This window comes from Tachyglossus aculeatus, chromosome 16 (assembly GCF_015852505.1).
Source record: "Tachyglossus aculeatus isolate mTacAcu1 chromosome 16, mTacAcu1.pri, whole genome shotgun sequence".
Lineage (NCBI taxonomy): Eukaryota > Metazoa > Chordata > Mammalia > Monotremata > Tachyglossidae > Tachyglossus > Tachyglossus aculeatus.
This window is the reverse complement of record NC_052081.1, coordinates 25129599-25416738: the sequence shown is the minus strand read 5'-3', so window position 1 is coordinate 25416738 and position 287140 is coordinate 25129599. Positions and strand designations below refer to the sequence as shown.

The window sequence follows — 287140 nt, the reverse complement described above, 5'->3', positions numbered from 1 at the left end:
TTTCCAAGTGCTTAGTACAGTGCTCTGCACACAGTAAGCGCTCAATAAATACGATTGATGATGATGACGATGCTCTGCTCACAGTAAGCGCTGCATAAAGTGAATGAAAGATCGAATGAATGAATGAATGTGGAAACCGTCCAGATTCTGACCTCTAATGAATGACCTAGTGAATTGTCTAATGAATGACAATTTTAGACTGTGAGCCCACTGTTGGGTAGGGACTGTCTCTATGTGTTGCCAATCTGTACTTCCCAAGCGCTTAGTACAGTGCTCTGCACATAGTAAGCGCTCAATAAATACGATTGATTGATTGATTGAATGACCTCAGACGTCTTTCCTGCAGCTACTCGAGTTAACTTCGTAGAAAAATGAAAGAGAGTGGGGGTAGGTTAACTTGGGCTAGCAAAGGAGACACGAATTCAGAGCTCACCGGTAAACCGAGGCGGTGAAAACATCGGTTCAGTCTGCTGCTCGGATTCCTGCCCCATGACGGAGATGACTCAGTAACAGGCCGCCATCCAAACCCCTTTTTAAATACCTGGGAATCCTCTTGCGCCAGGTTGATATGTTTTCGAGTTCCTCATCTGGGCACGCACACATGCACGCTTTCCTCTCCAAGTCTAAAATCCCCACCCATCTTTGTCCTTTTCTATATTTGTCTTGGATGCCGCCACCTCGCTTCCCCGCTGTTGGTTCAGTGCAAAGACCGCTGCTCTGGGAACCGGGGGGCCTGGGTTCAAGTCCTGCCTCTGCCCTGTGGTGATGGACGCTGTCCACTTAGGGTGAACCAGGCCTAGCAGGAATCCTGGAAAACAGCCGGTTACGCAGGCAGCAAGGGAAGCAACGTGGCCTGGGGGACAGGGGACGGGCATGGGAGTAAGGAGGACCTGGGTTCTAATCCCGGCTCTGCTGTGTGACCTCGGGCAAGCCACTTCACTCCTCTGTGCCTCAGTTCCCTCATCTGTAAAACGGGGCTTGAGACTGTGAGCCCCATGGGGGACGGGGACTGCGTCCAACCTGATTCGCCTGTATTCATTCATTCATTCAATCATATTTATTGAGCGCTTACTGTGTGCGGAGCACTGTGCTAAGCGCTTGGGAAGTCCAAGTGGGCAGCCTATAGAGACGGTCCCTACCCAACAACGGGCTCACAGTCTAGAAGGGGGAGACAGACAACAAAACAAAATCAATCAATCAATCAATCGTATTTATTAAGCGCTTACTATGTGCAGAGCACTATACTAAGCGCTTGGACAAGTTGGCAACATATAGAGACAGTCCGTACCCAACAGTGGGCTCACAGTCTAGAAGGGGGAGACAGAGAACAAAACCAAATATATTAATAAAATAATTAGAATAGATATGTAGAAGTAAAATAAATCAATCGAGTAATAAATATGTACAAAAATATATACATATATACAGGTGCTGTGGGGAAGGGAAGGAGGTAAGACGGGGGGATGGAGAGGAAGGAGGGGGCTCAGTCTGGGAAGGCCTCGTCCACCCCAGTGCGGTCGTACAGTGCCTGGCAGACAATAAGCACTTAAAAATACCATAATGATTATTATTCTTATTATGTGCCAAACACTGTACGAAGCACTGGGGCAGATATCAGATAATCAGGTTCCATGTGGGGCTCACATTCTAAGTAGGAAGGAGAACAGGTATTGAATCCCCATTTTGCAGGTGAGGGACCGGAGGCACAGAGACGTTAAGCGACTTGCTCAAAGTCACACAGCAGGTAAGTGGCGGAAGCGGGATTAGAACTCAGGTCATCCGATTTCAAGGCCTGTGCCCTTTTTCCGCAAGTCCACACCACTTTTCTGAACCTTTTCCGGACATCCTTATAAGAAAAGCCCGAGAACCCAGGGCTCTTCAGTCTGGAAAGATGCAGGGGGAGAGGATATTTTGTTTGTACATATTTATTACTCTTTATTTATTTATTTATTTTACTTGTACATATCTATTCTATTTATTTTATTTTGTCAGTATGTTTGGTTTTGTTCTCTGTCTCCCCCTTTTAGACTGTGAGCCCACTGTTGGGTAGGGATTGTCTCTATATGTTGCCAACTTGTACTTCCCAAGCCCTTAGTACAGTGCTCTGCACACAGTAAGCGCTCAATAAATACGATTGATGATGATGATGATTTACTAAATCATGAAGGGGATGTGGAACTTTTTTTATGGCATCTATTAAGCACTTACTATGTGCAAAGCACTGTTCTAAGCACCGGGGAGGTTACAAGGTGATCAGGTTGTCCCACAGTGGGCTCACAGTCTTAATCCCCATTTGACAGATGAGGTAACTGAGGCCCAGGGTAGTTAAATGACTTGCCCGAAGTCACACAGCTGACAATTGGCGGAGCTGGGATTTGAACCCATGACCCACTGAATTGTAATGCATCACATCCTACCGCACCAGGATGAGGGGGCATCTATTAAGCACACTGCTTCTACTTAATAGATGTCCCCTCATCCTGGTGCGGTAGGAGCGGTGTGCTCTAGTGGGTAGAGCTCGGGCCTAAGAGTCAGAAGGACCTGGGTTCTAATCCTGAATTCGCCACTCGTCTCCTGTGTGACCATGGGCAAGTCCCTTTACTTCTCTGTGCCTCGGTTACCTCATCTGCAAAATGGGGGTTAAGACTGTGAGTCCCGTGTGGGACGGGGACTGTGTCCACCCTGATTAGCTTGTATCTACCCCAGCGCTTAGTACAGTGCCTGGCAACTAGTAAGCGCTCAACAAATAGCACGATTATTATTAAAAGCAAATGGAGAAAGCAATTCTCCACATGGCGAATAGCAGGTGTATGGAATTTGTTAGTACAGTGCTTTGGATGTGGTAAGTGCCCAATAAATACGATCGGATGAATGAATGAATGAATGAATGAATGAATAAGAAGTTGTAAAGTATCTTTAAGAAGAATTTCAGTAAACTCATGGGCGAAGGTCATCATAGGGAGTGGTAGAGATGTTAGAAGAAAAATAAATATGGAGATTAGAAGGTTCATCCCAAACTCTTCGGGAGAATGTCAAGAAAGCAATCGGGACAACCTGATGGCTCAGTGGAAAGAGCCCGGGTCTTTGGAGTCACAGGTCATGGGTTCGAATCCCGGCTCTGCCACATGTCTGCTGTGTGACCTTGGGCAAGTCACTTAACGTCTCTGAGCCTCAGTTCCCTCATCTGTAAAATGGGGAGGAAGACTGTGAGCCCCCTGTGGGCCAACCTGATGACCTTGTAACCTCCCCAGCGCTTAGAACAGTGCTTTGCACATAGTAAGCGCTTAATCAATCGCATCATTAAAGCAATGATCAGCTTATTTATCCCAAGACCTTGTCGCCATGGTTAGAGATGGAACTGTAAGTGCTTCAAGGGCGCTGTAACGGACAGCGCTTACTAAAACACCTTATCGTCAATTAATCAATCAATGGTATTTATTGAGCACTAACTGTATGCAGAGCACTATACTAAGCATTCGGGTGAGTTTATTACAACAGGGTAGGTGGACACCACTTTAAGAAGTTTAAAGACTAGAGCGGGAGACAGAGGTTCTTTCATCATCATCATCATCATCCTCAATCGTATTTATTGAGCGCTTACTATGTGCAGAGCACTGTACTAAGCGCTTGGGAAGTCCAAATTGGCAACATCTAGAGACAGTCCCTACCCAACAGTGGGCTCACAGTCTAAAAGGGGGAGACAGAGAACAAAACCAAACAGACTAACAAAATAAAATAAATAGGATAGATATGTACAAGTAAAATAAATAAATAGAGTAATAAATATGTACAAACATATATACATATATACAGGTGCTGTGGGGAAGGGAAGGAGGTAAGGCGGGGGGATGGAGAGGGGGATGAGGGGGAGAGGAAGGAAGGGGCTCAGTCTGGGAAGGCCTCCTGGAGGAGGTGAGCTCTCAGTAGGGCCTTGAGAGAAGCAGCGTGGCTCAATGGAAAAGAGCCCGGGCTTTGGAGTCGGAGGACATGGGTTCAAATCTCGGCTCTGCCAACTGTCAGCTATGTGACTTTGGGCAAGTCACTTCACTTCTCTGGGCCTCAGTTCCCTCATCTGGAAAACGGGGATGAAGACTGGGAGCCCCCCGTGGGACAACCTGATTAACTTGTAACCTCCCCAGCGCTTAGAACAGTGCTTTGCACAGAGTAAGCGCTTAATAAATGCCATCGTTATTATTATTATTGAAGGGAGGAAGAGAGCCAGCTTGGCGGATGGGCAGAGGGAGGGCATTCCAGGCCCTTTCCTCCGCATCCAAACTGCTACCAAGTTAACTTGGATTACTTCATCAACGACCTTGCTGACCTTAGTCCATACTTCAACTCTGCTGCTGCTGCCTGGATCATTTTTCTACCCAAATGTTCAGGACATGTCACCCCCCCCCCCCCAAAAAAAAAAAACTCCAGTGGTTGCCTAGCAACCTCTGTAGCAAAGAAACCCTCCCCACCACTGCCTTTAAAGCTCTCCACCACCTTGGCCCCTCTAACCTCACCTCCCTTCTCTCCTTCTACAATAATAATACTAATAATAATGGCATTTATTAAGCGCTTACTATGTGCAAAGCACTGTTCTAAGCACTGGGGAGGTTACAAAGTGATGAGGTTGTCCCACGTGGGGCTCACAGTCCCAATCCCCATTTTACAGATGAGGTAACTGAGGCACAGAGAAGCTAAGTGACTTGCCCAAAGTCACCCAGCTGACAACTGGCGGAGCTGGGATTTGAACCCATGACCTCTGACTCCAAAGCCCAGGCTCTTTCCACTGAGCCACGCTGCTTCTCTACAACCCATCTTAAGTTTTCCAAACCATCAATCAATCAATCAATCGTGTGTGCAGAGCACTGTGCTAAGCGCTTGGGAAGCACAAGCTGGCAACCTAGAGAGACGGTCCCTACCCAAGAGTGGGCTCACAGTCTAGAAGGGGGAGACAGAGAACAAACCCAAACACACTAAGAAAAGAAAATAAAGGGACTAGATAGGTACAAGTAAAATAAATAAATAAATTTATTTAATAAATAAATAAATAAAGCCCCTTTTAGACTGTAAACCCAGTGTTGGGTAGGGACTGTCTCTATATGTTGCCAATTTGTACTTCCCAAGCGCTTAGTACAGTGCTCTGCACATAGTAAGCGCTCAATAAATATGATTGATAAATAGAGTAATAATGATGATTATTAATAAATCTAAGTGGTACGGTCTAGAAGGGGGAGACAGACAACAAAACCAAACATACTAACAAAATAAAATAAATCGAATAGATATGTACAAGTAAAATAGAGTAATCAATATGTACAAACCTATATACATACTACCATCATTATTATTGTTATTAGGATGATTATTAATAAATCTAAGTGGTACAGTCTAGAAAGGGGGAGACAGACAGCTTGGCTCCTCTAGTGCTAACCTTCTCACTGTGCCTCAGTCTCCCCCGTCTCGCCGCCGACCCCTAGCCCGCATCCTGCCTGTGACCTGGAACATCCTCCCTCCTCAAATCCGACGGAAAACTACTCTTCCCCCGTCTTCAAAGCCTTAGTTCGTTCGTTCGTTCTATCATATTTATTGAGCGCTTACGGTGTGCAGAGCACTGTACTAAGCGCTTGGGAAGGACAATTCGATAGAACATAACAGGCGCTACCCCTGCCCACAACGATCTTACAGTCTAGAGGGGCTCCGGGAACGTGGACAAGGGGACGTGTCTGCCCACTGTGTTCTATTGCGCACTCCCAAGTGCTCAGTACAGTGCTCTGCACATAGTAAGCGCTCAATAAATACGATTGATTGATTGATTGATTGCTCTGCAAACAGTACCTTCCCCGCAGCACCTGTATATATGTATATATGGTTGTACATATTTATTACTCCATTTATTTATTTATTTATTTATTTATTTATTTTACTTGTACATTTCTATCCTATTTATTTTATTTTGTTGGTATGTTTGGTTCTGTTCTCTGTCTCCCCCTTTTAGACTGTGAGCCCACTGTTGGGTAGGGACCGTCTCTATGTGTTGCCAATTTGTACTTCCCAAGCGCTTAGTACAGTGCTCTGCACATAGTAAGCGCTCAATAAATACGATTGATTGATTGATTGCTCTGCAAACAGTAACTGCTCCACAAATACCACTGATTTAATTGATTAATTGAGTGAATCGGCACGGGGGAACTCAAGGATCTCAAACTCAAGGATCTCACAGTGTTTTGGGGGGAATCTCGCTCCTCTGGCTCCCAAGAAGGCCCCAAGTCCCTTTTCTCCAAACTCCCATGTGCAGCCCTCCCCATTCCCGTTTTTATCACTGCCTTTATAACTAATAATAATGATGGTATTTTTGAAGCGCTTACTATGTGCCCAGCACTGTTCTAAGCGCTGGTTTTATCGTCCAGGCCATGTCCTGCCTCTGGCCACCCTCGCTCTTCGTAGCTGACAATCACCGGAGGCATTTCTCTCCAAGAAGTCTTCTCTTAGTAAGCCCACATTTCCTCTTTTCCCTCTCCCTTCTGCATCACCCTCCCACATTCAATCGTATTTATTGAGCGCTTACTGCATGCAGAGCACTGGACTAAGCGCTTGCATATGGATTCGCTCCTTTTATTCACCCTTCCCTCAGCCCCACAGCACTTCTGTACCTATCTGTAATTTATGGATTTATATCACTACTTATTTTTATATTAGAGAAGCAGCGTGGCTCAGTGGAAAGAACACGGGCTTGAGAGTCAGAGGTCATGGGTTCTAATCCCGGCTCCCCCACATGTCTGCTGTGTGACCCTGGGCAAGTCACTTAACTTCTCTGAGCCTCAGTTCCCTTGGCCTTCCCCACTTTTCACTCCCTCCTGCTTCCCCCTGACTTGCTCCCTTTATTCATCCTCTCTCATATCTGTAATTTATTTATTTATGTTAACGTCTGTCTCCCCCCCGCCCAGACTGTAAACTCATTGCGGGAAGGGAATGTATCTGTTTATTGTTGTATTGTACTCTCCCAAGTGCTTAGTACAATGCTCTGCACACAGTAAGTGGCGTAGTGGATAGAGCATGGGAGTCAGAAGATCATGGGTTCTAATCCTGGCTCTGCTGCTTGTCCGCTGTGTGATCTTGGGCAAGTCATTTTACTACTCTGTGCCTCGGCTACCTAATAATAATAATAATAATAATGACATTTATTAAGCACTTACTATGTGCAAAGCACCGTTCTAAGCGCTGAGGAGGTTACAAGGTGACCAGGTTGTCCCACGGTGGGCTCACAGTCTTAATCCCCATTTTCCAGATGGGTAACTGAGGCCCAGAGAAGTGAAGTGACTTGCCCAAAGTCACCCAGCTGACGAGTGGCGGAGTCGGGATTTGAACCCATGACCTCCGACTCCAAAGCCCGGGCTCTTTCCACTGAGCCGCGCTGCTTCTCTACCTCATCTTTACCTCATCTATAAAATGGGGATTGGGACTGTGAGCCCCATCAGGGACAGGGACTGCGTCCAACCCGATTTCCTCCTATCTACCCCAGCGCTTAGTACAGTGCCTGACACATAGTAAGCGGTTAACAAGTACCATAATAATAATTATTATTATCATTAATAATAATACGACTGAATGCGTCTTTTAGACTGTGAGCCCACTGTTGGGTAGGGACTGTCTCTATATGTTGCCAATTTGTACTTCCCAAGCGCTTAGTACAGTGCTCTGCACACAGTAAGCGCTCAATAAATACGATTGATGATGATGATGCGTGAATGCAGGAAAGCCATGCTGCTGCTTCTCTCGCTTCTCTTTTCAGAAGCTGATTCTTCTGCATGTGATTTTTTAATACAGTACTCTACTTAACTTGTCTGAGCCTCAGTTACCTCGTCTGTAAAATGGGGATTAAGACTCTGAGCCCCACGTGGGACAACCTGATCACTTTGTATCCCCCCAAGCGCTTAGAACAGTGCTTTGCACATAGTAAGCGCTTAACAAATACCAACATTATTATTATTATTATTATAGTAGGCACTCAGTATAGCGCACTGCACACAATAGGAACTCAGGATAACACTTGGCAAACAACAGGCGGCCAGAACAGTACTTGTACTTCCCAAGCGCTTAGTACAGTGCTCTGCACACAGTAAGCGCTCAATAAATACGATTGATTGATTGATTGATTGCTCTGCCCACAATAAGCATTCATTAAGGGCCCATTGCCATTCTTTTTCTTGTGTCCTCCATTCCGTTCTTCATATTTAAGGTGGGGTGAATCGATCTTCCCTCTAATGGCAGACTCCGCTTTCTGTTTTGTTTGTGATATTTTTTGTACCAATTCTCAGACTGTTGTTGTGCTTTTTGATGCCTCGATTCCAGGGCCCACGAGGTCAGGGAACAGTACGTAGGGACTTCAAGATCTCTGCCTCAGGTCAGCGCTTAGAACAGTGCCTTGCACATAGTAAGCGCTTAACAAATGCTATTATTATTATTATTATTATTATTATTATTATCATGGGTAGCTCTAGAGCCCATCATACGCAGTAATAATTCGGATTATTTTTCCCCTGGGGGCATTACTGGCTGCTGTGTGACTTTGGGCAAGTCACTTGATTTGTCTGTGCCTCAGTTACCTCACCTGTAAAATAGGGATCGAGACGGTGAGCCCCGCATGGGACGGGGACTGTGTCCAACCCCAGTGCTTATCATTTATTACTCTATTTATTTATTTTACTTGTACATATCCATTCGACTTATTTTAAGCGCTACCTATAAAAAAAAATGATGGTATTTGTTAAATGTATAATGATAATAATAATGACATTTATTAAGCACTCACTATGTGCAAAGCAGTGTTCTGTATATACGTATATATGCTTGTACATATTTATTACTCTTTATTTATTTATTTTGCTTGTACATATCCATTCTATTTATTTTATTTTGCTAGTATGTTTGGCTTTGTTCTCTGTCTCCCCCTTTTAGACTGTGAGCCCACTGTTGGGTAGGGACTGTCTCTATATGTTGCCCACTTGGACTTCCCAAGCGCTTAGTAAATACACAGTAAGCACTCAATAAATACGATTGATTGATTAGCACAGTGCCTGGCACATAAGTATGAGAAGCACCATGGCTTAGTGGAAAGAGCACAGGCTTGGGAGTCAGAGGATGCGGGTTCTAATCCTGCCTCCGCCACTCGTCTGCTGTGTGACTTTGGGCAAGCCACTTAACTTCTCTGTACCCCAGTTTCCTCATCTGTAAAATGGGAATTAAGACTGAGCCCCACGTGGGACAACCTGATTACCTTGGATCTACCCTAGCGCTTAGAACAGTGCTCAGCACATAGTAAGCACTTAATCAATCAATCAATCAATCAATCGTATTTATTGAGCGCTTACTGTGTGCGGAGCACTGTACTAAGTGCTTGGGAAGTACAAGTTGGTTATTAATTGAGTTGGTAATTTAATTTGAGTAGCAGATATTATTTCAGCTCAAAGAGGTTTTTATAAAAAAAAATTTAAGTGGGACTAACAGCTCAGCTTAGAATCAATCAATCAATCGTATTTATTGAGCGCTTACTGTGTGCAGAGCACTGTACTAAGCGCTTGGGAAGTACAAGTTGGCAACATATAGAGATGGTCCCTACCCAACAGTGGGCTCACAGTCTAGAAGGGGGAGACAGAGAACAAAACCAAACATACTAACAAAATAAAATAAATAGAATAGATATGTACAAGTAAAATAAATAAATAAATAGAGTAATAAATATGTACAAACATATATACATATGTACAGAACACTGCTTTGCACATAGTAAGTGCTTAATCATCATCACCATCATCAATCATATTTATTGAGTGCTTACTGTGTGCAGAGCACTGTACTAAGCGCTTGGGAAGTACAAGTTGGCAACATATAGAGACAGTCCCTACCCAACAGTGGGCTCACAGTCTAAAAGGGGAGACAGAGAACAAAACCAAACATACTAACAAAATCAAATAAATAGAATAGATATGTACAAGTAAAATAAATAGAGTAATAAATATGTACAAACATATATACATATATACAGAACACTGCTTTGCACATAGTAAGTGCTTAATAAATGTCATTATTATTATTATTATACATTTAACAAATACCATCATTTTTTTTTATAGGTAGCGCTTATCAAATTCCACAGTTATTATTACTATTTCAGGCCTGAAAGTCAGAAGGACCTGGGTTCTAATCCCGGCTCCACCACTTGTCTTCTGTGTGACCTTGGGCAAGTCACTCTACTTCTCTGGGCCTTAGTTAACGCATCAGTAAAATGGGGATTGAGACTGTGAGCCCCACACGGGACAGGGACTGTGTCCAATTCGATCTGCCTTTATCCATCCCAGCACTTAGTGCCTGGCACATAGTAAGCGCTTAACAAATACCATCATTATTATTATCATTATTATCATTATTATCATTATTACTACTTTTCTGCCCACTCACCGAGTTTTCTGAGCTCCTTCTGCAGCTTATTTCCTTTGACAGAGTATTTTACCACCTTGGGAGAGTTTATATCATCAGCAAATTTGACGATTCAATTAAAATCACCCTAGCAGAAGTCCCTAAATAATCCCGCTATAAGCCCATCTCCGTTGGAGACTGCGGCTATGTGTGTGTGGAGGCCTTTCCTTCGTCATCAAATCCCGGCTCCGCCACTTGTGACTTCGGGCAAGTCACTTCACTTCTCTGGGCCTCAGTTCCCTCATCTGGAAAATGGGGATGAAGACTGTGAGCCCCCCGTGGGACAACCTGATCACCTTGTAACCTCCCCAGCGCTTGGTTTTGTTCTCTGTCTCCCCCTTTTAGACTGTGAGCCCACTGTTGGGTAGGGACTGTCTCTATATGTTGCCAATTTGTACTTCCCAAGCGCTTAGTACAGTGCTCTGCACATAGTAAGCGCTCAATAAATATGATTGATTGATTGATTGCTCTGCACATAGTAAGCGCTTAATAAATGCCATTATTATTATTATTATTATTTACCACAGCTCATTTCTCCCCTATCTTTTAGTCAGTTTTGTACTTGGAGCGGAATTGATCTCTCCTTAGTCTCCTACCTACTCTTTTTTTTTTTCCAAAAGTTTTTAGTGCAGAATCTTGTCAAAGGCCTTATGGAAATCTAAATAAATGCATCCTATCTGTTGACTCCCCTCTAACCACACGCTTTTTGACTCCCTCGATGAAATCCACCAGATTAGCGAGGCCCAATCTCCTCTTATAGACTCGAGGTTGTTTTCCCTGCCCCGGGAAGTGTTCATCTAAGGGCTCGCCGATCGTGAATTTGATTTTGAATTTGAATTTGAATTTGATTTTGATTCAGTTTGCCGAATAACCGAAGTGAAACTCGCTCCACCATATTCCCCCAGGGTGGAGGCAGGAGCTGGAAATACCGCTGGCAGCAACGGCTCTAAATATAACCTTTACACGGACTCTGTGTGGAAGTGACTTTTCAAACTCTTGCGCACTTAAGGGTACAGTCTTAAAGACGATACTAACGTGCCATATCTAAATAGAAAGACGGCCGTGATCGATCAATCTTATTTATTGAGTACTTACAATGCACAGAGCACTGTACTAAAGCGCTTGGCAGAGTCAATATGGCAGAAAATTAATGGACTTTTTCCCTGGCCATAATTGCGGTATTTTTAAGCGCTTACTGTTATATTAAGTGTTGGGGTAGAGACGAGATAATCGGATCCCGGATGGGGCCCGCAGTTTAAGCAGAATGGAGAACAGATACTGAATCCTCAGTTTGCACACGAGGGAACCGAGGCACTGAGAAGTTAAGCGACTTGACCACGGTCACACAGCAAACAAGTGGCAGAGCCGGGATTAGAACCCGGATCCTCTGGCTCCCAAGCCCTCGCTCTTTCCTCTAGGCCATGCTGCTTTTTTAGCCATGTGCCTAAATAATAATAATGATAGCATTTATTAAGCACTTACAAAGTGCAAAGCACTGTTCTAAGCGCTGGGGAGGTTACAAGTTGATCAGGTTGTCCCACGGGGGGCTCACAGTCTTCATCCCCATTTTCCAGATGAGGGAACTGAGGCCCAGAGAAGTGAAGTGACTTGCCCAAAGTCACACAGCTGACAATTGGCAGGGCCGGGATTTGAACCCATGACCTCTGACTCCAAAGCCCGTTGCTCTTTCCACTGAGCCACGCTGCTTCCCCTGAGGTACTGAGAAGTTAAGCGACTTGACCATGGTCACACAGCAAACAAGCGGCAGAGCCGGGATTGGAACCCAGATCCTCTGGCTCCCAAGCCCTCGCTCTTTCCTCTAGGCCATGCTGCTTTTTTAGCCGTGTGCCTGAAGAAAAATTAATTCAGGCTCTCAGGAGATTCAAATAAACAAATATTACCCAGAGTTGTTGAATTAACAAGGTACTATATATATAGATATAGATATAGATATAGATATATAAATATATCTACATAGATATAGATAGATAGATATTGTTTATTTGAATCTCCTGATAGCCTGAATTAAATAAACAAATAAATAAATAAATAAATAAATGAGCAAATATTACCCAGAGTTGTTGAATTAACAAGGTACTATATATATATATATATATATATATAGACATATCTATATAGATAGATAGATAGATAGATATTGTTTATTTGAATCTCCTGATAGCCTGAATTAAATAAATAAATAAATAAATAAATGAATGAATGAATAAATAAATAAACAAATATTACCCAGAGTTGTTGAACTAACAAGGTACTATATATATATATATATATAGATATATAGATATATCTATATAGATAGATAGATAGATAGATAGATATTGTTTATTTGAATCTCCTGATAGCCTGAATTAATATATGTGTATATATATATTCATTCATTCAATCATATTTATTGAGCGCTTACTGTGTGAAACAGTATGCCTTAGTAGAGGCATGCTGATGGCCTGAATTAATATACTGTATATGTGTGTATATTATATATTCATTCACTCAATCGTATTTATTGAGCGCTTACTGTGAGAAACAGCATGCCTTAGTAGATAGAGCACAGAAGTCAGAAGGTCATGGGTTCTAATCCTGACTCCAGCACTTGTCTGCTGTGTGACCTTGGGCAAGTCACTTAATTTATCTGTGCCTCAGTTACCTCATCTGTAAAATGGGGCTTAAGACTGTGAGTCCCACAAGGGACAACCTGATTAACTTGTATCTACCCCAGCGCTTAGAACAGTGCTTAGTACATAGTAAGCACTTAGCTAGCACCATAATGATTATTGAGAAGCAGCGTGGCTCAGTGAAAAGAGCCCGGGCTTGGGAGTCAGAGGTCATGGGTTCTAATCCTGACTCCGCCACTTGTCAGCTGGATGACTTTGGGCAAGTCATTTAACTTCTCTGGGCCTCAGCAACCTCATCTGTAAAATGGGGATTAAGACTGTGAGCCCCACGTGGGACAACCCAATTACCTTGTATCCCTCCAGCGCTTAGAACAGTGCTTTACACATAGTAAGTGCTTAACAAATACCATTATTATGATTATCATTATAAATATAAAATCAAAATGAGACTCATTCGACTGGTTCACGGTTAACTAACGTTTTTTTGAGCATCCAAATAGAAAACAACCAGTTATGTCTCTGAAAATCCAGTCTTTTTTGAATATCTAAGTAGGGTCCATCTCTCTATTTTATTTTAATTTATATATTTTTCCCAAACCACCAAGACAGAATAGAAAGTGAGTATTTATTGAGCACCCACTAGGTGCAATGCTTGATACTAAGTGATAGAGAAGCAGCGTGGCTCAGTGGAAAGAGCCCAGGCTTTGGAGTCAGGGGTCATGGGTTCGAATCCCGGCTCTGCCAATTGTCAGCTGTGTGACTTTGGGCAAGTCACTTCAGTTCTCTGTGCCTCAGTTCCCTCATCTGTAAAACAGGGATTAAGACTGTGAGCCCCCCGTGGGACAACCTGATCTCCTTGTGACCTCCCCAGTGCTTAGAACAGTGCTTTGCACATAGTAAGCGCTTAATAAATGCCATCATCATTATTATTATTATTAAGTGCTTGGGAAATTCAAAACAGAAAACTGCCACGTTCCCTGCCGACAAAGAATTTATATTCAGAGTAGAAAACAATAAATTCTTAAACTGAAGACAGTTCACAATTCCGGTTTACTATCTCATTAGCTTAAACTGGGTTGCCTGGTAAAAATAGTCAATTAACGTTGTCCGTTGAATTTAATGCGGGAAACACATTTTTCGAGATGACAGATCTATAGACTGTGAGCCCACTATTGGGTAGGGACTGTCTCTATATGTTGCCAAATTGTACTTCCCAAGCGCTCAGTCCAGTGCGCTGCACACAGTAAGCGCTCAATAAATACGATTGATGATGATGATGACAAACGCCAAACGAACCTTGCGGGTTGGCACGCTTAAAGAGCTTACTTCTTGGAAAGTGGGCTTTTAGGAACCAACTGCCAGCGGAAGCGTGACCCCCCCACGCAACGTCTCGGGAGCCGTCTGGGGGATTGAAATCATTTCTTCCAGGTTTAAGCGGTGTACGCTTGCTATGAATTCAAAAATTATTTCAGATCATCAAAGACTAGAACTGGGAACACATTAGCCAGCAGATGGCAATTCATTACCACTGAATTCCCTACCATCCTCCATTTTCCAGTATTACTGGACGAAATCCTCCCAGTTGTTTCGAAATGCTAGTCCCAGGCCCGCCTTCCGCTTTAAAATCGACTGTAAAAAGCACTCGGTCCTTCCCAGATAGAATTCAGATGAGGCCTTCCTTCTTGTTCTCCCCTTATCATCATCATCATCATCATCAATCGTATTTATTGAGCACTTACTATGTGCAGAGCACTGTATTAAGCGCTTGGGAAGTACAAATTGGCAACATATAGAGACAGTCCCTACCCAACAGTCCACTTCACTTATTAAATTGATTTGCTTTCTATGGTATTTTTAAAGTGCTGGCTGGGTGTCAAACACTGTTCTAAGCCCTGGGGTAAATACCGGGTAATCGGATCAGACCCAATCCTGTCCCACATGGGACTCACGGTCTAAGTAGGAGGGGGTACGGGTACTGAATCCCCATTTTACAGATGAGGAAACCGAGGCACAGGGAAGGTAAGTAACTGGGCCCTGCTTTTGAGCTGAGGGCCCAGGGCAGAATAATCAATAATAAGAAATATTTTGGGTATTTGTTAAGCGCCTGCTATGTGCCCAGCACTGTTTTAAGCGCTGGGTAGATACAAGGTAATCAGGTTGTCCCACGTGGGGCTCACGGTCTTAATCCCCATTTTACAGATGAGGTAACTGAGGCCCAGGGAAGTTAAGAGGTTTGCCCGAGGTCCCACAGCAAGTAATTGGCAGAGCGGGAATTAGAACCCAGGTCCTCTCACTCCCAGGCCCGTGCTCTTTCCACTAGGTCATTTTACCTTCCTTCCCTTCTTATGTTTCTTGTAGTCTTGTTTCCCCTCCCCTTAACTTGCCCTTTGACTCGTCTTACTCTCAATCAATTGTATTTTTTAGCAATCATATTTTTTGAGCATTTATTGTGTGCAAAGCGCTTGGGAGAGGACGATATAACAGAGTTGGTCTCCTGTTCCCTTGTAATCCGTCTTTTATTTTCCCCCCGTCTCTGTCTCCTCCTCTCCCTTCCACGCTTTTTCTCTTCGAACCCTTTGGCCGTTCTTTTCTCCCATTTCTCCCCCAGTCATTCTTCTCTAGCTCGTCCACCACCATCATCATCAATCGTATTTATTGCGCACTTACTGTGTGCAGAGCACTGTGCTAAGTGCTTGGGAAGTACAAGTTGGCAACACATAGAGACAGTCCCTACCCAACAGTGGGCTCACAGTCTAAAAGGGGGAGACGGAGAACAAAACCAAGCATATTAACGAAATAAAATAAACAGAATAGATATCATCATCATCAATCGCATTTACTGAGGGCTTACTATGTGCAGAGCACTGTACTAAGCGCTTGGGAAGTACAAATTGGCAACAATGACATTTCTTAAGCGCTTACTATGTGCAAAGCACTGTTCTAAGCGCTGGGGAGGTTACAAGGTGACCAGATTGTCCCACAGGGGGCTCACAGTCTTAATCCCCATTTTCCAGATGAGGGAACTGAGGCCCAGAGAAGTTAAGTGACTTGCCCAAAGTCACACAGCTGACAATTGGCGGAGCCTGGATTTGAACCCCTAACCTCCGACTCCAAAGCCCGTGCTCTTTCCACTGAGCCACGCTGCTTCTCCAGCGTGTACAAGTAAAAGTACAAGTAAAATGTACAAGCAAAATAAATAAATAGAGTAATAAATATGTACAAACATATATACAGGATATACATATATCCATCTCTACCCTCCCCAAATACCCACCCCCGACAAATACTGATAATTAATAATAATTGTGGTAGTTGTTGAAGACACCGTTCTAAGAGGTGGGGTGGATACAAGCTAATCAGGGGGTCCCATATTGGGCTCACTTTTGTAATCCCCTTTTAAGCAGATGAGGCGACTAAGGCAAAGAGAAGTGAAGTGATTTGGCCAGGGTCACACAGCAGACAAGTGGTGGAGCGGAGACTAGAACCCAGGGCCTTCTGAATTCCAGGCCCGTGGTCTATCCGCTAGGCCACACTGCCTCTCGCACCGTGCCTGTCGGGATTTCCCCACCCTTTCTGCCTCACCATCTCCTTCTCCTCATTCGGCCCTGCTTTTGAGCTGCGGGCCCGGGGCAGAATACTAAATAATAATAAATATTTTTGGTATTTGTTAAGCACCTACTACGTGCCGAGGGCGAAAGCTCTCTGCCCGCCTCACCGTCGTAGATCCAAGCCGTCGGGAATTTCCGCCGGAGGAGAGGAGGGGGTCTGAGATCCAGGGCCACTGTGGAAACCTCACGGGGCCCCTCTGCTTTCCGGCCTGGACCCCGCGGCTGATGCCAACATCAACCGACCTCGAGTGTTGCCAACTTGTGCTTCCCAAGCGCTTAGTACAGTGCCCTGCACACAGTAAGCGCTCAATAAATACGATTGATGATGATGATGAGTGGCAGTGGCTCCTACCTCTGCTTGGCTAGTAACGCGGCAGGCAGAGATAGTCAGGGACTCCAACCCAGAGGAGCCAGACGCCGTGAGGACTCAACAGCCACTGTAATAATAATAATTGTGGTATCTGCTAAAGCACTTACTAGGTGCCAGAACGGTACTAAGCGCTGGGGTGGGTCTCTTCCTCCCTTCAAGGCCCTGCTGAGAGCTCACCTCCTCCAGGAGGCCTTCCCAGACTGAGCCCCTTCCTTCCTCTCCCCCTCGTCCCCCTCTCCATCCCCCCATCTTACCTCCCTCCCTTCCCCACAGCACCTGTATATATGTATATATGTTTGTACATATCTTTTTACTCTATTTATTTATTTAATTTATTTCTACATATCTATTCTATTTTATTTTGTTAGTATGTTTGGTTTTGTTCTCTGTCTCCCCCTTTCAGACTATGAGCCCACTGTTGGGTAGGGACTGTCTCTAGATGGTGCCAATTTGGACTTCCCAAGCGCTTAGTACAGTGCTCTGCACATAGTAAGCGCTCAATAAATACGATTGATGATGATGAAGTAAATCGGGTTGGACACAGCCCCCGTCCCACGAGGGGCTCACGGCCTCGATCCCCCTTTTACAGATGAGGTAACTGAAGCCCAGAGAAGGGACTTGTCCAAGGCCACACGGCAGACAAATAGCAGAGGTGGGATTAGAACCCATGACCTTCTGATTCCTAGACCCGTCCTCTATCCAATACGCCACGCTGATCGGCAGCAGCTCCAAACTCCACTTGTCTGGTGGCTCTTTCAGTCGGACCGGGTGGACCAGGGATGAGGTTGACGGACGGCTTCCCTTCGTGAGGTTCCTGGTCAGAGGTGAGATTACTCTCCGGCCTGGCCCCGCAGCCTAGTGAATCAATCAATCAATCAATCGTATTTATTGAGCGCTTACTATGTGCAGAGCACTGTACTAAGTGCTTGGGAAGTACAAATTGGCATCACATAGAGACAGTCCCTACCCAACAGTGGGCTCACAGTCTAAAAGGGGGAGACAGAGAACAGAACCAAACATACCAACAAAATAAAATAAGTAGGATAGAAAGGTACAAGTAAAATAAATAAATAAATAAATAAATAGAGTAATAAATATGTACAACCATATATACATATATACAGGTGCTGTGGGGAAGGGAAGGAGGTAAGACGGGGGGATGGAGAGGGTGAAGGTGATAGAACCCCTGGACTGGTGGTGGCCCAAAGCCTAAGCGCTTAGTACAGTGCTCTGCACACAGCGCTCAATAAATACGACTGAATGAATGAGTGGTGATGGTGACAATATCCCTCGAGTGGTGGTGGCCCTGTCAACCGGTCTAGGATCCCACTTATATCCGGTGGTATGAACCAGACGCGCCTAAAATATGAATCCTGATTACTGTATTTGGTCCCACTCACCCACGAGCAAAGCAAAATCACGAAAAGGTAGAAACAGACACTCGGGGTCTCACAAAAAGGCGCCCGATGATCAACTAATAGTAGAATCCGTTTAAAATACGTCCCAGGGGTCTAAGTTTTCCTAGTTTACTTAATATGCTAGCATTCAGAGTCCAAATCATGACAAACAGGCCTAAGGAACTGAGCTCACCTAGGCCTAACCGTGCTAATCGAGGGAACGAGATATTACAAACAGGTCCAAGCCACCGGGCTCACCTAGGTCAGTCGATCAATCGCATTTATTGAGCACTTACCGTGTGCACTGTACTAAGCACTTGGGAGAGCATAACACAATAATATAGCAGAAGCACTGCCCACAGCGAGCTCGGTGGCTTTGGCCCATTTATAGTGACTCGCTTTGGTGATTAGAAGCAGCACGGCTCAGTGGAAAGGGCACGGGCTTTGGAGTCAGAGGTCATGCGTTCGAATCCCGGCTCCACCGATTGTCAGCTGTGTGACTTTGGGCAAGCCACTTAACTTCTCTGTGCCTCAGTTACCTCATCTGTAAAATGGGGATTAAGACTGTGAGCCCCACGTGGGACAACCTGATCACCTTGCAACCTTCCCAGCGCTTAGAACAGTGCTTTGCACATAGTAAGCGCTTAATAAATGCCATCATTATCATTATTATTATTAGCATGGTTAGGCCTAGGTGAGCCTATTGGCTTGGGCCTGTTCATAGAAACTGCTTCGGTGTCTAGTTGCTTTTCATTCCATTTATTCATTTGGCCTACGTGTGGTATTCCCATTTCACTGAACAAGAATGAGAGGAAAATATGTCACGAATGTTTTTTAATTATGGTCATTTCACTTCCCCTTTTTTCCTCATTACTCTCTGAATTTGTTACGCAATCGCACAACTCCCTCTTCTTCTTCCTGGCGGTCTAATTCCCCTTTTGTAAAATGGAATCGATCAAAACAATTCAAAACCTTGCTCCAGGCCTTGCACAACTTTTTATTAGACAAACCATTAGAATGACTTGGGCTTCAAAGCCTCATTTCCTCCAATCTTCCGAATCTACATTTTGTCAAAGGTGAAAGGTGTACACCGCCCTTAGCCTGTGCTTGCCCAGCAACAGGAGTGAAAGAGCTAATCGTAATTTCCTGCCGATGGATTGGCCCGAAGAGACCCGTTGTCGGGTAGGGACCGTCGCTATATGTTGCCGATTTGTACTTCCCAAGCGCTTAGTACAGTGCTCAGCACTCAGTAAGTGCTCAATAAATATGAATGAATGAGCGAAGAGGGAAAATGAAACCAGTATAGAGTTTAGCATGGATTTAAAGGAGAATCCAATCTGCTCAGAAAGGTCAGCCTGCTTGATATTGATCTTTAGGATGGTCTTTGGACTTCTGGAAAGTGACTTGTAATAATAACGGTATTTGTGAAGCGCTTACTATGTTCCAAGCACTGTACTAAGCATGGGGTAGATATAAGATAATCAGTCGGGCATAATCCCTGTCTTATATGGGACGCCCAGACTAAGGGGGAGGGAGAACAGGTATTGCTTTACCATTTTACACGTGAGGAAACTGAGGCACAGAGAAGTGAAATGACTTGGCCAAGGTCACAGAACGGGCAAGTGGAGCCGGGATTGGAACTTCTGACTTTCAGGCATACGTCCAAGTGGTGGAAGTATGTTTATTTGCTGATTTGTCAATCAGGACTCTCTTAAGCTTATTTTGGGCTGGGAATGTGCCTGTTATATAGTGTTGTATTCTCCCAAGCGCTTAGTATAGTGCCCCGCACACAGCAAGTGCTCGATAAATATGACTGATTATTTAATCGATTACTCACAGATGTATACCTATGACTCTCAGGATGAAAAGCCACTTTTTCGGATTTTATGTTAGGCAATATGATACGTATGTTAACTGGGAAGTAGAGCAGGGATAATAGTCAGTAGAAAGTTTACATTAATTAGGGAAACAGAACATTTAAAAGTCCTTACACTAGGATTCTGTAAACTCCTTAAGGACGGGGGAAATATACTTTGCTTCTGAAATATTTTTCCAAGTGTTTAATACGATGTTCTACACATGGTAGAAAAGCAGTATGCCTAGTGGATAGAGCCCGGGCCTGGGACTCAGGTGGACCTGGGTTCCAATCCTGACTCTGCCACTTGTTTGTTGTGTGACCTTGGGCAAATCAAGTCACTTCTCTGGGCCTCAGGACTGTGTCTGTAAAATGGGGATTTAGACCGTGAGCCCCATGTGGGACAGGGATTCTGTACAGTCCGATTTCCTTGTGTCTACCCTGGGGTTTAGTATATTGCCTGGCATAATGTGCTTAGAAAATGCCATTATAATTACTATTATTGCTGGGAAATAAATATGGTCAATTGGTTAATAGATTGATTCCACAGTGAGCTGAGTCAGCAAGCTCCCGGACATTTTGCTAGAACTTTCCGGAAGTTTTATTACCTCCCAACAATAATAATAATGGCATTTGTTAAGCGCTTACTATGTGCAAAGCACTGTACTAAGTGCTGGGGAGGATATAAGGTGATCAGGTTGTCCCACGTGGGGCTCACAGTCTTAATCCCCATTTTACAGATGAGGTAACTGAGGCACAGAGAAGTGAAGTGACTTGCCCAAAGTCACACAGCTGACCATTGGCGGAGCTGGGATTCGAATCCATGACCTCACAGAGCCCTATTGGTGTCAAACAGAAACCTGAGAACTCCCAGAGACTTTGGGCCGTTGCCGCTAGTTTTAGTCAGTTGGTTTATTCCTTCCCCTCCGATATTTCGTAGGGGAAATCAATCGATCAATCAGTGGCATTTTTTGAACGCTTGCTGCGTGCAGAGTGCTTGGGAGTATACAACACGACAGAGTTGAGAGACGCGTTTCCTGCCCGCAATGATTCATTCAATCATATTTATTGAGTGCTTATTGTGGGCAGCACACTGTGCTTGGCGCTTGGGAGAGTCCAATATAACAATAAGCAGACATATTCCTTACCCACAACGAGCTTACAGTCTTGAGGGGGTGACAGGCATTGGTATAAATAAATAAATGACAGATATGTGCATAAGTGCTGGATGAATAAAGGGAGCAAGTCAGGGCGATGCAGAATGGAGTAGGAGAAGAGGAAAGTGGGGCTTAGTCAGAGCTCATAAACCCGGTGACTTCCTTCAGCCTGGCATGGAGGGGCCAGAGCGGAAACCGGCACCGAAACTAGAAAATTTCCAACAGAGGAGAAAGGGGGAAATAGAAAAAAAGGAGGAGGAAGGAAAGCGAGAGGCAAGAGGCAAGAAGGACAGGACACAAAAGGAAAGGGAAAGAAGAGGGGAATCAGGCAGAAGTAGAAGAAAATGACAAATGAAAAGGAAATGGGAGAAGAAATGGAGAGTCCTGACTCTCCAAGGTATGTAACACTGCAGAGAGCTAGTTAGCCACATCTGCCGGGCTCTATATGACACACGTGTGCGTATTTGAGCATACCAGGGGTACAAGGGAGCTAGTGGAACTTGTTGAAGCAATTGGAGTTGGCAAATATGTGCAGAGCCCAGAAAGGCTGTAACCAGGGGTGTGGGTCTCCTTGGGCGGCTAGGAAGACTTTCTCCCTAGGACACTTTGTACCCTACCCACAAATTCTGTGTGGAATCAAATCGACATAGATAGCTCAAGATATCTCCACTTGGTTGTCCTCCTGTCACCTCAGACTCAACAGGTCCAAAACAGAGCTCGTTATCTTCCCACCCAAACCCTGTCTTCTCCCTGACTTTCCCATCACCGTAGACGGCACCACCGTCCTTCCTGTCTCACAAGCCTGGACTCTTCTCGGTCAGTCAACCCACACATTCAATCCATCACTCAATCCTGTCAGTCCCACCGTCGCAACGTCGCTAAAATCCGCCTCTTCCTCTCCGTCCAAACTGCTACCACGTTAATTCAACCACTCATCCTCTCCCGCCTGGATTTCTGCATCACCCGCCTTGCTGGCCTCTCAGCCTCCCGCCTCTCCCCACCCAGTCCATTCTTCACTCTGCTGCCCGGAACATTTTTCTACAAAAGACATGTCAACCCAGGCCTTGAAAAACTCCAGTGGTTGCCCATCCACCTCTGCATTAAACACAAACTCCTCACCTTTGGCTTTAAAGCAGTCCATCACCTTGCCCCCTCCTACCTCATCTCACAGACTCACACTTTTGCTCCTCTAGTGCTAAATTCTGTGTGCCTCAATCACGCCTATCTTGCCGTCGACCCCTAGCCCCTGTCCTGCCTCTGCAGGAATGCCCTCCCTCCTCAAACCTGTCAGATAATGACTCTCCCCACCTTCAAAGCCTTACTGAAGGCACATCTCCTCCAAGAGGCCTTCCCGGACTAAATCCCACTTTTCCTCATCTCCCACTCCCTTCTGCATCACTCTGACTTACTCCCTTTGCTCTTTCCCCCTCCCAACCCCACAACACTTATGTACATACCTGGAATTTTATTTATTTGTATTTGTACTGACGTCTGTCTCCCTACCTCTAGAGTGTGGGCAGGTAATACCACTGTTTATTGTTGTATTGTGCTTTCCCAAGCGCTTAGATCAGTGCTCTGCACACAGTAAGAGCTCAATAAATACGACCGAATGAATGAATGACTAGCTCCATTGACAACGCATTATTTCCAGTTATTCCTGACACTTCCACCTGAACATGACTGAACCTGCAATCCTTGCAGTGTCCTTTCCAATCCTCTCATCGCTTTTGCAAATTTAGTGCCGTCCTCGGTGAAGAGGAGTTGCGTTCTTTGTCCCTCCGCTGACACTGAGTCAGTCTTCACGGCTGTGGAAAAATGACACTCGCTTTCTGCGAGCAGCTTCAGAGAGACTGTGGCGTCCTTCCTGACACCTCCCCATGAGTTCATAAAACCTCGTCTGTCAAATATCGGGCTTTCCATTATGCGTATAATTCCTGTTAATGTATTATTTGATGGTGTATATAATAAAATGATAATTAAAATGACGATGACAATAATAAAAGTGGTCTTTGTAAAGCTCTTACTGTGTGCGCATACACTGCACTAAGCATTGGGGATCGATACAAGGTAATCAGATCAGAGCCAGGTCCTGTCCTACATTTTAGACTGCGAGCCCACTGTTGGGTAGGGACTGGCTCTATATGTTGCCAATTTGTACTTCCCAAGCGCTTAGTACAGTGCTCTGCACATAGTAAGTGCTCAATAAATACGATTGATGATGATGATGGGGTGCCCTGTCTAAGGGGGAAGAACAGGTGCTCTTTAAATATCACTGGTACCTCTACTACTACTATCACTGCTTCCACCACTACTATTCCACTCTTGTTAACATCAATCAATCCTATTTATTGAGCACTTACTATGTAATTATGCTAAGTGGCTGCTCTTCACACAGTAAGCGCTCAATAAATACGAACGAATGAATGGGAGAGTACAATACAACAGGGTTGGTAATCAAGTGACATAAACATCAGAATGTTGGTCAACAACATTAATCAAGGAAAGATCATCATCATCATCATCAATCGTATTTATTGAGCGCTTACTGTGTGCAGAGCACTGTACTAAGCGCTTGGGAAGCACAAGTTGGCAACATATAGAGACAGTCCCTGCCCAACAGTGGGCTCACAGTCTAAAAGATGAACAGCAGGTGCTTACCTCAGGGAGTAGATTAGACCACTGAGCCCTGACTTTCCAGATTTTGCTCCATTAATGATAAATAATTACGGTATTTGTTAAGCGCTTACTATGTACCAGGTCCTGTACTAAGCACTGGGGTGGATACAAGGAAATCAGGTTGGACACAGTCTCTGTCCCACGTGGGGCTCACAGTCTCAGTCCCCATTTAACAGATGAGGTAACTGAGGCCTAGAGAAGTAAAATGACTTGCCCAAGGTCACACAGAAGACAAGTGGCAGAGATGGGATTAGAATCATTACGCCACGCTGCTTCTTAGCCATTATTTTCCTTCTCACAGCTATTCTGTCTGGAGTCAGCCTCACTCATCCCAGATCTCTGACAAGAAGCAGTGTGGCTCAGTGGAAAGAGCCCGGGCTTTGGAGTCAGAGGTCATGGGTTCAAATCGCGGCTCCGCCAATTGTCAGCTGGGTGACTTTGGGCAAGTCACTCAACTTGTCTGTGCCTTAGTTAGCTCATCTGTAAAATGGGGATGAAGACTGTAAGCCCCCCGTGGGACAACCTGATCACCTTGTAACCTCCCCAGCGCTTAGAACAGTGCTTTGCACATAGTAAGCGCTTAATAAATGCCATCATTATTGTTATTAAGACCAAAGACTTTCCATATGGGACTAAAAAGATCGCCTAATTGGGTTTATTTTACCTGGTAATGACTTGAAGCCTGCCAGCCACTCCCAAGTCCCATTCTGCATGCTTTGTCCCCCAAATCACACCCCGTTTACCCTTATTCTCAGAATGGAAAGATAATAATAATAATGATAATGATGATATTTGTTAGGCACTTACTAAACCCGCCTGTTGGGTAGGGACCGTCTCTATATGTTGCCAACTTGTACATCCCAAGCGCTTAGTACAGTGCTCTGCACACAGTAAGCGCTCAATAAATACGATTGAATGAATGAATGAATACTATGTGCCAGGCACTGTTCTAAGCGCTGAGGTCACAGTCTCAATCCCCATTTTCAGATGAGGTAACGGAGGCACAGAGAAGTGAAGTGATTTTCCCGGGGTAACACAGCAGACAAGTGGCGGAACCAGAATTAGAACCCATGACCCATGGATGCAAATAAAGATCGGCGGGCCCCTTAGTTTAGGCAGGACAGTGCGAGATGTCTTTCCGAACGGACTGATCCTAAACTTCCAGCACGGATGGTTTAGAGCCACTGACCAAACTTTCGGGTGAGATCCGGATGCAGAAAGCTTGAGATAGGATGGAGTAATAACAGAAATGGAAGAACTAATAAAAGCAATTTGGGGCGGAAGGATGACTCTGTTTACCCATCTGTAAAACTGTGATGATAGCTACACCCTCGTCTTATTTATAGGGACTTTGGGAGTGATTCACACCACAAAAACAACCAAAAAAAATCTGTAAAGTGTCTCGTGATCAGTGCTGCCTAAATGCAGGGTAACAATTTTTTAAATGTTTTTTCCTTTTTCAAGTGATATTTGTGGTAAGTGAAGACCACGTGATGTCTGGGAATCATTTATATCTTTGACGTCATTAGCATTAACAATCTCACACTAATGCCAAACCACCTGTGAGGTGCTATTTTCAATTCTCTCAGTAGCTCTTTAGTTAATTTGATTGTTATTTTCCATTTTCTTCCTCTGTTGCTAATTTGATTTCGTTTAATCTGCTTTCAGGGAAGGAAGGAATTTTGGACCAGAACATTTTCTTCACCTGTCAATTTATAAAGAATGAATGAAACTGAATGCATTTCTAGCATGAGTTTTGGAAAAATGTGGGAAAAGAGGTAAAGTATTTTGACTACTGTTGATATTTTTCATATACCCACAACTAGACTTGGGCTAATAATTATGAAAAACAGACAGTAAGTATTCTTATCATTGACGTCATTGCCATAATCAACATCTTCATCATAACCACGGATATTTACCATTTTCGGGTACTTTCAAACTATCCATTAGGAAAGAATATCTTTTGAATACAGACATGGTTGGCTGTGCAAGGATCTGAAAATATTCTTATACGCTCATTTTCTGATTTTTAGAATCAATCCTTAATGAGTACTCCAAATAAATCTCTTACATGAAATATGAAACTTGGGTTTTGTTTTCCTGTTCTCATGGCCCTTGTCCTTTATCCCTTTTTTGTCCTCTTATTTGACCCTCCCTAATCCTTTGAATGTTTTAATGGAAAATAGTTTCCTATGGAAGTTTTTGTTTCAATTCTTCCAACACAGTGACTGTTCATTCTCAGTTTTTCACTCCTGTTGCCCAAATAATTTTTTTAATTATTGAAAAAATTGAAATAATAATAATAACAGACATTTATGAACAATTAAAATGTATTTAGAAGGATATTCTTGATGTTCTTTTCTTGGATGTAAAACCAATACTTGAACATAATGCCTCCTTTCAGAATAACTGAAGGACAAGTCCAAGCAGGTTGTTGTGAGCAGAGTGGGAAGCCTCTTTATTTCTGAGCTGTAAGAAAAATCAGGGTTTCTCAGATTCGGCCACTGGAGATTTTCCATGTAGCACAGAGGGAAAAAATGATGGAAAAAGAGTCCGAAGGACAGGCAGAGGCTGGGGTTGAATTACTTGCATTCTCAGGGTGCTGAGGAAATTCAGATTTCTGGCCAGAAAAATTCAGATTTCTCCCCCTTTTAGACTGTGAGCCCACTGTTGGGTAGGGACTGTCTCTATATGTTGCCAACTTGTACTTCCCAAGCGCTTAGTACAGTGCTCTGCACACAGTAAGCGCTCAATCAATACGATTGATGATGATGATGATGGCCAGTGGTTGAGGCTTCAAAGGCCTGTTCTACCCTTTAATATTTGAATTCATTTTAGAAAGTCCTTCTCACCTGAGGAACGGAGGCATCCATGTGAACGCCAGTATCCTTGAGGGTGAACATCATCATCATCAATCGTATTTATTGAGCGCTTACTATGTGCAGAGCACTGTACTAAGCGCTTGCGTATCAATGTGTGTTTAACAGTGTATATGTGAATGGGTGTGTATTTCTGCGTGTACGTCAGTATGCAAATGTGTATGCCACTGTGTGTAGGGTGGGTGTCTATATCATTATGCAGTCATAGCCTCTGTGATTCTCTTCATTAAATCAGATCTTAGAGAAGCAGCATGGACTAGTGGCTAGAGCCCGGGCTTGGGAATCAGAAGGTCCCGGTTTCTAATCCCGCCCCCGCCACTTTGTGGGACCTTGGGCCTCGGTTCCCTCATCTGTAAAATGGGGTTTGAGACCGTGAGCCCCACACGGGACGGGAACTGTGTCCAACCCAATTTACTTGTACCCACCCCGGCGCTTAGTACAGTGCCTGGCACCATAGTAAGCGCTTAACAAATACCGCAGTTATTTTTATTAATAGAAGGCCTGCAGTATGCAGTAAGGACAAACGACTTAGACGGTGAGCCCACTGTTGGGTAGGGTCTGTCTCTATATGTTGCCAACTTGTACTACCCAAGCGCTTAGTACAGTGCTCTGCACACAGTAAGCGCTCAATAAATACGATTGATGATGATTGATGATAACGCATGCGAAGACACTGAACTGAGAAGCAGTCTAGGCTAATGGACTTGGGTTGTAGTCCCAGTTCTGCCACTTGTCTGGTGTGTGACCTTGGGTAACTCACTTAACTTCTCTGTGCCTCAGTTACCTCATCTGTAAAATGGGAATTAAGGTTGTGAGCCCCAGTGTAGGACATGGGACTGTGACAAACCTGATTCATTCATTCATTCAATCCATCAATCAATTGTATTTAATCATTATAATAATAATTGTGGTATTTGTTAAGTGTATACTGTGTGCCAGACACTGTGCTAAGCACTGAGGTAGATACAAGCAAATCGGGTTGGACACAGTCCCTGTCCCACGTGGGGCTCACAGTCTCAATCCCCATTTTACAGATGAGGTAACTGAGGCACAGAGAAGTGAAATGGCTTGCCCAAGGTCACACAGTAGACAAGTGGTGGAGCCGGGATTAGACGATTCCCAGGCCCATGCTCTAGTCACTACGCCATGCTCCCTGTATTTTTTTGAGCTCTTACCATGTGCAGGGAACTGTAGTAAGTGCTTGGGAGAATAGACTACAACAATATAACAGACACATTCCCTGCCCACAACGAGCTCACAGTCTAGAGGGGGAGACGGACGTTAATGCAAATAATTAAATTAAAGATATGTACATAAATGCTATAGGGCTGAGGCGGGTGGTGAATAAAGGGAGCAAATCAGGTTGAGGCAGAAGGGAGTGGAAGAAAAGGAAATGTGGGTTTAGTTGGGGAAGGCTTCTTGGAGGAGATGTGTCTTCAATAATAATAATATTATTATTATTATCATTGATGGCATTTATTAAGCACTTACTATGTGCAAAGCCCTGTTCTAAGCGCTGGGGAGGTTACAAGGTGATCAGGTTGTCCCACAGGGGGCTCACAGTCTTAATCCCTATTTTACAGATGAGGTAACTGAGGCTCAGAAAAGTTAAGTGACTTGCACACGGTCACACAGCAGACACGTGGCAGAGCTGGGATTTGAACTCATGACCTCTGACTCCAAAGCCTGTGCTTTTTCCACTAGTGGCATTTATTAAGCACTTACTATGTGCAAAGCACTGTTCTAAGCGCTGGGGAGGTTACAAGGTGATCAGGTTGTCCCACGGGGGGCTCACAGTCTTAATCCTCATTTGACAGATGAGGGAACTGAGGCAGAGAGAAGTTAAGTGACTTGTCCAAAGTCACACAGCTGACAATTGGCAGAGCCGGGATTTGAACCCATAACCTCTTACTCCAAAGCCCGGGCTCTTTCCACTGAGCCACGGCTGATTCTCTTATTATCCACTGGGTAATTAGCCACTACATCACTGGGAATGCAGATCCATTTGGGGCATGTTTTACTGTCTCACCGTACCTGTTAATCCATTAATCCAATTTGTACTTCCCAAGCGCTTAGTACAGTGCTCTGCACATAGTAAGCGCTCAATAAATACGATTGATGATGATGATGATTAATCATGTCTACTGGGCAATCCTGGGTGGAGAGCACTGTACTAAGCGCCTGGGAGCGTACGAGACAACAGAGTTGTAGTCACGGGCCTACTGCACTGGTGAGCGGCCCTTAAATTGAGACTGACTCAAATGAAAATACCCTCTCAGGTATTCCGAGAGGTATTCCGAGAGGTATTAGAGAAGCAGCGTGGCTTAGTGGGAAAGAGCCCGGGCTTTGGAGTCAGAGGTCATGGGTTCAAATCCCGGCTCCGCCACTTGTCAGCTGTGTGACTTTGGGCAAGTCACTTCCCTTCTCTGGGCCTCAGTTCCCTCATCTGTAAAATGGGGATGAAGACTGTGAGCCCCACGTGGGACAGCCTCATCACCTTGTATCCTCCCAGCGAATAGAACAGTGCTTTGCACATAGTAAGCCCTTAATAAATGCCATTATTATTATTATTATTATTATCATTATTATTATTCTGTTGAGCTTTAGAAGCTGAACCGCCGAAGGGGGAGGGCGGTAATTGTCTGTCGGATATGAAGTGCGAAGGTATTCCAGGCCAGAGACAGGATGTGGCCAAGAGGTCAGCAATAAGAGAGACGAGATTGAGGTACAGTGAGTAGGTTGGCATTTTAGGAGAGAAGTGTGTGGGTTGGATTGGAGTAGGAGAGTAACGAAGTTATGTAGGAGAGGGGAAAGTGATTAAGTGTTTTAAAGCCAATGCTAAGGATTTTCTGTTTCATGTGCAGATGGATAATAACAATAAATAATAATAATAATAATGGCATTTATTAAGCGCTTACTACATGCAAAGCACTGTTCTAAGCGCTGGGGAACTTACAAGGTGATCGGGTTGTCCCACGGGGGGCTCACAGTCTTAATCCCCCTTTTACAGATGAGGGAACTGAGGCCCAGAGAAGTTAAGTGACTGGCCCAAAGTCACACAGCTGACAACTGGAGGAGCCGGGATTTGAACCCATGAACTCCGACTCCAAAGCCCGGGCTCTTTCCACGGCGCTGCGCCGCTTCCAACTGGGCAACTGGAAGTTCTTGAGGAGTGAAATTTTTTGTAGAAAAGTGACCCAGGCTGAGGCGTAAAGTAGGGACTGGAGCAGGGAGAGAAAGGAAGCTGTAATTAAGGAGGGATAGGATGAAGGGCTTGGATTAATGTGGTAGCAGTTTGGATGGAGAGAAAAGGGTGGGTTTTTGCAATGTTGTGAAGGTTGAACTGATAGGATTTAGTGATAGATTGAATATGTGGGTTGAATAAGAGAGAGGAGTTAAGGATAATAATAATAATTTTGGTATTTTATTAAGCGCTTACTATATGCCAAGCACTGTTCTAAGCACTGGGGAGGATACAAGGTGATCAGGTTGTCCCACGTGGGGCTCACAGTCTTCCTCCCCATTTTACAGATGAGGTCACTGAGGCACAGAGAAGTTAAGCCCAAGGTCACACAGCTGACAAGTGGCGGAGGCGGGATTTGAACTCACAACCTGTGACTCCCAAACCCGGGCTCTTTCCCCTGAGCCACGCTGCTTCTGCGTTCTGGACTTGTGACGAGGAAGGATGCTGGTGCTGTTGTCACAGGGAGGACAGGGTTCGGGTGGGGGGATAAGGAGTTCTGTTTCAGACTTGGGAAGTTTGAGGTGACGGCAGGACATTCAAGCAGAGACGTCTTGAAGGCAGGAGGAAATGCGGCACTGTAGAGACGGAGAAAGATCAGGGCTGGAGACGTAGATTTGGAAATCATCCACCTGAGGTGGCAGATGAAACCATGGGAGTGAATGAGTTCTCCAAGGGAGCGGGTGGAGATGGAGAACAGAAGGGGAACCGCAACTGAGCCTTGAGGGACTCCCACAGTTAGGGAGGCGGAGGCAGACGAGGAGCCTACGAAGAGGACTGAGAGTGAGCAGCCACAGAGACAGGAGGAGAACCAGGAGACGGTGTCAGCGAAACCAAGTTTGGACAACGTTTCCAGGAGAAAGCGGCGGACGACAGTTTCAAAGGCAGCTGAGATGTCAAGAAGGATTAGGATGGAGTTGAGGCTGGTGGATTGGGCAGGAAGGAGATCACTAGTGACCTCTGAGAGGATGGTTTCTGTAGGGTGAAGGGGACGGGAGCTTCACTCCTCAAAAATCTCCAGCGGCTGCCTGTCAACCTACGAATCAAGCAAAAACTCCTCACTCTCGGCTTCAAGGCTGTCCATCACCTCGCCCCCTCCTACCTCACCTTCCTTCTCTCCTACAACGCAGCCCGCACCCTCCGCTCCTCTGCCACCGCTAACCTCCTCACTGTACCTCGTTCTCGCCTGTCCCGCCGTCGACCCCCGGCCCACGTCCTTCCCCTGGCCTGGAATGGCCTCCCTCAGCACATCCACCAAGCTAGCTCTCTTCCTCCCTTCAAAGCCCTACTGAGAGCTCACCTCCTCCAGGAGGCCTTCCCAGACTGAGCCCTCTTTTTCCTCTCCTCCTCCCCATTCCCCCCCCACCCTACCTCCTTCCCCTCCCCACAGCACTTGTATATCTATTTGTACAGATTTATTACTCTATTTTAATTGTACATATTTACTATTCTATTTATTTTGTTAAAGATGTGCCTACAGCTTGAATTCTTTTTGTTCTGACGATTCTGACACCTGTCTCCAGGTTTCGTTTTGTTGTCTGTCTCCCCCTTCTAGACTGTGAGCCCGTTGTTGGGTAGGGACCGTCTCTATATGTCGCCGACGTGTACTTCCCAAGCGTTTAGTACAGTGCTCTGCACACAGTAAGCGCTCAATAAACACAACTGAATGAATGAATGAGAAAATTGGAGGAGAGGAACTTGAGATGGTGGATGTAGACAACTCGCTCGAGGAGTTTGGAGCGGAACTGTAGGAGGGAAATGGGGCGATAACTGGAGGGAGCTGTGGGGTCAAGAGAGGGGTTTTTTTGGATGGAGAGACATGAGCATGTTTGAAAGCAGAGGGGAAGAAGCCATTAGAGAGCAAACAGTTGAAAACGGCGGTCAGAGAGGGAAGAAGGGAGTGAGCAAGTGTTTTGATAAGGCGCGGAGGGATGAGATCAGATGCACAGGTGGAGGGGGTGGATTTTGAGAGAGGGCAGGAGATCCCCTCTTGAGATACCTCTGGGAAAGACAGAAGTGTTGAAGAAGGGGAAGGAGGAGGGAGGGACTGGAGAGGAGCAGGGGAAATTCTAGGGAAATCATGCCTGATAGTTTCAATTTTCTCAATAAATTAGGTTGCCAGATCATTAGGGGCGATAGATGGGGGGGCGGTGCAGGCGGACAGTGTGTCTGAGGAGGGAGTTAAACATCCGGAACAACTGGCGAGGATGTCGATAAGGACTGAGGAGAAGGCAGAGTTAAAGTACACAAGGAAGAGCGCGAGGTGGACGAGGTTGGCCCGGTATCTAGATTTCCACCAGTGGCCCTCTGCGGCTCGAACACGGGAGTGAAGGAAATGAGCCGCGGAGGTGATACACATAGTAAGCGCTCAATAAATACGATTGATTGATTGATTGATTGATTGATTGATACAGCGCTGTGGGTTACTGGTATGAGATGGACGAAAGGATAGGGGACTGAGAGAGTTGAGTTCAGTAGAGAGGATGGTGTTGACGGTGCCAATTTGGAAGCAGCGTGGCTCAGTGGAAAGAGCCCGGGCCTTAGAGTCAGAGGTCATGGGTTCAAATCCCGGCTCCTCCAATTGTCAGCTGTGTGACTTTGGGCAAGTCGCTTCACTTCTCTGGGCCTCAGTTACCTCATCTGTAAAATGGGGATGAAGACTGTGAGCCCCCCGTGGGACAACCTGATCACCTTGTAACTTCCCCAGAGCTTAGAACAGTGCTTTGCACATAGTAAGCGCTTAATAAATGCCATCGTTATTAGTGGATAGAGCACAGGCCTGGGAATCGCTTAGGACAGTGCTCTGCACATAGTAAGCGCTCAATAAATACGATTGATGATGATGAATCAGAAGGACCCGCGTTCTAATCCCAGCTCTGTCACTTGACTGCTGTGTGACTTTGGGCAAGTCGCTTCACTTCTCTGGGCCTCAGTTACCTCACCTGTAAAATGGGGATGAAGACTGTGAGCCCCCCGTGGGACAACCTGATCACCTTGTAACTTCCCCAGAGCTTAGAACAGTGCTTTGCACATAGTAAGTGCTTAATAAATGCCATCATTATTAGTGGATAGAGCACAGGCCTGGGAATCGCTTAGGACAGTGCTCTGCACATAGTAAGCGCTCAATAAATACGATTGATGATGATGAATCAGAAGGACCCGCATTCTAATCCCAGCTCTGCCACTTGACTGCTGTGTGACCTTGGGCAAGTCACTTCACTTCTCTGTGCCTCGGTTCCCTCATCTGCAAAATGGGGATTGAGACTGTGAGCCTCATATGGGACACGGACCGCGTCCCACCCGATTAGCCTCTACCTCAGGGTTTAGTTCAGTGCCTGGCACAGAGTGAGTGCTTAACAAATACCACAGTTAGGTATGGGGGCTAAATGGGACATGGTGACTCGAGAAAAGCGGATGGGATCAAAAGATCGGCGGCCTCTGTGGCAGAACAGGACAGATTTGCGGGGAGGAGGTGTGTGGGAGAAGAGGCAGGTGAGGAGATTGTGGTTAGATGGAAGGATTTCAGAGTTGGTGAAGCCAGAGACTGTACAGTGAAAAGAGCTGATGAGAACAAGTTGGTGAGTAGGTGAACTGGGGTAGAGCAGGAGATCAGTAGAGTTGCTTGTATTTATCCAATGCTTCGTACAGTGCCTGGAACCTAGCAACAAATGCCATTAAAACCATTTCGCTTAGTCCAGTGCCTAGCACATAGTAAAGCGCTTAACAAATATCATTATCTTTATTGCTGAATTGTACTTTCCAAGCACTTAGTACAGTGCTCCGCCCGCAGTAAGTGTTCAATAAACACGATAGAATGAATCTAACAATACCGCTTAACAAATGCCATGAAAAAAAAGCCAAACTGCTCAGAACAAAGGGGCCAGGATACAGTCACGATCTTATTTGGAGAGTTCAGCTCAACATTTTCAAAGATGCCCACGGGATAGGAAGTCACAAGACAGCCAGCACTGAGGTGCCCCCTGACATGACCCGTTTGAGAAGAGCTCCCTAGTTGCTCAATAAGCGCACATGGATGAATTGACATCCTCAGAGACATGGAGGAATCAGGCATTCTTCCCTTCATCCCCTCTAATAAAAGGATCTGCTTTCCTTACCAGAGGTAACTGACTGCTCAACCTCGGTGAAAGTTTCGATTGTTCAGCTAAACTTTCACCGTCACAAAAACAGGGAGTAAATTTCAAGCTTTCCCTTCCATTTGGAAAGAAAAATATACTGCCTGGAATCCGCTTTGAGTCCAGGCAGATTGGGAGGCGATCCTGATTTGGGGATGGAGCTCAAAGAGAGCAGAACCTGAAGAGAGAAAGGAGGGCCGGCCTGGAGAAAGAGACTGGAGAGGGAAAGGGCAGAGGAAAATAGGGAAAGGGGAGAAAAGGAAAAGAAAGGAGAGAGGAATTCTGAAGGGAAAATGAAGAGGGAGTGAGGAAGAGGGAACGAACTGCTTTTCCTTCTCTGTCCACTGTCTTCCAAATTCCTGCAGCGGTCCAACACTTCTGCCTGGGTGAGAGGCCTAGGTGGCAGTTGTCGAGCGCTACTGTTGTTGCGGCCACAGTTAGCAGTGAGTGGCAAACAACGAGGGGTAGGGATTGTCCCGGAGTCATGGCCAGCCACGGCTACACCAAAACGTGCTCCACCAGGAAGTTACGATGCAGCTGGACGTTGGAAACTCCCGTGGCCGTCCAGGAAAGGCCAGTTCAGCTCCCTCTAGACTGTAAGCTCGTTGCGGGCAGGGAATGTGTCCATTTATTGCTTTATTGTACTCTCCCAAGCCCTTACCGTGCGCAGAGCACTGTGGCAGTGATTCAATATTACACAGCAAAGTGGCAGAGCCATTACTTTATACACAGCCCCCTTTTTTCTTCCTCCGATGGCAGCAGTGGAAGTGATGAGGCTAAAACAGAGGTGTCTTAGTGGGTCCTTTGAGGTGACAAAACAGAATTCCCCCAAAGCATGACCCTCCCATCTATTACTGGGTACCTGGTTGCCCTAATTCTTTGAGAGGGAAGAGGCTGTTCTAGCAGCCTCTTTAGGGTTGCAGCATCTCAGCATTGCTCAGATCATTTTTCTAAAATGCTATTCTGCACGCATCTCTTTCTCGAAAACCTCTAATGGTTACCCATCTGTCTGCATCAAATGGAAACTCCCGACCTTGGCTTGAAGCCAATCAGCTCTCTCCCTCCTGCTTATTCACTCTCTTTTTCCATTACCCCCAAGATCTCAATCTTCATTTTTCTCCAGATACTCTACTCACTGTGCCTCATTCTCCTAATAACAATAATAATAGGAACAATAATAATAATAACTGTGATCTTTGTTAAGTGCTTACTACGTACCAGGCACCGTTACGAGCACTGGGGTGGATACAAACAAATTGGGTTGGACACAGTCCCTGTCTCGTGTGGGGCTCACAGTCTCAATCCCCATTTTACAGATGAGGTAACTGAGGCACAGAGAAGTGAAGTGACTTGCCCAAGGTCACACAGCAGACAAGTGGTGGATCCGGATTAGGACTCATGACCTTCTGTCTCCCAGGACCGTGCTCTAACCACTACAAATGATTCATCATTTCAACTCTTTTGTGCCACTTGTGTACTCCCATGGCTCTTAGGTACCTTTATAATAATACTTATGGTACTTGTTAAGTGCTTACTATGTGCCAGGCACTGTTCTAAGCGCTGAGGTGGATAGAAACAAATCGGGTTCAACAGAGTCCCTGCCTGTCTCACGTGGGGCTCACAGTCTCAATCTCCATTTTACAGATGAGGTAACTGAGGCCCAGAGAAGTGAAGTGTCTTGACCAAAGTTACACAGCAGACAAGTGGCGGAGCCATTACTTAAACAGTAACTCTTATACAAAACCCCCTTTTTTCTTCCTCCGATCTTTAAATTATTTTAGTGTCCGCCCTCCCTGCTGAATTATGTAGTCTTTGAGGGCAGGGATGTTCTCCACTAACTCTCCTGTACTCTTCCGAGGGCTTAGGACCTTTCAGACACAGTAGGTGCTCGATACATAGTCCTGATCGCCTCCTTGCTTGAGCAGTTGATTGACCGCTCAGTCCTTCGACCTCCTGTGGTCCTGGAGGAGGAGGGATCATCATCATCAGTCGTATTTATTGAGCGCTTACTGTGTGCAGAGCACTGTACTAAGCGCTTGGGAAGTACAAGTTGGCAACATACAGAGACAGTCCCTACCCAACAGTGGGCTCACAGTCTAAAAGATGAGGTGAGGGGGAAGAGCAGGGGAAGGGCAGGAGACGGTCAGCAGGACGAGAGCTCACCCCACCCCAGAAAGGGAATTAGCGACATGGGGTGCTTAGGGGTGGAAGTTGGGGGGAGGACGGACGACTCAGAGGGTGAGGAGGACTGCTAAACGCGATGGAAAGGGGTTGGGTCCCAGCAGTCTGCTGGAGAAGTTGCAGAAGTAGGAGGACAAATCCCTAGACTTCATTCAGTCGTATTTATCAAGCGCTTACTGTGTGCAGATCAATGTACTAAATGCTTGGGGAAGTAAGATGCAACAATAAACAGAGACATTCCTCTCATTAACTTTTAGACTGTGAGCCCACTGTTGGGTAGGGACTGTCTCTATACGTTGCCAATTTGTACTTCCCAAGCGCTTAGTACAGTGCTCTGCACACAGTAAGCGCTCAATAGATACGATTGATGATGATTAACTGGCCTCCACTGCCTTGGACATGAAGCTTCAGGAGCCCTGCTTACCTCCTCAGACTCCATCTTTCTTCCTCATCGCCTTCTCCTCCAATTCCTTAAAGCTTTGGTGTGCTTCTGGGATCAACAACATTCAAACACACACACACACACACACACACACACACACACACACACACACACACACACACACACACACACACACACACTCACCCCCGCCTTCCCACCCCCAAACATAAACACAAGATGTAGCTACTTTCAACTGAACCTGTCTCACTCTCCGTTTTTTTTTTTGCTGTCTGTTCTGGCTTCTTGGGTCTTTCTGGAACCTTCTCTCTTTTAAGGGTGCATTACCAATCAATCAGTCAATCGTATTTATCGAGCACTTATCACGTACTAAGCGCTTGGGAGAATACGAAGACGCAACAGTGTAACAGAAACAAGCCCTGTCCACAATGAGCTTACAGTCTAGAGGAGAAGACAGACTTTTATATAAATAGATAAATTACCAGTTTGAAGAATTTCAACTGTTGCCTCCTCTCCCCCCCACCCTCCCCACTACTCACCGTCCTGCAATCCCGGCTCCGCCACTTGTCCGCTGGGTGACCTTGGGCGAGTCACTTCACTTCTCTGGGCCTCAGTTGCCTCATCTGCAAAATGGAGATTGAGACTGTGAGCTCCACGTGGGAGATGGACTGTGTCCTACCCGATTTGCTTGTATCCACCCCAGCGCTTAGTACAGCGCCTGGCACATAGTAAATGCTTAACAAACACCAAAATTATTATTATTATCTGTAAAACATAGATTCATTCGTTCAATCGTATTTATTGAGCGCTTACTGTGTGCAGAGCGCTGTACTAAGCACTTTGAAAGTACAATTCAGCAACAGAGACAATCCCCACCTAACAACGGGCTCACAGTCTAGAATACTTGTCAATACTTGTTCTCCTTCCTACTTAGATTGTAAGCCCCATGTGGGACAGGGAGTCTATCTAACCCGGTCTCTTCAATCTTCGCCAGTGCGCAAAAGAGTGCTTAACCCATAGTAAGTAAGCATTTCATTCATTCACTTGTATATATTGACCGCTTACTGTGTGCAGAGCACTGTACTAAGCACTTGGGAGAGTGCAATATAACAACAGACACATTCCCTGCCCATAACAAGCTTACAGTCTAGAGGAATTAATAAAACCAATACTACTACTACTACTACTACTACTGGTTGTTATTAATCAATCAATCAATTAATCAATCGTATTTATTGAGCGCTTACTGTGTGCAGAGCACTGTACTAAGCACTTGGGAAGTACAAGTTGGCATCATATAGAGACAGTCCCTACCCAACAGTGGGCTCACAGTCTAGATAATAATATATTAATATTATTATAATAATATTATTATTATTGCTATTATTATCATTGTTATTATTAGAAATTTGTCCAAGGTAGCATAGGGAATGCAAGGCTAAACCTCTCTTGGATTCATATTTGGGAGGCACAACTCCAGGAATTGCATATGGTTCTGGAGACTGAACTCTCAATCAATTAAAGGTATTCACTGAGCATCTACCATGCTCAAAGCACTGTACTAAGCACTTGGGAGAGTACGTTAAAAGAGATGGTCCTTGCCCTCAGGAGCTCACAATCTAATCCTGGCTTGCTGACAAACATAATAATTCATTGTCCTTAAGAACTCTATAACATTTGAACCAATGTCAGGGGAATGGGGCGGAAAGACACTTCAGTATTTTTAACAAATTTCAGGTTATTTTATTCTACCCAGAGCTACGGTCCTTAATCCATTTCTTTTTCCTTCTGCACTATTTTAAGATCAAATATACACAATTCATTGTGCTATGGAATTTCTCTGGGTGGGTATTGGGAAATGAATCGGAAAATCACTGTCAGAGAAATTCAGAGGGCACTGCTGGCTGGTCATTTAAATTCTCCTTGCTCATTTCTTGCAGATGAAATATCCAATTACTGTTCTTGCCATGACCGTGCCCGTCACGTTGGCGATGGGTCCAGAGAAAGAACAAACTGAGGTTGTAATACGTCGGACACAATATGGTAATTGTCCTTGAAATATGTGACATTAGAAAGCTTTCCAAAGAAGAATGGTGTTTCGTTCATTAACCAAGATAGGCAACAATAGACAATTGTAAATTCCTTTCATTGGTGAATACAATTGAAGTATTTGAAATAGAACCTATCTATTTTTAATCACTTTATCTAATCAATCAATCAATCAATCGTATTTATTGAGCGCTTACTGTGTGCAGAGCACTGTACTAAGCGCTTGGGAAGTACAAGCTGGCAACATATAGAGACGGTCCCTACCCAACAGTGGGCTCACAGTCTAGAAGGGGGAGACAGAGAACAAAACCAAACATACTAACAAAATGAAATAAATAGAATAGATAGGTACAAGTAAAATAAATAAATAAATAGAGTACTAAATATGTGCAAACATATATACAGGTGCTGTGGGGAAGGGAAGGAGGTATATATGACCGTGCCCATCTAATATATATTTCACTTTGCTTTGGGAGACGAAAGTCTGTATTTCATTCTCTAATTTTGACCATAGATCTTCAGTGCCATGTTAGATAAAAAATAAAATATGTGTGCTTTGCTTTCTCCACTGCAACAGTGGGTATGAATTAGGCTCCTTATATCTGCATAAGCAATCAGCTTAAACGTACGCAAAAGCAAGCATATCATCTCTTGAAGTTAGTGACCCAGTGATGTTACAGTAGCATATCCAGAATTTCTAGTGCCCTGAGCAATGTGGATGCATTTAGACAATCAATCAACTGTATTTACTGAGCACTTCTGGTGCACAGGACACTGTACTAAGCCCTTGGGAGAGTAAAACATAACAATATAACAGACACGTTCCCCGCCCAAAACGACTTTACAGCCTAGAAGTCTACACGTCTTCAGGGTGGGGAAATCAGAAGGAAGAGTGCGAAGCTCTCAGAGAAAGATCTGGGTTCTAATCCTGGCTCTGCCACTTTGCTGTGTGACCTTGGACAAGTCACTCAACTTCTCGGTGCTTCACTTACCTCATCTGTAAAATGGAGATTAAGACTGTGAGCTCTAAGTGGGACGTGGACTGCATCCAACCTGACAACCGCGTATCTACTCCAGCACTTAGTACAGTGCCTGGCACAAAATACCACAAAAAAAATAAGCTGCGATGTGACCAGCTCTCTAGAAAAATCTCTCAATCTCCTAGATATTTCAAGAATAATTGAGATAACTCTAGTACTCTTCAGGAGGGCAGTGGAAGGCTCCTCAACTCATGCTTCCCATTCATTCATTAAATCGTATTTATTGAGCGCTTACTGTGTGCAGAGCACTGTACTGAGTGCCTGGAAAGTAAAATTCGACCATTACCTACTTGAAAAGCAGCATGACATAGTTGATAGAACACACGCCTAGGAGTCGGAAGGTCGTGGCTTCTAATCCCGGGCCTGCCACTTGTCTGCTGTGTGGCCTTGGGCAAGTCACTCCACTTTTCTGTGCCTCAGTTCCCTCATCTGTTAAAACGGGGATTGAAAGTGTGAGCCCCACAGGGGACGGGGACTGTGTCCGACCTGAGTTGCTTGTATCCACTCCAGGGCTTAACAAATAAGTAATAATAAGTAAGCGCTTAACAAATATCATCATTATTATTACTTCCACCACCGGCTAGAGGTGGTCGCTTTTCATTTTGAGCCTGGGAGTGGATTTGGGAGCGGAGTTTGGAGGGCAGGGACTCTGAGAGGACGTGGCCTCTTGGGTATGTGATTTAGCGGGACAGATGCTCCTCTCCCTTGGACAGGGTAGCCAGCTGCTGAGAATGATCTTTACGAACAGCAGGAATAAAAACCACTATCTAATGATTTTACTGGCGTCAAAGGCGGTGGAGAGCAGACATTTGGGCTGGAAATGGGGGCTGGGCGGGATGGCTATTCACATGGAAACAGCCAGACAGACTCACAACAGAGTCTAAATCCAGACTAATCCACTTTGAATGACAGGGCAGAGGCAAAGTGGTAAAGTGATGAAGTGGTACTGATGCCCATTGGGATTCCTCCTGCCACCGTCCCATGGTGGTGGTGACTCGAATTTATGGACATTGAAGTAGTTTTTTATGGACACCATCAATTTTAACTCATTTTTATGGACAATTTTCCAGAATTTATGGACACTCCATAAATTGCCATAAAATAAACAAATAAATAAATAAATGGCAACTCCGCTCCTGACTCCCCCCCTGACCCCACTAGTGGATGAACAAAAAGGCCCCAGGGGGGATCCTGGAACTGAGCAGGGTAGCAAAAATCATCATAATAATAACTATGGTATTTATCAAGCGCTTACTATGTGCCAGGCGCTGTTCTAAGCGCCGGGGTAAGCGCAAGATAAATGGGTTGGACACAGTCCATGTCCCACATGGGGCTCACGGTCTTAAAGCCCATTTTACAGATGAGGGAACCAAGGCACAGAGAAGTTTAAGTGACTTGCCCAAGGTCCCGCAACAGGCAAGTGGTGGTGGCTGCTCTACCCTGGCTCACTTCTACCCACAATATCATCATCATCAATCGTATTTATTGAGCGCTTACTATGTGCAGAGCACTGTACTAAGCGCTTAGTACAATATCTCAGTGAGGCAAGATAGGAGGGGTAGCTGAGGGTAATAATAATAATAATGGCATTTATTAAGCGCTTACTATGTGCAAAGCACTGTTCTAAGCGCTGGTAAGATGACTCTGATGTGAACCTGAACGTTTTTTTACAAAAATGATTGGGACAACAGAGTGAAGTCCTCCAACTGAACAAGTCCAAAACAGAAGTCCTCATCCCCCACCCAAACTCTGCCCTCCCCAATCTTTCCCATCACTGTAGACAACACCTCTATCCTCCCTGCCTCACAAGCCCATAACCATGATGTTATCCTCGACTCATCTTTCATTTAACCCACATATTCAATCTGTCACCGTCTTGTTTTTACCTTCGCAACAGCAATAAAATCTACCCCTTCCTCTTCATCCCAACTGCTACTATGCTGATCCAAGATTATATCCCACCTTGATTACTGCACCAGCCTCCTTGCTGACCTCCCTGCCTCCTGTTTCTCCCTACTCCATCATCATCATCAATCGTATTTATTGAGCGCTTACTGTGTGCACAGCACTGTACTAAGCGCTTGGGAAGTACAAGTTGGTAACATATAGAGACAGTCCCTACCCAGCAGTGGGCTCACAGTCTAAAAGGGGGAGACAGAGAACAAAACCAAACATACTAACAAAATAAAATAAATACTCCAGTCCATCCATCATTTTTCGACAAAACCATTCAGTCCATTTCTCCCCAGTCCTTGAGAACCTCCAGTGGTTGCCCACCCACTACCTTGTAAAACAGAAGCAGCGTGGCCTAGTGGAAAGAGGACAGGCCTGGGACTCAGAGGACATGGGTTCTAATCCTTCATCCAGCCATTCAATTGTATTTATTGAGCGCTTACCATGTGCAGAGCACTGTAGATACGGCCCCTACCCAACAATGGGCTCACGGTCTAGAAGGGGGAATCCCAGCCCCACCACTCGTCTGCTTTGTGACCTTGGGCAAATCACAAGTGGCGTTTGAGGTGACAGCAACATATCCAAGTAGAAGTGTCCTGAAGGCAGGAGGAAATACGAAAGAGCAGAAAAGGACTGGAGAGGTAGATTTGGGAATCATCAGCATAGAGACGGCAGCTCTATGGGAGAGAATAAGTTCTCCAAAGGAGTGGAGAATAGAAGGGGGCCCAGATCAGAGCCCTGAGGGACTCCCACAGTTAGAGAACGGGAGGCTGAGGGGGAGACCACGAAAGAGCTGAAAAGGAGCGGCCGGAGAGTCAGGAGAGGAAGCGTCAGTGAAGTCAAAGTTAGATAATGTTTCCAGGAGAAGGGGCTGGTCTGTCGCGTCAAAGCTGAGAGGTCAAGCAGCGTTAGGATGGAGTCCAGGCTAGAATCTATCTTGCCACCGCACGCTTTGCCCAAATCCTTCCTCTAGCCCGGAACTCCATCCCAGTTCATATCCAACACTCTCCTCACCTTCTAAGCCTTATTAAAATCACATCCCCTCCAAGAAACCTTCCCCAACTGAGCCCTCATTTCCCCTACTCCCTCTCCCTTCTGCAGTTACCTCATCTGTACAATGGGGCTTAAGACTGTGAGCCCTGTGTGGGATAGAGACTGTGTTTAATCCAAGTACCTTGTATCTCCCCCAGTGCTTAGTAATAATAATGTTGGTATTTGTTAAGCGCTTATTATGTGCAAAGCACTGTTCTAAGCGCTGGACAGTGCCCGGCGCATAGTAAGTGCTCGACAAATACCATATAGCACTTACGTATGCGTCCATAATTTGTTTTTAATTTCTATCTCCCCGTGTAGACCATAGCTCCTTGTGGGCAGGTGTCTACCGACTCTATCGTATTGTACTTCCCCAAGCGCTTGAAATGCAGTACAGTGCTTGAAATGCAGTAAGCATTCAGTCAACACCACTGATGGATTGATTGATGGCAGTGAAAGGTTCAGGGATCTCCCTTGAGAAATTCTCTAGGATCACGCAAAATCAGCTTATTTTTGGAAAATGATCCTTGTGAAGTTTACTCATTCATTCATTGTCGTATTTATTGAGTGCTCACTATGTGCAGAGCACTGTACTACTACTACTAATCATAACAATGGCATTTGTTAAGCGCTTACTATCAATCAATCAATCGTATTTATTGAGCGCTAACTGTGTGCAGAGCACTGTACTAAGCGCTTGGGAAGTACAAGCTGGCAACATATAGAGACAGTCCCTACCCAACAGTGGGCTCACAGTCTAGAAGGGGGAGACAGAGAACAAAACCAAACATACTAACAAAATAAAATAAATGGAATAGATAGGTACAGGTAAAATAAATAAATAAATAATTAGAGTAATAAATATGTACAAACATATATACATATATACAGGTGCTGTGGGGAAGGGAAGGAGGTAAGATGCAGGGGATGGAGGGGGGATGAGGGGGAGAGGAAGGAAGGGGCTCAGTCTGGGAAGGCCTCCTGGAGGAGGTATACTATGTGCGAGGCACTGTTCTAAGCGCTGGGGGGGATGCAAGGTGATCAGGTTGTCCCACGTGGAACTCACCGTCTTAATCCCCATTTTACAGATGAGGTGATTGAGGCACAGAGAAGTTACATGGCTTGCCCAAAGTCACACAGCTGATAAGTGGCGGAGCCGGGATTAGAACCCATGACCTCCGACTCCCAAGCCCAGGCTCTTCCCACTGAGCCACACTGCTTCTCAAGCACCGTATTAAGCGCTTGGAAGGTACAATTCGGCAACAAATAGAGTCAAAGAGGCACAGAGACGTAGTTACCATGTTATGCCAAGCGCTTAGTACAGTGCTCTGCACACAGTAAGCGCTCAATAAATACGATTGGATGAATGAATATGCTGTGTGACCAACATAATGCATTTGCCGTTATATGTATCCCCTTGTCGGGCGGTCAGTGGCCCCACGCTTCTCGAGGTAGTTCGTGAGGTAGGCTCTGGTTCTGGTGATAACCCAGTGACAATAGCAAGAAAATAAGAAAGGGGCTTGCAGTGAAAATCAATGGATGTCTGGTTAAGAGATCTACGACACCGGGGGCTCAGTTCAGTCTTTCGGTTGTGACGTAATCTCCTCACAAAACCACTTCTGATATTTTAAAAATTAAATTCATTCGCAATTCTGGTGCGGTTAAAACAACGGGCTGAAACGTGGTAAAAACCGTAAATTTTCAGTCAAAATTTGTTTGACCGTAAAATGAGGGCCCTACCAATGCAATTTACCTCACCAATTTTTCTCTTCTTGGGTTTTTTTTATTAACCATAATTGCAAGCCGTCTTTTCAATTTTCTATAGGAAATATTGCCGATAAAATTTCTGCTTAATCATCTCGCTTTTTAAATTTGCCATCAAACGGGACAGTGTTGCTTTTGCCATAGGATGATGACATTCAGTGACTTTCATTTCTTCCTATTCAAAAATAAATTTTTTATGCCGGAGTCATCTTCCATAGGAATATTCCACCGACTCATTTTCAAATGTCACAACCATCCAAGAAGCAATTTGAGAATTCTTTTTCATTTGGCGTTTCTTTCAGCTTTTTATGAGTAGATGTTCGTACATACTTAAGTATAAATCAATCATCGGGGGTATTTATTGTACTCTGTGTGTAGAGCACTGTACTAAGCGCTTGGGAGAGTCAATACTACTAGGGCTTATAGTCTAGAGGGGGACAAAGACATTAGAATAAATTATGGATATGTACAGAAATACTGTGGAGTTGAGGATGGGGAGCATATCAAGGGACTATAAGATATAAAATCAAATGCATAGGTGATGCAGAAGAGAGAGGGAGTGGGGGAAATGGGGTCTTAGTTGAGGAAGACCTCCTGGATGTGATTTTAGTAAAGTTTTAAAGGTGGGAGAGTGGTGGTATTTAATATATAAAGGGGTCGGGGGGAAGAGCTTCAGGTCAGAGAAAGGACACGGACAAGGAGTTTGGTGGCGAGGCAGATGAGCTCAAGATACAGTGATCAAGTCGGTGCTAAAGGCGCGAAGCGTGCGACCTGGACTGCAGCAGGAAATCACTGAGGTAAGGTAGGATCATTCAATCAATCAATCAATCGATTGATCATATTTATTGAGCATTTATTGCGTGCAGCATACTGTACCGAGTGCTTGGCAGCGTGCGATACAACAGAGTTGCTAGACACGTTCCTCGCCCAGAGTGAGCTTACAGTCTAGAGGGGGAGACGGGCATTAATATAAATAAAGAACGGTTATGTACATAAGTGCTGTGGGGATGAGGGAGGGGTGAGAAAGAGGGTGAAAATCCAAGCGCGTGGGCGACGTGGAAGAGAATGGGAGAAGAGGAAATGAGAGCTTAGTACGGGAAGGCGTCCTGAAAGAGATGTGCTCTTAATCAGGCTTTGAAGGTGGGGAGAGAGAAAGTCTGTCAGCTATGAAGACATAGGCATTCTCCCCCTTTTAGACTGTGAGCCCACTGTTGGGTAGGGACTGTCTCTATATGTTGCCAACTTGTACTTTCCAAGCGCTTAGTACAGTGCTCTGCACACAGTAAGCGCTCAATAAATACGATTGATGATAGGCAAGAGATCGGCAGCGAGGAAGAGGAGATCGAGGTACAGCGACTAGGCATTAGAGGAGAGAAGTGTGCGGGCTGGACTGTAGGAGGGGGCAAACTGGTTGAGTTCTTTGAAGCTGATCGAATATATAGAAATATATGAATTTATTCAACTGTACATTCAATTATTTTGATTAGTGTGGGAGTACTTTCACATCTGACTCCCCCTTTGGAGTGTAAGTTCCTTGTCAGCAAGGAGCGTCTCGTGCTTCCCAAATGCACTGCAGTGGGCATCCAATAAATAGTAATACTATACATTTGCTACTGAAGTCTAAAAAGACTGTTGTTTTAGTATTAACCAAAAACCAACCATAAAGAAGAGCATCTGTGCTGTTGCCTTCAACCTGAGATCAAAGACTAAAAATCACGTAAATATTTCATGATATTCGGAGTGATGAGCAAAATACCATTGTCTTTCTTGCCCCTCATCTTTGCCCCTGTACGATGGTAGTATGACAAAAAGTAAAAGGGTCATTGCTAACTTGTTCCTTTATTTCCCTGTTCTGGGAACACTGTTTAATGTTAACTGTCTTTGTGTGCTGGGTTTTTTTTTCTATAAAAATGGGTACTGGGATTATTGACTTCTGAGTTTTGCTGACTAGGCCTCTTTGGTAGATAAGATAATAATAACAGTAATGATAATACTGGTATTTGTTAGAGCATTTGCTATGTGCCAGGCACTGTACTAAGTGCTGGGATAGATACAAGCTAATCAGGTTAATGAGGACACAGTCCCTATCCCTCACAGTCTTCATCCCCATTAGTAAGCACTCAATAAATACGATTAAATGAATGAATCCCCATGTTACAGATGAGGAAACTTTGACACAGAGACTTTAAGAGACTTGCTCAAGGTCATACAGCAGGTGAGTGGTGGAGTCAGAAATAGAACCCAGATCCTCCGACTCCCAAGCCTGTGTTCTTTCCATTAGGCCACAATGCTTCTCAATACTTCAATAATGCCTGTATTGGAATTCAGAATGGGGTAACTCTAAATTGCTGTTGGGTTATGGTAAGAACAAGTCAACACTGTGGCCTACGGGGTAGACCACAGGCCTGGGATCTAGCTAGACCCTGGGTCTGCCACTTGTCTGCTTTGTGACCTCGGGCAAGTCGCTTAGCTCCTCTGTGCCTCAGTGATCTCATCTGTGAAATGGGGATTAAGACTGTGAGCCCCATGTGGGACATGGATCGTATCCTACCTGACTTGCTTGTATCTTCTCCACTGCTTAATACAGCGCCTGGCACATAGTAAGTGCTTAACAAATTCCATAAGAAACCCCCCAAAAAACACTGTAAAAAAAAAACAAACTGTACAAAATACTACCCCTCCTATTGTCTTTACCTAGACTCGCCGCAGAGGTGGTTTTCACTATGGAAGAAGTGCCCAGAGTCTTTTTTTTTAACAGGACCACCCGTCAATCACGGAAAATCATTTAGCGTGAGCCCCTTCGGAACGGGCCAGGCCTGGTGGATGTTTTTCACTTCCTCTATTAAAAAAGGAACAGTATCTGGATTCCTACAGAAAAATTCCTTGGCTCTGTAACGACGTATTTTATCAATCTGACACTCCCTTGCTGATTCTCTCTTACCGCGACTGTAAGTTGGGCTCAGGCTAGGAATGTGATATGTTTTTTCCTGGCTCTGTAAGTGGATGAAGAGCCCCGTGTTTTCTCTAATAGTTTTGGGGAACAGTGGATTTGGGTGTGCTTATCTATGAACGTGTGTGTGTAAATATCAGGCTCTGAGAAGCAGCGGTCTAATGAATAGAGCTCAGGGCTTAGAGTCAGTAGACCTGGTAAGCGCTCAATAAATACGATTGAATGAATGAATGAATGCTGTGTGACTTTGGACAAGTCACTTACCTTCTCTGAAAAAATGGGGATTTAATACCTGCTCCCCCTCCATCTTAGACTGCGTGCCCCGAGTGGGTCAGGGACTGTGGCTGATCTGCATCTATGTCAGGGCTTGGCACAGAGTAAACATTTAACAACTATTATTATTATCATCACTATTATTATTACCATGATATAGCCTAGTGAATGGGAGGAAGGAGGTTGTTCCAAGCACTGAGGTGAAGACTCTTTAGGGGAGACGGAGGATTGACTAGGTAGGATAATGTATGTGTGGGGGTGAGAGAAACTTATGAGGTTAGAAAGAAGATCAGCGTTACCAAAACACGGGCCGTGGGCTAGAGTGAGACGAGAACAGATAAATTCCAGGTCCTCCTCGAAGCTTTCTTTAAGCAGAAATGAGGTTAATAAGTCTCACCAGCCGTGACGCAGACATCATCACTTAGAAATGGAAGCACAGCGGTGAAGACTGTAAAAGGGTAAAGGCCACAAAAGACTCCGGTGACTCAAAGTCTCAGAAATAGAAGACGGGACACATTGGGAGCTTCATTAGCCCCCAGCTGCGCAAGCTGAGATCCAGCTCAAAAACTCCCAACGCCAAGCTGATCCGTACTTCAGATTCCATCCCTGGCGCTTTTGGGAAGCACTGAGGAAGAAAACCTTTTCGGGGCCCACAAGAGGGTAACGGCCCCTTCCAGAGCCAAATGGCATCTTTACGTTCTGCTGTGTGTGGAAGCAGGGTTTTGCATTTATTTTAAGGGTACGTTAAGCGCTTACTAGGAGCCAGGCACTGCACTAAGCCCTGGGGTAGATAGCAGCTAATCAATCAATCAATCGTATTTATTGTCATCATCATCATCAATCGTATCTATTGAGCGCTTACTATGTGCAGAGCACTGTACAAAGCGCTTGGGAAGTACAAATTGGCAACATATAGAGACAGTCCCTACCCAAAAGTGGGCTCACAGTCTAAAAGGGGGAGACAGAGAACAAAACCAAGCATACTAACAAAATAAAATAAATAGAATAGATATGTACAAGTAAAATAAATAAATAAATAAATAAATTGAGTAATAAATATGTACAAACATATATACACATATACAGGTGCTGTGGGGAAGGGAAGGAGGTAAAATGGGGGGGATGGAGAGGGGGACGAGGGGGAGAGGAAGGAAGGGGCTCAGTCTGGGAAGGCCTCCTTTATTGAGCGCTTACTGTGTGCAGAGCACTGTACTGAGCGCTTGGGAAGTACAATTTGGCAACATATAGAGACGGTCCCTACCCAAACAGTGGGCTCACAGTCTAGAAAGCTAATCAGGTTGGACACGGTCCACGTCCCCCAAGGGGCTCACCGTCTTCATCCCCGTTTTACAGATGAGGCAGAGAGAAATTAAGCGACCTGCCCAAGGTCACATGTCAGGCCAGCGGCATTAAGACTGTGAGCCCACCGTTGGGTAGGGACTGTCTCTATATGTTGCCAACTTGTACTTCCCAAGTGCTTAGTACAGTGCTCTGCACACAGTAAGCGCTCAATAAATACGACTGATTGTGTGGCTCAGTGGAAAGAGCACGGCCTTGAGAGTCAGAGGCCATGAGTTCTAATCCCGGTTCCGCCGCTTGTCTGCTGTGTGACTTTGGGCGAGTCACTTTGCTTCTCTCCAGTGGCTACCAATCAATCTGCGCATCAGGCAGAAACTCCTCACCCTGGGCTTCAAGGCTGTCCATCCCCTCGCCCCCTCCTACCTCACCTCCCTTCTCTCCTTCTCCAGCCCAGCCCGCACCCTCCGCTCCTCTGCCGCTAATCTCCTCACCGGGCCTCGTTCTCGCCTGTCCCACCGTCGGCCCCCGGCCCACGTCCCCCCTGGGATGTGAGGGAATGCCCTCCCTCTGCCCATCCGCCAAGCTAGCTCTCTTCCTCCCTTCAAGGCCCTACTGAGAGCTCACCTCCTCCAGGAGGCCTTCCCAGACTGAGCCCCTTCCTTCCTCTCCCCCCACCCCCCTCTCCATCCCCCCATCTTACCTCCTTCCCTTCCCCACAGCACCTGTATATATGTTTGTACAGATTTATTGCTCTACTTATTTATTTATTTTACTTGTACCTATCTATTCTATTTATTTTATTTTGTTAGTATGTTTGGTTTTGTTCTCTGTCTCCCCCTTTTAGACTGTGAGCCCACTGTTGGGTAGGGACTGTCTCTATATGTTGCCAACTTGTACTTCCCAAGCGCTTAGTACAGTGCTCTGCACACAGTAAGCGCTCAATACAATTGATGATGATGATGTTGCCAGCTTGTACTTCCCAAGCGCTTAGTACGGTGCTCTGCACACAGTAAGCGCTCAATAAATACGATTGATTGATTGACTTAACTTCTCTGTGCCTCGGTTACCTCATCTGTAAAATGGAGATTAAGACTGTGAGCCCCCCCGTGGGACAACCTGATCACCCTGTAACCTCCCCAGCGCTTAGAACAGTGCTTTGCACATAGTAAGCGCTTAATAAATACCATTATAAAAAAAAGTCACTTTGCTTCTCGGGGCCTCAGCGACCTCATCTGGAAAATGGGGATGAAGACTGTGAGCCCCCCGTGGGACAACCTGATCACCTTGTAACCTCCCCGGCGCTTAGAACAGTGCTTTGCACATAGTAAGCACTTAATAAATACCATTATAAAAAAAGTCATTTTGCTTCTCTGGGCCTCAGCGACCTCATCTGTAAAATGGGGATTAAGACTGTGAGCCCCCCGTGGGACAACCTGATCACCTTGTAACCTCCCCAGCGCTTAGAACAGTGCTTTGCACATAGTAAGCGCTTAATAAATACCATTATAAAAAAAGTCATTTTGCTTCTCTGGGCCTCAGCGACCTCATCTGTAAAATGGGGATTAAGACTGTGAGCCACCCGTGGGACAACCTGATCACCTTGTAACCTCCCCAGCGCTTAGAACAGTGTTTTCTACATAGTAAGCGCTTAATAAATACCATTATAAAAAAAGGCATTTTGCTTCTCTGGGCCTCAGCGACCCCATCTGGAAAATGGGGATGAAGACTGCGAGGCTGATCACCTTGGATCCCCTCAGCGCTTAGAACAGGGCTCGGCACATGGTGAGTGGTTCACAAATACCACAGTCATCCCTAGTGTTGTTATTAATGACTGAAGGGAGGGGTCAGGGCCTAATCCTGGAGCCCAGGACACCCTCTGTGGCCCTCTGTGGGGGCACCAAATATCAGGCGTTTGGCCACATTTCGGTGCCACACTGTGTGATGGCCTCCTTCTCTTCCCAAGGAACACTGAGGGGAGGACGACAAGCAGCTGGGAAAATGGCGGCGGCGGGCGAGGGGCTGACAGGGAGGGAGGGAAGGAGCGTCTGCGCCTGCGCCGTGAGCGCCTGGGGGCGTGGCCTGTTAGGGGGCGTGGCCTTCTGGGACGTTGCCCAGGCCCGGACGGGCGCGTGAGGCGGAGCGTCTGCGCCTGCGCCGTGAGCGCCGACGGGGGGGGCGCTGCGAAGGGAACGCTCGGAGGAGGCGGGGCCGGGAAGGGGGCGTGGCCTCATTGGGGCTCGGAGCGCCTGCGCCTGCGCCGTGAGCGCCGGGCGCTGCGAAGCAAGAGGGAGGCGGGGTCGGAGAGGGGCGTGGCCCGCTAGGGGCCGCATGACCGACTTGGGGGGCGTGGCCTGCTAGAGGGCGCGTGACCCGTCGGGGGCGGGGCCTGATAGGGGGCGTGGCCCGCTAGGGGCGTATGCCCCCTGGGGGGCGTGGTCTGCTAGCGGGGGCGTGGCCCGTTGGGGGCGGGGCCTGACCGGGCACGTCCTGCTGTGGGCGTGGCCTTCTAGGGGGCGCATGACCGACCGGCTAGGGGGGGTGGTCCGCCAGGGAGCGGGGCCTGATAGGGGGCGTGGCCCGCCAGGGGGCGCATGACCGGCTAGGGGGCGTGGCATGCCAGCGGGCGCGCGACCCGTTGGGGGCGTGGCCTCCTAGGGGCGTGGCATTCTGCTAGAGGGCGGGGGCATGTCGGGGGCGGGGCCTGATTCGGGGCGCATGACCGGCTAGGGGGCGTGGTCCGCTAGGGAGCGGGGCCTGGTGGGGGGCGGGGCCTGGTGGGGGGCCGTGGCCCGTCGGGGGCGTGGTCCGCTAGTGGGAGCATGGCCGGCTGGGGGCGTGGCCGGTTCGGGGGCGTGGCCCGACAGGGGGCGCATGACCGGCTGGGGGGCGTGGTCTGCTGGAGGGCGGGGCCTGCTAGGGGGCGTGGTCCTCTGGGGGCGCATGGCCGGCCAGGGGGCGGGGTCCGATAGGGGGCGGGGCCCAGTAGGGAGGGCATAACCGGCTGGGGGCGTGGTCTGCTGGAGGGAGCGTGGCCCATTGGGGGCGGGGCCTGGCCCGCTAGGGGGCGCCCGACCGGCTGGGGGGCGGGGCCTGGTAGGGGCGTGGTCTGTCATGGGCGGGGCCTGTTTGGGGGCGCATGGGCGGCTAGGGGGCGGGGTCCGCTAGGGGGCGGGGCCCAGTAGGGGGCGCATGAGCGGCTAGGGGGGCGTGGTCTGCTGGAGGGCGCGTGGCCCGTTGGGGGCGGGGCCTGGCCCACTAGGGGGCGCCCGACCGGCTGGGGGGCGGGGCCTGTCGGGGGAGGGGACCCGCTAGGGGGCGCATGGCCGGCTAGGGGGCGTGGCCGGCTGGGGGCGTGGCTCTCTAGGGGGCGCGGCTCTCCAGGGGGTGCATGACTGGCTGGGGGGGCGTGGTCTGCTGGAGGGCGGGGGGCATGTCGGGGGCGGGGCCTGCTAGGGGACTTATGACCGGCTGGGGGCGTGGTCCTCTAGGGGGCGGGACCTGGTAGGGGCGTGGCCTGTCGGGGGCGTATGGCCGACCAGGGGGCGGGGTCTGCTGGGGGGCGAGTGACCCGTTGGGGGCGGGGCCTCGCCCGCTAGGGGGCACCCGACCGGCTGGGGGGCGGGGCCTGGTAGGGGCGTGGCCTGTAATGGGCGGGGCCGCTAGGGGGCATATGGGCGGCCAGGGGGCGGGGTCCGCTAGGGGGCGGGGCCCAGCAGGGGGCGCGTGGCCGGCTAGGGGGGCGTGGTCTACTAGAAGGCGCGTGGCCTGTTGGGGGCGGGGCCTGGCCCGCTAGGGGGCGGCCGACCGGCTGGGGGGCGGGGCCTGTCGGGGGGCGGGGCCCGCTAGGGGGCGGCCGACCGGTTAGGGGGCGGGGCCTGTTGGGGGGCGGGGCCCGCTAGGGGGCGCATGGCCGGCTAGGGGGCGTGGTCCTCTAGGGAGCGGGGCCTGGTGGGGGCGTGGCCTGCCGGGGGCGGGGTCCGCTAGGGGGCGTATGGCCGGCCAGGGGGCGGGGTCCGCATGACCGGTTAGGGGGGCGTGGTCTGCTGGAGGCCGAGCGATCCGTTGGGGGCGGGGCCTCGCCCGCTAGGGGGCGTCCGACCGGCTGGGGGGCGGAGCCTGTAGGGGGCGGGGCCCAGTAGGGGGCGCGTGCCCGGCTAGTGGGGCGTGGTCTGCTGGAGGGAGAGTGGCCCGTTGGGGGCGGGGCCTGGCCCGCTAGGGGGCGCCCGACAGACTAGGGGGCGGGGCCTGTAAGGGGCGGGGCCTGTCGAGGGGGGCGGGGTCCGCTAGGGGGGCGGGGAGGCGGCGGAAGGGGAGGCGGCCCGCGACGAGGACGACGACGGCGCTGAGGAGAAGGACGGCGACGACGACGACGAGGAGGAGGAGGAACGTCCATCCGTCCGTCCATCCGTCCGTCCATGGAGTTGTTCCAGGCGAAGGAGCACTACATCCTGCAGCAGGGCGAGCGGGCGCTGTGGTGCAGCCGGCGGGACGGACGCCTCCAGCTGAAGCCCGGTGAGCCAACGCTTGGCGCGGGGCTCCTCCCCTCACCGCCCGGCTCCCCTCACCGCCCGGCTCCCCTCACCGCCCGGCTCCCCTCACCGCCCGGCTCCCCTCACCGCAGGGCTCCCCTCACCGCCCGGCTCCCCTCACGGGCCCGCCCCGCCCCGGCCCGGGGGAGCCATTCCCACAGCCCCTCAGGATGCTCCTCAGTACGGTGGGCCGGACCCCCCCCACACCCCCCCTCCTGCCGCTGAGCCCACTTAACCATAATAATGATGACATTGGGGAGGCGCCTACTACGTGCCCAGCACCGTTCAAGGCCCTGCTGAGAGCTCACCTCCTCCAGGAGGCCTTCCCAGACTGAGCCCCTTCCTTCCTCTCCCCCCACCCCCCTCTCCATCCCCCCATCTTCCCTCCTTCCCTTCCCCACAGCACCTGTATATACGTTTGTACAGATTTATTACTCTATTTTACTTGTACGTATCTATCCTATTTATTTTCTTTTGTTAGTATGTTTGGCTTGGTCCTCCGTCTCCCCCTTTTAGACTGTGAGCCCACTGTTAGGTAGGGACTGTCTCTAGATGTTGACAGTTTGGACTTCCCAAGCGCTTAGTACAGTGCTCTGCGCATAGTAAGCGCTCAATAAGTACGATTGATGATGATGATGATGTTCTAAGCGCTGAGGGGGGGGGGGGCGCGGATGCTGTCCCGCGTGGGGGCTCACAGTCTTTATCCCCATTTGACAGGTGAGGTGACTGAGGCCCAGAGAAAATAATAATAATGATGGCACTTATTAAGCGCTTACTATGTGCAAAGCACTGTTCTAAGCGCCGGGGAGGTTACAAGGTGATCAGGTTGGCCCACGGGGGCTCACAGTCTTTATCCCCATTCGACAGGTGACGATGGCATTTATTTATTTATTTGACTTGTACCTATCTATTCTGTTTATTTTATTTTGTCAGTATGTTTGGTTTTGTTCTCTGTCTCCCCCTTCTAGACTGTGAGCCCACGGTTGGGTAGGGACTGTCTCTAGATGTCGCCAACTTGGACTTCCCAAGCGCTTAGTACAGTGCTCTGCACACGGTGAGCGCTCAATAAATACGATTGATTGATTGACTGATTATTTAGAGCTTACTACTACTGCTAATAATGATGGCATTTATTAAGCGCTTACTATGTGCAAAGCACTGTTCTAAGCGCCGGGGAGCTCAGTCTTCATCCCCATTTTCCAGAGGAGGGAACTGAGGCCCAGAGAAGTGAAGTGACTCGCCCGAAGTCACACAGCTGACAATTGGCGGAGCCGGGATTTGAACCCACGACCTCCGACTCCAAAGCCCGGGCTCTTTCCACTGAGCCACGCTGCTTTTTTTTATAATGGCATTTATTAAGCGCTTACTATGTGCAAAGCACAGTTCTAAGCACCGGGGAGGTTACAAAGCAATCAGGTTGTCCCACGGGGGGCTCACAGTCTTAATCCCCATTTTCCAGATGAGGGAACTGAGGCCCAGAGAAGTTAAGTGACTTGCCCAAGGTCACACAGCAGATGTGGCAGAGTTGGGATTCGAACTCGTGACCTCTGACTCCAAAGCCCGGGCTCTTCCCACTGAGCTACGCTTCTTCTCAATGATGAGGGAACTGAGGCCCGGAGAAGTGAAGTGACTTGCCCAAGGTCATTCATTCATTCAGTTGCATTTATTGAGTGCCTACTGTGTGCAGAGCACTGTGCTAAGCGCTTGGGAAGTACATTTTTGACCATGAACCCCACGCGGGACATGGATTGGGTCCGGCCTGATTAGCCTGTATCTACCCTGACGTTTAGTAATAATAATAATAAAGGCATTTTTATTAAGCGCTTACTATGTGCAAAGCACTGTTCTAAGCGCTGGGGAGGTTACAAGGTGATCAGGTTGTCCCACGGGGGGTATAGTGACTGGCACAGAGAAAACGCTTAACATATACCATTTAAAAAAAAACAAAACCAAAAAACTGCAGTCACTCTACTCTCTTAATCCCCATTTGACAGATGAGGGAACTGAGGCCCGAAGAAGTGAAGTGACTTGCCCAGGGTCACTCATTCATTTAGTCGTATTTATTGAGCGCTTACTGTGTGCAGCGCACTGTACTAAGCGCTTGGGAAGTACGGGTCACACAGCAGACGTGCGGTGGAGTCGGGATTCGAACCCGTGACCTCTGACTCCCAAACCCGGGCTCTTTCCACCGTGCCACGCTGCCCCCTTCATTCATTCATTCATTCAATCGTATTTATTGAGCGCTCACCGTGTGCAGAGCACTGTACTAAGCGCTTGGGAAGTACACCTTCGGGGGAGGGAGTCGGCCCCGGCCTCGAGGGGTCAGAGGTCAAGCCGGGGCCGGTGAGGGGGGTGGCTGGAAAGAGGAGCTCCCCGGGGTGGGGGAGGGGACGGATGTGTTCGTTTCATTCATTCATTCAATCCTATTTATTGAGCGCTTACTGTGTGCGGAGCACTGGACTGATGTACGGATGTGTTCGTTTCATTCATTCATTCAATCCTATTTATTGAGCGCTTACTGTGTGCGGAGCACTGGACTGATGTAGGGATGTGTTCGTTTCATTCATTCATTCAATCCTATTTATTGAGCGCTTACTGTGTGCGGAGCACTGGACTGAAGTACGGAGGTGTTCGTTTCATTCATTCATTCAATCTGATTTATTGAGCACTTACTGTGTGCGGAGCACTGGACTGATGTAGGGATGTGTTCGTTTCATTCATTCATTCAATCCTATTTATTGAGCGCTTACTGTGTGCGGAGCACTGGACTGATGTAGGGATGTGTTCGTTTCATTCATTCATTCAATCCTATTTATTGAGCGCTTACTGTGTGCGGAGCACTGGACTGATGTACGGATGTGTTCGTTCCATTCATTCATTCAATCCCATTTATTGAGCGCTTACTGTGTGCGGAGCACTGGACTGATGTAGGGATGTGTTCGTTCCATTCATTCAGTCAATCCAATTTATTGAACGCGTACTGTGTGCGGAGCACTGGACTGATGTAGGGATGTGTTCGTTCCATTCATTCATTCAATCCTATTTATTGAGCGCTTACTGTGTGCGGAGCACTGGACTGATGTACGGATGTGTTCGTTCCATTCATTCATTCAATCCTATTTATTGAGCGCTTACTGTGTGCGGAGCACTGGACTGATGTACGGATGTGTTCGTTCCATTCATTCATTCACTCCTATTTATTGAGCGCTTACTGTGTGCGGAGCACTGGACTGATGTACGGATGTGTTCGTTTCATTCATTCATTCAATCCCATTTATTGAGCGCTTACTGTGTGCGGAGCACTGGACTGATGTACGGATGTGTTCGTTCCATTCATTCATTCAATCCTATTTATTGAGCGCTTACTGTGTGCAGAGCACTGGACTGATGTAGGGATGTGTTCGTTTCATTCATTCATTCAATCCTATTTATTGAATGCTTACTGTGTGCGGAGCACTGGACTGATGTACGGATGTGTTCGTTTCATTCATTCAATCCTATTTATTGAGCGCTTACTGTGTGCGGAGCACTGTTCGTTGTTGCCACTACTATAGACATTATATTATGATGAGATTATAATATAATGTCTATATTGTATGAGAAGCATTGTGGCTCAGTGGAAAGAGCCCGGGCTTTGGAGTCAGAGGTCACGGGTTCAAATCCCGGCTCGGCCAGTTGTCAGCTGTGTGACCGTGGGCAGAATCACTTCGCCTCTCTGGGCCTCAGTGACCTCATCTGGAAAATGGGGAGTACGACCGTGAACCCAGTGTGGGACAGGGATTGTGTCCCCCAATCACTTAGTACAGTGCTCTGCACACAGTAAGCGCTCAATAAATACGATTGATTGATTGATTTAGACCGTAAACTTATTGTGTGCGGGGAATGTATCTGTTTATTGTTGTATTGAACTCTTCCAAGCGCTCCCCAGACTGAGCCCCCTTTTTCCTCTCCTCCTCCTCATCCCCCTCCATGCCCTACCTCCTTCCCCTCCCCACAGCACTTGTGTATATTTGTACAGATTTATTACTCTATTTACTTTTCTTGTACATATTTACTGTTCTATTTTGTTAATGATGTGCATATAGCTGTAATTCTATTTGTTCTGACGACTTTTACACCCATCTACATGTTGTGTTTTGTTGTCTGTCTCCCCTTTCTAGACTGCGAGCCCGTTGTTGGGTGGGGACCGTCTGTATATGTTGCCGACTTGTACTTCCCAAGCGCTTAGTACAGTGTTCTGCACACAGTAAGCGCTCAATAAATACGATTGAATGAATGAATGACAATCTGATCACCTTGTATCCACCCCAGTGCTTAGAACGGTGCTTTGCCCATAGTAAGCGCTTAAATCAATCAATCAATCAAGACAGAGAACAGAGAACAAAACCAAACATACTAACAAAATAAAATAAATAGAATAGATATGTACAAATAAAATAAATAAATAAATAGAGTAATTATTGTTATTATTATTATTATTCATTCATTCATTCACACTGAGCGCTTACTGTGTGCAGAGCCCTGCACTAAGTGCTTGGGAAGTATAAGTCGGCGACATCTAGAAATGTGGGCAGGTTGATTGATAGAAGGGGGAGACACAATAAAACAGAACATGTAAAATTCATTCATTCATTCAATCATATTTATTGAGCGCTTACTGTGTGCAGAGCACTGCACTAAGCGCTTGGGAAGTACAAGTCGGCGACATCTAGAGACGGTCCCTTCCCAACAACGGGCTCACAGTCTAGAAGGGGAAGAGAGACAACCAACAAAACATGTGGGCAGGTGTCAAGTCGTCAGAATAAATAGAAATAAAGCTAGATGCACATCATTAACAAAATAAATAGAACAGTAAATATGTATAAAATTATCATCATGTTGCCGACATGTACTTCCCAAGCGCTTAAGTGCAGTGCTCTGCACACAGTAAGCGCTCAATAAATACGATTGAATGAATGAATGTTAATAATAGTAATAATATTTGTTAAGCACTTACTGTGATGATGGTGATGGCATTTATTAAGCGCTTACTACGTGCAAAGCACTGTGGTTACAAGGTGAGCAGGTTGTCCCATGGGGGGCTCACAGTCTTCATCCCCATTGTACAGATGAGGTAACTGAGGCCCAGAGAAGTGAAGTGACTTGCCCAAAGTCACCCAGCTGACAAGTGGTGGAGTCGGGATTTGAACCCATGACCCCTGACTCCAAAGCCCGGGCTCTTTCCACTGAGCCACGCTGCTTCTCATGGGCCAAGCACTGTTTTAAGCTCTGCGGGGGGGCGGTGGCCGGGAAGGGGGAGATACAAGGAAGCAGGTTGTCCCACGTGGGGCTCACAGTCTTCATCCCCATTTTACAGATGAGGTAAACGGGAGATGATGATGATGATGATATTTGTTGAGTGCTTACTATGTGCCAGACACTGTACTAAGCGCTGGGGTGGATCGGAGCAAATTGGGGGGCTCTCCTCCCCAGCTCCGACCCAGTTCCCACAGCGTGGAGGAGACTGTCTGTGCTCGTTCTCCCCCAGGAACCATTTCTGAGGCGGTGGGTTCCCTTTTGCTTTCAGATCCCTAGCCACTTGGAGAAAACCGGGCCTCCCTCCTACCAATTCCAAACGGGCTTGGGAGTCAGAGGACGTGGGTTCTAATCCCGGCTCCGCCACTTGTCTGCCGTGTGACCGTGGGCAGGTCACTTCACTTCTCTGGGCCTCAGTTACCTCACCTGTAAAATGGGGATTAAAAGCGTGAGCCCCCCACCGTGGGACAACCTGATAACCTTGCATCTACCCCAGCGCTTAGAACGGTGCCTGGCACATAGTAAGCGCTTCATAAATACCATGATTATCAATTCCGAATTGCACGCCCTAAGAACCATCTGCCGACCGAGACGTACGTCGTGGATGTCCGTTTGGGGAAAATGCTCGCATTCTTGGAAGTGACCTGAATTTCGAGGCTGTTTCTAGACTCTGAGCCCGTTGTTGGGTAGGGACCATCTCTGTATGTTGCCGACTTGTACTTCCCAAGCGCTTAGTACAGTGCTCTGCACACAGCAAGCGCCCAATAAATACGACTGCATGAACGAATGGGAACTTTTTCAGTTTTATGGTATTTTCCATTCAGAGTATTTAAAAACTCTGCTCCCACTCCGGCCCGGAAGTCGGCCCGCTTCTCTTCTGTTGATTGACCTGGATGAAATTAAATTCCAGTTCCCATTAATTCAGATCCGCATTAACGTTGGGTAGAACTCTAAGAGGATTATTGCTGCTACCCCAAACTTTAATGAAAAACATTTATGTTTTAATCTTATCAAATCTACAAAGAGTTATAATCGCGTAGAGCTCTTTCGCTTCTTCTGGAGTCCTCAGATAAGTAGTTTTGGTATTTTCCGGGTGGCCTGTTGAAAACAAACCCCAAGTGTATATCAGGTAGAGCCTGCTTTAGCTGGTGACCCGGTAAATGAAATGCCAATTCATCTGTCCGTTTAGCTTTCCTTTTGAGAAATTGATTTTCAAAATGGCTTAAAGGAAACAAGTATCTGACTTGGTTATCTTGAATCTACCACAGTGTTTGGTACGGAGACGCGCTTAACACCTCCCTGCCTCACCTCGTTACTCTCCTACACTGACCTACTCACTTTATCTCGGTCTCCTCCATCTCACCATCACCACCAACCTCTCACCCATGTCTGTCTCTGTCCCAGAACGCCCTCCCTCCTCATATCTGACACACAATTACTCTCCCCACCTTCAAAGCTAATTGAAGGCACACCTCCTCTGAGAGGCCTTCTCTGATTAAACCCCAATTTCCTCTTTCCTCACTCCCTTCTGCATCTCCCTGTCCCTTTATTCACCCCCCTCAACACCCCACAGCCCTTATGCATTTATCCATATATGTATCTGTGTATGCATATCATATACAGATGTATATCATCTGTAAAATGGGGATTAAAACCGTGAGCCCCCTGTGGGACAACCTGATCACCTTGTAACCTCCCCAGCTCTTAGAACAGTGCTTTGCACATAGCGCAAATACCATTATTATTATCCATAATTTATTTATATTTATGTCTGTCTCCCCCTCTAGACTAATTCGTTGTGAGCTGGCAATGTGTCTGTTACATTGTCGTGTTGTACTCTCCCAAGCGCTTTGTACAGTGCCCTGCACGCAATAAGTGCTCAATAAATATAATTAACAAATACAGTAATAACTAGAGAAGCAGCTAGTGGAACGAACATGGACCAGAGAGTCGGAGGACCTGGGTTCTAATTCTGACTGTGCTTCTTGTCTGCTGTGCGACCTTGAGGAAGTCACGTCACTTCTCTGTGCCTTAGTTACCTCACCTGTAAAATGGGGATTAAGACTGTGCGCCCTGTGTGGGAAAGGGATTGTGCCCAACCTGATTATCTTGTCTATACATGTTCTTAGTTCAGTGCCCGGCACATAGTAAGTGCTTAACAAATGCCATAAAATTATTATTACCACTATCATTATCATCATCATTAGTAGTACCATTATTATTATGAATAATAAAACAAAATTAGCTAGTTTGCCAAACAGAGATTGGGCTTCCCTGACAGCCAATCCATCTTTGGCTTGTAGGCTTGTTGTGAGCAGGGTTCATATCTTCGAACTTTGTTGTTTTATACCGTGTTCTTCGCACAGTAAGAGCTCAGTAAATACTATTGATTGATTCTAAGATCTCGGCCTGTGGTCTTACAGTGCCCTCCTAAGTGAGCACATTTTTCAGGTGAAGCGTTCAAAGTGTTTACTAACCAGGATGCCGTGGGAAAGTCAAACCCCTTTCCTTGAGGAAGCACTTGATTTCAATAAGAGAGTAGTATGTATTGAACACTCATTTATCTCCCCTTTCTCCCTGCCGTTTTGTGCCAAGTAAATTCAGTGTCCAGATCGGAAGGTAAGTCACAGTAGTTTGACTTTTGGTAGGCTGGATATATAAGTTTAATAAAATTGAAGCAGTATTTTCCTTTGCATCATACATTTGATATAAATGGTTATTTTCAGTTACCTTATTATTCTCATTTGGTGATGCTCCAGACTTTCTTTTGAGTCCTGTCAGAAGACTTACTTTTGGCATTGTAAGACAAAATCATTTGTAGCCATCCATTTATTTTGCTATCTGAAATTTTTTGCTGTGTAAATGTTTTACTAGAAGAAATAGGTTTGAGTCCCGCTCATTTGATAATGTTTTTCAGATTCCTTTTGTTGAGTAGTAAGCACTCAAAAATACTATTGATTAAGCTATGTGAAAGGAAATTTTTCCTTCTGGGGGGCGGCGGTGTGTGTGTGTGTGTGTGTGTGTGTGTGTGTGTGTTTAAGAGCTTTGTACAGTGCTCTGCTCACAGTAAGCATTCTACTGTTAATTGATATGCTAGGTAATATTGGAAGCTAAGCACCTTGAATGCTGAGTCTAAACTGTCTTTTAATTACAAACCTGCTAACACAGAAGGTAATCTCTAGATGCAGGAAAGTAAGGCATTGTATGGATCATTTTCAATTTGGGGGAGATTGGCTGAAAGGGGAGTTTGAATGGAAATAGCTGTGATATTTGTTAAGATTTTACTTTACATCAAGCATTGTACTAAGTGCTGGGGTAGATACAAAGCTGGTCAGGTTGGGCAAAGCCCCTTTGCCCCAGGGGGTTCACAGTGTAAGGGGGAGGGAGAACAGGCGTTTAATCCCCATTTGAGGAAACTTTCTTTCCAGAGCTCATGCGGCAGGCAAGGGCTGGAGGTAGGATTAGAACCCAGATTCTTTGACTTCCAAGCCTGTATCCCTTGGGTCTCTGCAGCAGCAGTTTTTGGATGCACAGGATCATCAAAATCAGCTCCATACAAAGCTGGAGTGAAAGAATGTCCCGAGGTTTGGGGGATAGTTGAAGGGCACTCCTTGGGATTAGAAGTGGCACCCATAGGGTCCAAGGCTACACAGACCTAAAGGAAGATCTGGAAGAGACTGGAGAGAACCGGAGGAGAGAGGGAGACCCAGAGGAAGGTAGGATGGAAAAAAGGGTGATAGGAAGAAGTGGTGGAAAGAGAGAAGGGGAGAAGAAGAAAGGAAATAAGTGGTAGAGAGAAGAGGTGTGGGAGAGGGACAGAGGGAATAAAAGAAACTGAAGGACAGGAAGAGTTGGGAGGAGGTGACAGTTTAGTGGAGAAACTGAAAGAAGAAAATAGGCAGGGTGAGAAGGATAGAGAGGAACTGAGTAATGGAGAATGAATGAGGAGACACAGAGGTGAGGCAAGAATGATCAGTCACTTAATCGTATTTACTGACCAAAAATGACCCAGGAGAAGGGGATAGGGAAAAGACCCAGGGAAAGAGGATCAAGCCGAAAAGACAGAAAGGTGGACGATACAAAGCTATAAGAAGTAAAGAGTTGGGACTATGGGAAAGGAGGGAGAACAAAATGGAAAGCGGTATATAATCCACTCAAAGCACAGGTAATTCCCTCAGTCTTGTATTAAAGGATCAGAACTCCTGTCAGGAAATACAAATCCATCTTTCTCTGCAACTGATGTTTTGACATTGGCCATTAAAGAAAGTACTGTTATACGAAAATGCATGTTGAGCGAATAGAAGTCTGATGTATGACTAGTGTTTAGATTTCAGGGGTCTTGTCCAATTTTACCTGACTTCTGCCACTGAATTATGTAAAAAAAAAATTAGGGCTTAATCCGAAAAATTATTTTTCCAAATATCTTGCTGCTCAAATGGATTTTATGTTGATGTACATGTCCGTTCTAATTTTGCTTTGTGTGATATTGTCAGAATAATGGCATATCTGGGTGATGAAATATCAGTAACTCCATTATGATCAGTAAATTTGACATGAATTTTAAATGTGATATCTGGAAGATTTGGTCATTTTCTCCCCACTTTGTAAATAGTCTGGAGTTTCCTTGAGTGTCTGGCCCCTGTGGCCAGTTTTTGCTTATGTAACACCTATGTTATAAATTTTCGTGTTCCAATATAGCGCCCTTGTTCCAAAACCGAGTTTTGGATATTGTTAAATTTGGGATTGATGCTGACGTCTGGTACCCTAAATTAAGTAAATTACTGCCATCAGATAGTTTTATTCAGTTATTTTGGGCCATATTCCAGTTCATTCGTTCATCGATCGTATTTATTGAGCGCTTACTGTGTGCAGGAGTACTGTACTAAGACCAGAACTAAGAACTGTACAGAGAAGCAGCGTGGCTCAGTGGAAAGAGCCCGGGCTTTGGAGTCAGAGGTCATGGGTTCAAATCCCGGCTCCACCAATTGTCAGCTCTGTGACTTTGGGCAAGTCACAACTTCTCTGTGCCTCAGTGACCTCATCTGTATAATGGGGATTAAAACTGTGAGCCCCCCGTGGGACAACTTGATCACCTTGTAACCTCCCCAGCGTTGAGAACAATGCTTTGCACATAGTAAGTGCTTAAGAAATGCCATCATTATTATTATTATTACTAAGTGCTTGGGAAGTATAAGTCGGCAACATCTAGAGATGGTCCCTACCCAACAACGGGCTCACAGTCTAGAAGGGGGAGACAGACAACAAAACAGAACATGTAACTGTTAGAATAAATAGAATTATAGCTGTGTGCACATCATTAATAAAATAGGGTTGTAAATATGTACAAGTAAAATAGAGTAATAAATAGGTACAAATATATACAAGTGCTGAGGGGAGGGGAAGGAGGTATGGCGGGGGGCGATGGGGAGGAGGAGAGGGGAAAGGGGGCTCAGTCTGGGAAGGCCTCCTGGAGGAGGTGAGCTCTCAGTAGGGCTTTGAAGGGAGGAAGAGAGCTAGCTTGGCGGATGGGCAGAGGGAGGGCATTCCAGGCCAAGGGGATGACGTGGGCCGGAGGTCGACGGCGGGACAGGCGAGAACGAGGCACAGTGAGGTGGTTAGCGGCAGAGGAGCGGAGGGTGCGAGCTGGGCTGGAGAAGGAGAGAAGGGAGGTGAGGTAGGAGGGGGCGAGGTGATGGACAGCCCTGAAGCCGAGAGTGAGGAGTCATGTTGCCACAGAAACACTTGCTGTGAAAATGAATAAAAAAGGGAACGCTTTAAGCCCCCATGTCCGTACCCTATATATGATCTCTATCTAAAATTGCCTTTGTTACTGTATGCGATTTAAACTATAACAATACTCTTAAACTCCAAGGTATTTTTCATCTAAACTTCGTCTTTTAGTTTCAGTTGGGTAGTAAGATTTTGAACTAAATTGTGGTGATGTAGAATGGTTGCTTTAAGCAGTTTGTGCTTCTTTCCTGGGAAAATCCTTTGGGATTGAAGGTTCTTTACTTTATATTGGAAGTTGCTATTATTATTCTTCTGGTGTTTGTTTAGCGCTTTTACTATGTGTCAAGTACTGTTCTGAATCGCAGCTCCTCCACTTCTCTGCTGTGTGACCTTGGACAGGTCGGGACAGAGACTCTGTCTGATTAGAAGCAGCATGGTTATGTAATGGATAGAGCAAGGGCCTGGGGGTCCGAAGGTCATGGGTTCTAATCCTGGCTCTGCCACCTGTCTGCTATGTGACCTTGGACAAGTCACTTCTTTTAGACTGTGAGCCCACTGTTGGGTAGGGACTATCTCTATATGTTGCCAACTTCTACTTCCCAAGCGCTTAGTACAGTGCTCTGCACACAGTAAGCGCTCAATAAATACGATTGATTGATTGATTGACTTCACTTCTCTGGGCCTCAGTTACCTCATCTGTAAAATGGGGGTTGAGACTGTGAGCCCCACATGGGGCAGAGACTGTGTCCAACCTGATTTGCTTGTGTCCACCTCGGCGCTTAGTACAATGCCTGGGCCATAGTAAGCGCTTAACAAATGCCACAGATATTATTCAGCGCTTACTACAGTGCCTGGCACAAAGTAAGCGCTTAACAAATACCCTAACTATAATTATTAAGTGACTTTACTTCTCTGTGCCTGTTACCTCATCTGTAAAATGGGGACTGAGACTGTGAGCCCCATGTGGGGCAGGGACTGTGTCCAACCCACTTCGCTTGTATCCACCCCAGTGCTTAGCATATAGTAAGTGCTTAACAAATACCATTATTACTATTATTATTGACCTTACTGTGTGCAGAGCACTGTACTAAATACCCTCCCTTTTAGACTGCAATCCCTGAGTGTAAAAGGGGACTTGCCTGATTTTATTCTCTTTTATCTACCCCATGGTCACCCCTCTAGCCCTGACCTCTAGTGTAACCTGCAAACCCACATCCCCTCTTGCCTCCATCTCGACTCAGGTGTTCTGCCAGGTCCTCAAAGCCTGCCCCTAAATAGCAGTGTGGTCTAGTGGATAGAGCACGGGCCTGGGAGATAGAAGGACCTGGGTTCTAATCCCGGCTCCCCCACTTGTCTGCTGTGCGACCCTGGGCAAGTCACTTCACTTCTCCGCGACTCAGTTCCCTCATCTATAAGGTGGAGATTAAGATTGTGAGTCCCAGATGGGACTGGATCTAAACTGGCTAGGTTGCATCTACCCCACTGATGATGATGGCATTTATTAAGCGCTTGCTATGTGCAAAGCACTGTTCAAAGCGCTGGGGAGGTTACAATAATAATAATGGCATTTGTTAAGCGCTTACAATGTGCAAAGCGCTGTTCTAAGCACTGGGGAGGTGATCAGGTTGTCCCATGTGGACGCAGTCTTAATCCCCATTTTACAGATGAGGTAACTGAGGCCCAGAGAAGTTAAGTGACTTGCCCAAAGTCACACAGCTGACAAGTGGCGGAGCCGGGATTTGAACCCATGACCTCTGACTCCAAAGCTCGTGCTCTTTCCACTGAGCCACGCTGCTTCTCTGCTTAGTATAGTACCTGGCACATAGCACAAATCAAACAGAAACAACATATCTCTCCCTTCCCCACAGCACCTGTATATATGTATATATGTTTGTACATATTTATTACACTATTTCTTTATTTTACTTGTACATATCTATTCTGTTTATTTTATTTTGTTAGTATGTTTGGTTTTGTCTCCCCCTTTTAGACTGTGAGCCCACTGTTGGGTAGGGACTGTCTCTATATGTTGCCAATTTGTACTTCCCAAGCGCTTAGTACAGTGCTCTGCACACAGTAAGCGCTCAATAAATACGATTGATTGATTGATATCTCTAAGACTACTCATCTCTCCCCCAAAAACCACTCCTCCACCATCACCCTTTCGGTCCCAGGAGTCTGCAACCTTGGTATCATCCTTGACTTTTCAGCGTCTTTCAAGTCTCACACTGGGTCTCCTGCTCAGTCCGACTGGTTTTTCTTGCACCACATTTCCTGATTCTGCCCCCTTCCCCTCCACCCAGACCGCTACTACCCTGTTAGAAGCTGGGGTCATGCTGTGGCTAGACGATTGCAGCTGCCTCCCTGCTGATGTCCTAGCCTCCCGGTCTCCCCCACTCCAGTCTGTTCCGTGCTGTTGCACGGATCACCTTCCTGAAACGTCTCTTGTCCTACATCTCTCCTCTCGCCAAAAACTCTCCACTAGCTCCCTGCATTGTTTCGTGACAACACAGAACTCCTCGGGGTTGGCTTCAAGGCTGTCTACCATCTGGCCCCACTTTACCCAGCCGCTGTCGGTATCCTCTATTCCCCAACTTGCTTTGTCTTTTAGGTTGGAGGAAAGGGGAAATGAAGGTCAGGGATTCTTCAGCCTCCTTGGATAGCCTGCTGCCAAATTCTCCGCTTCACCCCCACCTTTCCCATCACCACCCTCCCCTTCTCTCAAGTCTAACTGGCATTTTCCTTACCTCCTCCCTCGCTTTCAATATTCATATTCATGCTGTTGCCAGATCCTGTCAGTTTTTCCTTCACATCATTTCCAGAATCTGCCCCTTCCTTTCTATTCAATCAACCACTTCACTGGCACTTGTCCCATCCTGGCTTGACCACTGCATCAGACTCTGGTCTCTCCCCTCTCCGTTTCATACGTCCCTCTACTGCCCAGATCAGTTGTCTAAAGCATCGTTCTGCACCCATCTCCCTGCTCCTCAAAAACTTCCAGTGGTTGCCCATTTTTTTAGGCATTAAGCAACAGGTCCTCACTATTGCCTCAAAGGCATTCAGTCAGTTTTCACTGTTCTACTTTTACATTCTCTTCTTCCCCTACATCCCAACTCACCCTCTTCATTCCTCTCAAGTTAGCTTTCTCCTGGTGCCTCATTCTCATCTCTCCTGTTGCTCTTGCTCTCCCTCCTGCCTCAACTCCCTCCCCCTTTATATCCAACAGACCACTGCTATTCCCATCTTCATAGGCTGTCTGAAATCACATCTCTTCCAGTTGGATTTCCCCATTTAATTTCTAAAATCCCAAAGTTATATCCCCTCAACTGCCACTTGAGAATTTCATACCACCCAAACATATACTCAAAGCCACCCAAACATATACTCAAAACCACCCATGGTTCTTATGTGCGTAACTTCATTCTCCACCACTTCCTCCTATCTGAAATGTTTTTTAGTGCCTGTCTCTCGTGCTAGATTGTTAGCTCCTGGAGAGGAGCAGTTGTTTTTTAATGGTATCTGTTAAGCGCTTTCTCTGTGCCAGGCGCTGTGCTAAGCGCTGGGGTAGATACAAGCTAATTAGGTTGGGCACAGTCCATGTCCCTTTTAGGGCTCACGATCAATCCCCATTTTACAGAGAGGTAACTGAGGCCCAGAGAAGTTGTGACGTGCCCAAGGTCATGCAGCAGACAAGTGGCAGAGTCAGGATTAGAATCCAGACCTTCCAACTCCCAGGCTCTTCTATCTATTAAGCCACGCTGCTGCTCTAAATAGAACAACACCATCCCTGGGTGGGCACGAATCACCAGTCTTTCGGGTAACAGCCAGTTAAATGTCTTTTAATTTTGTTATACTTGCCCAACACTTAGTACGGTGCTCCTCATACATGCACTCAGTAAATTTTATTGATTGCATATTCGTGTGACGATCTTGCACTACAACAGAGTTGGTTGACATGTTCCCTGCTCACAATGAGCTTACAGGTTAGGGGGGAGACAGACATAACTATAAATATATTAGAGATATGTACATAAGTGCTGTGGGGCCGAGGGAAGGTTCATTCATTCATTCAATCAATCGTATTGAGTGCTTACTGTGTGCAGAGCCTGTACTAAGCGCTTGGGAAGTACAAGTTGGCAACACTCACAGGCTCACAGTCTAGAAGGTGGAGACAACAAAACAAAGGTTAAATAAATTTTACAAGGGTTAAATAAAGGGTGTAAATCCAAGTGCACGGGTGACTCAGAAGGGAGTGGGAGAAGAGGAAATGGGGGTTTAGTCGGGGAAGGCCTCTTGGAGGAGATGTACTTTTAATCAGGCTTTGAGGGGGGTGGCGGTGGGGATGATGATGTCAGAGGTGAAGAGGGGGAGGACATGAGTAAGAGGGTTGGTGAGAGGTCAGCGGTGAGATAGAGGAGTTGGAGGTACAGTGACATTACAGTGGCATTAGAGGAGCGAAGTATACGGGCTGGGTTGTAGTAAGAAACAGAGAGGTAAGGTAGGAGGGGGAAATGTGATTGAGTGCTTTAAAGCCGACGATAGTTCATTCAGTAGCTTTTGAGCACTTGCCGGGTGTGGAGCACTGTACTAAGCGGTTGGGAGAGTACAATACGACAGTAAACAGATACATTCCCTGCCCACAATGAATTTACAGTCTAGAGGGGGAGACGGACATTAATATGAGTAAATATAAATAAATAAATTACAGCTATGTGCCATGGGGCTGGGAGTAGGGATGAATAAAGGGAGCAAGTCAAGGCAGTGCAGAAGGGAGTGGAGAAGGAAGGGGAAAGGAGAGCTTAGGGTAAGGCCTCTTGGAGGAGATGTGCCTTCACTAAGGCTTTGAAGGGCAAGAAGAATAATTGTCTGTCAGATGTGAGAAAGGAGGGCGTTTCAGGCCAGACGCAGGGCGTGGGTGAGAGGTCGGTGGTGAGATAGATGAATATGGGGGTTGAATATGAGAAATGCAATAACCTTTAAACCATACAAAGTCTCCTTTTATTCTACTGAATTTCTCCCCTCCTTATCCTGTCTTTTAGATCAGTCTCCGTTCATTTCTTTTTAAAGGGCTGATGGGTTCAAATTATCTGCTTCCCGAAAAATATAAATAATAATAATATTGACGGTATTTGTTAAGCATCTGCTATGTGCCAAGCACTAAGTGCTGGGGTAAATACAACGTAATCAGTCCCACGTGGGGCTGTCTTAATCCCCATTTTACAGATGAGGTAACTGAGACACAGTTACCCAAAGTTACATAGCTGACAAGTGCCAGAGCCAGAATTAGAACCCACGACCTCTGAGTCCCAAGCCCGTGCTCTTTCCACTAAGCCGTACTGCTGCTTCTGCTTCCAAATGAAAATCCACAAATAAGACTTTGTTTTTCTTAATCTGTAAAGTGTGCACAATGAAGAAATGCAAATCTAACATTTATTGTACAAAACTTTGTCACCACACTGTACAGTTTTTTTGTAATTTTTGCATAAATTTTGTTGACCCCTACCCCTGTCAAGTCTGGACTTTCCTTTTTTTTTTTTTTTAAGTGTGCTATAACTTTCTCAGCAGCCACATTGTTTACCTGTGATATTTCTTGGAACGTATGCTAAATTCAGTAGTGTGACCCTTACCAAATATGCCTTAGGTTTTTAGAAATGTGCAAGAGTATTTTATTACGAGTCATTTAAAATTTGTTGTTCGAAGAAAAATTATATCTATAGAAAGTACTGGTGTTTGAATAAAATTATCTGTGAAATATGAAGAAGGGTAGTGGAAAAGACTAATGGCCAAGTGGCTTGAAACAATTCCTTGCCCTCAGTTTTCTTCCTTAAGTAGGTACTAATCCCTGGAAATGAAAAGCTTCATGGTAATTGGTGAGAGTTTTTTTTCTGGTTTTTATTTTGAAGATTTTATTTTGAATCAAGTCTTATGTAATGACAGACTCTAATCTGTAAGCTTATCCTCTAAATGCTCCGCATGCAGTAAGCATTCAATAAATACCATCGATGATGATGATGATAATGAATCATCCATAGTAACCGAAAACTCCTAACCATTGCCTTCAAAGATTTCCTTCAGCTCTCTCCTCTCTCTCCTTTTATATTTTCCTGCTACACCCCAAAGCACCCTCTTTGATCCTATGAAACGTGTGGCTCTCTTGCCTCCCTTATTACTCTGATTTCTCCCTGTGAGGGACTCCTTCTCGCCACAGATCCACTAAATCACACATCTCCCCACAAAAAAAACCCTCTCCTATTCCCCAAATAATACTTGTTTTTGGACATGCCATCCCACCAGCTGCTTTATCGGTCATCTGCATATATCCTAATTTAATTGTTATCTAGTAAATTACTTTTGTTATCATTGTCCTCATTAGAGGAGCAGCATGGCTTAGTGGATAGAGCTTGGGCCTGGGGGTCGGAAGGACCTAGGTCTTAATCCTGGCTCTGCCACCTGTCAGCCGTGTGACCTTGGGCAAGTCACTTCATTTCTGGGTGTCAGTGACCTCATCTGTAAAATGGGTTCAAGTGTGTGAGCCCTGTGTGGGACAGGGATGATGTCCAACCTGATTAACTTGTATCAACCCCAGTGCTTGGCACATAGTAAGCGCTTAACAAGTACCATAATTATTATTATTACTACCATTTGTATCCATGTTGCTACGCTTTGCCCTATTTTATATTTGGCAATTGTGCCATCTGGGATCGTTCATGAGATTTTTAAGTTCCTCGAGGTCAGGGACCATGGCTTCATCATCATCATCATCAATTGTATTTACTGAGCGCTTACTGTGTGCAGAGCACTGTACTAAGCGCTTGGAACATATAGAGACAGTCCCTACCCAACAGTGGGCTTACAGTCTAAAAGGGGGAGACAGAGAACAAAACCAAACATACTAACAAAATAAAATAGCGTAGATACGTACAAGTAAAATAAATAGAGTAACAAATATGTACAAACATATATACATACATATACATATATATGTCTTCTATTGTATGTGCCTAAGCCCCTTAGTTGCAGGGTTTTGTTTGGTTAATGGTATTCGATAAGAGCTTACTGTGTGCCAGGCACTGTACTAAGCAATTTAGTAGATAGCCCTGAGTTCCAGGTTCCAACTCTGGATTCTGTTTCTTCGTCGCTGAACAAAGGTTGAACAAAATCCCTGTCCCATATCGGGTGCTCAGTCCTAATCCCCATTTACAGGTGAGGTAACTGAAGCCTAGTGAAGCGACTTGCCCAAGGTCACACAGCAGACAAGTGGTGGAGCCGGGATTAGGACCCAGGTCCTCCGACTCCCATGGCCCGTGCTCTATCCACCAGGACACGTTGCTTCTCATAAGTTGGCAACCTATGGTTCGGGAGCCCGGTCTGGCTCTTCTTGGAACTAAATATGGCTCAGAGAGCTCCAGGCCTGCTCTGGGGATGAGCTGCCCACCTGTCCAAGACTGTGTTTTAGCCCAACCCTGGGGGGTCATCCCATGGGCGGGGAGGGAGGGATGGAGGAGCTGGTGACGGTACTGCTCATTCTCTTACTACGTACCCTCAGTCAAAATTGGCGGCCAGGTGTTTCACGGCAAAGCTACCCCACGGCTGACTGATCAGAGCTCCCTCCCTGCCTCTCTCCCTCCTCGGGCTTCTCCTGGAAAGCGCCTACCGCTCGTTTGCAATTGAGGAGACCTCCCATCATCCGCCTGCACTGTCATCCTCCGTTCCCCATCTCTCTGCTCCCCACCAGCACGCCAGCTCCTTCAGCCCCTGCGGCTAGGAAGCCACCGCAACTCTGGAATGGAGCGTGACCAAATTTTGTAGTACGGCCGCCGTGTTTCCGTCATTACGTCGGGCTCTTCCGCACGGCATGCTTATCAACCCCCGCCCTAGAACAACGTGCTTGGCATGTTGTTCCGCACATATTAGGAGCTAATCCAATTTTGCTCTGGATGTCCTGAAAGCTTCAAGAAAATGGGCTTGCTTCCTCTTTCTTTTTGCCTACGTAGCTATGGAAAATGTACCTTTAGGAAAATGAAGTTTTCAATAAATCATTCCGATCAAAAGCCGAGGATGGTCGGAGATGGACGCAGACGAAGAAATGGAATCCAGAGTTGGAACCTGGAACTCAGGGCTTTTTTTTTTTTTAATTTAGGGAGCACACTGCTTATAAGGCAGGGTTAGCCAAGGGAGGAGAAAATAAACCAAGATGGTCAGCACATCTTCTGGGACACCGTCAGGTAGAGGGGCAGTAATGTAGCAGACCTCAGACAACCCACAGTTTACAGAGCTACAGTACTGGTTCATCTTTTGAGAACCTGACTTTGAGACCTGAACAAGTGCTGTGCACATAGTAAGCGCTTAATAAATGCCGTTATTATTATTATCCAGCTCATAGAACAGTTTTGACAACTTCACATACAAGTGGCAAGAGAGGATGACAGGCAACAGAGACCTGGAACAAAGTTGGTATACAAATGTCGAAGCTTAGCTCGCCACAGCAGAGTTTCATTGGGTAGAACATGAGAGGAGAAAAGAGAACAGCAGGCTCTCCAAACAATATCCATAAATGTGAGCAAGAATAATAATGATGGTATTTGTTAAGCTCTTACTATTGTGTCAAGCACTAGTCTAAGTCCTGGGATAGATACGACCTAATCAGGCTGGACACAGTCCATGTCCCACATGGGTCTCACAGTCTTAGTCTCCATTTTGCACATGAAAGAACTGAGGCACAGAGAGAAGTGACTTGCCCAAGGTCATACAGTAGACAAGATTAGAACACAGGTCCTTCTGACTCCCGGAAAATTGTAATACCGGGTTAAAGTGAAGCCTTAGACCGTATGACATCACAGCGGAAAACTGGAGACAACTGCAGTAAATGGAGCAGCGTGGGACACTGCAATCGGTTAAAGAGCAGCTCTTTCTGAGTGGAATCTTTAAGAGGATCATAAATCAATCGATAACATTTTAAAAGTGGAATTTGTTAAGCACTTTATGTCAAACACCATTGTAAGCGCTGGGGTAGATACAAGTGGATACAGGTTGGACATTGTGCCGGTCCTGCATGGGACTCACAGGCTAAGTAAGAGGCAGAGCAGGACAACTGAAGCACAGAGAAGTTAAGTGACTTGCTCAAGGTCACCCAGCAAGCATTTGGCAAAGCTGGGCTTAGAATCCAGATCCTCTGACTCCCACTCTTTCCACTAGGCCATGCTGCTTCCCTTTTTTGAATGTCTACTCAGAGAAGAACATTGTATTAAGCATTGGGACAGTGCAGTAGAAACTATATGTGATCTCTTCCCTCAAAGAGTTTAGTCTTAAACAAATTACAGGTTGAAGGATGAAATAGAGTGTAGCCAACATGTATGTAAGTGATCTCCTCTTCTCTGCAATCTCACATTTCCTCCTACGTGAATGTCCTGCCGGCATCTTGAGCTCAGTGTGCCCAAACCTGAGCTCCTCATTTTCCTTTCCAAATCAACTCCTTCAACAACCTTGGCTTCACAGTCGACAATTGGTTTTAAGGCATTCAGTCAAATCTTATCCACTCGTCATTTTGTCAAGCTAACCGACTCACTCTTTCTCATTCTTGTCTCTTCCATTGCTGACCTCCCTCTTTCTCTTTCTCTCCCCCATACTCCCCACCTGGTAACTCTCTCTTTGCATCCAGCATATCACTGCTCTCCCCATCTTCACAAGCTCCTTTGAAATCTTGTCTCCTTCAGGAAATCTTTTCTTATGAATGATTCGTGTTTTTATTCTTGTATATAAGTGCCCACTATTTGTCAAGCACTGTTTTAAGCGCTGGGGTAGAGAGAAGCAGCGTGGCTCAGTGGAAAGAGCCCGGGCTTTGGAGTCAGAGGTCAATGGTTCAAATCCCGGCTCCGCCAATTGTCAGCTGTGTGACTTTGGGCAAGTCACTTAACTTCTCTGTGCCTCAGTTACCTCATCTGTAAAATGGGGATGAAGGCTGTGAGCCCCCCGTGGGACAACCTGATCACCTTGTAACCTCCCCAGCGCTTAGAACAGTGCTTTGCACATAGTAAGCACTTAATAAATGCCACTATTATTATTATAAAAATAGGTTGGACATAGCCCGTATCCCTCATGGGGCTAACAGTTTAAGAGGGATCTCCATTTTACAGTTGAGGAAACTGAGGCACAGAGAAGATAGGTGATTGGCCCAAATCACACAGTAAACAGTTGTCAGAGTAAGAGCTCAGGTCTTCTGACTCCCAAGGCTCCTGCTTTTTCCACTAGGCCACACTGCTTCTCAATTCACTTTATGTAATAATAATAATTATAATTATGGTACTTCCTAAGTACTTAACCATGTGCCAAGCACTGTTGTAAATTCTGAGGTAGTTACAAGTTAACCAGATTGCACACAGTCTCTGCCCCACATGGGGCTTACAGTCTAAATAAGGAGTATGATTTAATCGCCACTTTACAGATGAGGTAACTGTTGTACCAAGAAGGTAAGTGACATGTGCAAGGTCACACAGCAGGCATGTGGTGGAGTTTAGGATTAGAACCCAAGACCTCTGACTTTCAGGCCTGTTCTCTTTATATCTCCTCTCCTTTTCAGCACTTCTGTGCCACCTAAGCCTACGCAACACAACGTACTTCCTGCTCTTCCCCCGCCTCCACACTGAGCACTTATTTACAGATCTTTATACTCGTTCATATCCTCCTATCAATAATTTGTTTTAGTGTCTCCCCTGCTATCTCCCGAGTTCTTTGAGGGCAGAGATCATGTCTACCAATCCCTTTGTACTGTCCCAAGCACTTAATACAGTGCTCTGCACACAGTAGGAACTCAGCAGATACTTTTGATCGGTTAACTGCCGTGAGGGGTTTTGTATTCAAGTGCTTACGTGAAACAGTGGCAAAAGCCAAAAATAGGTCCAAGTTATGTGAACAATAAGCCCGAAAGCGCGGCGAAGGACAGACTTTGTGTGTGTGTGTGCATTACGGTTAGGAATGTGGATTCTGTGATAGCCTTTTCAGCTACATATGCACACATAAACAAAGCTGTGTGGGTTTCATCTCAAATACAAAGAACAACTACAGCTACTGTGGCAATGGAGAAAAGGGTTTAAGCTTTAATGAAAGATGACAGAGCTTAATTTAGAACGTTGATCTCTGAGGAAATAACACCCTTTTCTCGGTACAGGGGGTTTTGTGGCTCCAGGTTAAATGTCATTGACTAGATTTGAGATCCAAGCACCTTGTCGTAAACGAGAAAAGACTTCATGTTTTTCCTGAAAGGAAATGGTGAAGCTGCTTAGGCATGGATTAACACCGAGTTGGTACAAAACCCTCTTGTGTTCGGGGTGTGCCGCCTTCAGAATAAGCATCCCGGAACAATGACTCATATGTTAAACTCTGTCATGCTTCTGATTTGCTTTCGTCACATCCTGAAGACGAGAGCATTTTAAAATGAAAACTAAGAATTACGAGATTCATCTGAATATGAGTAAAAACATCGACTCTTAATACCTCGCGTTTCAAGAATTAGCTTTATGAGTAAGTTTAAATGTCTTAAAAGTAAAGCAGTTGAAATTGTTTTGTGAGCCCACTATCGGGTAGGGACTGTCTCTATGTGATGCCAATTTGTACTTCCCAAGCGCTTAGTACAGTGCTCTGCACATAGTAAGCGCTCAATAAATACGATTGATTGATTGATTGATTGATTGATTGTATTTCCCAAATGCTCTCCATTGATTTTTTTTTTTTACTTAAAGGTTATTTTTGATTTCTTAGGTTTTCTTCTATAAAGAGCAGTTAGTGCTTTATAGGTTATTCCTCTTTCTCAACCCCAGCTGGGTTGACAAAAGCTCCTGTCCAGTAAAACTTTGAGTTTTTGAGCAGTGGTCCCGGAATACTGTCAATTAGAGTTTGGGATCAAGAGAAGCTCTTAGTCTACTGCCCAAACATCCGGTGGGAGTCCAACCCACACTAGAAGCAAGAACAGGTCAAGCGTGAAAGCTTCATTTCTGGAGGCTGATGCTGGCCCGTGTACCTGTGGCCATCTGGAAATTGTCAACCCAGGCGACTGGCTTTCATCCATTCGTGTGCCAAAACGCAGCACACACATTCCACTTGTGTCCATACCCTCTAAGGACTTTGTTACCCCACCCCCAGAGCACCTAAGTACACATCTCTGTCGTTTTTAGCTTCCCTTATATGTTATTTTACTGTCTGTCTCCCCGACTAGATTGAAAGCTACTTGTGGACAGAGATTAGAAATCGGTTGTCTACCCTGGGGGACAACCTGATCACCTTGTATCCTCCCCAGCGGGTAGAACAGTGCTTTGCACGTAGTAAGCGCTTAATAAATGCCATTATTATTATTATTATTATTAGCCCACCCCTGACCTGAAATGGGTTGGGGGAAAAGCATGCCAGAGGAGTGTCTAAACCTGCCCTAAACCCTAACTGGCCCAAGCCAATCCTTCAGACCCACCATTCGTAGAACTCATTAAGCCCGGTCTGCAAAGTAAATGTCTTTTTCCTTAATAAATTAAAGTCACAGAGGATAAATAGCCTTGGATCTGGCAGCCAGTGAGTGCTAATTTTAGATTTTGGAATCGCTATTCTGGGTGTATTAACCTGACTTTGATTTCACTTATGAAACGCATCATCCTTATGTAAGTTAAGCAGAACTCCGAAAGAACAGATTTGTCGGAGTAATCATTAAGATTTGGATTTCTAAAGTCTTTTTTTCCCCCATTGGTTGTAAAACATACTTGCAAATGACTTAAAATCGTACCAGTCGTCAAAATTTTCATCTGCCTGCTGTCTCCTGAATATAGAACTGCACACTGCCCACATTTGTTGTGCACATTTAGTGTGCACGACCAAGATGACACGTGTAAACTCTGTTATGTGACAGTAGTTTATCAGTGCTGGGTTGTGCAGGGAGAGGGGGCTTGTAGCCACGGCATCACTTGGCGGGCTACCCTGACCGTTAGCACCCCGGCCCCTGCACGGGATGCAGGAGATGATAAGGGCTGGAAGGACAACTTTCAACAACTGCACAACTGAGTAATCAGGATGAACGCACAACCACCCCCCGGGGGGTCGGGGGACAAGGGAAACAGTTCCAGTTGTTGGATGGCGATCACAGGGAGTAAGATATATGTCTGAACTGAGGACATTTGGCTTTTCATGGCAGGAGTTGGGTAAAGCAACTGGGTGGATGTCTGAAACTCTGCTTACCACAAATCCTTGCTTGGTGCCACAGCTGCCATGCTGTAGCATATGTGGGAAGCTGTGTGACCTTGGGCAAGTCACTTAAAATTCTCTGGGCCTCAGTTTCCTCACCTGCAATTTGGGGATTAAGGGTGTGAGCCTCATGTGGGACAGGGACAGTGTCCCACCTGATTAAGTTGTATCTACCCCAGGGCTTAGAACAATGCTTGGTGCATAGTAAGCCCTTAACAAGTACCATTATTATTATTAATAATAATAAGTAGAACGGCCTAGTAGAGCACGGGCCTAGGAGCCGGAAGGACCTGGGTTCTAATCTTGGCTCTGCCACTTGTCTTCTGTGTGACCTTGGGCCAGTCACTTCACTTTTCTGTGCCACAGTTACCTTGTCTATAAAATGGGGATTAAGACCGTGAGCCCCAGCTGGGACAGGGACTGTGTCCAACCCGATTAGCTTGTATCTATCCCAGTGCTTAGAACAGCGTTTGCCACATAGTAAGCACTTAAATACCATTATTATTATTATTATTACCCTCAATATATTTCCTAAATGAAAAGAAGTGTATTTTAAAATGTAAACACAACACCTTGTATTGGTAAATATGCCTGTGGTACTTATCCAGTCAGCCGTATTTATTGATCGTTTATTTAGTGCTGAGCACTGTACTAAACACTTGGGAGAGTACAGTACAACAACATAATAGACACATTCCCTAACCACAGTGAGTTTACAGTCTAGAATCCCAACATTCACCCTCTGTATTGAAGTTACCAATCTGGAATGAGCAGGTCATTTTGTCTAGGGAGCAGAAGAAGGCGAATGTGAGATTAGGGAAGGATGTGGGTTACAGCAGTTATAAATTCAATAAAATAGGAAAATCAGAGTGATTTAGCACTTGGTTTGTTGCTTGGACTTTTAGAATTTCAAAAAAAAGTTACTTCTAATGCTCATAATGAAGAAAAGAAAAAAAAGTGCAGTTTGGGCTGGGCATAGTTTAGTAAGTCTGAAGAGAATCCTGTTTTGCCGGACATAGGCCTCATTAAAAAAATTCTTGCTAAAGCTGAAAGATATAATTGGGGTTGAGATATGTTTAAATGGGCTTGTAACAAAGTTGTCATTTGGTCATTTGAAAATATTTTTGGGATTATTTTGATAATTACTTTCTTCATTTTGAAGGCTACTTAAGCATTTATTAGGGAAATATTTTTGATGAGCTCCTTTATTATAATATTCTCATATATACTTTTATTTTCCTTTTTCTGAAGCCACCGACCTGCTTCTGGCCTGGAATCCCATTTGTTTGGGGCTGGTGGAGGGAGTTATTGGAAAAGTTCAGCTTCATTCAGGTATGATACTAAACATTACATTTTAATATTACTCTTTGGTAATGTACATTTCTCTTCACCAGGAAAGGGTGAATGTTCTTTGTCAGAACACCAACAAGATTTTGCTACAACTTTGCTTCTAGATTTTGGAAATATTTCTGATGTGACACTGCACTAAATACAAATCAAAGTGGCCTGGAAAAGAAGTTTTGGAGCACAGTCTGTTTGTTAAAATAGAATCCTAAACTCAGTTATTGTCTGTTTTGACTTTGGGAACCGCGATTTAATTCAAATTTTAAAACCAGAGCCGAAGGTGATTTGTAATAGATTTGCTTTAAATCGAAGGTGTTTCCTGTTCACAGGGTAAGTCTGCTTGTGTAATGTGTTGGGTCTCATACAGCAGGAAGTGTGGAAGACCTTTCTCCTTCTCTGCAGTCTCACATTTCCTCAGGGCAGCTGTACTTGGATAGCTCCCTGACAGCTTAGTACAGTGCTTTGCACATAGTAAGCACTCTATAAATCTGACTGAACGATTGAATCTCAAACTGAACACATCCTAAACAGAAGTCGTCATCTTCCTACCTGTCTTCCATGCTGTCCTCCCCAGACTTTCCCATCTCCGTATGTTACACCACTAGCCGCCGTGTCTCACGGGCCTGTAACCTTGATGTTCTCCTCCATTCATCTTTCCACTTCAACCCGTATATTTGGTCTGTCAGCAAAGCCCATCAATTCTGCTGTCTCAAGATTGCTAAACTTTGCCCTTTCCTCTCAATCCAAACTGCTCCCAAGCCAGTCCAAGCCTATCCCACCTTCACTACTGCATCAGCCTCCTCACTGACCTCTCTGCCTCCTTTCCCCACCTCCACTCCAGTTCTTACTTCACTCCGCAGCTCGCATCACTTTTCTAAAAATAGCGTTCAATCCATGTCTCCTCGCTCCTCAAGAACTTCCAGTGATTGCCCATCCACCATCAAACAGAAACTCCTTATGAGAAGCAGAGGAGCAGCGTGGCTTTGTGGATAGAGCGTGGGCCTTGGAGTCAGAAGGACCTGGGTTCTAATCCCGACTCCACCACATGTATGCCGTGTGACCTTGGGCAAGACACTTCACTTCTCTGGGCCTCAGTTAAATGGGGATTAAGAGTGTGAGACCCATGTGGGACAGGGACTGTGTCCAACCTGATTAGCTTGTATCTCTTCCTAGGCTTGGCACATAATAAGCGCTGAACAAGTACCATAAAACTCTTCCCCCTCCTACTGTAATTCACCAATTTTCTACTACAGCCCAGCCTGCACACTTGGCTGCTTTTACGCCATCCTTCTCTCCGTACCTCATTGTCATGTATCTCTTCGCTGACCCTTTACCAAGTCCAGACTTCCAATCTCCCACCTTCAATGCTCTGCTAAAATCACATCTTCTCCAAGTGGCCTTCCCCAGTTAAGCCCTTATTTCTCTCTCTCTCTCTCTCTCTCTCTCTCTCTCTCTCTCTCTTTCTCTCTCTCTCTCTCTCTCTCTCTCTCTCTCTCTCTCTCTTTTCTGCACTTGGATTTGAACCCTGTAAGCACCTGATATTCACCCCAATCCCACAGCATTTGTGTTCAATTCCATCATTTATTTTAATATCTGTCTCCCCCACTAGACTGTAAGCTCCTGATGGTCAGGGAACGTGTCTACCAACTCTGTTGTGTTTTACTCTCCCAAGTGCTTAATGCAGTGCTTTGCACACAGTTAATACCGTCGATTTATTAGATGTAGACCCAAATCAATCAATCAATCAATCGTATTTATTGAGCGCTTACTATGTGCAGAGCACTGTACTAAGCGCTTGGGAAGTACAAATTGGCAACACATAGAGACAGTCCCTACCCAACAGTGGGCTCACAGTCTAAAAAGGGGGAGACAGAGAACAGAACCAAACATACCAACAAAATAAAATAAATAGGATAGAAATGTACAAGTAAAATAAATAAATAAATAGAGTAATAAATATGTATGTACATATTTATTGTACATACATACATATATATGTACCCAAAGTGTGGTTGGGAATTTGGATCCTGCATTTCAGCCACCCGCACATCCTTCGCCTTCTAGTTCGAAGGATCATGAGGGAAAACTCTCCCGAGGATCTGGAAGAATAGGCTAGACCCAATCTATTTGGACTGGTTTAGGCACAATGTTGCCTAGAGTCGGGTGTGACTCTTTCAGACCACTTCCATCTTTAAATTTCCATGTTACTACAGAGAGAATGCTCCCTTATACTACATTCATTTCCTCTTGAGTCACTTGCTGTACAAAATGCAAGTGTTGGAATGTTTTTTTTCAATGGCTATTGTTTTGGGTTATCTTGCCATTCATATTTTCTAGCCTAATAACTTCCTGATCATTTTCTTATTCTCCTGTGGAAGTTTGAGCTTTTTTTCCCCTCCTTCCCTGTGACCTTTAAGAATGCTTGAAATAGTGGTTTCGTGCTTTAACAAGGTTTTTTTTTTTCTTTTAATTCTGCTCAAGTCTTCAACAGTTATCTCTAGATTTTTATGGTTCAGCTGGCTTACGTTCTTTAAAATCCAGTTGTATCCCAAACTGTTGTACCGTGGGACTTACGTGTAATTACGCAGGTTCTGTTCCGTAACTAGCACAGACACTGCAGCTGACATCTAAAAGTTGAGAGACGTGGTAAATTATTTCCTCCTCTTCCTCCTTCCATCCTGTCCCTCTGGTCCTCCCTTATTCTCAGATGCTTTTCTGCTGCTCTTTCTCCTCCCCCTCCCTGCATCCCAAATATGACCATCCCCTCCCCTCTCCATAAGTATGTGGGACAGTCTCTTGTCCCACATGGGGCTCACGGTCTAAATCTCCATTTTTCAGATGAGGGAACTGAGGAACAGAGATGTTACTTGCCAGAGGTCACACAGCAGACCAGTGGTGGAGCCAGGATTAGGACCCAGGTCCTGTTGACTCCGAGGCCCCATGCTGTAGCCACTAGGCCACACTGCTATTTTTTGGTCAGAATCTTTTGTATCCTTTGCCTATCATTCTCCCTGCATTTGAATTCTGTACAAAGCCAAAAAGGGGGGGCCAAATGCCTTTCCTTAAGGGTGAAAGGAGGTTTTGCGGAGATTTTGGCACCATAAAGCAGGCATGCAAGCAGCCCAGACTGCAGGGACAAGTCTTTATGTACAGAGTGTGTACTGCCAGCTACAAATATTTGCTCTAGAGCCAAACTCATGCCAACTGATAAAATTCCGTAGTTTTTCAGAGCTTCTGGTTCCATTTTAACAATAAGCTCCTCCCTAGTCCAAGTTCCTTGTCAGTAGCGATTGCGTATACTTACTCTTTTGTACAGTAGTCTCCCAAGCTCTTAATACAGTGCTGTGGACCACCACCGTCCTCCAGGCCCACCCTGGTTTGTCCCTGGCCACGTACACACCATTTTGACGAGGACAGGTTTTTGGGAAGTTGAGGAATTCTGATCTGGACATGTTAAGTTTGAGGTGTCAGTGGGACATCCCAGTAGAGGTGTCCTGAAGCCAAGAGGAAATGTGAAGCTGCAAAGAAGGAGGGTGCGTGCTCTTCAGGTATTTAGACTACCACGCTATTTGCCTCTCGTCAGAGAATGCCCATTTTTGTCTGTCGGTTCCCTCAGTTGCCTTGCCAAACTTTGTAAATTATGCCTGGTTTTTCATATTTCTAGACTGGTAGCCTGTCGTTGGGTAGGGACCGTTGTTGGGTAGGGACCATCTCTATACGTTGCCAACTTGTACTTCCCAAGCGCTTAGTACAGTGCACTGCACACAGTAAGCGCTCAATAAATACGATTGAATGAATGAATGAGTAATACACTTCGTTTTCACAGTCAAGTAACCAATATTTATCCCCACAAAAAATATTTTTCTACTAGAATAAGCTATGGAAACTACATGTTCGAGGGGTTCTAAAATATGAAATACCTTCTTGGAAGACTTCAACAAGTTTTAAAAATGAGAATTATTTGAGTTGGAATAAGTGGGTTAAAAATCCATTGTACATATTTCACTGTCATTTTGCTCCTAGCGCATTTTCTCTTTTTTAGATAGTTCTGCACTTGCTCACTGAGAATGTGTCTTATGCTTTCTCATATTTTTAATCTTATAAAAATGTATTTTCTCCTCCATAACATTTAAGAGGAAAAATGTAAGATTATTTAATATTGAGTCAGTGGAGTTTAGATTGGGGTAAATTTGAATTTTGGCATCAGCCTGGTCAATAAAATGTGGCTAAAATTGTAAAACTTTTCTGTAGCAAATGAATTTTGGCACCGATGAAAACAGTTCTGCATGTCATAGCAGAACCCCATTCATTTGGTAAAGGCTTTGTCCCATCTTTTAAAAAGTTTGCCAATCAGCCGTTATTTTGTATTGAAGTAAATCAAGTTAATCAAGTTAATCAAGTTAATCAGTTAAGCTGAAGAAGTGAAGAGCACATTTTATGGTATTTAAGCACTGAAGTGTGCCGGCATTGTATTAAGCGCTAGGGTAGACACAAGCTAATCAGATTGGACACAGTCCGTGTGTCACATGGAGCTCACAGAGAAGTTAAGTGACCTGCCAAAGGTCACACAGCCGACAAGTGGCAGAGCCTAGATTAGAACTCAGATCCTCCGACCCCCAGGCCCATGCTCGTTCCACTAGGCCACACTCATGATCCAGATGTACCAACTTCTTAACAACTTGTACTTCCCAAGCGCTTAGTACAGTGCTCTGCACACAGTAAGCGCTCAATAAATACGATTGATGATGATAAGAACATCTCTTTAGCAGTAAAACTGTTAGCCGTTTTGTCTTAATTCAGGAAGTAATGCATAAATGGAATTATCAGAAGATTTTTAACTTTCAGGAAAGCCCTGTGATTTACACGTATTCTGCCGGACCGCTTTCAAGCCATGTGTCTCTGAGATGACCAAATTAGAAATTCTAAAACTAGAATGACTTCAAAATCAGTGCTTTCAAATTGAACAAAATTTTACGTGGACATAAGCCCATTTTTTAAAAAGTTTCAGAGAAACCACAGAAAATATTTTGGTATTCTAAGAATTATGGTGAAATGGACTATTATTGGATTTCCCCTTTCAAAACCAAAACGTTACCTCATAGCAATGTGTCCCATGGCATTTTACAAAGATGAAAGAGGAATTTTTGAAGAACTCGCTTCTTACAGCTATTGCAGTGCTCTGCACATAGTAAGCGCTCAATAAATACGATTGATTGATTGATTGCAGGTTTAGTACAAATGAAGTAAGAGTGCTTTTTAAGATTGGTGTGACACCCACACAATATACAGTATAATATGTGGAAGACTTTTCCATTGTCATTCTGCATATTTTATGAGAAATAGAAATTTGGGCTGGAAAAGATGAACCATGCCCTTGGGGTTACACAGTTTAGTTCTTCCTTGTCATGCCTTTTAGAATTAATATTTAGCTCTTACCATTTCTTACCTTTACTAGGGGTGTGGTGCGATGATAAATGTTAGGATTTTTGAAAACCAGTGTCATCTCTGAGGGGATAAGCTCCAAATGAAATCACAGTGTTGTGTTTATTTTTCTTTTTCAGATCTCCCATGGTGGCTTCTGCTTATTCGCCAGAAATCTCTGATCGGCAAACTTCCTGGAGATCATGCTGTCTCCAAAATTACCAAGATTGCTGTGCTGTCACTTTCTGAAATGGAACCTCAGGATCTGGAGCTCGAGGTATGTTAAAATCTTGGGAAACATTCTTAACCAGTTAGCTAGGTGAAATGCACCTAAAAGTGTTCACTTTCCTATCTTCAAAACTTTTCTGAGCACGAAGGCACTATTTCCACTCTTGTTTCACATTATGCTTCAGTGTCACTGAATGGTGATTGCCTGCAGGATCTGACAAGTAAAATCTATGTATGGTTTTACCCTGGTTGTATCTTAAATTGTTTATATGACATTATAAATACACTTGGGGGTGAGAGGCAAATTTCAGATTACCACTTCAGGTCTGCGATATCTCATTAAAGAAATAAACCTTCAAGACAAACTCAGAAGGTGAAGAGTAGTAGGATTTGGTGGCTCCCTAATTGTAAGGATGATAATTTTTGTCTTTACAGTATTTCTTGATTTTTTTCCCTTCCATGTCACTGGTGGAAGAGAGGGCTTCTTCTGCACAAATGCTGGCCCAAATTAGATACCAAAGCCCAGTATTGTAGCTTTAACGGGTACAGAAGGATTTATAGAGGACTCTGGTGATGGTTACACTTTCTGACATCCCTAACTTTTCCTTAACTTTCCTAACACCCTTAACTTTTTCTGCCCATTAGTTATCCACTTCTCCAAACTCATCTCGAACCCAATTCTATCTGCACAACATATCGTGACAAATTCCATGTACTTTGCAGCCTTCATTTTTCTAAACTGAAGTGTCCCAATCTTTTCAGTGTGTCCTTTTACAGATCCTGCTCCTTCTCTCTTATTTGGTTGCATTTTCTGCCGCCTTTCCTGGTTTTTTCACCTTTTTTTTTTAAAGGTACAATAACCCAAAATACATTTACAGGCATTCCTCAACCAAAGACTCAAGTTAGGAAAAACACCACTAAAAGTATATTTAAATGGCTATTATTTCAGGTGTTCAATGTATTGATTTTTACTGTGCAGTTCTAGTCCTGGGGGTGCAGTTGAAGTGTGGCATAGAGCGGCCCTTGGGAGTTTTGGAGAAATGGGAAAACAGTTTTAGAGGGCGAGATAGGGAGAAAAGGATTTGAAAGTTTAAAGAAGCAGGGTTACGTTTACCCTACCTCTAGACTTAAGTCATGGAGTGTCAACATCTGTTTTATGTCAAATGAAGTAAAAATGGATTTATCTTATGTTCAGTCTGTTTATAAGATTATTTTTATGACAAAATTGGCTCCAAACTTAACGTTTAGTCTTAAGACACAACTTTCAGGAATCAGTTATGTCCTTGCGCGTATCTCCCCATTCCTCAAAAACCTTGAATGGTTGCCTGTTCCTGTCTGTATCAAACAGAAACTCCTGACCATTGTTGGGTAGGGACTGTCTCTATCTGTTGCCAATTTGTACTTCCCAAGCGCTTAGTACAGTTCTCTGCACATAGTAAGCGCTCAATAAATACGATTGATGATTAGTTTAAGGAGCTCAATCAACTCTGTTCCTACTACTAATCTCCCCATTGTCCCACTTACCACCTAGCTCATATTTGTCAAGATATGTCAAGATTTGTCTCTCAAGATAAACTATTCTTTATACCTCTTTCTCATCTCTTCTGTTGTTAAGTTATTTTATTCATGCCCTCTATCCTGCCTGAAAGTCCCTCTCTTTTCCTATCTGACAGACCACTCCTCTCCCCATTTTCAAAGCCCTTACGAAATCACATCTCTTTCAGGAGGCCTCCCCTGATTAATCTGTAACTTCCCCACTTTATATCCCAGAACTTCTGCTTCAGCCCTTCCTAAGGAATTCAGTACTCGCAACCTCCTTAGCACTTATACATTACACTAAGCACTTCTGAAGGTGTAATAGAAATAAAAGAGAAAGGTCCCTGCCCTGGAGGAGCTTATAATTAGTGAAGGGATATGAGGAGGTAATTTTTATTAGCTGAATTATCTGAGCCGATTTTAGAGGCTAAAATAGTAAACATTGTTTGCTCTTGTTTCCCAGAATGTCATTATTTGCATCTCTTACCCACTGATCTCTTATTTGGTTTAATTATTGTTTTCAGGTCCCTTTTAGAGTTTTGCTTTCCAAATAATAGGAACATTGTGTAGGCATTCCATATATGATGATTATAGCTTGGAGTCTTAGCCACTTAGTGACTTGTTTTCTTCCCCGAACATATGCTGCAGGCCTTTTTTCAGATTTTGTATTTTTAAGAGACAGAATGGATCTAAATGAAGAAGCTGAGTGCTTTTTTTTTTAACTTGAAAACTGGGTTAAATTTGTATTTCATCTTTTCCTATCCTGTTTGTTAGATGGCATTTCCTTAGATAGCATCAGGGTCCTTTCTGCCATACAGTCAAACTAGGAAAGGCCCTCCTACCTTATCTCTCTGATCACTTACTATAACCCAGCCCACTTTGGTTCTCCACTGCCAACTTTCTATATCTAGATTTTACTGCCAACCCCATGCCCACCTCTTCCCTACTTCTGCTACGACAGACCACCACTCCGCCCACCTTCAAAGCCCTACTAAAATCACATCCCCTCCAAGAGGCCTTCCCAGACTAAACCCTCATTTCCCCCACTCGCTCTCCCTTCCGCGTTGCCCTTACATCGTTACCTTTAGAGAAGCAGCGTGGCTCAGTGGAAAGAGCCCGGACTTCGGAGTCAGAGGTCATGGTTTTGAATCCCGGCTCCACTGCTTGTCAGCTTTGTGATCTTGGGCAAGCCACTTCTCTGCGCCTCAGTTACCTCATCTGGAAAATGGGGATTAAGACTGTGAGCCCCGCATGGGACAACCTGATTACCTTGTACCTTGTACCTCCCCCTCGTCCCCCTCTCCATCCCCCCATCTTACCTCCTTCCCTTCCCCATAGCACCTGTATATATGTATATATGGTTGTACATATTTATTATTCTATTTATTTATTTATTTATTTATTTTACTTGTACATTTCTATCCTATTTTATTTTGTTGGTATGTTTGGTTCTGTTCTCTGTCTCCCCCTTTTAGACTGTGAGCCCACTGTTGGGTAGGGACTGTCTCTATGTGTTGCCAATTTGTACTTCCCAAGCGCTTAGTACAGTGCTCTGCACATAGTAAGCGCTCAATAAATACGATTGATTGATTGATTGATTGATTGATTGTATCCCCCCCCAAGCACTTAGAACAGTGCTTCGCACTTAGTAAGTGCTTAATACCATCATCATTATCATTATTACCTTTTAATCACTTAATACTCATCCACCCTCAGCCCCACGGCAGTCATTTACAAATCCGTAAACCCTGCCGATTCCCGTATCTGAATTTATTTCGATGTTTGTCTCCCCCTCTAAGCTCCTCTTGGTCAGGGATTGTATCTGACTCTAATGTATTCTCCCAAGTGCTTAGTACAGTGCTCTGCACACAGTAAGTACTAAATAAATGTCATTGATTGACAGAAGTTTTGTTTGGCTAGGGACACTTTTTTCCTCTTAATTCTAATGATAATAATAAGTGTGGTATTTTTAAGCACTTATTATACGCCTAGTAGTAGGAATAGTAGAGAAGCAGCATGGCTTAGTGGAAAGAGCATGGGTTTGGGAGTCAGAGGATGTGGGTTCTTATCCCGGCTCTGCCACTTGTATGCTGTGTGACCTTGGGCAAGTCACTTAACTTTTCTATGCCTCAGATACTTCATCTGTAAAATGGGGATTAAGACTGTGAGCCCCACGTGGGACAACCTGATTACCCTGTATCTGCCTCAGTGCTTAGAACAGTGCTAGGCACATGGTAAGTGCTTAACAAATACGATAATTATTAAATACCATAATTAAGTGCTTACTGTGTGCTAAGTACTGGGAAAGAAGAGTATACAGGGTCAATTAGACATGGACTCTGTCCCTCAAGGGGCTCACAATCTATGAATAAATCATAAATCATATTTATTGAGTGCTTAATGTGTGCAGAGCACTGTACTAAATGCTTGGGAGAGTACAGTGCACTAGAATTAGCAGATATGTTCCCTGCCCATGATGAGCTCTCAGTCTGGAGGGGGAGGCAGACATTAATATGAATAAGTAATTTGTAGCGTATAATTTAAAGCTGTGTACAGAAGTGCTGTGGGACTGGGGGTGGGGCAAATATCAAATGTCCAAAGGTCACAGATTGAAGTGCAAAGATGACATAGAAGGGAGAGCGAGCTGGGGAGACCAGTACTTAATGGAAGAAGGCCTCTTGGAGAAGACATGACCTTAATAATGCTTTGAAGGTGGAGAGAGTCTGGCTGTCTGGCATACGGAATAAATTGGCTCCAGCGGAGTGGATTGTGCAGGCTGGGCTGTAGTAGGAGATTCATGAGGTGAGGTAGGGTGGGGAAAGCTGATTGAGAGCTTTAAAGCCAATGCAGATGCAGTAGTCAAGGTGAACTAGGATAGATGCTTGGATCAGCATGGTAGCAGTTTGGATGGAGAGGAAAAGGTGGTTTTTAGCAATGTTGTGAAGATAGAACCGGCAGGATTTGGTGATATGCTTATATGGGTGGGCTGAGAGAGACGTGGATAATGCCACAATTACGGGCTTGTGAGATGGGGAGGATTGTGGTGTTGTGTACAGTCACGGGAAAGACATGCGGAGGACGGGTTGGGTGGGAAGGCAAGGAGTTCAGTTTGGGACAAGTTTAATTTGAGGTGTCCGAGGGGCATCCAAGTAGATACATCTTGAAGGCAAGAGGAAATGTGAGATTGCAGGCAAGGAGAGAGGTCAGGGCTGGAGATGTGGATTTGGGAATCATCTGCATAGAGATGGTAATTGAAGCCGTAGGATTGACTTATGCGGCTGTATAGCTGCTGAAAGAATGCAGTAGCCTAAAATCAATAACGAGACATTCCACAATTTGTTTTTATAGTATTGTTCATCTTTGTCAAAAGTAGGAATTGAATGGGCATGGAACATTAACCTCTTGTTTTTTTACTTTGAGTGAACCTAACCTACCCGTAATGCTTGAGAGCATAGGGAAATCTGTGTATTGCCATTAGCTCAACTCATAGGCTAGAAGTTTTTATATTTGAAAATTGGTCTTACACCTTTCAAAATTGTGTCATATTTAAAAGCAAGAGAGTGTCAGGATTCTGACATATTTTTGTGTTCAAGAATCATAAATTTTAGAAACAAGATGAGTTCTAAAGTCCACCCTGCCCTTCCATACCTCCCTCCTTTTCTCCACCTCCAAATCTGGGATTGCATACCCTGGCAATCCTTATTCTTATTTGGACTTTTCAATTTGACCCCAGTTTTCTCACTATTTTTTCCACTTGCCGTAAAGTATATCATTTTTATTCTCAGGCAAGAAACTGCGTCTAATTTAATGTACCTCCAAACTCAGGTTTTACCTTTAATTTCCCAATATCTTGAATTGTAGGGACCATGTCTCAATTCTCATCAGTGTATTCTATCCCAGTGTTTAGTACGGTGCTCTGCACGCAGTATGGCTTAATAAATATTACTACTACTACATTGCTTTTCCTTCCCTAACTTCCTAGATGCTCCCTTAATTTAGATTTAAAACCTACTAGTGGTGTTCAGTGAGTATTATTTTTGTTGATATGTGAATTTCTATTTGAAATCTACGAACAATCATTGTGCTTTCATTATAGAATACTCGTTGTTTCAATAAACTTGTAATTAATCTCCCTGTTTTTATTTTTGGTGATTCAGCTTTGTAAGAAGCATCACTTTGGAATAAATAAACCAGAGAAGATCACACAATCTCCAGATGACTCAAAATTTCTCTTGAAGACGTTTACTCAGATTAAATCAAATGTTTCTGCTCCTAATAAGAAGAAGGTGAGGATTGATTTAACTGTTGTAATGATGAAGTTGTGTAATGAGGAATAGAGGAAAGCCACTGTACGAAGTGAACCAATGCGCAATACTATTAAATGAGCAGTAATACGTCCTTTTGGACAACTGTTTTAAATATGGTGCTTTTTGCATTAGTGTTTATCATTCTTTGACTTTCGGATCAGTTGAATTTGTAATATTTTTCTTCTTTAGGTTAAAGAAAGTAAAGAGAAAGAAAAATTGGAACGGAGATTACTGGAAGAACTCTTAAAAATGTTCATGGATTCAGAGTCTTTTTACTACAGCCTGACCTATGATCTGACAAACTCAGTGCAAAGACAGAGTTCTTGTGAGAAGAATAACTTGCCCCTCTGGCAGAAAGTAAGCATCTATAACGCTAAATATTTCAGGGACTCTAGTCATTGATGTTGAAACGCTGTGAAGGTACAATATTTTCTTTTGCTGGTGGAAACCACTAATAATCCACAGCAGGCTCGTGAGATGTTTCTTCCTTGTGTTTTTTTCTAGGTGGATGACAGATTCTTTTGGAATAGATACATGCTCCAAGATCTTATCGAGACTGGGGTGAGTAATTCCACGTCCTAAAAAATGGTCAGCCTCCTCTTGCTGCCAATCAAAAAACCGTGCGGGGATGAGAGATTTAAAGAGGCGCTCAAGACCGAGGCTCAGCCGTCATTCTCGATGGTCGACTCCATCACCCGAATCTCAGTATGCCTTCATCCCAAAACGCGGCACAACCGTATGATCTGTGAAACCTATCTAATTGTAGTATAGCACAGTGCTCTGAGACAGTAAGTGCTCAATAAATACCATTGACTGCTCATCCAGTTGGATTGTAACTGTCTTGTACATCCCCAAGCGCGTAATACAGTGTTCTGCATACAGTAAGCTCTTAACAAATGCCTTTCATTGACTTATAATACCTCTGGAACCCAGCAAACCCCAGATAACATGGAAATTCCGTTTTGTTGGGGTTTTTTCCTTCCAGAACTCAGAAGTGGATTTCTGGATTGTCCCGGTCATCCAGGGTTTTGTGCAGATCGAAGAACTTGTGGTGAACTACAATGAATCATCTGATGATGAGAAAAGCAGCCCAGAGACTCCTCCCCAAGAGCCCTGCTGTGTAGATGATGTTCATCCTCGATTTCTGGTAGCTCTCATTTCTCGTCGAAGCAGACACAGAGCAGGTAAACCACATTTCCAGAACTTCTCATCAAGCTAACGTGACCGAATGAATTTGGAATAACGGAGAACAAGGGACAGAGTTTGCTGAAAAGTGAGGAAAGAGTTTTAAACTATCAGTCTGGGCTGGCGTGCTCAACAGTGTTGAGCTCAACAATGGCTTATGTGGCCAACTTGTACTTCCCAAGTGCTTAGTACAGTGCTCTGCACGCAGTAAGTGCTCAATAAATACAATTGAATGAATGAATGAACAAGCTTAATGGAGTACCATAAAGTTAAATTTGCTGTGTGACCCTCGGCAAGTCACTTCACTTCTCTGTGCCTCATCTGTAAAATGGGGGTTGAGATTGTGAGCCCCATGTGGCTCACAACCCGATTTGCTTGTGTCCACCCCAGAGCTTAGTAAGGTGCCTGCCACACAGTAAACACTTAACATATGCCACAGTTATTATTATTATTATTAAATAATAAACACTTTCCCAGGGTGAGGAACGGTTGGGGTGGATGGGAAAATAATTTGGGGAATGAAGGGGAGAAAAACCGGAAAGATGGACGAAATATGAAAACGGTAATTTAAAAAAATGTAGGCATCCCAAGGTGTCACTATGTCTACCTAGTGCTTGAAACTGAAATGAAGTTGGTCTTTCAGATATGACTCATATTGTAAAATGACTGAATTTTAATGTTAAGAATGCAAATCTAAATGCAGTACCATTGTGTCTGGGTTTGTGCTAGGCAGGTATAGGATGGTGGTGGTGTTGCTAGTAGTAGTAACAGTGTTATTAAGCATTTACTACATGTGGAGCACTGTGCTGAGCGCTGGGAGAGAATGCACAGGGGTGACTTAGACATTGTCCCTTCCCCTCAGGGAGATTCCCAGTGTAAGTGGGGAGCAGGGACCGCAGACAGACGCATCAGGAATGGTGAAACATTAAGACCCAACACAGAAAACGCACAAGATAAAAACACCTTCAATATATTATTTAAAAGGAATCCGCGGCCCTAAGGTACATGGGATTGCCCCCACCTGCAGAGTTGGGTGTAGAGGCAGTAGCCATTCCCGTTCCGATTCCTGACTTCCTAAAATTCACTTGGACCGGGCAGGAGGCTGGGAGTTGGCCAGCTGGGGTAGAGAAAGCCGGCGGGACGGTGGTTCCACCAAAGAAGCCAGAGACCCTTGTGGAACATCTGCTCCTGCCTCTTCCGATGCTGCTGCGCTTGCTGATCATCATCATCAATCGTATTTATTGAGCGCTTACTATGTGCAGAGCACTGTACTGAGCGCTTAAAAATGGCATTTATTAGGTGCTTACTATGGGCAAAGCACTGTTCTAAGTGCTGGGGAGGTTGCAAGGTGATCAGGTTATCCCTCGGGGGCTCACAGTCTTAATCCCCATTTTACAGATGAGGTAACTGAGGCACAGAGAAGTGAAGTGACTTGCCCCAAGTCACACAGCTGACAATTGGTGGAGTCGAACCTATGACCTGACTCCAAAACCCGTGCTCTTTCCACCGAGCCATGCTGCTTCTCCTGTGTTGACAAATGCCATCAGGCCCCTGGAAGTGAATGGGACACCGAAAAGATTAAGCAGCATTGCGTAGTGATTGGAGAATGGGCCTGGGAGTTGGAAGGTCATGGGTTCTAATCCCGCAAAGCAGCATGGCCTATTGGATAGAGCACAGGCCCGGGAGTTTGCAGGTCGTGTGTTCTAATCCCAGCTCTGCCACTTAATAATAATAATGATGGCGTTTATTAAGTGCAAAGCACTATTCTAAGCGCCGGGGAAGTTACAAGGCAATCACGTTGTCCCTCAGGGGGCTCACAGTCTTAATCCCCATTTTACAGATGAGGTAACTGAGGCACAGAGAAGTGAAGTGACTTGCCCGAAGTCACACACCTGACAATTGGCAGAGCCGGGATTTGAACCCATGACCTCTGACTCCAAAGCCCGGGCTCTTGCCATTGAGCCACGCTGCTTCTCTTGTCTGCTGGGTGACCTTGGGCAAGTCACTTCACTTCTCTGCACCTCAGTTCCCTCATCTGTCAAATGGGAATTAAGACTTTGAGCCCCGCGCGGGACAGGTTCTGTGTCCAACCCAATTATCTTGTATCTACCTCAGTGCTTAGAACAGTGCCTGGCACATAGTAAGCGCTTAACAAATACCATAATAATAATAATAATTGTCTGCTTTGTGGCCTTGGGCAAGTCACTTCACTTACTGTTCCTCAGTTGCCTCAACTGTAAAATGGGGATTAAGCCTGTGAGCCCCAAGAGGGGCAGGGACTGTGTCCAACCTGATATGCTTGTATCCATCCCGGCACTTAGTACAGTGCCTGGCACAGAGTAAGCGCTTAACAAATACCATAATTATTACTAAGACCCTCTCAAGTCTTCTAAAAAAAAAATTGGTGTGTGCTTTTCTGGTCACTCTTAGGAATGCGGTATAAACGGAGAGGGGTCGATAAAAATGGCAATGTGGCAAACTATGTGGAGACGGAGCAGCTGATACATGTTCATAATCATACACTCTCGTTTATTCAAACCCGAGGCTCTGTGCCTGTATTTTGGAGCCAGGTTGGCTATAGATATAATCCACGACCACGACTGGACAAAAGTGAGTATACAACTTATGTGCGTAGTTTCCGAGCAGTGCTGTTGTCGATCGTGAAGGGAACACAGGATATTCGTCTAGTGGCCTTAAGTTTGACTGGGCAGGTTTCTGCCGATTTTTTTTTTCTCGAAATAATTTGTTCCGGATTTCCCGTTTGAAAGGCTGTGGGTGAATGGTGCGTTTGCGGTGTAATTTTTGTGTTTTTAATAGGTCATTGGTGCCAATGGGGCCTATTGCTCCCACAGGGCATTGGCACCTAGAAGCTTTTGGGGCAGGGAAAGCAGGTGTATAGCTGGTGTTGGAAACGGATCAGAGGTGGAACACCCCCCAGGGGAGTAGGAGGATGAGAAGGTATCGCCTCTTTTTTAAAATCCCATTTATGGAGTCCTTACTGTGCGCCCTAAGTGCTTGGGAGAGTACAGTATAACAGTAGATACATTCCCTGACCAACAACAAGCTTACAGTCTAGAGGGGGGAGACTGATATTACTATAAATAAATTAATGAAAGGTAAGTACATAAGTGCTGCAGGGCTAGGAGGGGAGGTAAGTAAAGGGAGAAAGTCAGGGTGACTCAGAAGAGAGTGGAAAAAGAGGGAAGGAGGGAAGACCCCTTGGAGGAGAAGTGCCTTCAGTAAGCCTTTGAAGGAAGTCTGTCGGATTTGAGGAGGAAGGACAAGAAAGTCTGTCGGATATGAGGAGGAAGGACAAGAAAGGGACTTCCTTTCTTGTCCTCACTGGATACCAGAACTGGGCAGAAGTGAGTCCTCTCACAATTCACCTACCTTCCCACTTTTTTGACCCATCTAGGCATCCTGGCATCTTCCAGGGATGGAGCAGGGCCAGAGCTCAGGAGGTATTCTGTGTCAGCAGCCTGCATGCCCCCAGGGCTACACATCGCCAGTTGTATATATTCAGTGCTTAGTCAATCGTATTTATTGAGCTCTTACTGTGTGCAGAGCACTGTACTAAGCGCTTGGGAGAGAACAGTATAACAGACACATTCCCTGCCCACAGCGAGCTTTCAATGTACCAAAGCCCTTAGAAGAATACAGGACAACAGAGATGGTAAACACATCCCCCGCCCACAAGGAGCTTACAGTCTAAAGGCCACACAAGTACTTTACCACCTCCCAGCTAGGATCTGTCGGCCGTGGCTTCTGCTGCTGCCTTCCTATAAAAAATCCAAGTCAATCAATCAATCAATCGTATTTATTGAGCGCTTACTGTGTGCAGAGCACTGTACTAAGCGCGTGGGAAGTCCAAGTTGGCAACATATAGAGACAGTCCCTACCCAACAGTGGGCTCACAGTCTAGAAGGGGGAGACAGAGAACAAAACCAAACATATTAACAAAATAAAATAAATAGAATAGATATGTACTAGTAAAATAAATAAATAAATAAATAGAGTAATAATCAGGCGATCGATCAATGTGACTTAAATAGAGTAATAATCAGGCGATCGATCAATGTGACTTAATTGAGCACTTACTATGTGCAGAGCACTTGGGAGAGTACAGTACAACAGAGTTGACAGACATGATCCCTGCCTATACGAGCTTACTGTCTAGAGGGGGGGACAGATGTTAATAGACATAAGTAATTTGTAGAATATAATTTATAGATAGGAATGAATAGTTTACACTGGATAATTTATAGATAGGAACATAATGTACGTAAGTACTGTGGGAGTGGAGGTGGGTTGACTATCAAGTGCTTAAAGGGTACAGATCTAAGTGCATGCTTAGGGGACCCAGGAGGGAGAGGGAGTAGGGGAAACTAGGGCTCAGTCAGGGAAAGCTACTTGGAGGAAATGTGATATTTAGTAAGGATCTGAAGGTGGGGAGAGTGGGTCGTCCGTTGGATATGAAGGAAAAGTTCCAGACGAGAGCCGTGGGCAAGGGCTCGGCAGTAAGGTAGAGGAGATTAAGGTACAGAGAATAGTTTGGCATTAGAGGAGCAGAGTGTGCGGGCTGGATCGGAGTAGAAAATAAATGAGGTAAGCCGGGAGGGAGCGAACTGTTCCTTAAAGCTCATGGAGGAGCCAGGTTGCTTACGTGGTCCCATAGGATGCTCGCCCACCGTGGGGACTGCAGAGCTCCGATCCCCACCCGGCCCCCCATCATCCCACCCTGGGGGAGTTCCCGCGGGCAGTCTGAGCCAGTGGGGCAGGAGTGATGCAGGGGGACAGATGGCTCCTCCTCAGGGCTAAATGTGGGGGAAAAATGATCCATTCCCACCCAGGGATGACCCGGAAGGCAGTGGTGGAAAAAGAAGGCACAGCATGGTAGTGAGTAGCATTTTGCTTTCTCTCTCTCTCTCTCTCATCCTCTTTCCCTCTTTTCCCTCCCCTTTCCTCTTGTCTCCTCCTTTGCCTTCCCTTTCTCTCTATCCTCTTTTCTTTCCTTCTTCTCCCTTCCTCCCTGCCTTGCCACTGCAGCCCCCAATTCATCTCCCAAACAAAAAGTTGGCAGCCTTGGTAGATGTAGACCTACCTCCTTCCCTTCCCCACAGCACCTGTATATATGTATATATGTTTGTGCATATTTATTACTCTATTTATTTATTTTATTTGTACATATCTATTCTATTTATTTTAGTTTGTTAGTATGTTTGGTTTTGTTCTCTGTCTCCCCCTTTTAGACTGTGAGCCCACTGTTGGGTAGGGACTGTCTCTATATGTTGCCAATTTGTACTTCCCAAGCGCTTAGTACAGTGCTGTGCACATAGTAAGCGCTCAGTAAATACGATTGATGATGATGATGATGATGTAGAAATCTTGCTCCTTTGACTTCTCATTGATGTAATTTCTCTTGCTTAGGAATTTTTCGAGTTGGCCTATGGAATATGAAATTTGTTTCCAAAGATTTAAGTTAGTTGATGACTTATGGGACTCTAGATCTGAAGCCTAGGTTTGAAAAAAGCAGAGTTAATTGCTCTGATGTGTCTCACTTGCACTTTATGAGAAAATGTAGGTTTTTAAACTGCAGGCTGGGGGAGTATAGATTACATATTGATTATCACACTAATGCCCGTGAACATTGATCAGTGCCAGGAGCTTCCTCATTCAGTACAAAGGGCCAGCTCATACAAGCTTTGCCCAGGCAAGCTTTATTGGCAAGCCTAGGAGAGTTTGTGGATTAGTACTCTTTTAACTGCCGACTGGATAATATAGCTGCTTTGTGGGTATACTAGAGTGAGAAAAATCGGTATTTCATTCTTCTTTCTAGGTGAAAAGGAAACTGTTTCCTATTTTTGTGCCCACTTTGAGGAACAACTGAAAATTTACAAAAAGCAGGTAGGTTTTAGTTGCAGGCATCATCTTTTTCTTTCTGATCAGAGCATCACATATATGAATATTTTTAATCAAATGTTGTTTGAAAATAATTGTAAACAGCAATTATTTTTTAATAATAAACCCAACACACATCAGACTGAAGTAGCATTCCTCGATTCAACAATTAACGTTTTTAGAAAATATGTAAAAATCAGTTTTTGATAAGTACTAAGATAATGAATTACACTTGGGCCAAAAATTTTAATGAACCAAATAAGGAAAACCTTGAAGCAGGGGTGGTGGTGATAATGTTATTTATTTCACTCCCACTGAGTGCTCTGTGCTGCAAAAATAGCTTGGGAAAGTACACCAGAATTACAAGGCAAATCCTCTGTCCTCAAGGAGTTTGCATTCTTTTGGAGGAGACGGAGATAAGAATTTTACAAATAGGATAATACCTGCTCTCCCTCCCCATTAGACTGTGAGTCCCATGTGGGACAGGGATTGCATCCGACCCTGATTAACTTATATCTACTGTAATGCTTAGAACAGTGCTTGACACACAGTGATTAGCAAGTATTGTAAAAAAAAATTGTACAGTCTGTCATACAAGTATGCATAAATGCTGTAGGAAGGCATATATATAAATATGAAAGCTCTAGAGATGACTAATGGATTGATCAAACTCGAGGTGTTGGAGAAGTTAATTGGAAATTACTTGTTGGAGGAGGTGGGATTTTAGGAGAGCTCAATTTGAACGTGGGGAAAACCTCAGATGAATGGCACAGTATAACCCGAAAAGAATTCAAAAACATTTCTTGGTAGGAAAGAATCAATCGTATCAATCGTAAAGAAGAATGATCAAGACTTTAAGACTTATGTAAGTTGTAATTTTTTTTTCTCCCCCAACAGGTCCTCATTAACTTGGTGGATCAGGCAGGAAGAGAGAAGATTATTGGAGATGCTTACCTTAAGCAAGTGTTACTATTCAACAATTCTAACCTTACTTACGTCTCATTCGACTTCCATGAACACTGGTATGTAGGCTTTTAAAGGCAAGAGTGTCACAATTTGCTTCGGGGACCTTTATTCAGTCTCCACTAGGTAGAAAGAGATCCTCTTCCTTCTTTGCCCTTGTGCACTTTTAGAAGGGAGTATGTTTATGTTTTATTTCCAAATGAAGAATATTAAAGGGTCCAGTGTCAATATGTTGTCCCTTATACCCTAGCCGACCACATCTTTTTCATGTCTTTTCTCCCATCCGAACTGCTTTGGAAATGTATTTTATGATTCTCCCATCTGTAATCTTACTCCTTATTTCCTGTACTACGTGATTGTTTTGGATTCCCATCTCTTCGGAATTATGCTGGAGGATCTTTTCCTTGCACTCAGTAAATCTGCCCCTATTGTAGGGAGCCTGAATGCTTGTGTTGGGTGGTAAACCTGGAAGAATATCAGAAATCCAATTCCTTTGAGTGGGAATGGATCCCTTTAAAGGCACTGAGAGGGCTCTGTAGAAGCCTTACATCTTAAGAATGGTCAGCATTTAAAGGCACAATACTCATAAGCGTGGGTTTTGCTCCAGCATCCGTTAATTAATTGTTTAACTGTTTATGGGAGAAGCAGTGTTGCCTAGTGGAAAGCGTACAGGCCTGGGAATCAGAGGACCTGTGATCTGCCACTTGCCTGCTGTGTGACTGTGGGCAAGTCACTGAACTTCTCTGGGCATGTTTCCTCTTCGGAAAATGGGGATTCAATATCTGCTTAGCCTGTGAGCCCCGTGGGGGATTGGGACCAAGTCTGACCTGACTGAATTAACGTGAGGCTTTTGGCTTTGCAGCCGAGGGATGAAGTTTGAGAACGTTCAAACTCTTACAGATGCCATCCATGACATTATCCTTGACATGAAGTGGTGCTGGTAAGTGCCATTTAACGTGCTCACACAGGTTAAGCAAAACATTTTAACACATTTTAATTTTTGAGTTTCTGCATGCTGGCCCCTGCCCCGGGGAAAAGTACACTTGAAAACAGTTTTAAAAGCTTTTTGGTCACCTATTGGCTCCCTTTTCTCTTAAATGTTATGGTAGTCTAATGACCATTTTAGATTCTTCAATTCCTGGAGGATTTTTCAGTTAGAAAAATAGGAAGTATGTGAAAAGTTAAGGAGTTGCACTTGTCTGCTGCGTGGCCTTGGGCAAGTCACTTCACTTCTGTGTGCCTCAGTTCCCTTATCTGTAAAATGGGGATTAAGACTGTGAGCCCTGTTGGGAACAACCCAATTATCTTGTATCCACCCCAGCGCTTAGAACAGCGCCTGGCACCTAGTAAAGCTCTTAACAGATACCATAATTATTATTATTGTTATTGCTATTTAAAATAAAGAAATGAAAGCTGAGAGAGGACTTTAAAGTGTTTAAATGTATGAAACGTTATTAAAAGGATTCCCAGTTGTTTGACGTCTTCAAAGCGGCGAACTAGAGAAAATAACCCAGTGGATGCAGAAGAAGGGGTTTAGGTAAGACTTCCAGGCAGCCACAGGAAAGGATTAGAATTGCCTTGCCTGTGCATTTTAAATTAGGTAATTACATGTTTCAAATGATTTAGGTATAGTTCTGACTAGAACCTGGCATAGCGACCCACCCTCAATCATGCGACGGTGAAGATGGTGAGTCAAAGGACGAAACTAGATGACCTATTGACCGTGGCTTGAAAAACTGTATAGATTGCATAAAAATCTAGCTTCCAACTAATTTTTTTTTTTCCGAGCAGCTGGGTCCAGATATCAACTCTGTAAGACATTATACATATAGAGGAATGGCCCCATAGCCGTGCTATGGTCAGATTTTGTGCCGTGAATTTTGTGGTGGTTTACACCCTATTAAAATTGTAGTCTTCAATCAGAATATTTTAGTCCGCTATATTACAAATAAGGAGGTTCAATAGCAGCATGGCCTGGGAGTGAGAAGGTCATGGGTTCTAATCCCGGCTCTGCCACTTTTCGGCTGTGTGACTTTGGGTGAGTTATTTCACTTTTCTGGACCACAGTTACCTCATCTGTAAAAGGGATTGAGACTGTGAGCCCCACGTGGGACAGGGACTTTGTCCAACCTGGCACATAGCAAGCGCTTAACTGTTCTCAGTGCTTTGCACATAGTAAATGCTTAATAAATGCCATTAAAAAAAGTACCATAATTTAGGAGTGTTATTCGTATAGTAGTTAATATGTTTCGCCATTTAATAGGCTTTTGTTTTTTGATCAAATTGGCCTGAATGTTCGTTTCATTTTTAGTTTTTTAATTTAAAAATCAAAAAAATTTCAAGTTCAATTTTTTTTTTTTTAAGGGTCGATCATGCTGGCGTGATATGTAAGCAGGAAGGGATTTTTCGAGTCAACTGCATGGACTGCTTAGATCGTACTAATGTAGTACAAGCAGCTATTGCAAGAGTGGTCATGGAACAGCAGGTATGTATGATTGAATGAGGTTGCAGATGTTTCATTTTTCTTGCATAAAGTGCTCATGAGTTTTTATTAATCTAGGCAAGAAGCCGTGCGGCCCCGTGAATGGAATATGGGCCCAGGAATCAGAGGGACCTAGGTCCTAATCCCGGCTCCTCCACTTGTGTGCTGTGTGACCTTGGGCAAGTCACTTAACTTCTCTGAAACTCAGTTACCTCATCTGTAAAATGGGGATTAATACCGTGGGACAGGCACTGTGTCCAATCTGATTAGCTTGTATCTACCCCACTGCTTAGTACAATGCTGCCTGGCATAGTTAACATTTAACAAATACTACAATAGAACACTTATACACAACTGTTCAAATCGAAGAAATCAGTGAGGGTGCAAAATAAAACTAAAAATTGCATGCTAAGCAAAGTCTTTTCTTTAAGGACAAATTTTGAAGGTGCAAGTCATGATATTTTGAAACTTGAAGGCTTTCTATTATAAGTGATGAAGGGCAGTCGCTTTATTTTTTCTTAGTACTCAGTTGCTCTCTCTTAATTTGAATAGATATAAAAGTCAAAGGAATTTAGTAAAGATCCTCTTAAAGGTACACAGTGATGACTTTTCTCTATCGTTCCATTATCTTAAATTGCCAAAATACAGACAATACTTTTTTGTCCTTATTTCTTTAGTAGTTCATCACAAACTTTTCTGCAGATTTCTGAGATTCCTTAATTGTAGTTATACCACGTACTTCGCTTTCCTTTGGTTTGCTTGTATGTTGTGTCGTTAATTCATTTCATGTGAAATCTCACTTGGCCCATTAATGAGTATGTTTAATTTTAGCTGAAGAAATTAGGTGTGATGCCACCTGAGCAGCCATTACCAGTGAAATGCAGTAGGATATACCAGATAATGTGGGCCAACAATGGAGATTCTATAAGTCGGCAGTATGCTGGAACAGCAGCTTTAAAGGTAAAAAAAATAAAAAAAAAACCAAAACTAACACGTGTCCTGATAAGAAAACCAGATGTCAGACTTTGGTTTGGTGGCAGTTAAAATTCTGGGACTCTTTTTGGAAGGCTAGAATTCCTAAAAGTAGCGCTGACTCCTGGCTCTGTCCTTGGAAAACTTTCAGAGCAAAGGCCTTCCTGGATGTTTCCCAGGTGATGAAACCTCCAAGCCAATGACTCTCGAAATGCTGTAATTTTATTTTATGTCCTCATTCTGAGAAGTTCTTTGAAGTGAGTGAACTTAAATGAAAAGGCTAAGGTCTTAAAAATAATGCTGAAACTAAAAACACCTTTAAGATAGATACTGTAAATATTTCAGCGAAGACTCTTCGAGTGTGACGAAAACATAAACCGGAATGCTCAGCTCTATAAAGTTGAGAGTAAAGACTTTTCTGCCTGGCAAGATCAGGCTTTTATCTTCTGAAAGATTTTTCTCCTCTTTCTTTCAGTATACCGGTAAACGTGATTAAACTCTGGTTTCTGATTGGCATTGTTGAATTGCTAAACCTAGAACAACACGTGGTTCTCTTGGTCAAAAATGAGAACTTGGTGAAGTTTGTTAAGAAAACTCAACCCGGTTCTCTGGATTCACCATTAGCAATTGTGATGGTACAGTCTGTCCAGTCGTAAGTTTGAATTTTATTGCTATCATCTGAGACTCCTCCAGAAACCAATAAAAATACTTTCTTGGGGTCTCTAGCGTTTGGGTATTAAATGGTCAAAATGTCCCATTTTATCTGGCAGGGTGACTTTACAAGGACCGGCGAAAGGAAGTTGGCAGGAGTAATGAAAGATGGCGTTAACTCTGCAAATAGATATTACTTGAATCGCTTTAAGGATGCTTACAGGCAAGCAGTTATAGGTAAGAACCACATATCCGTTTACGAGTTGAAACGTTTCTGTCTTTCGAAGCGGCCTGGCCTCATGGATACAACGGGGGCCTAAGAGTCAGAGGGACCTGGGTTCTAATCCCAGCTCTGCCACTTGTCTGCTGTGTGACCCTGGGCAAGTCACTTAAATTCTTTGTGCCTCGGTTACCTCATTTGTAAAATGGAGATTGACCGTGAGCTCCACTTGGGACATCAGACTGTGTCCAACCCGATTTGCCAAGTATCCACCCCAGCGCTTAGTACAGGGCCTGGCACGCAGTAAGTGCTTAACAAATACCGCCATTATCATTGCCAAATTGCAAAAACTGTCATGTTAATTTCTCCTACATGCTTTAATACAGGTGAATTACATCCCCACCTCTCAAGAACATGATTTACGTTGTTATTATTAATAGTACCAAATCATCTATTCCTAATAAAGATCAGATTACTGCTTTTAGATATTTAATATGATGCTCTGTGGTAAATTTTTCTTCTTAGTTGATGTAATACGATTTTTGGCTCCAGATCGCAGCCAAAAACATGACCCACCTACTTCAGGATGATAGGTTGTCTGGCCCTGGCGGCATTTGGGGAATATAAAGTGAAGGGATGACTATAAGGTGTGAAGTAGCGTGGCCTAGTGGAAATAGCACAGGTTTGGGACTTAAAGGACTGGAATTCTACTCTAATTTTTTTTTTAAATGATATTTGTTAAGTGTCCAGTATGTGCCAGACAGTGTTCTAAACACTGGAGTAGATTCAAGGTAAATTATCTGTTGTTTGACCTTAGTTGTCTGTTGTTTGACCTCAGTTAATCTCTCTGGGCCTGTTACCTCATCTGTAAAATGAGAGTTAAGACTGAACCCCAAGACTTTGTCCCACCTGATTATCTTGTATCTACCCCAGAGCTTAGTACAGTCCCTGGTATATAGTAAGTGCCTACCAAATACCATTAAAAGTAAACCAAAAAAAAGGGGTCACTTGGGGTAAAACCGAATGGCCCAAGCAGCAGAAGAGTAATTGCCAGAACTGAGAGAAGACGTTTAGAAGATTTCGACAAGGAGTACGTCAAGGTAGACAGACAGGTAGAGAATTCTTATTTGTAAACCGGATTTAACCCAGTTTATCAAGAAAATGGCAACGGAATTAAAAATGAAAGCTAAAATGAGTGTTCCAAACAATCAGCTAACGTCTTCTCAAATACTGACATCTGTTTTCTTTAGATTTGATGCAGGGTATCCCAGTCACGGAAGATCTCTACTCCATATTTACAAAAGAGAAAGAACATGAGGCTTTGCACAAGGAAAATCAGAGAAGCCATCAGGAATTGGTTAGCCAGCTATTACAGAGCTACATGAAATTACTCTTGCCAGATGATGAAAAGTTCCATGGGGGATGGGCACTTATTGATTGCGACCCAAGGTCAGTTTCCAGGAAATTGGTATTGATAGGTGTCACTATCAATAGGTGTTAACGATTAAGTAACTTTGTTTTAATTTGGGCGCTATCTTAGCGAACATAATGAACGTAGCCCACAGAAATTTTAAACAAGTTTCATAGCAAGCCATTGCTATAGCTCTGGAGGGACTCACCCATTTTAGTTAACCAGTTATAGGAAAAGAAAAAAGTTATTAACAAAATGAGGCTTGGTCTGGGATTTTCTTGAAATTTTGTGCGAATTAGTGTCTGCATACGCTGAGAAATTCCCGTCACCATCCTGTTTCGAGAGCAACTACCGGTAATCAGTGAGAAATTCCCCTCACCATTCTGTAACTACCGGTAATCTTTAAATGAAGTGTGGCTGCAGCATGGGTCTGAGGCTCTATTTTAGAGCCGTGTGAATTTCAAGACTCGGTGAAAATGTGATGTTGGCAGTTCGAAGCTCGTTGTGGACAGGGAACCTATCTGCCAACTCTGTTATATCTCGTACTCTCCCAAGCACTCAGTACAGTGCTCTGCACGCAGTCAGCCCTCAATAAATTAAGGTAATTGATTACGAGAGAAACATTTATTCTCTTAAGCAGAAGGGGTGGAGTAATTAGAAGCCTATTGCATTTTGCTGCAGAAGTTTAGATGTACTTTGCATCTTTGTCATAGCGGAGTCATCCGTTTGCTTTTTCTCCGTATGAAAACAGGCAAGTGATAGTCCTCTGGGTACGGGAGATAGGATTGGGCCATGACTTTATCACCGTTTCCCAGTGCTTTGTCCCTGCTTTCAGTAATTTGAAAATATTTGGTTGGGGAACGTCAAGGAAATCAGTCAGGAGTGAAGGGCATTTGGTTTCCTGACTATTTTGATCAGACCCGAGAATGAATTCTTCACGTGTCCTTTGCCAAGCCCGAACTCCCCAACTGCAGCTCTCTGTAGACCGCTCTGGCTACTCAGTTGTGCAGTTTTGCACACCCGTGGTTTTCCATAGTCGTGTTTAATACATTTCCAGTGTACCGCGACTGTGTTTGCTCCCTTCGGCACAAGATTGGCTTGCCTTTCTCCGCACTGTTCCTGCATCAGTGGTTTCATTAACATTGCACGGAGAACTAACTGTTACATTAAGCTTATAGTAGCAGTAAACTTTAAACAGTTACCGTTTAGTTCCTGTGTGATACTAATGGATGCAGTAATGGAGACCGAAAATGTGATCCAAGTGAGTAACAGCCCTGTGGTAACAGCAAACTGTAAACAGTTAGTGTAAGTGATTTTCCTTGCAACTTGAAGAGCTTATAGCAACCTTAGAACGCCTACCCTCCTCCATGCTATCTTGAACTTTTCTATGTGAGGAAGGAAGCAGGCTGGAGGCCTAATCCCCTTGATTCCAGAAATCTCTGGGCTCACCAGTTTTGTCAAAAAGATTCTTTAAGGACCCGAATCCCCGCAGTTGGCAAGGAAAATCTGTATTTTACTTGCTGTTCTCCGGCTGCTGACCTTTCTCGATATGAAATTTGAACCATTGACCTTTTGTCGTCCTACGTGTGTTCTCGCTGTGCCTCTAGTAGAAGAACCTTGCATCAAAATTGCCGTATGTAAGAGTTGGTATAAGTTTCTAAACCCCTGTTGACCAGAACCCTAAACAGACTTTGCCATTGCTTGGAAAATAATTGCAATTGGACATTGTGGGTGGACATTTGAGGTTAGGAGGCGAAGAATTTAAAACTCAACCAAAAGTAGAGTGTGAGAGTTCTGAGGGATTCTACAGTTGTAGTTGGGTGTTGCATTTTTATCAGATTTTTTTCATCGTTTTTTGCTGAAGCCTCGTTTTTGCCAGATTTGGTCTGGTTGCGTAATTTTGCTGGAAGCGTAGACGGTGACCGGTGGAACTTCTTTTTTCTAATAATGTATGTCATGTTTGTTTAGCCTCACTGATGCCACTCACAAAGACGTGGATGTGCTGCTACTGCTTTCTAACTCTGCATACTACGTGGCCTAGTAAGTTGTCGATCGGTTTCCAAACCGTTACGGTATTGTTTTACCCGGGCACGTTGTTGTCTAGAACATGCGAGCCTTAGCATGCAAAGTATTTTTTAACTGTTTGGTACTTCCCGGTCTCATAAAACCCTGAATAAGCACCAAATGTATTCCCCCCCCCCCCACATTTTAATCTTCACCTTTTCACCCCCTTCTAGTTACGATGATGAAGTGGACAAGGTCAATCAGTATCAAAGGCTGAGCCTAGAAGATTTGGAGAAAATAGAAATAGGTAAAAATCTTCCGAAAGAACGTCTTGTTTGCGTTGCTGAAACAGATTGACTTCCTCTAAGGTGACCAGGTGTCGGGGAATTTAAAGAGCTGTTCGGCACCAGCTCTAGGTTCTTCACATCCGATTCGTGATGTGAACAGTCTGAAGTATAAAACGGAACATTATAACTCTAGACCATAATGCGGGGAACTGGGTTCTATTGTACTCGCCTAAGTGGTTCAAACAGTGCTCTGCACCCAGTAAGTGCTCAATAAATGCAATGTACTGATCGATTGGCTGCCTGAGACTTGGGGAGGACTTGGGACAAGAGGTCAGTGGTCATTTCAGCCTCTCGAGTCCCGGCCTCTGCATACCTGGTTTGCAAGACAGCGGCTGCCCGACAAGATGAACCCTGCGAGCCTAAGGCTGCCTCGGCCGCCCCGCTGCTGACGACGTGGGATCCGCCCAAATCCCGCGGGCCCAGCTCCGAGCTCCCACCTGTCATAATAATAATAATAATAATGGTATTTGTTAAGCACTTGCTATGTGCAAAGCACTGTTTTAAGCGCTGGGGAGGGTACAAGGTAATAATAATGGTATTTGTTAAGCACTTACTCTGTGCAAAGCACTGTTCCAAGCGCTGGGGAGGTTACAAGGTCATAATAATAATAATAATAATGGTATTGGTTAAGCGCCTACTATGTGCAAAGCACTGTTCTAAGTGCTGGGGAGGTTACAAGGTGATAATAATAATAATGGTATTTGTTAAGCGCTTACTATGTGCAAAGCACTGTTCTAAGTTCTGGGGAGGTTACAGGGTGATGATAATAATAATAATAATAATGGTATTTGTTAAGCGCTTACTATGTGCAAAGCACTGTTCTAAGTGCTGGGGAGGTTACAAGGTGATAATAATAATAATAATGGTATTTGTTAAGTGCTTACTATGTGCAAAGCACTGTTTTAAGCGCTGGGGAGGTTACAAGGTAATAATAATGGTATTTGTTAAGCACTTACTCTGTGCAAAGCACTGTACCAAGCACTGGGGAGGTTACAAGGTGATAATAATAATAATGGTATTTGTTAAGCGCTTACTATGTGCAAAGCACTGTTCTAAGTGCTGGGGAGGTTACAAGGTGATAATAATGGTGTTTGTTAAGTGCTTACTATGTGCAAAGCACTGTTCTAAGTGCTGGGGAGGTTACGAGGTGATAATAATAATGGTATTTGTTAAGCCCTTACTATGTGCAAAGCACTGTTCTAAGTGCTGGGGAGGTTACAAGGTGATAATAATAATAATAATAATGGTATCTGTTAAGCGCCTACCCCGTGCAAAGCACTGGGGAGGTCACAAGGTTGTCCCACAGGGCGGCTCCCAGTCTTCATCCCCATTTTCCAGATGAGGTCACTGAGGCACAGAGAACGGTGGGGGGCAAAAAAAGCAGTCGTCTTGAGCTCGCCTAGCAACAGCCAGTTCAACTGGAACCACTGAAAGCACTGGTGCTGCTGCCGCCTTTTTTCCTCCTCTCCCTCTTTGGCCTTTCTTGTTTCCCTTGCCCCCTGCCCCTGTTTCTCATCCCCTCCTTGTCCCCTCTTAACAAACACTAAGGTCTATAACTGAGAAGATCTTTTCGAGGTAGAAAAAAGAGACCCATATCTACCGTAAAACCCAATTCAGATTTGTCTACAACTGGCCCAGGAAATGTTCTATTTCAGTTTGCCCTCTGTCCATCCACGAGTTGTCATTTTTTTTTGCTCCATAGTCATTCAGAGTACTGTTTTTGAAACATGTCGGAGAAGACAGGGTGGGAAAAAACATTATTTTGTATTGTTAGATATGCTTCACTTTATTTGGGCTTATTTTTTGAGCTGTGACAGATCAAGCGTGTGTTTTTGGAATGGTGAAGTTAGATTTAGTCTGAGAAAGAAGAGTGGCCTAAAACGACCCCGTCTAATGTGTGAATTTGGCTTCCTGAAAACAACACAGCCCACATTTTTTCTTCCTTATTAGTGTTTAATGGCATTCATTTGGGTTATTTTAGGTCCTGAGCCCACTCTTTTTGGAAAACCTAAATTCTCCTGCATGCGACTCCATTACAAGAATAAAGAAACAAGTGGGTATTTTCACACGCTCAGAGCAGTAATGCGCAACCCAGAAGAGGATGGAAAAGGTAACGAGGAAGTGAAAATTAGGCATTCTAGGAATGAATCTATAGTAAATGTTTTTAAAATTCACTATAGTTTGCGTAAAATTCTGAGTGGGACCTGAAATCTGATTGATCCGGTAGAAGAATTCCTTATTTTGGAATCTTCCTTTCTGCAACAGGGAAAGACACATCAGATGTTGCGATTGATATTAGGGAAGTAGAATTTTAAATAAGGGCTCGGGAGCTGAAAATATGGTTTAAGGCAGTGAACTATGATAGAAACCCGTGGGTTTATTGGATTTTAGAAAATTGTTTGATTGCATTCCCTTCGTGTAAATAATAATAATCAGAGTAATAATAAATAGTGTTTGTCACGCTGAGGATCAGTCTATCCTGTGATATTTAATATGTTTTTTGACCTCTTGTTCAAAAATTACTTTGATAACCTTTAAGATAAATTGTGGGCAGGGGGTGTTGGGGCAGGTTATAAGCAACCAGGGGCAGTTTAATTATGGGACAGACAAATCACATTTCAGATTAAATTAGTTAGAAAGTGGCGATTCTTCTGAGCTTTAGAAGATTTGACAGGCTTATTCATTGGATTTCAGACACCCTTCAGTGCATTGCAGAGATGCTGCAGATCACCAAACAAGCCATGGGCTTAGATGTACCTATTATCGAGAAAAAGCTCGAGAGGTGAGTGAATATTTTTCAGGTTGTTTTCCTTGCATGAAGACTTGGAATTGCCACTGGTGATGCTCATCATTTTGAATAGCGACAAGAGGGCATCCATCATCTACTGTTCCCAACTGACCCCGTCTCTGCTTTTCTGAGTGATTCTAGTACACTCCCCTCCTTCTTTTCCTCCCCATCACTGCACCTCGGGGACTTCAGTATCCTCGTGGGTGCTCATTTTGTGGAGCACCGTGGGCAGAAGTCCAAGCACCAGGCTGGCCTTCAGCCATTTCACATCCATCCTGAATAATTGCTGTAACTTCCACTCTTCACTTTCTTCCACTCAGCAACCGTCACTACCTCAGTCAGGCAGTCAGTGGTATTTGTTGAGCGCTGACTTTCATTCAGTCATATTTGTCGAGAGCTTACTGTGTGCAGAGCACTGTACTAAGTGCTTGCTTGGGAAAGTACTATACAGCAGAGTTAGTAGACACGGTCCCTGCTCACAAGAAACTTATAATCTACAAACTCCTTTAGTCCCACTAGTGAATCCAGACTTTTTTAACTCCTTCCTGAAGCCCCCAGTATCCTCTCCCTGCCTCCTCACATCATCTTTGACCTTTCCAACTACTTTGATGACAAAATCGAGGCCTTAAGGCGGGAACTCTCCAAAGCCTCTCCCCCGCCTTCCTCTCTTCTCCCATCCCCTTTTCCTTCTCCGCCTTCTCTCTAAATATCTCCCACACCTGTTTTCCAAATCTACCCTTCCCATCTACAGTCCGCTGTAGACTGTAAGCTTGCTGTGGGCGGGGAACATGCCTACCAACTGTGTCCTATTGTCTCAAGCGCATAGTACGGTTCTCCACACCAGGTAAGTGCTCAATACGTTCGATTGATTGTCTCCGGCCCTATCCCTTCTCACCTTCTAAAAGCACTTGCCCTCCTTGGCGCTCCTTAGCTCCTGGCCCCGAGAAATGTTCTGCGTATTCCTAGAGGCAACAATTCAGGGTCTCTGCCGTCACTGTAATGTTGCCATTACAAAACTCCCAGAGTTTTGAGAGATCGACGTCTTCAGTCTCAGTGACCCAAGGCCTGCTTGGGATTAAATCAGATCGGGAATCGTCGTCTCCAGTCTTGTCTGCGGGCCTCTTGCGGAGGATTCTGGGCAGACGGCACAGTGTCTATTTACAGAGAGCTCGCATTTTGGGATAAGTGGTTCTGAATTGTTTTGATGAAACTGGAAGGACCAGTTTTCTTTTTCTTGTAGACAGTTAAAACCCTCGATTAGGTCGGTCAATAGAAAAAAGTTAATTGTTAATCATTTTTAATCCGCCTCTCCCCACTTCCTTCTCCCCCCTTCTAGACTGTGAGCCCACCGTTGGGTAGGGACCGTCTCTATGTGTTGCCAACTTGTACTTTAGTACAGTGCTCTGCACACAGTAAGCGCTCAATAAACACGATTGATTGATTTAGATCTTGATTTATGTGGAAGGTGGTAGTGATGTTCTGTTTAGTTGTGTTGGCACCGTTTTGGTTTGGAGCTGCTGGGCTATTTCGCAGCATTGCTGGAAAGAGCTACCCCTGGGTGACACACTACCATTCGTCAGGGTTTGGATTCAGCTTTTTCCTGGTTCAGTACTAGAACCCATGCAAGTATCTGAGGCAAGGAGGCCCTCCGCTCTTTGTGCCTCTTACTGCTCCCCTCTTTCCTCTCTCCTTCCCTTCTCTTGGTTTCCCTCTTCTTCATCCCCCAAGCCCCTCAAAGCCCTGCCCCATCTTCGCTCTCACGCACACAGTTGGCCCCCTGCTCGGTCTCCATCTTGGCGAGGTAGGTGACCGTCACCGGTGTCCCCCTCTCTGCCTGGGCCACTTTGGCTTTCCCCAATCGGGCCTCTTGAGTTCCTCCCTTAGGGCCCTATAAGGGAAGACACTGTTTGCCAGTCACAGGGTAGGACCCCTTTGGAAAGGCGCCAGGTAATCCACGAGCTTGTAGTCAGCGACCCATCCTGGGAATTCCCTTCCTCCAACCCGGCCGTAGGGCATTCCACAGACACAGAGAGGGAGTGCAAAATCTTTCCCCATTGTAATGGACTTTTATACATTTGACCTGCAGCTTCCTCTCTCCTTTGGAAAACGTCAGTACAATACAGGCCGTAGAAAACCAGGCATACTGTAGCCGGTTCTAATACTAAAATCAATCAAGCAATCAGTGGTATTTTTTATGGTGTTTGTTAAGTGCTTACAGTGAGTCAAGCACTGTTGTAAGCGCTGGGGTAGGTACAGGCTAGGCCGGATGCAGTCCCCGTCCCATCGCAGTTAAGTAGGAGGGCGAACACGTTTGGAGTCCCCATTAGGCAGCCAAAGAAACTGAGGCACAGAGAAGGTGTAACCTGCTCAAAGTCTCAGAGCAGACAAGTGATGGAGCTGGGATTAGAACCCAGGGCCTCTGGCTCCCAGGCTCGTGGATGCACGAGGTCACACTGCCAATTGAGTGCTTACTGAACGTTTGGGAGACTACGATACAACAGAATTGATAGATGTAATCCCTGCCCATAAATGCTTAGGGCCTCCTAAGACATTAAGGTATATTAGGGGATTGGGGAAATAATAATCAATCAGTAGTATCTGAGTGCTTACTGGGTGCAGGATGCTGTACTAAGCTCTTGGGAGAGTAACAATGTAACAGACCCATTCCCTGCCCACAATGAGCTTATAGTATAGAGGGGGAGGCAGGCATTAGTATAAATAAATTATGGATATGTACATTAGTGCCGCGGGGCTGCGGGTGGGGAGGGTGAATAAAGGGAGCAAGTCAGAAGGGAAAAGAGGAAATGAGGGCTCAGGAGAAGTGATGTGCCTTCAGTAAGACGTTGAAGGTGGGGAGAGTAATTGTTAGATAAGACGGGGCCAGAGGTCAGTTGCTAGATAGTTGAGATGGAGAGATAGAGGGCAAGATAGCTGAGTTCAGGGTGCAGTTAGATCGGCAAATAGGTTAGATGAGTATTTACGTAAGAACTGCGGGTCTGAGGCTTCTAAACAATGTGAGTGATTTTGAAGTTGTGGTCCCCCACAGTAACAGACGTTGTACAGACAAACTATTCTGGGGGCTCTCTAACATAGTCATGGAAAGTCTCTCTGAGAATCTTTCCCAGTCGAGTCATATACGTACCAGATTCCTTCAGGTCCATACCAGTGAATGTGTTTGCATTGAAGTGGACCTGGAATGGAAAGCAACAATAACAGTAATGGTAATTGTGGTATTTGTTAAGTGCTTACCATAGGCCAAGTGCTCTACTGAACACTGGGGCAGATGCAAGATAATCAGGTCCCATATGGGGCTCACGGTTTAAGTAGGGGAGAGTACAGGTATTGGTTCCCCTTTTTTGCGGATAAGGAAACAGGCACAGGGAAATGATCTGCAGCTCCCTCTCCTCTTTGGAAAACATCAGTACAATACGGGCTGTAGAAAACCAGACATACTGTAGCCGGTTCGAATACTGAAATCAATCAAGCAGCCAGTGGTATTTTTTTATGGTATTTGTTAAGTGCTTACAGTGAGTCAAGCACTGTGGTAAGCGCTGGGGTAGATACAGGTTAGGCCGGAGGGAGTGAAATGAAAGTGACTTGCCCAAGGTCGCCCAGCAGGTACGTGGCAGGGCCGGGGTTAGAACACAGGTCCTCTGATTCCCAGGCCCGTGCTCTGTCCATTAGGCCACACTGCTCTCCCCGTGGGCAGTTTGCTGGTTGGCCCTGCCCACCGTCTCGGCATCCGCTTCGCCCACGGCACAAGCATGGAGCTTGTGGCCTTGTGGAGGGGGGTCTCGCGGCCATGCCCACCCCTCCTCCTGCTCAGCCCCACTGCCGTGGGAAGGGGAGCTGGGCTTCGGGCCACTATCGCTCGCCCATCCAAGCGCTCAATAAATACGATTGATGATGATGATGATGAAGACCTCGAACCTTGCTACCTCCAAGGTCCCTTTTAAGGGGTTGGGAAATAAGCCGGAGTCAGTAGGGGTTCAGAGGGAGGGAGGTGATGGAGTAGCGGGGAGGAAAGACGGTAGGGAAAGGGAGAGGCATCTCTGGGATTCCCGTTCCAGTCAGCCGTCTTCCAGCTTCAATCAATCAATCAATCAATCAATCGTATTTATTGAGCGCTTACTATGTGCAGAGCACTGTACTAAGCGCTTGGGAAGTACAAATTGGTTAGGGCTTCAGGCCCTAACCCTTCGGGCCACCCACCGCAGTAAGCGGATCTCCTCTCGCTCGTCTTCGAACCCTTCCGAATCACCAGCTCCCGTGGGGTTGTTGCTGCGATCAATCGATCAATCAGTCAATCAGTCGTATTTATTGAGCGCTTACTATGTGCCGAGCACTGTACTAAGCACTTGGGAAGTACAAATTGGCAACACATAGAGACAGTCCCTACCCAGCAGTGGGCTCACAGTCTAAAAGGGGGAGACGGAGAACAGAACCAAACATACCAACAAAATAAAATAAATAGGATAGAAATGTACAAGTAAAATAAATAAATAAATAGAGTAATAAATATGTACAACCATATATACATATATACAGGTGCTGTGGGGAAGGGACCCCTCCGCTTCAGCGTTACCTGTGAAGAGAAGGAGCAGCGCCTTTACAGGGGATTGAGCTCGCTTTCCCGCCTCCCCCCCGTCCCCGTTTCTGCCCTTCGGGAGAGACTTGGCTGACCGGATTACTCGGGAATTTCAGAGGACTTTGCCCCAGGAAAATCCCGGAAGGGCCGTGTTTGTGTTTAAAGCTGTTTCCGCCTAAAGCTGTCAGGGCATCTTTCCCAAGTGCGCTGGCCCCGCTGTCAGCGGGGTCAGGAAACCGGAATTTTGCACTCAGTGAAATATACTTGGTGGGAAGTAAACCGAAAAAAGCGTTCTTAGCTGCTCCTTAACCTATTGATCGTTCACGAGCATTGTGCGGGGAATTTAATCATGAATGATCACATTCATTACTTTACCAGCAGCAGCCTGAGAGTCAGAGGGCCTGTCTTCTCATTCTGGCTGTCACCTATCTGCTGTGTGACTTTGGGCAAGTCATTTAACTTCTCTCTGCCTCAGTTCCCTCATCTGCAAAATGGGGATTTAATAGCTGTTCTCCCTCCTACTTAGACTGTGAACCCCGTGTGGGTCAGGGACTGTGACTAACCTACTTTGCATTTATTCCAGTGCTTAGTACAGAGTGCTTGGTACATAGTAAGTGCTTAACAAGTACAATTATCATCATGGCTTAGTGGAAAGAGCACGGGCTTGGGAGTCAGAGGTCATGGGTTCTGATCCCGGCTCTGCTGTTTGTCAGCTGTGTGACCTTGGGCAAGTCACTTCACTTCTCTGGGCCTCAGTTACCTCATCTGTAAAATGGGGATTAAGGCTGTGAGCCCCACGTGGGACAACTTGATCACCTTGTATAATAATAATAATGATGATGGCATTTATTAAGAGCTTACTAGGCAAAGCACTGTTCTAAGCGGTGGGGAGGTTACCAGGTGATCAGGTTGTCCCACGGGGGGCTCACAGTCTTGATCCCCATTTTCCAGATGAGGTAACCGAGGCACAGAGAAGTGAAGTGACTTGCCCCGAGTCACGCAGCCGACAAGTGGCGGAGCTGGGATTTGAACCCATGACTTCTGACTCCAAAGCCCGGGCTCTTTCCACTGAGCCACGCTGCTTCTCTGAATGATGAAGACTGTGAGCCCTATGTGGGACAACCTGATTACCGTGTATCTACTCCAGTGCTTGACACATAGTAAGTGCTTACCAAATACCAACATTATTATTATTATTATTAGGGATTGGGGAAATAATAATCAATCAGTAGTATTTGAGTGTTTACTGTGTGCAGGACATTACTAAGTGCTTGGGAGAGTACAACACAACAATGTAACAGACACATTTTATTATTACTAAGCAGGCGGGACAGTACGATAGTAACAAGACCTGTGTTCCCTGCTCTCGATTTCAATTTAACCGGGGAGACGGACAAAAATGGCCTACAAGCTTTGGAGGATGAAGGAAGAGCCTATGTTGGTTCCACTGGGTCACGCTGCTTCTTGTAATGAATATAGTGAAATGTAATCATTTATAATTAAACTCCCTGCACAGAGAAGCAGCGTGGTCTAGGGGGATGGACCACGGGCCTGGAGTCAGGACGATTCTGGCTATGCCGCCTGTCCGCCGGATGACCTTGGGCAAGTCACTTCACTTCCTCTGTGCCTCAGGTACCTCATCTGTAAAATGGGGATTACGACCGTGAGCCCCATGGGGGGACGTGGATTGGGTCCAACCTAGTCTCTTTCGACAGTGACAGGCACCACGTGAGCTCTTCAAAAAGAAAAGGTCAAATGAAGAGCGGGATGAAAGAGCCTGAGTCTATAAATATTTAAAAATACACATAAAAATGAGTGCTAAGCGAGGAGTCTCGTGCATCCGTCTGGCGAGGGCTTCGGCAGGGTGGGGGGCTTTGAAGGTGGGGGGGATGAGGGGCGGTCTGGTGGGATACTGTTGCGGGGAGGCATCCTTGAGAGGGTTTGAAAGCGATGTCGAGGTGAGCCTGGGAAGACTAGAAGCTGGAAAATCATGGATAGCGGGAACAGATATCTAAAATGGAGAACCCCGGTGAAGGCCTCTGAAGCCAAAGAGAAGAGGTTTCTGGTTGATGCAGAGACGGGGAGCCTTCACAGGTTTCAGAGGAAGAGAGAGAAGAACTCTCTTTCTCCCTTCAAGGCCCTACTGAGAGCTCACCTCCTCCAGGAGGCCTTCCCAGACTGAGCCCCTTCCTTCTTCTCCCCCTCGTCCCCCTCTCCATCCCCCCATCTTACCTCCTTCCCTTCCCCACAGCACCTGTATATATGTATATATGTTTGTACAGATTTATTACTCTATTTTACTTGTACATATCTATTCTATTTATTTTATTTTGTTAGTATGTTTGGCTTTGTTCTCTGTCTCCCCCTTTTAGACTGTGAGCCCACTGTTGGGTAGGGACTGTCTCTATATGTTGCCAATTTGTACTTCCCAAGCACTTAGTACAGTGCTCTGCACATAGTAAGCGCTCAATAAATACGATTGATGATGATGATGATGAACACAAGCGCCGCTCGCGGAATAGGATCTGTTTAGCAATACGGAACGTAGACTGAAGCGGGGAGAGTGTGATCACAGGATTTTTTTAACAAGAAAGTACAGTGCTCTGAATAAAGTAGGTATTGAACGGATGGTAGTGCTAACATCTGGGGAGCACTGTGAAAACTTCCAGATTTGGGAGCGAAATGAACGATTTCGGCGGAACGCTATCTTGTCTTCCCCTTTCCAGGAGGAGCAGTAAACCTCACGAGGACATCATTGGCATCAGATCTCGGAACCGAGGGTCCTTGGCTCAGGGCAAGAGTTTTTTGCTGAGCAAATTCTCGTCTCTGAACCAGAAAGTCAAGCAGACGAAATCCAACGTCAACATCGGCAACCTGCGGAAGCTTGGGACCTTTGCCAAACCGGAGATGAAAGTGAACTTCTTGAAACCGAACCTCAAAGTGAACCTTTGGAAATCGGACAGCAGCCTGGAAACCCTGGAAAGCGCGGGAGTGGTGGATAATAAAGGCCAGGCGGAATCGGACGGGGAGCTGTCTTCGGACAACGAGTCCTACCATTCCGACGACTTCCTCGTGAATTCCAAGTCCGACGAGGACAAGCAACTGGCCGGTTCCCTGGAGAACGTGGGGCACGCGGACTACGTCCTGCCCAGCTGTGGCATCATCGCTTCGGCCCCTCGGCTGGGCGGCCGATCCCAGTCTATAAGCAGCACCGACGTCAGCGTACGCGTTCCCGCCGAGGTCCCCGCCTCCCACGGCGGCGAACCCCGATCTCCCGTGAAGAAGACCCCTTCGGCCGCCAGCCTGCCCGTTAACTTCGCCAAGCCCGTCGACGCTTACTGCCACAGGTTTGTACAAGATGCCCGGAGTCAGATGGCTCGCTCTCCGGAAGCAGAGAAGAGCCGCCTGCTCCCGGCTCAGGAGGCGGAGCGCGGCACCGGCCTTCTCTCCGAGGCAAACGCGCGGCCGGAAACGACGGCGCCCGAGACCCCTTCCCGACCGTCCCAACTGGACGTGCCGTTCTCAGCGCTCGGCCCGCGGCTCCTGTCCGCGGACGCGCCGCTCTCGCTCCCGGCGCCGAAGACGCCGGGCGCGCTGGAAGGCGAGGCGGCGCTCCCCCCAACCCCTTCTCCCGCGGAGCCCAACGGGAGCAGGGCCGTCTCCCCCTTCGCAAAGATCCGGAGCTCCATGGCTCAAGTGGCGAACATCACCCAGGCGGGACTGACCCAAGGGATAAACTTCGCGGTGGCCAAGGTCCAGAAGAGCCCAGCGGAACCCGAGCTGGGTCACGAGGCCCAACGGGGTGAACTGAAAGACATGCTTACCCAGTGCCAAACACGAATAATTCAGATTTAGTCCCCCTTCCACCCCTCCCCGCCACCCGCGCGCCTATCCCCGACTGGGGCTTGCGAGGATTCCCGGTGGAGAGAACTGCACGTTAGAGGCCCCGCCGCCGCCTCTTGAATTTGGGAACCTGAGACTCTGATGTCTGCGGAGAAATCCGCTCGGCGTCCCGGCAGATTTCAGGCGACGGCGCACCGTCCGGGGGAGAGAGGCCCGAACAGGTAGCGTATACACTGAGTCGAACCAGTAGGCTGTTCCCTTTAAAACAGTCAATTCTGGAATCGGATGATTTTCACTACACGGGGGTTTATCGTTAAGAGGTCGGGCACGGACGCGTCTACCTTTTAAGTCGGTACTGGTAGAGCAGAGGATCTAAGTGAGGTCACGTTCGGCGTTACTTTCTGTAATTCAGCTGTCCTTGGGTTAACGAGCCGTCGTCCGAGCCGCGTGACCGTGCCCACGCAAGTTAGTCCGTACGGCTGCCGGGAACGTAGACGTTTTTTATTGAGCTGAATCTGAGCGTTCGGTAATAAGCCACTTGGAGACACTGGAGTTGAACGTGCTTTTCCCTTTGAAATAAGGGCCCGGTCACCCCCGAAATACCATGTAGCAGACCCAGCTAGGGGCCGACGTTTGCCTTTTAACCTGACTTCCCCTTGACACCCTGCTCCATCTGAGGCAATAAAACTGAAAAACAGGGCACTTGCCAGATCCTTTATAAACCCACCCCGTAATCCCTTCGTAGCGGGAACGTGTGTCTGCCGGCTATCGCTGATTCCAGTGTGAGAAATCAAGTCTCTCACTTCAGTCGTTTCCCCACGCTGGAATTTTCCCTGACAGCGTAAGCCAGGCTGCCGCCTCTGAGAGAGAGGTGGTCTAAAGTTAAGATGTCGCTGAAACTAGTCTGAAGCTGTAGCCCCCGCCGCGTAGAACAGTACGTCGATGTTTAGTACGTGCACCGTGTGTCCGGATAGGTTACCCCCGACGAGCGTCATAACCGTAGTACGTCTTGCAAGCTTCCCCGTTTAGAAACGACCATCTAGACGAGCTTGTGTCCGTTAAAAACCGATAGGCGTTTTCAACTGTTATTTATTAACGTTTTGTTACAGTGACGTGTCTTTTGAGGTGCACCAATACAACCTTGTGACTAAAATACCATTGTATTTTACTGTGCAGGTATGTACATGCGAATTATTTTAATAAAAAAAAAAATGACAAGTTGCTTTACGAGGGTTAGTGAGACTTCAGTTTCAATATCGTGCTGATGATTTTCCTTCTCCCGCTCCCTTTGCTTTATAAGTGCCAAGAGAAATAGCCGGAGCCAGAAACTTTCAGTAACAGCACCGATGATTCCCCGTCTCCCGCTCCCTTCCCTTTATAAGTGCCAAGGGAAATAGCCGGAGCCAGAAACTGTTCCTTAAAACTGCACTTTGCCATCCTTAATATAAACGGTTTCCAGGCTTGATCTGAATTACAAGGGTAAGTACCACTTATGTCGATACAAATGATCTACAAAACAGTATGGTATAAATGCGATTTCAATTTTACAAGAACCTTGCAGCTCGCCGCATATAACACGTTTTCTAATTTTTTTTTTTCCACCTGAAGTAGCAGGAAGGACATTCTTAAAGATAGGTTGATGTTGGGTCAGGAAGCACTCACGGTAATCAATCAATCGTATTTATTGAGCGCTTACTGTGTGCAGAGCACTGTACTAAGCGCTTGGGAAGTACAAGTTGGCAACAACGGTCAAAAGCTGTTAACTTAGTATTTGTCATTTTGCAACCACTGGCGAAGGCACTTGGGAATCCCGTGAACGAGGAAATAGTAAACACAACGAAGATACGTATGTTAAACCTTTAATATCAAATAGTTTGCACATTGTTATCGGTTCCGGCAATTACAAAACAAGCTTTAAAAGCTTCAGTAAGTCGAAAGGAGCTTACTGAATACCATATAAACGGTTTCCGGGCTTGATTTGAATTACAAGGATAAGTCCCACTTATCTCGATACAAATTATCTACAAAACGGTATGGTATAAATGCTATTTCAATTTTACAAGAACCTTGCAGCTCGCTGCATATAACACGTTTTCTAAATTTTTTTTTAATTTTATTTTTTTTGCACCTGAAGTAGCAGGAGGGACGTTTTTAAAGTTCATTTCCATTGACACACTTCTGCTGCTGAAGTCTGGTTTTGCGTAAAGATTCCAGCTGCTTGGCGCGGAGCCACCTCTCCCGCGATAATGTCGTCTGGCCAGCGCTTAAGGACAGAAACCTGATGATTCGGGAGGGGAAAGAAGCCATTTTCAGTATAAACAGAGTTGATCTGCAAGGGGTGTTCCGCCCACTGGAAAAAGCTGCTTTAGCGAGGGGGGAAAAAACAACCTGCCAATCTGATCTTGATGGAAGAGATTAGATTTAAAGAAATGTACAGCAGTAGCTTGCCCTAATCAATCGTATTTATTGAGCGCTTACTGTGTGCAGAGCACTGTACTAAGCGCTTGGGAAGTCCAAGTTGGCAACATCTAGAGACAGTCCCTACCCAACAGTGGGCTCACAGTCTAAAAGGGGGAGACGGAGAACAAAACCAAACATACTAACAAAATAAAATAAATAGAATAGATAGGTACAAAATAAAATAACAGCTGCAAACAAAGAAGCAGCGAGACCTGCCAACTTGTACTTCCCAAGCGCCTAGTATGGTGCTCTGCACACAGTAAGCGCTCAATAAATACAACTGAATTATTGAGAAGCAGTGTGGCTCAGTGGAAAGAGCACGGGCTTTGGAGTCAGAGGTCATGGGTTCGAATCCTGACTCCGCCGCACGTCTGCTGTGTGGCCTTGGGCAAGTCACTTAACTTTTCTGAGCCTCAGTTACCTCATCTGTAAAATGGGGATTAAGGCTGTGAGCGCCACGTGGGACAACTTGATCACCTTGTATACCCCGCCCCAGCGCTTAGAACAGTGCTTGGCACATAGTAAGCGCTTAACAAATGCCATTATTATTATTACTATTATTATTATTAATACAGCACAGGCCTAGGAGCCCTAAGGACTTGATCTCTACTCCCAGCTCTGCCACATGTCTGCTATATGACCCTGGGCAAGTCACTTCATTTCTCTGTGCCTCAGTTACCTCATCTGTAAAATGGGGATTAAGGCTGTGAGCCCCATGTGGGACAACTTGATCACCTTGTATACCCCGCCCCAGCGCTTAGAACAGTGCTTGGCACATAGTAAGTGCTTAACAAATGCCATTATTATTATTAATACAGCACAGGCCTAGGAGCCCTAAGGACTTGATCTCTACTCCCAGCTCTGCCACATGTCTGCTATATGACCCTGGGCAAGTCACTTCATTTCTCTGTGCCTCAGTTACCTCATCTGTAAAATGGGGATTAAGGCTGTGAGCCCCATGTGGGACAACTTGATCACCTTGTATTCCCCCCTCCCCCCCCCGTGCTTAGAACAGTGCTTGGCACATAGTAAGCGCTTAACAAATGCCATTATTATTATTATTATTATTATTATTAATACAGCACAGGCCTGGGAGCCCTAAGGACTTGATCTCTACTCCCAGCTCTGCCACATGTCTGCTATATGACCCTGGGCAAGTCACTTCATTTCTCTGTGCCTCAGTTACCTCATCTGTAAAATGGGGATCAAGACTGTGAGCCCCGCGCGGGACAGAGACTGTGTCCGACCTGATCTCCTTATATCCACTCCAGCGCTTAGAACGGTGCCTGGGCACACAGAAAGCACTTAGAAATACGATTAAAAAACCAAAAAAAAAGGGAAGATAGTTGTCTCTAATCTTCCTAACTACCACGGTGGAAGTTATAGCTTCCTGCTTTATGCTGTTTGTATTAGAAACCTCACCAGGGCAGGTGCTGTACAGTGCTTTACTCACGATTTGCAAAATGGCATTTTTAGAACGGAGGGACGACAAGAAAGCCAGTTCTCCTATAATGTACAAACATAATCCCTGCGTTAAGGAAAACTCACTGACTCCACTGTTCGTCACTGTCTAAGCAGGTGGTTTTTAGCAACCCGGTGGGGCACGGTATCCAGGCGGTCGTATACTGTTGGAATAACCTCCCCTAAATCCGAAGGAAACAGCACGGCCTAGTAAAAAGAGCACAGGCCGGGGAATCGGGAGACTTGCGTTCTAATTCCGGCTTTGCCCCTTGCCTGCTGTAGGACCTCGGGCAAGTCACTTAACGTCTCTGTGCCTTGGTTTTCCCCATCTGTAAAACGGGGAGTCAGGGCGAGTTCCCCCTCACTCACGAGCCCCATGGCGGTCAGGGGCCGGTGTCCAACCTGATGATCTTCTATCCACCCTAATACTGTAGTTAGGACGGCGCTTGGCCCATAAGCACTTAACACATACCATTATCATCATCGAGGGATGACATTAATAATCAGTCGATCATGCTGTAGCACTCCAGTGAAAGTATAATCGCATATCGTGGCAGAAGAATGGCTTTTTCCCAACAAACTCAGGAGAGTGTGTTAAGAGGGGGGAGCGGAGCATCTTGTATTTTTTAAAAGCTGACCCACGGTGAAACACGAGGACTTGCCGGTCGCAATAATTTAGCAGGTGACGGACGGTGAGGAAGAGTTACCTTGCTACAATAAGCAGTTGATGGAGGTCCTCCGCCGTGATGCTCTGAGGATCACTCTTGCGCATTTCAACGAAGTCATCTTCAACAGCCTGAATCGGAAGACAGAAGGCATTCTGAAACCGAAACGCCTTTCAGAGTAAGATCCACGGAGTTAAATAAGGGATGGCTAGGCACACTTTGGGATTCAAAGTGGCTAGGCACACTTTAACTGGGAAATATGAAGCGCAACTAAGCAGAAACGATTTGAGGTTTTGGCATCGGAAGTGTTAACCGAGTCTCCTCGCAAAGCAGTTTAAAAAGTACCACACATTAAGTTTCACTTGGCTTCCCAAAATAAAAAGAAAATGTCATCTGCATTTGCTAAATGCTATTAAAGAGACTCCAGGATTATCGAAATCACCATCGCAGGGATACAATTTCATTTAAACGATGCCCTTGCTCAGATTAAACAGAGTACCTCTCCCAGAGTTTTTAAAAAGACAACCCTCACCCAACCCTGACATACCTTGGTTATTTCATCGGAGATGCTGTAGTCCAGCAACCTCACAAGGGTCAGGTAAATGCGGAATTTATTCAGGAGGGAGGGGAACACAGCAGTGAGAAGACTTTTCATGTATTCTTCCATGTTCGGAGGAATGATCTGTGGCTGTAAGTGAACTTGGCAGTCTGACTGAAGAAAAGAGGGATTTACATATGATTTTCCAGGTTTCAAAACTGTCAAAAATTCCCAAAGTATGTGACTGTTCTGATGGGTGCCAGGATATAATAATAATGAGGGTAATGTTCATTCATTCATTATATTTATTGAGCACTTACTGTGTGCAGAGCACTGTACTAAGCACTTGGGAAGTACAAGTTGGCATCATTAAGCGCTAACTATGTGCGAAGCACTGTTCTAAGTGCTGGGGGGGGGGATACAGGGTGATCAGGTTGTCCCACGTGGGACTCAGTCTTCATCCCCATTTGACAGAGGAGGTAACTGAGGCACAGAGAAGTTAAGTGACTTGTCTACAGTCACACAGCATACACGTGGCGGAGTCGGGATTAGAACCCATGACCTCTGACCCCCAAGCCTGTGCTTTTTCCCTTGAGCCACGGGCGAAGGCTAGGGGTAGGTACTACGAAAATCTTTATTCAGTATGGAGGCAAAAGCTTGGATTTATCATTTATTGTTGTAAAAGTGAATCAGCTTTATCTATCAAGGCAATAATTGCTAAAGATAGGCTAAAATGAAAATGGAACTAGAATCAAATATAAAAATATATATAATATGTAATATGAATAGAATTCTCCCCTCTTTGACCGAGGGGCCGTGTCCAACCTGATCATCTTGGCTCTTACCCCAGCGTTACGGCACAGAGTCAGCACTTAAATACCACAGTTATGATGACTGTAAATTCAAGAACTGTCTTCAAGTATTCCAAAAGAATTCTTTAGAAATACCTCAAGGAAATCAACAGTCCTACCCGAGGACAAGAGAACTTCGCTTCTCTTCTCACATTAAGTACTGATCTACGTTTTGGGGCAGCAACTGGACATTCACTTGATTTTTCCTAGGCTTCCTTGAATGTCCCGGTTCCAAGATGATGCACATATAAAGTGATTACACAGAAATCAGCAACAGTTTTCTTAAAATAACTATTCTCGCTGATAGATACCGGGCAGGCATGCCGTGCATTTATACCAATTGTCATTCTTCCCCGGTGCCCAATTTAAAAAAAAAAAAAAGTTCTTGTCATACCGGTAGCAGCGATCTGCCCTCTGAAATAATAAGTACGTTAATATTGCAAGGGAATTCCATCTGGTGGTAACTGAAGTCATAATCCACCTTCTGCCAAGTTATTAGGTTGCCCAGCGCTGTCACATTGTGAACTCCTAAGGGGAGCGGGAGGAGGGAAGAGAAAAAAAGAAAGACTTGGTTATTTGACGCTCATCACAGATGCAAATTCAGACTTTCCCCGCATCTGGGTTTGGGGCCTAGCTGCCGGTCACGAAAGGTGACGTTCGGCTTCCTCGTCGCGTTTCAGAGGGCAAAGGTGACGGCGCAAACTGATGCATTTTTCTTGGTTGCCTTTTCCCGGGATTTCCCGAAGATAGTCGGCAGCTGCCACCACCCACAGGCCGGAGAGGCTCCCCTGGAGTTTGTCTGACTGGAGGGAACCCCGTCCCGGCCGGGTACGCGCGGCAGCAGCATCAGGGGCCGAGGCTGATCCCTTTGGGGACGGCCACCTTCTGCGGGGCTGAGAAGCGAGCCCCCGTCCGACGTCCCCAGGCCTGATGCCTGTTGAAGTAAATGCCAAGAAAGATTTGCTGATTTTAAGCTCCCCTGGAGTGCGCGCTTTTCCGCGCCGGCCGGGCTGCTCGTGTCCCGCACAAGGGCTAACCATATTTCGGTGCGAAGAAGACCCGCTCTCTGGGAGTCCTCTGTACCGCGGACTAAGGCAACTTCAGCGGCTCCACACTCTCTTCCCGGGAACGCGCACTCCTCTCTCCCCCTGTAGCACTTAGGTACATATTTATTTATTTATTTATTTTACTTGTACATTTCTATCCTACTTATTTTATTTTGTTGGTATGTTTGGTTCTGTTCTCTATCTCCCCCTTTTAGACTGTGAGCCCACTGTTGGGTAGGGACTGTCTCTATGTGTTGCCAATTTGTACTTCCCAAGCGCTTAGTACAGTGCTCTGCACATAGTAAGCGCTCAATAAATACGATTGATTGATTGATTGATTGATTGATATCCATACTCATTTTAGTGCCTGCCCGCCCCCCTCTAGATTGTAAGTTCCTTTGTGGTGGGGGAATGTCGTGTCCTGTCTACTGACGCTGCTTAGTACGGTTCTCTACGCAAACGCTACTGATTGATTCCCGCTCTTTACCCCAATCCCGCCGGGGGAGGAAGGAGAAAGATTTCCGTCCCGCTCCACCCCATAAACACTCATTTAGGATTTCTATCCTATTTATTCACATTTCTATCCTATTTATTTTATTTTGTTGGTATGTTTGGTTCTGTTCTCTGTCTCCCCCTTTTAGACTGTGAGCCCACTGTTGGGTAGGGACCGTCTCTATGTGTTGCCAATTTGTACTTCCCAAGCGCTTAGTACAGTGCTCTGCACATAGTAAGCGCTCAATAAATACGATTGATTGATTGATTGATTGATTAGGATGAGTGAGGTGGCCGGCTCCCAAATCTGGGCCCCTTTGCCAGGAACAGAGTCGGAGGCGACCTTTTTAATCATTTTAGATTCGCCGTCCCCTGTCCAGGGCAAGCCTTTCTAAGGCCGGAGAGGGTGGCTCCTATCCTTGGACCCTGCCAACGAACCGTCCCGGATCTTCATCCAGGCAGTCGGGAGGAGCTCCTTCCTGTGCGGTCATCTACCGGGAATCGCTTCCCATTCCCGCTGCACGAGGGCTGCCCTCGGGGAAATCAGTCTGCTCTGGTCAGAGGGCGATAAAGGAACAAATGCCAACGGGTTTCACCTGAAACCCTGCGCAGAGGCCTGTTTATCTTTGGATACACCGCCAGCTTGGAGACTGTGAGCCCACTGTTGGGTAGGGACTGTCTCTATGTGTTGCCAATTTGTACTTCCCAAGCGCTTAGTACAGTGCTCTGCACACAGTAAGCGCTCAATAAATACGATCGATGGTGATGATGATGGAGAACCTGGGGAGGTTCTGGGGCCAGAGCGGGAATTGGGAGCCATCAGGGAACAGGTAGTTTAGCCGTCGTCCCGACGTGCTGCCAAAATGCCAAGGCCTCTCCCATCAGGATCCAGCCTGCGGCCATCCGGGGAAAACCCAGGACAGGAATGCCGAAAGGCTTGCGGGGCGCCCTTGCAGACGGGGATCGTGTCCATCGACTCTGTTGTACTGCCCTTTCCCAAGCGCTCAGTACAGGACTCCGCACCAGGAAGTGCTCAAATGCTGATTGCTCACCCCCTTCCCTATGGACTCAGGGGAGGGCCTCCCTCGGGATCCAGGGATTCCTTATCCGGGGATAAAGCCCCGTCGAGTGAGTTGGCTTTCCCATTTAGGGTTCACGTGCTTGGGTGGAACAAGATGCAAATAAATCTCCATGACATCAGTCTGCTAAATCCGTCAGAGAACCCTGAGGCCTTATGCAAGAAGGGCGGCCGGGTCTGCAATCCGCCGCCAAGGATCTGTCTAAAGGAACCAACTGAGGGATCAGCCTGCAGACAAGCACTTCTGATCATATTTTACCAATTTATCTGTTCTAACATCAATCAATCATATTTATTGAGCGCTTACTGTGCGCAGAGCACTGTACTAAGCACTTGGGAAGTACAAGTTGGCAACATATAGGGACGGTCCCTACCCAACAGTGGGCTCACAGTCTAGAAGGGGGAGACGGGGAACAAAACCAAACATATTAACAAAATAAAATAAATAGAATAGATATGTATAAGTAAAATAGAGTAATAAATATGTACAAACATATATACAGGTGCTGTGGGGAAGGGAAGGAGGTAAGGCAGGGGGGATGGAGAGGGGGAATGCAGTGTAGTAACACCCTCCCAAGCACACTCATTTAAGTTCCAAATTCTCAGAGATCTTAAACCGTTATAAAAACACTTAAAGGTCTTGTCCTCAGATCATTCTAAAGACACATCTATAACAGAATTAACCAGTCTAGTTAAGCAACGCATTCGGCAACTCCGAAGAGTATTACTTTTATGTTTCGGGGAACTAAGTTAACGGCTAAGTGTTTGTTTGCATTTTCAATTAAAATGTGTGCTTTTTCTTAGGTAAAAAATTTCACTGTAGAGTGGTTTTTATCAAAATACAATATAATGTCACCATTTCATTCACCTGGGACAAAGAGGAGAAGCACAGCAAGTACAGAATACCTCTCTGGAGTTTACTTGCCTCTGGGCATAAAAATGGTAGTGGAACTTGCTACATTTAAATGATAAAAAAAACGTTAATGACCGTATCGTCACGGAAGGGATTTATTGAGAGGGTATTAACTGTTGGCGCAAGGGCAGATCATTAGACATTTTCTCGGCGAACACGGCAAAGGGGCTACAGTACAGCCTAAACCCAGGTGAAGTCATACAACATCGGGGCTCTGATTATTTTTAATAAATGCCATTATTATTATTATTTTAGCGGAATGAGCTTACGAGGCCTAGGGCGCCAGCGGGAACGGTGGAGACCAGAATCGAGATCCTACATTCCCGGGCCCCAAGAAATCTGGAGAGGTTTTAACAGTCATCTTCATAAGATCTGTAAGCATTTTCTGGGCAGGGAACGTGGCCACCAACTCTTGTTATGTTGTGCTCTCCCAAGTGCTTAGTACAGTGCTCTGCACACAGCAAGCGCTCAATAAATACCATTGTTTGATTGAATAATAAGGTCAACCATACTGTCGGACTGTGAGTCACTTCAGCAAACTGCGGCAGAAAATTCAGAAATATGTCACCCTCCTGCCACCTGCGAGAGTCAAATCCTTAGCCGATCCCTGGGTGAGCTGGCTTGAGACTTATTTATTCTTAGGCAAATATTTTCAAATGGGCTCTAAAATTCAGAATTTCCTGAAAAAAATCAGGGGGAGTCAGACTCAAGAATATGAACTTTCATTAAAAAAAAAATTAGGACCTCAGCTCTTATAAAGAATATTTTAATTTCTCAGGGAGGCTGGGTATGCCTACCCCATTTTGAAGACACAAAGCTACATAATCCCATTTTTCCAGAAACAGACTATTCTGTTGGCGGATCCCATTTCCAGTTCTGACCTCTGCTCTCTATTACTTCTTCAGCCTCCATTTTCCAAATTCCCTTCGCTGAGAAAACTAGGTCATCATCTTTTCCCTCATCTACATTACTTAAAAAGCGATCCCGGCCAAACATCAATCAATCAATCGCATTTATTGAGCGCTTACTGTGTGCAGAGCACTGTACTAAGCGCTTGGGAAGTACAAGCTGGCAAACATCCACCAAGGATGTGGGAAATATCCATGCCACAGCAGCGTAGCTCGGTGGAAAGAGCCCGGGCTTGGGAGTCAGAGGTCATGGGTTCTAATCCCGCCTCCGCCACTTGTCGGCTGTGCGACTTTGGGCAGGTCACTTCACTTCCCTGTGCCTCAGTTACCGCGTCGGAAAATGGGGGCTGAGACTGTGAGCCCCGGGTGGGACAAGCTGATTACTTTGGATCCCCCCGCCAGCGCTTAGACCATGGCTTGGCACGTAATAAGCGCTTAATACCAGTATTATTATTATCCAAACTTAAAACCACATGGTTCAGGCACTTGAGAAGCAGCGTGGCTCAGCGGAAAGAGCCCGGGCTTTGGAGTCAGAGGTCGTGGGTTCGAATTCCGGCTCCACCATATGTCAGCTGTGTGATCTTGGGCAAGTCACTTCACTTCTCGGAGCCTCAGTTCCCTCATCAGTAAAATGGGGATGATGACTGTGAGCCCCACGCGGGACAACCTGATCACCTTGTATCCCCCCAGCGCTTAGAACAGTGCTTTGCACATAGTAAGTGCTTAATAAATGTCATTATTATTATTATTATTGTCAGATCCCGTCCCAATTGCTCTATCAGCCTCTTATGTCCCCATCCCTCTGATGGCCGGTTTATCTTCTGTTCTGCACAAATCTGCCCATTCCTCAGACACCTCTGATGTCCCACCAATTCCACAGCAAGCAGAAACTCCTCCCCATCGGACCTCTCCCCCTCGTCCCCCTCTCCATCCCCCCCATCTTACCTCTTTCCCTTCCCCACAGCACCTGTATATATGTATGTACATATTTATGACTCTATTTATTTATTTTACTTGTACATATCTATTCTATTTATTTTATTTTGTTGGTACGTTTGGTTTTGTTCTCCGTCTCCCCCTTTTAGACTGTGAGCCCACTGTTGGGTAGGGACTGTCTCTATATGTTGCCGACTTGGACTTCCCAAGCGCTTAGTACAGTGCTCTGCACATAGTAAGCGCTCAATAAATACGATTGATGATGATGATTCAACGCAATCAGCTTTCTCCGCCCGCCTTATTTACCCTCACGCCTCTTTCCCGGCCCGCACCCAGTCCCTGGCTCTCCTGTCCCCCACCGCCGAGCCCCTGCCGGCCTCCCTCCAGCCTGGAATTATACTTTATCATCAATCGTATTTATTGAGCGCTTACTATGTGCAGAGCACTGTACTAAGCGCTTTATCTGACAGACCAGCGCTTCCCCATCTTTAAACTGGAGACTGAAAGCTCGTCGTGGGATGGAATCTGTTTCTCGTTTTATTGTACTCTCCCAAGCGGGTAGGACAATGCTCTGCCCACGGTAAGCACTCAATAAATATGATTTGAATTTAGACTGTGATCTCTTTTAGACTGTGAGCCCACTGTTGGGTAGGGACTGTCTCTATATGTTGCCAATTTGTACTTCCCAAGCGCTTAGTACAGTGCTCTGCACACAGTAAGCACTCAATAAATACGATTGATGATGATTTGAATGGATAAAGACAACTAAATGAACATAAACAAGGCCCTGCTGAGAGCTCACCTCCTCCAGGAGGCCTTCCCAGACTGAGCCCCTTCCTTCCTCTCCCCCTCGTCCCCCTCTCCATCCCCCTCATCTTACCTCCTTCCCTTCCCCACAGCACCTGTATATATGTATATATGTTTGTACATATTTATTACTCTATTTATTTATTTATTTTATTTGTACATATCTATTCTATTTATTTTATTTTGTTAGTATGTTTGGTTTTGTTCTCTGTCTCCCCCTTTTAGACTGTGAGCCCACTGTTGGGTAGGGACTGTCTCTATATGTTGCCAATTTGTACTTCCCAAGCGTTTAGTACAGTGCTCTGCACATAGTAAGCGCTCAATAAATACGATTGATGATGATGATGATGATAAAGCCCTACTGAAATCATATCCCCTTCAGGAAGCCTTACTGGACTAAGCGCCCACCTCCCACACCGTTTTCCCTCCCACTGGGAATCAATCAATCAATCGTATTTATTGAGCGCTTACTGTGTGCAGAGCACTGTACTAAGCGCTTGGGAAGTCCAAGTTGGCAACATATAGAGACAGTCCCTACCCAACAGTGGGCTCACAGTCTAGAAGTGGTTCAGTGGAAAGAGCGCGGGCGCGCGGGCTTGGGAGTCAGCGGTTGTGGGTTCGAATCCCAGCTCCGCCACTTGCCAGCTGTGTGACCTTGGGCAAGCCACTTCACTTCTCTGGGCCTCAGTTCCCTCATCTGTAAAATGGGGATTAAGACTGTGAGCCCCACGTGGGACAACCTGATCACCTTGTGTCCCCCGAGTGCTTAGAACAGCGCACATAGTAAGCGCTTGACAAATACCACCATTATTATTATTATTATTATTATTATTACTGCCTCTCCCATGTACTTAATCCCCCAGTATTCTGAAACATTTATGTCCTCTAGGCTCTTGGTAGATAGGGAACATTTTTACCAGCTCTGTTGTATTGTACACCCCCAAGTGCTTAGTACAGTACTCTGTACAAAATAAGCAATTAATAAATACCACTGATTACCTACCCAATTTTTCTAACAAAGTTCTGTGTGTGGAAAATGGACAGAAGCCCCTTGATCATCTACACAGCCTTTAAAGAACTCGCGGTTTCTGAAATCTGATTTCCCCATACAGAAATGATGCTGCCCCAACAGTAAGGTTTTTTTTAAATGCTCACTGATCCTAAATTATAGTCTTACCAGATATGAAAGTGAGATGTCATTCCTGTAGTTCCCAAGATCACTTCTGAAATGTTCTTATAGACGGAAAGCACTTTTGTGTGACAGATAATAATAATGATAATAATGGCATTTATTAAGCACTTACTATGTGCACTGTTCTAAGCGCTGGGGAGGTTACAAGGTGATCAGGTTGGCCCACGGGGGGCTCACAGTCTTAATCCCCATTTTCCAGATGAGGGAACTGAGGCCCGGAGAAGTGAAGTGACTTACCCGAAGTCACACAGCTGACAATTGGCGGGGCTGGGATTTGAACCCATGACCTCTGATTCCCAAGCCCGGGCTCTTTCCACTGAGCCACGCTGCTTCTCTGATGCGCCCACTGAGAATATAACTGAAATACCCCTGCAGAACATTTGGGTGGAGACCATCTGATTTTAGAAATTTGTCTATATTTAGTTTATCCATTTGGTCTAGCTTCTTCCGTGTAACTCAGCATTTGACCCTACTTCCTCTGACCCATCTGCTGTGAAAACTCAATTGGAGGTAGCAGGAATCTTTCCAATATTTCCTCTGTAAAGAGAGAGGAATAGAAATCATAGAGTCCTTAGTCCTTTTCAACTGAATACTCCTTTCACAACACGATGATCAACTGGCTCTACAGTTCTTCAAATCCATTTTAGGCCCACCTAATTTTCTGCCACTTTTTTCAGGTCTTCCCACTCACCGCTCTTCGGGGAGCTTTTTGCTTTCTAAAAGATGACTCCCATTTCACGCTGATTTTCGGTATGGTATTTCTTTAGTTCTCTACAAATTGTCGCTCAACCAGAAAGATGTCCAAGATGCTACTCAAGTGGGGAAAAAGAGGAATAGATCTATGACTTCTCCAGAGAACCAGTAGGTTATTTAGCTCCCACTCGAGGACACCACGCAAAGAAACAAACGGCAGTGAACGTGTTAACATCTAACTCTGAGAACTTATAATAATAATAATAATAATGATGGCATTTATTCAGCGCTTACTATGTGCAAAGCACTGTTCTAAGCGCTGGGGGTATACAAGGTAATGAGGTTGTCGCACGTGAGGCTCACAGTCTTCATCCCCATTTTACAGATGAGGCACAGAGAAGTTAAGTGACTCGCCCGAAGTCACTCAGCTGACAAGTGGCGGAGCCGGGATTTGAACCCATGACCTCTGACTCCAAAGCCCGGGCTAGTTTCCACTGAGCCACGCTGCTTCTCTATTCTAACTTATTTTCCTAAGCCTCTCCATCTTGCCTACTGTTGAGATCACGAAGAGGAAATATCGTTCTTAGAGCATCAGTCCGGCCCTGACTTGGCAGCAGAAATCAGATAATTCTGGGGAACGCATTCGTACTGCAGACAGGAGCGATGCCAAGTCGTTCATCCCGTTCAAAGAAGATCCAGGCTAGCACCCTAGGTTTTTAAGACGTATAATTTTTTTTCCTAAAACAGTGAAGTATTGGTATCTCCAATGAGACTGCCAACATCACGCTTGCCGGAAAACCAGCCACAAGACAGACTTATAGCTACTAATAAAATAGCTTCCCCCACTGGGGTATCTATCTACGGGGTATAGATAGGTATCTATCTATCTAGATAGATAGATATCTATAGATATCTATATATAGATATCAGATATATAGATATCTATATATCTATATATAGATAACAGATAGATAGGTATCTATCTGTGGGCATAAACTCACAGGCCTCTAGACTGTAAGATCCTTGTGGGGCATAAAACATGCTGATTGCCCTCTCCCAAGCGCTTAATATAGTGCTCTGCACACAGTAAGCGAGCAATAAATACCACTGATTGACTGATGTGTGATGACACAATGTCGCTCCACACTTCCAATTCACTCGGGCAGTGCTCTGCACATAGTAAGCGCTCAATAAATACGATTGATGATGATGATGATGCCGGCACACGTGTGGCGATATCACTTAAAGAGTGGGACTCACCCTCGGGGTAGGTATAAAGTTAACAATCCCACACCTAATCCTCTTTATATTGGGTTTGCTCATCCGAACGCACTTTAAATTCCCTGGCTGGGGACAATTCCTGCATCTGCACCTAGTAAAGACAATGCTTCATTACTTCGGATCTGGCACCGTATAAAGACTAACGTCCTGGAACCTTCCCGAGAAGTCAATAAGCTAATTTCATTCGCCAATCCACCGCAGAAAATTGCCGTATGTAACAGAAAACCGACCTGCAGTGTCTAGCTGTCCTTGCTCCAGAAGAGTCTCATCTACCACGAGGGAAGTGTTGTCCGGGAGCTGCAGGACCCCGCTGACTAGGCGATTGGCTGTGTAGTCTTTGTGAGGAATGAATTTCAAGTGGTTCATATTCCCAATGGTCATCTGGAGATTAAAGGACTGCCGAAAAGAAAACCGAATGAGAAAGGCCCTCAAAATCGTAGTTCTTCTAAACAGCTCTAAAGAGTGCACCACGACAAACCCCCGAGAGTCCGTCCTTTCCTAGTACGCCCAATTCGGCTATATACCAAGTGTTTCCATTACACGGTTTGGAAATACTACATTGAAGGCACAGGGGAATGTTCTTCCGATCACGTAGGCCTGTTTTGGTAGCACGTGAACACGATCAGCGCAAACAGATCGGAAGTAAGAAGGAAGAGTTGACTGAAACTACGCACTTGCGCGCGTGGTGAGATGCTGCTAAACTTCCCACCCTCTCTTCTCAGCCTTACTGTGCTTTGTGTTTTTCATTCACTCCTTCAATCGTATTTATTGAGCGCTTACTGTGTGCGCTTGGAAAATACAATTCGGCAACAGAGACAATCCCTACCCAACAACGGGCTCATCTGGGGGCATCTTATAATACTTAATTCAGTAATATGACAATGAGGGACAAAGGGGCGAAGGATTTTGCTTATGGTGGACGAAACGATAATACAGGAATTTGGATCAAAAAAATTAGTCATGGGAAGACTTCCACCCCATTTGCTTGTACCTTCCCCAGCGTTTAGTTCAGTGCCTGGCAAGCAGTAAGCGCTTAAATACCACAATTATTATTATTTCAAATCATCTACCCACTAACCCATTAATACCCACTGAATCCAAAACATGACTTTCCTCATGGAAATGACACCATGTTATAGAAATCCCTGTTATCTGACAGAGGTTTTACCACCTCTTCATAAATCCATGTACGTTAAGGTGCTAAATGCCCTCAATGATACCACCTTGTCTGGTCTTTTGTCTCCTCCCTCCTAACCTTAGGCAATTCCCAAAAGAGGGAAAAACGCTCGGGGGAAGGGAATAGAGAGTGCCTTCTTCCTTTTAAAACAAGGACTTCGAGGACAGAGATACTGTATTTCTGTAAACTGTGACTGTCCCACAGTAAAGTGTTTAATAAAAAGATCGAAATAGTGACCTAGAATCATCACACGAACTGAAGAAAAATGACAGCACTGAGTCACGGGAAAGTGAAAAGACATGAAATGACAGATAATACATTTTTTTGGCTAGGGGTGCCTTTGCGATTGGAAATTTAATGCAAACACTTTAGGCATTTTGCAGATGGAGAAACTTTAATGGAACTATACACTATCACTTGCAAAATATTGTTCCAGAGCGACTAACAGGAATATTGTCACTGCAAGCGGATCTAGAACCTACAGTTTTTAACAGTTACTCCAAAATAAAGAATACCATTTTCTTACTAAATCAATCAATCATATAATCACATTTTCTTACTAAATCATCACATTTTATTACGAGATTTTACCACCATTTTCACTGGAATATCTGGAATTACAAATGATTATCAAAGTGCTCAAGAGGTACTGATCCTCCAGGCTGTTAGCTTGTTACGGGCAGGGAATGCCTGCTAATTCTGTTGTTTTCTTTCCCAAGCATTTAGTACAGTGCTCTGCACATAGTAAGCGCTCAACAAATACTACTGACTGATTGATTGGAATTAAGGAGATAATTGGCAAAAATGACCCCGATTTGTTTTTACTAATATTAGGTCCGAAGACAATCCTAAAATGCTACCTATCCTTCATGTTTTCCCACCAGAAGAGTCAAAACTGGGAAAACTGGACAACATAAGCCTTTTTGTCAAATGTGAATGACAAGAGGATTTTTTTTTTTAACAAAGCTGGAAATATTTTGGAGACAAATGTAAACTTCACCAACACATATAAAACTTGGAAAGAAGTTAGAGTGATTTTGATAACACATGAGTTAAAAAAGTAGTAAGTCGGTTATGGATGAGTATTTTTAAGATATTAATCTTGGCAGATTCATTTGGAATTTCAAATCCAACACCTCTACCGATTAAATCTTCACTTACGGTCACGTGCCACATTTGCAAAATAAATTTTAAACACTTACTGCTGGAACGAGTTGCTGAATAATACGATATAAATGCTCTGTGAAGATACTGTTTCTTGGGCAGCCGCTGAGGTTAAGTGTGAATTTTCCTAAGGCGAGGACATCTCTTCTTGCGTAACTGAGAAACACAAACACGAAAAAATGGGTCGCCACAAGTATCTCGAAAACCAAGAATTAACCTAATGCAGGAAAGTCATGCTTCAAATTCGGTGGGTATTAACGGTTTACGGGTAGATGATTTGGAATAATCATCGTCGCCAATCTGAGTGGAGCCATTATAAATAAGATGAACCAAACACATGTAAGAGAGTGAGATGGATTCCAAGAGAGGGAGGATTGGGGAACTCTCTAAATGGCCGATGTGCCGTGTCGCCAGGTGGATAGCTCTAATGTGCTAAACTCTCTGTTGCCTGGGAATCTTAATAAAAAAGGAAGCAAAATCCTGGGAGGATTTTGTCCTCCTGTTTTGTCCTCAAACAGGGACAATGCAGTTCTTCATAGTGCTCTCCCTCCTCCTAACCCCTGCTTGCCCCCTCCTATAATAATTATGGTATTTATTTGTTAGGTGCTTACTATGCGCCAAGCCAAGCACTGGGATCGATACAAGCACTTATGTATATTGATATATGTATATTGATATGTGTATATACATAATATACATATACACATTAGATTAGCTTGTAATTATCCCAGGGCCTAGCACAGAGCCTGCCACATAGTTATCAATGTACAATGTATATGTACATATACAATACATATATGTATATATGATATACAATGTACATATACATTGTACATTGATAACTATGTGGCAGGCACTGTGCTAGGCCCTGGGATAATTACAAGCTAATCTAATTCGACACAGCTTGTGGGCAGGGAACATGCCTCCCAACTCTGTTATATTATATTGTACTCTTCCAAGTGCTTAATACAGTATTTGGCACATAATAAATGACTGACTGCCATCCCCCAATGCTCTACGTACCCATCTTATACACTCTACTATTACCCCTAACTCTAATTTGGGTTTTTTTTGTTGGGGTTTGTTGTTGCTTTTGTTTTTTGTTGTTGTTATTTTAATGGTACTTGTTAAGTGCTTACTATATGCCTGGCACTGTACTAAGCTCTACGGTACATATATGTATATCATCTGTATATATGTATATCACCTGTTTATATGTATATCACCTGCTTATATGTATATATGTTTGTACATATTTATTACTCTATTTATTAATTTATTTTACTTGTAAATATCTAATCTATTTATTTGATTTTGTTAGTACGTTTGGTTTTTTTCTCTGCCTCCCCCTTCTAGACTGTGAGCCCACTGTTGGGTAGGGACCGTCTCTATATGTTGCCAGTTTGTACTTCCCAAGCGCTTGGTACAGTGCTCTGCACATAGTAAGCGCTCAATAAATACGATTGATGATGACATGTTGCCAGCTTGTACTTCCCAAGCGCTTAGTACAGTGCTCTGCACACAGTAAGCGCTCAATACAATTGATTGATTGATTGATTATAAGCTTATTAGATTGGCTACAGTCCATGTCCTACCCAGGGCTCATATAGACTTACTTGCCATTTTACAGATAAGGCAATTGGGGCACAGAGAAGTGTAGTGTCTTGCTCAAGGTCACACAGCAGATTGGAATCCAGGTCGTCAGACTCTCAGGCCTATGTTGTTTCCACTACGCCACGGTGCCTCTGTCTCCCCAACTGCCCTGTTCGCTCCCTGAGAGCGGGGATCGTGGTTTCTAATCTATTCTACACCTCCAAGCACGCAGGAAAGTGCTCTAACACACCGTAAATGCTCAATAAATGCTACTTATTATTAACGAGAAGTTGCGTGGCCCAGTGGAAAGAGCCTGGGCATCAGGGGACCTTGGTTCTAAGCCCAGCTCTGCCACTTTGCTCCTGGGTGATCTTAATAATAATAATAATAGTATTTATTAAGCGCTTACTACGGGCAAAGCACTGTTCTAAGCGCTGGGGAGGATACAAGGGGATCAGATTGTCCCACGTGGGGCTCACAGTCTTATTCCCCATTTTACAGATGAGGTAAATGGGGCCCAGAGAAGTTAAGTGACTTGCCCAAAGTCACACAGCTGACCATCGGCAGAGCTGGGATTTGAACCCACGACCTCTGACTCTTTCCACTGAGCCACGCGGCTGACCTCAGGCAAATTACTTCCCTTTTCTGCGCATCAGCTTCCTCATCCGAAAAATATGGATTTAATACCTACTCTCCGTCTCTTTCTGTGAGCCCCGTGCGGGACACGGACTGATTAACTTGTATCTAGTACAGTGCTTGGGCACAGAGCGCTTCAAATAATACTACAGTTATAGTTATTAACATAGGATGCGACTAACGAAGCGGGACGTAGGATCTACGAGAAAGGTAGAAGGAATTCAAACTGTTCGGGAGTAAAAAAATTGGCAGAAAAATTATTTCGTAACCAAAATAATTGAAAATTTTCAGGTGTTGGTTGCTTCCTTTTGGCTTCTCTAAAAACGCCCCACTCTCCCGCCCTGCAAAATGCTCAACTGAAGCACAAGTACTTACACAGTGGAGATAAGATGCAGTATAAGATACTCAGCGGCTAAGCTATCTCCCAAAAGAGCCTGAGTGAGAAAGCCAAGTAGTTCCGCTCGAACCGGTGACAGTTCTGACATAAAACCTGAAACAACTGAGAGGAGGCAACAATTAAAAAAAGAGAGCAAGAGAATCTTAGCATCCTGAGATCACGAGCGCTACATATAACGAGAGATTTCACTTGACAGCTGCTCCACATGAAAAGGACCCTCTTTTGGGGGGCCCTGTATTTTTCCAGACTGTTTTCTATATCCTACTTACTAGTCACAGAGGGGAAAGGGCGCCATAAATGATCTATTTATGCCGATTTAAAGCGAAACTTGCGTTCTATTTCTTCTCACCATTCACTCATATACAGCGGCAAAACAGAAATGGGAGCTCCCCATCAGTTTTATTTTCACACCACGAAGGGAGAGACGGTACGTCTGGGGGTGTGGGACTGCACACACGCTTAATCAATCAATCAATCATATTTATTGAGCGCTTACTATGTGCAGAGCACTGTACTAAGCGCTTGGGAAGTACAAATTGGCAACATACAGAGACAGTCCCTACCCAACATTGGGCTCACAGTCTAAAAGACGCTTAATGCGTGTGTGTGTGTAGAGAAGCAGCGTGGCTCAGTGGCAAGAGCCCGGGCTTTGGAGTCAGAGGCCATGGGTTCAAATCCTGGCGCCGCCAACTGTCAGCTGAGTGACTTTGGGCAAGTCGCCACTTCTCTGGGCCTCAGTGACCTCATCTGGCAAATGGGGATTAAGACAGGGAGCCCCCCCGTGGGACAACCTGATCACCTTGTAACCTCCCCGGCGCTTTGCACATAGTAAGCGCTTAATAAATGCCATTATTATTATTATCATTATTGCTAAACTACCCTAGGGTGGGGGGAATCTGGTGTTCTCTCTCTCCGGCAGGAATTTCAGCCACTGAAGTAGCTGGACTACAGAATGACACCATCTATACTTCGGGAGCTTCATCTTTCCCTGACACATGGCCATTTCAGGTTTGGGCAGCAAGTAACCTGCACAGCACAGCACTGTTCATATGTTAGTAGGGTGGGAAGGATGTGTGTAGGGGGGCTTTACTCTGCCCTAGCTCTTCTTCTCCCATTCCCTTCTGCGTCGCCCTGACTTGCTCCCTTTATCCATTCCCCCTCACAACCCCACAGCATGCAGAACTTGATGCTGTGTTTGGGATGCACAGAGGATGCTTTCGTGAGTCATCTGAAGGCTGTTTCTTTGATGCTTCTCATCCGTGCGGTGGGGGACTCGGGCGGGACTCTAGATCTGGCACTAAACATCCGGCTTTTCCACCCAACATCCCCTTTTTAAGAAACCAAACACATGTTGCAAATGCCTTTCTTCACAATACAACCATCTCTGGTTTCTCTGAGACCGTTTAGCCAAAATTAATCCACGGCGTTGCTTCCGGAGGCAATGAATTCCTTGAACCAGAAGTGGATTAATCGATTATCTGTCAAGGATGTAATAATCCCTTTATGAATCTTTCCATTCTCATTTTCCTCCTCCCTGTTAATCAGCTTAGTCTCCCCGGTGCAGAATCTCGTATCTCTAGTGAGCTCCCCCAAGCCTTCAGCAGTATTCTGACCGCGGTTAGGGGCTTAATAAATACTAATGATTATTACACTTACAGCTTTTGCTCTCCTCTTCTTTAAGGCAGGATGGTAATAATGGATTGATGTGCTGCAATTTCTGAGCTGAAATCACATGAATTCGTGGAACTAGCGAGGCAGGAGGGCTATGTACCCTTTGTTCCTCTGCAGTGTCCATACATTCCATAGGATCCAGAAATGATGAGGCGTCGCTAAAACAGATTATAATTAAGTGCTGACTTCAGTGACACCACATGGAAATTGTTATATTTTTGCAAATGAGCACAGAATCCATGCCAAGACTGATACTCTTATTTACTCTCCATCCTCAGATGGGTTTTTTTATGCACGTACAAGTAACAGCACGTCACACAAAAGTACTTCACCTAACTTCGAAAGTATTTCCTCTGAATTTTTTAATTCATGTAGAATTTTCTACAAGGCTTTATGTTATTTAAAACTCAAGTTTTAAATAACTTATGCCTTCCATTTTAGCAAATGCTAAAGACTTTGTGAAAACACACCCGGGGTCATTTTTTTCTTTAGGATAACGTGGTTACGTCAACACCTGTATTATGCAATGCACTACTTTAAATCTGTCAGAACATCTATTAATTATCTTCATTCGCTGGAAACACCAAAATTGAGTTGTTGCCAATTATTTCCTTAAGCTCTTTTAGAAATACAAAGGTTTAATATCAAACAGTGGCAAAAGAAGGCTTATGGTTCTTCTCTGAAGCAAGCTTTGAAAGAGAGTAAACAGTTCCTCACCGCTCTTCATTGTTCAATACGCTTAACACAGGATCCACAGACAAAATGCCGTATATCTCCAAAACATCATTGACTTTGAAACTATCCCAACTTTCATAAACCTGAAACAGAGAGACAAGGAAAGGCACAGCTTCATAGGTTGAACGAGACTCTTACAAAAAAATTCAGTTGGAAGGGAAAGAAAAACAACGCCGCCAAAACTGGACATAGACACCACTTAATGACCAACACAATCCAATCCATATAGGAAAGACTCTAGCAACAGGATTACTTATTAACAACTTTAAACTTTTTCCACATTTGTCTATGCAATGATAGGGAAATTAAGTGAAATAGGTAACTGGATCACACATTTTTCCGGTACAGTGATTTTAGTCGGCTGGGAAATTAACTGAAATAAGTCACTGGACCACATATTTTTCCAGTGCAGTGATTTTAGTCGGCTGCGTGAAGATGGAACGGCATTCCTGAAGTTTGCCTCAGCACTTAATAGCGGGGGTGAACACAGCATGACATGAAAATATTTGAGAAGTACATCCATAGCTCTGAATTAATGATAATCAGCTGCCAGCCTGGAGTTCAATGATCAATGAAACATCAGATGAACACTATTGGTGCTAGGCAATATACAGTGCTGCACGTCAAAGAACACTTGCTTCTAGGATCTTACGAGGTAAGGAGGGTTTTCTTCTTTTTTCCTTTTGAATTTTAGAGCGAGATGCAGAATTTTAATTGTGCTCTGGTAAAGAGGGTGGCTTCGCCCAAGAAAACTCCCTGAAGGAGTCTGGACTGCATACAAAGTGGAATGTCGTCCTAGCCCTTCTTCACTTTTCCGTATCAGTCCGTTAAATCTCATTTATCTTGTTAATATATCGATCGAGGGTATTTATTGGGTGCTTACAGGGTACGCAGGACTGTACTAAGTACTGGGGAAAGTACAATACAATCAGAAGACGTGATCCCTGCCCTGAAGTAGCTCAGTGTACAGTCTATAAACAGGCCACGAATAGGATGGCAATACGTTTAAGTGTACAAGATTTGGGAGTCGGCTGGTATTCCCGGCTAACCGCAGGGAATATCAGCAAATGTTCCAGATCGTCACCTCCCTCTCAAACAACAGCTTGGTATTTTTCAGTACAGGATCCAGACATATCAATAAAATATCATTTTACTTTGATGCCATCCCAGCTCTACCTTGGGGAAGAGCGTGTAAAGGGACAAGCGTGGGGCCAGCCCTTGGGTGGAAAGAGCCCGGGCTTTGGACTCTGAAGTCATGGGTTCAAATCCCGGCTCCGCCAACTGTCAGCTGTGTGACTTTGGGCAAGTCACTTCACTTCTCTGTGCCTCAGTTACCTCAACTGTAAAATGGGGATTAAGACCCCCATGGGACAATCTGATCACCTTGTAACCTCCCCGGTGCTTAGAACAGTGCTTTGCACATAGTAAGCATTTAATAAATGCCATTATTATTATTATTATTATTAAAACAAGATACAAAATTCCCCTGGCTATGAGGCAACCCTATCCCAGGGATGGGATAACCCGAACCAGAGATCCAGTTGGAGCTGACAGCAGCGGCAGGGGGGTGGGAACACCACTACTCGTATGTTCCATTTCCAATCCTAGATTGGATCCAGAAGAACTCTCAAACCTTCCAGACTGTGAGCCCACCGTTGGGTAGGGACCATCTCTATATGTGGCCAACTTGTACTTCCCAAGCGCTTAGTACAGTGCTCTTCACACAGTAAGCGCTCAATAAATACGACTGAATGAATGAATGGGAACAGGACTCAGGAGTCCTTGCAACCTCCAAGTCTCAGCAGCGGACTGGCTTATCTAAATCCCCGTTGCTTAGAAGCGTCACCCAATATCCAAGTTAAACTGAAATAAGGCCAGGCTCTCCATCAATCAAGCTCATTACCTTAACGAGACACGCGGGACCTTTCTCTCCCGGCAGAGGAAAGTTGAGATCGAGGGAAGGGGAGCAGTTTGGGGAACACAACTGTTGCCCAGCCGAAGCTTCAGTTTCTAAACGTTTTGGCTCTCCACACCCATGAAGATCGCCACCATTCCCTGAAACAAGAATTATTTTAGCACTTTCTAGGTCCTCCAGGAGAAAAAAACAGAAAAAATAGTAGGTGAGTCTTCCCAATTTCCGTTAATAAGGGAATAGACTTTTTAAATAATATCTGTTAAGTGCTTACTACGTGCCAGGCACTGTACTAAGTGCTGGGGTAGATACAAACTAATCATGTTAGACACAGTCCCTGTCCCACACGGGGCTCACAGTCTTAATCCCCATTTTGTGGATGAGGTAACTGAGGCACAGAAGTGAAATGATTTGCCCAAGGTTACACAGCGGACCAGTGGCAGAGCTGGGACCTGCTTAATTTTGCTCAGCTTTCAGAATTACGTGTTAAGATAATATTCTCTGTTAGTCTTCTGGCAGGTGGATATGCGGAGGCTGTTGAGAATACTGGACATATTTAAAAGTGTGTTGCTCATTCTATTTTTTAGCCAATAGGCCCCAAACATGGTTTTCTGGCCAAAAAGCCTCTGCAGTGAGGCCTATTAATACAGCGTCTCAAACTGCAATGGATGTTTGCGGCGAACCCGCAACAAGTTGCTTTACTAGGGACTGTCTGGGATCTCACGAACCACAACAAAGAAACTCGCGAGGAAACCGGGATGCTCTACTTCAGGGTGGGTCGTTGCTGGCCCGTGAGGGACATCATCATCATCAATCGTATTTATTGAGCGCTTACTAAGTGCAGAGCACTGTACTAAGCGCTTGGGAAGTACAAATTGGCAACATATAGAGACAGTCCCTACCCAACAGTGGGCTCACAGTCTAAAAGGGGTCTTCTCTCCCCGCCCTACCCAGTAACGGGCCTGGACCAAGCAACGACTGTCACCCAGAGCCACAGCTGTGACACCTAGGGCGGATAAAAATCAATCGATCGTATTTATTGAGCGCTTACCGTGTGCAGAGCACCGTACTAAGCGCTTAAAAGGCGGTCGCTTTGCGAAGAAGGAAGCACACAGGGCGACGCGTTCTAGGAAGGAAGCAGCATTGGCATGTGGAGGAGTTTTGCAGCGTTTGTGTCGCCAGGAATGTCTCTCAACCTTCTGCTGCGGGATCAACAAAATGTGCTCCCTTGATTAGCAGATTATTTCTGGACCCTCGGTGGAGTGGGTGTGAGTGAGCGTGTGTATGTGTCACTCCCTTGCACGCTGGTAAAAAAAAACTACAAAAAACTTTCCACAGTAACCTTCTCCGTTGGTTTGGTTTGACTCTACTACGTGGCATGGAGGCTACCAGATCCAGGTAGCCAGGGGCTCGTGAAATGTTTGGGAAATATTCGGGAAAGCTACTCAACAACGGTAAAGAATTATTGATCTGGAAACTATAGGGCTCTACAAATAGCCATGATCTCTAAATTTCACATTCATATCCAGGAAAAAATTGTATTTAAAGCTTGTGTAACCCTAGACAGGAAATAACCGTGACTTCTTCCATCTACAAATCCAATAGGCCCGGAGAGATTTTTTGTGATTCCTTGCCAATAACTTTCCCAGAACACTGCTGCGTCCGGAAGAACTCTATTGCAAATGTTTTAGCCCGACAAACTTCTGTTGGAAAATAAGAACCCATAGACCAATACCTACTGAACATTGTCGGGGGTGGGCAAGTGCTTCCCAAGCGCTTAGTACAGTGCTCTGCTCACAGTAAGTGCTCAATAAATACGATTGATTGATTGAGTGGTAACACTACCTTCTTACAGGTCGAACAGACCGGGGTCAGGAGTTGGGAAAGGACAAGATGAAGGAAGGGGAAGGCCCGTGGAGTGTATTGTACTCTCCCATGCACTTAGTACAGCGCTTTACACATAGTAAACACTAAATAAATATCACTGATATTGACTGAGGGGCAATACCTCCCAGAAAAGCCACCACTGTGCCCTCATCATCATCAATCGTATTTACTGAGCGCTTACTGTGTGCCGAGCACTGTACTAACCCTAACCTACACCAACTTTTCATTCCTTCCCCACACCTGAGAAGTATCTTTTCGGCAGGAATACCAAGTTCAACTTTCACATCACTGATCATGGTTAAATTTTCCAAAATTCGACGCCAGTCCCAAGGACAAAATGCATCAAAAGTAAAATCTTTTGGAGGTAAATCAGTGGTATTTAGCGGTGAAAAGAAGCGTGGCTAACGAGAAGCAGCGTGGCTCGGTGGAAAGAGCACGGGCTTTGAAGTCAGAGGTCGTGGGTTCGAATCCCGACTCTGCCACATGTCTGCTGTGCGACCTTGGGCAAGTCACTTAACTCCTCTGAGCCTCAGTTACCTCGTCTGTTAAATGGGGATTAAGACTGTGAGCCCCACGTGGGACAACTTGATCACCTTGTATCCCCCCCAGCGCTTAGAACAGTGCTTTGCACATAGTAAGCGCTTAACAAATGCCATCATTATTATTATTTTCAATTCTTCTGTGCTTAAACTTTGACTGGCACAAGAAAGGGCACCGTGCCTGGGATCAGGATTCAGGTGACTTGAGTTCTAATCTTTTCTAGGTCTGCTGGGTAACCTTGGATAATTTAATTTAACCTCTCAGTGCTTCAGCTCCCATTCCCATTTAACAGATGAGCTCTCCCTCTCTCTCCGACTGTGAGCCTCCTACGGGACAAGGACTATTCCAGATCATTTTAAATACCGTTAACTGGAAAACAGGAAATCTCTACCCCTCTATATACTCCCTCTAACTAATGGGAACTGAATAAGCTCTGAAAAACCATTTCCCTTGTTAGGGAAGAGTAGCTAACTAATTTTGAAAAAGATAGTTGCCTCCAAGCACTTAGTTCAGTGCTCTGCGCGGTACGCGCTCAAAATATACCACCGATGATGATGACGGTCGTGCAAATTCCCTACTTCAGTCTGTGAGCCCTATGTGGGATAGTCTGATCGGCATTTTCTAGTGGAGAGAGAGCAAGGCCCTGGGAATCGGAAGGATCTGGGTTCTAATCCCAGCTCTGCCACTTGTCTGCTGTGTGACCTTGGGTAAGTCACTTCACTTCTCTGGGCCCCAGTTACTTCAGCTGTGAAATGAGGATTAAGAACGTGTGTCCCACTTGAATACCTTGCATCTCCCCCGGCGCTTAGAAGAGCGCCCGGAACATAGTAAGCGCTTAACAAACACCACAATTATTATTATTATTATTGTTCATATCTACCCCTGCATTTAGAACAGTCCTTGCCGTATAATAAATGCTAAATACCAGAACTAAACACCATATTGACTCCCAAACCACCGTGTTTTCTACCTGTATGTTGATCTTTTTGTTTAGATGGATGTAGCTCCATATCTTCATCATCTTCATAACTCCTCTTATGGCGACTCGGAGTGTAGGAAGTAGAGGGACTAACGCGTGCCTGGTTGGCGCTAACGTATGCGTACAGGGGGGCATTAAGGACAACACCATGCAGATCTGACAACGATTCAAATCAGTTTACTTATATAATGGTCCGGGGATGATAGCTTGGCAATTTGCTTAAATACGTCAGTACCCACCACCCCTCCCCAAAACAAGAGGGAAAAATTGAGAGGGGCCAGAATTAAGTCAGTCACAAAACGCCCAGTCAGAATTTTCATGCACTCATACATGGAACCATGTAGGAATAATAAAAAAATAATAATAAAAAAAATAAAAATAATAAAAAAAATTCTGCTCCCTCCAACTGGCAAAGAAGTACAACGGATTTTTCTATATCGGCTAGAACACCCGTTAGGGAATTAGTAAACCGTCTTCCAACAGTGCACTTCTACCCGGGTTGAACACGAACGTGGAGACAGAAGAAAAGATTGTGCTTAGTGGAAGGAGCAGGGGTCTGACAGTCAGGAGACCCCCAACTTTTAGCCCAAGCTCTGCCACTAGCTTACTGAGGGGCCTAGGGCAAGTCACTTATCTGGGCATTATTTTCCTTATTTGAAAATGGGGATTGAAAAAACGGTGAGTCCTGTGTGGGACATACATTCATTCAATCGTATTTACTGAGCGCTTACCGTGTGCAGAGCACTGTACTAAGCGCTTGGGAAGTCCAAGTTGGCAACATATAGAGCCGGTCCCTACCCAACAGCGGGCTCACAGTCTAGAAGGAGGAGACAGACAGCAAAACAAAACATGTGGACAGGTGGCAAGTCATCAGAATAAATAGAAGTAAAGCTAGATGCACATCATTAACAAAATAAATTGAATAGCAAACATGTACAAGTAAAATAGAGTAATAAATCTATACAAACATATTCATTCATTCAATCGTATTTATCGAGCACTTACTGTATGCAGAGCACTGTACTAAGCGCTTGGGAAGTACAAGTTGGCAACATAGAGAGACGGTCCCTACCCAAAAATGGACTCACGGTCTCGAAGGGGGAGACAGACAACACAAAACATGTGGACAGGTGTCATCAGAATAAATAGAAGTAAAGCTAGATGCACATCCTTAACAAAATAAATCGATTAGTAAATATGTACAAGTAAAACAGAGTAATAAATCGGTACGTATTCATTCATTCAATCGTATTTATTGAGCACTTACTGTGTGCAGAGCACTGTACATTGTGCCTGACCTCATAATCCTGTATCTACCAGAGGACATCACCATAATACTACTATTTGGTGAGGACTTACTAAGTGCGGAGCATTGAACTAAACGCTGGGATACAGACAAAATGATCAAGTTGCATAGTCCCTGCCCCTTGTGGGGCTGACAGCCTTCCCCACGGCTTAGAACACACAGCAAGCGCTTAACAAATACCATATTACGAGGAAGAACGTGAATTCCCATTTTACAGACGGGAAAACTGATGCGCTTGGCACACTGCAAGTGCTGACTAAATACGATAACAAGGAGACGAGTAATAGGGATTCACACAACGCTGGTAAAGGAACTCTTAACACGGAGTTCATCAGAAACATCAACCCTGCACTGTAGGAGAATCAAGTGCATACACATGCATACGAGAGTTTAGAGATGGATTTTCAAAAGTGAATTGAAAATAATAATAATAACGATGGCATTTGTTAAGCGCTTACTATGTGCAAAACACTGTTCTAAGCACTGAAAATGAAAGTTTACAAAATACGCTTCTATATGGCAAGCTTAGAAGTCATTTTTTTGTGTCTACAACTAATTCCCAACTGGTACGTTTTTGGAATCACCTGATAAGAAGAATTGTGGTATTTGTTAAGCGCTTACTCTTTGCAAAGCACTTGTTCTAAGCGCTGGGGGGGATACAAGGTGATCAGGTTGTCCCACGTGGGGCTCAGAGTCTTCATCCCCATTTTACAGATGAGGGAACTGAGGCCCAGAGAAGCGAAGTGACTTGCCCGAAGTCACACAGCCGACAAGTGGCGGAGCCGGGATTAGAACTCAGGACCTCTGACCCCCAAGCTCGGGCTCTTTCCACTGAGCCACGCTGCTTCTCAACGTGACAGGACGTGACACTAGAATTTAGGCTAAGAACTACCTTTGAGGCCTCCAAGGAGCAGTTTAATTTGCAGCCACACATCATTTGCTAAGATCACATTAGAATAAAATCAAGACCAAATGATATTTTAATTCAATTTGGCTAAGCTTTGATAACTACCAAGCGAATTCATGATAGGGGAACTCAATGAACTGAAAAACTCTAGCTTTCTTAGGATCCGGGCAAGCAATTTAAAACATTTTTCTGCAGAATATATCAATATGTCATGCTGTGCGTAAAAGAGTACAGATTGGGACAAAGGATATTTCTTTTACCCATGAGGATTCTCCAGGCACTGGAACACAATAAAAGGTCTGTCTTTCTGAAGTGGCCGTTTTGGCAGAGTTGAAGTCAATTTCTTGTTGAGGCTAAAAATACAAACAGCATAAAACAGCATTCAAGGCTAGAAACTTATTTTTTAATCACTACCTTTCATTCAGACGTATATTAAACTACCTAACATATTTAGACACGAGACAAATTACTGAATAAAAAAATCCTTAGTCTTAAACTTTCAACTGGAAAGACATTAGTCTTTTAGACTAGTCTTTTAGACTAGTTGGGTAGGGACTGTCTCTATATGTTGCCAACTTGTACTTCCCAAGCGCTTAGTACAGTGCTCTGCACACAGTAAGCGCTCAATAAATACGATTGATTGATTAGGCATTAGATCTGGGTTAAGTTTACAGCATTAAAATACAGAGAGATGCTAAACTTGAGCATCCCACAATACACAAACACTGTACTATATGTTTAATAATAATAATAATAATAATAATAATGGCATTTATTAAGCACTTACTATGTGCAAAGCACTGTTCTAAGCGCTGGGGAGGTTACAAGGTGATCAGGTTGCCCCACGGGGGGCTCACAGTCTTAATCCCCATTTTCCAGATGAGGTAGCTGAGGCCCAGAGAAGTTAGGTGACTTGCCCAGTCACCCAGCTGACAGTTGGCGGAGCCGGGATTTGAACCCATGACCTCGGACTCCAAAGCCCGGGCTCTTTCCACTGAGCCACGCTGCTTCTCTTGTTTAATAAACAAGCTTCTCTTGTTGTTTAATAAACAACAAAAATGAGAGTTGACTGAAAGGGTGGCTTTAGACAAGACGATGTTTTTTCTTTCAATAAAATAGAATTTATGCCCTTTCTTAGAACTAATTACACACTGACCCTTCAAATATCAGAATTAAAGCAACTGAATCCAAGACAAAATTCTAAAAAAGCTGAACGTTTCCGCCATTTTTTTCCTGTATTTAGGCACTTACTATGTGCTGGGCACTTTACTGAGCATCATCATCAATCGTATTTATTGAGCGCTTACTGTGTGCAGAGCACTGTACTAAGCGCTTGGGAAGTACAAGTTGGCAACATGAGCACTGGGGCAGATACGGGCCAAGCCTACTGGACACTGTCCCTGCCCCAGATGGGGCTCACATTTTACAGAGGAGGTAACTGAGGCACAGAGAAGTGAAGAGACCTACCCAAGGACGGATGGCGGACGAGTGGCGTAGCCGGGATTAGAACCCAGGTCCCTCCGACGCCCAGGCCCAAGCGCTATCCACTAGGCTACGCGGCTCCTCTACGTCAGACTGTGCCTGTTGTGAGGGTGTCTGACAGACTTTTAGACTATGAGCCCACTGTTGGGTAGGGACTGTCTCTATATGTTGCCAATTTGTACTTCCCAAGCGCTTAGTAAAGTGCTCTGCACATGGTAAGCGCTCAATAAATACGATTGATGATGATGATAGAGGACGTGGTAGCAGCGAAGCAGCAGCCCTCCGACCTCAACTCTCAGTCTGAACTGAAAGAGATCCCCTATTGCTATAGGCGATGGGCCTGATCTATAAGTGCCCCCTCTTCAAGACTGAACTTCAAAGGAAACACCAGTAATGGTAGCAGCCCCTACACCTCAGAGCTAGAGGCCAGGCTGCCAGTTTTATTGAGTATATTCAATGGGAAAGAGCTCCTGCTGGCTTCCATAATTTCGGACCACTGTTCCCATTCCGTTGGAAGCCCCATCTTAAAAGCCGTTACATCTGCAAGAAACGAACACCTCTTTGTTCTATTTACCACGGGTTTGTGGCTTTTTTGGAGCGCAGCCCGTGTGTGACGTGCGTAACCACTGCAGACGCAACTACCTTACAGCCTAACTAAAAATTGCATTGATTAAGCTCAAAAAAACGTACCCCACATTCTGCTACATCTCTGTATTTTCCAAAATGCAGAACCTGTAACACAAAGACAAGCTGGTTGGATACGGTTTATCCAAATAGTAGGAGACACCGTACCAGAGCTCAAACGGCTTATTATCCAAGGGGAAAATGGGGCTCGGTGTTACTATTTAACATATACATATACTATTTAACATATACTTTAACATATGTTAAATATGTTACTATTTAACATATACTGTGGGAAGTGGCTTCCCACAGGTACAACTTTTAACAACTGCGTCACCTTTAAAGATGCTTCGGCGTCAGATCAGATGAATAAGATAATATGAGGCTTAATAATCCTAGAGCCAAGTTCGAGAAGTGGTGTACTTACCCTCGCTTTTGTAATTTGGTCAACTGTCTCATAGACTCCCATGTAAAATTCAGGGTCGAACATATCCTGGACCATACAACGGAATTTCACTAAACTGTTGGGCTTCAGATAATGAAGGGGGACATCATTCAGCGACGGGACCTTCAAGAAAAAAGAACTGTTCCGATTAAAAACATTACTCATTAGTGCCTTTAGTGCAGTGAGAAAACCGTAAAGCAAATGAACATTTAGGTTAAAAATTCGGTTTGGAAGTAGCACAGTACTTTTCCACTCAATTGTACGGACGTGGTGAGGCCGGTAGCAGAAACAGTATCTTCTGATTCTATTGTTAAGTGCTTACTGTTTGTCAAAAACTCCTGTAAGCGCTGTGGTATGTACAAGTTAATTATGTCAGCCACAGCCCCTGTCCCAAATGGGGCTCCCAGTCTAAGTACGGGGGAGAACATGTCACCCCATTTTACAGCTGAGGAAACTGAGGCACAGAGAAGTTAGCTGACTTCCCCAGTCACAGAGCAAGCAGATGGCAGAGCCAGGATTAGAACCCAGGTCCTTCTGACTCCCAGGACCACGCTGCTTCTCACAAGTATTTATAATCAATCAGTCAATCGTATTTATTGAGCGCTTACTGTGTGCAGAGCACTGTACTGAGCGCTTGGGAAGTCCAAGTTGGCAACATAGAGAGACAGTCCCTACCCAACAGTGGGCTCACAGTCTAAAAGGGGGAGACAGAGAACAAAACCAAACATACTAACAAAATAAAATAAATAGAATAGATATGTACAGGTCAAATAAATAAATAAATAAATAAGTACAAACATATATACATATATACAGGTGCTGTGGGGAAGGGAAGGAGGTAAGATGGGGGGATGGAGAGGAAGGAAGGGGCTCAGTCTGGGAAGGCCTCCTATAAAATGTTTACTATGCGCCAGGGACTGCATTAAGCACTGGAGCAGGTATAAGATAATCAGGTCGCACACAGTCCGCGTACCAAATGGGCTCACAGTCTTAGCTGGCCCCACTACACAGATGAGGCAACAGACCCAGAAGTTAAGTGACTTGCCCAAGGTCACCCAGCAGACAAATGAAGGATCCGGGATTAGAACCCAGGTCCCGTGACTCCCATCCAGTCCATACTACAATCGGCTGCCTGGATCGTTTTTCTATAAAAACGTCCCGGACGCATCACCCCGCTCCTCAAAAAAAAAACCCAGTGGTTGCCCATCCACCTCCATATCAAACAAAAACTCCTTTCCACTGGCTTTAAAGCAGTCCATCACTTTGACCCCTCTTATCACACCTCGCTATTTCTCCTTCTACGACCCAGCCCGCACTCTTCTGGTGCTAACCTTCTCACTGTGCCTCGATGTCCCCTGTCTTGCCAACGACCCCAAGCCCACATCCTGCCTCTGGCCTGGAATCCCCTCCCTCCTCTCATCCGACAGACAACCACTCTCCCCCGCTTCAAAGCCTTATTGAAGGCCCATCTCCTCCAAGAGGCCTTCCCAGACTAAGCCCCACTTTTCCTCATCTCCCACTCCCTTCTGCATCACCTTGACTTGCTCTATTTAGTCTTCCCTCCTCCCAGCCCCACATCACTTACATAAATATCTGTAATTTTATTTATTTGTATTGATGTCCGTCTCCCCTACTCTAGACTGTGAACTCATTATGAGCATGGAATGTCACTGTTTATTGTTGCATTGTACTCTCCCAAACAGTACAGGGCTCCACACACATTAAGCGCTCAATAAATACGACAATGAATGAATGGAGTAACTCTGGCCTCCTGCAGAAGGCCGACAGCTCCAAGAAATCTTTACCCAAAATGAAGTCGGAACTGCATAAAAATACCATTTTTCATCATCATCATCAATCGTATTTATTGAGCACTTACTGTGTGCAGAGCACTGTACTAAGCGCTTGGGAATTACAAGTTGGCAACATATAGAGACAGTCCCTACCCAGCAGTGGGCTCACAGTCTAAAAGCATTCATCAGTATTATGGATCACTATAATCGACAAGCTTTTATTAAGCACACTCCTTTGCGCATCGAGGAAACTGTGGAAGATACTGTGAGGTTACGGACCAAAAAAAGAACTATTAGAATTGCAATAACAAAGAACACGAAAATGAAGCTGCCAAAGCAGAGCGGCGCGAATGAACAGAGACCTGAAAATTTTCCTTCAAGCAGGAGTTCGAATGATCTCCAACCTTTTAAACAGTTAAAAAAATCCTACAAAAGCAGGTAGAGCTATCAAGCGGTGATGCTACCTGGATGATGGAAGATGAGATTGGGAAGCGGGACTTGAGTCAATCAATCCATCAATTGTACCAACTCTCCTAAGAGCTTAGTACAGGGCTCCGCGCCCCGTAAGTGTTCAAAACCATCGATGAGGATGATGGTTGTATTTATTCACTGCTTTACTGTGAGCAGAGATCTGAAGTAAGCACTTGGGAGTCCTCGGATGCCCTGAGCATTTGGGCCCCGGTGTTAGTGACGTTGAAGCCTTTTCAGTATCTTAAATCCCTCAGCATTGAAACGTTGAGATGGTTAGTTTCTTGGCCACCTTCTTGTTCCAGTGGGGGGAAGGAGCTTTTCTCATCGTCGATGAGGGCAGAAGGGGCCTCACTGAGATTTTTAAATCATTTTTCTGCCCACTCTGTATCTGTGTACGCTATTTAGGAGTAATAGTATCGGAGCACCCACTGGATGCAATTCACCAAACTACGCTCCGGGATTCTATCATCCTCAGTTCCCGCCAAAGCGGAACTGTGCGGCCACTGCCTTTATGATTATGATCATCATCAATCGTATTTATTGAGCGCTTACTGTGTGCAGAGCACTGGACTAAGCGCTTGGGAAGTACAAGTTGGCAACATATGGAGACAGTCCCGACCCAACAGTGGGCTCACAGTCTAAAAAGGGGGAGACGGAGAACAAAACCAAACATACTAACATAATAAAATAAATAGAATAGATATGTACAAGTAAAATAAATAGAGTAATAAATATGTACAAACATATATACAGGTTATGATCCGTGACCTTGTTGTTCAGGTGTGGCTGGAGGGAGATGAGGGTCGAACGGCTCAAGTAGCTGGATGGTACTTCTGGAGAAGGTCCCCTTCTCCCAGCCTTAGGGAAGATTTTAGATCTTCTAGTTGTTATTTCATGTCCCACTGTTGTCAAACTCTGTCGATCGCCAAAGGACGTGCTACCTATCTCGTTTCGATTGTCTACTTCTGCCTAACCATGTATTATTCATTCAATCGTATTTATTGAGCGCTTACTGTGCTCAGAGCACTGTACTAAGCGCTTGGGAAGTCCAAGTTGGCAACATATAGAGACGGTCCCTACCCAACAGTGGGCTCACAGTCTAGAAGGGGGAGAAAGAGAACAAAACAAAACATATTAACAAAATAAAATAAATAGAATATGTACAAATAAAATAAAAAGAGTAATAAATACATACAAACATATATACATATATACAGGTGTTGTGGGGAGGGGAAGGAGGTAAGGCGGGGGGATGGAGACGGGGTAGAGGGGAGGGGGTGGAGGGAAGAGTCCAATACAACAAAGCTGGTAGGCAAGTTCCCTGTCCACAACAATCTTACAAACTACTACTACTACTATTTTTAATGGTATTCATTAGGCGCTTACTATAATAATAATGATAATAATAATAATGGCATTTATTAAGCGCTTACTATGTGCAAGGCACTGTTCTAAGCGCTGGGGGTATACAAGGTGATCCGGTTGTCCCACGGGGGGCTTACAGTCTTCATCCCCATTTTACAGATGAGGTAACTGAGGTTCAGAGAAGTAACTTGCCCAAAGTCACACAGCTGACAAGTGGCAGAGCCAGGATTCGAACCCATGACCTCTGACTCCAAAGCCCGGGCTGTTTCCACTGAGCCACGCTACTATGTGCCGGGCACTGGACTAAGCACTGAGGTAGAGAGAATTTCTAAGAAACCTCCTTAATTACCGACAGAGCTGTGGAAACTCCTGGGTTCTCTTAATACTCTCCAATCCTGCCAAGATCCCTTCTGCTTTGCCTCCTCCTCAACTCTTTTCAACAAACGAGAGCAAAGGAGCTCCCAGACTGCTGAAGTTGGAAAACTCCACTCGGATTCACGGTTAGAATTTTTGGACAGCATGGAGTCCCTGCTGCTTCTTCCCCTTCCCCTCTCCCACACAGTCACGAACTTTCGCTGAAACATCTGGCTGCTGTAGTCAAGGTGGCTTAATGGAAAATTGGGGTCAAAAAAATCCATTGAGTTCTGGGACCATACAGCAAACACCGTTAGTGATGAACTACAACCTTGAGAACTTGTTCACACTAGGCCGCAATGGATACACACACTAAGTACTTAAATACCATAATAATATGTATCCAATCAATCAATGGCATTTATTGAGCGCTTACGATGTGCAGAGCACTGTACTAAATTCTTGGGAGAGTAAACCATAGAATCAGCAGACACATTCCCTGCCCATAATGAGCTAACAGTCTAGAGGGTCAGTACCTCTTGAGCACTTTGATAGTCAACTGAAATTACTGAGTGCTTACAGTACTAAGCGCTTGGGAGAGTACAATATAACAATTTAACATATACAAGGTCTTTCACTCTCCTTTGGAAAAGACGATCAGGATCAAGTCATGAACAAAACTTTATTTCATGATTTCTAAGAGGCTATGTAGGTACCCCTTGAAACACAAGCAGGGTAGTTTAAACTGGCAAAACCAAGAAAAGGTTTGTATTTTCATATCTCTCTACCAGCAGGCCTTAATTTACACTTCTTTTTGCACATTTCAGTGTGTATAGTATATTCAAAACTGGATTACATGAAGAGAAACTTGATTTCATGAAGAGAGAAGACAAGCAGACAAGCCTTCAACTGGTCTCCAGAGCATAGTCTAATTGGCTTAATATCTCGATGATGATTCAACAGGGAGGGCTTCTTCTGGTGTCTTTTTCAAGTATTGTACTCTCTCCATTGTTCTCACATGTATTAATGCACTTCTCTAACAGAGGGACTAGTCATTGTTATATTGACAGTATTCACGATTGACTATTCTGTATGATTGGATGAACACCGTTTAGAACATACCATGAAAGTGCTCAAACTGGGTGTAGTTAATCATCAGTTTATAAGTACACATATAAAAAGCAAAAATAATAGTTGCAGCTTTTAGCACTTAAAATCGGCTAAGAAAAGTCCTGTGAGCTTCTGGGAAGGAAAAGAATCTCAAACTTATGGCATTGGGAAATATAGGGCTATAGACTCTATTTATTTACTTATTTTGCTTGTACATATCTATTCTATTTATTTTATTTTGTTAGTATGTTTGGTTTTGTTCTCTGTCTCCCCCTTTTAGACTGTGAGCCCACTGTTGGGTAGGGACTGTCTCTATATGCTGCCAACTTGTACTTCCCAAGCGCCTAGTACAGTGCTCTGCACACAGTAAGCGCTCAATAAATACGATTGATTGATCGATTAGGGCCTAAATGAGTCTATTGCACATACAGTGAAGAGCAATGTGGACAAAAGTTGTTGTAACTGCACCTTAAAGTGCTGAAATGAAAATACAAATTACAATACCATACGAAGGACAAAAAAAAGTGCTGAACGTGTGGATTGGGAACCGAACACAGAAAAGAATTTCACTGGACAGGCTAGTGATTGAAAAAAAGGACAAGAGATTGTATGAGCACTCAAAACAGGATGCTGCTTCAGCGTCACGTACAGTAGGACAAACTAAGAAATCAGCTTTTATAGTCAGCAGACGACGGTTCGGAAAATTCAAAATGAAATGCGGATTGTACAATGGTGACAACTGCAGACCACAAAGCAGTAGCAAGATTAATAATAATAATAATAATGTTGGCATTTGTTAAGCGCTTACTATGTGCAAAGCACTGTTCTAAGCGCTGGGGGGGGGATACAAAGTGATCAGGTTGTCCCACGTGGGGTTCACAGTCTTAATCCCCATTTTACAGATGAGGGAACTGAGGCTCAGAGAAGTTAAGTGACTTAATTTAAGATTACAAAGCGAAGCCAAACTAACCCAGATGAAATTGGACTCCATCGTATTTACTAAGCGCGTACTATGCAGAGAACACTATTCTAAGAACTTGGGAGAGTACAATAGACAGAATCGGCAGACACGTCCCCTGCCCATAATGAGCTTACAGTCTAGGGACAACCTTGTAGTCTGGGAGCCAAAAGATGAGAAATGTACAGCGTTCCGAGATTTCTGAAAGACGACGTATCCTTCTCATTTGAGGAAATACAGTGGGGGAGGTTATGGTAAAGTCCCAAACCCCTGAAACCTCAAAGGATAAATAATAATAATAGCATTTATTAAGTGCTTACTATGTGCAAAGCACTGTTCTAAGCGCTGAGCACTGTTGCGGTCACCTTGGGAGCCTAATATATAAACCCCTATTTCCTATGAATTGTCTGACCCCATTTTTCTTGCAGGGTTTTTTTCGAGAATGTAGCCAGGGCGTAAATCTGGCCTTGACTGAATATTTAAGAGTGGAGGTTATTATTATTATTATTATTATTATTAGGCTGTTATTGCCAGCTGGAGGCCCTAGAGCCATCGTAGTGACCACAGCACAGCAGCATGGTCTAGTGGGAGACAGGACCTGTGTTCTAATCCAGGCTTTGCCATTTGCCTGCTGTGTGACCATGGATAAGTCACTTCACTTCTCCAGGCCTCAGTTACCTCATCTGTAAAATGGGGATGGAGTCTACGAGCCCCATGTGGGACAGAGACGAAGTCCAATCCTATTTACTTGTGCCACCCCCAGGGCTTAGTACGGTGCCTGGCACGTAGTAAGTGCTCAACAAATACGATTATTATTATTATTATTATTACTCTCAACCAACGGGTGATGGACTGGAGGCTGCCCTAGTCACGTTTACCGATGACCTGGGATTCCTGCCGAGGTTTTCCACCAAGCGAGACACCCTAAACGGGGCTTCACTTCTCTGTGCCTCAGTTACCTCACCTGTAAAACGGAGATTAAGACTGTCAGGCCCACGTGGGGCACCCTGATTATCTCGTATCTGCCCCAGCGCTTTGAACGGTGCTTGGCACGTAGTAAGCGCTCAACAAATACCATCATTATTATTATTATTATTATGCGAGTTGGAAACTCACACTGCTGATGGCAAAGCCCCAGCAGGTTTCTTCTGCTTGCTCACATCAGGAGATGAGAGGGAGGGGAGCAGCCATGAACCAAGACCCATCTCTTGCTTACAGTGGACGGCTCCACCATCACCACACTATCTGGATGTATTTTTCATACACTATCCTACACAGAAAACCACGGACGACTGATAAGGGCTCGGTCCAGGGAGTCCAGAGGGCCTGGGTTCTAATCCTGGATCCACCACTTGCCTGCTGTGTGATGTTGGACAAGTCACTTAACTTCTCTGAGCCTCAGTTCTCTCATCTGCAAAATAATAATAACGATGGTATTTGTCGAGCGCTTACTACGTGCCAAGCACCGTTCAGAGCGCTGGGGCAGATTCGAGATAATCAGGGTGCCCCACGTGGGCCTGACAGTCTTCATCTCCGTTTTACGGATGAGGTAACTGAGGCACAGAGAAGTGAAATGACTTGCCCAAAGTCACTCAGCTGACAAGTGGCGGAGCCGGGAGTAGAACCCACGACCTCTGACTCCCAAGCCCAGGCTTAGGGATTCAATACCTGCTCTCCCTCTGGCTGAAGACTGTGAGACGATGTGGGACCTGATTATTCTGTATCTGTCCCAGAGCTTAGCACATGGCAAGTGTTTAACAAATACAATTATTACTAGCATTATTATTATTATTACAAATAATGCAACAGATTCCCAAAGCACCCCCGGGAAATCCCTAGTTCAGTACACTGCTACAGTGTATGCACAAATTCATACACTTCCAAGTGTCTTAACCAACCAGTAGGGATTGACTTTAATATTAGTAGAGTTTTACACGTATATTTATAAAGGAAACACACTGCATTACCTTATTTCGATCACAGTTCATTTCACTAACAATGGAGGCCCAAAATGCAATAGTGGTAATCTTACCCATCTGGTAGCATTGTTTTCTTTTAATTTTTCTCGAAAATATTCCGTCACTTTCTTCTCCCAGTTAGAATTCGGGCCATTTTGGGCTAGAAAGATAGAAAACATGCTTTTAAAACACAGAGATACAGTACACTGGTATTTTACTGGAGTCGGCTTTACACTATTTCTTTGTCAAACATGCCTACTCAAATTGCTAAAGAAATAGTCAAGGCTCAACAGATCACCCCTCAGACCGCCGTTGCCTGCGCTGTCAAAAGGAGTTATTCATCAGTATAAATGAGAAACTTATTTCACTCGTTAAATGCTGTTCACGGAGCACCTACTGTGTGTCTTGTACTAAGCCCAGGGGGGGAAAAGTACAAATGAGGAGGGTAACCTGGTCCTTACAGAGGCTCAAAATCTAAGTGTGGGGAGAACAGAGGAAAGGCAACTGACCTACAAGACGATAAAAACCACGAAGCAATATATAAAAGCAATAAAATCATGAACTAACATATCCGGATTTCTACTTGGATGCCCCACAGACACCTCAAGCCATAGCAGAGCTCATCTTCCCATCCAAACCCTCCCCTCCCTTCGATGTTCCTATCACTAAAGGCAACCCCACCACGCCTTATAACTTGAGCATTTTTCTTGACTCATCCCTCATTCAATCCCCACATTCAATCTGTCATCAAAACCTGTCGGTTTGAACTTCGTAGCATCTCTGGAATCCACTCTCCCTTCTCCAGCCAAACTGTTACCAAGCCGATCCAAGGCTTGATCATATGGGAATGATCAATGATGGGAATCTTGACTACCGCCATCAGAGGAAGGAGTGGATGAGGGAAACGTTGCTGAGGAAAAGCCAACTGGATTTAGCAAGGCCACATGTGAGCAATGGAAGACGGCGAGGAGATTAAATCAAAGCCAAGGCGGTGGCCTTCAGAGACGGAGAATGGGAGTGCTGTCGACCATGACAGAAAAGTCAGATGGAGAGAGAATCTGGGAGGGAAGATGAGAAGTTTGCTTTTTTAAAATGCTATCTGTTGAGTGCTTACTAGGTGCTAGGCACTGTTCTAAGCGCTGTGGTAAGTTCAAGCTAATCAGGTCCCTATCTCGCCTAGGGCTCACCATCTTAGCCCCCATTTTACAGATGAGGGAACTCATCTGTAAGTTTAATGACTTGCCCAAGGTCACCCAGCAGACAAGGGGCGGAAGCGGGACTAGAACCCAGGTCTTTCTGCCTCTCAGGGCTGCGCTCTATTAGGCTACACTGGGCTGAAGTAGATGCCCACGGCTGGACATCGATGGGGAAGTGTCCTGGAGGCAAGAGAAAATATGAGGCTGCAAAGGAGATCAGAGCTAGAGGGAAAAAATTGGGAGTCATAAGCACAGCAAAGGGACCTGAGGCCATGGGTGTGGGTGAGCTCCCTGTGGGACTGGGCATCAAATGACAAATCAAATCAAATTAGAGGAGCCAGGACAGAGCCTTGAGGAGCTGACAGGTGAAAGATGGAGAAAGAGCCGGGAGGAGGAGGGAAAAAATTAGGGGAGACCTGTGTTGGCCAAAGCCATTTCAGAAGGGACTGGTTCCCGATGCTGAAGACGCCCGAAAGGTCAAGGACAGAATAGAAGTCATTAGACTTGGCGAGGAGTGGGTCACTGGTGACCTTAAAAGGTACGGTCTCGGTAAGGGGTGGAAACGAGAACTTGGTGGGTCAAACAGGGAATTGGAAGGGTGGAAATCTGGACGAGAGGGTGGGGCAATAGCCGGAGAGAACAGTGGGATCCAGAGAAGATCTTTTTTGAGCCTGAGCGTGTTTGAAGGCCGAGAAGAAGGAGCCATGAGAGAGTCGGCAGTTGGAGAGCGATGGGTAGCAGCGAGTGTTTTCAGGTGAGAGGGAATAGGGTCAGATCTGTTTTCCTCATCCGCTCCTTCCTCTCCACCCAAAATGCCAGCTCCCTCGCCCAAGCCGAGTCCGATAACGTCGGGACAGCCGTTCTAGTGAGGAGGCGGTACCCTCCCCGACGTTGGGGGGGGCCGGGCCGCCCCTTGCTTCTCCCATTTCCCCGCACCCCGGGGGCCCAGGGCTGCCTGCCCGGTGACGTTTTCAACGGTTGGCCGGCCACCGTTTGTCTGGTCGAACCGGCAAAGCGAGGTGGAAGAGGGCCGAGACGACTGCGGAGCCCGCTCTTGCAAGTTCAGGTACAGACTGAGCAGCCCCTGGCCTCGATCCTAGCCCCCCTTCTCGTCACTGCTCGGTTCTGCTCCTCCTTCCACAGAAGCTTACTGGCTGTGGCCACTTCTAACACTCTCCCCAACTCCCAGACACCACTGTCTTTTTGTTTTGTTTTTTTTTTTTTAATTCTTAGCTCTGGATCATAGGCGCAGGTAGAGGGGTCTTTGGAGGATCAGCTGGGAAGGATGAGAAAGCGGGTGAAGGGGGAGGAGGGACTGCAGTGGCAAGTCGCCTTTGAGGTGCTTACACCTGATTATTTCAGTTTTATGAACAAACGAGCTGGTGAGGTTGTCGGCAAGGAGGGCTGGGGACTAATTAGTGGGGGGAAATGGGCTTGGGAGTCAATGAGGGGGGAAAAGTAACATTGCTAAGGAGAAGCAAGTCCAGGGTTGTTGCACGCAAGTGGCACAGTTTCGAGTGCTTCTTACAGTTCTCTGCCCATCGGAGGCAGTTCCAATTCTACTGACTGCAAAACCCAGAGACTTTTTAAACGCGTGAACGCAGGCGACGCAAAAGGGGAGACTTTTTTGGCAATTTGTTTCGGGTTTGGGGGTATTTATTAAGCCAGGCACCGTACTAAGCGCTGGGGTAGATACAAGTTAATCGGGTTGGACTCATATGGGGCCCAGAGTATCAGCCCCCCTTTTACAGGCGAGAAAACTGAGGCACAGGGAAGGAAAGTGACTTGCCCGAGGTCACACAGCGGACAGGTGGTGGAACCGCCATTACAACCCAGGTCTTTCCGACCACCAGACTACGCTTTTGCTCTTTCACTCTTCCATCTTTTGTTAGGCGTCTGTCACCAAACCTCCCATCCTCCCAGTTCTTCAGCCAGGGAACACGTTCACTTCTCACCCGAGGACTTTTCCCAGCCACGGTATAAACTTTATACACCGCAGTCCCTGAATAAGTGTCGCTGCAACTCAGGTCGGAGGCCGAAGACGGAGTAAGTTTTAATCGGTTGAAAACTCAAAGCAGTGTGGGCAAACGATGTCCTACGAGGCCCGTAAGCTGAATCAGCGGTTGACGCTGAATCACGAGAGACCGAAAGGAGCACACAGGGGACAAACAATAACCGGTAAAAAATCTCAACTACCTCCCGCACGGATGGTGAGGGAGAACGCAGCTGTCGAGGGATCATCGTGCCCGGCAGGCAGGCGGGTTATGGTGATGAGTTGGTTCTGACCATTCCACCTAAGCCGTTTCGGCCAACCCGAAATCCCACAGATGGGGTATTCCGGCCAAGCCGGGGGGCTCAGAATCCAAGCCCAGTCCTGCAAGGAGAGTTTAGCCCAAAGCTGGGGGATTGGGGGCTGAAAAACACAGGTAAGAAGGAGTCTAGTCATGTTTGCCCACGCCTGAGTCAATACGATCTGTACCGGTTCCCCGAACAAAGACCACTGGGAACACTTGCTGCCCTCTCGACGTGGCAGCCCGGGCATTCGCTCTCAGCCTGCTCTGTGCCAACAGGGCAGTGGCCTCCCGCCACCCACTCCCTGCTCCACCGTGGGCCTGTTCCCAACCTGCCTTTTGGGAAAGGAGCCACGAGGGCAAGTCTGAACGGCGGGCGGTGGCACAACTTCCAGCAGTTTTACAAAGATGGGAAGGTCGTGGTAGTGACTGGGAATAAGGCTCCTCGGTCCTTCCCCTCGGCCCGAGCGCCCGGGATTTTGACGTTTTTCCTCCAGAAGCCACAGTCCCCTACCATCCTCGTCCGCGTCTTTTGTGCTGCTTCTGCTCTTTCACTCTTCCATCTTTTGTTAGGCGTCCGTCACCAAACCTCCCACCCTCCCAGTTCTCCAGCCAGGGAACACGTTCACTTCTCACCCGAGGACTTTTCCCAGCCACAGTATAAGCTTTATACGCAGCAGTCCCTGAATAAGTATCACGGCAACTCAGGTCCGAGGCCGAAGACGGAGTAAGTTTTAATTAGTTGACAACTCAAAGCAGTGAGGGCAAACTATGTCCTACGAGGCCCGTAAACTGAATCTGAACGATTTTTCTCAAAAAGATGAAATCTGGACTATCGTCCTAGACTATGGAGCCAGTGGAATAATAATGACGGCATTTGTTAAGCGCTTACTCGGTGCCAAGCACTGTTCTAAGCGCTGGGGGGATACAAGGTAATCAGGTTGTCCCACGTGGGGCTCACAGTCTTAATCCCCCATTTTACAGATGAGGGAACTGAGGCACAGAGAAGTGACTTGCCCAAAGTCAAACTGCTGACCAGTGGCAGAGCCGGGATTAGAACCCATGACCTCTGGCTCCCAAGCCTGTGCTCTTTCCATTGAGCCACCCGGAGCTAGGTTCAACTCCTGATTCGACCACTTGCTGGCTGTGTGACTTAGGACAAGTCACATAATAATAACAATAATAATAATAATAATTAATAATAGCATTTGTTAAGGGCTTACTCTGTGCCAGGCACTGTACTAAATGCCAAGGTTGATACAAGATAATCAGGCTGGCACGGTCCCCATACGACTTAAGGCTCACAGTTAATCCCCATTTTACAGATGAGGTAACTGAGACACTGACCCTGAAAACTGTGACTTGCCCAAAGGTACACAGCAGTCAAGTGTATACATATATACACCTGTATATATGTTTGTATATATTTATTACTCTATTTATTTATTTATTTTGCTTGTGCATATCTATCCTATTTATTTTATTTTGTTAGTACGTTTGGTTTTGTTCTCTGTCTCCCCCTTCTAGACTGTGAGCCCACTGTTGGGTAGGGACTGTCTCTAGATGTTGCCAATTTGTACTTCCCAAGCGCTTAGTACAGTGCTCTGCACATAGTAAGCGCTCAATAAATACGATTGATGATGGCGATGAAGTGGCGGAGCCAGGATTAGAACCCAGGTCCTCTGACTCCCAAGCCAGTTCTCTTTCTACTAGTCCACACTGCTTCTCCGTGCCTCAGGTTCCCTCATCGGCAAAATGGGGATTCGATCAATGCCTGCTCATTCATTGCTTCAGCTGTATTTATTAAGCGCTCACTGTGTGCGGAGCACTGTATGAAGCGCTTGGGAGAGTACAATGCAACAATAAACTGTGCTCCGTCCTTCTTGGACTATGAGCCCCAAGCGGGATCTGATTACCTTGTATCCACCCCAGTGCATAGTACAGTAAGTGCTTAACCACCACGGTTATTTTTATTATGTTTATCACAACAATGGTTGAAGACCCAAACTTCATAGATGAATTAAAACAGCCACTTACTGGTCTTGCCAAGGGCCTGGACCAGGTCGTGCTATTTTATGATCGGTAGAAGGGGAAGAAACTCTTGGCACCGATGTCGGGTGGTCTCTAGTACGATCACCAACCACTGTTATGCCAACTTGTGCTTCCCAAGCGCTTCTGCTATTTATTTATTTTACTTGTACATATCTATTCTATTTATTTTATTTTGCTAGTATGTTTGGTTTTGTTCTCTGTCTCCCCCTTTTAGACTGTGAGCCCACTGTTGGGTAGGGACCGTCTCTAGATGTTGCCAACTTGGACTTCCCAAGCGCTTAGTACAGTGCTCTGCACACAGGAAGCGCTCAATAAATACCATTGATGATGATGATGGTGATTGAATGAATGAATGTCTATGAAAAATGATCCTTCCGAAAAATAGGCCTTCCCAGACTGAGCCCCTTCCTTCCTCTCCCCCTCGTCCCCCTCTCCATACCCCCATCTTACCTCCTTCCCTTCCCCAAAGCACCTGTATATATGTATATATGTTTGTACACATTTATTACTCTATTTATTTATTTTACTTGTACATATCTATTCTATTTATTTTATTTTGTTAGTATGTTTGGCTTTGTTCTCCGTCTCCCCGTTTTAGACTGTGAGCCCCCTGTTGGGTAGGGACTGTCTCTATATGTTGCCAACTTGGACTTCCCAAGCGCTTAGTACAGTGCTCTGCACACAGGAAGCGCTCAATAAATACGATTGATGATGATGATTGAATGAATGAATGTCTATGAAAAATGATCCTTCCGAAAAATAGGTCTTCCCAGACTGAGCCCCTTCCTTCCTCTCCCCCTCGTCCCCCTCTCCATCCCCCCATCTTACCTCCTTCCCTTCCCCACAGCACCTGTATATATGTATATATGTCTGTACATATTTATTACTCTATTTATTTTACTTGTACATATCTATTCTATTTATTTTATTTTGTTAGTATGTTTGGTTTTGTTCTCTGTCTCCCCCTTTTAGACTGTGAGCCCACTGTTGGGTAGGGACTGTCTCTATATGTTGCCAATTTGTACTTCCCAAGCGCTTAGTACAGTGCTCTGCACACAGTAAGCCCTCAATAAATACGATTGATTGATTGATCGATCATAGTAGCTGTTGATTATGAAATTACTACAGCCCGCTACCCCTTAATTTATCTAAAATCCATCGCGGCAGCGTTCCAGCAAGGGCGTTATTTTGAGATTACAACTTTCCAGTCCGCTCTAACAAGGAAAAAAAATTCCTTAAGGTTTTTTAGGTTTCAACGCACTGATGCCAACCAGCATGTTCATTCATTTGTAAAATAGGTTAATTCCCTTGAGGGGGGAAAAAAAAAACAAAAGACTTCCTGGGAGCTCACAGGGAAGCTCAAAGAATACCAAAAGACACAATTAAAAGCAGGGAAAAGGTACAACAAAATGTAAGAGCATGGGAGTAAAACCCGGGTTTTAATCCTGGCTACACTTGCCTGCTAGTTGGGTCACAACTTCTCTGTGCCTCAGTTTCCTCATCGATAAAGTAGGGATTAAATATCCGCTCTCCTTTGAGTATGAACCGTATGTGGGCCTGATTTGTCTCTACATGTTGCCAGCTTGTACTTCCCAAGCGCTTAGTACAGTGCTCTGCACACAGTAAGCGCTCAATAAATACGATTGATTGATTGATTATCTTCTACGGATCTACCTCAGCATTTGGGACGGCATTGGCACGTAGTTAAGAGCTTAACAAATATCACAGTTATCATCAATCGTATTTATTGAGCGCTTACTGTGTGCAGAGCACTGTACTAAGCGCTTGTTATCATCGTAACAATAAGGTAAACAACTACCTCTGCAGGGTCCACCAGCTTTTCGGCCATATCCACATAAATATAGTCTACCTGATGTTAAAATACAAAGAACAGCTACCCTTCGACCGCTTCAATCGAAAGGCAAATAAAGCGCAAATTCTCTCTACGCCGGGGGTCCCCAGTAACATTTTCTTGCCTCCATTTGTAGTTTCTTCCCATTTTAATAATAATAATAATGATGGCCGTTATTAAGCGCTTACTAAGTGCAAAGCGCTGTTCTAAGCGCTGGCGAGGTTACAAGGTGATCAGGTTGTCCCACGGGGGGCTCACAGTCTTCATCCCCATTTTCCAGGTGAGGTAACCGAGGCGCAGAGAAGTGAAGTGACTTGCCCAAAGTCACACAGTTGACAACTGGCGGAGCCGGGATTTGAACCCATGACCTCTGACTCCAAAGCCCGGGCTCTTTCCACCGAGCCACGCTGCTTCTCACACATTTTTATTAACTACTTTGGGCAATAATGAAATTATCTGCTTAGTCCATCCATTTATTTATTCCTTCATTTTTTGCTCAATTTCATTCGTATTAGAGAAGCAGCGCGGCTCAGTGGAAAGAGCCCGGGCTTTGGAGTCAGAGGTCGTGGGTTCGAAACCCGGCTCCGCCAATCGTCAGCTGTGTGACTTTGGGCCAGTCACTTCGCTTCTCTGGGCCTCGGTTACCTCAACTGGAAAATGGGGATTAAGACCGCGAGCCCCCCGTGGGACAACCTGATCACCTTGTAACCTCCCCAGCGCTTAGAACAGTGCTTTGCACATAATAATAATAATAATAATGATGGCATTTATTAAGCGCTTCCTATGTGCACAGCACTGTTCTAAGCGCTGGGGGGATACAAGGTGATCAGGTTATCCCACGTGGGGCTCACAGTCTTAATCCCCATTTTCCGGATGAGGGAACTGAAGCCCAGAGAAGTGACTTGCCCAAAGTCACACAGTTGACAACTGGAGGAGCCAGGATTTGAACCCATGACCTCTGACTCCAAAGCCCAGGCTCTTTTCCACTGAGCCGCACTGCTTCTCCAAGCGCTTAATAGTAAGCGCTTAATAAATGCCATCATTATTACTATTATTATTATGAATGAATTCAATTTACATCTCCTCTACATTCATTAAAGTAAAACTACAGAACTCGTGAAAAATTCGCAGTATTAAAATCTCTCTCTCTTCCCCCTAACCCCACCACCGAGCGCTTTCCCGACTCTTGCGGTGCTGGGAAATGGGATTTTATTCCTCATTAAGAAATCTGGAGCGTCCAAATGGAAAAGGCTCAGTATATTTGCACCTAAACCTGTTTCTAGACCGTGAGCCCGCTGTTGGGGAGGGACCGTCTCTCTATGTGGCCAATTTGGACTTCCCGAGCGCTTAGTACAGTGCTCTGCACACGGTAAGCGCTCAATAAATACGATTGATTGATTGAACTGTAACTGTGTGGACGCCCAGGGGCAGGCCGGTGGTGTTCACTTCACGCTTAGCCCATGGGCCTCTGTCATACCTGATGGACTTGAATCTACCCCAGCGCTTAGGACAGTGCTTGCCACCCAGTAAACGCTTAACATACTATTATTATTTTACTCAGTGGAAAGAGCCCGGGCTTTGGAGTCCGAGGTCATGGGTTCGAATCCCGGCTCCGCCACTTGTCAGCTGGGTGACTTTGGGCCAGTCACTTCACTTCTCTGGGCCTCAGTTCCCTCATCTGGAAAACGGGGATGAAGACTGGGAGCCCCCCGAGGGACAACCTGATCGCCTTGTCACCTCCCCGGCGCTTAGAACAGTGCTTTGCACATAGTAAGCGCTTAATAAATGCCATCATTATTATTATTATGATGATGATGATGATGACAACACTGCTGGTGTCTCTATATGCTGCCAAATTGTACTTCCCAAGCGCTTAGTACAGTGCTCTGCACACAGTAAGCGCTTAATAAATGCCATCATTATTATTATGATGATGATGATGATGATGACAACGCTGCTGGTGTCTCTATATGCTGCCAAATTGTACTTCCCAAGCGCTTAGTACAGTGCTCTGCACACAGTAAGCGCTCAATAAATTGAATGAATGAATGGTGAAGCGACCGGTGAGAGGCAGTTAGAAAGCACTCTCTAAGTGGCACTCACTTTCAGCCTGATCCACGTCCCGATTTCTGCCCAAAGCAGAAATTATCATTATTATCATTATTATATTATAATATTATTAATTATCACAGTCCGGCTGGTCCCGGGGTGGCTCCGTTTCGGCTCTGCAAAAACCCACTTTCCACTAATAATACTACTACTAATAACGACGGCATTTATTAAGCGCTTACTATGCGCCAAGCACCGTTCTTAATCCCCATTTTCCAGATGAGGTAACTGAGGCCCAGAGAATAATAAATAATAATAATAATAGTAATAATAATAATAATAATAATAGCATTTATTAAGTGCTTACTATGTGCAAACCACTGTTCTAAGCGCTGGGGAGGTTACAAGGTGATCAGGCTGTCCCACGGGGGGGGGCTCACAGTCTTAGTCCCCATTTTCCAGATGAGGGAACTGAGGCCCAGAGAAGTTAAGTGACTTGCCCAGAGTCACACAGCGGACAAGTGGTGGAGCTGGGGTTTGAACTATGACCAAACCACCGGCCCTCCGACCCAATTTCCCCCCGGGTTGGGTTTTTTACTCTATTTATTTATTTTACTTGTACATATCTATCCTATTTATTTTATTTTGTTAGTATGTTTGGTTTTGTTCTCTGTCTCCCCCTTTTAGACTGTGAGCCCACTGGTGGGTAGGGACTGTCTCTAGATGTTGCCAATTTGGACTTCCCAAGCGCTTAGTACAGTGCTCTGCACATAGTAAGCGCTCAATAAATACGATTGATGATGATGATGACCCCTGCCCACCTCACCCCTCCTATTTACTACCGTCTTCTAGACTGTGAGCCCGCTCGTCTCTATATGGTGCCAACTTGGACTTCCCAAGCGCTTAGTACAGTGCTCTGCACCCAGGAAGCGCTCAATAAATACGACTGAATGAAGGAATGGTCCGACAGCCACCCAGCCCCTTCCCTGTCGACCCCCGGGGCCTTCCCTCCAGGCCTAGAATTCGCTCCGTGACTCAGTGGTACTTAGGGAGCGCTTACTAAGGGCACAGCACTGTACTAAGCGGCAGAACTGGTGGGCCTAGAGTTAGAAGCCCCCCCCCAAATGACCTCTCAGCTCCTCCCCTTTATCGTATTTATTGAGCGCTTCCTGTGTGCAGAGCACTGTACTAAGCGCTTGGGAAGTCCAAGTTGGCAACATCTAGAGACGGTCCCTACCCAACAGCGGGCTCACACAGCCCCCATTCATTCCATCATACTTATTGAGCGCTTATTTTATTTTGTTAACATGTTTTGTTGTCTGTCTCCACCTTCAAGACTGTGAGCCCGCTGTTGGGTAGGGACCGTCTCTATAAGTTGCCACCTTGGACTTCCCAAGCGCTTAGTACAGTGCTCTGCACGCAGTAAGCGCTCAATAAATACGATTGAATGAATGAATGCAGCAGTAAGCACTCAATAAATACCACTGAATGAATGCAGAGGACTGTACTAAGCGCTTGGGAAGTCCAAGTTGGCAACATCTAGAGACGGTCCCTACCCAACATTGGGCTCACGCAGCCCCCATTCATTCAATCGTATTTATTGAGCGCTTCCTGTGTGCAGAGCACTGTACTAAGCGCTTGGGAAGTCCAAGTTGGCCACATCTAGAGACGGTCCCTGCCCAACAGCGGGCTCACGCAGCCCCCATTCATTCAATCGTATTTATTGAGCGCTTCCTGTGTGCAGAGCACTGGACTAAGCGCTTAGGAAGTACAGCGGGCTCACGCAGCCCCATTCCTTCCTATTTATTGAGCGCCTACTGCGTGCAGAGCACTGTACTAAGCGCTTGGGAAGTCCAAGCTGGCAACAAATAGAGCCGGTCCCTACCCAACAGCAGGGCCCCAGCCCCACGACCCTCAGGGACGGGGCCTCCCCCTCCTTCCTCTTCCTCCTCCTCCTCCGCCACTTCTCCTCTCATTCAATCCTATTTATTGAGCGCTTCCTGTGTGCGGAGCACTGTACTGAGCGCTTGGGAAGTCCAAGTTGGCAACAAACAGAGACGACCCCTACCCACCAGCGGCCTCACATTCATTCATATCATACTGATTGAGCGCTTACTGTGTGCAGAGCACTGTACTAAGCGCTTGGGAAGTCCAAGTTGGCAACAAATAGAGACGGTCCCTACCCAACAGCTGGCTCACATTCAGTCGTATTTATTGAGCGCTTCCGGTGTGCAGAGCACTGTACTGAGCGCTTGGGAAGTCCAACTGGCAACAATTAGAGACGGTCCCTACCCACCAGCGGCCTCACAATCATTCAAATCACACTGAATGAGCGCTTCCTGTGTGCAGGGCACTGTACTAAGCGCTTGGGAAGGCCAAGTTGGCAACAAATAGAGACGGTCCCAACCCACCAGCGGCCTCACATTCATTCAATCATACTGATTGAGAGCGCTGTGTGCGGAGCACTGTACTAAGCGCTTGGAAAGTCCAAGTTGGCAAGAAATAGAGACGGTCCCTACCCACCAGCGGCCTCACATTCATTCCTATCATACTGATTGAGCGCTGTGTGCAGAGCACTGTACTGAGCGCTTGGGAATCAATCAATCGTATTTATTGGGCGCTGACTCTGTGCAGAGCACTGTACTGAGCGCTTAGAAAGTCCAAGTTGGCAAGAAATAGAGACGGTCCCTACCCACCAGAGGCCTCACATTCATTCAAATCGTACTGATTGAGCGCTTCCTGTGTGCAGGGCACTGTACTGAGCGCTTGGGAAGTCCAAGTTGGCAACATCTAGAGCCGGTCCCTGCCCACCAGCGGGCTCACGTTCATTCATATCAATCAATCGTATTTATTGAGCGCTTCCTGTGTGCAGAGCACTGTACTGAGCGCTTGGGAAGTCCAAGGTGGCAACATATAGAGACGGTCCCTGCCCACCGGCGGGCTCACATTCACTCATATCAATCAATCAATCGTATTTATCGAGCGCTTCCTGTGTGCAGAGCACTGTACTGAGCGCTTGGGAAGTCCAAGCTGGCAACATATAGAGCCAGTCCCTGCCCACCAGCGGGCTCACATTCATTCATATCAATCAATCAATCGTATTTATTGAGCGCTTCCCGTGTGCAGAGCACTGTACTGAGCGCTTGGGAAGTCCAAGCTGGCAACATATAGAGCCAGTCCCTGCCCACCAGCGGGCTCCCGGGGTGCAGAGTTGCCCAGGCTTCCCCTCCGGGAGTCGGGCCTTGCCCGGCCATTCAAGCCCAGCCCTTTCGGCGTCCAGTCCAGTCCATCGTATTTACTGAGCGCTTCCCGTGCGCAGAGCACTGTACTGAGCGTTTGGGCCCCCCCAGCGGCGGACAGAGACAGACAGACAGACTCACCGAAGAGGCCGTGCGCGATGGCCAGCGGGTGGTTGAGCCAGTCCTCGGCACTGGGCATGTTGGGCCGGACTAGGCCGCAGCAGCAAGACCACCACCACCACCACCACGACCACCACCACCACGGCTGACTCAACTTCCCCCCCAGGCCCCACAATGGCGGGAAAAACCCGTCCCCCCCCCCCAGTCGCCCGCCCACCAAATCCACTCGCCAACCCGGGCCCGTCCTCGGCCACGGGCGGCCCCGCCTCCAGGCCCCAACGCCGCCGCCATTCATTCATTCCTTCCTTCCCTTATTCATTCATTCATTCATCCTATTTAGTGAGCGCTTACGGTGTGCAGGGCGCACTGGACTAGGCGCTGGGGAAGTACAAGTTGGCAACGTACCATCATCACATGATGATAATTGTCTTGATGAAGTTCGCAACACGCGCCAAGTTGGGAACATCACATCACCACTATCACACGATGATAATGATAACTGTATTTATTAAGGTCGCAATATATGCCAAGTTGGGAACATCACATCACCACTATCACAAGATGATAATGATAACTGTATTTATTAAGGTCGCAATATATGCCAAGTTGGGAACATAACATCACCACCATCACACGATGATAATGATAACTGTATTTATTAAGTTCGCAATCTATGCCAAGACCTCTACTAAACAGAGGGGCGGAAGAAAGGCAAAGAAACAATCCCTGCCCCAAATGAGGCTTCAAATAAGACTAATGATGATGATGGGATTTGTTAAGCGCTTACTATGTGCAGAGCACTGTTCTAAGCGCTGGGGAAGTACAAGTTGGCAACATATCATCACCATCATCACATGATGATAATTGTATTGATTAAGTTCACAACATACGCCAAGTTGGGAACATAACATCGCCACCATCACACGGTGATAATGATAACTGTATTTATTAAGGTCGCAATATATGCCAAGTTGGGAACATAGCATCACCACCATCATACAATGATAATGATAATAATTGTATTTATTAAGGTTGCTATATATGCCAAGACCTCAACTAAACACAGGGGCGGAAGAAAGGCGAAGAAACAATCCCTGTCCCAAATGAGGCTTCAAATAAGACTAATGATGATGATGAGATTTGTTAAGCGCTTACTATGTGCAGAGCACTGTTCTAAGCGCTGGGGAAGTACAAGTTGGCAACATAACATCATCCCATGATGATAATTGTATTGATTAAGTTCACAACATACGCCAAGTAGGGAACATCACATCACCACCATCACACGATGATAATGATAACTGTATTTATTAAGTTCACAATATATGCCAAGTTGGGAGCATAACATCACCACCATCACATGATGATAATGATAACTGTATTTATTAAGTTCGCAATGGGTGGAAGAAAGACAAAGAAACAATCTCTGCCCCAAATGAGGCTTCAAATAAGACTAATGATGATGATGGGATTTGTTAAGCGCTTACTATGTGCAAAGCACTGTTCTAAGCGCTGGGGAAGTACAAGTTGGCAACATAACATCATCACATGATGATAATTGTATTGATTAAGTTCACAACATACACCAAGTTGGGAACATAACATCACCACCATCACACGATGATAATGATAACTGTATTTACTAAGTTCGCAATGGGTGGAAGAAAGACGAAGAAACAATCTCTGTCCCAAATGAGGCTTCAAATAAGACTAATGATGATGATGGGATTTGTTAAGCGCTTACTATGTGCAAAGCACTGTTCTAAGCGCTGGGGAAGTACAAGTTGGCAACATAACATCATCACCATCACACGATGATAATGATAACTGTATTTATTAAGGTCACAATCTATGCCAAGACCTCTACTAAACACAGGGGCAGAAGAAAGGCAAAGAAACAATCCCTGCCCCAAATGAGGCTTCAAATAAGACTGATGATGATGATGGGATTTGTTAAGTGCTTACTATGTGCACAGCACTGTTCTAAGCGCTGGGGAAGTACAAGTTGGCAACATAACATCATCACCATCATCACATGATGACAATTGTATTGATTAAGTTCACAACATACGCCAAGTTGGGAACATAACATCACCACCATCACGTGATGATAATTGTATTTATTAAGCTCACAACATATGCTAAGTTGGGAACATAACATCACCACCATCATACGGTGATAATGATAATAATTGTATTTATTAAGGTCGCAATATATGCCAAGACCTCGACTAAACAGAGGGGCGGAAGAAAGGCAAAGAAACAATCCCTGTCCCAAATGAGGCTTAAAATAATACTAATAATGATGATGGGATTTGTTAAGTGTTTACTATGTGCAAAGCACTGTCCTAAGCGCTGGGGAAGTACAAGTTGGGAACATAACATCATCACATGATGATAATGATAATAATAATAGTATTTATTAAGCTCACAAAATATATGCCAAGTTGGGAACATAACATCACCACCATCACACGATGATAATGATAACTGTATTTATTAAGTTCGCAATCTATGCCAAGACCTCTACTAAACACAGGGGCGGAAGAAAGGCAAAGAAACAATCCCTGCCCCAAATGAGGCTTCAAATAAGACTAATGATGATGATGGGATTTGTTAAGCGCTTACTATGTGCAAAGCACTGTTCTAAGCGCTGGGGAGGTCACAAGGTAATCGGGTTGTCCCATGGGGGGCTCACAGTTTCTAGGCTGTGAGCCCACTGTTGGGTAGGGACCGTCTCTATATGTTGACAACTTGTAATAATAATAATAATAATAATAATAATAATAATAATAAAATAATAATAATAATAATGGCATTTATTAAGCACTTACTATGTGCAAAGCACTGTTCTAAGTGTTGGGAAGGTTACAAGGTGATCAGGTTGTCCCACAGGGGGCTCACAGTTTTAATCCCCATTTTACAGATGAGGGAACTGAGGCCCAGAGAAGTGAAGCGACTTGCCCAAAGTCACACAGCTGACAATTGGCGGAGCCGGAATTTGAACCCCTAACCTCTGACTCCAAAGCCCGGGCTCTTTCCACTGAGCCAGCGCTTAATACAGTGCTCTGCACACAGTAAGCGCTCAATAAATACGATTGATGATGATGAATAAATACGATTGATTGATTAATCCCCATATTACAGATGAGGGAACTGAGGCCCAGAGAAGTGAAGTGACTCGCCCAGAGTCACACAGCTGACGGTTGGCGGAGCCGGGATTTGAACCCATGACCTCTGACTCCAAAGCTCGTGCCCTTTCCACTGAGCCACGCTTAGTAAGAGTATTTTGTTCCCATTTAGCATATGAGGAAAGTAGACAGAGAAGCCCACTGTTGGGTAGGGACTGTCTCTATATGTTGCCAATTTATACTTCCCAAGCGCTTAGTACAGTGCTCTGCACACAGTAAGCGCTCAATAAATACGATTGATGATGATGATTAAATGATTTGACCAAGAGCATACTGCAGGCTAGTTGAAAATACAGGATTAGAATCTGTGGTCTATTGTTATATTGTACTCTCCCAAGCACTTAGTACAGTGCTCTGCACACAATAAGCGCTCAAAAAATATGATTCATTGATCAATCAATCAATCAATCGTATTTATTGAGCGCTTACCGTGTGCAGAGCACTGCGCTAAGCGCTTGGGAAGTCCAAGTTGGTAACATCTAGAGACAGTCTCTACCCAACAGCGGGCTCACAGTCTAGAAGGGGGACAAAACAAAACATATTAATAAAATAAAATAAATAGAATAAATATGTACAAATAAAATAAATAAATAGAGTAATAAATGCCAACCGCTGTTCTAAGCGCTGGGGAGGTGACAAGGTGATCAGGTTGTTCCATGGGGGTTGTGGGGGGGAGCACGGTCTTCACCCCCATTTTACAGATGAGGTCACTGAGGCCCAGAGAGGTGAAGTGACTCGCCCAAAGTCACCCAGCTGACAAGTGGCGGAGCCGGGGTTTGGGAAGCAGCGTGGCTCAGTGGAAAGATCCCGGGCTTTGGAGTCAGAGGTCATGCGTTCGAATCCCACCTTTGCCAGTTGTCAACTGTGTGACTTTGGGCAAGTCACTTCTCTGGGCCTCAGTTCCCTCATCTGTAAAATGGGGATTAAGACTGTGAGCCCCCTGTGGGACAACCTGATCACCCTGTAACCTCCCCGGCGCTTAGAACAGTGCTTTGCACATAGTGAGCGCTTAATAAATGCCATCATCATTATTATTATTATGGGTTCAAATCCCAGCTCCGCTGTCAGCTGTGTGACTTTGGGCAAGTCGCTTCACTTCTCTGGGCCTCAGTTACCTCATCCGAAAAATGGGGATTAAAACTGTGAGCCCCTGTGGGACAACCTGATCACCTTGTAACCTCCCCGGCGCTTAGAACGGTGCTTTGCACATAGTAAGTGCTTAACAAATGCCAATATTATTATTATGGGTTCAAATCCCGGCTCCGCCAACTGTCAGCTGTGTGACTTTGGGCGAGTCACTTCACTTCTCTGGGCCTCAGTGACCTCATCTGAAAAATGGGGATTAAAACTGTGAGCCCCCATGGGACAACTTGATCACCTTGTAACCTCCCCGTTGCTTAAACCAGTGATTTGCACATAGTAAGCGCTTAAAAAATGCCATCATTATTATTATGGGTTCAAATCCCAGCTCCGCCAACTGTCAGCTGTGTGACTTTGGTCGAGTCACTTTACTTCTCTGGGCCTCAGTTCCCTCATCTGTAAAATGGGGATGAAGACTGTGAGCCCCCGTGGGACAACCTGATCACCTTGTAACCTCCCCGGCGCTTAGAACAGTGCTTTGCACATAGTAAGCGCTTAATAAATGCCATTATTATTCAGCGCTTAGAACAGTGCTTTGCACATAGTAAGCGCTTAATAAATGCCAATATTATTATTATGGGTTTAAATCCCGGCTCTGCCAACTGTCAGCTGCGTGACTTTGGGCGAGTCGCTTCACTTCTCTGGGCCTCAGTTCCCTCATCTGTAAAATGGGGATTGAAACTGTGAGACCCCGTGGGACAACCTGATCACCTTGTAACCTCCCCGGCGCTTAGAACAGTGCTTTGCACATAGTAAGTGCTTACTAAATGTCATCATTATTATTATGGGTTCAAATCCCGGCTCCGCTAACTGTCAGCTGTGTGACTTTGGGCAAGTCGCTTCACTTCTCTGGGCCTCAGTTACCTCATCTGAAAAATGGGGAGTAAAACTGTGAGGCCCCCCGTGGGACAACTTGATCACCTTGTAACCTCCCCGGCGCTTAGAATAGTGCTTTGCACATAGTAAGCGCTACATAAATGCCATTATTATTATTATGGGTTGAAATGGTTGGCCCTGCTGAGAGCTCAGGCCCTGCTGAGAGCTCACCTCCTCCAGGAGGCCTTCCCAGACTGAGCCCCTTCTTTCCTCTCCCCTCGTCCCCCTCTCCATCCCCCCGTCTTACCTCCTTCCCTTCCCCACAGCACCTGTATATATGTATATATGGTTGTACATATTTATTACTCTATTTATTTATTTATTTATTTATTTTACTTGTACATTTCTATCCTACTTATTTTATTTTGTTGGTATGTTTGGTTCTGTTCTCTGTCTCCCCCTTTTAGACTGTGAGCCCACTGTTGGGTAGGGACTGTCTCTATGTGATGCCAATTTGTACTTCCCAAGCGCTTAGTACAGTGCTCTGCACATAGTAAGCGCTCAATAAATACGATTGATTGATTGATTGATTGAAATCCCGGATCCGCCAACTGTCAGCTGTGTGACTTTGGGCGAGTCGCTTCACTTCTCTGGGCCTCAGTTCCCTCATCTGTAAAATGGGGATTGAAACTGTGAGACCCCGTGGGACAACCTGATCACCTTGTAACCTCCCCGGCGCTTAGAACAGTGCTTTGCACATAGTAAGTGCTTACTAAATGTCATCATTATTATTATGGGTTCAAATCCCGGCTCCGCCAACTGTCAGCTGTGTGACTTTGGGTGAGTCACTTCACTTCTCTGGGCCTCAGTTCCCTCATCTGTAAAATGGGGATTAAAACTGTGAGCCCCCCCGTGGGACAACCTGATCACCTTGTATCCTCCCCGGCGCTTAGAACAGTGCTTTGCACATAGTAATCGCTTAATAAATGCCATTATTATTCAGCGCTTAGAACAGTGCTTTGCACATAACCTCCCCGGTGCTTAGAACAGTGCTTTGCACATAGTAAGCGCTTCATAAATGTCATTATTATTATTATGGGTTCAAATCCCAGCTCCGCCAACTGTCAGCTGCGTGACTTCGGGCGAGTCACTTCGCTTCTCTGGGCCTCAGTTCCCTCATCTGTAAAATGGGGATTAAAACTGTGAGCCCCCCCGTGGGCCAACCTGATCACCTTGTCACCTCCCCGCTGCTTAGAACAGTGCCTTGCCCATAGTAAGCGCTCACTAAATGGCTCTGCCAACTGTCAGCTGCGTGACTTTGGGCGAGTCACTTCACTTCTCTGGGCCTCAGTTACCTCATCTGAAAAATGGGGATTTGAGTCACTTGTCGGGTAGGGACCGTCCCTAGATGTTGCCGGCTTGTCCTTCCCAGGCGCTTAGTCCAGTGCTCTGCACGCAGTGAGCGCTCAATAAATACGATTGAATGAATGACCGCCTGTGTCCAACCTGATTTGCTCGTATCCACCGTAGTGCTTGGCTCATAGTAAGCTCTTAATATCTATTACTCTATTAATTTTATTTGTACATATCTATTCTATTTATTTTATTTAATACGTTTTGTTTTGTTCTCCGTCCCCCCCTTCGAGACTGTGAGCCCACTGTTGGGTAGGGACCGTCTCTATTAGTTGCCAACTTGGACTTCCCAAGCGCTTAGTACAGTGCTCTGCACACAGTAAGCGCTCAATAAATACGATTGAATGAATGAATGAGTGGGCCTCAGTTCCCTCATCTGTAAAATGGGGATTAAAACTGTGAGCCCCCCGTGGGCCAACCTGATCACCTTGTAACCTCCCCGGCGCTTAGAACAGTTCGTTTTGCACATAGTAAGCACTTAATAAATGACATTATTATTATTATTCTTATTACCGTCCCGTCCCTCGCCCCACTCGGCCCCCCGCCTCAGCGGCCGCCTCAGACAAAAAGGGGCACAAGGCCGAGGCGGCCATCTTGTCTGAGGGCGGTGCGGAGCCAGGGCGGCCATCTTGTCTGAGGGCGGTGCGGAGCCAGGGCGGCCATCTTGTCTGAGGGCGGTGCGGAGCCAGGGCGGCCATCTTGTCTGAGGGCGGTGCGGAGCCAGGGCGGCCATCTTGTCTGAGGGCAGCGCGGAGCCTGGGCGGCCATCTTGTCTGAGGGCGGCGCGAAGCCAGGGCGCCCATCTTGTCTTCTAGACTGTGAGCCCGCCGTTGGGTAGGGACCGTCTCCGTATGTTGCCAACTTGGACTTCCCAAGCGCTTAGTCCAGTGCTCTGCACACCGTAAGCGCTCAATAAATACGATTGATTGATTGTGTCGGGGTGCGCGGGGCGGCGCGAGGCCAGGGCGGCCATTTTGTCTGAGGGCGCGCTGGGCGGGGCGGCGCGAAGCCAGGGCGGCCATCTTTTAGACTGTGAGCCCACTGTTGGGTAGGGACCGTCACTATATGTTGCCAACTTGGGCTTCCCAAGCGCTTAGTACGGTGCTCTGCACACAGTAACTGATCAATAAATACGAAGGCTTGATTGATTGTTTCAGGGCGCGAGCCAGCGGGGCGGTGCGAAGCCAGGACGGCCATCTTGTCTGAGGGCGCGCTGGGCGGGGCGGCCATCTTGTCTGAGGGCGGCGCGAAGCCAGGGCGGCCATCTTGTCAGCGGGCGCGCTGGGCGGGGCGACACAAAGCCAGGGCGGCCATCTTGTATGAGGGCGCGCGCCGGCGGAGCGGCCATCTTGTCTGAGGGCGCGCTGGGAGGGGCGGCCATCTTGTCTGAGGGCATGCTCTGGGCGGGGCGGCCATCTTGTCTGAAGGCATGCTCTGGGCGGGGCGGCCGTTTTGTCTGAGGGCGCGCTGGGCGGGGCGGCGCGAAGCCTGGGCGGCCATCCCGTCCGAGGGCGCGCGCCGGCGGCGGGGCGGCCATCTTGTCTGAGGGCGACGCGAAGCCAAGGCGGCCATCTTTTAGACTGTGGGCCCAGTGTTGGGTAGGGACCGTCTCTCTATGTGTTGCCAACCTGGACTTCCCTAGCGCTTAGTACAGTGCTCTGCACACAGTAAGTGATCAATAAATACGATTGATGATGATGATTATTATTATTAAAGAGCTCCTACTTGTGAGCTCCTACTGAGAGCTCACCTCCTCCAAGAGGCCTTCCCAGACTGAGACCCTTCTTTCTAGACTAGATTTCTAGACCGTGAGCCCGCTGTCGGGTAGGGACCGTCTCTATGTGTTGCCGACTTGTCCTTCCCAAGCGCTTAGTACAGTGCTCTGCACACAGTAAGCGCTCAGTAAATAGGAAGGATTGATCGATAGTCCCAGGGCGCTCGCCGGCGGGGCGGCCATCTTGTCTGAGGGCGGTGCGAAGCAAGGGCGGCCATCTTGTCTGAGGGCGCGCTGGGCGGGGCGGCCATCTTGTCTGAGGGCGCGCGCTGGGCGGGGCGGTGCAAAGCCAGGGCGGCCATCTTGTCTGAGGGCGCGCGCCGGGGGCGGGGCGGCCATCTTGTCTGAGGGCGCGCGCCGGGGGCGGGGTGGCCATCTTGTCTGAGGGCGCGCTGGGCGGGGCGACCATTTTTGTCAGAGGGCGCGCTGGGCGGGGCGGCGCGAAGCCAGGGCGGCCATCTCGTCCGATGGCGCGCGCCGGCGGCCCCGGGGGCGGCCCATCGTGTCTGAGGGCGCGGAGCGGCTGCGCGAAGCCGGGGCGGCCATTTTTTCTGAGGACGACGCGAAGCCAGGGCGGCCATCTTTTAGACTGTGGGCCCACTGTTGGGTAGGGACCGTCTCTCTATGTGTTGCCAACTTGGACTTCCCAAGGGCTTAGTACAGTGCTCTGCACATAGTAAGCGCTCAATAAATGCGATTGATCTTGTCTGAGGGCGCGCTGGGCGTGGCGGCGTGAAGCCGGGGCGGCCATCTTGTCTGAGGGCTCGCTGGGCGGGGCGGCCATCTCGTCCGAGGGCGCGCGACAGCGGCGGGGCGGCCATCTTGTCTGAGGGCGGCGCGAAGCCCGGGCGGCCATCTTGTCTGAGGGCGCGCCGGCGGAGCGGCCATGTTGTCTGAGGGCGCGCTGGGCGGGGCGACCATTCTTGTCTGAGGGCGCGCTGGGCGGGGCGGCGCGAAGGCAGGGCGGTCATCTTTTAGACTGTGAGCCCACTGTTGGGTTGGGACCGTCTCTATATGTTGCCAACTTGGACTTCCCAAGCGCTTAGTACAGTGTTCTGCACACAGTAAGCGCTCAATAAATACGAAAGATTGATTGATTGCCTCACGGCGCGCGGCCAGCGGGGCGGCCATCTTGTCTGAGGGCGTCGCGAAGCCTGGGCGGCCATCTTGTCTGAGGGCGCGCTGGGCGTGGCGGCGCGAAGGCAGGGCGGCCATCGTGTCTGAGGGGGGCGCGCCGGCGGCCATCTTGTCTGAGGGCGGCTCGAAGCCAGGGCGGCCATCTTGTCTGAGGGCGACGCGAAGCCAGGGCGGCCATCTTTTAGACTGTGGGCCCGCTGTTGGGTAGGGACCGTCTCTATACGTTGCCAACTTGGACTTCCCAAGCGCTTAGTACAGTGTTCTGCACACAGTAAGCGCTCAATAAATACGAAAGATTGATTGAGCCCACATTATTCGCCTCTACCACCCCCTCCAGATTCTTGTAGCCGTCATCTACCGCCCTCCGGGCCCCACTTCCAACTTCTTTAACGACTTTGACCCCTTCCTCACCTTCCTTCTCTCCTTCTCCATGCCCACTCTGATCCTCGGAGACTTCAATATCCACGTGGATATCCCTAACGACTCCTCTGCCGCCCGCCTTCTATCTCTCCTTGATGCTGCCAACCTCTTCCTCCACCCCACCTCACCCACTCACCAACTTGGTCATACCCTCGACCTCATCATCTCCTACCGCTGCACTGTGTCCACCCTCACCAACTCTGTGATCCCTCTCTCTGATCATAATCTTCTCACCTGCCTCCTCACTCACACTCCTTTCCCCTGTAAATCCGTATTACTCCCTCACAGAGATCTCCGCTCTCTGGACCCCACCCATCTTTCGGAGCGCCTCACACCCCACCTTGCCGCCCTCTCCTCTCTACCCAGTCTTGATGATCAGACTACTGCTCTCAACTCTACCCTTTCTACTCAGCTAGACTCGCTCGCTCCCCTTTCCCTTCTCCGCTCTCGTACCACTAACCCACAGCCCTGGATCACTGCCACTGTCCGCCTCCTTCGCTCTTATGCTCGAGCTGCCGAACGCTGCTGGCGAAAGTCTAAACACCATGCCAACCTCGTTCACTTCAAGTTTATCCTTTCCTGCCTTAACTCAGCCCTCTCTTCTGCCAGACAAAACTATTTCTCCTCCCTTATTGACACCCATGCCCATCACCCCCGCCAGCTCTTCCGTACATTCAACTCCCTTCTCAGGCCCCCGGTTCCTCCCCCTCCTCCTTCCCTCACCCCCAACGATCTGGCCTCCTACTTCATTAACAAAATTAAATCCATCAGGTCCGACCTCCCCAAAGTCTCTTCCCCCCTTTCTCCAACCCCCCGGCTCTCAACACTCTCTGCTACTCTCCCATCCTTCCCAGCGGTATCCTCAGAGGAACTCTCCTCCCTCCTCTCAAGTGCTACTCCGGCCACCTGTGCTTCTGACCCCATTCCCTCTCATCTTATGAAATCTCTCGCTCCATCCCTTCTCCCCTCCTTAACTTCCATCTTCAACCGCTCACTCTCCACTGGTTCCTTCCCCTCTGCCTTCAAACATGCCCATGTCTCTCCCATCCTAAAAAAACCCTCTCTTGACCCCACCTCACCTTCTAGTTATCGTCCCATATCCCTCCTACCATTCCTTTCCAAACTCCTTGAACGAGTTGTCTACACGCGCTGCCTAGAATTCCTCAACAACAACTCTCTCCTCGACCCCCTCCAGTCTGGCTTCCGTCCCCTTCATTCCACGGAAACTGTGCTCTCAAAGGTCACCAATGACCTCCTGCTTGCCAAATCCAACGGCTCATACTCTGTCCTAATCCTCCTCGACCTCTCAGCTGCCTTTGACACTGTGGACCACCCCCTTCTCCTCCACACGTTATCTGACCTTGGCTTCACAGACTCCGTCCTCTCCTGGTTCTCCTCTTATCTCTCCGGTCGTTCTTTCTCAGTCTCTTTTGCAGGCTCCTCCTCCCCCTCCCATCCTCTTACGGTGGGGGTTCCCCAAGGTTCAGTGCTTGGTCCCCTTCTGTTCTCAATATACACTCACTCCCTTGGTGACCTCATTCGCTCCCACGGCTTCAACTATCATCTCTACGCTGATGACACCCAGATCTCCATCTCTGCCCCTGCTCTCTCCCCCTCCCTCCAGGCTCGCATCTCCTCCTGCCTTCAGGACATCTCCATCTGGATGTCCGCCCGCCACCTAAAGCTCAACATGTCGAAGACTGAGCTCCTTGTCTTCCCTCCCAAACCTTGTCCTCTCCCTGACTTTCCCATCTCTGTTGACGGCACTACCATCCTTCCCGTCTCACAAGCCCGCAACCTTGGTGTCATCCTCGACTCCGCTCTCTCATTCACCCCTCACATCCAAGCCGTCACCAAAACCTGCCGGTCTCAGCTCCGCAACATTGCCAAGATCCGCCCTTTCCTCTCCATCCAAACTGCTACCCTGCTCATTCAAGCTCTCATCCTATCCCGTCTGGACTACTGCACCAGCCTTCTCTCTGATCTCCCATCCTCGTGTCTCTCTCCACTTCAATCCATACTTCATGCTGCTGCCCGGATTATCTTTGTCCAGAAACGCTCTGGACATATTACTCCCCTCCTTAAAAACCTCCAATGGCTACCGATCAATCTGCGCATCAGGCAGAAACTCCTCACCCTGGGCTTCAAGGCTGTCCATCACCTCGCCCCCTCCTACCTCACCTCCCTTCTCTCCTTCTACTGCCCAGCCCGCAACCTCCGCTCCTCCACCGCTAATCTCCTCACTGTACCTCGCTCTCGCCTGTCCCGCCATCGACCCCCGGCCCACGTCATCCCCCGGGCCTGGAATGCCCTCCCTCTGCCCATCCGCCAAGCTAGCTCTCTTCCTCCCTTCAAGGCCCTGCTGAGAGCTCACCTCCTCCAGGAGGCCTTCCCAGACTGAGCCCCTTCTTTCCTCTCCCCCTCGTCCCCCTCTCCATCCCCCCGTCTTACCTCCTTCCCTTCCCCACAGCACCTGTATATATGTATATATGGTTGTACATATTTATTACTCTATTTATTTATTTATTTTACTTGTACATTTCTATCCTACTTATTTTATTTTGTTGGTATGTTTGGTTCTGTTCTCTGTCTCCCCCTTTTAGACTGTGAGCCCACTGTTGGGTAGGGACTGTCTCTATGTGATGCCAATTTGTACTTCCCAAGCGCTTAGTACAGTGCTATGCACATAGTAAGCGCTCAATAAATACGATTGATTGATTGATTGTCTCATGGCGCGCGGCCAGCGGGGCGGCCATCTTGTCTGAGGGCGGCGCGAAGCCGGGGCGGCCATCTTGTCTGAGGGCGCGCTGGGCGTGGCGGCGCGAAGGCAGGGCGGCCATCGTGTCTGAGGGGGCGCGCTGGCGGCCATCTTGTCTGAGGGCGGCTCGAAGCCAGGGCGGCCATCTTGTCTGCGGGCGCGCTGGGCGTGGCGGCGCGTAAGGCAGGGCGGCCATCGTGTCTGAGGGGGCGCGCCGGCGGCCATCTTGTCTGAGGGCGGCGCGAAGCCAGGGCGGCCATCTTGTCTGAGGAGGCGCGCCGGCGGCCATCTTGTCTGAGGGCGACCCGAAGCCGGGGCGGCCATCTTGTCTGAGGGCCCGCTGGGCGGGCGGGAGCGCTGGGCGTGGCGGGGCGGCCATCTTGTCTGGGGAGGGGGCGCGCCGGCGGCCATCTTGTCTGAGGGCGCGCCGGGCGGCGCGAAGCCGGGGCGGCCATGTTGTCTGAGGGCGCGCCGCGGAGGGGGGGTCGGAGTGCGCAGGAGCGGAAGTGGGGCTGCTTCCGGCGTCGCTGAGGAAGGGAGGGAGGGAGGCCGTCCGTCCCGTGGGCGGGGGACGTGTCCCGAGGCGGCCGTCTGTCGGGCGCCATGTGTGAGAGGAAGGCCAACGGCCCCGCTCCCGCGGCCTCCGCCACCAACCTGCTGTTCTCCTCGTCCGCCACCGAGTTCCACTTCAACGTGCCCTTCATCCCCGTCAGCCGGGCCCCCGCCGACGCCCCCGAAAGCCTGCTCCTGCCCGGAGGTAGGCCTCGCTCATCCCCGGCCTGCTCAGCTTTCTCATCTATTGCATTCATTAAGCGCTTACCCTGGGCAAAGCATGACTCTAGTTATTTATTTATTTTACTTGTACCTATCTATTCTATTTATTTTATTTTGTTAGTACGTTTGGTTTTGTTCTCCGTCTCCCCCTTTAGACTGTGAGCCCACTGTTGGGTAGGGATCTTGCCAACTTGGACTTCCCAAGCGCTTAGCACAGTGCTCTGCACACCGTAAGCGCTCAATAAATACGATTGATGATGATTGAATGAATGAATGTCTACGAAAAATGATCCTTCCGAAAAATAGGCCTTCCCAGACTGAGCCCCTTCCTTCCTCTCCATCCCCCCATCTTACCTCCCTCCCTTCCCCACAGCACCTGTATATATGTATATATGTTTGTACATATTTATTACTCTATTTATTTTACTTTTACCTATCTATCCTATTTATTTTATTTTGTTAGTATGTTTGGTTTTGTTCTCCGTCTCCCCCTTTTAGACTGCGAGCCCACTGTTGGGTAGGGACTGTCTCTAGATGTTGCCAACTTGGACTTCCCAAGCGCTTAGCACAGTGCTCTGCACATAGTAAGCGCTCAATAAACACGATTGATTGATTAATATATGTTTGTACATATTTACTACTCTATTTTACTTGTACGTATCTATTCTATTTATTTTATTTTGTTAGTATGTTTGGTTTTGTTCTCCGTCTCCCCCTTCTAGACTGTGAGCCCACTGTTGGGTAGGGACCGTCTCTAGATGTTGCCAACTTGGACTTCCCAAGCGCTTAGCACAGTGCTCTGCACACCGTAAGCGCTCAGTAAATTGGATTGATTGATCCCTACCCAACAGTAGGCTCACAGTCTAGAAGCGCTTACTATGTGCCAGGCGCTGTACTAAGCACTGAGGTGGATGCAATGAATGAATAAATGTATGAGTTTATTACTCTATTTTATTCGTGCATATTTATTCTATTTATTTTATGTTGTTAGTACGTTCGGTTTTGTTCTCCGGCTCCCCCTTTTAGACTCTGAGCCCACTGTTGGGTAGGGACCGTCCCTATAGGTTGCCAACTTGCACTTCCCAAGCGCTTAGCACAGTGCTCTGGACACCGTAAGCGCTCAATAAATAGGATTGATTGATCCCCACCCAACAGTAGGCTCACAGTCTAGAAGCGCTTACTACGTGCCAGGCGCTGTACTAAGCACTGAGGTGGATGCAGTCAATCAATCAGTCATATTTATTGAGCGCTTACTATGTGCAGAGCACTGTACTAAGCGCTTGGGAAGTACAAATTGGCAACAATGAATGACTAAATGTATGAACTTATAACTCTGTTTGATTTGTGCATGTTTATTCTGTTTATTTTATTTTGTTAGTACGTTTGGTTTTGTTCTCCGTCTCCCCCTTTTAGACTGTGAGCCCGCTGTCGGGTAGGGACCGTCTCTAGATGTTGCCGACTTGGACTTCCCAAGCGCTTAGTACAGTGCTCTGCACACAGTAAGCACTCAAGAAATACGATTGATTGAAGTAAGCGCTTGGGAAGTCCAAGTTGGCAACACATAGAGAGACAGTCCCTAATATCAATCAATCAATTGTATTTGTTGAGCACTTCCTGCGTGCAGAGCACTGTACTAAGCGCTTGGGAAGTACAAATTGGCAACACGTAGAGAGACGGGCCCTAATATCAATCAGTCATATTTATTGAGCGCTTACTGCGTGCAGAGCACTGTACTAAGCGCTTGGGAAGTCCAAGTTGGCAACATGGAGAGAGACGGTCCCTAATATCAATCAATCAGTCGTATTTATTGAGCGCTTCCTGTGTGCAGAGCAGTGTACTAAGCGCTTGGGAAGTCCAAGTTGGCGACACATAGAGAGATGGTCCCTAATATCAATCAATCGTATTTGTTGAGCGCTTCCTGTGTGCAGAGCACCATACTGAGCGCTTGGGAAGTCCAAGTTGGCAACACGTAGAGAGACGGGCTCTAATATCAATCAATCAATCGTATTTCTTGAGCGCTTACTGCGTGCAGAGCACTGTACTAAGTGCTTGGGAAGTACAAGTTGGCAACATATAGAGACGGTCCCTACCCAACAGGGGGCTCACAGTCTAAAAGGGGGAGACAGAGAACAAAACCAAACATACTAACAAAATAAAATAAATAGAATAGATATGTACAAGTAAAATAAATAAATAGAGTAATAAATATGTACAAACTTATATACATATGTACAGGTGCTGTGGGGAAGGGAAGGAGGTAAGATGGGGGGATGGAGAGGGGGGCGAGGGGGAGAGGAAGGAAGGGGCTCAGTCTGGGAAGGCCTCCTGGAGGAGGTGAGCTCTCAGTAGGGCCTTGAAGGGAGGAAGAGAGCGAGCTTGGCGGATGTGCGGAGGGAGGCCATTCCAGGCCCGGGGGAGGACGTGGGCCGGGGGTTGACGGCGGGACAGGCGAGAACGAGGCCTAACGGTGAGGAGATTAGCGGCGGCAGAGGAGCGGAGGGTGCGGGCTGGGCTGGAGAAGGAGAGAAGGGAGCTGAGGTAGGAGGGGAAATACCCCTGATTGATTGATTTTGAAGTACTCTTGATTGAGAGGCCAAACGGTGGTGGAGATTGGATAGTCTAGGGGTGTGGCGGCCAAATGACTGACCACTGACCCCCCAGCTTTACTGTAAAGTAAAGGAGGATGCCGCTTTAACTCTAATCTGTGGGCTTTCACCCAGATCTTAAATTTGTTGTGTTTGAAATAGTGAATAGTTTTTGAGCTGTCCCAAAGTGAGGCGAATCACCTAAAATGCTTCCCTAAAAGTGTGTGTGTGTGTGTGTGTGTGTGTGTGTGTGTGTGTGTGTATTGAGTATTTTTTGGTGGGATACCACATACTTGAGACTCCTACCCTTCCTTTCCAAACTCCCAGAACGAGTCGTCTACACCCGCTGCCTTGAATTCCTCAACGCCAACTCTCTCCTCGACCCCCTCTGGTCTGGCTTCCGTCCCCTCCACTCCACGGAAACTGCCCCCTCAGAGGTCACCAATGACCTCCTGCTTGCCAAATTCAACGGCTCCTACTCTATCCTAATCCTCTGCGACACTGTAGCCCACCCCCTTCTCCTAACACGCTATCCGACCTTGGCTTCACAGACTCCGTCCTCTCCTGGTTCTCCTCTTATCTCTCCAGCCGTTCGTTCTCAGTCTCCTTCGTGGGCTCCTCCTCCCCATCCCATCCCCTTACTATGGGGGTTCCTCAAGGGTCAGTTCTTGGTCCCCTTCTGTTCTCGATCTACACTCACTCCCTCGGTGACCTCATTCGCTCCCACGGCTTCAACTGTCATCTCTACGCTGATGACACCCAAATCTGCATCTCCGTCCATGCTCTCTTTCCCTCCCTCCAGGCTCGTATCTCCTCCTGCCTTCAGGACATCTCCATCTGGATGTCTCCCTGCCATAGAGAAGCAGCGTGGCTCAGTGGAAAGAGCCCGGGCTTTGGAGTCAGAGGTCATGGGTTTGAACCCCGGTTCCGCCACCTGTCAGCTGTGTGACTTTGGGCAAGTCACTTAACTTCTCTGTGCTTCAGTTCCCTCATCTGTAAAATGGGGATTAAGACTGTGAGCCCCCCATGGGACAACCTGATCACCTTGTAACCTCCCCAGCGCTTAGAACAGTGCTTTGTACATAGTAAGCACTTAATAAATGCCATCATTATTACTATCTAAAACTCAATATGTCCAAGACTGAACTCCTTGTCTTCCCTCCCAAACCCTGCCCTCTCCCTGACTTTCCCCATCACTGTAGACGGCACTACCATCCTTCCCGTCTCACAAGCCCGCAACCTTGGTGTCATCCTCGACTCTGCTCTCTCATTCACCCCACATCCAGTCCGTCACCAAAACCTGCCAGTCTCACTTCCGTAACATCGCCAAGATCCGCCCTTTCCTCTCCATCCAAATGGCTACCTTGCTGGTTCAATCTCTCATCCTATCCCGACTGGATTACTGCATCGGCCTCCTCTCCGATCTCCCGTCCTCCTGTCTCTCCCCACTTCAGTCTATACTTCACTCTGCTTCCCGGATCATCTTTGCACAGAAACGCTCTGGGCATGTCACTCCCTCCTCAAAAATCTCCAGCGGCTGCCTGTCAACCTACGAATCAAGGAAAAACTCCTCACCCTGGGCTTCAAGGCTGTCCATCCCCTGGCCCCCTCCTACCTCACCTCCCTTCTCTCCTTCTCCAGCCCGGCCCGCACCCTCCGCTCCTCTGCCACCGCTAACCTCCTCACCGTACCTTGTTCTCGCCCGTCCCGCTGTCGACCCCCGGCCCACGTCCTTCCCCTGGCCTGGAATGGCCTCCCTCCGCACATCCGCCAAGCTAGCTCTCTTCCTCCCTTCAAAGCCCTACTGAGAGCTCACCTCCTCCAGGAGGCCTTCCCAGACCGAGCCCCCTTCTTCCTCTTCTCCTCAGCCCCCCCTCTGCCCTACCTCCTTCCCCTCCCCACAGCACTTGTATATATTTGTACATATTTATTACTCTATTTTACTTGTACATATTTACTACTCTATTTTGTTAATGATGTGCACATAGCCTTAATTCTATTTGTTCTGACGATTTTGACACCTGTCTGGGTTTTTCGTTTTGTTGCCTGTCTCCTCCTTCTAGACTGTGAGCCTATTATTGGCTGGGAACCGTCTCTATATGTTGCCAACTTGTACTTCCCAAGCACTTAATACAGTGCTGTGCACACAGTAAGCACTAAATAAATATGATTGAATGAATGAATGAATGGAGATTTACAGAAAAGAGACTAGACTAGTCTAGTGGAGCAGACAAAAGGAACCCAAAAAAACTTTGAGGCTGCCATGGATGCAATACCTAGTTGCTACATACAGGAACTAGTGTAAATATGATAAAGATGGATAGGCCTGTTACAGTTGATGTTGCTGATGACTTATATGGGAAAGTTATAGCGAAGGTGTGGAGAAGAGGGAACCGGTTAACAACTGTGTGTAAGTGGATTGCCTGGAGTTTGTTCACCTTGGTGATGAGTAGCTAACTCAGGTTAGATGTTGAAGTATAATGCAAAGAACCACTGGGCACCATTGCAGTGTTTTTAAAAGTGATTGGAGTACAAAGTGTGAACAGTACTTTTGACATTCATGAGTAGGATGTCAAATAATGAAAAGAGAAGGAAAGAGAACCTGGGCCAGGCAGAAGATAACCAGAAATCCTGGCAAGAGGCTCAGTAGATAAAAGGAGATGAATGAATGAACCCAAATAAGGTAGAGGAAGAAGTAACTTCATTTGCTGTCTAAAGGAAACACAAGTAAGGAACTACAGATGATAACTTGAGATTGTAGGCTTGGGCAGTTGTTTAAAATGCTCCAACTGACCATAGGGATAGTGAAGATTAGTAGGGAAGAATGACTCAAAATATTAAAACTTTGCAAGCCTCAGTCAAAAATTTAACTCTGCAACTACACAGTAATTAAGAAGCGAGGGAATGCCATTATTTCGTTTTCTTGGCTGTGATTAATTGTTGTGGCAGTAAAGGCAACATGATTTTACTTATTTGAGAACATGTTGGAAAAAAATGCAGTAAATTACTCTAGTATGGGAGTATGGTGATCATCATCATCATCAGTCGTATTTATTGAGCGCTTACTGTGTGCAGAGCACTGTACTAAGCGCTTGGGAAGTACAAATTGGCAACATATAGAGACAGTCCCTACCCAACAGTGGGCTCACAGTCTAAAAGGGGCTGTCATGCTTGTTAGTCACCATCCATTTATTTGGATTTGATGACCTCTCCTTGAGTAAACAAAGTCATACTTAGAGCAGTGTTTATTTGAAGGGGAGGGAGGACTAGACGAATTGCCTCAGTGGCAATAACTGTAATAGAATCACTTCAAAAAAAGATGCTGCTCTGTAACTCTTTTAGTGGTATTTGTTCAACATTTATGTGTCAAGCACAGTTCTCTCAGCTGGGATAGATACAAGGTCATCAGACACAGTACCTTTCCCACATGGGGCTCACATTCTGAGGAGGAGGAGAACAGGTATCAATCCCGCTTTTGCAGGTCAGGAAACTGAGGCACAGAAAAGTTGAGAGACTTGGAGTCAAGCACAGTTCTCTCAGCTGGGATAGATACAAGGTCATCAGACCAGACACAGTACCTTTCCCACATGGGGCTCACATTCTGAGGAGAAGGAGAACAGGTATCAATCCTGCTTTTGCAGGTCAGGAAACTGAGGCGCAGAAAAGTTGAGAGACTTGGATTGGAACCCAGGTCCTCGGACCCCCAGGCACGTGCTCTTTCCGCTAGGTCGCACCGCTTCCCCGTCCGTGATTTTCTTCCGACTGCCTTTTCCGGTCTGTTTCAGAGGACTCCACGGACGTCGGCGAGGAGGACAGCTTTCTCGGTCAGACTTCCACAAACGCCGCCTCCCCACAGACATTCAGTTACTTCTCCCAGGCACCAAGCAACAGCGATCCGTTCGGCAGCATTGGCCAGTTGCCGCCAACGACTGCAGCGGCGCCGGCGTTCTCCAAGCCTCCGACGTCTCTGCCTCTACCACCGGGATCCCAGGATGGGGCCGCCGCTGCGTTGGCGAATTCCCCACCCGTTTCCAAGTCTCAATCAGCTTATGGCACCCCTCCCGCTTCTCAGTTGGGGATCCATCCGTATTCTTCTTCTCAGCAAGGCTGCCTCCCGCCTGCCCACTTCGCGAGCCCTCACGGAGCACCCCAGCAAGGCTTCAACCCGTATCGCCATACCCCCTTGAGCAGCAGAGCGAACCCTTATATCACTCCCCCCCAGCTGCAGCAGGGCCAGAGTCCTGGCCACCGTCCGACCTCTGAAATGCCAACTCCGGGGTACCAACCTCCTCCAGGATCGTTGCCTCCGGTAGGGAAATGCCCTCTGACAATTGCACAATCCCTTTGCATTACCATTCTCGCTAGCTTCTGTAATCCACGGGTCTTCATTTTTATAGGTCACCGCATAAAAGTGATTTTATCTGAAAAGGATGGCCGCTGGAGCTCGCTCTGGGCCACGCTTTTTGGTGCCCAAACAGTGCTATAAGCGCTTAGTACAGTGCTCTGCACATAGTAAGCGCTCAATAAATACGATCGATGATGATGATTAAACGGAGGTTGCATCATATTCGTGCAGTTTTTGGCCTTTTGATTTGTAGGTGATTCCAGTCTTGAAGTCACTCTCTGAAATATTTGAATTGTATGAAGGGAGGTTATGAAGGTTCAGTTTCGAACGTAAGCGCAGAACCCTGTTGGGAGGTAGTTATTAGGACCAAAGGCATCGTTTCAACTAAGAGTATTTTTTTTCGTCTAGTCTGGGCAGCAAAATATATTTCGGTAACTGCCATCATCATCTCTTCAATCGTATTTATTGAGCGCTTACTATGTGCAGAGCACTGTACTAAGCGCTTGGGAAGTACAAATTGGCAAAATTGCCATAGTAAGAGAGAACACCTTTACTCTTTACTATTCGATCCAGGGGCTTGTGCACCTTTTTTTCTTTTGAGGCACAGTGTGCTCTTTCTTTGTCAGCTGAATCCCGAAAGTGTAACTTCATGTGGCATTATGTCAGTGAGGCTCAATTGCCGAAAGAAAAAATCGATGAAAAAACCCTTGGCCTAACTTCTTTTTTGGATCGAGGAGTAGAACAAGTGAGTTTAATGTGTCATTTCAGAAGTTACCTTCTCGAGTGCCATTGAAGTAGAGTTTTGTTTGAAATTACAGTTCATTACAATAGAATGCAATGAGACTTCTGGGGTGGCGATACACTTCTGTTTTTTGGATGTAACGTGGTTTTCGCTTCATTTGATGTAAGGACAGAGTTATTGTATTCAAGATGATAAATGTTTGAGAAGAAATAGAGGATGATGTATTACTTAGTACAGTGCTCTGCACACAGTAAGTGCTCAATAAATGCCACATTTAGTTTAAGGACAGATCCAGTGAATAACATAAAATGCTTATTTTGGGAGTCATTAACAACTTTTTTTTCTTCTTTCAGATTCCTCCTTCAGCGCAATCAGTATTGCCACTGCCGGCTCAACAGCAGTTACTCGCCAGACCTTCAGCTCCTTTAATACAGGCTCCACCTCTTCTGTTACACAGCCACTATGAGCCTGTTCAGCCCCACTGGTTTTACTGTAAAGAAGTGGAAAACAAACAGCTGTGGATGCCGTTCAGTGTACTCGATTCTTTAAATCTCGAAGAGGTCTATAATTCTGGTGAGTACCAGTGGCTATCGTCCTTATCTTCTATAGCGGGGGAGTGGGGTGGGCTGACTCTTCTTGGTTTGTATTTCCAGTTGTCCCGTTGCCAGTGACGGTGATGCTTTCTCGACTATCTGGGAAACGGGATATCGAATAGAGGTGAAATATCATCAGTACGGCTACAGTGCGGCCCACAGCAGAGCAGCCCGAGAGTTCACTGAGAGCGTTGCCTGCTTTGGGGTGGTAGGAATCCTTTTGGGCTCTTGATGAAAGATTAGAGAAGCAGCGTGGCTCAGTGGAAAGAGCCTGGGCTTTGGAGTCAGAGGTCATGGGTTCAGATTCCGGTTCCGCCACCTGTCAGCTGTGGGACTTCGGGCAAGTCACTTAACTTCTCTGTGCCTCAGTTCCCTCACCTGTAAAATGGGGATGAAGACTGTGAGCGCCCCGTGGGACAACCTGATCACCTTGTCGCCTCCCCAGCACTTGGAACGGTGCTTTGCACATAGTAAGCGCTTAATAAATGCTATTATTATTATTATTCACTGCCTTACTGGAATAAATAGGCAATCTCGGGCCATTTGGAGCAGTCCCAGAAGTAAGATACCAGAGACATTTCAGGTGTCATTCTGAGCAGCTGGGGTTGAAACTGTTTGGTTTAGTAGTTCTGGTGGTCGCGAATAGGAGGGAATGGAATGAGGGCCTCCACTGTTAACCTGCTTCCCCCTAGAGCCGTGTGATAGTGGAGAACTTGTACTTCCCAAGCGCTTAGTACAGTGGTCTGCACAGAGTAAGCGCTCAATAAATATGATTGATTGATTGAGAAGGGAGGGGCAGCTGGCCACCAATCATCAGGAACCCCTAGATTCTTCATAATGCTGTGTTCATGAAAGGTGTTTTAACTTTTGTCCTTTAAAAGGGAAGTTTATCCAGTTACAGCATGTATTCAGTGCCAGCACCTTCCTCCAGGATGGAATGTAGTCCCGTGGCGATACTTTATTCTCTTCCAAAGCAGGAACCCCTCTCAGAGTTATTGTGGGATACTCTTGACGATCAGTGCTTTAATCAGGGCAGCCAACGGAAGGTGAAGAAAGATAGAGGAAAAGAAGTAGCAAGGACTCCATTTCTGGCTGAAAACTCCAGTCGGTCTTGGTTGTGTGTGTGAGGCGGAGAGAGAGAGATGATTTTCTTTTCTTTTTTTTTAGCCAGGGTCCCCTGTTACTTAACTTGCTCTTGTGAGTTGGCCCGAAGAAAGAGGAACGGGATTTTGGGGACTCAGTGCATGGGGAAGGGATTTCAAAGAAGGCAGGGGCAGAGGGGATGAAAAGAAGGGAGGAGAAAGAAAGGAGAAGGGGAAGATAACAGAGGAAGAAGGGACGGTACAAGAGGGGCAAGCGTGGAGAAGGGGAAGAGGAAAAAGTAGAGGCCTTTCATATGTGCCTCAACTAACTCTGGAGTCCTGGTCATCTTGGGCTGGAGTTCTTCCTCTCCAGCTTCTCTCGCCAAAGCCCCCCAGGCGGAGCTAGGATTTCTTCTTATCCCACATTGTGCAAGCCAACCTTTGCTCCCGGGAAACACGTCTGTAGGGCCCCGTCAGCCTGGCACCAACCTGAACCTGGTCAGACTTGGATCGACTCAGGAACCCTCGGGCCACCATAATCTGAGGTTTCACGAGCCCGGCAGGAAATATCCGTGGGGTAGGACTTGGGCACCTGGAAGCAGAGGCCCCTTGGAGATGAACTAGGAACAACTCCTAGTGTGCCCCAGGCTCATTTCCAATCTAGTGTTTGCTAGGGATGGAACCAGAATGGGTTGGGTCGGGTTAGGACCCAGATTCCCGACATTGCAGGCCTTTCACTGTCCCTGACCCTGCCTGGGTCTTCTCCTTAATTTTCTTGCTCGGGAACTAGGGTTCCCTTTCCTGCCTCCCTCCTTTCCCTCCTGCCTGGGATTCTCCCGTCCCGTCTGGCTGGGGTTTCCTTCCTTTCCTTCCCTGGCCCCATCTGGGGCTGGAGATTCCCATTTCCCAGTCCTCAGGCAGGGATGGGGAGGGAGAATCTCTCTGCCCACAGCTTTTGTGAGCGGGAGGGATCGGTTGTTCCATCGAAGAGCCCGGGTTGGGAGTCAGAGGTCGTGGGTTCTAATCCTGGCTCTGCCACTTACCAGCTGTGTGACTTTAGCCGAGTCACGTAACTTCTTCGTGCCTGTTACCTCAACTGTAAATTGGGAATTAAGACTGGGAGCCCCACATGGGACAACCCGCTTACCTTATATCTACCCCAGCACTTAGAACAGTGCTTGGCACATAGTAAGCACTTAACAAATACCGTCATCATCATTTAAAGCCTCAGCCGACACTGAATCTTAGCCCCAAACAGGCAGTTGCCACAGGTCGAAGAGCACGACCCATCGAATTCGAGGAGTGGCTCTTTTCGAACGGACGTTTCCCAAGAATTATGAAGCAAAAGTGAAAGTAATGGCAGGGGCTGAAACAGCTGACAGGATCATCGCAAAACAGGGGGCGGTTTTTGTATGTCAGTGTATTTGGGACTCTGGATTTCATATTGGCGCTTTCAGCCATACACAAACACCCATAGGCGAATTTAGGTGTCAGTAATGTTGAAGAATAAAGGACAACTATATATATATCTAGATAATAATGGTATCTGTTAAGCGTTTACTATGTGCCAAGCGCTGCTTTAAACCCTGGGGTAGATACAAGGTAATCAGGTTGTCCCGTGTGGGGCTCATAATTTTAATCCCCATTTTCAGATGAAGTAACTGAGGCCCAGAGAAGTGAAGTGACTCGCCTAAAGTCACACAGCTGACAAGTGATAGAGCCGGGATTAGAATATATATCTATTTATTATTATATATTATATATTATATATATTATCTATCTATCTATCCATAAATAAATAATTCTAGTCCAAAGATAAATTTCTTTAAGGGGCCGTTCTTCTATTTGTATTGGTTTTTGCTTCATAAGGATAGCTTAAGGAAAATCACCTGAAGCTATTTGTTATTCCTCCTGTAAACAAATTCTAGATCAATCAGTCAGTGGTGTTTGAGTGCCTGTTGATCACTAAGCAGTCTGGACATTCATTCATTCAGTCATGCTTCATGTGTGCAGAGCACTGTTCTAAGCACTTGGGAGAGTACAGTACAGCAGTAAACAGTCACATTCTCTGCCCACAGTGGGCTTACCGAGCGCTTACCGTGTGCTAAGCACTTGAAAGAGAACAATACAACAACAGACACATTTCCTGCCCACAACGAGCTCACAGTCTAGAGGACAGCATTAACAGGAGCAAGACACATGTTCCTTGCCCTCAAGGAGTTTGCAGTTTAATAGAGGAAAAGAAGCATGGTCTAGGGAAAAGAGCATGGGCTTGGGTGTCAGAAGACCCGGGTTCTAATCCTGCCCCTGCCACTTGTCTGCTCTGTGACCTTGGGCAAGTCACTCACTCTCTCTGTGCCTCAATTCCATCATGTGCAAAATGGGGAATTAGTATTTGTTGTCCCTCCTATTTTGATTATTAGCCCTTGTGGGACCTGATTATCTTGTATCTACCCCAGCGCTTAGTACAGTGCTTGGTACATAGCTCTTAATAAGAAACGAGTGTATTATTAATATTTTATTATTGGGACAAAAATAATTTAGTCTAAACAGGAGGAAGAACAAGGATAAATCGGGATGAAGCAGCTGAATGTGCAAATGAGTGTATACATAAAATTTAAAAGAATATGAGCGTTGTGTATATGAGAGCTGAGGATGGGAATGAAAAAAAAAGCACATAAAGGTTAATGGCGGGTGTGGGCCGACCTGACTGGGGTGTTATTGGATTAATCGGAAAAGGCTTTCTGGAGAAGAGGGAATTTTAGCGGGGTGTGGGGAGACCCGTGGTCTGGCAGATTTGGATGGTGGGGAAGAGTCCTGGGCTAGGGGACAGCGGGAGCAAGGGGACGGAGGCTGGAGACGTGATGGTGAGGTAGAGTTAGGCTGATGCATAAAATCCTTAATCAGTCAATCGCATTTAAGTGGCAGATGTGTGCAGCACACTGTGCTAAACGCTTGGGAGAATACGCCAGATGAGTCTGATGGTATTGACACCTGCCTACCTGTTTTGTTTTGTTGTCTGTCTCCCCCTTCTAGACGGAGCCCGCTGTTGGGTAGGGACCGTCTTTACGTGCTGCCGTCTTGTACTTCCCAAGCGCTTAGTACAGTGCTTTGCACACAGCAAGCGCTCAATAAATACGAATGAAAGAAGGAATGAACCAGAAATAGCTATGGGCCCTCTCCTCAAGGAGCTTACAGTCCAGTGGGAGAGACAGATAAGATCCTAAAATAAATTACAGAAGGGAGGGTTATATAAAAACATGCGACCTACCCATGTATTCTGTACTTTCACCCTCCCATGCGTACATCCCCCTGCCCCTTCACAAACGTGCATTCTGCATCTACACACCCAGGACACAATAAACCCGTGTGCAGAGAGAATGTGTGGAGTTTTGCTGACCCAAGGAAAGGCCAGGCTATTTCTGTTCTTCCACTTTATCAAATCGTACGTCTTCCCCCCTCATTCAATTGTAAAGTCATCTAGAAGTTGCCTTGATTTTAGATTGTATGCTTTTCTCAGTGCCTTGCGTGCAAAAGACTATTGTCGATAATGATACATTTCCAGCGTCTGTACTTTAAAATAGTTCCTGTCCCGTAAGCTCGATGATGGTGAGCAGACTGAGAGGCGGAGCCCACTCAAAAGCTCAATTTGATCTTTCTAGTCCAGCCCGATCCAGAGAGTGTGGTGTTAAGTACCGACGGAGGACGTTACGACGTTTACCTGTATGACAGAATGAGGAAGGCTGTGTATTGGGAAGAAGAGCACTCTGAAGTGAGGCGTTGCACGTGGTTTTACAAGGGAGACACGGAGAGCAGGTTTATTCCTTACACAGAGGAGTTCAGCGAAAAGCTCGAGGTATGTATCATCTTTTCTAGCTTTTAAATCCTGGCCGGAGAAGGCCTACGTTCGCCTTGCGCTGGTGCAGTGGAAACCCAATAAAGCACGCTTATCTTATTGAGGATTGAAGAACATTGTGGTCCGTATTCAGCAGCGCCAATAATTATATTCTGGATAATTCGGGATGGTTGGAAAACTGCGCATAGAAAGCGCTCCGTAAATACCGTTGATTGACGCCTGTGCCTTAGGATCCTGAATAGGGTTGGCCAGTGGGCTGGGCAGCCTGAAGACAGGTGCTTTCCCTGTGGAGGGTCGGGGGTTAACTCCCTCCTGGAGCGCTTAGTACAGTGCTCTGCATACAATAAGCGCTCTATAAATACGATTGAATGAATAAGAGCGTGTGCTTGGAAGTCAGAGTACCTGGCTCCTAATCCGGGCTCCGCCACATGTCTGCTCTGTGACCCTGGGCAAGTCTCTTAACTTAGAGAAGCAGCGTGGCTCAGTGGTAAGTGCCCGGGCTTGGGAGTCAGGGGTCATGGGTTCTAATCCCGGCTCCGCCGCTTGTCAGCTGGGTGACTTTGGGCAGGTCACTTAACTTCTCTGGGCCTCAGTTCCCTTACCTGTAAAATGGGGATTAAGACTGTGAGCCCCCCCATGGGACAACCTGATTACCTTGTATCTCCCCCCAGCACTTAGAACAGTGCTCGGCATATAGTAAACACTTAACAAAAGCCATCATCATCATTATTATTATTCTCTGTGCCTTGGTGCCTAATCTGTGAAATGGGGATTAAAGCTCTGCTCTGCACACAGTAAGCGCTCAGTAAATACTATTGATGATGATTAAAGCTTTGAGCCCCATGAGGGACGTGGACTATGTCCAACCTGATGGTCTTGTATCTACTGCAGTGTTTAGTACAGTGCCTGGCACATAGTAAGTGCTTAACAAACACTATAACAGCAACAACAATAACAGAACCCACCTTAGTAACCATTTATTCATTCAATCGTATTTACTGAGCGCTTACTGTGTGCAGAGCACTGTACTAAGCGCTTGGGAAGTCCCAAGTTGGCAATATACAGAGACGGTCCCTACCCAACAGCGGGCTCACAGTCTAGAAGGGGGAGGGAGACAACAAAACATATTAACAAAATAAAATAAATAGAATAAATATGTACAAATAAAATAAATAAATAGAGTAATAAATACGTACGGTATTTATTACCATTACGGTATTTATTAGCATATATACGGCTGCTGTGGGGAGGGGAAGGAGGGGAGGAGGGGGAAAGGAAGGAGGGGGCTCCATAGCAACTGTGGTAATGCCATGTAGTTATAATGCCTCACTAACGCTGGGAGAACCTTATCATACATCCCGACGGCGCAGTGGGATAATCACTGAAGTACAAGTTTTCATGCATTTTTGCTTCCCCTCAATACCCTTTCCCCTAAGACGAGGATAGGTCCGATTTGTCCCAGCAGAAGACCAAGTGTGGCAATTGGAGCTCAAGTGTGTCCTTACCTCTGCTGGATGGTGGGACAAATCAGCTAACCTGGCTTCTTTCATTTTCTAGCTGCTTGGCATTAAATAATAATAATCATCATGGTATTTGTTAATGTTCCCAGCACTGTTCTAAGTGCTGGAGTAGATGCACACGGGGCTCCCAGCCTTAACCCCCATTTTACAGGTGAGGTAACGGAGGCACGGAAGTTAAATGACTTGCCCAGAGTCACACAGCTGATCAGTGGCGGAGCCGGGATTAGATCCCACAATCTCCGACTCCCAAGCCCGTGTTCCCGCCACCAAGCCACGCTGCTTCTCTCCGTGTTAAAAACACACACAGTTTCAGTTAGAACGGGTCCAGGTCTCTTTTGTCCCTTTGAAAATTCCTAAACTGACCATTGCAGACCCTGGACGTGCTTCCCAGGGTTTGCCGTCCTTTTGCTCCACGGAGGCCCTGCCGTGCGTGCCAGCGTGACACAGTCAGGGCCAAAAGATTACTTTCGGCATCCAGAAAGAGGCCAGTGTGGGCCACCTGCCCTCCTCAAATCGTTTTGGAAAAAGGTCACCCTGAGCAAACAAAGGTTTTCATTCATTCATTCGTTCAGTCGTATTTATTGAGGGCTTACTGTGTGCAGAGCACTGTAGTAAGCGCTTGGGAAGTACAGGTTGGGGAGACCCATTGGGACGACTGAAGATTAGCAGAGGCAGTGAATGCTATTTTGGAAAGATTCCTGGAAGAGCGGTAGCATCCGATCAAGAGAGAACGTTGCCCTGGGCTGATTATATATATACATATATATACACATATCTATTCTATTTATTTTATTTTGTTAGTATGTTTGGTTTTGTTCTCTGTCTCCCCCTTTTAGACTGTGAGCCCACTGTTGGGTAGGGACTGTCTCTATATGTTGCCCAAGCGCTTAGTACAGTGCTCTGCACACCGTAAGCGCTCAATAAATACGATTGATGGTGATGATGATTATATAGGGACAGATCTCAAGGTGTTTGGGTTACTATTATTAGTAGTAGTAGTATTAATGCAACTTGCACACAACTGTGCCGACGCATTAAACACAAGTTCTGGGCTTAATTCTGCAGCAGATGCAGCGTAACCAGATCAGACGCTCCTCAGCCCCAGACTGCTAAAGTTCTTGATTTTAAGTGTAGTAATAAGGACACAAATAATAATAATAATAATGGTGTTTTGTTAAGTGCTTACCGTATGCCAGGAATACTAAGCGCTGAAGTGGATACAGCAGATTGGGCTGGGCACGGTCCCTGTCCCATGTGGGGCTCACAGTCTCAATCCCCATTTTACAGATGAAGTAACTGAGGCCCAGAGAAGGGAAGTGACTTGCCCAAGGGCACACAGAAGACAGGAGGCGGAGCCGGGAGTGGAACCCGGGTCCTTCTGACACCCAGGCTTGTGCTCTGTCTGATCTTGAATGGGGATTGGGCACAAGGCGGTTATTAATTAGGGAAGGGAGACGCTGCCCATCTGCAACAGGAAGCACAGAATGGATTCCGCAGGTATCACATCCTTCTGGAATCCTTACGGAAATAACTCCTCATTTGTTAATTCGGTCAGTGGAACAACCAGTCACTGAAGTAGTCAATAACAAATGAGTCTATCATGCTTTATTTTTGGAATTATTTCACCTGGGGAACCTGCCCACTTCAACAGATTTACAAAGCGACTCCGAATCTCTGACAGGAAAATATTCCTTGTTTGAAACAGCAGAGAGTCGTCACGCCTGGGTCAGACCCGTTCGTTCCTCTTGCCTAGGTCTTTGGCAGACCGTTTCATGTTGTTTTCTAGTGTGTTCTTTTTTCAGAGCTCGATTTCTCCGCGAGCGGTTGATAGTTTGGCCTGGGCAAGTTGTCTCGTAATAAAATATTTTGTGGTTATTTCAGGCTGAGTATAAAAAAGCCATCACAACAAATCAGTGGCACCGCAGACTTGAATTTCCAAATGGAGAAACAATCGTCATGCATAATCCTAAGGTAAGGGAGGCCCGTAAGTGATTAAGTGGTATTAGATAATTGACGATGGGTATGTGATAATCAGTGGGTTTATGGAGCACAAAGTGCCTTACTAAGCACTCGGGAGAGTACGGTACATCGGTCCTGGTAGAGACGTTTCCTTCCCACAAGAAGCTTGTACTCTAGACGGGGAGATAGACATTAGTATAAAGAAAGAAGGAATACGGATATATACCTAAGTGCTTAAAGGGTAGAGAGCTGAGCGATTAGTCTTTTTCCAGCATAATGGACCTTCCAGCATATGTAAAATGGTCTTATAAATCTGTAAATTCTCAGATGGTGCTGTCTCGGAAGTGGAGTATTAGAAGCCCCGTTCACGTGCTTCGGCATCCCAAACTGGTTGATGCTGTTGACTTTATTGGCTCCGCCGTGACCGACGACTTCAGCTCAATTAACCAGGGCTAGCAATTAGCCTGCTCCTTTGTGGGGAGCGGGGAACCGGTGTTGCTTTGGGCCCCGAGAATGAGTAGCAGCGGTGGGAACCCAAGGCGCGGGCTGGAGCGGGCTGGGCTGGTGAAGTTCAGACGGGGGTGGCAAAAAACCGGCTGGCGAGGCGGCTTAGCTAAGCAAGAATCCATCTGAACCTCTGCTTTTTTGAATTTAAAAGGTGAGGTTGAATCCTGTGCCCGCTATTTCAGAGGCTACCGAAATGGTTGCATGGTGATTCATTAGGATGCTGCTTGTAAAACTAGCGTGATTGAAATTGTAGAAGGTCGTATCTGTGCGGCTCAGATGGAGACTATCTGAATGTAGTTGAGGCATCAAGCAGTTGAAGCTTTGAAAGAATTTGGGATGGTGCTTGACTTCATTCGCTAATCAAATTTATATTCGCATCTGAAACAGCTTAGTGCTCTCCATGGGAGACCTTCCTAAAATATGCTATGCTGCTTCTCACAAAGGGACAAAGGGCCTTGAATGGGGATTGGACACAAGGCGGTTATTAATTAGAGAAGGGGGACTTCATTCTCTAATCAAATTTATATTAGCATCTGAAACAGCTTAGTGCTCTCCATGGGAGACCTTCCTAAAATGCCATCTGTTTACGTATCAAGTTAGTTTTCCCAAACTCTGACCTTTAAGCATTTATTTCTGTGTTTTTCTGAGTACATTTTGCTAGCTAAAATACATGCATTTACCGAGACCAGTATTTAATGCTTTACTTATAAAAAAAGAGGAAGTAGAGAAGCGACATGGCCCAGTGGGAAGAGCGAGGACCTGAGCTTTAATCCCAGCTCTGCTGCTTGTCTGCTGTGGGACCTTGGGCAAGTCGCTTCACTTCTCTGTGCCTCAGTTTCCTCATCTGTAAAATGGGGATTGAGACCAAGAGCCCCATGTGGGACATGCACAGTGTCCAACCTGATTATCTTGTATCCACCCCAGCGCTCAGTACAGTGCTTGGCACTTAGTTAAGTGCATAACAAATACCGTTTGAAAGTACCAGTTTCTTCTGCCAAGCCTGAGCCATTGTTGTTGAACATATTTTCAGGTTATAGTACAGTTCCAGCCCTCCGCAATGCCAGATGAGTGGGGAACCACACAGGATGGACAGACAAGGCCTAGAGTGGTAAAACGTGGAATTGATGATGATCACAGTGAAATTCCTGCTGGTAAGTTAACAATCCTATTGAATCGTCTCTGTTCAACATTCAGAGTTTTTTTTTTTTTTAGTGGCATTTATTAAGCGCTTACTATGTGCAAAGCACTGTTCTAAGTGCTGGAATTCACTTTTGGAGCCAATGTTTTAAAACTATTTTTCCATGTAATTGTTTTTGTGTATTGCACCACATAGAGAGTTTTTGTGGGTTTTCAGTCCTATATATCTTATACCTGTTTCTTGTACTTGCCCAAAGGGCACAGTTACTGGAGCTGTTATTATTACCGGGAAGCAGTGGGTTTGCTGGAGACAGTTCCCCGCTTTCATCAGCATTTTAAATTTGTTTAATCCAAACATGTTTCTTCCAATCATTTGGGACCCCCTGCTTGGACTCCCTCCAGCTATCATCCCATCTCTTTCCTACCAATCCTCTCCAAACTGCTTGAGCGAGTCGTCTACACCCACTACTTCCATTTTCTCCCCTGCAGTTCTCTCTTGACCCCCTCCCATCTTGTTTCTACACCCTTCACTCCACCAAAACTGTCCTCTCCAAGGTCACCAATCATCTCCTTCAGGCCAGACCCTACGGCCTTCCCTCTATCCTCATCCTTCTCGACCTCTCAACGGTCTCAACGCTGTCGACCACCTCCGTCTCCTCGAAACATTATCCAGCCTTGGCTTCACACTGACACCGTCCGCTCCTGGTTCTCCTCTATCTCTCTGGCCCTTCGTTCTCAGTCTCTTTCGTGGTCTCCTCACTTGCCGCCCACCCGTCAAATCTCAGTTCTGGGTCCCCTTCTGTTCGCCATCTACACCCACTCCCACGGAGAACTCATTCGCTCTCATGGCTTCAACCACCATCTCTCTGTGGATGATTCCCAAATCTATCTCTCCAGCCCTGATCTTTCTCCTTCTCTGGAGTCTCACATTTCCTCCTGCCTTCAAGACATCTCTGTTAGGGTGACCCACTGACCTCCAACTTAACATGTCTAAAACCGAACTTCTCATTCCCACCCAAACCCTGTCCTCCCCCGACTTTCCCATCACTGTCGGCAGCACTTCCACCCTCCCTGCCTCACAAGCCCATAAGCTTGGCGTTACCCTTGACTCATCTGTCTCATTTAACCCACACATTCAGTCTGTCACCAAATCCTGTCCTTCCAACCTTCACAACATCACTTAAATCCACCCTCTCTTCTCCATCCAAACTGCCACCAGGTTAATCGAAGCACTTATCCCATCCTGCCTTGATTACTACATCAGCCTCCTTGCTGACCTCCCTGTCTCCTGTTTCTCCCCATTTCAGTCCATACTTTAATCTCCTGCCCGGATCATTTTTCTACAAACCGTTCAGTCTGTGTTTCCCCACTCCCCAACCACCTCCGCTCCGAACAGAAACTCCTTTCCGTCGGCTTTAAAGCACTCAATCACCATACCCCCTTATACCTCCTACTATAGCATACCTCCTGCTATGTTTTAGGGCCATGGTTTTATAGCAATGAAGTCTCATTCCTCACGTGACTGCAGAGACTAACAAGAAGTATCTATAGATACTTCTATAGATACTAAAGTATCTATAAAGTATAGATACTTGAATCTATACTATACTATAATCTATATCATAAAGTATAGATTCTTGGGTTTGCGTCTGCTTCCCCCTGTAGAATTTCAACTCGGGCAGGGATCACATCTCACGCAGTAAACGCTCAATAAAGCCACTGATTAACCGAGGACCGAGACTGCAGAGGAGGAGAGAGATTAGGGCTGGAGATGTAGATTTGGGAATCATCCACTTAGAGATAGTAGCCGAAGTCTTGGGAGCGAATGAGTTCTCCAAGGGAGTGGGTGTAGATGGAGAATTGGTTTGTCTCTGCATGTTTATTTTACTCCATTATATATCAGTCCATCCATTGGTGATATTTATTGAGTGCTTTCTATGTGCAGAGCACTTTACCAAGCAGTTGGCACCTAATTACATCTGCATGAAATTGATTGGAAAACTTAGAAGATAGATGGGAGGCTAAACTCCTAAAAACTATTCAGATCGTTTCTCTGAGTCAAATAATTTTTTTACTCATCGATAAACCCTTTGCAGTCAAGTAGCCTTCGTGTCGAGAGTTCGTGGGTAACTTTTCTCCCCTTTCTCTTTCTGTAGGTGAGATGGCCCAGGTGGATCATCTAGTGTTTATGGTACATGGCATCGGACCCGTGTGTGATTTAAGGTTTAGAAGCATTACCGAGTGTGGTATGTTTAATCATTTCATTTTTATTTAAAGTTTCATCTGCAAATGTTTTAGTACAGATGAGTTTCTAGAGTCCTCATCATTCATAGGATGAAATACTGCAACACATTTGTATCATTTTAGGCGGGTTAGGTAGGGAGGCATACGTTTGTTGTTAGTTTTTGCTTTTAGCCCCGTTCTTCTCTCATGAAATTATCATTTTCATGAGCATATATTGTGACTACTTGAGATTTTTTTTTTTTCAAATTAGAGCAGTGCAGATGAAGTGCTGTTACCAAACTTTTTCACATGTGTAGTATTGCTTAGGCCAAACTTTTGATTACATTAAAAGATTTTGCAAAATTATTTAATAATTGCTTTTTAAACATCTTGAATATTTTCTCGGATTTAGAGCATTTAAATTATTTTCTTAAATGCTTTCCTTGTAGAATTTTAAACGTTAGTATAATTGAAGTAATTGACTGAAGTACTATTTATTCCCCTGGCTAATTGTCTCATCCTCATTGGAATTTCTCATTGTTTTTATTTCTCTGAAGTTGATGATTTTAGATGCGTGTCCTTAAAACTGCTGCAGACACATTTCAGGACGTCTTTGGACGACCGTAAAGTAAGCAGAGTGGAGTTCCTACCGGTCCATTGGCACAGTTCTTTACACGGAGATGCTACTGATGTTGATAGGTTTGTATGGGATACGCCTGAAGTTTAGATTGAGTCTGTCACACTATATACTAGTAAAAGCCCCAGATTGAATATAGAAGGCTAATACGGAAAACTCTTTGGGCTTTTTGGGTGGTTCGGCTGTTCCTCACGACTGTCGTGGAGACGATGGCATCCCATTCTTCCCACAGCATCCGCCGAAAAACCGCCAACCTCCTCCACGAGGCCGAGTTTCCGATTGCTCATCTTTTGGTTTTTCCAGTAAACTTGAGCCAGGAAATTGAGAGTATTGCACTTGAAACCCGAAATTGATTGTCCGCCTTCTGTGGACGGAGAGAATCCTTTTTATAATTTTGTTTCCCATCATTAGTCAAGAATAACCGAAACTGATCCCAGGTTGTAAATAGCAACAGAAATATTCAAGGAAATTTGATGCTATGCTATGAATGTAAAAAAATGCCGTGCTAATTTTGAGGGTGATCTTTTGAGAAAATGCTGGGTCTTTGCAGATTACAAGATCACTACATAACCACCTGAAGGCCAGTTTTAGATATCAGCAAAGGTGAGGTGTGTTAGGGGTACTAAAGAGTGGTTTACACACTTTATTGCCACTTTTAGAAGATACCAGTAATTTGAGGGACAAAAATTTTGGAAATTAAAGATAGTGAATTAAGGAATCTCTGTTTTAAAGAATTTTAGTACTGAGCCATAGCGGATTGTAGGGCTTGGCTTAATGCCAGTTATTTGTTATGTGATTTCATATAACAATTTGGATACAGCACAATGGCAGTTTGAGGGATTGTTTCCCTCACAGCATAAATCTGTTGTAGGTATACTATGACCGACAAGTTGGCGCAGGGGACTTGGTGTAAGAAGTGACATTGGTGTGAATGGCACGGGGCATCGATCGAAGAATCGATCCCCAGCCTCAGCCGTGACACACTGTTCCAGCTGTTCTTTATTTAATATGATTTTTCCATAACCCACAGCTCTTCAAAACCACAACCACTGAATTATGGCCGAAATGACTTTCCACTGTGGTGGTTTTAACGTGGAGAAAAACCTTTCATATCTGTCAGTGGTGTTTATTGAGCACCTACTACGTGCAGAGCACTTGGGAGAGTACAGCAGACACGTTTCCCGCCCAAGGCCAACTTAGAGTCCAGATTATAACCGATATAACTGACATTTGGTAAAAGCCTAATTATCCAGTACTTTGCCAGCCTGAAAGTGATTTCGCTCATATGAAAGCCATTATCGGGTGAGGTGGAGGAGTTTGCAATAATTGAGTTCTCCAGCTTTTAGGGAGAGCACCGAGAGAGTGCAGCTCTCCCCGCTTTTCCAGGTTAGAGCGCTCTTGGCCTGGAGGACTGTTAACCTGTGTAGCAAACAATTCTTACTTCAGTAGTTCCTCTCATCATTGATTCCTAGTTCCCGAGCCAGCAGACTTAGGTATGGACTTTAGTTTTAATTATCCAGCTCACCCCAGCCCTCTGAATGACCTTTACTGAGTTTTTTTGACTAAAAAGCCCCCACCATTCATCCGGTATGCCAGGGAACAAAGCTTTTACAGTAGTTGCACTTGTATAGAGAAGAGCCATAGATACCCGTTTTGCCATTAGATAGGAGGAACCTTTTCTCTTGATTATTCATGCCTGTTGATTGCCTGAAACTAATGGCCCTGCACTTCTCTTTTTTTTATCGTCAGAAATATAAAAAAAATCACTTTACCGAGTATTGGTCGGCTGCGGCACTTTACCAATGAAACTTTGCTAGACATATTGTTTTACAATAGTCCCACCTACTGTCAGACAATTGTGGATAAAGTAGGACTGGAAATAAACCGCCTGCATTCACTCTTTCTGAGTCGGAATCCAGATTTTAAAGGAGGAGTCTCGGTTGCTGGACATAGTTTGGGTAATTTTTTAAAAAATCTCTTTTATATGTGAAGCCAACCCCTTGGTGATCTTCAAATCCTTTAGTGGTGTTATGTCTCCGGGTATGTTAGAAACGTCATGACGTTGGTAAATTCGTAGGTTCAGACCTGCACTTTGAAGTCTTCATCTCTGCCATCATTTTCTAAACATTAGGTAATTGCCGATCTCGGAAATCAGGGCAAGACTTTGGAGGTAGGTGGAGAGGGAGATTTTGAGTACTTCTGGGCACTCCAGCTCTTCCTTGGTCAGGGAAAGATAAAAACCTCCGAAGTGCCGCGAGACAGAACTGAGGTGGTGGAGAGGGAAAGAGAGTGCGGACAGACCCAACAGCCGGGATGTGGCGAAACCCTGACAAGGGTGGGCAAGTCACTTCACTTCCCTGGGCCTCAGTTCCCTCATCTGTAAAATGGGGATGAAGACTGTGAGCCCCCTCTGGAACAACCTGATCACCTTGTAACCTCCCCAGCGCTTAGAACTGTGCTTTGCACATAGTAAGCGCTTAACAAATGCCATTTAAAAAAAAAAAAAAGGTAATCAGGTTATCCCATGTGGGACTCACAGTTTAAGTCCCCATTTTACAGACGAGGTAACAGGCACAGAGAAGTGACTTACCCAAGGTCACACAGCTGACAAGTGGCAGAGCTGGGATTAGAACCCACAACCTGACTCCCGCGTCCAGGTTGTTGCCACTAAGTTACGCTGCTTCTCTACTATTACCTAACCTTGGCTTCATTAACACTGTCTTCTGGATCACCTCATATATTATGTATATGTATATTATGATTCTAATGGTATTTGTTAATCACTTACAATGTGTTAAACACTGTTCCAAGCGCTGGGGTGGACATAAATTAATCAGGCTGAAGCCCAAGGACTGTGGCAGCCTCTAGCCCAGTTACACCACCACTTCAAAAAGACACGTTTTTTCAGGGGCGTGCACGCACAAACAGACATACGCACACTCTCTCTTTCTTTCTTTCTCTCTCTCTCTCTTTCTCCCCTTTTCCCTTCCTCTCCCCCACCCCACCATACTCTCATGGCTTCCCAAAGAGAGTCAGTTACAGGGAAGGAAAAGCGAGAGGTGAAAGTCCAAAAAGGCCCAGGAGCAGAGTGATGGAAGCAGTTTCTGAATGTAGAGTAAGGGACTTGTTTCGTGTTAACTAGAAGGACTGACGGTTGCCCAAGTCTTTTCCCTCATCCTCTCTTTCTTCCTGTAATTTCTCTTGCAGTCTCCTCTCCGCTGTGACCCTCAATTATGTCGATCCGGGTTACTCTAGTCTTCCTGTCTCCATTTGATTCTTTCGAATTATTTGTCTTTTTCCAGTCCTGTTCTCATCCAGTCACTGTAGAGCACTGTACCGTGCAGTAGGGTTGGTAGACACAGTCGCAACCCACAAGGAATTTACAGCCTAGAGGGAGAGAGACATTGAAATAAATTACAGTTAGGGGAGATGGCAGGGAGAATCAATCAGTCGTATTCATTGAGCGTTTACCATGTGCTTAGTGCTTGGGAGAGTACAATGCAACAAAATTAGCAGACGCGTTCTCGGCCTGTAACGACTGGTATGGTGTGAATATCAGGTGTTTAAAGGGTACAAAGCCGAATGCATAGGCGATCGAGAAAGGAGAGCGAGCAGCGAAAATGAGGGCTTAGTTGGGGAAGACCTCTTGGAGGAGATGTGATTTTTAGGATCCCTCTGAAGGTGGGAAGAATGGCGATCTTATATGTGAATGGGGAGGGAGTTCCAGGCCATGCGGAGTATGTGGACAAGAAGTTGGCTGCGAGATGAGTTTGCGGCACAGTGAGTAGGTTGGCTTTAGGGGAGTGAAATGTGTCGATTGGGTTGTAATAGGAGATAGGTGAGGTAGGAGGGAGAGAACTGATTGCCCTAAAACCAATGGTAAGGAGTTTCTGTTTGGTATGGAGGTGAACGGGCAGCCATTGAAGGTCTTTTGAGGAGTGGGGAGACGTGGGCTGAATTTTTTTTGTTGTTTTTTTGTTTTTGTTTTTAAAGGAATATGATCCAGAGAGTGCAGTTTGGGCTGGAGAGGGGAGAGTCAGGGAGGTCAGCAAGGAGACCAGAGCCGTGATCAAGGTGGGGTATGATAAGGGCTTGTATCAGCCGGGTAGCGGTTTGGATGGAGAGGAAAGGGTGGATTCTCCAGAACTGACGGGATTTGGTGACAAGTTGAATATGTTGGTTGAATGAGAGATAATAATGATGGCATTTATTAAGCACTTACTATGTGCAGAGCACTGTTGTAAGAGCTGGGGGGATTACAAGCTGATCAGGTTGTCCCATGTGGGGCTCACAGTCTTCACCCCCATTTTACAGATGAGGGAACTGAGGCCAGGAGAAGTGAAGTGAGAGATGAGTGGAGGGTAATGCCAGGATTACAGGCTTGGGAGACAGGGTGGATATTGTTGTCTAAAGTGATGGGAACATCATGGAGAGGAGCGGGTTTGGCTGGAAAGTCGAGGAGTTCTGTTCTGGACGTGTTACGTTTGAGGTGTCGGTGGGACATCCAAGAAGAGATGCCCCGAAGGCGGGAAGAAATGTAAGATTGCGGAGGAGAAGGATCAGGGCTGGAGAGGTAGATTTGGGAATCATCTGCACCAGAAGTGGTGGTTGAAGCCATGGGAGCAGATGAGTTTTCCAAGGGAATTCATTCATTCAACTGTATTGAGCGCTTACTGTGTGCGGAGCACTGTACTAAGCGCTTGGAAAGTACAAGTTGGAAACAGAGACGGTCCCTACCCACCAACAATCTCACTGTCTAGACGGGGAGACAGACATTAATACAAATAGATAAAACAATAAATTACAGATACATACAGATACATATGTGCTGTGGGGAGTCATTCATTCAGTGGTATTTATTGAGCGCTTACTGTGTGCAAAGCACTGTACTAAGCGCTTGGGAAGTAAAAGTCGGCAACATATAGAGACGGTCCCTACCCAACAACGAGCTCACGGTCCGGAGGGGGAGACAGACGTTGATACAAGTAGATAAAACAATAAGTTACAGATAGATACATATGTGCTGTGGGGAGTCATTCATTCAGTCGTATTTATTGAGTGCTTACTGTGTGCGGAGCACTGTATTAAGCGCTTGGGAAGTACAAATTGGGAACGTATAGAGATGGTCATTCATCCCAGTGGTTTTCCATATTAGTAATTTTGGTGTTTGTTAAGCGCTTACTAGGCACCAGCACCGTACTAAGCGCTCGGGTGGTTACAGGCAAATCGGGTTGGACACAGTCCCTGTCGTACGTCGGGTATGGACGGAGAGTAGTAGGAGTCCTAGAACTGAACCTTGAGGGGACCCCTGTCCCCCAGCTCCCCCCAGTTAGAGGGAAGGAGGGAAAGATGGAGCCTGCAAACACACTGACCAGGAACAGCCAGAGAGATAAGAGGACTCTGAGCCCAATGTGGGATTGTGGATTAAGACTGGGAGCCCCCCGTGGGCCAACCTGATCACCTTGTAACCTTCCCAGCGCTTAGAACAGTGCTTTGCACATAGTAAACGCTTAATAAATGCCATTATTATTATTATTATTATTACTATTGTGCCCAGCCTGATTAATTTATGTCCACCCCAGCGCTTTAGAACAGTGCTTAACACATTGTAAGTGATTAACAAATACCATTAGAATCATAATATACATATATACGAAGCGATCCAGGAGAAGACAGTGTTAATGAAGCCCGGGTTAGGTAATAGTAGAGAAGCAGCGTAACTTAGTGGCAGCCACCTGGATTTGGGAGTCAGGTCGTGGGTTCTAATCCCGGCTCTGCCACTTGTCAGCTGCGTGACCTTGGGGAAGTCACTTCTCTGTGCCTGTGACCTCGTCTGTAAAATGGGGATTTAAACTGTGAGTCCCACATGGGACAACCTGATTACCTTTTTTTTTTTTTAAATGGCATTTATTAAGCGCTTACTATGTGCAAAGCACAGTTCTAAGCGCTGGGGAGGTTACAAGGTGATCAGGTTGTTCCACAGGGGGCTCACGGTCTTCATCCCCATTTTACAGATGAGGGAACTGAGGCCCAGGGAAGTGAAGTGACTTGCCCAAAGTCACACAGCTGACAATTTGAACCCATGACCTCTGACTCCAAAGCCCGGGCTCTTTCCACTGAGCCACGCTGCTTCTCACCTTGTATCTGCCCCAGCGCTTAGAATAGTGCTTGGCACATAGTAAGCGCTTAACAAATGCCACGATTAGTGCTATTATATATAATGGTTCTAGAAGAAGGGGGTGGATCACAGTGTCAGAGGCAGCGGAGAGGTTGAGGATTAGAAAGGAATGGAGCCTGTTGCATTTGTCCTCTGCCTCTCTTTCTCTTCCAGCGCTACTCCTCATTTTCTGTTGTACTTTTAAAAATCCGTTACCATGGGCGGTTCCTCTCCGTGAATTTTTTTTTGTTCCCTTCTTTTTCCCTCTCTTCATAGTAGCTTCCTCCCTCTATTGATTTCTGTGTTCTCTTCATCTGGTCCCTCTGTTCTTTTTTTGTTTTTTCATTTTTTGCTTGTATTTTTCAGATGCACTTCCTGGTGCCAATCCCCCTCCCCCTGCCTGCTTTCTTCTCACTGTTAACCACACCATTCCTCTCCCTGGAATTTCCCAGATCCAGCCAAGGAAAGGTCTTACACTGGCGTGGCCCTTAACTGGTACGGAGATGAGGAGCGGCAGGCGGTAGAGATGTTTCTTGACAGATTTAGTCGTTTTCTTAAAGTGGCTCCTAATTGTCAGCTGGGTGACTTCGGGCAAGTCACTTAACTTCTCTGGGCCTCAGTTCCCTCATCTGTAAAATGGGGACTAAGACTGTGAGCCCCCCGTGGGACAACCTGGTCACCTTGTAACCTCCCCAGCGCTTGGAACAGAGCTTTGCACATAGTAAGCGCTTAATAAATGCCGTTATTATTGTTTATTATTATTAATGTGGAAACTGACTGACAATAAAATAAAAGTGGCAGGCCTGTTCCCTGCCCATCCTTATGGTCCCACTGAAGGATTCTCTGAGGGAATCAGTCAGTCCATCAGTGGTAGTTATTGATGTGGCTCACAGTCTTAATCGTCTTGTAACCTCCCCAGCACTTAGAACAGCGCTTTGCACATAGTAAGCGCTTAATAAATGCCATTATTATTATTTATTATTATTAATGTGGAAACTGACAATAAAACAAAAGTGGCAGACCTGTTCCCTGCCCATCCTTACGGTCCCACTGAAGGATTCTCTGAGGGAATCAGTCAATTAGTGGTAGTTATTGATGTGGCTCACAGTCTTAATCCCCTTGTCACCTCCCCAGCGCTTAGAACAGTGCTTTGCACATAGTAAGCGCTTAATAAATGCCATTATTATTATTATTATTATTAAGTACCCATTTTCTAATAGCTAGGTGAGGATTAGGGGCAAATATAGGCGGACTAGAGGCTGTACTTTTTTTTTCCCCCTTCCAAAGGCAATTTCCATTTTTATTTATTCAGCCTGGATCACTCTAGTTGTAGCAAAATAGCCACGGTGGTATTAAAATGTCCTAGTAAAATTTTAAATGTTTAGTTTTTCTAGAACATCTGCAGAAGTGACAAAACAGTAGTCTTTTTAGAGGTTAAATCAATCAATCGTATTTATTGAGCGCTTACTGTGTGCAGAGCACTGTACTAGGCACTTGGGAAGTACAAGTTGGCAACATATAGAGACAGTCGCTACCCAACAGTGGGCTCACAGGCTAAAAGAAGGCACAGAAGGAAAAACAATGTCACTAAACAAAGCCCAATTCTATGAGTTTTTGTTCACCCAAGTAAGAAATTATTCGTACTCATATGCAGAACAATCAATTTAGAAAAGCCCGTCTTAATTTTAATCAACTTCAAAAATGAAATGCCTCATGAATCCTAAACTCACTAAGATTTTGAAGATAGGAAAAGACTCCTACTACTCGTTTTTCCTTCTTTGTTTATCTACGTAGTTGCAAAATAAAACCTGGAATATCTAGAAGCAAAGTTTATTTTTGTTTTTTTCAGGGTCTTTAATACTGTTCGACATTCTGTCCAATCAGAAGGACTTGAATTCAGCAAAATCTTCCGTGCCGGCCGCTAATGGAGTTGTGAAGCATACGGCTTCCGAAAAGCAGGTGTGTAGTTGTGTACCCTGATATCCACCTGGTGTTAGAGCAGTAGTTTAAAGCCGTTTCAAATCCAGGCAGAAGCTGTTGAATTTCAGAAGTAATTTTTATATTTTTATGTTTTATTTATACGTACAAACACATACACAGAAACTCCATGTTATGGGAAGCAGCACGGCATAGTGTGAGTCCGGGAGTCGATAGGTTGTGGGTTCTAGTCCTGGCTCCACCAGGTGTCTGCTGTGTGACCTTGGGCAAGTCACTTCACTTCTCTGTGCCTCGGTTTCCTCGTCTGTGAAATGGGAATTGAAACTGTGAGCCCCATGTGGGACGGACTGTGTCCAACCCGATTTGCTCATATCCATCCTGGTACAGTGCCTGGCATACAGGAAGCACTTAACAAATACCAGAATTATTGTGTGGATGTGAGGTGGAATTTTTAGACTCTGAAAAGTGTCTCAGGTTGTTGGGGCTCAGTTATTTCTGTTCATTGTGATTTATATATTCATTATTTACATATTTAAATGAGAGAAAATGTGAGGAAAATGTATGAGATGAACTTTAGAGTGTCTAACAACGTATGTGTATGCCCACAATAGTGAAAGCTAAAATATGGTTGTGGAGTGCAGTTTTATGAGGAATTAGTTGAAAAGCATCCAATTCCTCATACAACCATATTTGTAGTTTTCCACTAATAGGAGATTTTTTTGAGACATGTATCTGAATTATCAAATGGTTCCTTTAAGCGTTTATTTCTTTTTAATCATTGCTGAAGGTGGCGGATGATCCAAAGGTCCCAGCTGCCTCGCTTATGTCGTCAGAAGAGCCCTGTGACTTAAATATTGATAATGGAGTCTCCTCTTTGCAAGAAACTCTGGACACGCTCAGTCTCTCTGAATATATCAGCACTTTTGAAAAAGAAAAAATTGACATGGAATCCCTGGTATTGCCAATAGTTTGCGTTATTTTAGTTGCACATTTAGTATGAAGTAGACTTGGAATTTCTTTGGTGGGAGAGAACCGTAGGTAGAAAGAATAAGAAAAGAAAGAACAAAAAATAATTAGAATGTTAAATGGTTTAAGCCTTCCTTTTGGTCATGTTAATTTTACATTCAATTATATGTATTTTCTTTTACCTGTGTTATTAGTACCCTGTATGTTTCTTGACTTTTATTTTCCTTCTCCCCCACATTTAGAATTTTAGTTGAGTGGTTTTTGTATAATCGATGGTGCAACTTTTCCTACCTGTATTCCCCAAATCCAGCTTGTGTATTGCTGTAAAAAATGAATCTTGTGTGCTTCTTTTTAAAGCTTATGTGTACGGTTGATGACCTGAAGGAAATGGGGATACCTCTCGGACCAAGAAAGAAAATTGCTAACTTTGTGAAAGACAAAGCCACCGAACTGGTAAAAGATTGTCGTTTCGGGTTAATTTGCTTGTATTTTGCTCATGCGGTAATAACGCTTTTCATTAGATTAGTCAGGAAAGCCTCATTTCTCTGAAAGCGTAAGATTTTTCCAGTTTCTAAGTACATGAGATCAACAGCAGTATTTATTGAGCACCCTGCATGTGCAGAGCGTTGTTCGAAGCATTTGGGGGGCACTTTTGTTATTCGGCCAAATAGCGAAGGGGCTGCGAAATTATGGTTGATGCCAATTCAACACTTCTACAGTGATTTTGAAAAAAACAAACCGCCCAGTATACCCAGGGACTCGATAAATGATTTTCAACCAACAGATGGAACTCATTTCATTAACAAGTGTGGTGTCTGCATGGGGTGGACGTGCTTATTAGGGATCATTTTGGGGGAGAGAAATATATTTTTGTCGCTGTAATGTTAATGTGAAGTGTGCTGTTGTTTTTGTGTGTGTGCTTTCAGAGCAGTCATGTGCAGAGAGCAACTTTTGTTTGAGTGACTGGATGACTCTGGGACTCTGAGAGGACCAGAGTTTGACCGCAGCTTCCAGATTTTTTTTGGTGCATCCCGGAGCATGGCTTTGTAGAATAGTTTGAATCGATTTAGTGTAGTGTGTATCGCTATTTTATTCCATTGTTGATACAGAAGGGATCTGACAAGATCCCCCAGTTATGGTTCATGCAGTCATTGATATCATCGTGGAGCAGTTGTAGACCTGGGCTTCATTCCTCTTGGCAGGCAGATTTTTCCCATAATTTCCAGAGTGCAGGGCTACTGATTTTTATTAAAGCTTTTGTAAAGTCTTCAAGCACCACGTGGAGACTTTCGTGTTGTTACGTTTTGCTACTGGGAAGCAGCATGGCCTAGTGGAAAGAGCACGGGCGTAGGCATCAGAGGATCCGGGTTCTAATCCTGACTCCTCCACTTTCTTTTTTATATTTTTTTATGGTGTTTGTTAAGTGCCAAGCACTGTACCAAGCGCTAATCAAGTTGGACAGAGTTCAGTCCCACCTGGGGCTCGCAGTCTTAATCCCCATTTTTCAGATGAGGCGACCGAGGCTCAGGGAAGTGACTTGCCCGAGGTCCCGCAGCAGACAAATGGCAGAGCCGAGATTAGAACCCGGGTCCTTCTGACTCCGAGGCCCGTTCTCAATCCACTAAGCCGTGCTGCTTCCCGGCCCGTCACTTCTCTATGCCTCAGCGTCCTTGTCTGTAAAATGGGGATCAAGTCCTACACTCTGTACGCAGTTTGTGAGCCCCGAGTGGAGCAGGGACTGTGTCCAAACTGAATGTTTTATATCTACCCTGGCTTTTAATATAGTGCTTGGCACGTGGCAAGCATTTTACAATTATTATTATTTTCTTCTGCATCTGTTGAGTAGCAGAAACCACGTCGGCTGTTCGTCACTGTGGTCCGAAGCCCCACTGTGTTTCTGGAAGGCCGTGGGTGACGAAACTATATATATGTATATATGTTTGTACATATTTTTTTTACTCTATTTATGTATTTATTTAATTTGTACATATCTATTCTATTTATTTTATTTTGTTAGTATGTTTGGTTTTGTTCTCTGTCTCCCCCTTTTAGACTGTGAGCCCACTGTTGGGTAGGGACTGTCTCTACATGTTGCCAATTTGTACTTCCCAAGCGCTTAGTACAGTGCTCTGCACATAGTAAGCGTTCAATAAATACGATTGGTGATGATGATGATGATGAAACCCTTCTGTCTCTGGCCAGTGGAGAACAGTGGGGCCCTGGCATTGTGGCTGCAGTCTACTCTTTCCCCTACCTTCTTGATGATGGTGATAAAGGTGGCATTCTTGAAATCCTCTGACACCTCCTCATTTTTCCAAAGGCTGAGGCAGAACCTTAGCAACACATTCTCTCTCCCTGCTGGCAGGTCTCAACTGGGTGTACCATTAGATCTGGGAATTTTGCACGCCCGTGGTGTCATCAAGTTTTGGGGGGAAAGCCGTGTCTTCGCCTGATGGCAAGAAAACTGTCCTTGGTTGCATACAATCCTCAGTGATGGTAGGAGGGCTATGGAGATCATTAAAGAGTTGTGGCCATCTCTTGAAGATTCCTTTTTTTTTGCCTTTAAGGGGGTGCTTTTTCTACTTCTTTACGGTGCTGAGTTGGGGAAAGGAGGGAAGGACCCATATATACTCGTCAGGCGATGTGCAGAAGGCCTTGGTCTGTAAAGGAGTGACATCTAAGTGACACTGACCTCTCACTGTTTGTCCCGCATGTTTCATTGTTGTTCTGGTTTCCGCAGTGTAGACTGACAAGTTTCCTTTTGTCAGTATTGTAAGGCTCTTCATAGGATTGCTGGTAAATGGTTCGTTGTGTTCCAAGTGGCTCTCTCTGTGAGAGATGGAGATGTCAAAGATGTACAAAGAGGGAGAGCAGTAGGAAGATTGGGAATTAGCAAGGAGTCAGAGGTAGGAGAGCTGAGAGATCAGAGTCCGATTAGGAGGGGTGCTTGGTTGGAAGGAAGAGGGGGAGAAGCAGGTAAGGGATTTTAACCATGATATGAGTTCTCGAGTTGGGATGGTGGTTGTTTGGGTGGAGAGGAATGGGCAGAACCAGGAATTGTTTTGGAGGAGGAATCAACGGCATTTCGAGTTAACTGAATGCGAACTGAAGGGGTGAGGCATCAAGGTTGCAGCCTTGTGGGTCAGGTAATCTGATTAAAAGGAATCGGCAAGTTAGGAGGAGGGGAGATTTTAGGAACAAAGATGAGCGATTTCGTTACGTACACCTTGAGTTTGGAGGCACTGTTGTTTCATCCGGGTGGAGCTGTCTCGGAGGCCAGTGTGGCGAAAAAGATTAGCAGGAGAAAAGTTGGGGTTAGAAAGGTAGAGTCATTTCCGCAGAGGTGGTAGCCCCCCCGATTTCTCTTCCGTGATTCTGCCGCTGGTTACTTGGGCCTTCAAACTGTTATTTTATTTAGATGTACCCAGATATTAGGATAGGACTGACTGTTGTTCATGTTCCTTTTTCAACACTTGGTGGAGTGTTTTGTACCGTGTGTGCTAAATAAACGCTACGACACCTCTATTATTATTATTATTGTAGGGAAGCAATGTGGCCTAGTGGACAGAATGGGAGCCCGGGAGTCGGAGGATCTGGGTTCTAATTCCAGTCCCACCACTTGTCTGTTGTGTGACCACGGGCGAGTCACTTCTCTGTACCTCAGTTTTCTTATTTGTGAAATGGGGTTTAAATCTTACTCCCTGTGAGCCCCATGTGGGACAAAGAACTTTGTCCCAAATGATAATCTTGTATCTACCCCAGTGCCTAGTACAGTACTCAGTAGGTAATAAGCACTTAACAAGTAACATTATTACCGAAGTTATCAGAGGGGAAAGTACTGTTGTTGCCAACTTGTACTTCCCAAGCGCTTAGTACAGTGCTCTGCACACAGTAAGCGCTCAATAAATACGATTGATTGATTGATTGTTAGCTGCTCACGAGTTAGCAGAACAGCAAACCTGCACAGAGGACCATAAACACTATAAATTCAGTGGTAAACCAAAGCATTTTGCTATCAGATGAATAGAGAGTTCACTACCCACCCCAGAGAAGGTACATAGTCTCTGGAGAACTCAAACATACTGGATGGTGCAAGATTGTAGAGCTTGCATTGTTGGTAAGGTGCTGTGTAACAGAGTTTTTACTATTTTTATTTGAGAAGCTATTGCATGCAGAATTCTGAATTAGGTGGGACCTGCAGGAAACATAAGACAAGAGCTGTGCCCTGAAGGAGCTTACTGGCTAATGGGCCAAAAGAAAGGTAAACCAATATAAACTGGTAAAACAAGTAAGTAGGATGCTCTCCCCCCTAGGCTGTAAACTTTCTCTGGGCAGGGAGCGTTGTCTGCTAATTCTCTCCCAAGCTGTGTGCTGCACATAGTAAGTGCTCAACAGATCGCACTGATTGATTGAATAGATTATTATTACGGTATGGGTTAATTGCTTTCTGTGTGTCAAGCACTGGGGTAGAGCCAAGTTAATCAGGTTGGACGCAGCCCCTGTCCCACGTGGGGCTCACAGTCTAAATAGAAACCCAAGTTTAAAAACAAATAGGTGCCCAGGAAAGGGGAGACGGCAGTTGAGTTGGCATGAACTGGAAGGGGACGCTCCCCAGTGAGGTGGCTTTTTAGAAGGTCTTGGACAGAGGAGGGAAGGAAAAAGACTAAGGGCCAGAGGTAGCAAAATCACAAAGTCAGTGAGAGGAGATGAGTTCTAGAGGGAGTTAGCTGATTCATTCATTCAGTGGCTTTCTGATTCATTTATTGAGCGCTCACCAAGCGCTTGGAAAGTACAGTTCCGCAATAAAGACAGACAATCCCTGCCCACGACGGATGGAGAGCTTTATAAGTCGACGGTTAGACCAGTACGTTGCAGTTGGATGTCTTGGGGTTGAGTTAGAGGCATAAACTGGAGTGGGAGAAGCATTGATCTGTCCCAGTGTGGCATTGCTCTGGTTACAGTTTTGTTTTGTTTTTTAATTTTAAAGTAATTGGGCTGTAAATGAGCTTCTGTTGATCTCCGTGTTTTCCACAGATGGCAAGGTTCTGGAGAGTCAGTTCTGAGATAATGCCGTCCGGTCCTTTGGTAGGTTGTCACTGAAGTAATAGGCTCAGAGTATCTAAATTCATTTATGAGGAGACTTGGGTTTTTGGTTTTTGTGGCTTTGGGTGGTGGCCTTTTAAATATAAACACCCCAAAGAGTTGAAACAGGTCATCAATCAATCAATCAGTCGTATTTATTGAGCACTTACTGTGTGTAGAGCACTGTACTAAGCGCTTGGGAACTACAAGTTGGCAAGATATAGAGACAGTCCCTACCCAACAGTGGGCTCACAGTCTAGAAGGGGGAGACAGAACAAAACAAAACATATTAACAAGATAAAATAAATAGAATAGATATGTACAAGTTAAATAAATAGAGTAATAACTATGTACAAACATATATACAGGTCATGAAGTTTAGTTCCTTCATTTTAGAAGAAAGATAAGCAGAATCATGGAGTCCATGGTATTTGTTGAGTTTGGTTTACGTTTGCGTGAGTGATATAACAGTTGATGCAAGAAGTAAAAATGCCAAATTACTAGTGGGGAAAGATGGATGGTGTGATGGGCGCTGTTTCCTTTCGGAAAACTCTCCCTTTCATATGTGCTCTATTAAATGAACATCCTCCTTCAGCTTGGGAATCCTTTGGCCTTTCTGACATATTTCCCAGGCTGGGCTTGTGCCTGAGAAATGAAAGAAAATGTTTTAGCCCATCTGTAGTAGCATTTGTTTTAAAGAAGCACTTAAGCTTTTCTAATATTAACGCCAAACTCAGCTCCCCTGCGTCCCTACCCCTCTGTTGATCTTACACTGCTGAGTTTTATTCGCGCATCACCACCACATTGTGTGTTCCTCTGGTCCCCTGCTTCTGTGTTTGTGCTGCAGAATGCTGGGTGGTTAAAAAAAAAAAAAAATATATATATATATATATATCTAGGTCCCACTCACTCCCCAAGCCTACCAATGACCTCCTCCATACCAAAGTTAATGGATTCTGCCCTTATTCTAATGCTGCTAGACCTCTTGACGACATACCACTCTGTGAAAACACTCCTGGAAACACTTTCTACCCTTGGTATTATGAATGCAGTTCTCTCCTGGCACTTCTCATACCCCTGTGATTGAACCGTCTACGTGTCTTTTTCTGACTCTTTCTTGTCCTCTCCTCTAACCGGACGAGTCACACGGGGCTCTGTTCTGGGTCCCTGGCTTCAACTACCACTTTTTTTAGGATTATTTAAGTACTTATTGTGGTCAACGCCAGGGTAGGTGCAAAATAATCAGGTTGGACAAAGGCCCTGTCCCACTCAGGGCTCACAGTCCTAATCAGGGGAAAGAGGATTCAATCCCCATTTTGCAGATGAGGAAATGGAAGCACGGAGAAGTTAAGCCACTTGCCCAGGGTTGCACAGCAGGCAAGTGGCGGAGTAGGATTAGAACCCAGGTCCTCCCACTCCCAGGCCAGTGCTCTTTCCAGTAGGCTGTGCCTTGTCCCGCTTGTATGCACGTGACTCCCAAATCTATCTCATGGGCCCTGTCCGCTCTCCTCTGCAGGCTGTTTCCTGCCGTCTCCATCTCTACGCGGAAGTCCCGTCGACCTCTCAAGCTCAGTATGTCCCAAACTGAACACGTCTTTCCCGCACTTAGTACCGCCCTGGAGAAATTCAGAACCTCTGGCGTGATTTTTCACCAGTGAGTCCCCAGTGAAGGATGGGAGTGGTGGTGGGGCGTCGTGAGTGGGAGCAAAAGAGAGAAGAGAAGAGACTTGGTTATTAAGGTAGATATCTCAAAGTGATAATAGTTCAGGGATGATGCTTATCCCTACAGCAGCAAGTTCTAGGGGTAAGAGCATGGGCCCAAGAATGAGAAGTCCTGGGTTCTTACCCTGGCTCTGCCACTTCTCTGCTGTGTGCTCTTGGGCAAGTCACTTAACTTCTCTGTGCCTTTATTTTATTAATGATGTGCATCTAGCTATAATTCTACTTATTCTGATGGTTTTGACACCTGTCTCCGGGTTTTGTTTTGTTGTAATAATAATAATAATGATAACGATAGCATTTATTAAGCGCTTACTATGTGCAAAGCACTGTTCTAAGCTTTGGGGAGGTTACAAGGTGATCAGGATGTCCCAGGGGGGGCTCACAGTCTTCATCCCCATCTTACAGGTGAGGGAACTGAGGCACAGAGGGGTTAAGTGACTCCCCCTTGTAGACTGTGAGCCTGTTATTGGGTAGGGACCGTCTCTATATGTTGCCGACTTGGACTTCCCAAGCACTTAGTACAGTGCTCTGCACACAGTAAGCGCTCAATAAATACGATTGAATGAATGAATGAATGTGCCTCTACCACCTCATCTGTTAAATGGCAATTCAATACCTATTCTCCTTCCAACGTAGTAGAGTGTGAGCCCTTCTGGGCTAATTACTCTGTCTGACCTGATTAACTTGGATCTATCCCTGCACTTGCCATAGTACTTGGAACATAGTAAATACTTAACAAATACCAGGATTATTTTTATTACTGCTGTTATTACCACCCTCCTTCCTGTCTCTGAAACCTCCAACTGTGAGGATTCCTCCTTTCTCTCCTTCAAACCTCATTGGGCCTATTGCCATAAAATTTCTGGACTCCACTCCTCCCTCTTCATGCCAGTGGCTACCTTGCTGGAGCAGGGACTTCTCATTTTCCATCCCGACTACCGCATCGGACTTCTCACTAGTCTCTCATCTGTTCTCCATTCGACCGTCTGATTCATTTTTCCAAGCCGTCACTTTTCACACACATCTCCCCAGTCATAAAGTCCTCTGATTTTCTCAGCAGGCTGCAGAAACTCTTGCTTCAGCTTCTTCCCTCCTGCTTATTCCGCTGCACTCCCAACTGGTACTGTTCATTCATCTCAATCCAACCAAATCACTGCCATCCGCTTGCCAACCCATCGCTCTTCTTGAAACTCGCTCCCATTTTAAATGAAACCGTAACTCTCCCCATCTTCAAAGCCCTTTGGAAATCACATCTCCAGGAAGCCTTCCCTGATTCGTTTCTCCAAGTTACAGCTCCCCAGTTGCCATTTCAACCCTTCACGGCCCCCTAAGCACATCTACCCATAGCATTTATGTGCATCTCTTACCTAGAAAAGACTTCCTAGACATATCCCCCTTTATTTCTTCGGTCAGATTATTTTAGTTGTCTGTGTTCCCCATCAGATTGCAAAATCTTTGAGGGCAGGGAGTGCGACTATTTACTTTTCTAGATTCTCCTGAGCTCTGCAATACTCTACACGCCGTAGGTGTTCAATAAGTACAGTCGGCTGATGAATTGTGATCCTGGTATTTGGCCAGGAGCTAAATCTGAAAGAAGACGTAGAGGGCATGTAACAAAATAAGTGTCATTTGTTTTAAATGTAGTAGACGGAGAAAGAGACATAGATTGCATGCACACTGTTGAAATATTTCAACCTGAAATGTGTAACAGTAGAGTCGATTCAAAGACAGTGCTGCTGATGGCCAGATTGTTGCCATCGGAGTCAAATGTCACAGAGCATCACTGGCACAACGGACCCAGGAAGATCGGAGAAGCAGCGTGGCTCAGTGGAAAGAGCCCGGGCTTTGGAGTCAGAGGACATGGGCTCCTCCAGTTGTCAGCTGTGTGACTTTGGGCAAGTCACCTCACTTCTCCGTGCCTCAAGTTACCTCGTCTGTAAAATGGGGATTAAGACTGTGAGCCCCCCGTGGGACAACCTGATCACCTTGTAACCTCCCCAGCGCTTAGAACAGTGCTTAATAAATGCCATTATAATTATTATTATTATTACACCTTTTCCCGGTCTTAGCCGTTCAGGGTGAGCGTTGCTGAGACCCAAGTATTGAAGAGAGGGGGAAGGCATCTGTTACTGCGAGTGAGGTGGGGGTATTAAGGCTTTGCGGTTGCTACGATGGCTTGCATTGAGCTTCTTCCACTCTCCCACCTTACGGGAAGGCCGGTCAGGAGACAGGTTTGGTGTGGGGTCCATGAAAAGAATCAGGAGGTCTCCACAGCAGCAGCCTCCCCCGCGCCCTCACTCATTTTGTCAGCTCTTTCTGAGAATGAAATTCAGGATGGCGGACTAAACACTGGGAGCTGGGAGGCAGGTCATGAAAGCAAGACAGGAAAACAGAACCAAAGTGAACAACAGTGGGGCTGGAAATTGGCAGAAACATCGGAGCAAGACATAAGCAGATAAGGGCAGGTGTTTTAGGGTGCGCTTCTACTGCCGGGCATATTTGCTTGTATCCATTCCGGTTTGTAGTACGGTACTTGGCACGTAGTCAGCACTTAAATACTACTGTTATTATAGTTATTATTATTTGGGAGGGCTGTTCCCAGCAATTATCTGACAACCAAGAGAAGCATCTGCCCTAGTAGAAAGAGGACAGGCCTGGGAATCAGAGGATTTGGGTTCTGATTCCAGCTCTGTCACTTACCTTGCTGGGTGACCTTGGGCACAGGTCACTTACCTCCTCTGCGCTTCAGTTACCTCATCTGGAAAATGGGGATTGACTGTGAGCCCGTATCGGAAAATGGACCGTGTCCCGCCTGATTAGCTCGTACGGCACTTAGTACAGTGTAAAAGCTTAGGAAATATCATTAAAAACAAAAAAAAAAACACCCTGATGAGAAAAGACCTCTCCAAAACAAGGTACAACCAGCACCTTTCTCTATCCGCCATCATTCACGAAATCACGCTCTGTCCCGGGCTGGATGTAGGCTGTGGTCAAGATGTATAACATACTAACGAGCAACGTTTTAGGGGAACAGGCAGTGGAGTCCACAGACCCCAACTGTTTGAATTTGAAAACAGCAGAGAGGAAATGTAACTTTTCTTGAAGGCAATGTTCTGACACTTGGTGTTTCAACAGGAGCGGAGAAAAGCAGCCGCAGAAAAGAAAGCCAGGATTGTTGCCCTGACAAACGGTCAAGAAGAATCTGCCGAGGGAGCAAAAAGCACTGCTCCTCTTGCTTCAGAGTCTGATCAGACAAAGAGAAAACTTCCAGTTGGTGCTTCTGTTTCCTCAGTGCATGTTGATTATGACTATTTTGAAGTTGGAACAGGCCAGGCAAGTTAGTTTAATAAATAGGGCTGTGTATTTTAAACCGAATGAAATTATGCTTTTTTTTCCCCTGAAAATTCCTGGAGACTTTTTTTCCTGAAAATTGACTTTGCGAAGACACCCCAGGATTCCTTCCATTTGCTCTTTGAAAAAAATTGGCCCAAATACCTGATACTACTGACAGTGTGTATCAGAAGTTTTTAAACTACAGCAAGTCTAAAGAGCTAAATTGCTTGTAACTGTACTCTGTAGATGAATGACACCTGTCATCGTGGTATAAGCACCAAGATAATTCAGAATGACGTTTCTACCTTTCTCATTTCCCCCTGTCTATGGTAGGGGTGCCTCAATCTGTTTTTATTCCCTCCTCTCTGTAGACATTTTCATCATCTCTTTGTCCTCTTGCCTTCTGAATTGTCCTTTCTCTGTGGTGTTGATACTGTGACCTTCCTTTAGTTCTGACTTCTGTTCTTGTATTTTTTTTTTTAATCTCTTCACCTTTTCTACTTACATCTATTAGAAGAAATATAGTTGAAGTGTATTAATGAGTTTTTGTTTGACTTCACCTCCCCTTCTTCATCTTGAAGCTTCAGAAGCCTGAAAATACAACTGAGTTTTTCAGGCGCCCCAGTCGCTTTTCTAGCAATAAAGAAGTTGTTTGGGCTATAAAGCCGTTTCCTTGAGTACAGGGAATCATTGCAGGGCTAGGGAAGATACTGACAATATATTTTGGAACACAATAATAGTTTGTAAGGTTGTCTCCAATGTTAAGACAGGGTTACCCTGCACGTGTTTGGTGCCTAGTAGATTTAGTGCAGCGCGCTCACTTCTATCAGCCTTAAAGTATACTTCTATCAGCCTTAAAATATATTTAAAGTTTTTGGACTAACGGATTTTGAGATTTGGCTCTTCAGAGACTTGGGAAAGATTATCATTTGGTATCGTTCGGTGCTTCCTAGGTTTCTGTGGTTTACAGCTCCCTCGACTTTGAGCCAGAGATCTTCTTTGCCTTGGGATCCCCAGTTGGCGTATTTCTCACCGTGCGAGGAATGGATAGGATAGATGAGAACTACAGACTCCCAACTTGCAAAGGTTTCTTTAACATTTACCATCCGGTAAGTAGAGCAAATGCATTTTGGCATTTCATGTCATTATTATGGTATTTAAGTAGCTTACTATGCGTTCAGCGCTATTCTAAGCACTGAAGTAGATACAAGTTCATCAGGCCAGAGTTCCTCCCCTGCATGGGGCTCACAGTCTAAATAGGAAGGAGACTATAATCTCCCATTATAATTATAATCTGCCCATTATAATCTATAATGAATTTGGGGAAGGCGTCTTGGAGGGGATGTATTTTTAATAAGGCTTCATCAGAAGCCTAATTGACCCACCTCTTTTACAGATGAGGAAACTGAGGCACAGAGAAGTTAAGTGATCTGCCCAGGGTCACACAGCAGGTCCTCTAACTCCCAGGCCCGTGCTCTTTCCACTAGGCCACGGCGTTTCCCAACTCGATTTGCTTTCAATTTAGCAGCGTGAAAAACGTGAAAAGAATTGAGTGTGCTGAAAATTGATCTTATTAGACTGTTAACCATTTCTTGTTTTTCTGAGGCCTCCTTTTAATCGGATAGAACTATTGATGTTCCCCAGAACTTTCTGTCCCCAGATTTTCTGTCAACATTTTTCTCCTACCGTTTTGGGCTTTCCCCTTTAAAAATCCTCATTTGTAACCTCTGGACTTGCCCGAAAGCTGGGAGTGCAGTCTGTGTGTTTGGGGCTCCTTTCTGAACTAAGTTAAGGTCCTGCATGACTGAAGAATCACTTATTTTGTGTCTCCTTAACTTCTTGTTTACAGCTTGACCCAGTGGCGTATAGATTAGAACCTATGATTATTCCAGATTTGGACCTAAAACCAGTTCTTATTCCACATCACAAAGGCAGAAAAAGACTCCATCTAGGTAAAAAGTGACCTGAGCTTTCAGCTTTCTCATTTGATAATGGTTTGTTTTAGCAGTTGACTTGTACAGATGACTTTAGAGATGGTTTTATCATTTACTATTAGCTCTTCTTTTGTTGCTATCTGTTTTTCATTTAAATCCCGTCCCATACCCTGGTCCTCAGGGCTGGACTTAATGGGATTTTACTACTGAATATTCTTATATGCTAGGACAAATCAATAAGACTATTGATGCATTCGTTTAGGGATTCTGGTGCCTTTGGGTGGTGAGAGTTGATTGAAGAAATGGAAACGATGTTATTTTAAGATTCAGGTTCCTGGTCTTAATTTGCTTTTTGGTTCATTCAGATCGAAGCAGCTGCTTTTTCTGGGGCTGTTTCTGTTGAAAGTCATCCTTAAGGGGAAAGAGAGCTATGTAACACTCTGATTTGTCAAGAGGAGGAGGTGGATAGGAATTAAGTAACCTTTACTCTGTCTTTCTGAAATGTGCCCGGACTCATTCGATGGCTCTGCTCTTTTGCAGTTAAAAAGATACCACTTAAATCCAGAAATTCCTTTTTTTGTGGAGAGGGAAGTTTTCATCATCTTCAATTATTAATTCATCCAATTTCATTTATTGAGCGCTGTACTAAGCGCTTGGGAAGCACAAGTCAAATCAATCTTATTTATTGAGCACTTACCATGTATAGAGCACTGTAAGCGCTTTGAACAGTGCTCTGCACATAGTAAGCGCTTACTAAAGGCCATCATTATTACTAAGTGATTGGGAAAGTACACTGTAACAGAGTTAGGAGTCACATTCCATGCTCACAAGGCGCTTACAATTTAGAGGGGGAGACAGATGAATATAAATAATTATAGTTATGAACAATAAGTGCTGTGGGGTTGAGGATGTGGTGAATACAGGGTGAAGATTGAAGTGCGAGGGCGATGCAGAAGAAGAGGAAATGAACTTAGTTGGGGAAGGCGTCTTGGAGGAGATGTGTTTTTAATAAGTCTTCATCAGAAGCCTTTATTGAGCATTTTCTGGGTTCAGAATTCCATTCTAAGCAGTTTGGCACAAACAGCTCTCAGTCTTGCCTGTCAATTCACTCTGTGCCCCTCAGAGAACATAGCTTGCAGGGAAGAAAAAATGCAAGCGACACTGGGCAAACCACTGGCACTGAAATCCTGTTCTGCATAGGTTCTTTATCCCAAAGTTTCAAGACCAAGACTCATCTTTCATTCTTGACTGGAGACTCCGTCATCACCAGAAGTAGAAGATACGCATTCCCCGAATTCAAGGAATTTACAGTCTGATGAGGTTGGCAAGGGGCTACAAATGGCAAGCCTACAGTAGGAAAAAGATAAAGAGCATAAAGACAGATGGGAAAACAAATACAAGCAAGTAGATAAATAGATCAGTAATAAATCAGTCATAAATGAATACGATTTAGAGATGTCCTCATGGGCAATTGGGTAGCGTGGTCTGAAAGGTGGGAATTATTTGGGGAGTGATCCCGTAAGATGTGGTTTTTTTAGGAGGGTTTGGAAGGTCGGGAGGAACATTCGTTCTGGGAAGTTTGAGTGAAGGGAGTTCAGTGTCGGGGGAATGGAGCAATCAGAGGGTCATGAGTGAGGTACCTTTAGAAGGTTAGTTTTGGAGGAATGAAGAATGAGAGTTGGTGTGTAGAGGGAGAAGAGAGCGGTTAGGCAAGAGGGAGACAGCCGATGGAGAGACCTGAGGCTATTGCACAGGAGTATTTTATGGGAGAAGAAATGGGGAGCCTTGGGAGGACGATAGAAGATAGATGCCAGATGAAACAGCGTTTGTAGGTAAGATTGACTGAAGAGGGGAGACTCTTAGTATGGGGGTATCAGGTAGGAGGCTGTTGTTGTAATCCAGCCAGGGATTCCTTGAATATAAATGAACCGAAGTCTATTGTAATCACGTTAAAAACCTTGAGGTATCAGAAATAGGATTGGCCGACTCTGTCGTCCTGGGTGAGGATGTTCGTGGAAGTGGGGTAGAACATACTCTAATGACTGTGGGCTTCTTTGTTCTCAGTTTGGTTTCTTTTGGAGAGATTTTTTTTTTCCCTTGGGGAGAAGTCCCTAGAAGAAACATGAAAAACCCCCCACAAAAAACAACAGTGTCCTCCCTCTTCCCCAACCAGCCTCCCCAGTTTGCTGTTGCTGAGGGACAAAAGTGCAGGCTGCCACTCTGGATAACAGCTTTTCAGGACCTCTTACTGAATGGACATGAAGCAATCCCTTTTTCAAATTTTAACTTTAAAAGAGTTGTTGTAATTGTAATGAGCTGAGAATCTCCTGTTTATCGGAGATGCTCGCCCTTCTTCCGGGATTTACGTATCTACTACTCCAGCAGAATTCATTCGGATAATTAAGGTGGCAATGAGTCTTCACAATAAATTATTAGGAATTAGAGGTCTTCACTTAGTTGGGAAATTAAATTGAATTCACCCGGTAATCAGGGTATCCCTGAGAATGGTTTTAATAGTGGGAACTTTTTACTGGTAATCAATCCATCGTTGCGGTGTTTTGGTTTCTTTTTTAGAGTTAAAAGAGAGTCTCTCTCGGATGGGATCCGATTTGAAACAGGGTTTTATCAGCTCTCTGAAAAGCGCTTGGCAGACACTGAACGAGTTTGCACGGGCTCATACTTCTTCGGCTCAGCTTCAAGAAGAATTAGAGAAGGTAGCCAATCAAATAAAAGAAGAAGAAGAAAAACAAGTTGTGGAAGGTAAATAACCAAATTAATCCGCTTGAGCTTCCTTTTCACTCCAGGTATAGTTTAGGTAGAGAGAAATCAATGGCCACGTGAGGATTTTTTTCCCTTCCAGGGGGAGGGAGCTTTCCTCCCCTCCCAGAATATTCCAAATTACTCAGGGAGTTGGGGGAAGAGGGGAAAATGCAGAATCTCGCCTTGCCGTCCAACATTTTGTCATCAGAGGGTATGTCTGAAACTTTTCCCTAAGTTTCTACCTATTGGCCGCTCACTTTTGTGCTCTACAGTACAAAATTTTGAAGACAGACTAGAGAGGAATATCAAAGTTGACTCAAAGAGCAAAACATTTGGAAATGTCACCCTGAGGTAGTCTCTTCAAGATGCTCATTTTCCTAAGCTGTAGAAATCACCACCGCATTAGAGTGTTAGAGCATTGTATCAGGAAGATTTGTATATTTTGTGATTCAAATTCCCTGTGTGCAGTGCTACTTTATGCATTTATTTCTCAGTTTCTGTTTTATGATTGAATGTACCCCAACCTTCCTCCAGCCCTTTGGGTTATTCCTGCTCAGTTTTTCAGGTTGATACGTATATAAAGCAGCAGTTCCCATTGATCAGAATCGAAGGATTGAAGTCGAGCGATTGTCCTTTACGTTGAAATGGTTTGAATTTCAGATGAAAAGATTGGTGACAGTCCGGAATTTTCCAAGGATGAGGACTACCTGGGGAAGGTTGGAATGTTAAACGGAGGCCGCCGCATTGATTACGTTCTTCAAGAAAAGCCAATAGAAAGTTTTAATGAATATCTTTTCGCCCTTCAGAGTCACTTATGTTATTGGTAAGAATTCACCTTTGAATAGTTCAAATTTTTATTCTTTATTGCTCTCCGTCTTGGGGTGTGTGAACTTTGCGACTTTAGAGTCTCAAGTGGGCTCCCTTTAATATCGGGTGGGGGGAGCTCCATTGGTCGGGAGTTGTTACGAGATCCAAAGAGAAGCTCACTTATCGGAAGACCGCGGCAGCCACGTTAGGAGGGTACTTGGGGCCACCAGTAGAATTAGCCTTGCTTCCCTAAATGATCTTTCTGGAAGTATCTCTAAATCCCTTAGTGTTTAGAAAATCTGGGAAAGCGAAGGTCCTGCCGTTCGGGTGTTGTGTTGGACGCACAGCCCAGACAGATGTACAGTGTTAATCCGGCGCTTCTGCTTAAACTGGAAGCACGGTAGCACCCCAAAGACACGGTTTGTGGGCCACCACCCCTCTGGCTTCAGAGGCTTAATGGTTTCCCCTTTGGGAGCAAGGTCATTCCACCAAGAGCTGCAGCATTTCAGCCTGGTGCTGTGATATAGGTGCAGCAGAGTGGTTTTTAGTTTGCAAATCACAGTTACTTTGTCGCTTTTCATAAATATTTAGCTGGCTTTTGCTAACGTGGAAAAAATGATGAGAAAATTGGGGTTTTTTGCCAGTTTCTTCCTATTATTATCATTATTATTATTATCATCATCATCATCATTATTATTGTTATTATTATTATTATTATTATTATTATTATTATTGCCCTGAAAGACACCAGTGATTTTTCTAAAAAAAAAATCGACCCCCTGCAGAGGGAAATATGCTCCTCAGCAATCTGCGCTTACAGGGTGCCCAGGAAGCAGAGTGCCAAGCAGAGAGGCCGCGTGGCTTAGGGGCAAGAGCACGGGCTTGGGAGTTATAAGACGTGGATTTTAATAATGATAATAATAATAATAATAATAATAATGGCATTTATTAAGCGCTTACTATGTGCAAAGCATCCCGGCTCCGTCCCTCGTCTGCCATGGGACCTTGGGTATGTCACTTTCCTGGGCCTCGGTTTCCGCCTCTGTAAAAGGGGGATTAAGACGGCGAGCCCCACGTGGGACAACCCAATTACCTTGTGTCTAGGTAGAGAAGCAGCGTGGCTCAGTGGAAAGAGCCTGGGCTTTGGAGTCAGAGGTCGTGGGTTCAAATCCCCGCTCCGCCAATTGTCAGCTGTGTGACTTTGGGCAAGTCACTTGACTTCTCTGAGCCTTAGTTCCCTTTTCTATCATATGGGGATGAAGACTGTGAGCCCCCCGTGGGACATCCTGATCACCTTGTAACCTCCCCAGCGCTTAGAACAGTGCTTTGCACATAGTAAGCGCTTAATAAATGCCATCATTATTATTATCTACCACAGCGCTTGACACATAGTAAGCACTTAACACTATTATTACTTTTATCACTAGAGAAGCGGCGTGGCTCCATGGGAAGAGTCCGGGCTTTGGAGTCAGAGGTCATGGGTTCAAATCCCGGCTCCGCCCACTGTCAACTGTGGGACTTTGGGCAAGTCACTTCGCTTCTCTGGGCCTCAGTTATAATAAAAATAAATAATAATAAAATAACAACAACAATAATAATAATAATAATAAATACATTTCCCCCTCTGGAAAATGGGGATTAATGTGAGCCCCCCGTGGGGCAACCTGATCACCTTGTAACCTCCCCAGTGCTTAGAACAGTGCTTTGCACAGAGTAAGTGCTTAATAAATGCCATTATTATTATTATTATTATTATCATTATTATTTTATTATTTTTAGGTAACCTGTAGTAATAACCCAGGAGCTCCAGTGTGTTTTTTGCACATCCTAAGCGATAGGACATTTATTTAAAGGAAATTAAAATTAATTAATTAAATTTAAAGTTAAAAGGAAATTTTTTCCTTTAGTTGATCTTCCACTAGGTGGCAGTCTACAGCTACTCACTTGGCTGTTTTTTTTTTGCTGTTTTATACAGAGAGTTGAAGAATGGGACTGAAAGTAGTAGTAATAATAATAATAATAATAATAATAATAATAATAATAATGGTATTAAGCGCTTACTATGTGCAAAGTACTGTTCTAAGCGCTGGGGAGGTTCCAAGGTGATCAGGTTGTCCCACAGGGGGTTCACAGTCTTAATCCCCGTTTTCTGGATGAGGTAACTGAGGCCCAGAGAAGTTGTGACTTGCCCACAGTCACACAGCTGACTAGGAGCCAGGATTTGACCCCATGACCTCTGACCCCAAAGCCCGGGCTCTTTCCACTGAGCCACACTGCTTAGAGGTGGTAGTGGTGGTATTTATTATAAGGTAAACAAAATTAGACCTGGTCCCTCTCCCGCCCTGGGGCTCACGGTGTAAATGGAGGTGTGACACAGAACGGTAACAGAAATACAAACAACAGTAAATTACAAAATAAAAATGCAAGATAGCAAGGTAAAACAAAGCATCTAAGCATGATTTTAGGTGGAAGATGTTCCCAAATTATTTCCGTGGCCCCAGACGTAGTCTCAGAGGGCCTTAAGAGGTTACCATTAACTGCTTAACCTTAAGAGAAGCAGTGTAGCTCAGTGGAAAGAGCACGGGCTTTGGAGTCATAGGTCATGGGTTCAAATCCCAGCTCCACCAATTGTGTGACTTGGGCAAGTCACTTCACTTCTCTGTGCCTCAGTTACCTCATCTGTAAAATGGGGATTAAGACTCTGAGCCCCGCGTGGGACAACCTGATCATCTTGTAACCTCCCCAGCGCTTAGGACAGTGCTTTGCACATAGTAAGCGCTTAATAAATGCCATCATTATTATTACCATCCTTCTGGCTTTGTACACTTGAGCTATTCTGAGAAATTTCACAGCCAATCCAACGTTTTAACAACCCCCCTGGTTAGAGACTAGTATGGTGACCAAAGGCTAGTTTACCTTTCTTTGGACACAGCGATTGTTTTGGTTAATTGACTTTTTTCCTATGTTTGTGCTTTTCTTCTCCACAGGGAGTCTGAAGATACGGCCCTGCTGATTCTGAAGGAAATTTATCGCACAATGAATGTCAGCCCAGAGCAGCCCCAGCACTGATGTAGTTACAACTTCCAGTGAGTGAGTTTTTACAGGCTATAAACCAGAGTACCTTCATTAAGAGGGTGGAGAGAGAGAGAGAGTCCATTTTTCAACACATGTTGCCAACTTGTACTTCCCAAGCGCTTAGTACAGTGCTCTGCACACAGTAAGTGCTCAATAAATACGATTGATGATGATGATGAACCCTCCTTTTCCCTAAGTGAAATCGTTCCTGCAATCAGTCAATCAGTGGTATTTACTGAGCACTTGTGCCGAGCACTGTACTAAACACTTAGGAGAGTACAATACAACGGAGGTGATAGTCACATTCCCTGTTCACACAGAGCTTACTAAAAAAGACGTGTTTTTGTCAGCTTCCCAAGCAGTGCCGTTTAAAAGTTTCCTCTTTTTATGGTATCCCAGATCTGTCTTTTCACGAAGCTGAGCTCCCGAGTCTTTAGTATTGATGCAGATTAGAGCCACAGTTCAATTTCTTGGTACGCTTGGCAGGCACCTAAAGTTTTAAAGTGCATTTTGTGACCCAGGAAGACATTTCCTTTCCGACTATAAATGTTGTTTTCTCAGAGGTAAATGTTTTTTAACACCTTATACGTAAAATTAGAATTCTGTATAAAAATATGTGCAAAATGTGAGCCCCAAATGGCTATACACTAAATTGTTTCCAGCAAGTACTTCTGTTGGCTTATTGGCACTCCGGCCTAAGCAGGCCTGCCCTGCAAAAAAAAATCTTTCCGCTGGTCTGTATATATAGTTTATAGTCTATACTTCACTCTGTTGCCCTGATTATCTTTGCACAGAGATGCTCTGGGCATGTCATTCCCCTCCTCAAAAATCTCTAGTGGTTGCCTGTCAACCTACGAATCAAGCAAAAACTCCTCACTCTCGGCTTCAAGGCTGCCCTTTTTCCTCTCCTCTTCCCCATCGCCCCCTCCGCCGTACCTCCTTCCCCTCCCCACAGCACTTGTATATAGCTGTACATATTTATTACTCGATTTTACTTGTACATATTTACCACTCAATTTATTTTATTAATGATGTGCTTCTAGCTATAATTCTATTCATTCTGACGGTTTTGACACCTGTCTACATGTTTTGTTTTGTCGTCTGTCTCCCCCTTCTAGACTGTGAGCCCGTTGTTGGGTAGGGACCGTCTCTATATGTTGCCGACTTGTACTTCCCAAGCGCTTAGTACAGTGCTCTGCACACAGTAAGCGCTCAATAAATACGATTGAATGAATGAATGAATGGTCAAGGGGTCCCCAAGAATGGTCACGTTTGGCAGTCATCACGTGGTTCCTTCAAATGGCTCGTTTCCAGCACGGAAGCAGACCGCTGAACTGTTCCTACTATACAAATACACAAATACTGCAGTAGTGCAATGCACTTTATTCTCAAAGCGATTATATCCGTCGTGTTAAAAACGGTGGCTATATAGCAATTTTAACATGAAATTCGGGCATTAATCTAAGTTTACGTGTGTGTTCCCAATATGCTTGCTGCTAATATTACCTGAGGTAGTAATTCACATTTCAAGGTCCCACGGCTCAATTCTATTAACGCCGATCTTTTACCAGGCTCTGAATAGTCAAAGTGATCCAGAAACCACCTTCTTCCAGTATCAAGTTTTAATTTGTTTTTATGATGCCAGAGCTGTCCCACTGTTCAATGCATTTAATCTAATAAACTGGCTTGCTAAAGGGTATGCTTTGCCCACGCTCCCATTTCTGTGAAACTAAAGGCCCAAAGCTACTATTACATCTGTTTTTTTGACACAATCTTTCCTTCATTTCAGACGGTCAGGAAGGTATACTTAAATGCACTGACAGTTAAACGGGAGATAATCACAATTCTAGGCTTTTCACCCCGTAACGTAGGGTACCGTCTTAAAGAATTACCGGACGTTCAACTGACTCTTCACATAAGGAAAGCGTAAAGTCGTGTGTCGATGGCATGATTATTTGATCTTGTATTGATAACTCAGTCCTTAGTGTTACGACGTTTTGAATCCACGCATGTGAATCCATTGCAGTCCCCCAAAGACGGCTCTGAAAAAGTCATCTAAAGAAGCAGCATGGCTTAGTGGTTAGAGCATAGGCCTGGGATTCAGAAGGTCATGGGTTCTAATTCTGGCCCCACGTCTGCCGCGTGACTTTGGGCAAGCCACTCTACTTCTCGTTCCTCAGTTATCTCATCTGTAAAGTGGGGATTGAGACAGTGAGCCCCATGTGGGACAGGGACCGTGTCCACCTCAAGGTGCTTGTATCTTCCCCAGCGATTATTATTATCATTGTTATTATTATTATCATTATCATATCATCATCATCATCATCATTATTATTATTATTATTATTAAAATGAGTTCAGATTGGCTCTGGAAGATACCCAGATCTTAGGTACATGGGCAGCTGTTCTTTGTGAACTTGACATTTTGGTTTCCCTGGGAACCAAATTTTCAAACCATGTTTTGAATGAAATTATCGACACGGTTCCACTTTGCATTTTACAAGCATATGAGGATAACTTTACTGAATAATGACAATTGTGGCATTTACGTGCTTACCGAGGGCTAAGCACTAGGGTAGATACAAGATAATCAGGTTGGACACAGCCCCTGTCCCACCCGTGGGGACTCACAGTCTAAGAGGGAGGGAGAGGAGATATTTAATCCCCATTTTGCAGATGAGGGAAACTGAGGCCCAGGGGAGTTGTGACTTGCCCGTGGTCACACAGCAGGCAGGCAAGTGGCTGAGCCAAGATCAGGTCTCTGGTCCCCCAACTTCCAGGCTTGTGGTCTTTCCACTAGACCACATTATAAGATTTACATGAACGAGTTTCTCGCTGGTTGGGAGGGAAGATTTAAAAGCCTTCACTGAATATTCACTCCTTTGGTAAGCAATGCACCCCATGATTCAAACTTATGTACGAGTTCCTCCCGTTTTCAAAAGGATCACCAGCGTGTCATGACGGTGTTACCAAAAGTTTGGAAAGCCTGCTCAAGTTTTCTCTCTCTCGTACAGTTTTATGTTGGGGAAAATTGAAGACCCTCCAACACTTAATGCAGCGACGGATGGAAGAAAGTAGCTTCGTCGGCAACTTTCCGATACGGCTTTTTAGTTCCCGCCTTTTCTTTAAAAAATAATCCGTAATAAAATGTTGGTGGGGGCGGGGTGGGGCTTTCTGGAAAATGAAAGTGAGAAAACGACATTTTCAAAGTCTCGATTTAATTCTCTCCAATCAGTTCGGTTGTTCCGTTGACAAATTGAGATGATCGGTGAAGAAATATTTTCAGTAAGTAGACTGTTCTATCCACATCTATCACATGACTGCCGGTGGTTAGGCTTGCATTTTGATCAAGGGGAGTATGTTTTTTCATTGAGTTATAAGAACATCTGCAGAACCCGAAGAAACATTTTTTAAAAAAATTCATTGTTCCAGTGTAAAATGTGAATTCCAGTGTTGAGCTGCTTTAGCGCGGTCACTTGTATTGGTTAAAAATAACCAAAATCATTTATATAGTATTCTAAGGGGACTGATATTTGATAAATCTTTTCGAGCTTCTGCTGGTATGGAGCACCATTTCCGATGAAGGCAAAACACTTTTTCTATGCAGGAACCCTTGCCAAGGGCTCTGAGAGCCCACCTCTAACCGTGAAAATGAATGGAACATTGATGAAGCGGCGAAAATCAATTTTCCATTCTGTCATCCCACATTAGCCGTTGGTATAGTCAGTCCAGGGTATTGGAATGTATGAAACGTTATCGCTTATCAGATCTAAATATCGCATTTCATGAAAAGGTGGCTCCCTGATCCTTCTTTTGGCTATAAGCTCTGAATTCAAATGACCGAATTATTTTCTTCATAGAAAACTTCGACGCTGACTTTTTTCTGTTACGCAGTAGAGGCGTTTTATGTTGTTTACATAGTGAGTTCTCATGGAACATGGTGAATTATTTTGAAATGGATGTGTGATACACATTTTCTGTGTATGTATGTGCCGAGGAGCATGAATAAAACTTACTGTAACAGCGATGCAGTTTTGCAGCAAACTCTGGCCCTCTTCCTTCTTTACGAAAAGATGCACAGGGCTTGCGGTATCATTTATTTTCATTCCGTTATACACGGCTCTTTATTTAATACAAGATACACAGGGCTTGCGGTATCACTAATTTTCATTCCGTTATCCACGGCCCTTTATTTGATACAATTGCACTGTCCATCCTTGGGTTTGCCTTTAAAATGCCATCGAAAATGCGGATGGCCCGGATTTTCCGACGGTAGGCAAAGAATGGTAAAAACAGTTTATATAGTCTCCAGGTAATCCTGTTGGCCACCGGTTGTCTTTTAAGTGCCTCTGAAGGATACGTAGGTTAATATTGCGCGCCGGTTAACCTGAAATCTGGTCATTTAAGGTCCAATAAACTGACGGGTCCACTCTTGTCGATAAGGACGATTCCAGTTTATCTCTGGGTGCGGGGAAGAGGGAACAGCTGGGAGAGCTGAGGGTCAGAAATGGGATCTGGGAATTTCCCGCATCCTTTGCAACCCAGATATTTGAACTGGAAGTCACTATTTCTGACCCCCACCAACCCCGGGGTCAGCGAATGGAAAGCAGGCCTCCCCAATTATATGTTTAGAGAGGGGACTCATTCCTTTTTAGTTTGCACATCCAGAGATACTTTTGAGATGGCCTTCCTCTTTAAGCATGGGCATTTTTAGTTGTTTTTTCCTATCCCTTTAAAGGGTAATGAAATATTCCATTTTTTAATTATTACACTGCCTCTCCTCTTCAGGGGAACTCATACCCTCACCACATTGTCCACGTGGATTTCTCTTCTGTGTCGAGTTGGCTGTGGCGTGTTAGGGAGTGTTGAAATTAAGTAGACCCCGTAAATGGAAAGATGCTGGTCAATTACGATCGTGGAAAAAGGAGAAAATGCGAATTACAGACAGCTGTGATCTGAATTAGGGCCAAAGCTAGCTCCAGTGATTGAAACGAGGCTCATGAATGTAAAGATGCTGGTCAGTTATGTACATGGAAAAAGGTGAAAATGAGAATTGTGGGAAGCCGTGATCCAAATTAAGGCCAAAGCTAGTTCATAGGATTGAAATATTAGCTAAGCTCGTGTGTTTCATATACCTTAGATGCACCTGCCCGGTTTTTGTTTTGGTGATTCAGGCTTTTTTTGTTTTGGATTCTATGAGCCAGTCTTCTGGTACCGGTATGGATTCCAGACTTTGGTGATAAAATCAGCTTTCTACAGTACGTTGTGCAGACATCTGAAGATTGACACCATAGAAAGTAATCGTTGGAAGGGAACCTACGGCTCTTGTGCCTAAATAGGGCTCTTCTGCCTAAAATATGGCTCTTCCTAATCCTGGATGATGCTCTCCGTTGTAGGCTGGGTGGACTCGATGTTACTTTCTCCTAGCTTTCTGGACAAGAAGTAATAATGGTAATAATAATAGTTGTGGTATTTAAGTGCTTACTATGTGCCAAGTACTGTTCTAAGTGCTGGTAATCTGTCCAACATGGGGCTCACAGTCTCAATCCCCATTTTACAGCTGAGGCCCAGTGACTTACCCAAGGCCACACCACGGGCAAGTGGCGGAGCTGGGATTCGAACCCACGACCTCTGACCCCCGAGCCCATTCGTTCGTTCATTCCGTCGTATTTATTGAGCGCTTACTGTGTGCAGAGCACTGAACTAAGCGCTTGGAAAGTACAGTTCAGCAACAGGTAGAGACAGTCCCTGCCCATAGCGGGCTCACAGGCTGGAAGGGGGAGACCGACAGCAAAATAAGCATCAATAGCATCAATATAAATAAATGCCGTTGTAAATACGCACATGTATCCCCAAGTGCTGAGGGACGCGGGGGTGGATCATCATCATCATCAATCGTATTTATTGAGCGCTTACTGTGTGCAGAGCACTGTACTAAGCGCTTGGGAAGGACAAATTGGCAACATATGGAGACAGTCCCTACCCAACAGTGGGCTCACAGTCTAAAAGACTGTAGATCAGAGGGAGTGAGTGGGGCCGATGGGGCGGGGGAGCGGAGGAAGATGGGGGCTTAGTCTGGGAAGGCATCCCGGAGAAGGTGAGCTTTCAGGGGGGCTTCGAAGGGGGAAATGTGCCTGTTCGGCAGATTTGAGGAGGGAGGGCGGTCCAGGCCAGAGGTGGGACACGGGCCGGGGGTCACCAGCGGGACCGGGTGAGAAGGTTAGCGGCACCGGAGGAGTGGAGGGTGCGGGCTGGGCTGTAGAAGGTGAAAAGGAAGGTGAGGTGGGAGGGGGCGAGGTGATGGACAGCTTTGAAGCCGATAGTGTGCTCCTGTCACTAGGCCATGCCGCTTCTCCGTAGCTTACCCAATCTCTCCCACCCTTGGAGCCGGAAAGGGCCTATGGCTGATCGAGGATGGAGGCTCAACCCTTTGGCCTCTGCCGGGAAAGAATGAGAGGCCCTCAGGGACTGCCCCGGAGCCTCCTTTCCCCTCCCAACCCTGCCGGCACCTCTTCAAGCGGCCGTGGCACCGGGATGGACCGAGCAGGGGAATGCACAATGTCCCTTGGGTGCGAGGCGCCGCGTATCCCGGTGGACTTCCCGGCGCGGGAAAGTGCCGGAGCGGGGGTGAAGAAGAGGCCTCGCAGTAGCCACTGATGGCCCGGTGCCGCAGTGGGGAATCCGCCAACGGCCAGGGGGTGAAGAACAGCCGGTACGTCCAGCACTGGTCTCCCCAACTACGCCGAAGGAAAGATGTGACGCGATCGGTTCTTTACCGACCCGAAGGTTTCGTGTTTTTTGGCTCCTCCGCCTCCAAAAGGCCGCAGACCCTCAGTTAAGCAAATGATGGCATTTTCCTCTCAGAAAATCACAGGCGGGCCCAGCTCGGAGGATCCAGGGTGGCCCGGAGTCGGGGGGACGGCTTCCTCCCTTTCCCACGTGAGCCGGGAACGTTTGTGTTTCTCTCCCCACCCTTCATTTACTCCTCTGCCAGCCCCGTACCTTCACTCTCACTCAATCGTATCTATTGAGCGCTCACTGTGTGCAGAGCACCGGACTAAGCGCTTGGGAAGTCCAAGTTGGCAACATCTAGAGACGGTCCCTACCCAACGGCGGGCTCACAGTCGAGAAGGGGGAGACGGACGACAAAACATGTTAATAAAATAAAAAGGATAGTAAAGTCATTCGGTCTTATTTATTGAGCGCTCACTGTGTGCAGAGAACTGTACCAAGCGCTTTTGAAGTCCAAGTTGGCAACATCCAGAGACGGCCCTCCTCCTCCTCATTCATTCAATCGTATTTATTGAGCGCTTACTGTGTGCAGAGCACTGGACTAAGCGCTTGGGAAGGACAAGTTGGCAACATCTAGAGACGGTCCCTACCCAACAGTGGGCTCACAGTTGAGAAGGGGGAGACAGACGACAAAACGTATTAAAATAAAATAAGAATAGTAAATTCATTCAATCTTATTTATCGAGCGGTCACTGTGTGCAGGGAACTGTACCAAGCACTTGGGAAGTCCAAGTTGGCAACATCCAGAGATGTTAGGCCACATGCCTGCTGTGTGACCTCGGGCAAGTCACTTCACTTCTCTGAGCCTCAGTTACCTCATCTGGAAAATGGGGATTAAGACTGTGAGCCCCCCGTGGGGCAACTCGATCGCCTTGGATTCCCTCCAGCGCTTAGACTGTAAGCCCACTGTTGGGTAGGGACTGTCTCTATATGTTGCCAACTTGTACTTCCCAAGCGCTTAGTACGGTGCACTGCACACAGTAAGCGCTCAATAAATATGATTAAATACAAATCGTACGATTCGTATTACGATTACGTACTACGTAAATATGATTAAATGCGAAGTCACCTCACTTCTCTGGGCCTCAGTTCCCTCATCTGTAAAATGGGGATTAAGACTGTGAGCCCCCCCATGGGACAACCTGATCACCTTGTATCCCCCCAGCGTTTAGAACAGTGCTTTGCGCATAGTAAGCGCTTAACAAATATGATTGAATGAACAAATACCATTATTATTATTATTATAGAAGGGGGAGACAGACAACAGAAAAAAACGTGGACGGGTGGCAAGTCGTCAGAACAAATAGAACAAGCAAATTTGGGCTCGTTCTTGCTGGTTACGAGAGGGACAAATAAGCTGTCTGAATGTACACGGAGCTGAGAGATGTTTCCATGGAGTCGGTGATCAATCAATCAATCAATCAATCGATCGTATTTATTTGTGATCCAGATAGACGCCCGTCCTTGCGCCCTTGAATGTTGACATTGCTATCGAAATAGAACAGTGCTCTGCACATGACTCTCAACCAAAACCATCATTATTATCGTAATTATTATTATTATTTAAAAAAGTGGCCCAGTCCTTGCTCAGGCTCGGGGGCCGGCAATTTGAGAGAGGAGCCCACAGGATTTGGACCCAGGAGACCAGATGATGGTGGATTCTCCTCGGTCCCTGTATATTTTGTTATAGGAGGTGGAGTGGGTCAGTCAATCAATCAATCAATCGTATTTATTGAGCGCTTACTGTGTGCAGAGCACTGGACTAAGCGCTTGGGAAGTACAGGTCCTAAGTGGACGGACAACTGGGGCAGGTCCGGTCTCTTTTGACCCTAGGGAACACCATTTGCTAACTTAAAGCTTCTAGACTGTGAGCCCACTGTTGGGTAGGGACCGTCTCTATATGTTGCCAACTTGGACTTCCCAAGCGCTTAGTACAGTGCTCTGCGCACAGTAAGCGCTCAATAAATACGATTGATTGATGGCGATAATGTCATCCCTGCCGCCGGTCCCCCGAAGGGCCCGGCTAGACAGGCCAGCCCCGAGACCCAACTTCCAACCCCGTCCCCACTAAGGTGTAAATTCTTCAAAGGCAGCACCAATTTTTTGGACTTAGAGTCCCTGAACTCAATCAATCAATCAATCGTATTTATTGAGCGCTTACTGTGTGCAGAGCACTGGACTAAGCGCTTGGGAAGTACAAGTTGGCAACATATAGAGACAGTCCCTACCCAACAGTGGGCTCACAGTCTAAAAGGCTAAACTCGGTAGCCTTTCAATAAATCCAATTGATTAGGACCACTGGCTTAATAAAAGCTACAACCGCATGAAGGAAGATAGTAGAAAAATTAAAATTCAGGAAGAAAATATATGTTAAAATTAGAGCGATCCCTTATTACATCTTTTAGACATCTTTTACATCTTTTAGACTGTGAGCCCACTGTTGGGTAGGGACTGTCTCTATATGTTGACAATTTGTACTTCCCAAGCGCTTAGTACAGTGCTCTGCACATAGTAAGCGCTCAATAAATACGATTGATGATGATGATCAGGAAGTTTGTCGGCTTCACTTTGAGCGCATACGTTTTGGAATATGCTCAATTTTCCTAGCTAAGATGGAAAAATAGGACTTCGTCCCTCGGTTGAATATGAACCACCTCCCATAAAGGGAAGAGTGCAAACAGATTCATTCATTCATTCAATCGTATTTATTGGGCACTTACTGTGTGCAGAGCACTGTACTAAGCGCTTGGGAAGTACAAGTTGAATATGAACCATCCCCCTATAAAGGGAAGAGTGTAATCAATCAATCATATTTATTGAGTGCTTACTGTGTGCAGAGCACTGTACTAAGCGCTTGGGAAGTGCAAGTTGGCAACATATAGAGACGGTCCCTACCCAACAGTGGGCTCACAGTCTAAAAGGCTTAACTCGGTAGCCTTTCAATAAATCCAATTGATTAGGGCCACTGGCTTAATAAAAGCTACAACCGCATGAAGGAAGATAATAGAAAAATTAAAACTCAGGAGGAAAATATATGTTAAAATTCGAGCGATCCCTTATTACTTCAGGAATTTTGTTGGCTTCACTTTGAGCGTATATGTTTTTGAATATGCTCAATTTTCCTAGCTAAGACGGAAAAATAGGACTTCGTCCCTCGGTTGAATATGAACCTCCTCCCATAAAGGGAAGAGTGTAGTCCAAATAGATTCATTCATTCATTCAATCGTATTTATTGAGCACTTACTGTGTGCAGAGCACTGTACTAAGCGCTTGGGAAGTACAAGTTGAACATGAACCACCCCCCTAAAGAGGGAAGAGTGTAGTCAATCAATCAATCAACTGTATTTATTGAGCGCTTACTGTCTGCAGACCACTGTACTAAGCGCTTGGGAAGTACAAGTTGGCAACATATAGAGATGGTCCCTACCCAACAGTGGGCTCACAGTCTAAAAGGGGGAGACGGAGAACAAAACCAAACATACTAACAAAATAAAATAAATAGAATAGATATGTACAAGTAAAATAAATAAATAAAGAGAGTAATAAATATGTACAAACATACAGATGAAATACCACTTGGTTTTCTGTAACCCAAAAGGCTCCATTGCCAAGTAATGTGAAAGATAGTAGGTTACAGCTTTTGGCTCCCCTGTTATCTATTGAGGGGTGGGAAACCAAAAGAAGCCTTTTATCTAAAAGGAAACGATTAAAAATTAGTCTCAATTTCTGAATTTAATCAAATTTGTAGTGTTTTAAAAAAGGAAAACACTGAAGTAAAGTCATGTGGTGGTCTGGTGGCAAGTTATTTTTTTGGTTTCGTCTGTTGATGTACCAGCATGTCAGAAATAGATTTTCCTGCATAACCCACTTCCAGTTGTATTATTTCCCTTGTTTGACATTTTTTGATGTTTCCTTTTACTATTTTTCTAAACTGCTTTCTATTCATTTCCATCTGGACTACCTTCTGATGCCTCTCCAGGTTGATACGGGTCATTTTGTTTCCTTTCAACATCTCCTGGGCTAGTAAACTATCTGTGGTTTTTTTCAAGTTGTCAATTCAGTTGACAACATCTGCAGAACTTTTCCCTGACCTATTGTGGCCCCAAGTATTCTTGGTTTTATGGATAAATAAAATTCTTCGTAGTATTTTTTTAATGTTGTCAATTCAGTCGACACCATCTGCAAAACTTTTCCCTGACCTATTGTGGCCCCAAATAATTTTGGTTTTATGGATAAATAAAATTCTTCTTAGTATTTTTTAATATTGTCAATTCAGTCGACACCATCTGCAAAACTTTTCCCTGACCTATTGTGGCCCCAAATAATTTTGGTTTTATGGATAAATAAAATTCTTCTTAGTATTTTTTAATGTTGTCAATTCAGTTGACACCATCTGCAAAACTTTTCCCTGAACTATTGTGGCCCCAAATATTCTTGGTTTTATGGATAAATAAAATTCTTCGTAGTATTTTTTTAATGTTGTCAATTCAGTTGACACCACCTGCAAAACTTTTCCCTGACCTATTGTGGCCCCAACTATTCTTGGTTTTATGGATAAATAAAATTCTTCGTAGTATTTTTTTAATGTTGTCAGTTCAGTTGACACCACCTGCAAAACTTTTCCCTGACCTATTGTGGCCCCAAATATTCTTGGTTATATGGATAAATAAAATTCTTCCTAGTATTTTTTTAATGTTGTCAATTCAGTTGACAACATCTGCAAAACTTTTCCCTGATCTATTGTGGCCCCAACTACTTTTGGTTTTATCGATAAATAAAATTCTTCTTAGTATTTTTTTAATGTGGTCAATTCAGTTGACACCATCTGCAAAACTCCTCCCTGACCTATTGTGGCCCCAACTATATTTGGTTTTATCGATAAATGAAATTCTTCTTAGTATTTTTTTAATGTTGTCAATTCAGTTGACACCATCAGCAAAACTTTTCCCTGACCTACTGTGGCCCCAACTATTTTTGGTTTTATGGATAAATAAAATTCTTCATAGTATTTTTTTAATGGCATTTAGCAAGCGCTTACTATGTGCAGAGCACTGTTCTAAGCGCTGAGTATTTGCCAAATCCCAGTTATTTCTCTTAACATGCTACCTTTTAAATGATGAACTTAATAAATATGGCATTTATAAGACACTTTCCAAGTGCTGGGGTAGATATGAAGTTTGACAAAGTACCTATCTTATGTGGGACCCCCAACCTGTCTTTCGTCCCCATTGTACAGATGAGGAAATCAAGGTTCAGAGAGATGAACTGATTTGTCCAAGGTCCCACAACAGGCTAATAATAAAACTGACACTCAAATCTACTTCTCTTGACTCTCAGTCCAAATGCTCTTTCCCCTACGCCACGCTGCCAACCAATTTCAGCAGAAAAGTTTAGGCTTGGAAAAGTTTCCCGGCTAGTCAACTTCTACGTGCTTCTATAAAGATATCATTGACCTGATTTTTCTTTCCCAAAGCAGTTTTATTGTTACTCTTAATTGTCAGATCAATGTAGCTGCCTTTCTTGCCAAGGACGATCGTTTTTACATTTTTCGAGCTCTCTCTGTTAAATCAGTATCGTACTAATTTAATGGCAGTCTGAGGAATCCCATTGTGGTGGGGCTAAATTAAGCCGCTGCTGAGATTTTTGCTTCAGGTATTTAAGAAGCAACAGAAAAATGAAGCCCTTTGTCAGAAAACACATTTGGATTAAGATTTATACATCTCTAATTGCTTCAGTAATCCAACATGCAAATTTAAAAGAGAATGAAAGGTAAAACAGCTTATTGAATCGCTTGTCTCTGTCATTACGTCCTTTGGGGAATGATGAATGAATCGCCGTGGCCTCGTTCTGGACTGACAGTGTGTTTTCTCAGAAGCGGCCTATGAGAGATCAATCAATCAATTAATCCATCAGTCGTATTTATTGAGCGCTTACTGTGTGCAGAGCACTGGACTAAGCGCTTGGGAAGTCCAAGTCGGCAACGCGTAAAGACGGTCCCTACCCAACAGCGGGCTCACAGTCTAGAAGGGGGAGACGGGCAACAAAACGAAGCGTATTAACAAAATAAAATGAATAGAATAAATATGTACAAGCAAAATAAATACATGAATAGAGTAATAAATATGCCCGAGGCCACACATCTGACAAATAGTGGAGCAGGGATTAGAACCTGGATCTCCCGATTCCTAAATCCGTGCTCTATCCAATAGGCCACGCTGCTTCCCTTTAGGGTCAGCTGCTTTTCCTGTTTTAAAATTCAAAATTTTCCCCTCTGAGGAAGATTTCAGGATGGAGAGGAGGCTCTTGATAACAAGAGTCAGGGCGGTTGCTCGTCTCCCACAGGTGCGGAGGAGTCCGGCATATGTACGGGACAACAGGGCAGATCACGAGCAAGGAGCCGAGCAGAACAAATTCAAAATTCACAAGGTAAGCATTTTTCAGTAGCACAAACTGACGGCGCATCACTTTAAACCATTTTGAAATTTCAAAGTCCAAGGACCGAGATAATTCCCCGAAATCGGATGCAGATTCCTTTTACAGCCCGTTCATCCTCCAAATTAAGGTTTAAATTTTACCTTATTTACCCCATGCATTCCGTTTGCTCTGACCATTTCTTTTACTGCGGATGTTTAAGATGAATGTCAAATGTAAATCACTTTTTTGATTTTGGGGCGGAATAGCCTGATAGAAACCCATCCCATTAGGGGAGCTAAATCAGATACGTTTTTAACCGAAACAGTCGTTTATTTCAATGACAGAAAGGCTGGCATTAATATTAAAATGGTTACAGGCTGTGGTTTGTACGCGATTTAGAAATAATAATAAATTAGAGTTGGCTATTTGGCTGTTATCCTGGATAAAAATCCCTTGAATGTTTATCTTGAGGAAGACACAGAAATAATGCAATTTTAGTCATGTATATTTATCTAGATGCAGTAAATGACAGTCGTTTCCTTTTGAAGTAGAAAGGCATCTCAGCGTAAAGTAAAGAAAAACTCATTAAAGTCAGAATTCAGGACTGGGACTCAGTAATATGTTTTGCTGGTGGCAGTAGAGCATAATCAATCAGGACTTTGTTTTTCCTCTGCAATCTTTGTAATTGATTTCCTGTAGTTCCCTGCAATCCGCAAAGCCTTCAACTTCATTTTGCTGGATTTTCCGGAACTTCAACGCGGCCGTGGGAAGTTTTTATCATCTTTACGGACCTTCGTGGCCGGGCCTGGAGGGTTGTGAGCGCATCACAAATGCGGCTCAGTGGGCAAAATCTCGCTATAGAGGGGCAGGTTGGGTAGGGACCGTCTCTATATGTTGCCAACTTGTACTTCCCAAGCGCTTAGTACAGTGCTCTGCACACAGTAAGCGCTCAATAAATACGATTGATTGATAGAGGCCACCGAGAGGAGGAATCAGATGTTACCACACTTTGAAAGGTGTGTATTCTTTCCCAGTGCTCAAGAGGAATAATAATAATAATTATGGTATTTGTTAAGTGCTCATTATGTGCCAAGCACTGTTCTTGTTCATTCATTCAATCATATTTATTGAGCGCTGACTGTGTGCAGAGCACTGTGCTAAGCGCTTGGGCAGTCCAAGTTGGCAACATCTAGAGACAGTCCCTACCCGACAGCGGGCTCACAGTCTAGAAGGGAGAGACGGACGACAAAACATATTAACCAAATAAAATAAATAGAATAATTATGTACAAGTAAAATAAATCAATAGAGTAATAAATATGTCCAAACAGGTAATCAAGTTGTCCCACGTGGGGCTCACAGTCTTAATCTCCATTTTCCAGATGAGGTAACTGAGGCACAGAGAAGTGAAGTGGCTTGCCCAAGGTCACACAGCTGATCTAGAGAAGCAGCGTGGCTCAGTGGAAAGAGCCCGGGCTTTGGAGTCCGAGGTCATGGGTTCAAATCCCGGCTCCGCCAATTGTCAGCTGTGTGACTTTGGGCAAGTCACTTCACTTCTCTGGGCCTCAGTGACCTCATCTGGAAAATGGGGATGAAGACTGTGAGCCCCGCATGGGACAAGCTGATTATCTTGTATCTACCCCAGCACTTAGAACAGTGCTTTGCACATAGTAAGCGCTTAATAAGAGAAGCAGCGTGGCTCAGTGGATAGAGCCCGGGCTTTGGAGTCAGAGTTCGTGGGTTCGAATTCCGGCTCTGCCACTTGTCAGTTGAGTGACTTTGGGCAAGTCACCTCACTTCTCTGGGCCTCAGTGACCTCATCTGGAAAATGGGGATGAAGACTGTGAGCCCCACGTGGGACAACCTGATCACCTTGTAAACTCCCCAGCGTTTAGAACAGTGCTTTGCACATAGTAAGTGCTTAATATTATTATTATTATTATTATTATAAATGCCATTATATATATATAAGTGTATATATACACACCCACGTATATATACACACACCTATATATATACACACACACGCATATATATATACACACATACACACACATACACACATACATATATATACATATATATGTGCACATATACACGCACATATATATACATATATATGTGTATATACACACATATATACATATATATGTGTGTATATACATATATACACATATATATACATATATGTGTATACACACACATAAATATACATATATGTGTATATACATACATATATGTATATATGCACACACACATATGTGTGTATATATATGTACATAGACGTGTGTATGTATATGTATACATATGCATATGTATATATATATATATATATATATATATATATACACATATATAGGTGCTGTGGGGAGGGGAAGGAGGTAAGGTGGGAGGGATGGGGAGGAGCTGGAGAGGAAGGAGGGGGCTATCTCATGATATTTGTCCTGGAAAATAAATTAAAAACTAGCTTCGTGCTGAAATACCGACATGCAGTTTGAAAGCTGACGAACGAGACCGTAAATAACCGGGGCTCGATTTGAAGCCTGGTGAGGCCTAGGCTGTAAAGCAGTCAACAAAAAACACCAAAGATTTGCTGGGTTGCAGCTCAAACTCGACCGGGGTGTGTTGCTAACGGCATGGAGGAGAAATGAAAAAAAAGAAAAGAAAAGAAAATGGTAATGCTTTGGAAAAAACCAAGCTGTATCCCCGCCGCGAACCATTGGTTTCATCAAGTTGCAATTGCTGGAATTTGTAAATAAGCCGTGACCCTGCCTCCCATTTCTTGTTTTCTTGAATTGGGTCTGTTAGGCGGCAGTTAGGTAGCAAGAATCTCTCAATCCCTCACAGGAGAAGGCCAGGTTTACAAAAACAGTTGGAGAAAAAGGAGAAAAAGCAATAACCTATTTGTATTTACAGTGGATTTCACGACTGAGGGACTGGGCATAGATCTACCACTCTTTGGGTGGTAAGAGAACCAGTATATAAATCTCCAGCACGGGATAATTTTGAGGTTATTTGGGCAGGAGACGTGGTTCAGACTTTTGTCCTTTTCAGAACACTAAAATTTTAGGTGTAGTTTAAAATGTGCCCCTCGATTCGAATAGGCTCCCTTTCAAAATCAAATTAGCAGCTCTTCTCAGTCAGAGATAACTCTCAGAACACCAAGCACGCCACACTCGTCCGGCTCTGTTTTTTGTTGGTATAATTCGATGTCGGAACTAGAAGGCAAAATACGAGTATAGCTGACATCGTTTTAAAGTGCGGAAGTTTGGGGCTAAGACACAAAGGAGGAGCGTTTTCATTTTATATAATGGTATTTTATTTGTTAAGCGCTTGCTCTGCGCTGGGGTGGATAAAGCCCCGGTCCCATATGGGGGTCTCAGTCTCAATCCCCGCTTCATAGATGAGGTAACTGAGCGTTTTCATTTTATATAATGGTATTTTATTTGTTAAGCGCTTGCTCTGCGCTGGGGTGGATAAAGCCCCTGTCCCATATGGGGGTCTCAGACTTAATCCCCGCTTCATAGATGAGGTAACTGAGGCCCGGAGAAGTGAAGTGACTTGTCCAAGGCCACACGGCAGAGAAGCGGCGGAGCCCATGACCTTCAGACTCCCAAGTCTGCGCTCTAACCACTGTGCCATGCTGCTTCTGAATCTCCTGAATCTTTCTAAAGCAACTATAAACTAATCCTACCCAGAGTTAGAACGGGCATAACCAGTTCTGTGTCCTCATTGCATAATTTAGGAGATGATAATGTATATATGTTATATATATATATATATATATGTATACCTGTATATATGTATATATGTTTGTACATATTTATTACTCTATTCTACTTGTACCTATCTATTCTATTTATTTTATTTTGTTAGTATGTTTGGTTTTGTTCTCTGTCTCCCCCTTTTAGACTGTGAGCCAACTGTTGGGTAGGGAGTGTCTCTATATGTTGCCAATTTGTACTTCCCAAGCGCTTAGAACAGTGCTCTGAACATAGTAAGCGCTCAATAAATACGATTGATGATGATAATGATTGCATTTCTTCCTTCCCAGACTGAGCCCCTTCCTTCCTCTCCCCCTCGTCCCCTTCTCCATCCCCCCCATCTTACCTCCTTCCCTTCCCCACAGCACCTGTATATATGTATATATATTTGTACATATCTATTACTCTAGTTATTTATTTATTTTACTTGTACATATCTATTCTATTTGTTTTATTTTGTTGGTATGTTTGGTTTAGTTCTCTGTCTCCCCCTTTTGGACCGTGAGCCCACTGTTGGGTAGGGACTGTCTCTATATGTTGCCAACTTGTACTTCCCAAGCGCTTAGTACAGTGCTCTGCACATAGTAAGCGCTCAATAAGTACGATTGATGATGATGATTCCTGTGGGGAATGACGGATGAGCCTCAGCCCCGAGATATCAGGCGGGGGAAACTGAGTGGGGTAACTGATTCCAGCAAAGTGGCACTGCTGGGATTCGAACCCAGGTCCTCGGACTCCCGGGGCTGTGTGCTTTCCTCTTGGCCACTATGTAGTAGTAATAGTATCTATGAAGCCCTTATTGAGGGCAGATGATGGTGCTGAATGCTGGGAAAGAATGCACGACTAAGAATCAGGCAACATAATAATAATAATAATAATAATAATAATAATAATAATAATGGCATTTGTTAAGTGCTTATTATGTGCAAAGCACTGTTCTAAGCGCTGGGGGGATACAAGGTGATCAGGTTGTCCCACGGGGGGCTCACAGTCTTAATCCCCATTTTGCAGATGAAGGAACTGAGGCCCAGAGAAGTGAAGTGACTTGCCCAAAGTCACACAGCTGACAAGCGGCGGGGCCTGGATTTGAACCCGTGACCTCTGACTCCAAAGCCCGGGCTCTTTCCACTGAGCCACGCTGCTTCTCTACCTCTTCCTTGGTCAATGTGGTTTCAGTCTAAAATTAAAAATGGGAAGGGGGGACTCGGAGTCAGGCACGGAAGAAGAGATGCAACGACACGGAACATAGGGACAGAAAATAGGATCGGTGGCTGGAGGAGCAGATTTGGGGTTCCTCGCTGCTTGGAGTCTGTAATTCATTACGATTTAATTCATTCAGTTGTATTTATTGAGCGCTTACTGTGTGCAGAGCACTGGACTAAGCGCTTGGGAAGTCCAAGTCGGCAACATCTAGAGACGGTCCCTACCCAACAACGGGCTCACAGTCTGGAAGGGGGGGGGACAGACAACAAAACAAAACACGGAGACAGGTGTCAAAACCGTCAGAATAAATAGAATTATAGCTAGATGCACATCATCAACAAAATAAATTGAGTGGTAAACGCGTACAAGTAGAATAAATAGAGTAGTAAATATGTACAACTATATACAAGTGCTGTGGGGAGGGGAAGGAGTGAATTCAGTCATTCATTCAGTTCTATTTCAATCAATCAATCAATCAATCGTATTTATTGAGCGCTTACTGTGTGCAGAGCACTGTACTAAGCGCTTGGGAAGTACAAGTTGGCAACATATAGAGACAGTCCCTACCCAACAGTGGGCTCGCAGTCTAAAAGAGTGGGCTCACAGTCTAAAAGACTCTAGTGAGCGCTCACTCAGCGAATGAGTATTATTTATGAGAAGCAGCGTGGCTCAGTGGAAAAGAGCCCGGGCTTTGGAGTCAGTGGTCATGGGTTCAAATCCCGGCTCTGCCGACTGTCAGCTGTGTGACTTTGGGCAAGTCACTTCACTTCCCTCCTCCCCCTCCCCGCCGTCTTACCTCCTTCCCTTCCCCACAGCCCCTGTATATATGTATATATGTTTGTACATATTTATTACTATTTATTTATTTATTTTACTTGTACATATTTATTCTATTTATTTTATTTGGTTTATATGTTTTGTTGTCTGTCTCCCCCTTCTAGACTGTGAGCCCACTGTTGGGTAGGGACCGTCTCTAGATGTTGCCAACTTGTACTTCCCAAGCGCCTAGTAGAGTGCTCTGCACACAGTAAGCGCTCAATAAATACGATTGAATGAGTGAATGAATGAGTAAGCAGCATGGCCTAGTGGAGAGAGCAGGGGCCTGGGGGTCAGAAGGACTTGGGTTCTAATCCCGGCTCCGCCACTTCATCATCATCATCATCAATCGTATTTATTGAGGGCTTACTGTGTGCAGAGCACTGTACTAAGCGCTTGGGAAGTACAATTTGGCAACATATAGAGACAGTCCCTACCCGACAGTGGGCTCACAGTCTAAAAGGGGGAGCCACTTGTCTGTTGACCTTGGACGAGTCACTTCTGTTGTGGAATTGTACCTCCCAAGCGCTTAGTCCAGTGCTCTGCACACAGTAAGCGCTCAATAAATGCGATTGAATGGGTGAATGAATTCTCTGTGCCTCTGTTTCCTCATCTGTAAAACGGGGATTAAGACTATTATCCAATCTCCGCCCTCCTCCATACCTAATTCGATTGGCACGGGGGTGGTGGACACCTTCAATATTCCGGGCTTGGGCTCTCAATTTAGTTCCCAGTTCCTCCCGCTGGCTCGGGCGGTCACGAGATCGAATTTGACCTTGGGATGGTGGGTACCCCTGGGTCGCCTTGGGACATGTGTGGCAATGAGGTGAAGCTTTCTGCTGGTAGTGGGCATAACAGTAATATAAGAATTTGTACACAAATGGTACCATCTTCAAGCCCCCACGACCTACTCATTCCCACCAAATTATTAATAATTTAAAGCTCTGTAGGGCTTGAAACTATTTTTCCCCCAAATCCTTTTTTATGGTATTTCTTAAGCACTTATTATGTGTCAAGGACTGTTCATAAGCTCTGGGGTAAATACAAAGTAATCAGGCCGGGTATAGTCCCTGATCCACACGGATCAGAGTCTAGGTAGGAAAGAGAATAGGTATCGAATCCTCAATTTGCAGCTGAGGGAACTGAGGCCCAGAGAAGTTAAGTGATTCGCCCAAGGTCACACAGCAGCAAGGTCGTTACGGGCGGGGAACGTGTCCGTTAATTCTGCTGTAGTGTACTCTCCTAAGCACTCAGCGCAGTGTTCTGCTCAAAGATTGATTGATTGGATCCAGGATTCGAACCCAGGCTCCCAGTTTTTTATCCACTAGGCTCCACTGATGTTCTGTATACTCCTAAGCAAGTTTTTTTTTATGGTATCATCCAGCAGCCTTGTTATAACTCGATTTATTCTATTGATTTTATTCTGTTAATATGTTTTGTTCTCTGTCTCCCCCTTCTAGACTGTGAGCCCACTGTTGGGCTCTCTATGTTGCCAAATTGTACTTCCCGAGCGCTTAGTACAGTGCTCTGCACACAGTAAGCGCTCAATAAATACGATGGAATGAATGAATGAATGAGAGGCAGCATCACCCCACTTTTACAGCTGAAGAAATAGATTCAGAGAGGCTGAGTGGCCCAGGTTTCACACAGCAGGTAGTAGGAGCAGAACTGGGACTAGAACTCAGGTCCTCAGGCCATATTGCCTCCGGCGTGGTTACCGTAACGGAGTTTCCCCAAAGAATTAGGTTTTTTAAGAACCCGGCCCTTCACATTATAGCGAACTCCTTGTGGTTTTGGCCGGGCTTAGGAAATAGCCTCACGCTAGCTACGATTTGCCAATCTAGTAATGATAATTGTGGCATTTGTTAAGCGCTTACTGTGTGCCAGGTACTGTACTAAGTGCTGGGGGTTGAAACAAGGTAATCGGGTTTTACAGCAGTCGTAGAATCTTGTACTTGGACTTCCCAAGTTGCTTGGGAAGTTACTTGTACTTACCAAGTTGCTTGGGAAGTTACTTGTACTTCCCAAGTTGCTTGGGAAGTTACTTGTACTTCCCAAGCGCTTAGTACAGTGCTCTGCACACAGTAAGCGCTCAATAAATACGATCAATTGATAGTAGAAGTGATGCCTGTCCGCTTGTTTTGTCTTCTTTCTCCCCCTTTCTAGGCCGTGAGCCCGTTGAGTAGGGATTGTCTCTACCTGTTTCAGGCGCTTAATTCAGTGCCCTGCACACAGTAAGCGCTCAGTAAATACGATCAAATGAATTAATCCCACATGGGACTCACCATCTTAATCCCCATTTTACAGTTAGGGTAACTGAGGCCCTGCGAAGTGAAGTGACTTTCCCAAGGTCACACAGCAGACAAGTGGCGGAGCCGGGATAAGAACTGCCGGAGACGTTTTCCCACAGGTTCTGAGTTTTCCAGCCGAGATCAATTTACTTGTTCGGCCCTGCGTGGTTCTGTTTTCCCATTGCTTGGGAAAGAGTTTAAATCAAACTTAAATGTGAAGCGTCCATTAGGCGGAATGAGGTGCTGAGCCGAAAAAGAAAAAAAAAAGGTGAATCTTCTCCTGGCGACCTTTTGGAAAAACAAAGGAAAGATTCTGACTGAAGGAATCCCTACCGGGATCTTTCGATGATCCGAAAATTACAATCGTAATGGAAATAAGGAGAATCGCATTTACTTTGCTAGTGTGAATTTAAGTTCACATGTGAATCCAAGGGTGTTACATGGCTATCTGTCTTTGTGGGGGAACAAAAATGGGTCTATAAATCACAGGGCTTGAAAGGTCACAGAGTTTCTTGTTTCATTATTGGACTCATAATTTCTTTCTCTTTCTATATGAAGTTGATGACAATTACGTGGGAAAGTATCAGACCCCGGAAAAACACGTTTCCTTATCCGAGTGTAAAATTGACCGCAAGGTCAATGGAAAATGTATTGTTCTCCCACTGGTTGCCGGCATTGACTGCGAATTCACCCGTTTTATGGCTCATCACCTTTTCTTGTCGGAGGATTAAATGACTCTCAGACTTTCTCAAGGAATATGAGAACATCCGATTATACAAGAATGATAAGAAAGATGAGTGAATTGAATTGCGCCTTCCCTTGTTTCTGGGTTTATCAGTGGGATGAGGTGATTAAAGTCATGATGTTTTCTCCCCTAGCTCAGGGTCCTGGAAGCTCCTGAATTTCAAAAGTTCAGTCTCCAGACAAGCACCATGCGTAATTCAGTGGAATGCCCTCTTTTTATTGAAAGTTAAAGGGACCCTTCCAGCTGCTGAGCTCAGTGAAGCTTAATAATAATAATAATAATAATAAAATAATGATATTTGTTAAACACCTACTATGTGCCAGGCACTGTACTAAACGCTGGGGTGAATACAAGCAAATTGGGTTGGACACGGTCCCTGTCCCATGCGGGGCTCACAGTCTCAATCCCCATTTTACAGATGAGGTAACCGAGGCCCAGAGAAGTGAAGGTCCCATAGCAGACGAGTGATGGAGCCGGGATTAGAACCACGATCTTCTGGCTCACGGGCCGGTGCTCCATCCATTATGCCACGGGACTTCTCAATTGGAGGTACTTTCTTTATTTTTATTTTTATCTTGCCCTCCAGAAAAAAAAATATGCCATTTTAATCTAATCCAGCACTTAGAACAGTGTTTGGCACATAGTAAGCACTTAAATACCATAATAATAATTATTATTAATTTCCTCTGGCACATTCTGCCTTCTCACCTAGTCTAAAACTCCCCAGCAGGATGGAATATTCTTTGGATTGGGGATTGTAGAGTTTGATTAAGGATAAACACATCTCTTGGCATGTTTGGTGCTGTCATACGTCTTACGTACCAAGCAAGTAAGGGGGAGGTGTTTGCCCTCACATAAAGTTTTCATTTATCCAAAAGAAAAGGAAAAGAGGCACTGGGAATCTCAAGAAAAAATCTGGATAGAATCAAGTTTTGCCCTGCATCGTATTCTCTAGTAAAGGGAATTTCGCCTCCCCTTTCTGCATATTTCGGGGATACGTGAGAAGCAGCATGGCCTATTGGGTAGAGCACAGGCTTGGAGTCAGAAGGACCTGGGTTCTAATCCCATTTCCGCCATTTGTCTGCTGTGTGACCTTGGGCAAGTGAATTAACGTCTCTGTGCCTCAGTTACCTCATGAGGATAAAGACTGGGATCCCCATGCGGGACAGGGACAGTGTCCAAACTGATTAGCTTGTATCCATCCCAGGGCTTAGAACAGTAAGTGCTTAATAATAATAATAATTTTGGTATTTGTTAAGCGCTTACTATGTGCCAAGCACTGTTCTAAGCGCTGGGGAGGATACGAGGTGATCAGGTTGTCCCGTGTGGGGCTCACAGTCTTCATCCCCATTTTCCAGATGCGGTAACCGAGGCCCAGAGAAGTGAAGTGACTTGCCCAGAGTCACACAGTTGGCAAGCGGCGGAGCTGGGATTTGAACCCATGACCTCTGACTCCAAAGCCCTTTGCTCTTCCCACTGAGCCATGCTGCTTCCCACAAATACCATTATTATTATTATTTACCATGCTAGTCCTCATCTATGAAGGAGAGATTGACTAGGACCTAAGTGCAATCCTCATCTTGGAGAAGCCGCGTGGCTCAGTGGAAAGAGCCCAGGCTTTGGAGTCAGAGGTCATGGGTTCAAATCTCGGCTCCGCCACTTCAATCAATCAATCAATCGTATTTATTGAGCGCTTAATGTGTGCAGAGCACTGTACTAAGCGCTTGGGAAGTCCAAGTTGGCAACATATAGAGACGGTCCCTACCCACCAGTGGGCTCACAGTCTAGAAGGGGGAGACGGAGAACAAAACAAAACATATTAACAAAATAAAATAAATAGAATAGAGATGTACAAGTAAAATAAATAGAGTAATAATAAATAAATAGAGTAATTGATGAAACCTGTCAACAGAAGGCTGGATTTATGGTTGTCTATGTGCAATGAGTCACTTTACTTGGATCTTTACTGCAGATATTGGCTAATTTCTGAACTTCCAAGTAAACCCTGTTTTAATCAGATAAATAGGAAATGATTTAAGATAAGCATTCCTTGCAGTTTATAGAACATATTCAAATTTGTTATTTTGCACATATTCATACCGTCTATCTCTGTGAGTTTGTTTTAATTTTCTGTTTCCAATTCACTTTCACATGCTGTCTTAACATACCTCTTAGATGGGGAGAGGTGTGGTTATTGACCTCATTTTTAGAGGTGAGAACACTGAGGTGCAATCAATCAATCAATCAATCGTATTTATTGAGCACTTACTGTGTGCAGAGCACTGTACTAAGCACTTGGGAAGTCCAAGTTGGCAACATATAGAGACGGTCCCTACCCAACAGTGGGCTCACAGTCTAGAAGGGGGAGACAGAGAACAAAACAAAACATATTAACGAAATAAAATAGAATAGATATGTACAAGTAAAATAAATAAATAAATAGAGTAATAATATATAGAGTAATTGATGAAACCTGTCAACAGAAGGGTGGATTTATGGTTGTCTATCTGCAGTGAGTCACTTTACTTGGATCTTTATTGCAGATTGGCTAATTTCTGAACTTCCAAGTAAACCATGTTTTAATCAGATAAATAGGAAATGATTTAAGATAAGCATTCCTTACAGTTTATATAACGTATTCAAATTTGTTATTTTGCACATATTCATACCTTATATCTCTGTGAGTTTGTTTTAATTTTCTGTTTCCAATTCACTTTCACATGCTGTCTTAACAACATACCTTTTAGATGGGGAGAGGTGTGGTTATTGACGTCATTTTTAGAGGTGAGAACACTGAGGTGCAATCAATCAATCAATCAATCGTATTTATTGAGCGCTTACTGTGTACAGAGCACTGTACTAAGCTCTTGGGAAGTCCAAGTTGGCAACATATAGAGACGGTCCCTACCCAACAGTGGGCTCATAGTCTAGAAGGAGGAGACAGAGAACAAAACAAAACATATTAACGAAATAAAATAGAATAGATATGTACAAGTAAAATAAATAAATAGAGTAATAATATATAGAGTAATTGATGAAACCTGTCAACAGAAGGGTGGATTTATGGTTGTCTATGTGCAGTGAGTCACTTTACTTGGATCTTTATTGCAGATTAGCTAATTTCTGAACTTCCAAGTAAACCATGTTTTAATCAAATAGGATATGATTTAAGATAAGCATTCCTTGCAGTTTATATAACGTATTCAAATTGGTTATTTTGCACATATTCATACCTTAGATCTCTGTGAGTTTGTTTTAATTTTCTGTTTCCAATTCACTTTCACATGCTGTCTTAAGAACATACCTCTTAGATGGGGAGAGGTGTGGTTATTGACCTCATTTTTAGAGGTGAGCACACTGAGGTGCAATCAATCAATCAATCAATCATATTTATTGAGCGCTTACTGTGTGCAGAGCACTGTACTAAGCGCTTGGGAAGTCCAAGTTGGCAACATATAGAGACGGTCCCTACCCAACAGTGGGCTCACAGTCTAGAAGGGGGAGACAGAGAACAAAACAAAACATATTAACGAAATAAAATAGAATAGATATGTACAAGTAAAATAAATAAATAAATAGAGTAATAATATATAGAGTAATTGATGAAACCTGTCAACAGAAGGGTGGATTTATGGTTGTCTATGTGCAGTGAGTCACTTTACTTGGATCTTTACTGCAGATTGGCTAATTTCTGAACTTCCCAGTAAACCATGTTTTAATCAAATAGGAAATGATTTAAGATAAGCATTCCTTGCAGTTTATATAACGTATTCAAATTTGTTATTTTGCACATATTCATACCTTATATCTCTGTGAGTTTGTTTTAATTTTCTGTTTCCAATTCACTTTCACATGCCTTATCTCATTCTGTCATAACAACATACCTTTTAGATGGGGAGAGGTGTGGTTATTGACCTTATTTTTAGAGTTGAGAACACTGAGGTGCAATCAATCAATCAATCGTATTTATTGAGCGCTTACTGTGTGCAGAGCACTGTACTAAGCGCTTGGGAAGTCCAAGTTGGCAACATATAGAGACGGTCCCTACCCAACAGTGGGCTCACATTCTAGAAGGGGGAGATGGAGAACAAAACAAAATATATTAACAAAATAAAATAGAATAGAGATGTACAAGTAAAATAAATAGAGTAATAATAAGTAAATAGAGTAATTGATGAAACCTGTCAACAGAAGGCTGGATTTATGGTTGTCTATGTGCAATGAGTCACTTTACTTGGATCTTTACTGCAGATATTGGCTAATTTCTGAACTTCCAAGTAAACCCTGTTTTAATCAGATAAATAGGAAATGATTTAAGATAAGCATTCCTTGCAGTTTATATAACGTATTCAAATTTGTTATTTTGCACATATTCATACCTTCTATCTCTGTGAGTTTGTTTTAATTTTCTGTTTCCAATTCACTTTCACATGCTTCTTTAACAACATACCTCTTAGATGGGGAGAGGTGTGGTTATTGACCTCATTTTTAGATATGAGAACACTGAGGTGCAGTCAATCAATCAATCAATCGTATTTATTGAGCGCTTACTGTGTGCAGAGCACTGTACTAAGCGCTTGGGAAGTCCAAGTTGGCAACATATAGAGACGGTCCCTACCCAACAGTGGGCTCATAGTCTAGAAGGGGGAGACAGAGAACAAAACAAAACATATTAACGAAATAAAATAGAATAGATATGTACAAGTAAAATAAATAGAGTAATAATATATAGAGTAATTGATGAAACCTGTCAACAGAAGGCTGGATTTATGGTTGTCTATGTGCAGTGAGTCACTTTACTTGGATCTTTATTGCAGATATTGGCTAATTTCTGAACTTCCAAGTAAACCATGTTTTAATCAGATAAATAGGAAATGATTTAAGATAAGCATTCCTTGCAGTTTATATAACGTATTCAAATTTGTTATTTTGCACATGTTCATACCGTCTATGTCTGTGAGTTTGTTTTAATTTTCTGTTTCCAGTTCACTTTCACATGCTGTCTTAACAACATACCTCTTAGATGGGGAGAGGTGTGGTTATTGACCTCATTTTTAGAGGTGAGAACACTGAGGTGCAATCAATCAATCAATCTATCGTATTTATTGAGCGCTTACTGTGTGCAGAGCACTGTACTAAGCGCTTGGGAAGTCCAAGTTCGCAACATATAGAGACAGTCCCTACCGAACAGTGGGCTCACAAAACAAAACATATTAACAAAATAAAATAAATAGAATAAATAGAAATAAATAGAAATAATAGAATATATGTTGCCAACTTGTACTTCCCAAGCGCTTAGTACAGTGCTCTGCGCACAGTAAGCGCTCAATAAATACGGTTGATGAAATAGAATAGATATGTACAAGTAAAATAAATAGAGTAATAATAAATAAATAGAGTAATTGATGAAACCTGTCAACAGGAGGCTGGATTTATGGTTGTCTATGTGCAGTGAGTCACTTGACTTGGATCTTTATTGCAGATTGGCTAATTTCTGAACTTCCAAGTAAACCCTGTTTTAATCAGATAAATAGGAAATGATTTAAGATAAGCATTCCTTGCAGTTTATGTAACGTATTCAAATTTGTTATTTTGCACATATTCATACCTTCTATCTCTGTGAGTTTGTTTTAATTTTCTGTTTCCAATTCACTTTCACATGCCTTATCTCATTCTGTCTTAACAGTTTATATAACGTTTTCAAATTTGTTATTTTGCACGTATTCCGACCTTCTATCTCTGTGTTTGTTTTAATTTTCTGTTTCCAATTCACTTTCACATGCCTTATCTCATTCTGTCTTAACAGTTTATGTAACGTATTCAAATTTGTTATTTTGCACGTATTCTTACCCTCTATCTCTGTGAGTTTGTTTTAATTTTCTGTTTCCAATTCACTTTCACATGCTGTCTTAACACCATACCTTTTAGATAGGGAGAGGTGTGGTTATTGACCTCATTTTTAGAGGTGAGAACACTGAGGTGCAATCAATCAATCGTATTTATTGAGCGCTTACTGTGTGCAGAGCACTGTACTAAGCGCTTAGCACTGTACTAAGCGCTTCTTCTGATGCCCAGACCCTTGATCTTTCCCCTGAGTTCACTGCCTCCCTAATTTGCTTAGAAAAACTAGCTTTTGTTCCGTTAACTAGTTTAGCTGACACATTTGGTTAAATGGCTTTACGTGGCCGGTGTCAGGAGGGCTGTTGTCAGTATAAGAAGATGGTGAGTCCCCCGTGGGACAACCTGATCATCATCATCATCAATCGTATTTATTGAGCGCTTACTGTGTGCAGAGCACTGTACTAAGCGCTTGGGAAGTGCAAGTTGGCAACATACAGAGACAGTCCCTACCCAACAGTGGGCTCACAGTCTAAAAGGGGGAGACAGAGAACAAAAGCAAACATACTAACAAAATAAAATAAATAGAATAGATATGTACAAGTAAAATAAATAAATAGAGTAACAAATATGTACAAACATATATACATATATACAGGTGCTGTGGGGAAGGGAAGGAGGTAAGATGGGGGGATGAGGGGGAGAGGAAGGAAGGGGCTGATCACCTTGTAACCCTCCCAGCGCTTCGAACAGTGCTTTACACATAGTAAGCGCTTAATAAATGCCGTTATTATTATTGGAGAAGCAGCGTGGCTCAGTGGCAGAGAGCACAGGCTTTGGAGTCAGAGGTCATGGGTTCAAATCCCCACTCTGCCACTCGTCAGCTGTGCGACTTTGGGCAGGTCACTTAACTTCTCCGGACCTCAGTTCCCTCATCTGGAAAGTGGGGATTAAGACAGTGAGCCCCCCGTGGGGCAACCTGATCACCTTGTAGCCTCCCCAGCGCTTAGAACAGTGCTCTGCACATAGTAAGCGCTTAATAAATGCCATTATTATTATTATTATTATTATTATTATAAATTTAGAATGGGAAAATCTCCCTTTATGAAGGAGAGTGATAGGTACAGACCTCTCCAGCAATTGGCCCATCCACCTGCATCCATTTATCAACATCATCATAACTGTGGTATTTGCTAAACAGCTACTATCTATTCATTCATTCATTCAATCGTATTTATTGAGCGCTTACTGCGTGCCGAGCACTGTACTAAGTGCTTGGGAAGTATAAGTTGGTAATCAATCAATCAATCGTATTTATTGAGCACTTACTGTGTGCCGAGCACTGTACTAAGCACTTGGGAAGTACAAGTTGGTAACATATAGAGGCAACAGTGGGCTTACAGTCTAGAAGGGGGAGACAGACAGCAAAACAAAACATATTAACAAAATAAAATAAATAGAATAAATGTGTACAAATAAATAAATAGAGTAATAAATACATACGAACATATATACATATAACTGCAGACGGTCACTCGGTCTCCACTGAGGCCTGGGAAAAGACCCGAGTGATTCTTCAACGTCCCGGGCTGAACCATAGAGCCGGTGTTCGTCGTTCAATCAATCGTATTTATTGAGCATTTACCCCGGGCAGGCCACTGTACTAAACGCCTGGAAAACCATAATACAGCAGAGTTGAGAGACTCGTTCTCTCCCTACGATGACTCCCTCACAGGCTCTGGACTGAAGGTTCGTTATGGGCGGGGGACATGCCAGATAATTTTGTTGTAATATGCTCATTCAAGCACTCAGTACAGTGCAGTGGGGTAGGCACAACACAAAAGAAGCAGCGTGGCACATAGTAAGCACTTAATCAATGCCATCATTATTATTATTCTTGTGCTAATGGAATACTGTGGCAAGGAGATTGGTCTTCTTGTCTCCAGCCTCTCCCTCTTCAGTCAGTACTGCTGTGCGGATCACCTCTTTGGGGCATCGTCACTCATGTCACATCTCTCCTCAAATCCCTCAGTGACTCCCTATTTCCCTCTTCATCAAATTAAACACCCCACACGCAGTTTCAGGGCTCTCTACCCACTCTCCCTATCTTACGTATCAGTCCTCTTATCCTGCTACTCCCCTGCTCACTCTCTTTATTCCTCCCAAACCAAATTTCTGGCTATATCTTCCTCTCAACTCTCACTGATCCACCATCTTGGCACTCCCTCACACTGTGCTAATCTGTCAGTGAAAACTCCCTCCTACTTTCAAAGCCCTCCTAGGTCCTCACCACCTCCACAAAGCCTTCTTTTTTTGTTAAGCGCTTACTATGCGTCAAGCACTGTTCTAAGCAGTAGGGTAGATCCAAGTCCATCGGTTTGGACACGGTCCCTGTCCTCGTATTTTACCCTTCCAAAGGCTTAGCATAGTGCTGTGCACGTAGTAAGCCCTCAATAAATACCACTGATTTGATTGATGGGGCTTACAGTCTAAGTAGGAGGGAGAGCAGGTATTGAATCCCTATTTTACATTTGAGGAAACTGAGGCATAGAGAAGTTAAGTGACTTGTCTAAAGTCACACAGCGGGCAAGTGACGGCGCCGGGATTATTGCCAATTTATACTTCCCAAGCGCTTAGTACAGTGCTCTGCACATAGTAAGCGCTCAATAAATACGATTGATGATGATGATGATTAGAACCCAGGCCCTCTGACTCTCAGGCCGGGCTCTTTCCGCTAGGCTACGCTGCATTTCTGATTAACTCTCCGAACCCAAGTCACAGCTACCCATTTGTCACGCCATATTTATTTATTTATACTCTGCTTCAGCACTTATGGATGTAGGTTTGATCAATTGCGTAGTCTTTCTATTCTGATTACCCCATTTGTAAATGTTTTTATGTCTGTTTCCTCCAGTAACATTCTATGTCTGTCGTGGGCAGGGAACGTTTCTTATATTTCCGTGGCATTTTCCCAAGCACTAACTTCAGTGCATTACACCGAGTGGGAGCTCAGTATTTACCTTCCCTCCTCCCCCTCATCTTTCTTCTGCACTTCCTTCTCCTCCCTCCGACATCATCATCATCATCTTAAATGAATAACAGGAAAAGGAACAGGACAGCAAGCACCTACTCAGGAAGAATTAGGTGGAAATTTTTTTTTTAGAAGAGCCCTTCTGCTTCTGTCACCCCTAAAGTGCTGTTATCGGGCTCCATTTAAACTCTAATGATATCATTATTGACCACCTCACCCCTCCCCAACTGGGAGTTGGAACATTTTGCAATCTTTTCCCCATCCCCAGAAAGTTTGGGTTTGTTACAGTCAGAGAAGTCAGACAAGACAAATCTGTCAAAACGGGGGTAATGAGAGTGATTCTCCATCAGATTTCCAAAAACTCTATTGATTGGATGATTACTCTAGCCGCTAGGCTCCTCTGGGAGCCCTGAACAGGTAAAAATAACATTTTCATGAGAATTAGTTACTCCAAAGGTAATAATAATAATAATGGTATTTGTTAAGCACTTATGTGCCAAGTACTGTTCTAAGTGCTGGTGTAAACAGGTAATAAGGTGTAATAAGGTAATAAGGTATAATTATTACCAAATTATCACCAATTATTACCAATATTACCAAAGGTAATAATAATAATAATGGTATTTGTTAAGCACTTATTATGTGCCAAGTACTGTTCTAAGTGCTGGTGTAAACAGGTAATAAGGTGTAATAAGGTAATAAGGTATAATTATTACCAAATTATTACCAATTATTACCAATATTACCAAAGGTAATAATAATAATAATGGTATTTGTTAAGCACTTATTATGTGCCAAGTACTGTTCTAAGTGCTGGTGTAAACAGGTAATAAGGTGTAATAAGGTAATAAGGTATAATTATTACCAAATTATTACCAATTATTACCAATATTACCAAAGGTAATAATAATAATAATAATGGTATTTGTTAAGAACTTATTATGTGCCAAGTACTGTTCTAAGTGCTGGTGTAATCAGGTAATGAGGTATAATAAGGTAAGGTAATAAGGTAATCAGGTTGTCCCACGTGGGGCTCACTGTCTTAATCCCCACTTTACAGATGAGGAAACTGAGGCACAGAGAAGTTAAGTGGCTTGCCTAAGGTCGCACAGCAGACAAGTGGCAGAGCCGGGATTAGAACCCACATCCTCTGACTCCCAAGCCCGGGCTGTTTCCACTAAGCCACGCTACTTCTCAACAGAGAACCTTCTTAACAACTCAGTTTCAGTAACGAACAAGAGTCAGGCGTTGCAAAGTCCAGTCAATCAATCATCATCATCATCATAGTGGCATTTATTAAGCGCTTACTATGTGCAAAGCACTGTTCTAAGCGCTGGGGAGGATAGAAGCTGATCTCATTGTCCCACGAGGTGCCCAGTCTTAATCCCCATTTGACAGAGAACTGAGGCACAGAGAAGGTAAGTGACTTGCCCAGAGTCACACAGCTAAGTGGCGGAGCCGGGATTCGAACCCGTGACCTCTGACTCCCAAAACCGGGCTCTTTTCACTGAGCCACGCGTTGAGTATTTGCAGAGCACTGTACCAAGTGCTTGGGAGAGTACACAGTAGCAAAGTTGGTAGACACGTCCCCTGCCTACAAGGAGCTTACGGTCTAGAGGGGGAGACGGATGTTAATAGGAATAAATAAATTACGGCTGTGGACAGAAGTGCTGTGGGGCTGAGGGTGAGTTGAATAAAGGGTGTAAATTCAGGAACGATAATTGCTAAGGTCATCTTCATTTTATTGCAAACATCAGTCCTCGGGGTTCTCATCGGAACGTCTCCCTAACCCGTCCAGCTTCTTCGGATCTCCTCCGGCGTTTTGGTTTATGGCTCCTTCTGCCACGGTTGTTTTCAGTTCCCGCGCTGCTCTTCATATTCAACCTTCCACGGCTTTGGCCCCATCCCTCCTTTCCACCCTCACATAACACCTCCTGTACCGTCTACAGTAGGAGGAGAGTGATTGGAAAACTGCTTCTCCTTGGTGGGCAGTAAAAGAAGGAGAGGAGCCCTATTTTTTTTATTTTTATGGTACTTACGCGCCAAGCACCGTTCTTAACACTAAGAAAGTTCATCAGCTTGGCTCACGGTCTAAGTTGGAGGGAGGAGGACTTTATCTCCATTTTACAGATGAGGTAACTGAGGCATCGAGAAGCAACGTCAAACAGCAAACATCGACAGAACCGGGATTAGAACGCAGGGCCTCGGAACCCAAGGCCCGTGCTCTTCGCGCTAATAATAATAGTGGTATTTGTGGAGTGCTTACTATGTGTCAGGCACTGTACTAAGCACTGGGACGAATACCAGCAAATCAGGCTGGACACAGTCCCTGTCCCACGTGGGGCTCCCAGTCTCAACCCCCGTTTCATAGACGAGGCCTTGAGAAATGAAGTGAGTTGTCCAAGGTCATACGGCAGAGGCGGAATTAGAACCCATGACCTTCTGACTCCCATGCTGCTTCTAGGCGACACTGATTCTGCAGAATAACCTGTACCATTCTTACTAACTCCAATTCCAACTCTAATTCCCCCTAACTAGAACCCTTGCCCCAGATGACCTGACATGATTCACTTTCCGCCTTTCTTATTTTTCTGTTGGGTGGAAAAAGAGACTCAATAAATCATCTGTTCCCTTGACCAGCTGGGCCGGCCAATAAATCGACCTTTCGTTCCGATCCTAATTGCCCATGGACCTTGATCCTTCTCGATCACGAATTTCTGCAGGCTCTTTCCAGCGCTCGGGGATCTGCAGCGAATTACCCAACCCATCCCCTGAGGAATTCAAAAATGTGGAAAGCGAAAACCGTCCAGTCTCCACCTAATGTCATTCGCATCAACCGTTTAAGTGCCAGAAGGTGGACTTGTTCTGGTTACAGAATGTACCCTTGGCAACATTTTATTTGTGTTGAGCTGTCATAGCTAATGCATTTTTGGAAACATTTCCAGGAATTCCCGGTGTTTAAGGAGGTGGGTTCACAGCGATCATTAATCTGCCTGTGGTGATGCTAATCCTGATTGATCTGTGGCACTAAAAGCATTGTTGTATCTAGTATTCTAGAGGGGAAAAATGTCTGTGTTTAGGGTTTTTGCCTAAGGATAAATAACCAGGCTAGATATTCCGGAATACTCCGCGTTGAATGCAGATCTAAATCTCCCTTTAGCGGGAATCCTCTATTTCAACCCAGCCTATGTACGGAGCCCCTCTTGGGGGTGAATAAAGGTAATTAAGGTTCCACTCCCCTTCCTGAGGAGATGTAGAAAAAACAGCACAGACGGAGGGGATGTTTTCTGTCTGAGCCCACGCGAAGGAGAATTCAGGGACTTTATTCTGCCATTTGTCTGGCTTCTCAAACCTGGGCCGGCCGCATCATTTTCGCGAGGCTTTAAAAATAACCTCTGCCCCTTTGGCTACTGTTTGCTGCCTCCTGGACGGTTCAGTGATGATGATTTTGTAGACAGCTTCTCCTTTGGGTCCAAAGTTCATCAGCCGGAAGATTGTCCTTTGAAAATGACATTTGCTCCTAAAGGTTTTGTGTTGCGCTCTCCCTCTCTATGACTCTGCCCTTTTCTCTCTCTTCACGTAAGCCTTTTGGGTGGGTGGAGAGGGGCAGTGGAGCATTGTCCTCATTTTTCCCTCCTCCCTTAAATAGTTTTTGGGAATGCTTGGCTGCCTCCCTCTTTCTCTCGAAACAGGAAACCTTTTCTACCCTCCAATACTTCTCACTCTGTCTCCTCTCAACTCCCTCTTCTTTTTCCCTTTCCCTTTCTCTTATCCTCTCCTCTTGCTTACCCTCCTTGTTTGTCATTTTCTTTATCTCAATATTCCCTGCTGTTAGTCTCTTCTCCCGTCCTCCTTTTTGTCTCTTTCTTTGATTTTTTTTCTTGTTGTCTTATTTTTCCCCATCACCCTTTTCTCCTCTCTCTGTCTCCGCCCTTTTTCTCTTCTTGCCACCCTCTCACACAGGCTATCCCCACCATTTCCACACTTGGATAACTCGATAAAGATAAGCTGATGAAAAAGGACCTTAATACATACCGCATCATCTCTGAATCCGCCCTTTCCTCTCCATCCGAAGTGCTACCGCACTGATCGAAGCACTTATCGTATCCTCCCTCGACTATTACATCAGCTCCTCGCTTACACCCCCGTTCCCCCAACTCCAGTCCTTATTTCCCTCTGCTGCCTGGGTTATTTTCCTAAAAAAAATTCAGTCCACATCTCCCCACCCCTTTAAAAACTCTCGTGGTTGTCCTTCCATTTCCACATCGGGCAGAAACTCTGCTGTTGGATTCAAGGCACTCAATCATTTCTGCCCTTCTTGCCTTACCTCACTGATTTCCTATTCCAGCCCATTCACACACTTGGTTCTTTTAATGCCCAAATACTCACTGTGTCCCAATTTGCACTTAGATCTGTACCCCTTAAGCACTTGATATTCACCTCGCTGTCAGCACCACAGCACTTGTGTCCGTATTCTAATTTTAATGCCCATATTTCCCTTTAGACTGTAAGCTCTTTGTGGGCAGGGATCATGTCTACTAACTCTATGATGATGATGATGATGATGGCATTTTTTAAGTGCTTATTATGTGGAAAGCACTGTTCTAAGTGCTGGGGGGCATATAAGGTGATCAGTTTGTCCCACGTGGGGCTCTCAGTCTTAATCCCCATTTTACAGATGAGGTAACTGAGGCCCAGAGAAGTGAAGTGACTTGCCCAAAGTCACACAGCTGACAAGTTGGCGGAGCCGGGATTCGAACTCGTGACCTCTGGCTCCCAAGTCCAGGCTCTTTCCACTGAGCCATGCTGCTTCTCTATTGTATTGTGCTTTTCCAAGCACTTACAACTGTGTGCTATATGTGATAAGTACTCCATAAATCCATTGAGTGATTGATTGATTGATCCTCCGATCCTGATCCAGACCAATCCTGATGGTCCAGAGGATACCCAGAACCCAGTGAACACATGTGCCTTACCCACTTGTCAGCTGTGTGACTTTGGGCAAGTCACTTAACTTCTCTGTGCCCATTCCCTCATCTGTAAAATGGGGATTAAGACTGTGCATCCCCCGTGGGACAACCTGATCACCTTGTATCCCCCCCCAGCGCTTAGAACAGTGCTTTGCACATAGTAAGCGCTTAACAAATGCCGTCATTATTACTACTAAGTAAGGCCTAGGTACACATATACCTAATGTACCACATGCCAGTATTCATTCATTTATTCTATCGTATTTACTGAGCGCTTTCTGTGTGCAGAGCACTGTACTAAGCACTTGGAAAGTACAATTCAGCAGTAAAGAGAGACAATCCCTGCCCACACCGGGCTTACAGTCTAGAAGCGGGGAGACAGACTTCGAAACAAGTAAAGAGGCACCAATATAAATAAGTAGAATTAGCTATATACACATCAAAACAAGGAAGCAGACAATAATATAAATAGCAGACAATAATATAAATAGTAGAGGAAGCAGCATGGTCTAGTGGATAGAGTAAGTGCCTGGGAACCAGAGGACCTGGGTTCTACCCCTGGCTCTGCCACTTACCTGCTGTGTGACCTTGGACAAGTCACTTGACTTGTCTGTGCCTCAGTTTCCTCCACTGCAGAATGAGGATTCAGTAGCTGTTTTTCTTCCTATTTAGACCGAGCCCTATCGGAACGGGGACTGGATCCTGCCTGATTACCTTGTATCTACCCAGCACTTAGGGCGGTGCTTGAGCAGCATGGCTCAGTGCAAAAGAGCATGGGCTCTGGAGTCAGAGGTCATGGGTTCAAATCCCGGCTCCGCCAATTGTCAGCTGTGTGACTTTGGGCAAGTCACTCCACTTCTCTGGGCCCCAGTTACCTCATCTGTAAAATGGGGATTAGTCCTGTGAGCCCCCTTTGGGGCAACCTGATCACCTTGTAACCTCCCCAGCGCTTAGAACAGAGCTTTGCACATAGTAATCGCTTAGCAAATACCACCATTATTATTATTATTATTATTAAATACCGTAATGAGAACACGTGTCCCGATTTAGCTGGGCTTATCACAGCTATTGGGATTTGGGCTCGCTATCTGGAAAGCAGAGTCGCAGGACTGTTGTAGTCAGATTAATGAACATGAGCTACACGGTAAATCAAGCAGAATGGCAAATGACTCACAAACCACAATTTGCCTCTCCCCTAATTAAGGTGGTTAACAATGCCGACCAACGGGATCGATATTCTTGTTTATGGAACGCAGAAATCACTTGGAGAAGAATCTAATAATAATAATGATGGCATTTATTAAGCGCTTACTATGTGCAAAGCACTGTTCTAAGCGCTGGGGAGGTTACAAGGTCATCAGGTTGTCCCACGGGGGGCTCACAGTCTTCACCCCCATTTTCCAGATGAGGGAACTGAGGCTCAGGGAAGTGACTTGCTCACTTGGTGGAGCCGGGATTCGAACCCATGACCTCTGACTCCAAAGCCCGGGCTCTCGTCCACTGAGCCACGCGGCTTCTCTAAGGTGAAGCCGCGTGGCTTCGTGGGTAGAGCACGGGCTCGGGAGTCTGAAGGATCTGGGTTCAAATCCCGGCTCCACCATTTGCTGTGTGACCTTGGGTGAGTCACTTGACTTCTCTGGGCCTCACCTCAAGGGATTAAGACTGTGTCCAACTTGATTGCTTGTATCGACCCCAGCGCTTAACTAATACTGTGGGAAAGAAAGTCTTAGGAAAAATAAGGATGAGAATAGTTTCTGGATGAGTAAACCCGCTCTCTAAAACTTTGCTGCAATTATGACAAAGTTTTTAAAAAGAAGCAAAAGTAGTTGCGTGGATGGAGCTATGAGCTGCAGTCTTGGCGCCTAAATAAATGGGTTTACCTAGAATGAATTGTTTAACAACTTGGTTCTCTCCAGTTGCTCCATCACGAGGATGAGAGGATCCGTAAGGAAGCGCTTTGGGAAAAAAGGCACAAACTATCGTTTCATTATTTGCAATAACGTGTAGGTGATTAATGTTTGGCCGCTTGTGTGTAGAAACGGCCTTGGGCAAGGGAAGAAAGCGGCAAGATATTTTCTCATTCCTTGAAGCGGAAATCTTTTCTGTTGTTTGTTTCTGTGCTCACCTGACTTGCCTTTTCCGTGAAGCAACACCCTTCCCTAACCAGACGGTGAAAAAACGACCGAAGCAGGGCTATTTTCCAAAACCTTATGTCCAAATAGAGAGCCGTTTGTTATTTTGAAGTGGACATCACATACCCCGGGGAGCTGGTTATGTAAATACGCGGAAGAGGACGGGCAAGTATTTTGTAGTAACTTTTGGCAAACGCACCCAGTGAGGTGCAACCTGAAATTTCTGAGAAAAAGATTTGAAGATTTGAACACATTTATTTGGCCCAAACTGTCGTTCTGCCTCGAGCGTTGTGTGAATTGATGGGCCGTTTTCCGGAATAGCTTGGCAGTGACTTGTTGCCCGCGGTCCGCTCCAGCTCCAAGATGTTTCCCGAGCCGAAGCTGGAACCTGAGGGTAGGCGGCCAGGAGATCAATCAATCAATCAATCGTATTTATTGAGCGCTTACCGTGTGCAGAACACTGTACTAAGCGCTTGGGAAGTCCAAGTTGGCAACATATAGAGACAGTCCCTACCCAACAGTGGGTCTAGAAGGAGATTTGGCCGGCGACTGGCCGGTCCAACTCAGAGGTGGAAACGACTGCCACATTTCTTTCGCCCTGCGTCTTGGTGAGAGGTCTGGCACGGGAGCATGTGAATTGCATCTGGAAAAGAAAGCGGTATTGATATTCAGCTCATTCACAGGTTTTCAGAACTTTTCAGGAAGCTGCTCCTTGCATCAAGTTCTCCCTTGGATTCTTTTTATGGCCTTGAATCACGCTCTTCGTCACAGCAATCTTTTACCTCTCCATAGTGGTGAAGGACTGTGAGCTTACTGTGGGCAGGGAGCGTGTCTACCAACTTTGCTTTATTGTACTGTCTCAAGTATTCAGCGCACTGCTCTCTTCCCAAGCGCTTAGTACAGTGCTCTGCACCCAGTAAGCACTCAATAAATACGATTAAATAAATGAATGAATAAATACCCCTGATGGGGGATGATCATCGAGTGTCTTGTTGGGAAAGGTGGATGAACCAGGAGAATTGAGGACTGAAAACTTGTGTTGTGGAGCTGATTTTATATATGTACGTATATAAACTTATATACGTGAATGGGATGGGATGGGATGGGAATGGGATGTGAAACGTGTCAAATTCATCAGCTCTTCATGGGTAGGGCCCTGCTAACCAAGGAGCCCCCGAGTCAGAAATGAGAATTTCATTCATTCAGTCATTCAATCGTATTTATTGAGTACTGAAAACTTGTGTTGTGGAGCTGATTTTATATAGGTACGTATATACATGAGTGCTGTGGGGCAGGGAGGGGAGTTGGGTAGGGACTGTCTCTATATGTTGCCAACTTGTACTTCCCAAGCGCTTAGTACAGTGCTGTGCACACAGTAAGCGCTCAATAAATACGATTGATTGATTGAGTAGAGCAGAGGGAGTGAGTTGGGGCGATGGGGAGGGGAGAAGGAGCAGAGGAAAAGGGCGGCTTAGTTTTCAGAGAACGTTACTTTGTATTATCTGTTGTACCATCTCAAGAGCTGGGCATTGGACCCAGTGTTACTTTTACTTCTTAGAAGTAAAAATAATAATAATGGCATTTATCAAGCGCTTACTATGTGCAAAGCACTGTTCTAAGCGCTGGGGACGTTACAAGGTTATCAGGTTGTCCCACGGGGGGCTCACAGTCTTAATCCACGTTTTCCAGATGAGGTAACGGAGGCACAGAGAAGTTTTATTTATAATGGCATTTATTAAGCGCTTAGTATGTGCAAAGCACTGTTCTAAGCACTGGGGAGGTTACTAGGTGATCAGGTTGTCCCATGGGGGGGCTCACAGTCTTCATCCCCGTTTTCCAGGTGAGGTAACTGAGGCACAGAGAAGTGAAGTGACTTGCCCAAAGTCACACAGCTGACAATTGGCGGAGCTGTGAGTAATAATAATAATGATAAAGAAAATAATGACGGCATCTATTAAGTGCTTACGTAAGTGTCAAGCATGGTGCCAAGCATCGGGGTGAATCGAAGATGATTAGAGTTCCTGTCACACACGGAGGGGGCTCCCAGTGTAAGAGGTAGGAAAAGCAGATATCTCATCCCCATTTTACAGATGAGGAAACTAAGGAACGCAGAAGTTAAGTGACTAATCCAAAACCGCACAACAGGCTAGCAGCAAAGCTGAGATTAGAAGTCAGATTTCCTGAGGCCCATGAGTTTTCTATTAGGTGAAAATGACTGTTCTAAAAGAACAGAGGGAGTTTAGCAAAAGGAAGCTAGAATTCAGATTTTCCAAGTCCCATGAGTTCTCCGTTAGGCATAACCCTAGTGAAAATTACTGTTCTAAAAGAACAGAGGGAGTTTGGCAAACGGGAGTTACTAGGATAAAAAGAAAGAATGAGACAGGTGCATATGTAGTTCAGAATTTATTTGTTCCACCAAATATGAAATGACTGATTTGTCTTTGGTGAAGTCTCACACACCTTCCCTTGGGAGAAAGCAGTGCTAATGAAAGAATTACTCTGAAAATAAAGAGCAAAACATCTGGGTTTCTGAGAGATTTGGTTCACACTCCAGCCCTCCTCATCCCGTTGAGATTGGTCAGGCAAATACCCCGTGAACTAACACGGGATCATCATCAATCGTATTTATTGAGCGCTTACTATGTGCAGAGCACTGTACTAAGCGCTTGGGAAGTACAAATTGGCAACATAATTGACAACATAATTGACAACACGGGATGTGAAACACGTCAAAATCATCAGATCTTCATGGGTAGGGCCCTGCTAACCAAGGAGTCCCTAAGTCAAAAATGAGAATTTCATTCATTCAGTTATTCAATCGTATTTATTGAGCGCTTACTGTGTGCAGAGCACTGTACTAAGCGCTCATCAAAAGCAGTGCTACGTGAAAGCCATGATGGAGAGAGAACAGCCAGAAGGGGACTGGGGAAACAGTGGAAGAGGTTTTGTAATGAAGATGGACTGAAAGATGGAGCACGCGAGCGTTCAGCGCCTGGCTAGCAGTGGACTCTCTGTGTTTGTTAATAATAAAGATGATATTTAGAACAAGCCATTATTAACTTAGATCAGGATGTTCAAACTTTCTATTTACAAATGGGGGATTCCCCTCCGCGCCCCCACCTCTGCCGTAAGCCTGTCATCCAAAAATCTCCCCTTAGCATTTAGGAAGAGATTCATTCATTCATTCCCCTTCCCCACAGCACCTGTATATATGTATATACGGTTGCACATATTTATTACTCTATTTATTTATTTATTTATTTATTTATTTTACTTGTACATTTCTATCCTACTTATTTTATTTTGTTGGTATGTTTGGTTCTGTTCTCTGTCTCCCCCTTTTAGACTGTGAGCCCACTGTTGGGTAGGGACTGTCTCTATGTGATGCCAATTTGTACTTCCCAAGCGCTTAGTACAGTGCTCTGCACATAGTAAGCGCTCAATAAATACGATTGATTGATTGATTCATTCATTCAATCGTATTTATTGAGTGCTTACTGTGTGCAGAGCGCTTGGGAAGTCCAAGGTGGCAACATATAGAGGTCAGTTTACTCTAGTTTTAGTCTTTATTTCAAATTCGGTAAAGTACGAAAAGGGCTGGAGGTAAGTTCCCTGTTCACAAGGAGCAAACTCTCTGTCCTTGGAAGGCGGAGCTAAGAGCTTTGATAAAAGAGGCTCGCCACAATTTCTATTGAATTGAATTGAGCTCTAAATTTCTGTCCTCAAAATAGGAACAGTCTCAGGCTCAGTCACATTTTTTGAGAGCTTAGCGTGTGCAGAGCACTAAACTAGGCTGTTGGGAGAATACAATACAACAATATACAGACACATGACACGCAAATTCGTGGAGCGTTCCATATTTTTCTTCAAAGCCCTACTGAGAGCTCACCTCCTCCAGGAGGCCTTCCCAGACTGAGCCCCCTTTTTCCTCTCCTCCTCCCCACCCACCCAGCCCTTCCTCCTTCCCCTCCCCGCAGCAACCGTATATATATTGGTACAGATTTATTACTCTGTTTTACTTGTACATATTTACTATTGAATTTATTTTGTTAATGATGTGCATCTAGCTTTACTTCTATTTATTCTGAGGACTTGACACCTGTCCACATGTTTTGTTTTGTTGTCTGTCTCCCCCTTCTAGACTGTGAGTCCATTTTTGAGTAGGGACCGTCTCTATATGTTGCCAACTTGCACTTCCCAAGCGCTTAGTACAGTGCTCTGCACACAGTAAGCGCTCAATAAATACGATTGAATGAATATGTTTGTACAGATTTATTACTCTATTTTACTTGTACATATTTACTATTGAATTTATTTTGTTAATGATGTGCATCTAGCTTTACTTCTATTTATTCTGATGACTTGACACCTGTCCACATGTTTTGTTTTGTTGTCTGTCTCCCCCTTCTAGACTGTGAGTCCATTTTTGGGTAGGGACCGTCTCTATATGTTGCCAACATGTACTTCCCAAGCGCTTAGTACAGTGCTCTGCACACAGTAAGCGCTCGATAAATCCAACTTGTACTTCCCTAGCGCTTAGTACAGTGCTCTGCACACAGTAAGCGCTCAATAAATACGATTGATGGAATGAATGAATGAATAAATATGATTGAATGAATGAATTCCCTGCCCACAATGAGCTTAGAGTCTAGAGGGGGACACAGACCTTAATATCAACAAATACATTATGGATATGTTCATAAGTGCTGTGGGGTTGGGCTGAACAACATATTTTCACTCTGAAGAGTAAATTTGTGTTCTCTGTTGAGCTTAGGAAGCCCTGGGAGGGCAATCCACCATGATTTTCTCGGAAAAAAAGATGAGCTGTGACCAATATACGAGACCAAATGAGGGAGGTGATGCTCTTTTAAAATTCCAGGTGTTACTCTCCTGTTCGCTAGCACCATTATTCACAAGGAGGCCGTTCAAGTCCAGCCAGCCGTGGCATCGCAGGATTCCTGCCTTGCCTGGAAAAGCCTTATTTATAGAATTGCAATTTAAGGAAGACTGACAATAGCAAGGAGAGGTTCTCACAGAGAGCCCCTCTACTCCATAGTGCTTAAAATGAGGCTCCTTCTGTGTTTTAAGAAAGACCGGGTGAACCTGGGAAAGCGTCGTAAGAATTCTTTGCGCTAAACTTTTTCTGCCTCTGCAGTTCTTTTCCCTTTGAAGAAGTTGGCAGCAAGCGGGCATTCAATAAATGCTGCTAGTACTTTACTAGCACAGGCTTGGGATTCAGAGGGCCTGGGTTCTAATTCTGGCTGTGTGACCTTGGGCGAGGCACTTAACTTCTCCATGCCTCAGTTCCCTCATCCGCAAAATGGGGATTAAAACGGGGACCTCCTGCTTACGCTGGGAGCCCCACGTGGGACTCGATTATCTGATTATCTTGTATCTACCCCAGCACTTATTACAGTGCTTGCCCCTTCCCCATAGCACCTGTATATATGTATATATGTTTGTACATATTTATTACTCTATTTATTTTACTTGTACATATCTATTCTATTTATTTTATTTTGTTAGTATGTTTGGTTTTGTTCTCCGTCTCCCCCTTTTAGACTGTGAGCCCACTGCTGGGTAGGGACTGTCTCTATATGTTGCCAATTTGTACTTCCCAAGTGCTTAGTCCAGTGCTCTGCACATAGTAAGCGCTCAGTAAATACAATTGATGATGATGATGATGATGCTTGGCCCATAGTAAGTGCTTACAAGTACCACAATTCATGTATATATATTTATAATTTTCTGTCTTATTTTCTTCTCCTGGAAATGAGGGCTTGATTTCAATTAACGCGCTTGGTTTGACCATGTAATCGCTGCTAGAGAGGGTTTGGTGTCCACTCTGCCGAGTGCCGTGTTTTATCTACTAGGAGCAGAGAATCGTACTAAGTGCTTGGAAACATGTAATAGAAGTAAAAGAGAGTCACATACAAACAACAAATAATGATAATAATAATAATGATGGCATTTATTAAGCACTTACTATGTTCAAAGCACTGCTGTAAGCGCTGGGGAGGTTACAAGGCGATCAGGTTGTCCCACCGGGGGCTCACAGTCTTCATCCCCATTTTTACAGATGAGGTAACTGAGGCCCAGAGAAGTGAAGTGACTTGCCCAAAGTCACACAGCTGACAATTGGCGAAGCCGGGATTTGAACCCATGACTTCCGACTCCAAAGCCCGGGCTCTTTCCACTGAGCCACGCTGCTTCTCTAATACAAATACAAATGAAATTAAGCAAAAAATGAAGGAATAAATAAATAGATGGACTAAGCAGATAATTTCATTATTGCCAAAAGTAGCTAATAAAAATGTGTGAGAAGCATCATATAGGCCGTCATATAGAGATGGTCCCTACCCAACAGTGGGCTCACAGTCTAGAAGAGCTTCTGCTCTTTCTCTTTCTGCTCTTTCTGCCAAGCTCGCTCTCTTCCTCCCTTCAAGGCCCTGCTGAGAGCCCACCTCCTCCAGGAGGCCTTCCCAGACTGAGCCCCTTCCTTCCTCTCCCCCTCGTCCCCCTCTCCATCCCCCCATCTTACCTCCTTCCCTTCCCCACAGCACCTGTATATATGTATATATGGTTGTACATATTTATTACTCTATTTATTTATTTATTTTACTTGTACATTTCTATCCTATTTATTTTATTTTGTTGGTATGTTTGGTTCTGTTCTCTGTCTCCCCCTTTTAGACTGTGAGCCCACTGTTGGGTAGGGACTGTCTCTATGTGTTGCCAATTTGTACTTCCCAAGCGCTTAGTACAGTGCTCTGCACATAGTAAGCGCTCAATAAATACGATTGATTGATTGATTGATTCTCTTGCCTGTGACTTCCCCCTCCCATCTTCAAAGTCCCCCTGAAATCTCCTCTCCTACGGGAGGCGTTTCCCCAATAACGGGTCCTCTCCGCTGATTTTATTCCGCCAACCCTCACCTCCAGCATTCCGTGCCCAGCACGGCTCATACGCTCACGACCTCCTGCACCCTTTTTGAGCGTAACCACGTCTACACTTCCCTCCTTCCTCCAATCTGCGGATGATTAGAGTGTCTCTCCCGGGCTGGACTGTGACATCCGTGGCTGTCCCCACCACATGGTCTCCTCCCGGTGTGCGCCGCTAGCCGCGTGGACTTAATTTTGTGCTTACTGTGTACAAAGCATGGTACTAACTCTACACCCCTTATGTTGCCAACTTGTACTTCCCAAGCGCTTAGTACAGTGCCCTGCACACGGTAAGTGCTCAATAAATACGATCGAATGAATGAAAAGTGAGACAGAGTACAGCCGCCGCAGCCTGGCGTCACCTCCACGAAACCTCGGGGAGACCGATGAGCGCTGCTGGCTGGACAGTGGGCTCTGAGCCGTGAGAGGCCTGAAATTCGGCTCCTCGGCCTCAGTACCCCCTGGTCTTTGTTTCAGTCTCTAATTTGTCGGTTTTTTGCTTCATCTCTCCTTGCGTGACTGTTTCCAGTCCCCTCTCCCCCTGTCTATTAATTGCAAATCCCCCGGGGGAAAGGGTCGGGATCTAATTCCCACATGCATCTCCTTTCCCAGTGCTTAGTGCCATGCTTTGTACACAGTAAGCACAAAATTAAAGCTATTACTACTTTGATGCTACTCCTCTACTAACGCTATTATACTCTCCCAGGTGTTTAGTTACTGAAGTACGTGCTGCACACAGTACCCGCTCATTGAATTCTATTTTTGGAATGATTGGAAACCAGATAATCTAATAGGAATTAATGCGAAGCGAAGCAGGGGGCCTTTGGAGGTGTTTGGAGAGGAAAGCGAAGTCCGCATCGCCGCCAGGAATTTCAAGGGATTCCCAGTTTAACCAACACTCTCGAGGGCTCTTTTGGAATAACGTAACTCGGCGAGCTAAAGACCCAGAGGATTAACAGTGCCAGCTTTGTAGGGGTCCTTGGCAGCAGTTTTTTTGCTACCCTGCTGAAATTCTTGTCTTGGATCAGGCTGACTGGAACTCCTTTTTGCGTGTCTGTTTACTGTCCAGATCCAGCATACACAGTTGGAAATATACATAATTTGGGGATTTATACTAACGTGCTGAATAATGCGATCCCGTAAATGTTTAGCTCTCTCGACTGCACATAGTTACCAAAATGAAAATGGATATCGGCTGTCCTGCTACCTACAAATAACCCTTGATTATTCAGGGATTGATTATCCCATTTAGATACTATCCATTCTCTCAGTCTCCTTTTTCCTCTGGCTGCCTGTCCTCTGCTCTATTTCCTCTGTCATTTAGCATCTCCAGCAGAACATGGGCAGAGAAATAGAAAGTGATGAAATCCAGATCAGCCCATTTGGTGAATTGTTTAGAAACCCGGGCAGAAGAACTGATGAGGAGGAGATTGAGGCTAATCGCTAAAATGAGGTGTTGGTGGTTTTTGCGGATTTAATTTATCTGTGCAGTTCCTGATGCATATTTCCCTGAGTAATCCAGAGTTGAGTGTTTTTTTTATGATCTCAGAAATACCAGATGTTTGAGTTTAAAAAACGTAGCCATACATTGTAGTTAATTCATGGGGATTCGGTTTTTCGGACCTTGCCGTGATCGGTCAGGAATAAGCCATATTTTTGCAGGGCTTATTATCAATTCCCAAGGCTGCTGTGACTTTGCAAGCCAGTTCAGAATCACCATCACTGGGACGCTACAACACTGCGTGGCTCAGTGGAAAGAGCACGGGCTTTGGAGTCAGAGGTCATGGGTTCAAATCCCGGCTCCGCCAATTGTCAGCTGTGTGACTTGGGCCTCAGTTACCTCATCTGTAAAAGGGGGTTAAGACTGTGAGCCCCTCTGTGGGACAACCTGATCACCTTGTAACCTCCCCAGTGCTTAGAACAGTGCTTTGCACCTAGTAAGCGCTTAATAAATGCCATTATTATAATTATTATCGGCATGCATTAGCTTCAGGAAAATGGCAGTGCTCACACCAGTTGATTGGAAGAGTTTCCTGGAGGGTCAGCAATGGTATTTTACATCCCGCCTCCAAGTTCTCTGATCTAAACTGTGACTGGAATCAATCAGTATTTATTGAGCGCTCACTGCGTGCAGAGTTCAAAGCATCGTACACTGCCATACTCTCCTTGAAGAAAATCTCGATGACCTGCACAGAGCAGCTCAATTTGCTTCGTAACGGACACACCTCAGGTGTGCTCTTGTGTCAACTGCTTCTGTTAAAATTTCTGAAGGCCCCTTGAAGATCACAGGGCAAAACAAAGGAGAGGAAACAGACTGTAAGCTTGTGAGCAGGGAATGCGTCTATTATATTCATTCAGCCGTATTTACGGAGCGGTTACTGTGTGCGGTACAATACAACAATAAACGGACACATTTCCTGCCGACATGGAGCTTACAGTCCGGAGGGGGAGACAGACATGAAGATAAATAAACCCCAGTGCATACCCCAATGCTTAGAATAGTGCTTGGCACATAGTAAGCGCTTAACAAATACCATATTAAATATATATGTTGCCAATTTGTACTTCCCAAGCGCTTAGTACAGTGCTCTGCACATAGTAAGCGCTCAATAAATATGATTGATTGATTGATATTAAAAAAAAAGTCAGTGGGAGCAGGTGCTGTGAACAGGCTTTTATAGCCTGACATCCAGTTCCATTCAGGGCTCCTTCTAATGGGCTTTCCATCTCAAAGTAAACACAATTTGAGGTTTTAACTGCATTTTAATCTCTTGGATTGCCAAGTGTTATTTTCCTGCAACCTCTTGGACAAAGTCACCTTTCCAGAATTTTATATCTGACAGGCAACAGATGAATAGTAGAAATCCTTATTTAAAAGTGTAACACCCGAGCCTTTTAAATTAGCTCCTGAAACGTAATTAAAGCCACCGAATAGCCTAAAAGAAGCATCCAGCTCTTAGGAACGCCTGCTGTAAACTGATGCTCGGACATCTATCCTATTTATTTTATTTTGTTAGTATGTTTGGTTTTGTTCTCTGTCTCCCCCTTTTAGACTGTGAGCCCACTGTTGGGTAGGGACTGTCTCTATATGTTGCCAATTTGTACTTCCCAAGCGCTTAGTACAGTGCTCTGCACATAGTAAGCGCTCAATAAATACGATTGATTGATTGATTGATTGAGAGGAGTCTAGCTGCTGCTGGAGGTATTCGCATCATTGTGTGTAGGCAGGGAAGTTTAGAATATGCTGGATTGCTAGTCACTATGGAGAAACCTCTAGGACAAGGGTCGGCAACGTTTCAGTGCCGAAGGGTCATCCAAAACGCGGTCTTTGAGTGGTTGGCGATCCAAGAACGAATCATGAAATTATCAGAGGGGAGGAGGTGGAGGGCAGTAGAGGAGGAAAGAAAAAGTGAGGGAGAGGAGGGAAAGAGAGAGAGAGATTACATATTGGGAATTGATTTTCACGTATGTCTCCCCCTCAAGACTCTAAACTCCGTGTGGGAAGGAACATGTCTACCGACTCTATTGTATTATACTCTTTCAAGCACTTAGTACAGTGCTGTGCACATAGTAAGTGCTCAATAAATATTGATTGAAGAGAAAGAGAGAGAAGGAATGAGTTGTTGCCACCTCACTCATCTTCTCTTCCTTCCCCTCCTTCTTCTCCCCCTCCTCTTCCTTTTTCTCTTCCCTCCTTCTCCCCCTCCTCCTCTTCCTCCCCATCCATCTTCCTCTTACTCCTATCTCTTTCTCCTCCTTCCTCCTTCTCCCCCCCTTCCTCCCCATCCATCTTCCTCTTACTCCTCTCTCCTTCTCCTCCTTTCTCCTTCTCCTCCTCTACTTCTCCACTCCTCTTCCCTCCCTTCTCCTCCCCCTTTTCCTCCTCCTCCTCCTTCCTCCTTTTCCTCCTCCTCCCCCCGTTCTTCTCCTTCTCCTCCCCCTCCTCCTCCTCCTCTCCCCAAGTCACCATCACAGCTTTGCAGTTCCAGACCTGTCATGCGGGAGCATGAATCTTTTTCTCCAGGACCCCCAGGGTCTACAGTGAGAGTGTAGAGCCCAATCTGTAAATTATTCTATTCTATTTATTTTATTTTGTTAGTATGTTTGGTTTTGTTCTCTGTCTCCCCCTTTTAGACTGTGAGCCCACTGTTGGGTAGGGACTGTCTCTATATGTTGCCAATTTGTACTTCCCAAGCGCTTAGTACCGTGCTCTGCACATAGTAAGCGCTCAATAAATACGATTGATGATGATGATGATGATGTATGTCTCCCCGATTATACTGCAAGCTCCTTAAAAATAGGAATCTTATCTATTATCGCAACTGTAAGTCTTCCAAGTGCTTAGCCAGTGGTGTGCACGCCGTAGATGCCCCCTAAATACTGCTGTTTGTGATTGATTTCCTAAGACAAAGGGAGTATCTAAATGGTCTCATATCATCCCTTTCGGTGTTGGAAGACGTAGCTTGAATTTCCAGGGAGGGTGATTAAATTGTAGCCGAATTTTCCAGTCTGATTTGATAAGTTTCATCTGAGTGAGTTCTGGAGAGAGGGACCCAAGATGCAGAAAGCCTTTAACAAACAACAAACATCATCCATCTTCCACTAAGCTACAGCAGCTGTGCTAATGCTTAAAAAGAAAACCATGCCTATGTCTAAAGCTGGGGATTTGCAGAGAATTGATTGATTGATTGACTCATTCAATCGTATTTATTGAGCACTTACTGTGTACAGAGCACTGTACGACATGCTCGGGCAGCGTGGCTTAGTGGAAAGAGCACGGGCTCGGGAGTCAGAGGTCGTGGGTTCTAATCCTGGCTCCGCCACTTGTCAGCTGTGTGATTTTGGGCAATTCACTTCTCTGTGCCTCAGTTACCTCATCTGGATAATAATAATAATAATAATGATGGCATTTATTAAGCGCTTACTATGTGAAGAGCACTGTTCTAAGCGCTGGGGAGGTTACAAGGTGATCAGGTTGTCCCACAGCGGGTTCACAGTCCTAATCCCCATTTTACAGATGGGGGTTAAGACTGTGAGCCCCACGTGGGGACAACCTGATTACCTTGTATCCACCCCAGTGCTTAGAATAGTGCTTGACACATAGTAAGCGCTTAACAAACACCATTATTAGTATTATTATATGGACACATTCCCTGCCTACAACGAGTTTACAGTCTAGAGTAAGGCAGGCCCCGGGATTATGTTATAATTTTGTAATTATCTGCCAAAATGTCGGGAAAATTTCCACTTTCATGGCTATCTACGTGGTCCCAGCTTAGTCCCGAGAAAGGCCGAAGAGCTAACTGGTCTCCCACAGGATCGCCTCTTCATTCGGCGTAATGGGACAATGCAAGAGAGGGGAGTCGAAGTTCCTGTCTGTTGCCTTTTTGGGGTGAGAACAAGATATTCTGACCTCCCTCTCCCAGAGCCTTTCAGAATTATTATTATTATTATTAATATTATTATTATTATTATTATTTGTTAAGTGTTTCCTGTGTGTCAGGTACTATTCTCAGTGCTGGGGTAGATGCAAGCTAATCAGACGCAACTGTCATTAGCTGCGGGACCAAATTGTGATATTCTCTCCTTCCCCCATCATCATCAAACCCCCCAGATCTCTCCCTTCGGGTCCCTCTCCAGCTGCATGGCAGTCCTGAGCTCAGTCCAAAATGGTCAGTGCGGACAGGCGTGAGGGTGTAGTCTTGTTCTGCTCCTGAGCAACAGCAGGACTAAGCGTGCTGCATAGTGCTTTGCACACAAATTGGTGTCCAGTACGGGTTCTGACACACGACAGATGACCGGTACGGTGCCTGGCACACAGTAGAAATGCTAAAAACAGTACTACACTAAATACTGATAGTGATAATAATGATGGTATTTGTTAAGCGCTTACTATGTGCAAAGCACTGTTCTAAGCGCAGGTGGCGGGGGGGGAATACAAGGCGATCAGGTTGTCCCACGGGGGGCTCACAGGCTTAATCCCCATTTTACAGATGAGGGAACTGAGGCCCGGAGAAGTGAAGTGACTTGCCCAAAGTCAAGTGGTGCCGGGATTAGATGATATTATTTTATCGACAATTGCCTTGATTTTCCTTTCCTTCAATCTGGGAACACCCACGATTTTAAAATGCTCTCAAGGGCACACGTTTCAGGATTTTTTGATTGCCTACTATATGCAGATGATTGACATCATCATCAACAGTATTTATTGAGCACTTCTTGTGCACAGAGCTCTATACTAAATACTTGGGAGAGAACATTACAACAGAGTTGGTAAACACATTCCCTGCCCACAATAAGCTTACGGTCTAGAGACATGAATATAAATCAATTCAAAACTTGTTTTCCCTTCCTTTCTAGACTGTGAGCTCCATATGGGACATGGATCATGTCCGACCTGATTATAAGTACCCCAGTACTTAGGACAGTGCTTGACACGTACTGAACTCATAACAAATACCAACTTGCTACCAAACAAGCACGGTCCTAAGAGTCAGAGGACCTGGGTTCTAATCCTGGCTCCACCACAAGCCTACTGTGTGTCCCTGGGCAAGTCACTTCTCTGGGCCTCAGTCACCTCATCTGTAAAATGGGGATTAAGACTGTGAGCCCCACGTGGGACAGGGAATGTGTCCAATATCTTGTGTCTACCCCAGCACATAGAACAGTGCTTGCCACATAGTAAGTGCTTCCAGGTACCATTATAATTATTTTGCCAACCTCATCTGGTCCAATTTGGGGTGCCCAGATAGTTTCCAAACAGGGACTGTGTCCAACCTGATGAACGCGTATCTACCGCAACACTTGGAAGAGATCTCGAAAAATAGCACGTGAAAAATACCGTAAAAAAGAAAAGTTTCAGGCTTTCTATAGGATCGATCCATTTTAACCACCCGGCGGATTCTGTGTTATCTTTTGGGGAGACGGGGGATGTTTCCATCACCCAGTTGCCGTGAAGCAGGAGCAGTTCACACTTCACTGCCGAACAACTTGTGGATTGGGAAATATCATTTCTCTTTCATGGAAAGGTGACTGCGCAAGTGATTTTTCTTTTGGACAGAGACATTTATCCTACTGTGCTTCTCATCCTATGTAATCACTCAGTCACAATTCCTAAGGGGTATGTGGCATTTAAAAATGATATAATATCCATTAATATGACTACATCGCCTGCCCATGGCATTGGACCCACAGTGACTCAAAGCATTTAATAATAATAATAATAATAATAATAATGATGGCATTTATTAAGCGCTTACTATGTGCAAAGCACTGTTCTAACTGCTGGAGAGGTTACAAGGTAATCAGGTTGTCCCACGGGGGGCTCACAGTCTTAATCCCCATTTTACAGATGAGGGAACTGAGGCACAGAGAAATTAAGTGACTTGCCCAAAGTCACACAGCTGACAATTGGCAGAGCTGGGATTTGAACCCATGACCTCTGACTCCAAAGCCCACGCTCTTTTCCACCGAGCCACGCTGCTTCCGAACACTCTCTAATCCTCAATTAATGATGCCATTCCCTTCCATTTGATGAGGAGACTGAGACTTAAAGGGAGAAGAAACTGATCCCCCCAAACTAACTTCCGCCGAAATATTTTTCAATTAAATCTGGGGACCCGAACTTGGATTCAGATTCCGAATCTCTGATATGCAATCTTCCACTTAGCTTCCCAGAACGTATTTCTTGTAAAGTCTAATTAAGTAAAGTTTACTCTCCACGGATGGCTTATCACCAGTTCCTTTTATATTTCATATTTACAGTTTAAAAAAATATCCCCCGACGAGCAACGGAGCTTAAATGTTTTCTTCCATTTCTATGATAAGTTTTTACCCACTGAATTTTGCTCTGACGGTTTTTACCCAGCTAAGTCACCCCGAACAATATGCGGTGAAATGCTGCAGACAAGTGACGTCCTC

At 45.2% G+C, this 287140-nt stretch overlaps 3 protein-coding genes across 5 annotated transcripts; 2 read left to right on the top strand and 1 right to left on the bottom strand.

Moving 5' to 3' along the window:
• The first annotated feature begins 53730 nt into the window (after nucleotides 1–53730).
• On the top strand, nucleotides 53731–119538 carry INPP5F (inositol polyphosphate-5-phosphatase F). Of its 3 annotated transcripts, XR_005454469.1 has the most exons (21): nucleotides 53731–53869; nucleotides 79381–79461; nucleotides 85035–85171; nucleotides 90816–90944; nucleotides 91155–91322; nucleotides 91470–91526; nucleotides 91951–92149; nucleotides 94581–94760; nucleotides 97987–98054; nucleotides 98946–99070; nucleotides 99874–99951; nucleotides 101376–101496; nucleotides 102325–102453; nucleotides 103236–103353; nucleotides 104587–104785; nucleotides 106716–106787; nucleotides 106985–107058; nucleotides 109080–109208; nucleotides 109793–109880; nucleotides 117201–118538; nucleotides 119427–119512. XR_005454469.1 is itself a non-coding variant. In XM_038758493.1 (20 exons), exons 1-20 carry the CDS (start codon nucleotides 53773–53775, stop codon nucleotides 118327–118329), a joined length of 3378 nt encoding a protein of 1125 aa, XP_038614421.1. In that variant the 5' UTR covers nucleotides 53731–53772; the 3' UTR covers nucleotides 118330–119538. The 3 variants fall into 3 exon arrangements, 2 of the variants coding, with proteins under 2 accessions (XP_038614421.1, XP_038614422.1); XM_038758493.1 differs by having other exon boundaries at nucleotides 117201–119538; XM_038758494.1 differs by lacking the exons at nucleotides 53731–53869; nucleotides 79381–79461 and adding an exon at nucleotides 82868–83021 and having other exon boundaries at nucleotides 117201–119538.
• Nucleotides 119539–120160: 622 nt separating this feature from the next.
• Nucleotides 120161–172015, bottom strand: LOC119938607 (minichromosome maintenance complex binding protein). The gene is made up of 16 exons (XM_038758495.1): nucleotides 171923–172015; nucleotides 159177–159262; nucleotides 151076–151216; nucleotides 150715–150756; nucleotides 148794–148895; nucleotides 146321–146450; nucleotides 142915–143066; nucleotides 140994–141094; nucleotides 140262–140434; nucleotides 138584–138707; nucleotides 136018–136135; nucleotides 133869–134034; nucleotides 124687–124820; nucleotides 123451–123615; nucleotides 122946–123034; nucleotides 120161–120595 (listed from the first exon to the last, which is right to left on the bottom strand). The coding sequence occupies exons 1-16, from the start codon at nucleotides 171978–171980 to the stop codon at nucleotides 120469–120471; spliced, it is 1908 nt and encodes a 635-aa protein (XP_038614423.1). The 5' UTR covers nucleotides 171981–172015; the 3' UTR covers nucleotides 120161–120468.
• A 13108-nt stretch (nucleotides 172016–185123) lies between these two features.
• On the top strand, nucleotides 185124–238328 carry LOC119937977 (SEC23 interacting protein). Its single transcript, XM_038757604.1, has 19 exons — nucleotides 185124–185307; nucleotides 191695–192218; nucleotides 193350–193569; nucleotides 198334–198527; nucleotides 201929–202018; nucleotides 203544–203664; nucleotides 205807–205896; nucleotides 206431–206572; nucleotides 208260–208468; nucleotides 214517–214626; nucleotides 215393–215560; nucleotides 215929–216024; nucleotides 225511–225708; nucleotides 226662–226817; nucleotides 227558–227660; nucleotides 230217–230402; nucleotides 231063–231225; nucleotides 234197–234295; nucleotides 237299–238328. The coding sequence occupies exons 1-18, from the start codon at nucleotides 185154–185156 to the stop codon at nucleotides 234276–234278; spliced, it is 3006 nt and encodes a 1001-aa protein (XP_038613532.1). The 5' UTR covers nucleotides 185124–185153; the 3' UTR covers nucleotides 234279–234295; nucleotides 237299–238328.
• The last annotated feature ends 48812 nt before the right edge of the window (nucleotides 238329–287140 follow it).

Coding starts and splice junctions, on each gene's coding strand:
- LOC119937977 (XM_038757604.1), top strand. CDS start 185,154: ATGTGTGAGAGGAAGGCCAACGGCCCCGCTCCCGCGGCCTCCGCCACC. Junction 214,627..215,392: donor ATACGGCTTCCGAAAAGCAG/GTGTGTAGTTGT, acceptor TCATTGCTGAAG/GTGGCGGATGATCCAAAGGT. Junction 231,226..234,196: donor CAGAGTCACTTATGTTATTG/GTAAGAATTCAC, acceptor TCTTCTCCACAG/GGAGTCTGAAGATACGGCCC.
- INPP5F (XM_038758493.1), top strand. CDS start 53,773: ATGGAGTTGTTCCAGGCGAAGGAGCACTACATCCTGCAGCAGGGCGAG. Junction 85,172..90,815: donor CTCAGGATCTGGAGCTCGAG/GTATGTTAAAAT, acceptor TTGGTGATTCAG/CTTTGTAAGAAGCATCACTT. Junction 104,786..106,715: donor CTTATTGATTGCGACCCAAG/GTCAGTTTCCAG, acceptor ATGTTTGTTTAG/CCTCACTGATGCCACTCACA.
- LOC119938607 (XM_038758495.1), bottom strand. CDS start 171,980: ATGCCCAGTGCCGAGGACTGGCTCAACCACCCGCTGGCCATCGCGCAC. Junction 150,757..151,075: donor ACCAAATTACAAAAGCGAGG/GTAAGTACACCA, acceptor TTTGTGTTACAG/GTTCTGCATTTTGGAAAATA. Junction 123,616..124,686: donor AGGGCAGATCGCTGCTACCG/GTATGACAAGAA, acceptor TCTTTTCTTCAG/TCAGACTGCCAAGTTCACTT.